Source organism: Lepisosteus platostomus, chromosome 8 (assembly GCF_059453375.1).
Source record: "Lepisosteus platostomus isolate fLepPlt1 chromosome 8, fLepPlt1.hap1, whole genome shotgun sequence".
Taxonomy (NCBI): domain Eukaryota; kingdom Metazoa; phylum Chordata; class Actinopteri; order Semionotiformes; family Lepisosteidae; genus Lepisosteus; species Lepisosteus platostomus.
Genome location: NC_142618.1, coordinates 27,961,741 through 28,250,098, shown reverse-complemented (window position 1 = coordinate 28,250,098; position 288,358 = coordinate 27,961,741). Strand labels below are relative to the sequence as shown.

At 36.3% G+C, this 288,358-nt stretch overlaps 1 protein-coding gene across 2 annotated transcripts; it reads right to left on the bottom strand.

Moving 5' to 3' along the window:
• Positions 1-76,302: 76,302 nt before the first annotated feature.
• pth1r (parathyroid hormone 1 receptor) lies at positions 76,303-230,682 on the bottom strand. 2 transcript variants are annotated; one of them, XM_088643038.1, is made up of 13 exons: positions 229,246-230,682; positions 128,418-128,520; positions 114,240-114,350; positions 113,554-113,678; positions 105,646-105,740; positions 98,018-98,204; positions 97,432-97,585; positions 85,250-85,310; positions 83,966-84,032; positions 82,511-82,605; positions 81,536-81,677; positions 81,381-81,422; positions 76,303-81,149 (listed from the first exon to the last, which is right to left on the bottom strand). In XM_088643038.1, the coding sequence occupies exons 1-13, from the start codon at positions 229,318-229,320 to the stop codon at positions 80,787-80,789; spliced, it is 1,620 nt and encodes a 539-aa protein (XP_088499164.1). In that variant the 5' UTR covers positions 229,321-230,682; the 3' UTR covers positions 76,303-80,786. The 2 variants fall into 2 exon arrangements, with proteins under 2 accessions (XP_088499164.1, XP_088499165.1); XM_088643039.1 differs by lacking the exon at positions 229,246-230,682 and adding an exon at positions 229,126-229,214.
• Positions 230,683-288,358: the final 57,676 nt, after the last annotated feature.

Sequence of the window (288,358 nt, the reverse complement as noted above, 5' to 3'; positions counted from 1 at the left end):
GGACATGCATTGGACATGCAATATCAATCCCTGGGGGATTCCTGAGCACTTGTGTGATTGTGATATTTTCAGTGAGAATTCTATCACTTCTCCTTTGGTGCTAACTCTCCTGTTAAGACCTTGTGGGTCTTACAGTGTGGGAAAGAGTAAGTTCATTCTCAAAGGAGACTTTGCAAAGTCCTTCACTTCTTGGTTCACTACAACTTTAATAGTGTATCACACTTTTAGTATTTATTTTGTGATGTCCCTTTCAGCTTGTCTTTGGTCAGGTCTGTCTCCTAAATAAAAGCAATACAAATCTGCCAACCATAATTAAAATAAATTTGATTAATCATGTTAAAACATTCCACACCCAGAGGACAATAAACTGGGTTTGCTACATTGAAATCAAGTGAATTTACAAATACTTCTAGTTGACCTTTAACGGGATGCATTCTATTATAAATTACAAAAGAATCACAAATTGCATCACCAACATTTGGGCAAAATACATGTCTGATAATGTAGAGATTCATCTAAAAAATGAATAGGATGATCACCAAAAGCAGGGGCACTAAAAGCAAAAGATTGAATCAGATCCTATAGAATACTTTAGGTTCATAATCCAAGGGTCGACAACAAATGTTGACAAGCACAATAAAGCTGAATGCACTTTGTATATAGAGACAAAAGAGTCTTTCAAAAGGGCTTATACCACTGGATAATGTGAAAACTAAAGCAGATCTAATAAACTCATTCAAAAATAAGGAGAGTCTAAACTGTCATAGAATAACATTAAAATTAAGACTGAACTAAAGTTCACTTTAGTGATTTTGGACAAAGCTGTCCTGAAAGATACACTTGCTGACATTCCCAGAATGACTTTGACTTGTCAGCTTTAACCTTTTTCTTAAAGCTCTGGACATACTCTTCAACATTTAGGGTGCTCTTGGCAAATGCACATGACCTTTTTCTTCAACTAGGAGTAAATATTCACACTATATACTGTAACATAATAAAGAATCTGATAAAATAACTTTGTTCACCTTTCACCTAGTTTAGAGTCTTCTTTGCAATTTCCCCAGACACCGTAAAGCAAATATGTTCAGAGAAGTCACTGCTGTGAATAATCCATCTAATCTGGTGCTTATGTTTTACTTTAATCTGTTGCTTGTACAAGAGATACAGTACATAAACAATATTTTATGGTTCTTTTCAATTGAGGATATGCTATGATATTATATGAGTCTTGTGTTTGCAGTCAATCCCAATGGAAAAGTTTGGAGTAAGCCTTACAAGGTTTCACAAAAAAGTCAGATGTGTTTTTTGTGGTTATGGATGCATGCTTTTATGAATATTAAAGGTATTTGAAGCATACAAGAAATCTGAATTTTTCCAATTCTCATCCTAAGAACATAAGAAATCAGCAGGGGACCTAGTTTATGAAGAACCAACAGTAGAAAATAGAGCTATTGGGAACCTCATGGGAAGCTACTACAGAGATCTCAACAGAGGATTGAGGAGTTGCACATACAAGCGAGAATACAATAGCCCAGCATCTGGTTGGCTAACAAAAGAAATAGGAGTAAACCATGGAATTGTTGTTTAAATTCCGATAGTAAACAGCAGCAAGAAAGTTATTGAGTGACAGAGTGCTGGGTAGAGCATTTGAAAACACATTTCAATAATAGAGCAATAGATAAACTGTGAGAGAACTGCTTTAAAATGGAAGTAAAATATATGATATATAAGACATAATAAAATTTTAAATTCAAAACTATTTTCTTATGAGAACTCCGAAGTTCCCTATCAATGCCAGGGTCCTGAAAAACTACAGTGTTACAGAGCACTGTAATTTTACAAATAAAAACAAGTAACCTTTTTGCTTATTTACTGCATTTTGAAATGTTTACCCCAAATAATACATTATTTTTCAGTCTCTTCAAATTTTACATTTAAATGTTTGTTACCAGACACTACAACAAGACACTGTTCAGTAGATTGACAAGCCTTCTTCATGCAACATCCAATTAAAACCTATTATTTTGTTGAATACTGCACATATACAGTACAAATGAATACCAAGCTAATGTCATATCACAATTTGCTAATAGCAATAGAAAATACAATTTCAAACTCGTTTCTAATCAAATTACTTTCCCCATGCTAAATATTAAAATTTACTATATAGTAAAATGTAATGTACTGTCATTTCTGTTTCTCATTCAGTCCTTATAATTTTTCAGAGGAAAGGTATAGTGAATATTGTCTTCTTTTTTCATTTACATTCTCTCATCCTCTATAAACAAAATGTATTCGATTTTGTGTTTAATGCTATAATTTTAAAACATGTTGTTTTCCTCATTTAAATAATTGAATACTTTTAAATGGAAATATGAATATTTTTAGGTTAAATATGCTTGTTTTTAAGGGGGTCAGTACTTTAATTAAAAAACAATTCCTTCCACTAGTTCCCTAGTTGTAGCTGTTGGATATTGCTTTCTAATATAAATATAACATATCTTTATAAATATATCTTCTATGTTTACCTAACTTTCTACACTGGTGAAACTTTCTCTTCTCAAATACTCAAATAATGATTCTGTTATTTTATTAAAAAGTTAATATAGTTTTGCTGGTCTGCAATAGTCTCTTTCATTACTGTTTTGACTATTTTTTATGATTTAGATTTTTTAATGCTCCACATCAGACTAATCTCTCAGGTACGACTCCATAAATTAATTTGATAAGAAAGGAATTCAAATAGTTGTAAACAGTGAACAGTAGTTATAATATGGGTGCCATCTTTGAAGCTAATATCTGGATTATCTTTCAATTTCTATTCCTCTTCTTGCTTTCTTTATAGATCACATATTTTAAAATGGATGTTGATAGTGGTCTTTCCCAGAGGACAGGATCAGCAGATTGTTAAATCTTTGCCAATGTAATTGGCTTATCCTTTTATGTGGTAAGAAAGGCCTCCTACTTTATAAAGCATAAAACTAATAGGAAAATGTCAATGTTGCACTCACCTTTTAAACATTTAAAAATAAGACAACTCTGTGAAAGCTAATGATATGACATGAGATTAAAAGTAATTTAGTTACTTGCATTTCATATAGAACGATTCAATAAATCTATAAATAATAATAATAATAATTGCTTACACTTATATAGCGCTTTTCTGGACACTCCACTCAAAGCGCTTTACAGGTAATGGGGACTCCCCTCCACCACCACCAATGTGCAGCATCCACCTGGATGATGCGACGGCAGCCATAGTGCGCCAGAACGCTCACCACACATTAGCTATCAGTGGGGAGGAGAGCAGAGTAATGTAGCCAATTCATAGAGGGGGATTATTAGGAGGCCATGGTTAGTAAGGGCCAATTGGAAATTTGGCCAGGACACCAAATAAAGCATACTTTAATTAATCATGCATGAGGTACATCTGTATAAAAGTAATCTAATAAAAAAATTACACCTATTTTTTGTGTGTCTTGCCAATGTTTGGTTCACCAAACCAGGTAATGGCATTTGGATGAAATTGCCTGTAGTCAACAACAAAAAAGTTAATTTTCTGAACTGTTTGAAAGTTCTTTTTTGAGATTAATGATGACACAAAATAATATTTTCATATTATAAATGTCCTATATATATTTAATCTTGTTCCATGAAATTCCAGTGGCAATAAATACACTTCTTCATTGACTTTCCTTAATTTAGTCTCAGTTATTTACTTCCAGGGTTTGGTTCAGTGCATCTCAGGAAGAAAATGTGCCATGCTCCTAAATAGAGGTTTACTTGTGAAGACTGCTGAAAAATGAGACACCTGAGGTACTCCTTTGCTAAAAGGAGCTGAAGCAAACAGAAAGAAAAACAAAATATTAGTATTAACTTTTTAGTAGATTTAAAATAAAACACAATTCTAAGTGTTCCATAAAATTTAGATATGCACAAGCAGAGACACAAAACAACACACAGTAGTGTGATTTTGTAAATTATTATTCAAATACAGTAGAATTTGGTGGCAAAATTAATTGGCACAAATGTATTACTTGTTTCTTAATTCCTCAAAGTCAGCGCATACAATTATTTAACTGGTCTGTAATTTTATATTACAAAATAAAAAAACACATTCAGGAACAGTATTTTCTTAAATACAGGGGTACTTATTTCACTTGGCTAGGCCTATCGTTTTTATGAATTTTTGTTCAATTAAAATCTTTAAAAGAAAGAACTGCAAAGAGATCTCTATTTCATTTTAGTTTAAAATTTTGTATAATAATAATAATAATAATAATAATAATAATAATAATAATAATAATAATAATAATAATAATCTTAATTATATAGAGACTCATTTGTTAGGTTTGACCAGTTATGTTTATTTTGTAAATTGACCAAGCCATTTAATTTGTAATTCTATGGTTTAATTGAATAATTGAAAGTATTACAAAAAATATAATTCAGACTAGGTGACACAGAGCTCCACAGAACATACAAGAAATCTGGATTTTGCCAGTTCTCATCCTAAGAACATAAGAAATCAGCAGGGGACCTAGTTTATGAAAAACCAACAGTAGAAAAAAGAGCTATTGAGAACCTCATGGGAACAGAGGATTGAGGAGTTGCACATACAATACAAGTGAGAATACTGTATATACTGTATAGTCAAGTAAACAACTTGAAATAAATATTTTCCAAAATCATATCTCACTGCTGAGAGTAATTATACTTGACAAAATGATTATACGTTGTCAAGGTTAGAAAGATTAAGCTTCAGATAATGTATTGTAATTTATTCATTTGTCAATGCATCTTCACAATTAGTAAATGCAAATGGAATCCTAGTATATTGTACTTACCTGTACTAACAATTTCCAATCCTGCAAGCCTTTTCATTGTATTGCAGAATAACTGATTAAAACACACTTAGTACTACAGTAATGTAGCAGCAAGGCTTATTAAAAATACAGAAATTAAGTTTGCTGCTCCTTGCCAGTCCCTCTCTCCCTCATCTCAGTGTTGCTGGATACAGAGAGGTCCTTCCATTTGGTTCACATTTAAGGTATTCTCCGGCCACCCTAATAAATGGTCATCTCTGGTGCCTTACTGTCTGGGAGATTCCTTGGGAGAGTCGCATCCCAGGTTGTTTACAACCCTAATGTCAGAGAGCATGGTTGCTCATCCTCCACCTCGATCAGCCAATCAGGAACTGGTAGGGCAGGGTAACCCCACGTGGGTCTTGAATGCCCGCGAAACACTCAACCAATGAACGACCATAGTTCCTCCAGATAAAAGGCAGCACAAGGCCCAGAAGGTGCTTCTCCAGGACATTCTCAAACTCATCTCGGACAATCACGTAACAACCAGTGGGTCCAAGTGCCAGGACTTTTTGTTGTTCTAAGAGTCGAGAATGGAGGTCGCCCGCATGTAACTGAAGGATCTGCCCGAAGTTAGCCCAGCAGCAAGCCTCGTGAACCGCCTGTACCCCACCGCGAACACTCGCCTGATCAACGAGTGAACTACGGTCGGAACTGTCGACAGCTGAATATCAGTATTCAGGACTAGTGCTACATTGGGAATGAACCGGTCTTCCTCCCGTCTAAAGAGTGTGACTTGCTTGAACCCGCAGTCACTTTCCTTGTGCACAATCTCTGCTAGTTAAGCCAGGATTGACTAGCTGGTCTTCAGAGAGCAGGAATCTCTCCCTTCTTCTCCCACACCTCACTCCAAACCAGGACTGCCTGGCATGGGCCAGAGGATGCTGATTGGACGCAGCAACAGCCTGTCGCTGTTCTCTTGTGTCCGCGGGAGATCTGAATCCACACAGATTGGATGAGTATTCAACATTCTGCATTGCAGCTCGAGAATTCAATTGTTACCTCAACCTGAGTTGATATCAATTTATTTCCTATGAGTGACGTACTTGCTTGCGAGTATCTAGTGTAGAAGTTGTAATCGAAGCTCATTAAGGAAACGATATATATGAATGGTATACTGAATGTATGTCCCTCTTAGTTTGTAACTCTTCGTGATTGAATGTATACCTTTTGTATTCTGCTAACCTTCACTCTTAAGATCTGTTATGTTTTATAACATTTTATGTATTAATAAATGTACCGTTATGTATTAGTATCCGTGTGTGCGTTGCTGAGTTATCAAGGTCGGTTTTCTAATAGCCATCAAATAATCATTTTGTGACTTACTGCTACAATTAATAATTGTCCCAGTAAATGCACAAAAGCCCTACAGTAATATGTCACAGATGTGATGTGAGGGGAAAGATAAATTTAATATCAAATTCATGCAGAGTGTAAACATCAGTTCATTAGAATGCAGTTTCCTGAAGACAGATTATTTTATTCTTGTTAGGTCTGTGATGTTTTGATGAAGTAATACATATACACTGAAACTGTGACTTGTTCATCTGTCCTTTCTTGGTAAGAAGTGAAATGAAATTTAAATTCACTTGCAGATATCAAAATTGCAGTAACATTATAATGACAAGTATTGATTTTCTTAAAACAAATCTGGTTTCTGATTAAGGAAAAAAATTAACACCACACGAATAATTTACACAATAATTGCTATCCAATAGCTTTCTTCTGGATCAGAAGAAAGGCTACCATCTTAACTGAATTTAAAAATGTTTAGAATGTGGTTATAGTAAATATTTTTTTTGTGGAGGGTCACTTTTTAATGTATAAAAACTAGTAGCCATATTTATTAATATATTGCTTTTATTGTGCTTGGAAAATAACTTAATTTGACATCTGAACCCTAACAAAAGGCCTCAGAGGAAGTAAAATGCAATCTAATTAGGTCTTCTAACACTATTCATATTAGAATTAATAACACTCTCCTGTAGTTAGCTTTAAAAGCTAAGTGTTTTTGAGTCTTGATGATCCATAACCTTAATTTCCTCTGGTACAATTACATTCTATTATCCTAAAGTTCTACCATTGTAAAGTATATTGTATCACTCACAGTAACATAAATTATAGAACAAAAACTAATTAGCACACCATTTTAAGAACTAAATAGTATTTATCATAAGAAATTATGATGATAAATGATAATACATTTCCTTGAATGAAATGTAGCATTTTTAACTTGTAAGCTTTAATATTAAATTAAAGAAAAATACATTGAAATATTAATGAATGACATAGGAATCATTTTTCTCCATATTTATAAGACCTTACCTCACAGAAAGGTACTTGGTTTGTATTGGGTTCAGTTACAGCATGCAAACATTTGTGGTTTTCATTCAAATGCTGGTTTCAGGGTGAATGCCAGAGCTTGTCTTATTCTCTTCAAATGATTCAATAAGATTTAGGAAATTTGCAGCTTTATCTCTTTGGAAATGTGATTGTTGATTTAATTATTTTGAATTATGCCCATGCTGGATTAATCCATTTAAACTCTATTTGTTGCTTTCCTTATGTATCTGGGTTTTCAGACATTCCAGAGTTAGTTCTGAATGGCAATACATTAGAGTAACATGATAAATGGTGTTAATTTTCCACATATTTTCTTTTGCCTACATATGTTTTATCCTGTATAATACTGATTTATCCAATGCCAGCATTCAAATTATTCAGAATGGATTGTCTCAAATCAGATGGACTGTATTTTGCTTCTGTTTTTTTTTTTAATTTGACCATAATCCCCTGAAAGAAATTGAAAACTTGCATTTACTTTTTTAAGTAAGTGAAACTACTTTGGTAGCTTGCTGAACAGCAATACATTTTAGAAATTACTTCTAATGCCTACCCTTTGACAGATCTCCCATTGCAAATGTATTTGATAATTTTACAAAATCTTTCCTCTGCGTTTTATACTATTTTAATATGCTTTATGTTTCATTTTATCATGCTAAACTGAAGTACAGTATGTTAGCATTTGTTTATAAGAGCTGTGTCACACTATCTTAATTATATTCTGTAGCAAATCAAGGTATTATTTTAAAATCAGCCATTTCGTCTCCACAATATGTAAAGCCATATTACTTAACCTAAGCCCCCAAATCATTAAAAGTGGTGCTAATTCAAAACAATAAAGAGAGGGGCTTGTAACCAAATGGTAGCCAAGCTGACACAAACAGTCACATTTTAAAAAACTCAAAACTGATCAAGAATGTGAAGAAAGATGTGAAGACGGGGGTTTGAATTTAATCCTTTCTGTATGGGGTTTAGACTTCTAAGTCACAAGCTGGGGTTTATGGCAGGAAAGGGGGTTAACTGATAAGGATTGCAGATGCAAGCTAGGAACCCCCCTGGGTGTAATCTTAAACTGACCATTTGTCCAGAACATCGTAAACTGGCCAAATACCATGAACCCCCCTCTTTACCATCAGACCGAGTGACGTCAGAAATGGAGAAGAAGACCCTATATAACCCAAAAGTTTGTAACAGTACGGCGAACAATACTTCGGTTTTGTTGTTTCTTGCTGGAAACAAGACTTCGGCTTTATTGTTCGGCAGGAGAGACGGTCAGCGCGCACATAACTAAGAGGTAAGGACTCCTCTTTTATTTAAAAGTCCCGACTCTCTCTGACCGATTGGGAAGTCTCTGCTCCCTGCGAGAATCGCCCGAGATGACGGAGTAAACGTGAGTTTCTGAATTCCTGTGGCCTGGGGAAGACACCAGTGTATGTAATGGGTTGTTTGCTGTAAGCCCAGAATTTGGTCTGGCAGGGGTTCCGCGGTATTGTGTACAGGCGTTCGAAGCTGGTGTATGCCTTAATTGCGCGTGGAGTTCTGAAGGTCAGAACTGGTTTGGGCCTTAATTGCGCCCGGAGTTCTGAAGGTCAGAACTGGTTTGGGCCTTAATTGCGCCCGGAGTTCTGAGGCTCAGGATCGGTGTGGGCCTTAATTGCGCCCGGGGTTCTAGAGCAAGTGGTGCATTAAATGCACGTAGTTCAGGACTGGTGTGGGCCTTAATTGCGCCCGGAGTTCTGAAGGTCAGAACTGGTTTGGGCCTTAATTGCGCCCGGAGTTCTGTGGCTCAGGATCGGTGTGGGCCTTAATTGCGCCCGGGGTTCTGGAGCTGAGTGGTGCATTAAATGCACGTAATTCAGGACTGGTGTGGGCCTTAATTGCGCCCGGGGTCCTGAGATTAGCTACGCCTTGATCGTGCACGGATTGGCGTGGCGTGGTTTTTTGTTTTAAAGGAAACAGGAGTAGAAGAGATAGATATATATGTATGTATGTTTTTGGTGTTTTCCTTGTTTGTGAAATACATATACACACGCACGACACTAACATAAACACACCTCATAATAAAAGAGCAAAGCATTAAGTAGCAGGATTTAAAGGACGTTGAGACCCGAGAATCGCCCTGATTGAGCTCAGTGCGTAAGTCCACCCCGGGGCAAAAGCAGCGATGCTGGCGTTCTGGGGATGGTGAATTACTGATCAAGAAAGGGGGTTTTCGAGGTCTCGTTCCTTACCTGTGAACAGTGTGGTGTAAGTCCTCTAAAGTCTCTGAGAGGCATTTAGATCTGGAGGTAACAGACGCCCTTAGCTGAATGAGTGCAGTAATGCACAGGTTTTTCCAAGTGAAAACATCCCCCTACTGAATGAGCTGTTACCTCACACACGACAAAAGTAAAATCTTAAAAAAAACGAACATGTGTGCTAACTGATGGTTTGAGAAAGTGGTGGAAGGGTCCGTTCATATATCGGAAAAGTGTAAGTTGACGGGAACAAACAAGGGAGAAAAATATGCGAAAAGTTGAGTCTGGGGCGAAGACGCCTGTAAAGAAAGCATATGAGTATTGATTGGCAAAAGCACAAGCATGTAGCTCCCACCCTGGTGCACGGCCGGCACCAGTGGTGGCAGATACATGAGAAAAAAAAAAGAAAGAAATTGGGATGTGACTTAAAAGTGTGTTTACGGGGAAAACAAAAACCCGGAAGAAAAGATACTTTACTCGCTACGAAAGAGTATAGAAAAAAAAGCTAAAAGAGGCAGTACAGGAGAATGAGAAACTAAAGAAGGAATTAACTCCTGGTCACGCTGCACTGGTTTATGTGCTACAGCCGGCGACTAAGTTATATCCTGCTCTCCCACAGGGGAACAAACAGGCAGGAAACGAAAATAATTGGGATCAATTCCCACAGTGGCCATATGGAGAAGGGGGGTATGATTGGGAAAACACTTGGTATGAGTGTGATAAAGACGGATCAGGGTCTCCCCTGTTAGAGGGAGGGCGCCCGCAGATCTGTACTCTCACTCGAAGTGGGAAAGGACTTGATGTAGCAGGGGCTGGCGCCGTTGATGACAGCGCCACTCTAACACTGTCTCGCACCCCGTCGAGGGGGTCTGCACTCGCACCTACCTTCCCTGATTCCCCCATACGATCAAATCCAAAACCGGAAGATATTGACCGGTGGGTTAAAGCACCGCACCCGAAATTAGAAATGCAGCGAACCTGGAGTGCGCTTCAGGAATTAAAAGGATTAATGTAGAAGTAAAACAAGAATACAGCACATTGTAGTACGAAGAGAAAAATATATTCTCGATGTGTATGTGTGTTTTATGAATTTGTGTGCCGGCATGTATGTGTGTAACTGTGAGTTTTGGTATACTAAATGACGGTGTGAGTGTGTTTAGCCAGCGGGACTGGCTAGAGACGTAACTAAAGAGACTTGACGAAAATCAACTTAAGGAGATTGGAAAATATAAGAGCGTCTGAAACGTATAAGTACAGTACAGGTGGACGTAAAAGTAGTTAAACAGTTTTTGTATTTTTATACAATTAGTTGCAATAGTGGAAACAATTTGGTTTTATTCGAATGTCTCGAAACCAGACATGCTGAAACCCTGTAGGTTTAGAATCGAGACTGGGGAGAATAATGTCTTGTGAGAAGATCTGTTTACCTAACGATTAGATCCTGTAAATCCCTTGTTGCCTCCCTAAGTCTGTCCCAGTCCAGTGGTTAAAAATGTACTGTTAATGGAGTCTTGGTTTCTCTGTTAGGGGATACTGGAGCACTACTGTCATGCTTGTTTCACTCCTCTGTTCAACAGTGTGCTATAGATTAATGTATATGGGAAGACGGCAGGAGGCCACAGGAGTATTAGGACAGCAAGTTTTACTTGCCGAGTACCAGATTTTAATGGGTGGTTTTATCCCAGATCTATTGGGTTGGAATATTATGCATTACAAAGAATGACTATCCAGAACAGGGTATCACGTGGCTTCAACTGACTGTGATCACTCAGTATGTTGATGGTATTCTGAGTGCTTCCCCTGACGAGGAAACCCACAAGTCTGAGTTGCTTCAGCTTTAGAGTGTCTAATAGAAGCAGTTATGATAAGGCCCTTTTGTGTCTAGCATTGTGAAATTTTAACAGGGCCTGGGTGCAATGTTTTTACAGGGTGAGCACAACTCTTAACAGATCTGCTTAAGGGGGGAGTGCAGTACAAGGACAAGATTGCCTTGGTTCCCGCAGCAAAAGCCGCCTGTAATAATTTGAAACAAGCTCTCTTACAGGTGCTGAGACTGGGGTTTCCTCAGATGGATCAACTATTCCTTTGTATTATTGCAAGTTGCTGACAGAGGCCACCCAAGGAGCCCGCGAGCAGGTCCTGGAGGCGTGGGGACCACCACCTGAAGGAGGGCACAACCTCATCCCAGGAGAGTGGGTGTGGATCAGGAAATTTCCTTCACAGGTTCTCCAGCCCAGGTGGGACGGACCCTACCAGATCCTGTTGACAACCGAGTCTGCGGTTCGAGTGGAAGGAAAAGATCGCTGGATCCACGCGTCACACTGCCGACGAGCCTCATCCCCAGTTACAGACTCAGAATGAAATCATTTCTGTTAATAACGATAATTGTTGCTGTAGGACTATGTTCCGCAGGGATTAATGATCATCTCTCCCACAAAGGAGAACATGGAATTAATTCCTTTTTAGGCCTCTCCTATCTGACAGCTAAGAAAACCAACCAAAGTGCCTGCTGGGTGTGTGCCGCATTACCCAAATATGTACAGGGAGGACTTCCTATGGGGGCCATTCCTTGGCGTCTCGAGGAAGTCATAGGCATGATCATTTGGAGGGATAATTTAGGAGATTTTAATATGACAAATTATGGGGGTTGCCATAACACGACTTTAACCTGCACAACATTACAATATCTACAGGAGCGAGGCTTAGAGCCCACAAGTTTCACAGGCTCTTATGCTCTTAAATATAACAGAGGCCATACACCACCATACCTGACTCTAAATAAGGTACGTGAGGGAAACATATGTTTTCAGCACACTAATGGTCTGCACTTGGTTGGATGGAGTCGTTGCAACCTTACCATCGCTGCAAATATATCCACCTCTACCTTCCAAATTCCAGGATGGGATCGGCACACCCCACAATTCGGTATAAGCTTCTTATTTTCAGAGGCATGGGGAGCGCCAAACGGAACATACTTCGTTTGTGGAAAACGAGCCTACCCATGGTTGCCAGCCCAGTGGTCTGGCTCATGTTATTTAGGATATGTGGTTCCTCATATCCGTGTTCAAACCCACAGCCCCTTCGAACCTAACCACAGACCACAAAGAAAATTGGCTGATTGGGAATATTATTTAGGTATAATATTTCCACAAGCCGGCATGAACTTTCTGAGTCGAGAGTTAATTCAAATGGCCTCGACTTTAGAAGAATTAGCAAATTCTACCTCCTCTAGTGTGAAGGCTGTTAATGATGAGATGGTAGCCCTCAGAACAGTGGCCATGCAGAACCGACTAGCTTTAGATTATGTACTGGCGGCCCAAGGAGGAATTTGTGCAGTAATTGGCACTGAATGCTGCACATATATTCCTGATAATTCTGAGCACATCTCAGATATGGGCCAACACATTTACAATGAGGGACAGAAATATCAGGACTATTATACTGAAAATTGGGTCTTGGGTAAAGTCTGTGTTTGGGACCTGGGGTGGAACCTTTTTACAGTGTTTATTTGTAGGAATAGTATTGTTTATATGTATAATTGTAATCATCACGTGCACAAAAACATGTATCACATCTTGCTATAACCGTGGAACGATCAATGTCATGGCAATACATACCTGTTCGCCAAGAAAGGAAAGATCTGCCCTGACATTGTATGTATAAAAATAGGCTACACTGACGCAAGCTGGGGTTTATGGCAGGAAAGGGGGTTAACTGATAAGGATTGCAGATGCAAGCTAGGAACCCCCCTGGGTGTAATCTTAAACTGACCATTTGTCCAGAACATCGTAAACTGGCCAAATACCACGAACCCCCCTCTTTACCATCAGACCGAGTGATGTCAGAAACGGAGAAGACCCTATATAACCCAAAAGTTTGTAACAGTACGGCGAACAATACTTCGGTTTTGTTGTTTCTTGCGGGAAACAAGACTTCGGCTTTATTGTTCCTTGCATGCAATAAACTCATCTGTTTTACTTCATCTCGGGATCAAGAACCTTATTTCTTCTGTTACAACAAATGTTAGCCTGCAGTCTGTTAACACCTGCTCATTTTTGCTAGCATAGAGCATTTACATGGAGACTAACGATGAAATAGAGAAACACAGACATGCAGTAGCAATGATGAGAAATTAATCAGACCATGGATCTCTATACCATGCAATACCATGGGCAGTGAACTGGTGTCACATAATGTTTTACTGATCAACAGTGGACAATTTAACAGTCAATTGTATCAAATTATTGTAAAAGACACATAAATAGAGACTCAGAGGCTGAATATTAGTGAGTAAGCTAGTTTTATTTTTTTAATTTCCTGCTAGTATACAGCATTATGTAGAGGACGAGATTCATAATAATACTTTATTTGCACCCAGGACTGTGTCTGCTACAACACTGATATGTTGTGGTAATGCTTTTTTACAAACAGAAAAGATATATAAAAATGTTAAGAGAATAATAGTTGAACTGTATTATGAAAATATTAATATACCATCCTCCAGGAAATGTTTTATCTGTGGTCAGAATGAGACAAACTGTGCTACACCACGTATACAACAACAGCAACAAACAACAAACAATCTTTTCACACACTGAATGAAATTATATTTCTTTCCATTTTATACATTTTCTCTACGTAATGTGTCATGTGTTTATGGTTTATCACAGGCTTTCTTTTATTAATATGATTAATTGTACTATTACATTTCAAGAGTTTTGTTTTCTTGCACATTTTTATGATATACTGTAGCTGCAGAAGTATATTTTTTGTAGAATATGTTGAAAATGGATCAAGTTTATCTAGCAACTGCCACACAATCTCAAATTAAACTCCTCTATCTATGCTTTTACTTTAGTAGCATAACATCTACTCATGCCTATGATTTTATGATCTTTTGTCATTCAGATTGCAAAGTTAGACAATACTTTATTGTGGATTAAAAATAATTATCTGAATGCATCACTGTTCGATGCTAATTTCTTACTACTACATACAGTATATAATTGGGCTACATTGTTTTTTTGGATTAAGCCCTATTAAGGGCACCTGATTTTTCTGGAGGGGGTTGTTGAAACAGCTGTGGATTTCTCAGTTAACACATTTTTAAAATGTTTTCAGTGATATTGTCAGCATCAAACATCTTATATGAAAAATGTTGAGAAAAGGTATGATATTGAGTGTAATGCACTTTACATCAGAAATAACATACATATATGTTTACTCATAAAAATAATGATTATTAACCCACTTTGTTACTCGATTAAGTTAACCATTTGAGTCAGAACTCGAGGCACCTCAGCAAGTTCTGTGTAAGGAAACATAGTCTTCCCCACAACTTGCTTAATCCCCATACTAGATGTTAGGTGACTGGAATAGTCCAAACTACAAGGGTTTCCCTTCCCTTCTGATGAAGACTGCATCTTCCCCTAGGCTGGTCTTCTCCAACCCACCACTTACACATGTGCCAGTGCAAACCCCACCTTATTGGCACTTTTTCTTTTTTATATAATAGTCTATATATAGACAGTAGTATATTTCAAGGTAGTTTATTTTCTGCATTTTAATTGGCACTTGTGTGTGTGTTTAAAGAGTGTAAAAACGTTTATCATGTAACATCGGGCTGACCTGGAGGTGACCCAACATGGCAGTCTCCAGGGTGGACGGCATGGCGGAAGGCTGCTCCCCTGGTTATTCCTTATGATCTAATAAACCCTAAAGTTTTTGCATATGTCCAATCCAGATAAGAGGATGCGGGTTTCAAGCCTGTAGAATGCTCAGTGAAGACCAACCCTGTGCAGCCAGGAAGAGTCATTAGAAATAAGAAAGAGTTGTAGTCTAAAGTGTAGAGCAATTGTATTGTAGAGTGTGTTTGGGGTGTCTGCAGGGGCAGCTGGAGTTCACACATCCACATGTAGGTTTGCTGAAAGAGGAAAGAGAAAAGTCCACCTTTGGAACATCTTTTGAATAGCTTCACCTTGCAACACTCTCAATGTTTTTTTCTGACGACCTCTGGCAACTGTGATCTGAGCTCCCCTTGGCAAACCCCTGGAATGCTTCATCTTGCATGGCTCTCTTTTTTGGACCTAATCGGTACTGTGAGTAAATAAACAATTTTTCTTAGTGACCTCAGTGTCACAACACTTACACAACACACCCTGTGCTGCTTCTTCTTGCACCCCAGTAGCCCTGTTGCTTTAATGGTGAACACAAATAGTCCCACAGCTGTTGATGCTACTCTCACGACCAGCCAGCCTTTGTCCAACTCACCCAAAGCTGCCCGGCCAGCCTGTGTTAAACTCATTTTCCATGGTCGTTCCCTGTCCGATTCTCTAACATACACAAACATACAACATGACGGCAGTTGCTGGCAAGCCTCTCACACCTTGCTGGCCTGTGTCAAACACAATCACCCATCCTCATACACTTCAGAGACTGTCTCTGGTATCAGAGGAGCTTTTCTCCCTTGGATCTTCTCGTTCCAAAGTGAGTTATCCTTGTAGTGGCAATGCTTATTTATGAACAAGAATTAAGTGCTGCTGTGCTTTCCCAGGGGGGTCTCACTCTCTCATCTCTGTGGTGTAGGACTGATGAGGAACAGTTTCCAGGATTGGGAGGCAACCAGGGATAACCCTACCTATCATAATGAATTGGCTACGCCTGGTGCCGGGATGTCTGGGAGACCCACTCGGACCTTACAAATACCTAGTTTATGGTACTAGGGTCAAGAGGTCAATGTTACTCTTTCCTACAGTTAACCAACCAATCAGGAACCTGCAGAGCGTGGTAACCACATGTGGGTCTCAAATGCCCGCCAAACTTTCGACAAATGAACACCCATGGTTGCTCACGTTAAAAGTGGCTGCACAGGCTAAGAACCTCGCTCCTCTCTCGCTCTCTCAGACTTAATCACGTGACTGCCACTGTTGTCTGAGTATGGGACTTGCAAAATTGTTCCAAGCCGAGCAAGGGGGAAGCCCTTGTGTAACAACAGATCTGCCAGAGGTGGAGCCTGCAGCAGAAGACCTCGTGAATTCGCTGGCGCCACCGTGAACACGTATGGTCACCGGAGTGACATATGGTTGGACTCTTTGTCGACAATCTGAATACGTTTTATTCAGCAGTAGTGCTACGCCGGGAATGAACTGGTCTTCTTTCCATATTAGAGTGACTTGCCCTGGACCGAGTCTCTTTTCTGTGCACAGACCTTTTTTTTCCTAGACCAGCCCAGACGCTAGCTAGAGAGAGGTCCTTGGAGAGACACTGCCCAGCACGCAGAGGCAGAAGTCTCTTCCTCCTTCTTCCACAACATGGAGCTGTACCAGGATTGGTTTGGCACTGAGACAGAACCGGGCCCGAGGATGCTGATTGGACGCCGCTGCGACAGAGCCTGCCAGCTGGTCTTTCATGTCTGTTCCCCAGGAAATCCAAATCGATATCTGGATAAGTAACTCAATATTCTACATTGCATCTCGAGATTTTAACTGATATCTCAACACATGTTGATATCAATTTAATTCATAATGTATTTAATTTTGAGTATCCGATTTAGAAGTTGTATTCTAAATACAACTGATTGATTAACAAAACGATATAGCTGAATGGTATACTGAATGCATATTCCTTGTTTTGTATCTACAGAATTTGTAGTTATACTGTATACAGATGCAGCCATTCAAAACCAGTGGGGTATTTCGCGGTATACCGCGGTGGGCATATCGCATGAAAACGCGGTTTCACACTTTTAAATTTAAACTGTGTATTACAGCATGTTAATCATCAGTCATTAAAAAGTTGGTATATTTTATGAAAGCAAGATTGCTCAGTTGGGCAAAAGTACACAACCTACGTTTATCATAAATATTTTAATTATGCAGAAATATTTTATGCATCAAAGCCTTAACCGAAGATATTACTAATAGTATTAATAATTAATGACCTTGGACAAGCTGTAAACTCAAAGTATTACGCTGGTCCACATTATTTGTAACCGTCATTTTAAATGAAAATACTTTATTTTTCATAGACAAAAAGTAACACCACAGCATTTCGTTGATCTAACAAGGACAGGACATTAGCTAGCCAATAGGATAAAGGAATAAATTACTTTTTTTGTTTATTTCTTTAGCACATTTATTTGAACATTTCCATTGATTGTACAAGCACTGAAAAACTGTCCAATCCCTAGTTCGTCGGGCATTTTCTTTTAGTATAACAGACATAAAAACTCCCTTGCTTTTAACAGAGCGTTTCATAATTTCTAACAATGAAAATTATTTAAACTGTGACACTTATCATTCAACCAGAGCTCAAAATATCACAAGGATCCTCAAGAGCACAACAAAGACTATTAAAAGATACTTGTACCCGATACATGAGAATCCAAGCTTTTTTATCAACGCTTTCTTATCTACACTAAGAATTAGTCTTTAACATTTATCACATAGTAAAAAGTCAAATTTCTAGGGCGTCCGTATACCAGAGATTATGGTACCGCTTCAGAAGAGTGTCAGCCAGTCAGATTCCAGGACCGGAATTATCTGTTTTATAATCGAGAATATGTAATCACATATCTAAATAAATTAATAATTATATTAATTTAAGGAGTTAAATATCTAAATCTATGTACCTACAGTATATAGCTGGTAGTATTACTATATTTCACTTTCTTTGTGAACATGTTTTGTTAACACCCGAATTGCAGGTGGATTCTGTTTTTTGGTCTGTTATGGACTGTAACTCAAATCCTGCTTAACTAAAAATTAGACACGAGAAGAGTATTATTGGACAATGTTGTGAGGCTCTGGCGGAATTTCTCTGTAAACTGAAGAGTTATAGAGGAGATAGGTTGTGTATCGCTTCTTTTGACACGTGTAAAAAAAACATTCCAATGTTAATGACACGAAAGATAATGTGGTGTATTGGTCGTTAGTGAAAAGATTTAATCATTTAATCTCTTTACTGTGCACATTTTAATCTGCTTAGTATTGAATATTTATATGGTATTTTACTACTAAAGGGAAATTTTAGTAGCTAAGTATAAAACGCAGAGGAGCATAACGAAGGTCATAAAGGTCATAAACGATATTACATACACACCAATACTCAATTTCTTCTACAGTATAATGACATTTTTTATATTTCAAAATAACACGTTTGTACTGTATGTACAGTACACAGCGGTACCGCAGATTGAACTGTAGGGCACAAATCCATCCGAGGCCAAAAGCCCAACATATTAATGTGCATTTGCCTGGTGCTGCGCGGTTTTCATCACTCTCTGTGGGAGTGCTGGCTGGGACGAATTAAACCGGTTTCACAGGTATTTTCAAAGTAGAAGGCGGCGAGTCTTCCAGCGAAAGACACCCCCCCCCCCCCCCCCCCCCACCTCCAAAACCCTTTTTTTTGCTTACAATAGTAGTACTTAAATACAGTACAGTACTTACTAGCTAGGTGTTAGCATAAACTATTAGTAATCAATAATATTAAATTTAGCACTGTAATAAATTGTGCTAATAATAAATTCTATTCTACTCTGAGAATGTAGGGAGGAGGAAGAATGCCCGTGGTCTTTTCACTGATAAACTTGTGTCAAGCTGTCAACAAAAACCAGCTGTCAAAAAAAAGTTGTTTTTTTAAGTCAATTGTGTGTCCATAATATTGCTATTGTGATATTGCTAATTGCTATTGCTACTGAGTCTCTGTGTCTACAGTACATTGTTTGTGAACCAACCGGTTTCACAGGTATTTTCAACCCCCAGCCACTATTGTTTCATCGGTTGTTAGCCTGTAAAGCGCTTTGAGGAGCCACCTTTAAAGGCGCTATATAAAATAAAGTTTATTATTATTATTATTATTAATATTGATCATATTTTTCCTCCCAGAACTTGTAAATTGTTGTTGTTATTGTTGTTGTTATCCTGTAAAGCGCTTTGAGAAGCATACTGTCCAGCTTGTCAGGTGCATTCTCTTGTAAAATAGTAGAGTAGTAGAGTTTTGGGGTTATTTCTGCTCTTCCTACAGCAACCCAATGTAAATACATTTTGTCTCCAAATCCACCACCACTTGTATGAATCCTAGCCCTGCCAAACGATGCAAATTCCGCTGCAAAGGTTGTGAGCAGGAATTATTCAGTATGGCATCTCCATGTTCAAGTAAACACTGCTCTGTGTGCAAAATGCAAATCCATTTAAAAAAAAGTTTTTTTTAAAAAAGCCACCTTTAAAGGCACTATATAAAATAAAGTTTATTATTATTATTAATATTGATGATATTGTAGCGTTTACAGGTTCTTCTCAGAACATAGGACCAGTGGAGATGCGATTAACAAACCAAGCGATAGCTTTATTCATTAACAACCACAAAACCAAAAACAGGATATACAAGCACATGAGGAGACTGACGGAACACATTACTTAACAACACGCTATATACTTATAAGACTACACAAGGTACTAGAACTACTAGGACATTATTTACACAGGTAGGGTCATCGTGCTGACCCTCAGACTCTCCCCGGCTACAACTCCCAGCATGCCCAGCGGTACTATGAGTGCCTAGGGGCGCTTCCTCCTCACCACCAGGCGAGGGCATTACACTGCCCCACCTGAAGCGTCGGGTGTCTCGCCGACGTCGAACACCCCCCTCAGGGTGTACTCGTACTCAGCTAACGGCTGTGGAACCCAGCGTGAGCAGCCGCTGCACCACAGTGACGGCTGGCGACCCACGGACGCCCCACTATCGGCCGGCTCCGGCCCCGGCTGCTCCTCTGGAGCCTCCCCACACGGCTCCTCCTACCAGGCCTGGTAGGTGGCCAGGCGGTCTCCCCTGTGTTTGCAACCGGATACGGTAGCAGACCTCGCCCACCACCCCGAGTACCTCAGCGGGCCCCTCCCACGACGGCGCCAGCTTAGGGCTGAGGCCTTTGCGGCGGCGCGGGCTGTACACCCAAACTGAGTCCCCGGGCGGGAAGGCAGGCCCCCTGCAGCGCAGGTTGTAGTGCCGCTTCTGCCGGACCCCTGCCTGAGTCAGGTGGGTCCGTGCAAAGCTGTGCACCCGCCGCATCCGCTGCCGCAGGTCCCACTTGCAGTCCACGTCTCTGGGCGGCGGGCCGAAGACCAGGTCCACCGAGTTCACATTTATCGGCCCAGCATGAGCGAGGCCAGGGTGCACCCGGTGGATTCCTGGACCGCGGTCCGATATGCCCAAGGGGGAGATGGCGGTCCCAGTCCCGTTGGTGCCGTGACACCAGGTTAGCCAGCTGGGTGGCGAGCGTCCGATTTAACCGCTCCACCAACCCGTCGCTCTGGGGATGCAGTGGGGTGGTCCGCGTATTAGTGATCCCCAGGCGCTGGCACACTCTGGCGATGACCTGGGACTCGAAGTTACGCCCCTGGTCACTGTGTAACTCCTCCTGCACCCCCAGCCTGGCAAACATCCCCTCCAGTAGTGCATCGGCCACCGTGTGGGCACTCTGGTCCGGGATGGCGTAGGCCTCCAGCCACTTCGTTAAATAGTCCATGGCCACCAAGACATAGCGGTTCACAGCCTCGGTGCGCGGAAACGTGCCCAAAACGTTCACCCCCACCTGCTCCATAGGAGCCCCCACCTGGTGTTGTTGGAGGGGGGCCCGAGAGCTCTCGGGGGGGCCCTTCTGTGCCACACAAACCGCACACATTTGGCAATACCGCTTCACGTCCCAGTGGCAAAGACCCCAATAAAAATGGCCTCAGATCCGCTGCAGGGTTTTTTTACCGTCGAAGTGCCCTGCGCCCGGTTGGCCGTGCACCGCTCGGAGCACAGCCCCGAGGAGCGACTGTAGCACCACCAGCTGCCACCGTACCTCACCACTAAGGGGTTCCCGCCACCCCCGGCGCAGCACCCCGTCCTTTACCTCCAGAGGGCTTTGACGGACTTTGGGTGTGGGGCGAGCTCCTCTCACGTAGGCCGCGCTCCTGCTGCCCTCCAGCAGAGCACCGGCCCCACGTCAGGATCAGCTGCCTGTCTCTGCACCAGGTCTGACAGGCCCACCCCCAGCGGCCCCTCCAGGGCCGTGGCCACAGCGCTCGCCTCCGCCACGGTGCGGACGGCCCCCTCACGATGCTCATGATGGGATTGAGCCTCAGGCCAGCACGGCGGATGCAGGCCAGCACCGCCTGGAGGTTTGTCAAGGCCTGGTCGAAACCCCGGGCATGAACCAGCAGATCGTCCAGATACAGCACACACTGGTTCAGCGGGACCGATGCCAGCACCCTCTCCATCAGCCTCTCGAACGTTGCCGGGGCATTGCACAGGCCAAAAGGCATGACAGTAAACTGCCAGAAGCTCTGGCCGATGGAAAAGGCTGTCTTCGGGCGAGCATCGGGAGTGAGCGGTACCTGCCAGTAGCCACAGCGGAGGTCCAGGGAGCTGAACCAGGTCGACCCGGTGATGTAGTCCAGGGCGTCATCTATCCGCGGCAGGGGGTAGGAATCTTTCCGGGTGACCTCGTTCAACTTGCAGTAGTTGACGCAGAACCTCCACGAGCCATCTTTTTTTTTTACCAGTACAGCTGGCACCGACCACGGGCTCGCGGAGGGCTCAATCACCCCTGGTGCGTCCCAGTGGGACCAGGGCAGTGTGGGTGCAGTCCTCATCTCTCGCCGCAAAGAAGTCCTCGTTCTGGGCGAGTAGCTCTTGGAGCCGCTGCCGCTGGTCCTGATCGAGGCCCTCGCAGCTCCGCTGGTAGAGGTCCTCAATGGCGCGCCTCACTTCCACACAACACTTGGACCCCGCTGACGCAACCTTGTCTTGCCCCCCGGCCGAATTGGGGGCAGGATCTGGCACGCTTGCTCCCCGGCGACACAACAATTTTACAAGTCCTGGGAGGAAGAATATCATCAATATTAATAATAATAATAAACTTTATTTTATGTAGCGCCTTTTTAAATGCGTTTGCATTTGCACACCGAGCAGTGTTTACTTGAACATGGAGATGCCATACTGAATAATTCCTGCACACAACCATTGCAGCGAAATTTGCATCGTTTGGCAGGGCTATGATTCGTACAAGTGGTGGTGGATTTGGAGACAAAATATATTTACACTGGGTTGCTTTAAGTGGAGCAATAATAACCCCAAAGCTCTACTTATTATTTTATAAGAGAATGCACCTGCCAAGCTGTACAGTATGCTTCTCAAAGCGCTTTACAGGATAACAACAACAATTTACAAGTTCTGGGAGGAAACATATGATCAATATTAATAATAATAATAAACTTTATTTTATATAGCGCCTTTAAACTGATGAAACAACAGTGGCTGGGGGTTGAAAATACCTGTGAAACCGGTTTGTTGACAATGTACTGTAGACACAGAGTGTTACACCAATGCATTAGCATGTTAAAGCGATTCCATTGAGGAGCCGGGTGCGATAATTGTTTTGTTCCTTGATTTTCTGATCTGCGATTTAAGTGGAAATGGGGGTGATGGGAACTCTTAATCTAAAAAATAAATAAATAAATAAAACAGGTTTCGATAGTTAATAACCACATTTTAATGCGCGAAACACAGGTGATTTTTCTTCCTCCTGATCAGTTTAGAAATCTGTGTCTGCTGTAAGGTTTTTACTTCCTAATTAAACTTTTAAAATACGGGTTTCAAATAGAAGCAGCATATGTTGTTTTCTTCCTGCTATGTAGAACAGATCAGCAAGTTTTTTTTTTCTCCAATCAGAGGGGTGTCAGATGGTGTCAGCCAATCACCATTCTGAAACCTACCGTAATCTCTGGTATAGGGACACCCCAGAATTCTGTCGCATTTTCATTTTAGGAAATTATCAAATGCTCGGTTAAAAGTAAGGGTGATTGTCCGTTATAGTGGACATAAAAACAAGAGTTTGCTGCGGTGTTATTGGAAACCCAATTTTAACACAAATCGCCGGCATTATATCCTAGAAGACACAGACTGGCGCCAGACTGGGAGAATGCCTGGAGTATAAAAGAAAATGCAGACGAACTAGGGATTGGACACTTTCCAAGTGCTTATACAATCGATGGAAATGTTCAAATAAATGTGCAAAAGAAATTTAAAAAATCATTTATTCCTTTATCATATTGGCTAGCTAATGTCCTCTCTTTGCTAGTTACCTGTGGCTGTGTTTCTGCGTTGCATAGCAATGAGTGACTATATTCTCAGGCGGAGGAACATAAACATCTTAATTTTCGTGTTAAATAATTTTTTTAAATTAAAATTCATTCTATACAGCAATCTCATATTTGGGGATCGTTTCATAAAACCTTGATGCTTAAAATGTTTAGAGAGAAATGGAATACTGGTGTGTATTTTTTCTTTAAACTACCAAGACCAGCCATATACAGTACAGTTTACATAGTTTACATATAGTAATATGTTTATGTTCCTAAATTTATATCGTTTATCAGAAGCGTTATGCTCCTATTCTTTTTATCTTTTCTATCTTTTCTTTTTATCTTTTCACTACCAACCAATGCACCACGAGTGCCCCTATCGGTCATTTTGGCCAGCCAATCACTTACCGCGGTAGACTGCGGTGGCTTGTGGGTAGTTGCGTGCGGTACAGGTTTGTACCATGCATTTTGAATGGCTGCATCTGTACATACAGTATACTGTATCTTTTGTATTATAATAACCCTCACAGTTTGATCTGCCATCCACATCCAGGCAGACTGATAAACAGTACAGTATTTTTTATGTATTAATAAATGTGTTCCATGTATTTTAATCCGTGTGTGTGCGTTGTTGATTGTTCTGACGATTGATCCTCTAATAGCCATAAAAGAATCACCTCATGATCTACTGTTACAATTAATAAATAGTTCCAGTAAATTCACAAAACCCCTACATCCTTTTGTAAGACCAATATAATGCTACGTTTCACCTACTGTTAATTTCACAGAGACAAGACAGGCCATTTAAATGGCAAAGATATCAACTTAATCCAATTAACGTACCTGCAGCTATGCCACCCCCAAACGAGCGCTGGCTAATGGCCTGTAAAGTAAGGCTTTGCCCTTTCTGACTCAGACAAATATTTCTAGACCTCTTTTATAGAAAATCTGACCTCAGCAGGAATTCCCAAGTGCCAGTAAAAAAAAATTAATAATCAAACTAATTTTTTATTCACAGAGTCATTCACATAAATTAATTTACACATAATGAACCAATTAAATTAATCTCACAGATACATTAGTATATTTCATTCCGACTACATTTTTATATTTGATCAAACCAATTTTAAAATCATTAAGGGTAACATAAATGGTAGGAAATAATTTTTAACTCATGCATAATGACAAAGCAATAAATATGTAATTAACATCTCTTTGGTTAAAATAATAAAATGTCCCTTGTGTTTAATATGCTTATTAAGATAAGATGGTTTAAGAAAAAGCTTTGACTCCTTAGAAACTATAAATTCCTAACACTTTAAAAGTCTGTTGGATGCTTCACACAACCAAAGAATCTCTCTTTTCTTGTAAATGGTACCACAGTCGATATCATGATTGTAATGTTGATGAAGTAGACTGATGAATGCTTGTTTCACAGACTGAAATGAATGGGTGTCAAGGGCTGTGTGATGTTAACTTACATTGATGAGCCAGTGTTACCATAGTGTTAATACAGTTTTGTACCTTGTTCTCCGAGTTTCCAACTCTCATCAAAGGACCACAGATAATGCACAATTAACACACTATTCAGAAATGACGTGGGGTTTCAAACAGGTTTGACTGTGCCTTGTTTTAGAGAGGGGTCCGTAAGTACAGGGTGTAATTGAACAATGCATCGTACATCTTGCTATCTTAACAGTATACAGTATACTTCATAATAATCTTGAGCAGTTAGCTCTGCCCAAACCCAAAATATCACAGGACCTCTTCCACCCTTCAGGGAACAAAGTCATGAACCCTTGTTAAGAGGACTCCAAAAACTCCAAGTCTAATCAAATCCCATTCAGCAACTTGGAAACTCTTGATTTTCTGTTCTATTGTAGTACTTCTAACCTACAAAACATTTTTCTGTATTTCCTTAAACAGCAATCAAACACAGTGGTTCCCAGCCTTGGTCCTAAAGGAACAAAGCGTCTGAAGGTACTCTTCCAGCTGCACTCTTAACCTCCAGTGCTATTTATGTCAATCTGCATGCTCCTTTAGATTTTAACTTTTTGTCACTTGAAAATATGGAACCCTACACACACTCCCCACAATTTGTTTGGCATTATTTGTGACTATATAGCTCTTATTAGTTGATTAATGTATAATGAAAGGCATAGGTAGGAATGACACTACAGTATGTAACAAATATACAGTATCACTATGTAACAGTGTATTTTAGACACTGCTGCAATGAGCATTATTTGGATTTGGATACCATTCAGGCAACAAACTTGAATGCAGGCTGTTCAGAAACTGCAGTATTGATACAGATACCAATTACAAATCCCATTTGATCACTGAAAAAAAGCTGAAAGTAAATTTACAGTTATTCCCAACTAGTAAAAATGAAAGGAATTAACCTGTGATTAAGAACATAGCTGTAGCAAAAACCAGAAGAAACAGTGTTCTTTCAGGATGAGGACTGGAAACCACTAAGGACACAAGCCTACTGCTTAAATATGAGAAATATTTCTTGAAATTACAGATTCCATTGTTTTGAGCAGTTTCTCTTGTTTCTGCTTTCCTGAAAAATAAATTAAATTGAAAAAAGGAATAGGAATTAAATTGATATCAACTGTAGTTGAGGTAACAATTTAATTCTCAAGCTACAATGTAGAATGTTTAATACTCATCCAATCTGGGTGGATTCAGCTCTCCTGCGGACACAAGGGAACAGAGGCAGGCTGTTGCTAGTGTTGTTAGTGTCCTCTGGCCCGGTGCCCGGCAGTGCTTGTTCGGCGTGAGGTTGGAGAGAATGAGGCAGAGTTTTCTGCTGCAGCATGCTAGCAGTGGGCTCTCTGAAGACCGACTAGTTAGTGTTGGCTGAACTAGCAGAGATTGTGCACACAGAAAGTGACTGCGGGTCCAAGCAAGTCACACTCTTAAGATGGGTATAAGATCGGTTAATTCCCGATGTAGCGCTAGTCCTGAATACTGATATTCAGCTGTCCACAGTTCCGACTGTAGTTCACTCGTTGATCAGGTGGGCATTCGCGGTGGATTCATGAGGCTTGCTGCTGGGCTAACCTCGGGTGGATCCTTTGGTTACGTGCTGGTGACCTCCGTTCTTGACTTTTAGAACAAAGTAAAGTCCTGGTACTCGGACACACTGTCCATTACGTGATTGTCCGAGATGAGTCTGAGAATATCCTGGAGGAGCCCCCTTCTGGGCGCCGTGCTGCCTGTTTTACCTGGAGGAACTATGGTCGTTCATTGGTTGAATTGGTTCATTGGCAGGCATTCGAGACCCAAGTGGGGTTACCCTGCCTTACCAGTTCCCAATTGGCTGATCGAGGTGGATGATGAGTAACAATGCACTCTGACCTTAGGGTTGTAAACCTTGGGATAAAACTCTCCCAAGGAATTTCCCGGACAGTAAGGTGCCAGAGATGGCCATTTATTAGGGTGGCTGGTGAATCTCAGCTTTGGGAGCTGTTCCTTATCAGGAAACTCTATCAGCTAGAAAAACACCTTAAATGTGAACCAAATGGAATGACCTCTCTGTATCCAGCAACACTGAGATGAGGGAGAGAGGGACTGGCAAGGGAGCAGCAAACTTAATTCCTGTATTTTTAATAAGCCTTGCCGCTACAATAGTTACACTTTTTCAGTAATTGTATTTGCATATAATAATGCTATGGCAGAACCAGTAATTGCACCAAGATGTAAATTTAAGGATAAAACACACTTAATTTAATATATCTGTACTTTGAAGTGTCCAACTTGCTTAACTTTAAAGTAGCCATTTTAAGTTATTTGAGGTACTGTACCATAATCTTTTATGTGGATGTTACCACATTTTCCTAACAAGGATAGTTTCAGTAAGTACTGAAAATAATTATGCTGGCATACAGTACAGTATCTACTAGTTATTTATATTATATGTAAATTTTAGCATGCCACTTCATCTAAAGACTTTGATTATTGTATAAAGGATGTTCTCTTTATCTTATCATGAAACAAACTGTAAGAAATCTTTTCGCTATTTGTAAATGAAAATCAAAAATAAAAATAAATAATAAATGTTAAAATAATTTCATATTAAATAAGCATAGCAAGTCACAACATAACATTTGTGGACACACATTTTCTTTTCTTTTCTGTTTAAAGGAAAAATCACTCCAATGAAATTTGGAAAGTTATCTTATTGCTGTCATAATTCTAATACAATGAAGACTGCATTTGTGGAACAATCTTTCATTTATACAGACACTATACTCTAAAGTTTTGTGGAATATATTACAGTGCTTGCAGATTTACCTAAGTAATAACGTCAAGAGGTTGAATTTGATTACCAAGCAAGATGCACATTTTTCATTACCGTTATTCAAAGAGTGTAAATATTTGTAACTATACTTAAAAATGGATAATGTTTGCATTAATATGAGATGAACAGCACCATAATTGAGAACATGTAGTCATTTTTATTTACAGTCATGCAAAAGAGATTATTTTCTTTATGATTTACAACAAAAAACATTTTACACTGTGCTGCAAAATTGATAATCCTAAAATTATTTGTAATCACTGTTTTGTATACAAACATTTGTTTAGGGGTTGAAGCCTAATCAGAATTAAAAAAAAATACTGTAATATCTCAGTTAAGCCCATGTTATTAATACAAAATTACTCTTGGTAAAAAAATACAAGTTAGCAAGTATTGTAATACTGTAGCCTGAAGGTAGCTATAAATTATGCAGCTTACGTACATCTAAATCACAAAAGAAAAGAAAAAAACTGTAAGGGTATAGAAAGCCTACTAAGCATTAATAGCATCTTTAAAAGGAAAAAAACAAACCTTTAAATAAAAACATACACTAGTAATAAAAAAACAATTCCATTATATATTTTAAGATCCTAAAATTGTATTCAATTGTGTTCAGCATTTAAAATAAATGGTGCTAGATAATGGTTATCCGGTTTAGATGTAATAAGTAAATTCTGCTGTGCCATATAACATCCCAAATCCTAAAATCTATCAATTTACACATAATGCCTAGAGTAAACAACAGGGAAAAAGCAGAGTGAACTACATCTGTGCACAGATAGATATATTTTATTTTTCAGCATTTTTATTGGCTTTCTATTGAAAATGCGAGGAAAGAATCAGCCTTTCTTTTTCTTATAAAGCACTACATAATTTAAATGTCTTAATATACATCAGTTACTTTAAATTAGAGTGTATCATTTGTCTTTTTTAGCTACAGTATTTAGATCATAGTAATTCACTCAAGTATTTTGCAAGAACACTGTATATTGTAAATTATGTTCTCTTGTTTACTTTTGCTTTCTGTGGAAAATACAGTGAACATAATACAATTACTTATAAAATGATTATTTTAGATGTACATACACTGTATAAGTGTAAGTATTAATAGTAATATTAATTAACAATTTAATAATGATAACAGTAGCCAGCATTTATTGAAAACTAAATGCAGAGGGAATTGTACCATCTGGATTAGGTTTTCCTACATCAGTTTGTTAATTTGAGTAAGAGGGAGAGCTGTCAGGCATTGAGGACACTGATATAAGCCAGTCATATTTTTATTGTTATACAAGCTGCTCATGGGAAAGTAACTTAAAGTTAAACATGAAGTTCTTGTTTTCCCCAGACGGATTCATCAGCATGTCACAGCGGATTTGCAACAAATAATAATAAATTTGTATCGCCCTCTACTAATGCGAAAATGAATAAAACATTTCATACAGGAAATACACTGTGACTGTATCTGACTCTTGTTAATGTTCAACCATTAACTCCTAAGTCTACAGAAGACACTTCACATTGAAACACAATTAGTGGAAAAATAACATTTCAAAACAAAAGGAGTGCAGGAGTTGAATGAAGGTACGTGATTAGAGTGAATCATGGAAACAGTACATCAGTTCTTTTTAGGACTTGCAAAAGGAAAAGTGAAAAGGTGCATTCTTTTACATTTACATTGAGAAAAGATATATGGACACCATAAGAACTATTTTGGGTATCAGATGTAACTCAATCAGAAACATTGCACAGCAATAATGAATATATCACTGATGTCAGACGGGCAAGCCGTGGAATGACAAGGAGAGCTGTAAAGACTCTATGCGTAGTCATAAAAGGGGCAACACGTGGGTTAGCTCAGGCTCAGGGGGTCAGACGATGTTGGTATAGAAACCTATGCCCTCAGGCCACGGACCTGGGTGACCTGTAGCTAGGCGGGTCTCACGACATCCGTGCCCTCAATGCTGAGCAAGGAGCAGAGCAGACACAAGAAGGCTACACAACAAGACACAACGGAAAGACATGAATAATCAGAGGGAACTAGGAACAGGACAGAAGTAGAGCGCCCTCTATATTTATATATTGCGTGACAGGATATCAGTGTAGTAATCTTTTTTCCCTGTTTTTAAGTATCCCTTCAAAATAAAATGTTTAAAATTACATAAATTACTTTTTATCCTCTTCTTTTTGTAAAAGCTGGCCTTTATTTTTTCTTAAAGCTGGCTCTTTTTTGCCCCATTAGCATTGATGTGGCATTTTCCACATTTATAGTTTTGTTTCATCTACTGCACCTCAGAGACAGGTGGCAGTCCTGCCATACATACAGAGACATTGTATGTACTCAAACATGAGTGAATGTGGGACTGCCTAGAGTAGCAGCTTCATCCTGTAAATTGACAGATAGATTAACAGTCAAGCATTATGTGCTTTTGCTTTACTAAAATGTAAAGCTCTTCTTTCACTGGATTTAAAACATTTTGCATTCCCTGTCCCATAATTTTAGTTCAGTAGGTAAAGTTTAGAAGAGGCTTAATTTGCACAGTGAGTTGTATTTGAGTAATTCGCCTGGCTGAGGAGAATGACAACACATCTGGATGGAAGAGGCCATTGGAACCACCAAAAGAAACAGACCTCATAATGCTGAATCAGAATTCATAAGTTAGGAAAACAAAAGGTAAATACGAATATGATAGTGATACAGGTGCTGTATGGTTAGTAGATTGAATGCATAAGAGAGGTACGAAGGATTCAGAATCTTTTAATTCATTAGAAGTTTTAATAGCATTTCAAAACCAGAGAGTGCGAAGGTTCTAGACAACCTGCTCCAGAGAATAGTGTTTAAGAAGATGAAGAAGAGGAAAAAATGAGAACCTCCTAACACTAACGAACTGTGGAACATTGCGAGCACACTTAAATGGATAGGGTTTGGATTTAATTTAGAATAATCTCAAACATCAAATCTATAGAACTGTAGGATCAGTGCTCAAGGTAATAAATATGACAATATCTGGATTAGCAGTGAAGAATGGTGCACCAATCCAAGGAACAGCTGCAAAGCTTTTAGTGCTGAAGCAGACATAGTTAACAATTCAAAAGGGGCAGGAACCAGTGTCAGGTTAATTTGCTGATTTGTCAAGGAGTACAGTCTTGGAAGGGACAGCTGTCTGAGTTAAATAGTAATAATAATAAAAATAAAAATAAAAATAAAAATAAAAATAATAATAATAAGTAGTAGTAGAAGTAGTTTGCCATTGTAATACTGAGGTATGCAACACATGAAAAAAATTATAGATTAATAGATTATCACTTGCATTTAATGGAGAATAATTTTATTTTATTTTATTCACACACACAACTCAAATGCTAAACCTCCAAACCTCCCCTTTCTCCTTTCTCAGAAAGACTGAGGAAAGCATGGTTGGTCGCAGCAGAAGTAGGTTGAAGTAGTTCAGGTGGGTAGCTGTGTCAGCGTGTGTAGGTTGCAAAGGAACATGTGATAGGATTATTCCACGCTGAAAAAAGAAGAAAGAAAATACGTTTCGGCTTTGGAGCCTTCTTCGGGTGACCCCGAATAAATCTATCACTTGTTCCTTTGCACCCTTCGCATGCTGACGCAGCTACCCACCTGAACTACTGTATATCCTCAATATGGATACATTAACTATTAACTCCATTCTTGCAGACCACCTTCATGTAGGAGCAATCAAGGTCTGTTCCAGCCTCCATTCTTGGTATGTAATACCCTTTTCAGAAAACAATTTTGTACAGCCACATTACATTTTACACTGCCTTCATCTAGATGCAATTACAGCACTTTTTTGTAGGCGATCATTAAAATTATATTATTTTTTTATATCATGCAGTGTGTAGGTAAGTAGGTAGATAGGACCCTTTTAAGGCCATAAAGGCCCATGGGGAATGGGGTGCAAGGGCCACTATTTTTCTTTGACCATCTGACACTGGAGATGATGTGGTCAGCATCACCCTCTGGCCCGCCTATTACCCCCGGAAGGATTAACCCCCGGTACTGACTTGGAAAGCAGTCTGAGTGGACCTGGGAACCATCTGGAAGCAATTAGAGCAAGCTACATTGCTTGCCCCTACCTGGGATTGAACCCAAGACCTTCTGGTCAGGAGCTGTTGCCCTTGCAATCTCAGCTACCACAGCTCTGCCATGCAGTGTGTACAGTACCTCAGCAATATAACACCAAATTCCAATTCCAGTTGTTTTGAACAGTTTATAGTCACTCCATGAAATTCCTTTTTCCTAGAATTTCCATGAAGCCGGGCACATTAAAAATTTGAGGTCTAATCCAGGCTCCATTCATGGCATTACTGTAAACTCCTTTTCAGAAAGAAAATATACCGTACAGACACATTACATTTTAAAACAGAGATAGGCTATGTACTTTTTTTGTACACATGAAATAGGTTATATTTACAAAGAATATTATTAGATTATGAAAAAATAAATAAATTAAGCTACTGATTCAGTAACATCTAGTGCAACACAAGTATTACCTGCACTAGCTACTCTGGATTACTGCAGACTGCTTCCCACTGATGTGAGTACTGATGCACATTCTAAATGGCTGTATCCATATATGGAGATTTAAAGTGCCCTTGTAATGTATATTACAGATATACAACTGAGTGGATGATTGCATAATTCACAGGTTATATTTCACAAAACACTGCAAAGGAACCTGAGAAGAGTCAGGATGCACTGTGAATTATTTTCTGCTGTAAAGATACCAAGACCTTAAAAAAAATAAACTAAAAAAAAGTTTAACCAGAATACATTTGGGTAGCAGCACCTAGAGGGCCAGTTCTGAAGTTAACAAAAGGTGGAAAGTGCGAAAAGTGGAAAAAAGGAGTGGTTTTGAAAGCACGGATCAGTGGCAGGGTGAGCTCCTCCACAGCAGAAGAGGTGTGAAATTATTCTTGCTGGGCAAAGGCTTGTGCTGAGGTATTGTAGCATCAGCGGTCTACAGAGATAATTGAAAGATATAAGTAGGGGATAGATCGTAATGAACAACAAAGAGATGGCTGAGGCCAAAGTTATAGTGGGATGGACATTTGATGATGAGATGGGTAGAAAAAGAGGAAAGGAGAAAAGAGAGGGCACCATTTACCATGTAGAAAATACTGGAGCACAAGTTTCAAGTGGGGGGGAGGAGAGGGATTCAGAAGCTGCCAGCAGCAAAATCTGGGAAGATAGGGAACAGAGGACCATTGCCACAACCAAAAACATGGGGCTGTGAGGGATGTAAAAGGGAGGCCAAAATCTATTACAGTTTGAACAGCAGCTGTGCCTGTGGATTGAATGAAGAGATGGATAAAGAGTAGAATAATTTTCTTTTTTCTTTTCCTTTCTTTTTAGCTGTTGGAATTATGTAGAGTAGAGTTAACAATTATATTTATGAATCACATTCTAATTTTGAAATAATTCTTAATATAGTTTGTTGATTCCATAGTAGTGTTGTGTAAGACCAGAGTCACTATTCATTATAGGTTTATGCATTCTGATGCTACACTGGGATAGCTTGAAATAAAGCCTGAGTTGACTTTGGTACTGTACAGTATTTCCATGTTGTATCATCAGTGGTTAATTCCAAAATATTAATTCAACAAAAAGTTACTCAATATCACAATCAAAAAGATTTCATCTTAAAATGAGACCTTGCCCTACAGCATTGACAAATTAATTTAAAGTGAGTATGATACAAATAGTACTCTAATGTAAAAAGAAACACAAATATATCCAGCAGCCATATCACTCTGCAACTCACAACTGGCAACCCACTGAAGCTAAGAAGTGTGATCAGTACCAGGATGGGAGACCTCCTGGGAAAAACTAAGGTTGCTGCTGGAAGAGGTGTTAGTGGGGCCAGCAGGAGGCGCTCACCCTATTGTCCATGTGTGTCCTAATACCCCAGTATAGTGACAGGGACACTATACTGTAAACAGGTGCTGTCCTTTCGAATGAGACATAAAACCGAGGTCCAGACTCTCTGTGGTCATCAAAAATCACAGGGCGTTTCTTGAAAAGAGTAGGGGTGTAACCCTGGCATCCTGGCCAATTTTCCCATTGGCCCTTATCGATCTTGGCTTCCTAATAATCCCCGACTCTGAATTGGCTTCATTACTCTGCTCTCCTCCCCACTTATAGCTGATGTGTGGTGAGCGTTCTGGCGCACTATGACTACTGTCGCATCATCCAGGTGGATGCTGCACATTGGTGGTGGTGGAGGGGATCCCCATTACCTGTAAAGCGCTTTGAGTGGAGTGTCCAGAAAAGCGCTATATAAGTGTAAGCAATTATTAGTATAAATACAATAATATCTATTTTGAAAAAAACATTAAAAATTTACAATTATACATAAATCTTTGACTATATCAAGTAAGCACATTGGTGGTGGTGGAGGGTAGCCCCCATTACCTGTAAAGCGCTTTGAGTGGAGTGTCCAGAAAAGCGCTATATAAGTGTAAGCAATTATTATTATTATTATTATTATTATTATTATTATTATTATTATTATTAATTATTTGTATAATCATTTAAGATTTTTCACTAAAGTTAAATGAACCCTGATTTAAGGTTTAAGTACAATTCATTTTGTTAAAAGGATGTTCTGGCCTGTTATTAAGGTTTCTTATACAGTACACATACAGTATATGTAGACATAAGTGAATTTTATTGTTTCAAACATATATCTAGTTGCAGATCATGGATGGATCCAGTTGGATGGATATTGAGTAAAATAAAGTTATAAAATGTTACAATGTTATTTCACATATTTTTGTAGTGTAATAGCTTGTAGTGTTATGTAATCCCAGAAACTGACTAACAGTAGGTGACTACTTTACAGAATACAGTTCATAATCATGCAATATTACAAAATTATATATTTTTTATACAGTATGTAATTAATTTATCGTTTGCTTTGGTATTTGCCCAGGTAGTTAGGGGGCAATGACATTATAAACTGAAGAAATATTTTATAAGCAAATCTGGTTGTAGTAATTTTTAATATTTTTTTATAAAAGACACATATATTACAGTTCTTGATATTTAATCTTTGAGGATCACAATCCAGTATTTACAGGTTTCCTTTAATATGTGATCTACTTTACATGTACAGAGCTGGGCTGTTTGCTTCAAGATAAATATATAATTACTTCAATTATCTGTTGAAAACTTGGGTGAAATGAAAACATTGAGTTTTTCTAGTTCTTTTGGACTGATTTTCCTGAACAAAATCATTGAGGTAATTTCCGCTTAACAGAGTTATTAAAAACCATGAGCACGAGGTGGTTAACCACAGAATCTTGTCCAAACCCTAGTGCAGTTAAATAAAACAGTGCTGATTGAATTCCCTGATTCACCTCTTACTGAAATAAAATGTCTTTGCTTGTTCTCAGATTCAGCAAGAAATGGAAGTTCTGTATAATGAGCTTGCTTAAGATGGTTGTCATTTACCTCCATCAATGTCACCGTGCTCTGTTTGCTAAAATAGTTATATGTATAATGAAGAGCTTTCCTGTTCTTTATTGATGAAAAGCACTATAGAAATATAAATGCCAACTATTTTCTTTGGTAAGACATGTTGTAGCAAAGGAACAAGTAATAGGTTTATTCCATGCTGAAAAAAAGAAGAAAGAGAACACAACGTTTCGGCCGTGGAGCCTTCTTCAGGTGTGAGAGAGACAGGGCAGTAGGCAAAGGTAAAGTAGCGGGAGAACAAAGGTTGAGAGGGAGGAGGAGTGAGAGGCGGGAGCAGGGGACAGAAAGAGAGGCCAATCAAGAGGTGTGAAGTCAGAATGGGTGCAGAGAGGTGTGAAACGAAACTTCCAATGAATGGAGAAAATTTAAAAGAACAGTAATCTGTCGTTAAGGGAAGGGAGAATGTGTGATCCTAGTTGCAGAATAATTTTAGTTTCGGTGGTCTTTCTGATGTATGAGTTCGGAAAACCGTCTTTGAGAACACAGATGGAGAGATTAGAGTGGTCGTGGCCGTCAGAGGTGAAATGAGAAACAATGGGCTTGGAGAGATCTTTAATCTTCACAGCCCTGACGTGTTCTCTGAAGCGGTCTCCGAGTCTCCTTCCTGTTTCCCCAATGTAGATGGCTGGGCATTTACTGCAAGAGATACAGTAAATAAGGTTGCTGGAGGTACAAGATGCTGTCTGGGTGATCCGGAATTGTCCTGAGGGGCCTTGAATGAGTGTGGTGGTGGCTGTGTACTTGCAGGTGATACAGCGAGCTCTTTTGCAAGGGAAAGTGCCTGGTGTGGATGGTTGCTGAGGGCGGTCAAGGGAGCTGTGGACAAGGAGGTTACGCAGATTAGGTGGTCGGCAATATGAGATGATAGGGCGATCAGAAAAGAGGGCCCCAATGGAGGGATCATCCTGTAGGATGGAAAAGTTCTGGTTAATGGTCCTGGGGATAGGAAGTGTGTTAGGGTGGTAAGGAAGCACCAAAGGAATGCGGTTGTTACGGCGGGAGTTCCTGATCGGGTTGATGGTCCGGGGGGTGTTTTTGGCTCGGGCAAGGGCCCTGTCAATCACACTGCTGGGGTATCCTCTGTTGATAAAAAATGAGTACATTTCGAGGGCTTGGTTTTCGAAGTCGATGTCATCGCTGCATAATCGTCGTAACCTAAGGAACTGTGAAAAAGGAAGAGAGTTTTTAGTGTGGTTGGGGTGAAATGAGCTGTACAGGAGGTAGCTGTGTGAATCCGTGGGTTTGTAATAAACTGAAGTGGACAGTCGGGGGTAGTTGATAGACAAGTGGATGTCTAGAAACGGAAGAGTGGTGGAAGAAATGTTAACCGTATATTTGAGGGACGGGTGGAAGTTGGTGAAATGGTGCAGGAAGAATTCAAGCTGATCGTTGGAGCATGTGGCGGCACCGACGCAGTCATCAATATATGGTTTGTAGAGGTCAGGGACATAGCCAGTGTAGGAAGCGAAGAAGCGTTCTTCTACCCAGCCGACAAAAATGTTGGCATAGCTGGGTCCCATTCTGGGTCCCAAATGTTAAAAAATATGTTGTAGCAAATATTTTTTAACATTTTCTGAACTGTCAAATAAACTGTCTCTTGACTGTTTACAACATTAATGGCAAGCTGCTTCTAATCACATGGTGATAATTATTAATTTATTTTTAAATGGTATTAATTTGGATTACCTGCATAACTCCTATGGGCTAATAAAGAAGCTTGTAAGAACAGTTAAGATGTTCAGTCTGTGGGTAGGCTCCAGATAGGAAAATGAGAGAGTGAGAGATCCAGGGAGAGCTCTTATTTGCAATGGACTGGGTTAGCATACTGGCCTGTGGAATTCAGTGTGCTGCTGTAGGGAGGCTTGAGAAAATACATTTTAGAATGTACTGAGGGGTGTCACAGATACTGAATAGATGGGCTGTGTTGTATTAATTAAAAAGACCAATGCACGTCACTTCTGAAAAAAGGGTTGACTTAAAAGATCGGCACTGACTAGCGACATTAGCATCTGAAGTAGTGGGGAATCACCTGGCCAGGTAGCGGCGTGTGTTCTCCCCAAAAGAGAGAAGTCCAGATGGGTTTGCTTAGGATTTGACCTGTTCCAATGTCCCATCATCAGCGGACTAACAGGAAGTCTTGAGAGAGAGAGAGTTTTTGTGTTTTTTTTACTGAATTTAATTATTTTTGTGATGTGAGTATCTTTGTGAGTGATTATTACTGAAGATCATTTGTGAGCCCTGGGTAAAGAGTTGAGGTGAATACTATGAAGACTGAGAATTAATTGACATGTTTAGTTGTGTTGAAGAATCCATTGTCTGCTGATCTTAGGAAGAACACAAATAAAGTTAGTTAGAAAATCTTGAAAATGTGATGAGCATGTGTGAAGGGAGTCAATGGAAAGGCGACTGAATAAAAACGACTTTCCCGGAGGGGTTCTGAAAAAGCAGTAAAGATCACTAAAAATGTGAAAAAAGTTTAGATTGTAATCAACAATAGTTATTTATAACTGGTGAGAATTACAATTTCCTCAGTGACTTTTGGTTTTACAACTGGTGGTTGCTTTCTATAATCAATGGTAATGTCTTTGGTTTTTGACATATTAAGGTGATGGAAGGAGTTGTTACACCATATAACAAAATAATCCACTACACACCCTAGATCAGTGGCCACATCCTAGAAAAAATCAGGAAACCTAATGACGTTTCTGTCCTCAAAAGGGCTTCCACAACTGTCTGAATACAGAATATACTGTACAGTATATGATGGGCATAGCACACAGCCTTGAGGAGATCCAGTGGAAGATCACTCTTGATCTGAATAAAGGCAGCATGCTGGCCATGATGGGATGTTCAAGGAGAGTACGTGTCAGCAATTATCACACAGTAACTGAAATTAAATCACATTGCATATCGAACAGTTACAGTAAATGTACAAGACATATAATGTAATAATTAACTTATTTTCCATTAAACATTTAACAATATATATTTTATATACATTTTCAGGTCACTAAATGAAGTCTATTGAAAATTTGTTAATTTTATTCTGATCTATGTTCCTATACTTTCATTCAGATAGCATTGGGGGAATACAGATGGTAAATCAAAATGCACTAAAAATCATTGATTTCAAAAACTTTAAAACATTTGCACCAATTTAATCCTTCAAGACAAAAAATTATGATTGGGCAGCATTATAGACTAGGATAACAGTAATTTAATCATCAATTCAGAATATCTTCATTCACCACATTATACTACATTATATTATAAAACAAAAAGTAAACATACTGAAAGTTTCTTTTGAAATCATAGCTACCAAACTGGTTGCTTTAATTTCTTTGCATTTATTGAGTTTTAATACCTGAAAATACTGAAAACACAAAGCACTCTTAAATAAGATTTATACTAAAAAATACATTTTGTTTTCAACATAGAGTGCTTTGGAAAAATATTCAAACTCTTTCTGCAGTGTCCCATTTTGTGAAATTATAAAGATTGATGCATAAATGTTGTTCCTCACCTGAATGCTCAAATTGATTGCATATGTTTGAAGAACCATGAGCTCAGTATTTGGTGGAAACACCTTTGGCAACAACTAAAGCTGCAAGCCAGTTTTGGCAAATCTCTACCAGTTTTGAACAACCGCTCTGTGCTCATTCCTTTTTGGGAAGATTTGCTCAAGTTCTCTAAAATTGCTTGGGGATCACTTATATACTGCAGTTTTCACGTTTCCCAAGATTCTCAATGGGATTCAAGTCAGAACTTTGACTTAGTCACTCAAAAACACTTTCTTATTAAGCTACTGTAGGAAAGTTTACTGTAAGAACTGACAGTGCTGTGGTCCATCTACAGTATATTCCTATTTGTTTTGTAAAGCATGCCAGTCCCTGCTGGTGAGCAGTAGAACTATAATTCTACTTTATATTCTATAAATCTACCATGCTTAACAGTAGGGATGGTGTTGACTGAGGGATGCACTGTGTTAGGTTTGCATCAGAAGCAATACTTTGCATTTAGACCAAAATGTTCCTGTTATGACTTGACTGACCACAAAACATTTTGCCTCATATTTGCAGTACAACTTGCAAACCCCATGTTGGATTTCTGATGCTTTTCTTTCAAGTCCATACAAGCCCCCTTTGTGAAGTGACTGGAATATTGTTGACCCATGGGCATTTTCTCCCATCTCAGCCACTGAACTCTTGGCTTCACAGTGGCTTCCCCAAGCTGTTTCCTCCTTGCTAGCTGCTCAGTTAGGGGAGACAGCCTGACCTAGGCAGTGTCTGGGTGACCTAATGATTGATATCACCATCCAAAGATGTTTTAACATTTTCTTTGTATTGTTTTTAAACTCTTCTCATGTATGCCTTTATACAGCTTTATCCCTGAATTGTTTTGAAAGTTCCTTGGTCTTTATGTTTGTACAGTAGTTGTTTTTATTCTGAAGTCAAATGCACTATTATTATCACTCGTAGAGAGACCCATCATCAGTTTTGTGACTTGTCAGATTACTTTTCTTCAGTTTCATGTTATCTATTTAAATTTTTATTTTGTGGTCATTGTGTGGGTAAGGTCATATAAGAATTGATGCTTCATTCTGATGCTGTATCAGGACTGCAATCTTTAAAGCAACAAAATGTGAAAATTGTTTTCACTGTAACAACATCAATTATTTAAGTGTCTGAATATGTTTGCAAGGCAGTGTGCAGCAACGTACACACATACTGATTGGATGTACTGCAGCCTTACGACTTACCTCATGACTCTTAGTAGTCACAACTTCCTCACAGCTTTTAGTAGTGTAAAGAAACGTAGGTGTATGTTTATTTCTATGAAAATAGTAACCTTGTTATGTATTAATATGTACCTGGATTTGCAATAATTCAGCATAGCCAATGTTGTGCTTTATTGTTTACATGTTATTGGTACAAAAGGTAGTAAAACACAATTGGTACACCATAGTTTTTAAATGCAATACTTAATTGAAAAGTATAGTAAGAAAAAGTAGTTATAATACATTATTCCAACTAATTGCATGAGATGACTCCACAGTTTGGCTTAATGCTACTACTTGATGCTACAAGAGCTTTGACTCTTTTTGATTTTTTTTGTTTTAGTAAAGTGTTTTAATATAATTTTAATACCCACATATACAGTAACTGTCTATTTTACAAAACTGATGGGACATCACAAAGTGTAGTTATTGTTCTCCTATTGTTCATTACAGCAGTATTTGGAAACTTGATATTTATTATGTGATGCCTGATTTATATTTTTTATGGGCCCAAGGAATTTGTTTTGTTCTTGTATTTAATCCATATACACTATAGTTGTTATAGGGTGTTATATAGCTGTCCTTATCCAACTAAATAGTACTACAATTCTGGTGGATGTGAGCATCAGTTGTGAAATCTAGTTCAGATGTCAGAAATGGTAATGAAACAGCTTTAGAAAATCTGACATATATTACTGGAATAACAGTTAGTACCTAAAAAATGTACAGATGTTTTTTGACATTTTCTTGCCAGAGTAAAAATTTCCTGACCTACTCTGTAACTATCAATACAATCTTTTAGTTTGACAAGTTGTGTCTGATGGTCACCAAACACCCATTCAGTATTTCAGGAGCACTGTAATTGGTATGCTTCTTGTTGGAAGGGCAGTTGAATAAAACAGTAACGACTGATGTAAAGCTAAAGCTAAAGCTCTTCCCCAGCTGTCGACCAATAAATAATATCTAGGTTTATTGCTTAAGGGGTAAATATATATATCCCAACTAAAATATTATAAGCAGGATATTTTTACCCTTCAGTTTGGAATTTAAAATACTTTTAATAGATGTTTTGCAAAGATACTGTATACTGTACACATCGATACCTTCTGAACACAGTTAAAGTAGCAACATACAATTTAAGTGCATATTGTGCTGATTGTCTAGTTGTGAAATCAAGAGAATTCTTTACTCCATTACATCTTCTTATATATAAAGATGTGGAGTAGGGTTCAGTTTGTTCCTGTCCATTGTTAAACCATTTTCAACCTCCACAGAATCCTAGTTTAATTTTTCTGGAAGTATCTGGAAGTTAATTCACCATAGGATGGTGTAATTCAAATTACCATAAGCTGACGGCAATAAAGAAGTTAATTAATTGCCTCATAAATCATGTTTACATCCAACACCATATGGAATACATACAATTACTTATGTAAGTATACATATGGATTTATAATTATATAAATTAATTTTCAGTACAGATGCCTGTTTTTGATGGGAACACCTGCTTAGGTTCCATATCCAATGGGGAGTTCACTTCTATTTTTTTCAAAGATTTTATAAAATCCTTGATACAGGATACAGGATATGTTTGGAGAGGATGCCGTTAATGTCGTCTAAAACACCTGACTCATCACTTGTGTAAAGCTGCACCAACATTGATTGCTGAGAAAATTAACTGTTTTTTTTTCCAAGATTTCTAGAAATATAGCATCAACATCACCAAATTGTGTGAAAACCAATGAACTAGAGAAGGGCAGCTCAGGGAAAAGGGAGGTTGCTATACTCTCTTGTGGAAGGTAAAACACAAGGAACAATGTCAAATTCTTGGCATTGGTTTTGCCACCATAAAAAAAGATAAAATTACTTCATCAGTTTTTTGATGGAATAAGTTAATGCCTCATGACTCCTCATCTTTAGTTTAGCAGGGAACTATTTTTTTTTTACATATAGTACAGTATAAGCTCACATATGACCTACATTTAAAATCAGACAACAAAACCATGACAAATTTTGATGCTAAGTTCAGCCAAATTCTTTGTGGAATTCTAAAATAGAGCAAATTCATCCATGACACACACAGATACTGTACCTTCTGTTTGTGTCAAGAAGATCAATTAACATTATCAGAGAAGGAGCTCATGACTGCTGGACCAAACATAGTCCATCCATCCATTTTCTAACTGCTCTGATTCAGGGCTGTGGGGAAACTAGAGCCTATCCAGACAAGCAACAAGTGCAATGCAAGATACACCCTTGACAGCATGGTAGTCCATTGTAGAACAAATACACACCAACGCAGACACACTCACACCACTGCCAATTTCCCAGAAGACAAGTAACCTTTCAGTATATTTTTGGACTCAACAAAAGCCCATGCAAACTTGGGGAGAAAACAAATTCCACACCGAGGTCCCCAGCACTATAAGGCAGAAATGCTTAACACTGTGCCACCCAAACACAGTCTTATCAATATAATTATTTTATTTATTATATCAGACAGGCTTTTAAATATCACCTGCAACAATGTGAACACAAAGCAATGTGCACAGAAAGTCAGTGTTGGAAAACTAAAGAAACCAAACACAAGAGAAGATTTTCGAGAGTGAACGTGGAAAGAAATTCACTTTTTAACAAATGAGCTTATAGGCCACAAGATGTTCTGTGACAGAACAACTCAAACTCCAAGCAGGGGAAGCTGTCTTGATAACAAAAGTAAAGGTGGAAGTCAAAGAAGAAATCTTAACATGAACAACAGGTGTGCAGGCAAGTCAAATTTGGTTTCTTCACTGACAAAAGAATTGCTTATGGTCTGTTTACCCAAGAACCAGTGCTTTGAGACTTAATGAAGGGGAAGGCATGATCAAAGAGAAGCAGTCAACCCCCATTGAAATGACAATTTGAAGACCTATTCAATCAAAACTCCAGGCAGTAGGCAATACCTTACACAGTACCCTATTATAAATGAGCTTGGAATTCTGCCAGTACTTAATGAGGTATAGAATGCTTTCATATAATCATGCAAGTGAGGAATAACAAAGGATCAAGAAGTGATGGATTGTCCAGTTAAATTCTCTCTTCTTTTCAGGAAACAAATGTTGTGAGCAACACCAACCTTTGTTGAAAATGTATAAAACCTGAAATGAAGGCAGAATAAAGGTGAACTAAGTTAGAACGCAAGAATAAATAAAGAACCAATTAAAAAAGACTCTTCAAAAGATATCTGATAAATATAACCATAATATTGTGATGAAGGCAGATTTTTCCAAAATGCTAAAGTATCCATTTATAGGTGAGGTTAATTTATGTATTTCCTGTTTAAACCATATAAACATGGTTTACTGTTGGATCACTGTATTTTGTAGAGACCATAAAGTAAACTAAGTAATCTAAAGACAAAACAAAGCTGCAAACAGACTTTTTTTCCCAAAGAAGTCTCCAGATTCTGTAATGAAAGTCTAAGTGATGACAAGTGTTTGGTTACTCTGAGATATTATTAGATACTAACTGTTGGTTCTGATTGCATATAAAAAAGTAGGAAATATGACACTGGTTTTCCCAGAATGTGATGTGGACTGCAATATATATTGAATCAGTGTTCCCTTTAAAGAAATCATGGTTGACCCTGATTTTTATTAGATTAAGGAAATACAGAGGATTTAATTAAAAATGTTGCACTGCATTGGTAGGGAGTGTAATAGCAAAAAGTAAGTGAAATCAGAAGGTGAATTTCTTTCCATCTCTTACATTTTGAATGCCAATCGTGTCATCGATGTGGACACTACAGGATGTTGACTTTCATTGGTAAAGAGCTTATTAACATTTCATAAAATGTCAGATCCATATGCTTGAGTATTCTATTCACATTTTGAATCTTACTTTATTTGCTTGGCATTCTGTTCAATACATGATTAACAATGGATACATACAGTAACAATGCATAACTATAGCTGTGTTCTATTTTAAGAAGTAAGGACAGGAAATGTTGGATTTTTTTAGCATGAAGGTCTTCTGGCTTGCCTTCTCAATACAACTTGTGCGGTTTTCATTTTTCTGTTCCAAAAAATAATGCAGAAGTTCTCAATAATGATTTTTTTTGTTTGTTTTAGAAAACTGGGGGTTAGATAATTAGTTAATATAGATCTGAAAAATAACTATAAAGTTTATTGAATGGTTTCATTGGCTTACTATAAAACATAACCCTGGAATACTTTAAAGACACTTCAATAACTGCATTCTTTTCTTGTGTAAATTTCCTTAACTTCAACTTTAAGTTATGTATACTGTAAATTCAGTTTTAAATGCTTTTAAAAACGTTATCTTTATAAGCAACTTTGTTCTTATGTTTTGACTTCACAGCTTTTCAGAAATACTTGGGTTTTAGCATAGTTCATAGAGAGTTACAGTTTGTAATAACTGTGGTAAAATGTACAGTACTTGAAAATGTACATAAATTAAACCCTGTGTTTATGCCTTGGTTTGAGTCACCACTAAATTCAGGAATTACTTTTGCTTTGTTATGAGTATGCCATCTAGCAATTATAAAATATGCTAGGATTTTTCCCTTACCACAAACAAGTCAGTTAGTAAAGCTAAAGTGTCCTTTTTATTTTCTAGCAATTGCAACACTCTGTCTACTCAAAATCCAGAGCCCACAACACAAAACTCTCTCCAAGGTGCAGACATTCCAGACCAGTACAGGTACTCCATGGACCTCAGTTACCAGAACAAATGTCCCAAATTAATGCAGTCCAGCAGTTCTGTCTTCCGTGTAGCTTCTTTGGTGGTTCTTAGGAATCTTGTTTAGTCCCATGCATCCTGAATATGGTGTCCTTGGTCTTCCCCCTTCTTTCTATGTTTGTCATCAAGTAAAGTTATGGGCAGGGAGATGTGAAAGATCATGACTTTGCTTTTTGCTCCCCGGTATCTGAGTTGAGTCCTCTGCTGGTCTGTTGTAATCTCTCTTGCATTCCTTTCTTCTCCAAAGTCCTAAATTCTCTGACACGAGAAGGCCCTTTAACCATGTCCTTTTCGGGCCGTCCTTCTCAATAGGAGTTCAGGATTGTCTCGGTTGGGAGCAGGTGTGTAAAGTTCATTACAGGAGGAAGCTTGGCAAAACAATTTGGATTGTTTGAGAAGTGTCAGTATGCAGATTTTCAGGAATAGTTGTGCCTTATCATTCTTTTTTTCCTTTCCTGTCCCCTCTGCCCAAGATCTGGTCCAAACTGGTTCAAAAGCACCAGACTCGTCCATATTATGTTGTGGAAATTGAGCGAATTGTGTTTCTTCATCCTTCTTAATTGCCTCCAGACCCTGTCTCTGACTTTGATCATAGGGAGGAGACAAACAAACACACAGGAAAAGGACAACCACACTGATACTGACACAATCACTAGCCACTACATGCAGACTCAATTAATCACAGCCCATAAGCCTTCCCCTATTGGGATTCTGTGACATTTATTTACAAAGTGACAATAAACTGCTTTCAAATATTTCATGTTCCCAAAAGTGTAACAAAAGATAACAATAGGATGTAATTTCTTGATTTCCCATTTACTCACAAGGGCTGTCTATTCTTATTTCATGGCAAAAGGCTTTGACCTCAAAATATTAATTTCTGTGGCTTCATTGTAATTAATATGGTTTATAACAATGGTCTGTCACCCAAGTTACTTACAGTTTTTTTAACACGTTTCTAAATAATTTTTAAACACAATTAAAGTTATCTTTCCTCATTCCACAAAGACCCTGCTCACCCACTCCCATCAATGGCACTTCCTTCCAAGTGTCTACCTAAGGACCCCTGTAATATGGTAATGGAGCTACAGTGGAACCTCCATGCAATAAGGCTTTAACTACTTCAGCAGTATTCCAAGCCTCCACCATTCCCCCACTGGACAGAATTGTATGCTTTCCACTTCATTAGGGCAGGAATTGCTTAAAGGGCAGCAATTTCAATTTTAAATTAAGTGTGTTTTGGGAAAATAAACACCAAAAAATTGTATAGTGTTAGTGACTAATTTCACAATTCTCTTAATTTCTAGAGGTACTTTTTGAAATCAGCACTGAAATGGTGCTGATTAGTTGAATTGTTTAGATTCAATCAGAAGAATTATGTAAGTGACAAAAAAAATCAATATATATAGAGCAAATAGTTTTAGATGGTATATGTTGTTCATATGATGACAATACAGAATCAGGCAACATGTTACAAAAATAAAGGAGTCATTTTATGTATTATTCCTAAAGGTGGATCTTAAAAATAAAAATTCTGAATGTTTCACAATCTCAGAGGACTGCAAATGCAAACAGAACATCCAGAGTTAAAATGTCACTGTAACTTATATAGTTAACATTTTGTAAGGTAAGAATAAATCAGATCTACAGAAATATGGTTGTTTTGCATTTGTATCTGTATGTATAGAAAGATGGAGCAGTTTGTTCAACAGTACAGTACTGAAGTGGCAGGTACAGTCCTACTGTATCGTTAGCATGTGTTCAGCATATTTGTGGTTACTTTTTAATTTATCTCAAATTGCACTGTTTTTATTTCTCATAATGTGTGAAGATGTATTTATTATGATAACAGGCCTTTCATCCTATCAGTGCTTGCCATTCCCCTGTTGACTAAGAAAACAAATTAAAGCACCACACAATTTTGTCAACACATTTTTCTGTCCACAATATGACTTATCAATGTATTTTCTGCTTTGAATATTTCTTTTCATGTTGAATATTTTAATCTTTTTTATCATTTGCATTTTCATCACTGATAAATAACATATACTGTACCATGATAAAAAGTTTAATGTGACAATGTGTTTATGTAATCTATTGACTAAATTCTCACAAATTGTTTAAAAGGACTATACCCTCCCATATCTTCTAAAAATCCATACGTTGAAGCTCTGGCAAGAGTGGCATTCACTCTTTCGTCTTTCACCTAATTATCCTTTTCATATCTTATAGAGTTCAGACCCTAGAGTGCTTGTACACTCTACAATTTTGTTTTGCTTGCAAAGCTTGCTGAATCTTTTTTCCACTGCAAATGTTCTAATTTTATGCTGCCTATATTACATTTCAAGTAAATTACAGGCTACAGAAGGCCACTCTGGGTTCCAATCCTACAGTCCACTACTTGCTGCAGCAGGAATGTTCTGTGTTTATTACAGCTTCAGTTCTATTAGAAACGCTTATTCTTAGTCCTAATATATGTATAGTATATTAGATTAGTTATCCCCTTAAATTGAAACCAGGATGTGGAATTTCATGTCTTAGAAATGTTCATTTTTATTTATTTAAAAATATTTTAGTCATTCTTTACTAGACTCTTACTTATTTCTTCTGTCACGGTTGTTTTCTAATGATGACAAGAAATATAATCTTTGCAATATATTTAATGTGATTATCTGTGTTGAACTAAATTTTCCTAACAAATAAAGTTTTACTAAGCCATGGATACTTATGTTTAAGTATTTTTACACCTGCGTTAACAATCCTGATTGTCACTGATTCTCCATGATATGTCTGAATAAGATTATGAATTTTGTTAACACTATTTCAGTAGTTCGGTTAGATCAAAATAAATGTCAGGGAGAGACAACGTATGTAGTATATATTTGGCGTAGCTAGCCTGGCTGAGGGAATTGGCAGCTTCACCAGATGGGGGCACCTCAGACCCTCCAAAAGAATCCCCAAAATCACAAACGTAGAGTTTAAATCGCTGTGCTAAAAGCACAGTCAGTTTGGCTGTGGTTTCCCTGTAGCAGAATTTTTAATTTTGGCTATTTTCAACCAAAAACATGTGTGTGTAACAATGAAATAATATGTACTGTATGTGGCAGACTTGCACTTGCACTTGTATGAGCTAGTGGGTTCAGATGTGGTGTCTGAGAAGCACGTATGCTGCAGGTACCTGAACCAGAGTCTGTGAACTGGTGGCAGCATTATACTGTAGGTTAGCAACAGTAGCAGGACCAGATAGCTTGATAAGTGTTGAGAACCAATTGCTTGGAGACACAGTCTCCTGAAAACTCTGAATTGCAAAGGAACGCATTGTGGATGTACCATATAGAGAGGTACACAATGGAAAACCAAGACTTCCAGTGGGACAAGCTAAACCTCTGGGGGTCTTTGCCCAATGGTTGCCTGCCCTCTAACCCCTACTGTAGGTTTGTTAGGTGTATGGAAGCCACATTTTGACTTTGGTTGGAATGCTGTAATAGGGAAGATGACCCAGAAGGAGCAGCTTGGAGCTACTTGTGTGGAAGACGTGAAATGGGAACCCCTTCTTGATGCATGCAGGTGAGCAGGATGTTAAGTGTTCTTCTAATTTCAAGGTATTTACATATGAGCGAGTTACGATGATGTCATCATTGTGTTTGTGACTGTTGCAATGGTGACTTGCCAAACTTGAAGGGAAACCAGAAGAGATCGACTGGTTGGCAGGTAGCAGTACTAGCTAGTTTAAAATTGGAACTCTGTGGTAGCAGTGTAAAGCTCTGGTGACCAGAATAGCTGTTAGCCTCTAAGAATAGCCTGATGAAGAATGTGAAAGAGAGCTGCCACTTGCTTCGGTTAGCTAGATAGGAATGGATTTCAAGCTGAGTCGCTGGAAAAGGAGGAATATACTACAGTATGTATGCAACTAGAAACATCAGAATGGGAAGAGTTGAAGGCTGGTACCACCCACTTGGACAATAACCACAAAAGTGTTTGATGGGGTGGAAGTGGTGGAATCCATCACTGTAGCTACCTGTAATGAAGCGTTCTTAAGGACCCTGTGCAGGCAACACAATCCAGAATAAGTGGGGAAAACACAAGGAAAAAGCATGCAGGATACGGGGATGAAAACAGGGGGCATGTCCTTGGTGCACTGGTATTCAGGGGAGGTGTGGCTGAGGCAAACAATCCAGAAAGAAGTCCAAGGGAGAATCCAAAAGGAGGCAAAAGTCCAAAGCCGGGCGGTCCATCCTAGACAGACGACTAAAAACGGGAACCAGGTCGGAACCGGCACAGGAATGGGAACGGGAACTAAAACCTTAACGGGACCAGGCGCTTCCAGGTCCCGGACTCGCCTGGTACAGAAACCAGAGCAGAGCCCGGAATAGAGTGAGCGCCTGGCTTTTAAGGAGAACTGAAAAGAATGGTTGGAACAGGGAGCAGGTGCGGGTTGAGTAGAAAACAAGGAAGGGCTGGAGTGTCCTTACACTACTAGTGGACACTACCTAGGCTTGTGCACTAGCAACACTTCAGAGGTGAATGAGGAAGCTTTGGTCCAGTGCAGCCGCCTCTGTGCATACAGATGCAGCCATTCAAAGTGCGCGGTACAGACACCGCAGTACAGATACCGCAGGTATGATGACACGCGATACCGCGGTGCGTGATTGGTTGACCGACAGGGGCACTCGTGGTCCGTTGGTCTGTCGTAGAAAGACTTACTGTAAACGTCTTTACTGTGCCCGTTGTAGATATTGAATTTTACCACTGAAGGGAAATCTTAGTAGCTGAGCATTAAAAGAATAGGAGCATACTGTAACGCGTGTGAAGGCCATAAACGATATTAATTTTGGAACGTAAACATACAGTATATAGCTGGTCTTGGTACTTTAAAGAAAAAAATACACACCAGTATTCCATTTCTCCCTAAACATTGTAAGCTTCGAAGTCTTTAACTAACGTGATACCGGAGTCAACAAGCATACTTTTAGAATTTGATTAAAAGGGAATATAATATGGAATCGCGTATCTCAAGAAATTAATAACGGTATGATTATATCCGTGTACTGCGGCAGGGCTGTGTAGGGCTGTATATAATATGGAATCGCGTATCTAAAGAATTTAATAACGGTATGATTATATCCGTGTACTGCGGCAGGGCTGTGTAGGGCTGTTTCGCCTACCTGATCATGCGAGCTGTCTTGTAGCCTACTGGTCTAGGTGCGTGACTACCAACTGGCAGGTTGTGTGTTCGAATCCAGCTGCTGCTGGACTTTTCATTTTTATTTATTTATTTTTTAATCGCGTAACATAAACATATTACCGTATGCAAACTGTACTGTATACAGTATGTATATGTATATTTAATGTCTTAACTGTGCCCGTTTAATTGAATTAAAAAAAATATTTAACACGAACATTAAGCTGTTTACATCTTCCGCCTGAGAACAGTCACCCGTTGCTACCCAACGCAGAATGGTGATTGGCTGACACTATCTGACACCCCTCTGATTGGAGAAAAAAGACGTGCTGGTGTGCTATACACACTACCAGGAAGAGGATTTCTTTCTATTCAAAACGTGTATTTTAAAAGTTTAAGAAGTTAAAACCTTACAGCGTACACAGATTTCTAAACTGATCAGGATCGTTATCTTTGTCTTATGCATAATAATGTTCACCGCTCTGTCCAGCAAATTAATAATAAACTTTATTTTATATAGCGTTTTAAACGAATAAGTAATTAGATTGCTCATAAACCTAATCACTTGCTTTTTCTTTTTATTTAGGCTTAGATTTTAACTATAGATCGTATTATTAATAACCATAATAACAACCAACCAACAAAAACAACCATATAAACATAATGGTGGTGCTGGACCTTCCAGTTTTATTTATTTATTTTTTAATCGCGTAACATAAACATATTACCGTATGCAAACTGTACTGTATACAATATGTATATGTATATTTAATATCTTAACTGTGCCCGTTTAAGTATTGAATATTCATATCTAATTTTACCACTGAAGGGAAATCTTAACATAAACATACAGTATATGTCTGGTCTCGGTACTTTAAAGAAAAAAATACACACCGGTATTCCATTTCTCCCTAAACATTGTAAGCTTCGAAGTCTTTAACTAACGTGATACCGGAGTCAACAAGCATACTTTTAGAATTTGATTAAAAGGGAATATAATATGGAATCGCGTATCTCAAGAAATTAATAACGATATAATTATATTCATGTTGCAAAAGAACTGCAACGGACATAAAAACTCCCTTGCATGGTTTCATTACGACCAGAATCGGTCTTGAGATATTTTTAACTTGATTTACAGTATTTGAGAGGTATGTCTTAACACCGATACTACAGTGCTTAAGTACTGCTCACGTATATGTTTCTAGGTTTATATTATGCATTTCATACTGTCAAATTACTTTTGAGCAACTAATAAGAAGCGCGAAACGGTATGCGTTTTACTTTCGTTTTGTGCTGGGACCCGTGGATTGATTAGAGATATCAAGTACATACAAGTCATTTTTTAAATGTTGTAGTTCGTCTTGAAAAAATGTTACGAGTACATCATCTATCAACAATTACACAGGTTCTGTTTCCATATTGCGGATTTTGGTTACGTAATATTATTTTCTAGATTTCACGTTGTGAATATGATGGGATGTCTGATGGGATGGTTCTAAAAATCCATCCTCTGTAAAACGTCTTCTCTAGTTGTCCTGCATATGTATTCGCTAATGAAGCTGTGTGTTCTGAGCCTAGATCTCTACATTTCTGTATGAACCAGCTTAGAGGGCTAAAGACAGCTTGTGTTTAAATTGAGTGTAAGGCAATTTATGCTTCTAAAGTCATGGTCAGCATTTATCTTTGTACTGTGCTGTAAACTTGTTCTGTGCCAGGTCACATTATTTTATAGCGTTTTTAAAGCGTTATCAAATACGGTGTTACTGTAGTTTACTGAGTCCCATGTCACATGGTCTGTGATTGAAACCTGTAAAACCGGTTTAATTCGTCACAGCCAGCACTCTTCAGGTGTGAGGGTCTTCTGCTCAGAATGAAACGCTAAAATGTTTGTGTATATTCTAATGGTAGTGGGGGCGGGGTGTGTGGGAACAGGTTTGGTTGAAACATTTTCTCTGAAAGCATTTTCTTCGCAGTTTAACCGATCTTGTTACAGCATGTTACAGTTTACTATTATTAACCATATTAATTTTAAGTGCTTAATGTAAAATCTTGTAAAAATTTATTTTCATTGTTCAAATATACATTAAGTCTGACTATCATATAATAAGTTAAATACAAAACTAAAGAAAAAATAGGGTTAAATATAATTCAAAATATTTTGCTAACAATGTTAACTGTTTATGAATAATAAAATGTATTAACTAAGGAGTAGGATGGCACAGTTGTTAGTATGTTTTTTGTTTTGTTTCTTTTTCATAAATACAACAGTAGTACCTGATGTCTCAGTGGCTTTCAAAATTAAATTAAAAATGCATGCAAACCTGTGAACTAGAAAGATAACTAAGATATCCATCCATTATATTCCATAATATCCATGAAATATATGGCGCTGAAATACAGTATGTGTGGCGCATAAAAGACACCAAGGGATTGGGTGAGCTCCCATCACAAAAAAAAAAACTGCGAACCTGCACTACAGCGATCATAGTACAGTATGGAGACCAAGGCGTTTTACGGGAAGAGACGGGGTGCTTCTGCCGCCCCAGCTTCCAAAGAGCGAAGGGTAAGCAAATACAGCAGACTTCATCTGAAATACGCGATTACAGCGCATATTACAAGGTATTATTGCTGTTTTGAATTTTAAATTCAATTATAATTTTTTCTTCGTAGCCTGTTCTTCAAGAAAACACCGCACGGGCGAAACGATCTACCACCAGGACAGTAAAAAAGAAAAGTTTATTTTGACTTCTGTTCCGCGACTGATGAATACTACTGTGTGACTTTATTTCTTACATGAATTATGTTATTTTGCCACAGGCCGTGGGTCTCTGCTCTCGGCCACTGGCCAGGGTGCCAACCTGTAGAAGCAGCACCTGTATGGAGACATTTCGGCAGCAGCGGGAGCATTACGATGCATTACTGGGGAGGATTGGGAGGCTAGAGTTCCAGCAGTCAAACAGTTGAGCAGCTGTCTCCCGAAAAGTGCCTCTCCCCACCGCGCAGGCTGCAATGCCTGGCGGAAGCTCTGCCCCCCGCAGAGCACACACCGCCTCAGGACACTCCATCCCGGCCTCTCAGTTCACCACCGCGCAGGAATCTGTTGATGCTGTCCCCGCCGGCTATCTCCCCCCAGGAAGCACAGCGGAATTCACAGATGCCAGTGGGACGAATAATTCTCCCAGATGTCCAACTGCTACCCATCACCCAGGAGATGGAGGGGGGGTTGTACTTGCAGTGCATCGGCATAGACGGGAAAGCAAGAGCCGACCGCTACGCCGCCCTCGTGTTTCGAAATCTTGTGACTTTTGAAATTTACTGGGGGTGGACCACGTCTGTAAATTTCGATGGGTCCAGAGGCAAAAGTGCCTTGCCTTGCAATCTCCGGGAAACCATTATTACGATGGTGAATCGGAGATTCTCAACCCTTGCTGCGTACGACTGGAAAAGAATTCGTGATCGGATCAACGAAATGCTTCGTAGGAGGAGGCGGTCTTTTCCTCTTGTCTAACAGTCTGTCCACAAACAAAACATTCCTGTTAGACAAGAGGAATTGAAAAAAAAACAATGTTGTCAATGAAAACCGGTGTGTGTGTCTCTCCCTGCTGGATGTCCCTCTCACAAACTGCTGAATGAATAAAATAATTTTATTGAAAACGAGTTTGCGATTGTCTGGTCTTTAAATTCTGGAGATACGCGATTCCATATTATATTCCCTTTTAATCAAATTCTAAAAGTATGCTTGTTGACTCCGGTATCGCGTTAGTTAAAGACTTCGATGTTTTAAATGTTTAGGGAGAAATGGAATACTGGTGTGTATGTTTTCTTTAAAGTACCGAGACCAGCCATATACTGTATGTTTAAGTTCCAAAATTAATATCGTTTATGGGCTTCACACGCGTTGCAGTATGCTCAGGCACTAAGTAAAAGGAGATGCTTTGTATTGCTTGACTAATTTTAAAAACTAAGTTATAAATATAAAAATTGCAGGCGCTGCTCTGGTGCGTCGGCTCCTACACAGTGCCTGTCTGCCGTAAGCGTTACAATATACATACAGTACCCAACACTGCTTGTACCCATCTGTCATGCAAATAAAACACCTTGAATTGAATTGAATTGAGGGGAGAAGGGGGGGATACTAAAGCCAATACTGGCTCAATGGGCTTTGACGTGCTAATGCGTTGGTTTAACGGTCCGGGTGTGGCAGGCTTCCAATGTCAACTCGACTCGATTAGAAGACAATGAACGTATTTTAGCCATAAATGAATTAATAGCAAACATGGTTTACATAAAATACATTTTTCCAAGAAAGTTTATAATAATACGATCTATAGTTGAAATCTGAGCCTACTTTACAAATAAAGGAAAAGCATTTTCAGAGAGCAATCACGCTGTGTTTATGTAGAAAAAGTGATTAGGTTTATGAGCAATCTAATTACCTATTCGCTTAAAACGCTATATAAAATAAAGTTTATTTAGAGATGAATGATCAGTGTCGCAGTTTAAATAATGTGAGTCAGGAAACTAACACAGCGCCACCGGATTTAATAACGCAATAAAAACGCTATAAAATAATGTGACACAGTACAGCACAGTACAACAATACTGACCATGACTTTAGAAGCATAAATTACCTTACACTCAATTTAAACACAAGCTGTCTTTCTGTATGAACCTCTAAGCTGGTTCATACAGAAAATGTAGAAATGCATTAGCCTGATCATGATTAAAAAACACATAATTAAACACGCGTTTGCGATTTAAATCAGAACACGATTTAAATCAATATAAATGTTTATATTGTAACGCATACTGTCCAGCCTCCATTTCTCTATTAAAATTTACTGTTGCACACACACACACAATAGAAGCAGGAACCGCTGTCAGAAGGGAAGATATGTTCAAAATATCGCAAATATCGATCATGTTGCGATATTTTGAAATATAAAAGTCAATTGATTGTCCATAATATCGCTTACCTAATTTTTGGAAGAAATGTTTGTTAAAATAAAAGTCCAGCACCAGCTGGATTCGAACACACAACCTGCCAGTTGGTAGTCACGCACCTAGACCAGTAGGCTACAAGAGAGCTCGCATGATCAGGCAGGCGAAACAGCCCTACACAGCCCTGCCGCAGTACACGGATATAATCATATCGTTATTAAATTCTTTAGATACGCGATTCCATATTATATTCCCTTTTAATCAAATTCTAAAAGTATGCTTGTTGACTCCGGTATCACGTTAGTTAAAGACTTCGAAGCTTACAATGTTTAGGGAGAAATGGAATACCGGTGTGTATTTTTCCTTGTGATATTTTAAGCTCTAGTTGAATGATAGGTGTCGCATTTTAAATCATTTTCGTAGCTAGAAATTATGAAACGCCCTGTTAAAAGCAAGGAAGTTTTTATGCCCCTTTGAAGTAAAACAAAATGCCTGACAAAGTATGGCTTGGACAGATACAGCTTGTCCAAAGTAATCCATTATTAATACTATTAGTAATATCTTCAGTAAAGGCTTTGATGCATAAATATTTCTGATAAAGGTAGGTTGTGTACTTTTGTCCAACTGAGCAATCTTGCTTTCATAAAATATACCAACATTTTAAAGACTGATGATTAACATGCTGTAATACACAGTTCAAAATTAAAGGCTCAAATGCTGTACATGAGAGGTTAAGCTCCCCCTGGCGGTTTTACAAGGCGACGCCGGATAGTTAGTCACGTGACACACGTGAAATGTGTGATACCGCGTGATACTGTGACACGCCCACCGGGGTATGCCGCGAAATACCTCACCCATTTTGAATGGCTGCATCTGTATGCGCCTGCATTGTGGACTAGTAGTCAGCAACTGGGGGCTTCTGTGGCAGACAGCAAAAAGAAGAATTGGGTAGAAGGCAAGTGCATTGAGGCTAAAAATGCAAGAGTGACTCTGATCCTTAACGACTGTGATAAGGAAATGAATGAATGAAACGAATGTGAGGAATAACTGCTCAAATTATTAAGCTTGTCTGAAAATGAGTTTTATTACCAATCTGATAAAGATTTAACAGTTACATTTACTCTGCTACATTATATTTTACAGTATAAGAAATACAAGGCAACGTTTTCACCATTTCCAAATAAAGTAATAAGTTATAAACTAATCAGTTAGCAATTACTAATGCATGGATCATTTGCTTCTACCAATGTCTCAACTTCTACTAAGACTGAATGGACCACATCTATATTCAGGTGTATTTCAAGTTACTGCAGTTATTTATATCATCCTTTGTCTAGTCGAGAACAGCCTATCTGTTTAATCTACAGTTTGTGCAGATCTTGATTACATCTGGCATGTTTTATGCAGATTTGATTTAGTGAACAAAATAGTTTCCCTGGGAGTTGAACCAGGTGGTTTAACTTCAGGACCCGCATAGATCTACTCATCGAATTCTTCATTATTTTCCCAAATTTGTTGCCAAGCCATTCATTTTCAGTGTTAAACTTTAATGTAATAAAATCCCAAATTCAAAACAATATTTTTTTCAAAACAAATTCAAACAGTATTATTATATACCACTCTTTGTGCATAGGCATCCCAGAGCAGGTTTATGGAAATAAAAACAAGGTATATGCAAAATCTATCTTATACTTAATTGCAACATAAATAACTTTAAGCTATTTGCTTTTAAAACATTCCAATGTCCTATAATTTCTGGTGTAAACTTTAAATGAAGTCTGGTTGCTATCTGTAGTACTGGATTCTCAGATTGAACAAATGATTTGTATATATGTAGTAAGTACTGTAGCTCTTGAGAAGGTAGACATGTCTTGAAAGACCAGGAAAGAACTAAGCACTAGGGTGATGTAATCAGAGAGATGGGTGCCAGTCAACACTGGGAAGCAGCATTCTGAACAAGCTGGAGCCTGTTTGTGGTCTGGCACACTAGAAAATAAGGAATTCAAATATTAAAGATGGGAATACATAAAAGCCTGAACTAGTACCCAGTCAACAGTAGTTTGCCAAAACAGCCTGTGGAAGCTAAGCTTTACTTTGGCTTGACCTTGAAGATCATCATGCAGAAGCAGTGCTGGAACAGGCATCAATTGGGCTTAAAATGAGGAATACATTTGAAAGCATTTTTATCTACATTACTGGTGGTGATTTCATAATACCAGGATATCGTTTATACCATTTTTAAGAGGATATAGTGGGCATGGGAGGAGGTTGTCCTGAAGTAGAATACACCTGAGACAGAAAAGCAGTTCTACTGTAAATGTCCTCATAAATACTTCCCAAGCAGTACATGTGAGCTTCTGGATTATATTGAACTACATAGTATGCGTCTTTGTCTTCCCACATGTCTTTTCTAAGTGTTTTAGCAGTACGGTACATTAGGCTACAATCAAATGTCAGACCAAGATACTTTGTGCGTATTCTGTACTTTCTAGCCTTAGAAAAATACATCAAGCTTAGCCTTGGCTAGTTATTTAAAATGAAAAAAAAAATAGTTTCTACAGTTGTTTTTCACCTTAAGTAGTCTTTCTTTACTTTACTTTTCTTTAAGTAATCATTTCTTTCATTTGGACATCAGTCATAGGCAAAATTCTGAGATTTTGTTTGTGCCTTTTTTAGCTTATGTTTTTGTTGAAGGACCAAGAGTTGCAGCAGAGCATCATTAAGTCTCTTTGGGGAGCTGCCCTGATTTCTGAGTGTAACATAACATTCTTGTTAGAAAATGCTGAGGTCAAGATTGTACTGCAGTACTGGAATAACTAGGTGCTTATCATGAATAGTTCATATCTTCCATTAATATCATTATCTAATGTTTAGTGCATTTCATTATGTAGGCATAGGTCAAGAAGTATTCTCCAGGATAGTGTTTCCACATGTGGGTTCAAGAGTATCTCTGTGACTTTTCCATTGCAACCAAGAAATTAATAGTGATTATTGAAACACTATTTCGACTGTTTGCCTTTTTTAAATCACTTTCAGCTCCCCAAAGAGACTTAATGATGCTTCAGCTCCCCAGAGAGACTTAATGATGCTCTGCCATGAGGCTTGGTCCTTCAACACAAACATAAGCTAACATGCCAGAAACAAAATCTTATAATTTTGTCTCCGGTTCAGTAAAAAGATAAAAACTAGTTTTAACTTTGTGCTTGAATCTGTATTTTAGAATTAATCTTATTTAGGTTTATTGGTTCAAGACGGAACAATGGCCCTGCACATCACTATCAATGCTTATAATCGAATTGTTTGACACAGATGCATAAACACCTGTGCATATTATATTTTAATAACTAGTTATTTAAAAGGTTATGGTTCAGGAGTCACAGGAGTAGCCTGCTATTGTATAAGAAGCACTTGCTGCTCTCGTAATATCTAATACATTCAACTAACCAACTGATTTAATATCTCTTTTAAATTAGCTAAAATCCCAGTAGACGTATAGATTGCACTTGTTCTGCCTCTTTTCAAAGAGGGTGATAAGTCAAACTCTAACGACTATTGACCTACAGTATATCCATTTCTTACTTTTCTAAGGTCTTGTATTATGTGAAAAACTAACAAGCAGTTAAGCTTTTGAGTATGTATTGTGTTATAATGAACTTTTAATTTTAATGATATTTTACTGTAGCTTTTGACAAAAATCTCACTTCTGCAGCTATCATAGATTTAGCTATGCCTTTTGAGACATTGGATCTTTCAATACCTCTAAACAGGTTGTGTGATATTAATCGTGATATGAACTCCCTCACATGCTTTCAAAATTATTTACAAAATCCTACACATTATATAAAATATGGTTAATACAGATGATAATGTTTCACAAGATTTACCCATTTTTAAGATATTCCCACCATTTGTATTACAGACTCTACTCTTTTCCTTTTTAAATATTAACAATATTGCTTGGGCAACAGGCAACTTTTATATTAATGTCTACAATGTTTACTTTATCATTAGTAATGTCTGTATTGCATCAAGTAATACCCAGCAGCAGAAAACATACTGTAAATATTAACTCTTTTCCAGTGTACTATATACTGAGAAGGCATACAGTAGAGTTTACAATTCACCAAAGTTGCAACACCCCCAGCACAGAGCAGAACCAAATGTACTGTATAAGTGAATCAGTCAAATGTGCACAATGCTCCTTTCTTATTTTTTTAACATTTATATGCTCTTATGTTCTCAAAAAGAATATATTTTGGAAATGTGACAGAATGTGGATCAATTAATTTTAAAAATAAGATAATCATTTCTACCACAAATTACCGACCCAGACAAAAGAATCTTCTTTCACACAAAAGGCCACATCATGTAATTTGGACCTCACAAAATTCTCATAAAAAATAATTCTCATCAGTTGTGTGTTCCCAGGTTATCATTGTGATACTGAATCTGAAAACAATATGACAAAAATAACTGTGACATAGAAAAAGTAAATACATAAAATTTATCAAATATCCATGCAGCTCTAGTTGTGTCTATATTTTTATATTTGTTTTGAATTTGTTTTGATTTAGATAGATAGATAAGACTTTATTAATCCCGTAGGGAAATTGATGTGTTACAGCAGTCCAGCCCAAGACAAGCAAAAACAGACATCAGAATAGTTATAAGAACAAAAGACAACAAAATAAATATAAAATACCTACATAATAAATACATAGGTGTGTGCAAAACGTGATGACCATAGTCACTGTAGGATGTGAGAAAAGAAAGCTTATAGCTTACGGGAAAATTACTCACACATGGGAACACATTCAGAAGCTTTATTTTGTATAAGTTTTACTTGTGAAATAACCTTTGGTTCATTTAAACAGCAAACAAGTGTAAACACACACATCATTTACACAGAGAATGCCTGTTAAGGTGAAACAGCAGCAACACTGAGATGAAGTTAACCTTTCACAAATCACATGGAATTAGGTTGATCAGTGAGATGTTACAATTTCTGTGAAATTAAAGGTTTTCAAGATCCACTTAAAGAAAAACTATTAAATTAATACACACTGCATCACATAATTTACCTAACATTGTTCAGTAGTTTGGTTAGATCCTAATGAATGGGACAGGGGAGGTGAATGTATTAAAACTTATTAGTGTAAGTTGCCTAACTGAGAGAACAGCAGTCTGACTGTAAGATTGTGGATGACCAAACTTATGTTATTTATTATAATGTTGGTTATACATAAATTATATTTATTAAAATTATCAGTTTTGGACAGAAGTCAGATAACTACTGTATTTTAAATTTGGCTCACAATAATAAATGTGCTCATGGTGTCTGCCTTGACATTCCCTGTTGTTAGCAGCTATTGAACTTGTGGACTGTTAGTATTAAATGCTGCTGTCTTCAGGAAACATAAACAAAAAGGTAAGCTGTTTTTTTTAGTTTTATGGATAATGAACAAATAACATTGTTCACTTTCATTCAATTTGAAAACTTTCATTTAGTTCATCCATCAAAATGAACGTGAGAAATGAAAGAAAAAATGTACGAGACATACATTATGTTGTCAACAATTCTAGCTAGTCTTTTAATAGTTGACATCTACTATATACTGCATTTCAAATAAATCTTTACTTTTAATTACACAGAATTAACATAAGCCTATACGTTTTGAGTGTAGAACTGTATACTAGTAAATTATATACAGTATTAGTTTTGATTTCAGGATTGATATTTAACACATTCAAATAATCTTCTTATTAGCTGGATATGTTTTGTAAGTTAAAAAAACTTATGTGCTCATGCTAAAATATTAGATAAACGTTTTCCCTCAACAGTTACCACAAATGTTTTTTGTCCTTTCATGAAGTACCATATGTCCATTCCAGTATACTCCGGCAATTATCACAAGTGTTGACCTTGCCACTTAAAACATATTAATTTAGGTTTTGATACCTAGCTAATTACTAATTACATCTTAGCTAATTACATCTTAATTTGTGTTGGCAGAGCTACAGTCAAAAATAATCAGTTAATTTCAGTTATGATCTCAGAAATCAATTTGAAGTGCCAAAGCACTATGAGTTTAAGTAGTGAGTTAAAGAAAGCTATTAGTGAAATATAAAGTCTTAGCTGAATGTTCTATTCTGAGAACAAAACAAAATAAAAATATACGTATAAAGTCTACACTGAAATGTAATATTAACCTGCTTTATAAGGAATCCAGAATGTTAATTTAAAAAAAGTTTGCTTTCTACTAAACCTAATATGTCTTGTCCAACAGAGCATATAGAAAGTAAGAATTAAATAAATGAGGTTATCATAGGGTCTCCTGAATGACTATGCCGTTGAAGTTGTCTATTATGAGTGCAGGTAAGAGTGTCATGATTGGTTTTTCAAACTATTGAGAACAATTAATCTAGAGTAAACAGGTTTGTGTTTGAGTATGAGAGATCTTTCTCATCCTACCACACAACAGTGACCTTGGAGCTTGCAGTGTGCTTGAAGCAAAACCCACTTTCGTTCCCACTGATGTCCTGGCTCTACTGTTAGTGTGTTGTGTTAAATATAAGCTGATTTGTAGATTTTTTCTGAGATTGCTTTATCTCACCTGTGCTAACAGAACTGTTGTAGCAGTAGGCCAGTTCCAAATTAGGGGGCATGGAAAGAAGTTGAAAATAAGTGATTCTACTTTTGGGAAAGCCATCCACGAACCACGAGCCATCCAAGTACAGAAATACTGGATTTTCCCAATACAATAGTTATGACTTGGTGATTGCCTCATCCCAGATCTGAGCTGAAAGTGAAATGCTCCCTGTTCTTTTCCTACTTTAAATAAAATGCTCAAAATAATGTTTAATGGAAAATACTTTACCCTCCTCTGTACTCCATGTTGGTTTTGCATATGGAGCTGTGCTTTAAAAAGATTGTAAGGAATGGACGTTTATTATAGTCCTCCTTATATACAGTACAATAGTTGCTTTGGCTTGTGCACCCTGTAATACAGTAACTGACTGTGTTACAGGAATTGTATATCTGACAAGCTCACCAAGCCTTGGTAGCAAAATCTGTTGTGCTCACTCCTATGGCAACTAATGAAAATCAACACTTACAGTAGTATAAGATGAACATGTAGTCTCGCAACCACATGTTTTAGAAATTATGATGAAAAAATGTTCTTAAAATAGCTGTTTAACATCTTTTTAATAACTAAAGGACTTTTGACTGACCTCACCAATAATATGCAATTAGATAAGAATGATAACACATCTTATCAGTATCACCAGTCTGTGGAGAATCAATATTTTCCTGGGTATTTCGATGGATCTGCATGTTAATGCTCTCACTGATAATGACTTAGACATGGTCTCAGATAATTCAGCCCCTTCCTTCACCTGTCTAATGTGAATCTGACAGGAATCTGCTCAGTGAAATAGAAAAGGCAGATTGTAGATTCCTAATTTTCAACTACATTTAGGAAAAAACTTTCTATTTTAATACCATTTAAAATTCCAACAAATTGCACTTCTTACTGATAGATTGGAATACTAAATATTGTACATAACTCTGTATGCTACCTATGAGGTTTTTAATTGCAGTGTTTCTCCAACAGAATACTGTATTAGGCATTCTGACTATGATTCTTTGGATAAGTCTTTGATATTGTAAAATTAAAATTGTGGATGCATTTAAAAGATATGACAGCTGTGTTGAATTTATCTATTGAGCTTTTTACTCAAAAGTAATACATTACTGTACATTACATAATGATGAAAATATTTCTAATTTAAAAAGTGATTTGGGATTTTTTTTCAATAATAACCCTCTTATGAACAGTTTAATCCTAGAAACATTTCAACATTTGTGAACAAAATAATCCCAGTACATGGAATAGTTTACATACAATTCATCTACTAAATGTTCTGTTTATTTTTCACTGTTATTTCAATTTGCTTAAAACCTTTTACATTTTATTATTACAATTTATGTGGGTTGTTGCATATATTTTATTTCAGCCTGGATTTATCTATTTAAATAAGATTTTGGTGAAATGTTGTAGTCTTGTTATGCTGCAACATTCATACATTATAACCTAGGTACAATACAGGAACTGTGAGCAGTCTGAAAAAAATAAAATTAATGCATTTAGAAAATTTGAATGACTTTAAAGGCTTTTGACATGACACATTAGGGACTAAATGAAACTAAACAGAAACATAGAACCACCTTAATTGGCTGACATACATAACATTCCATAGGGAAGCTGCAGGGGCACAAGATCTGACCAAAAGACAGCTGTTAGTCAACAATATTAAAGCACGTTATACTGTAGCTGGCCTGCACTGTATATTCATTTATTTGAAAAGAACAAGAAGTGGAACAATTTGGAATTTAGACTACAGATTGTATTAGTGGGTCAGTAACAGATTAGCCACGTAATGTATTCATCTCCTTGATGAACTTTAATGATATGTCATCTTAGCAAAGAAATGCAGGAGTACATCCAACATTGAATATTTATGAATCAAAATCCATTAAAATGTCTGAAAAAGAGTAGAGGATATTTGCAACAGCATAAATACATAATCATTTGTATTGGCGTGTAACATTCTGAGGACTTTTATCAAAACCTTCTGAAAAAGTATTCTGACCGTATCATATAATCTTGATCTATTACTGCTGTTGCATGTTAATGGAACTCTAGCAGGTTAGTGAAACCAGACCTACCTTTTCTGGATCTGTGCTATGTCCTAGAATCATATTTCTATATACTGTTGATGATTGTTTCTATAACCATACATTTAACAGTAGTAGGATGTATGGGTCTATAATTATGTGGTTTAGTTAAGTCACCCTTTATATGAATAGACACTAAATTAGCTAATTTCCAGTTAATTGCTCTTACCATTGCCTTGAGTGTTGGAAGTGTTTTGTTAATAGCCTATAAATAACATATGAATGCAAGGGATTTACTGTAATACCATGAACCCCTCAAGATTTTTTTGTCTTCAGTGCTTCTAGTACTTTACCTGTAACACCTATACCACTTTTGGGTTAAAACTGTGTAAAATAGAACTTTGCATTTCCTGAAGCATATTGTAGTTTTTTGTAAACACTTAAAAGAAGTGTTCATCTGATAAATCAATCATTTTGCTATCATTGTCTTACAGTTTCCCATTTTATCACTGAAACATTTTATGTCACCCTTTACTTTTTATTTGCTGCTTGTTATAATACTGACAAAACAAATAAATAATATACTGTAAGTGATAAATTACAAAACAATAAAATGCCTCCATTGCAATGTGATTTTATAAGTCTTCATATTTGTCCTTCTCATACCCATATTAATTTGTGATTGCTCTTCATGATTGTTTTCTTTAACTGGATCATCTAATTAGCTCTGAGTTCTCATGATATTTTAACAAGAAGTTGCAGGCTTTATCTCCATCATTATTTTTTTCTGCAGATTGAGTAAAACCCATAGCATTTTTAAATAAGTAGTTGGAGGTACTCATGATCTACAGTTACACATTATTTCTTATTTATGACAGCTTTCTGTGGTGAAAAACCATCACAAAAATGTCCTTGTTAGATACAGTAGTAAACAAAACGTATTGAGAGACGTTATTTACAGTATACGAATAGAAAAAAATACTCTTCCACCCTGCTCTAGGTTAAATGGGTACAGTGAATCAAGATAATAACTAGCAGTTTTCAATATCTGGAAAACAAGTAGCAGTCTAGTATGTGTTTTTACTTAATATTTGATTTTACCATACAATTTTGTTGATACTGTTGAAGTAAGATGTGAAGACGGGGTTAATTTTAAGTCCTTTCTGCATGAAGATTAGACTTCTAAGGCTGGAGTTTATGGGAGGAAGGGGGTTAACTGATAAGGATTCCAGATGCGAGCAAGGAGAGCTAGGGAACCCCTGGAGACTAATCCCTGACCATTTGGCCAAAAAGCTGTAAACTGGCCAAACACATGACCTCCCCCCTTTACCATAATAATGAATGATGAGTCAGAACAGCAAGGAAAGACTATATAAGCCTAAAGTTTGTACTGGCACTTTGAACAATACTTCGGTTTTGTTCTTCCGGGAAACAAGACTTTGGCTTTATTGTTCCTTGCATGCAATAAACTCATCTGTTTAACTTCATCTCGGGATCCAGAACCTTATTCTTTCTGTTACAACAATTTTGGCGTAGTCGGTAGGATGCTCCAGAAGGCGCAGAACTTCCCATCGTCAGGAGAGATGGTCAGGGCTCACATTACTAAGAGGTAAGGACTCCTCTTTTATTTAAAAGTCCCGACTCTCTCTGACCGATTCGGAAATCTCTGCTCCTTGCGAGAATCGCCCGAGATGACACAGTAAACGTGAGTTCCTAGATACCTCTGGCCTGGGGAAACACCGGTGTATGTAATGGGTGGTTTGCTGTAAGCCCAGAAGTTGGTCTGGCAGGCGGTGATTCGCAGTATTGTGTACAGGCGTTCGAAACTGATGTCGGGTGTATGCCTTAATTGCACGTACAGTATGAAACTGCGTGTTGGGTGTATGTCTTAATTGCACGTATGAAACTGGTGTCGGGTGTATGCCTTAATTGCACGGGGTTTTTGAACGGGTTTGGACCTTTACCATGAGGCTCAGGATCGGTGTGGGCCTTAATTGTGCCCGGGGTTCTGAAGCTGAGTGGTGCCTTAAGGTAGGCACGTAATCAGGACTGGTTTGGGTCTTAAAAGCGCCCAGAGTTCTGAGGCTTGAGTGGTGCTTTGAATGCACATATAATTCAGGATTGGGTCCTGAGAGTAGCTACGTATTGATCTTGCACAGATAGGCGTGGCGTGGTTTTGTTTTATTTTGTTTTAAAGGGAACAGGAAAGACGTAGATGATACATGTATGTTTTTCATGTTTTTCTCCATTTAAAATGAGCAGCAGAGACGTAGATATAGATGTATGTTTCTGGTGTATTTCTTGTTTGTGAACATATACACACACACGATACATAAACCATAAACACACCTCATAATAAAAGAGCAAAGCACTAAGTAGCAGGATATAAAGGAACCTGAGATCCGAGAATAGCTCTGATTGAGCTTAGTGTGTAAGTCCACCCCGGGGCAAAAGCAGCGATGCTGGCGTTCTGGGGATGGTGAATTACTGATCAAGGAAGGGGGTTTTCGAGGTCTCATTCCTTGCCTGTGAACAGTGTGGTGTAAGTCCTCTCTAAAGGCTCTGAGAGGCATTTAGATCTGGAGGTAACAGACGCCTTAGCTGAATGAGTGCAGGAATGCACAGGATTTCCAAAGTGAAAGCATCCCCCTACTGTATGAGCTGTTACCTCACACATGACAAAGTAACTCTTAAAGAGACTGAACATGTGTGCTAACTGATGGTCTGAGAAAGTAGTGTAAGGGTCCGTTTATATATTGGAAAAGTGTAAGTTGAAAGAAAAGTAGGAGAAAAATATGGGAAAAGCTGAGTTTGTCAAAGGGAGTTTGGGGCGAAGACGCCTGTAAAGAAAGCATATGAGTATTGATTGGCAAAAGCACAAGCATGTAGCTGCCACCCTGGTGCACGGCCGGCACCAGTGGTGGCAGATACATGAGAGAAAAAAAGAAAGAAATTGGAATGTGATTACTTAAAAGTGTGTTTATGGGAGAAGAAAACCCGAAAGAAAAGATACTTTACTCGTTACAAAGAGTATGAACAAAAGTAAAAAGAGGCTGTGCAGGAGGATCGAAAGGTGAAAAAAGGGTACAGACTGTCAGACGGGTGTTTGGTCTGAGCAGGACTGTCGGAAAGTGTCTGAGCAGTGGTGAAAAAATAAACAGACGGATAATAAGCGATGTTGAGTTTTATGAGAAGTTACGCTGTTAAAAGTAAAAAGGATTCATGTAGAATTTGTGAATTTGTGTGCCGGCATGTATGTGTGTAACTGTGAGTTTTGGTATACTAAATGACAGTGCGAGTGTGTTTTGCCAGCGGGACTGGCTAGAGACGTAATTTAAAAGACTTGACGAAAATCAACTTAAGGAGATTGGAAAATATAAGAGTGTCTGAAACATATAAGTAGAGTACAGGTGGATGTAAAAGGAGTTAGAAAAACAGTTTTTGTATGTATATACAATTAGTTGTAATAGTGGAAACAAGTTGGATTTATTCAAATGTCTCGAAACCAGACATGCTGAAACGCTGTAGGTTCAGAATCGAGACTGGGGAGAATAAACAGTCTTGTGAAGATTTGTTTATCTAATGATTAGATCCTGTTACTGTATATGTATATAATGTATGTATCTGTTGCATGTAGGCCACAATTCTGGATGGCTATGGAGAAATAGGATTCTCTCACAACGGCAGGGACTCCAGTCAAGAATACTGGATTTGTCTCTGAACTGATTTGTAGTTTTACAGCTGCCGACGGAAGCAGGTGGAGTAAGGTGTAAATAACACAATAAATAAAGAATTCCAGTAACTCAAGGTAACATCCGTGCAGATGCAGATGCCAGGCATGCGGCACTGAGAGAGCAGGAGTCTGAGACTGAGAAAAGGGAGAATTCAGGTTAACGCCTTTAATAGATGTTTAATAGTGGTTAGAAAATGTGTAAAGAATGTGGGGCCGTCAGTACACCAGATGCCCTGCATGCTCTCACAGCCCAATGCCATTTTGTAGCCAGAAATTCATGGCGGTGAATACCCAGGTGTATGACAAAGATGATCCAGTGGTGCGGACTGCCCTGCCCCTTGGATACTGATCTAGGGGCATACTACACTGGGAAGGTGTGCCAGGTTGTAATCGCCTCATTGGGGTGAGGTGGAAGTTACATTATCCCCATCACCCACAGTTTAAAAGACCAACAAAGGAAATATCAACCGAAGGAACACCGTGGGTAGATGCTCTACCTGCGGTCCTGTGCAGTTTGCGGGCTGGAGCAAACGGAACTGTGAGACTGAGCCCATTTGAGATCATCATGGGCAGCCAAAGAAACTCCCTGGAAGCCAAGTTTGGCTAACGGACTGTTGAATTTACTAACTCTCTATTACAGTACTGTAGGTTTGTTAACTGAAGTGGTGCACAGGGCTCGTGAACAGGTGCTGGACACTTGGGGACCTCCTTTAGAGGGCAGACACGACCGGATACCTGGCGAGTGGGTGTAGGTGAAGAAGAGATGCCCTGCCAGACGTTGCAATCCTGCTGGGAGGGAATATCAAGTGCCACTAACTACTGACTGTGCCATCTGAGTGACAGGATGAGATTGCTGGACCCACGCATCGCACTTTCACCGAGCTACTGCACCAGAGACTGAGTGAACAGAAAGAAGGATGTTGTTACCGTTTCTGTGTCTGATGCTTCCTAAGGTGGACCAAGGCCTTGTTAGGCCTGAGGAGCATTACTGGGGATATGGTTTCAATACATTCTGGGTGTTGGCATATCTATCAGCCAAAAAATGATAATCCGAGTTGGGTCAATATTGCTATTCCAAGATCCTGACGATAGATCTCCACATGGCTGAGGTCTGCGTTTGGGTCCTGGGGTAGGACTTAAATGTAACTATCACTTGTACGACCTCCCCCCTTTACCATAATAACGCATGACGAATCAGAACAGCAAGGAAGGACTATATAAGCCTAAAGTTTGTACCGGCACTTTGAACAATACTTCGGTTTTGTTGTTTCTTGCGGGAAACAAGACTTTGGCTTTATTGTTCCTTGCATGCAATAAACTCATCTGTTTAACTTCATCTTGGGATCCAGAACCTTATTCTTTCTGTTACAACACTGTATAACCACACTCCTGCATCTAGAAGAGGAAAGTACACAGATTTAACTATGAGAAAAGAAAGTGGAAACAGCCCTTAGCATACAGGGCACTTAATTGGCACTGACAGGGTAGAAGGAAGGAAAGAATACTAATGGAGTTTATAACATAAATAAACTTTTTGAAAGGCTTTGATTGAGCTTTGCAGAATTATATTTGAAATTACAATTTGTGTGGATTTGGAAACACATATGTGACCTGTGTCCTTGGAGCATACAGATGCAGCCATTCAAAGTGAGCGGTAAAAACCCGCGGTACAGTAACCTACCCGCAGGGCACCGGAGGGAACCGCGGTAAGTGATTGGCTGGCCAAAATGACCGACAGGGGCACTCGTGATGCATTGGTTGGTAGTGAAAAGATTTAATCATTTAATGTCTTTACTGTGCACATTTTAATCCGCTTAGTTTTGAATATTTATATGGAATTTTACCACTAAAGGGAAATTTTAGTAGCTGAGCATAAAAAGAAGAGGAGCATAACGCATCTGAAGGTCATAAACGATATTAATTTAGGAACATAAACATTACTGTATGTACATAAACTGTACTGTGTATGGCTGGTCTTGATAGTTTAAAGAAACATTTTTTGGCGCGCCTTCTCTTTAAAGCCCTGGCCAAATATGAAGACAGTACGTACAGTTATAATTCAAACGGAATTAAAAACTACACATCCCAGTTACCATGGTGGTGCTTGTGATCATTGCGTTTAACCAACGAAACAGGGCGAAAAATCAGTCACATGACTTTGGGGCAGAGTTTCGAAAGCTTAACCTATCAGCAACAAAGCGAAATTTACACGATAGGCTACCTCGAACTGTCAGTTACACGACTGTGTATGTCGCTTAAGCCACTCCTATTTGGCATTTTAGTTATGGAGGCGAGAAGATGCCCCCCCCCCCCTCTGGGTGTCTGATTTGCTGCCATCTTTAACTGTTCGGTGTCCGAATCGGAGTAGCTACGCGTACGAAATAAAGTTAATCCCAACTACAAAACATATATTTCAGTATTTACTGCTATTAATTACTGTACGATTTATAGTTGAAATCTGAGCCTAGATATAAAGTTAGATATAAAGTTAAAATCTCGACAAAGCAATGTAGGAAATACAGAGAAAATAAATCCTTTCTGACATCTAAAATCAGTTTCAATCAAGGTCTCTAAAACGAACAAGAAAAAGAGGATTTTCGGAGGGCAATTACGCTGTGTTTATATAGAATAACTGATTTATGAGCAATCTAATTTCTTGTTCGTTTAAAACAGTGAAATGTCAGCTGCAAAAGATCGCACCAGAAACAGCACTCTCTCTGCCTGTCATAGACGTTCAGGAAAGGCTGAATGAAGTCATGTCAAGTACAATAATTCGGTGATCAATAATAACAGTTGTAGGACAGTATATAAGGAGGATAAGGATTTTGAAGTTGACTCGAAATCTGATAGGTAACCAGTGCAAGGACTTGAAAACAGGTGTAATGCATCCCTGATAGGATTCTTGCTGTCATATTCTGAACATATTGAAGATTGCTCAGTGTGGATTTAATTTCCCCAGGGAACAGGAAGTGCATTTATTAATTCTAGAAAAAAAAGCCTTTCTTGATTTCTCTAGTTCTTAGTTTCTCTAGTTCCCTTTAAAATAAACTATTATTCCACAATGCAGAGTATTACATGGCCAGTATTTACATGATATTTGTGATTTAAATAAATTAACACAAGCAGCTTTTGGAGATTTAAGTGTTGGCTGAGTTATTGCAGGATAAAAGACTAGAGATGTTGGTAAGAAGAAGATAATTTGGGGAAAGCTGAGGAATACACTTATAACAAGAACACTTCCTAATGGGGTTAGGCATACGTTTGATGAAGATGATGAAGTTAACAGACTATATGTTTACATAGATACTGAAATAAGGATTGTATTTTAGATTATGTGTAGTTGCTGGCATTGAACTGTGTGTTGGATGCACATGAATTGAAGGAATGGGCAAACATAGCTGATGCGGATCCACAGAGCCAGCATATTAAGATGTTTATAATTAGAGGCAATTTGTTTAAATAACTAGGTATGGATACTGATGTGCAAGAGAGGTGGAAAGGCTATTTCCTTAAGCCAGCACTTAGTGAGATGCTACCATTTCATAGTAGGTTTCTAACACTGTGTATAGTTCCATCCACACAGTGCCTTTACTTCCATCCATTTCTAATCTCTTTATCCAGTACAGAGGATTTGGAGCCTATCCCAGTAAGCAACGGACACAAGGCAGAATACACCCTGGACATAGCGCCAGTCCATCACAGAACAGACAGACACAAACACACACACCAGGGCCAGTTTTCCCATAAACCAATTAACTTACCAGTATGTTTTGGTGTTTTGGAGTACGAGAGGGAGTCATATCACACATATGGAGAAAAACCATGTAACCCAGAGAGAACATGTAAACCCCACACACACAGGATGGCAGGAATTGAACCTAGGACCCCAGTACTGCAAGATAGCAATGCTTACCACTTCGCCACCATTATAAATGGATGGATATCTTAGTTATCTTTCTAGTTCACAGGTTTGCATGCATAATTTAATTTTGAAAGCCACTGAGACATCAGGTACTACTGTTGTATTTATGAAAAAGAAACAAAACAAAAAACATACTAACAACCGTGCCATCCTACTCCTTAGTTAATACATTTTATTATTCATAAACAGTTAACATTGTTAGCAAAATATTTTGAATTATATTTAACCCTATTTTTTCTTTAGTTTTGTATTTAACTTATTATATGATAGACTTAATGTATATTTGAACAATGAAAATATATTTTTACAAGATGCGGGGGAAAGTGCAACAACTTATTACAGTGCTTAATTTAATATTATTGATTGCTAATAGTTTATGCTAACACCTAACTTTCTTAATTAGATGTATTTAAAACAGTGAACTAAGTGTAACATACTATTCAGAAATACAATCGAAAATAGTTTTGTGGTGTTTGTATGGATGAAACGTTTCTAAAATGTATAACGTAACAAAATTAAAGACGATTAAAATCTGTAATCTTTCCGCTTGTAATGTCATTAGACAGAACAACACGTTTCTGGTTTGACTAAGGAAGGTATCAAAAAGTAGTCTAAGTGGTGAGAAAGCTGTGCTTAATGATAATTAAGGGACTTAAAAGTAAAAAGAGATGCTTCATATTGCTGATTAATTTTAAAAACTAAGTTATAAATGCAGACGCGATTGCTGCCATAAGCGCTCCAGGCAGCAGAATGTTCATTCTGTACTGCTGAGCTCCGCGCCTCCTCCCTCTCTGTAAAATCCTGGGTTTGGTAAAATGTTTCAGGCATTGATGTGAAGGACAACAGAGCTTTCACTGGCCGATTATCATTATTATCATTATAATCATTATTATTAATAATGATATTAATTTAAGGGTCTAAATATCTAAACATATGTATCTGTATAGCAGGTAGTATCACTGTATTCCACTTTCTTTGTAAAAACAGATTCACAACGCAAAGCTGTATCGCTGTGTAAAAAAACCCGGTTTGTAATGAGCTCCTGAGCTAAGAATAGGAATGTTCCTGCTGGCAGAGGGGGTGGAAAGTGCCTGCGGTCATTTAATTAGTATTGCAATTCGCACTGATTCCCTTGCGAAGATATGGACTTAAGAATATTCGTGCCTGGTCAAAAAATGGCATTAAGTACTTAAAATTAATATGGTTAATAATAGTAAACTGTAACATGCTGTAACAAGATCGTAGCAGAAGAACATAGATCTCCAATGCAATTTCAACCAAACCTGTTCCCACACACCCTGCCCCCACTATCATTAGAATATACACAAAGCACTGAAATCTTTCGAGCTAATGATCAGGTGACCCGAGAGAGAGCGAGAGAAACACCAAGGGGTGCGGAACCAGGGAACTATTTACATGGAAAACGGGCGATCTCCCCAGACTGTCCGCCCGTTTCACTGTTACCTGGATACCTCTTTATTTAGAACTGACTAACACTGATTTTTAGTTTAGAAGGATTCAAGTAGGGTTTTAGATGAAAGGCAGCGACCTTAATCAAGCCCAAATCATAATTGAACCCATTCAGAGCCTACATTACATTTTAGCGTTTCATTCTGAGCAGAAGACCCTCACACTCGAAGAAGGCTTGCGTTTTCTCTCTTCTCTTTTAAGCATGTGTACAATGTGTAATACAATTACAATGTGTAATTACAATGCTGTAATACAATTTGAATAGTATGGGGGGGGGGAGGTGTCTTTCGCTGGAAATCTCGCCTGCTTCTACTTTACGAGTACAACCCCCTCTCTGCCGGAGTGCTGGCTGTGACGAATTAAACCGGTTTCACAGGTATTTTCAGAGTAGGAAGTACAGTGTTAACTGGTAGCTGGTTCAAAACGCGATTCAAATCAATATAAATGTTTATTTTGTAACGCATAGGTGACTATTCATTTTTATTAAAAAGACTTAAATTCGATCATGTTGTGATATTTAGAAATATAAATTTGTTTGGTGCGAGTGAGGTTTTATTTAATCTCTGACCAAGGGAAACGTTTCATTTTTTCAAAGAAATGTTTGTTAAAAAATAAAGTCATAGTTCCATGGGATTCAATCACAGACCATGTGACATGGGAGTCAGGAAACTAACACACAGCGCCACCGTATTTGATAACGCTATAAAAATGCTATAAAATAATGTGACTAGGCACAGAACAAGTTTACAGCACAGTACAATAATAAATGCTGACCATGACTTTAGAAGCATAAATTGCCTTACACTCAATTTAAACACAAGCTGTCTTTAGCCCTCTAAGCTGGTTCATACAGAAATGTAGAGATCCAGGCTCAGAACACACAGCTTCATTAGCGAATACATATGCAGGACAACTAGAGAAGACGTTTTACAGAGGATGGATTTTTAGAAACATCCCATCAGTGACATCACTGAAGTCAACTCCTAGGTACTGTAACTGTCGTGTGGATAGTTTCACAAGAATCAGAAAAAGATTTAAGCATCGCTTGTTCTAGATAAAACTGCAAAAAAAAAAACAACAACCCATAATGTATTTCTTTGCGGCTCTGTTTGCCCAAATCAGATATTCACAACGTGAAATCTAGAAAATAATATTACGTAACCAAAATCCGCAATATGGAAACAGAACCTGTGTAATTGTTGATAGATGATGTACTTGTAACATTTTTACAAGACGAACTACAACATTTAAAAAATGACTTGTATGTTCTTGATATCTCTAATCAATCCACGGCGACATTGTTAAAAGCAGAGTCCCAGCACAAAACGAAACTAAAACGCATACCGTTTCGCGCTTCTTATTAGTTGCTCAAAAGTAATTTGACCATATGAAATGCATAATATAAACCTAGAAACATATAAGTGAGCAGTATTTACGCACTGTAGTATCAGTGTTAAGACATACCTCTCAAATACTGTAAATCAAGTTAAAAATATCTCAAGACCGATTCTGGTCATAATGAAACCATGTTTCGTGTATGTTTTCTTTAAAGTACCGAGACCAGCCATATACTGTATGTTTATGTTCCAAAATTAATATTGTTTATGGCCTTCACACGCGTTGCAGTATGCTCCTATTCTTTTTATGCTCAGCTACTAAGATTTCCCTTCAGTGGTTAAATTAGATATGAATATTCAATACTTAAACGGGCACAGTTAAGACATTAAATATACATATACATACTGTATACAGTACAGTTTTCATACGGTAATATGTTTATGTTCCTAAATCAATCTCTTTTATGAGCATGTGAAAGGCATGGTGAATCGATTCTCAAAAATTACTGTACTTTGCATGATCGGAAACAAATGCGTGATTGCGAAATGCTGTGGTGTTACTTTTACAAAGACGGTCAATGAAAAAAAGAATGTTGACCAGGGCAATACTTTGAGTTTACACTTACAGCTTGTCCAAGGTCATTCATTATTAATACTATTATTAATATCTTCGTTAAAGACTTTGATGGCCACAGCTCAAACATGAGAGGTTGAGCTTTATTAGCTCCACCTTGCGGAAATTCCGGATACTATTATTTTGCTTGTCGTATTATAGGAGAATTTACGGTAACTCGCGGTATTTACCGGTAGCTTGCGGTAGACTGCATACAGCGTACTGGAAAATAATGCGGTATCGCCCGCGCATTTTGAATGGCTGCATCTGTAACTTACAGTATTCATTCTCACAGTTCCTGTTAATAGATTAAATGTGGCCTATGTGAGAGGAAGGGCCAGCAGTATATAATAACTAAGACCATGTATGTTCATCATTAGAAATTACTTTTTTATGGTTACCATTATTTCTTGAGAGCTGACACTAAGCTTAGTAAAGGAGCTGAAACATATTTAGCCTTTCAAACTGAGTTAAACCAGACAAAGGAAAAGAAAAACAAAACTTACTAATGATGTTAGAATATGAATGTTGTCTGTGTACCAAAATATGTTCATGGCATAGGCCTATGGAGTAGTGGTTGCATTTCTGTCACTCTTCATTAACTATTTAGAAATTATACTTTGTATAAATTATAATTAAAGTAAACATAAGGGTTGTATTTCACACAGGGCTGATGATCTTCATATGAAAATCTAGTATCAGAAATCTGCAAGTGCAGCTTTCAGACTATCAAGGAATTGGATGTTTAAGGTTTGCAACATTAAAACTGAAACCACACTTTTGGTATACTGTGAAGTAATGATTCCTACCGTACTGTAATGCGGTTCAAACATGGACATTTAATGGGACTAGAGCTGTATCACTAGTGCTGTTTGCATAAGATTTATACATCAGGTGGAAGGACAGACATCTGAACATAAGAGTTCTCTCCCTGGCAGGTACCACAAAACCCTATGATCTACAGTACATGCAATGAACATTTACTGTCTGTTCCTTTGGCTTGGTCATGCTGTCCAGACGTAAGACTCCAGGCTCCCAAAGGAGGTCCTCTTCTCATTGTGGAGGCATTTGCACCAGAGGACACAGAAGAAAAAATAAAAGCGAACTTGAAGAATTAATATCAAATCCTGAGAGATTATGACCATTGAATGAATCAGCCAGAGTAAGAATATCTAGATGGGTGTTCAGTACCCACTAAAGGTATCAGTAGAGACAGCAAACTGAGAGCATTGAGAGGTCACCATGACAAAATCAAATAGTACAAAAACAGATATCTTACACAACAACACCTGCTCAACCTACACAAGTGTGTACAGATCCCATTAGTCTAATCTGTCACCTTTGGGTTCATGAAAACAATCATCTTCAAATGTAGGGTATAGCTAGTGAATCCTTCTCTATTTAATAATACAGATAAGTCCAATGTGCATGAAAGTAAATATATAAACAGATTTTTGTGGAGAATTTTCAAAAGATCTACTGTATACACAATTGAAAAGCACCTATATGAGAGAGATACAATAACATAAATCTACAAGGCCACAGCACATTGTATATACTGAAAAGGAATTACATGCAAAGCCATGGAAAAAATGAATATTACAAATATTTACATAGTTTCTTTTTTCCTGATTCCTCCAGATCACCAAACTGCATAAATTGAAACAATCACTGCTGGGATTACCCTGTGACAGACTATTCTCCAACCCAAATGGAGAGCATTGTCCTTCCAGTCTGCTTAACATCTCACAAACCAAGATAAACTCTGGCCTAATGAGGGACTATGCCTAAGTACAGACTTTTTATACAGTAAGTGTACTCAAAACCTAACATTAAATGCTTGGTGTTTATTCACAAGTTACAAAAAGACAGAGTAACAGTGAAGAGTCTAAATGAGAGGTTTTAAAATATTATTCAGAACTTCACCCTTTTGGCTGAGAAAATGATTACATGAAAGAGGTACTGTGCAGGGCTAAAATGCATATTTATAAATCTGACAACAAAACAGGCTTAAGACACTGAAGTTGCTGTGCTCACGAAGTATATGGCAGACTCTGACAGTACCCAGCAATGAGAAGACATGGCCTGTTCTTAAAAAATATAATATACAGTACTCAATATATCATTGAGTATATGTCATAATGAAAGAGATAATCATATAAAGGTACCTAACTAATTATTTTTTAATTGAAATGTTCATGAGACAACTACTGCAACTTGTTCTAAATTCTCAGTCGAAATCATTACAGAAAGTTTACAATTATAAGTCTACTTATAAATTTACACATTGATTTGGTGGGTAGAAATACTAACTCTCTGTTGAATATCAGATATCTTTAAAATCATTTTTTGGAGAATGTATTTGCATCCTGTTCATCAGTTTATTGCATTTTCTTAGATATATCTATTTTATGTATTGAGTGCTGGTCATTTCTCTTCACACAATATTCCCTCTTAGTCAGTGATTTATACTGTATACCTTTAATGCACAGTTACAGTTCCATTTAAAATCTGTGCTTAATGCTTGAAATATAGTGATGTCGACTCTTGGAATGTGATTACATAAAACATCACAGCCCACAGCATAATTAGATAGATGGATTTGCTGCTTTTAATAGGAGATTATTTAATTTGACAGTTCCACTTAATAACTGTGCAATTGGAAGAGGTCCCACAATCTTGTCCTTACGGTTTAACAGTTCAAATATGTGATATTTTTTAGGTCAATTCCTTTCTGTTTTGAGACAACCAAAATGCAGTGTTCCTTTCATAAACATTCTCATCAAAACCTCATTAATCACCCAGATACAATTTAATATAGTATGCATTTTAACTTGCATTCATTTTACTTTTGATTTGATTTTAAATATATGATGTGATATTTGTGATAATTGTTCAGTTTGTAATGGTGCAAAATACACATTTCTATTGCCTTATTATTTCCTTGAGAATCAGTATAAAATAAATAAATAAATTTCACAACACCAAAATGTATAACCTTCAAAACAACTGAATGTCTGCATGAGATGATTATTTATGTGCTATATAAAAAGGTACAAACAAGATGATGTTCTGTTTTTTCTCATGTAAAAAAAAAACAATGAATGAACAAATGAAAGATAGAGATATTTACATTTCTAAATCATTGGAAAAATCCAAAGAAGTGAACTATTAAGCATTATTAAAAAACTATTTATAGATTTGTACAGGATGCCCCAATGTAAGAGAACTGAAATAACGTGTTTCATTAGAAAAGGTGAAGGGTTAAAATAGTTACAATAGAGATGTTCCAGAATGCCTTGTTTTCACTTGCTGGGAAAATAAGTTGAAAACTTTCCCTTCCGGAAATGGGCCATAGTCTTGCTGATCTCTACCCTAAGGCTGCTACCACAACCCATGGCTGTTTCACATACATACAGTACAGTATGTCAAAATATTTCTTATAGAGTAATATGCCGTTGAACAAAACAGACATAATTTGTTTTCTGCAAAACAAAACGGAAGGAAAAAACATTTTTTTTAAATAATTTAATGTTTAGATGAACCATTTTTTATGTCGCTTTCAGAATACTCCTCCCTGAAGAGCAGAAAATAGTTCTCTCTTAGTACGCATTCTACTCATAATGCACTTCAAACTTGGGGATCGTGGAAATGACATGGTTCAAGGCTCAATAATTAAAGGATGCGAAAACAAGGCAAAGTACTCCCAGTCACATTTTGTCTTATCAAATAAAGTGTATCCAGGGATTTGTTTCTTATGTAATTTTTTGTGCTTTAATTAAAATGCATTTTTTACTTTATGTAGAATCTTCACAAAGACCTGATGGCATAGACTTACAGGAAGTGGTACTGTACTTAGTATTTACTTTAAGTAAAAAGAACAGTCTAAACAGTCCTATTGTTGTTTCAGAATTCTTTAATGGGACATACTTTGAAAATAGGCCCATAAAACATTTGATCATCTCTTTGCTTAAAATTTGGATGGAGTTCATGTAAACATTGTGACTTCCATTCAATAGCAAATGATTGAACATATATACAAGAAAAGCAGCATAAAAGCTTTGTGGCTTTCCCCATTTTCACAGATTATTTTGGTTCTATTGCCACAACAAATCATGGGATGTTTTTAAAATATAATTGTGTCAATTGTTGTATTCATTAATTTAGTTTAAATTTTATTTTAAATTTTCTCTAGAAGCAAGAGCAAAAGCTCCAGTTTTTTTATAAACCTGAGTTTTATGGGATACTTGACTGGCTTACAGCTATGCAACATACAGTATGAAACAATTGTAATGGCAAAATTTTATTACAAATAACTACAGCATATTATTAGTTTCACTGTCCTTGATAATGCTTTCTATGGGCCTCCCTATCCTCGCTAGTGTAAATCCAGCATTACAGCAAATTAAAATTCTTGAAATCAATTAAGAGTAACAGTAAACCTGCTAATATGAGATTTTACCAATACTCTCATTATCACATACTGTAAACCACTAGGAAAATATTGTGTCAACATGAATTTTTAGTTCACATTTTAATTGCCATTGTAGGAACAGAGAGATTATGTGATGCAAAGGTTTAATACTGAGAAATGTCCTACTTTTTTCCTACAGTTTAAACTGAAAAAAGTTGCAATTGATTTCCTTTGGGTTGTGATGCTCATTTAATGTTGCCGTTAAGCATTACCTGCTATCCAGCCACAAGCAATATATCAGCAGCCAGCTTCATGTGAATGTGTTTCAAATACAGAACAATTCAATTGCATGCTGTTGGAGGCTACAGAAATCAGTTCTCTCTGGAATTTATGAACCATGGAATACAGATTTAAGACAATCTTCTTGTAATGGATACTTACAAAGAGGATTAGATACGCCTTCAGTCACACATCTTTGTGAGAGATCACATGAAATGTGGATGTATAAGCACAACTAGATATTTCATTCATTGAGATCTGAGACCTGAGGAACCTTCTGGCTGGATTCAAGGTGAACAAATGAATCATATTTGAGAATACTTAAAGCACAAATCATAAACAATGACTGAACCCATTAGGCTATAAATACAGTATAAGCAAGTTTCAGAATAGACATTGAAATAAACGTATATTTACAAAATTAAAGTCTCATGAACATTTTATATTTATATTGTATTGGGCCATAATGGTCGTTTAATTTTCTTCTTGTTAATCATGACTTATCATTGAGATATTGCACTAGTGTCACAGTTCAACCCAATGCAGATCCAATAAGTCTAACCTTTCAGTTTTCCAAAGATCTGATTAGAAGTTATCTTATTCTTTCAATACCCTCTGCAAAACAGAATCCATTCACAGTTTATCCAACCCAGCTCAACAAGAGAGCAACAATAATTGCAGCTTGAAGTATCTGTATAACGTCAATTCAGCACAGAACCACTTTGGTGTCATTATAGATTTTAAGTTCAAAGACACATCAACAATTAAAAGTAATCCACAAATGCATGATAATAGAATAAAAGAAAATTCCTTTATCTACTCTCAGCCACTCCTGGTTGTTCCACAATATGTAATTACTAAATATACATCTGCTGAATGCTATGCGTTGCAAAAACACTGCAAAAGAGCCACTATCACAAAATAAGGCTTTTCAATCTAACAAAGCAAATGATAAAGATAAGTGGCTATGTGATACTGGCTGCTATACAGCCACATTCACTGAAATTTCGCTGAAATTATCTGGCTCAAAATCTTTGTTATACTGTACATTTACAGGCTCTTTTTCACTGATTGAAGCAGCCCTGGAGACGAAAGTTCCACAGCAGAATGAAAAACTTCTGAAGCTTCACTGAAGATGCCTGAAGATTTTTAAAAGGAGACTGAAGTAGGAATTTAGCTGCAAACTCATTAACTCTGAATGCCAAGTCTATCACACAGGCAGACAACTCCAGACAGGATTCTAAACAATCCAGTTCTTTCTCCTGGTGGAAAAACCAGCACTAAGTTTTGAAGTAATGCTGAGTGTCACATCACTGTTTCTCTTTCCTCCTCCACAACTATTGTGGGCTTTTCTCCTTCATCGAGTCCGGACCCATTTGCCTGCTCCTCTTCTTTGATGGGCACTTCCTGTCCTGAGGATGGAATTGAGTTTTCTGAAACAGAGCCATTTTTTACATAACCTGGCAGGTTGCGATGCCCATTGATTGAAGCAGGTCCCAAACGGGTAGTGAGGTGTAGTGCCAAAGAGCCTCTTGCTGTCACATTTGTGATACTGGTGTGTGAAACCATGGGCCCATAGCTGTATGTGTTACTACCACTCCGAGCTTTTCTTTTAAAATCAAGGGCAAGTGTCCTTCTGCTCCAAGCCTTTTTTATCTCAGCCTGAACCTAATAAGAAACATCACAGGAAAACATTTTGAATAAGAATACAGAAAATACTTTCTACAGAAATAAATAAAACAATATCAATGAAACATCATATTTGTAAGAAAGCAGATGTGTTATATATTTTTAATATATGATATGTTTAAAAATCTACTGTTTATAATAACATTTTAGAACAATATTATACTAGTACTACTATATTTACTAGCAGCAAACAACAAAATAAATACTCACTTCACCATTGCAGAAGCAATAGATAATTGCCACAAAGAACCCCTAGAAAAGAATTACTCAAAATTAGATCAAATAACACCTTCGAAGAGTTCATTGGCTTACTTAACAGAATATTTGTTTTCCAAAGTATGAGTCTCTAACATTATTTACTATACCTGGAATGAATTAAAAAGCATTTCATAGTGCATCTGTATCTGCCATGGAATTCCTGAAACTTCAGTATATGGCATGGCCATGAAGACAATGTAATGAACACCAAACAGAGGCATGAGGACCAGAGTAGACTTCAGCAGCTTTCTGTCAAAGGAAAAGGAAATTTCTGTCATTTCTGTTAGGTTGTTGGATAAAATTCATTGATGAATTTAAAATCTATATTTATAAAGCTTAGTATTTGGCAGATGAAGAAAATCCCATGGTGGATGGTTCTGCAACCCAACTGAACATAACAGGGGTACAGTACTTTGCATTCCAACAACATCTTCCTGAGACCACACCCAAAATGGACAGCACCCCAAGAGAGCAGAGAAGATTCATGTGCTGCAGACATCTCTTTGACTAAAATCACCTCTTGAGATTTTGTTGTAGCTCCTCCTTTTGGCTGGGAAGAAAGTAGAGCTCTTTCTTTCTCCCCAAAGGGACATTTAATTGTAATTACAGCTTTGCTGATTTGCTTCATATCCATAATTTTGAAATGTAATGATTAAAGCTAAGATATTTTATTATTCTATGCTGAGGTAGTCAAAAAGTCAATGAATTGAATATTACTTTTGTACATGTATTTATAACATTTGTTATAACTGAACATTAACTTTATTTGTAATGGCAATCTACTCATACTTAATTAATAACTCACAGAAATTGTTTTTGTAACATCTTACATGGGTAACATTTTTTTAAAAGCTTCTGATCTTCCAACGAGAAATGTCTCACCATGAAATTTGAAAGTATTTACATAACATAATACATTGATATAATAAAACTGTCCTATTAACTAGTGTAATACAATAACATCCATGTAAATATTGCCATTTCATAAGTTTACATGTATATCAACCATGGAACTATACATAAGTCTGTATTACAACTAGGTTAATAAAAACAGCTCCTAATGTATATTAGGTATTTCTTACCTGTATTGTTGTCTAGTATCACATCTTCCAGCATTTGTTTCTCTTAATTTTGTTGCTAAAACTCTGATTATATTTAAAAACAACAAAAAATTTACCTGTAAATAAGAACAAAATAATATTACTGAACCTTTGTGATATCTTAATAAAAACTAAGACCTTGTAGAAATTCATGTTCAAAGTTTCTAAGATAAACATAGCGAAATGTTTAGAAATCCACTCAGTCATTTTTTTCTCGCACTACTATTGTTTCTGTCATTCAAATTTCAGTTGTAGAAGCACATCTTGGTTTGTTTTGGGCAAAATTTAGTCTATCAACATGTGTTTGTCGCTTAGAGCAGAGACCAAAATGAATGGGCACAAGGTGGAATTCTCCCCATCATAGCGCACATACTGTACAAACACAAACATGGACAAGATCACACTCACACCAGGGCCAGTTTCCCCAGAAGCCAATTACCCTACCAGTATATCACTGGATTGTGGAGAGAAACCGGAGCAGCTGGGGGAAAACCCATTCAAACACAGGGAGAAAATAAATACTCCATGTAGATAGCACCTCGGAATTGAACACAAGGCTCCAGCCCTGCGAGGCAGAAATGGTAGCCACTTTGCCACTGTGCCACCACTGCTCTTTTTTTTTGTATGAATATTCAGGTGGTACTCATAAGCAAACATCAAACATCAATTAAGGCATGCAATTTATGCTTCTTTACAATATCTGTTCATTTCTAGAATGGCCCTGTCTTCAGGCTGCTGGCGGAAAATTAGCAATGTAAACAAGCTTGAGCTGAAGCAATAACCCAGGGATTTTTTTTTCTTATTCAAACATTTTGCCACCTTTCCTGCCAAGTTTGTTAATTCAATATTTACTTTGCCACAAAGGTCTGTACAATTTCTCATGTATGCTGCTGTTGAACATTTTATGCATAAGGTCCATCCATCCTTCCTTTACCAGAATGCTGCTTATCCGTGTGAGACTCAAGGCAATCTGGAGCCTATCCCGGAAGCATATGTCAAAAGGCAGGTCTGAAAGAAAATGACCATCTCTACCTGGATAGGACGCCAATCCATTGCAAGACCAGAAAAAAAGGGACAATTTATAAAGGCCAATAGAACTTAGCCAGAATGTCTTCCAAGGCGGGAGTAAACAGGAACACTGAGAGAAAACCCATCTGAACACAGACTACATGCAAATTCCACAGTAGGAGCCAGAGAGCAGAAACAAACCCTGGGCCTGACAGCTCTAAGGCAGCAGCACTAACTGCTATACAGAACCAACGCGCTGCTCTGCATGAAAACCAAAAAAGTAAATGGATAGCCTGCTGTCATACAATCATAAAAATCACCTGACAGATTATTTGACATTGTAGTAATTTGTGTTCATAATAAATAGCTCACATGTACAGTGTGCCTTTTATAAAACAGTTGATTTAAATAAAATCAGTTTTTACTTACCACTATTGCTGCCAATATTGGCACTTGTGCTATCCATTTAAGGTTGCCAGCACTAAGATCCCAGCACCTACAGGAAGATGTATAAATTATCATCTGAACAACACTGTGTTTTCATTCATGCTTTCAGATAAAATAATGAGAAACGACATGTAATTTGGAATTAAAATTTCCATTTTAAGTTCAATTTTGGATTGAAAGGTCGAGTAAATGTGTATAAAACCTTGCAACAATTTGATATACAGTACAGTATGTCTTTGTATTACTTTGATATCCTATACTGTATGTACTGTATCATCAATGTACAGTAATAGACTTTTATTTGTCTCACATCAAAAATGGAGAAATTTTATTTTAATTTAAATTTAAAATACAACTGAAGATATATACAGTATAAGGATCATTTGTATTCTCTGCTAATTACATACTGTATGTTCTGTTGATATAGATGTCCGTTTACTAATCACTGAGAGATCCAAATTCAGCCTATCAGGATGTTTGTCACTCAGAGCAGAGACCAAAAATAAAAATAATACTACAGAGCTGTGGAAATCTTTGTACAAATGCCATAATGCTTACTTATTTATGTGATAGCACAGTACATTTAGCCTCACCATTACAGATATACTTGAAAAGATCTTTGACAATCTCCAGTGTATTGCAGAAAATCATTAATCAACATATAAGACAACCAAGTCAATAAACATGTGATTAAGAAATGAAAGGCAACCATTCAGCTAATAGTGATGGTAACATTTCCTGCATAGTGGAGTGACATAGGTAACATGCTTATGGAATGTTCTTTATCCTAATTAAGTTTCTCTGGAAACAGACATTTTAAAATCAGGTACAGTAGGTAACCCATGAAGACCACAATGACTGGAGTCTCGGAAAGAATTACAGAGAGACTTAGAAAAGGCCATCTTCGGTTTAAATTGATTATTTCTTGTACACGTCAATCAGAAGAAAGAAGAAAGAACTAAAACACTAATCTTTCTAATTACCTAATTATCAAGCTACCTAATTAACTATATTGAATAGAAAGAGAAATACATGTCTTGCATGCAAAACCTGAAACATGAAAGCTTTTCACACATATTTCTTCATTTCAGAGAAAACACCTTGTGATAGTTATGACCCAACTGGAATATTAATGATAACAATATTATTAACACTTAACTCTGATATAATGCATCTGACAACATTTCGTATTTCCTGCAAATTAACACTATAGGCTATACTTTGATTAATCTATCAGGTTGTATTTCATATAGTTACAATACTTACTCTGTGTCTGCTAGAGTAGCTCTTCCACTAGCCCACACAGTAACAAACACAGCTGGGACCCCTATAACACAAAACATAACAATCAATTTTAAGAAACCATTCAATTTCATCCATCCTTAGCATAATCATTATCCGTATTTAACCACATAAGTCAGAAATTTGATACTGTGATAAGTCTCAGTAATTTGAGAGCAAATTGTAATAATTATTTACAATACATGATTGACAGTATAAATTATACATACTGATGAAAACAAATAGCATTAAAACACAGAAACAGTAAAAAGCAAACAAAATAAACATTATAAAGTTCATGAACAGCAAACTAATAGTAATAAGAAATCCTTCTAATGTTCTCCTTTCTGTTTGGTGTTTTTAGTGAAAACCTATTGTTCTCATTATTTTTCTACTGTATATACAGTATATTAATGATAACAATTTGTGTTTAATGTATTTTAATAGAAGTGTTCTCCAGTTTAAAAATGTATTTTTATATATTAAAGGTAACTATTTTAAATATCAAAGGTAAATAACTTGTGAAATAAACTAAAAAATGAAAACTATTGTAACAATTATTTAACAGTAGACTAGCTTTTAAACTCATGTTAATTAATAGGTCTTTAATGAATATTCCACATCTTCTTAAATCCTATACATTGGCTTCCTTTAAGAATAAAAAAAACAACAAAACATCCTTGGATCAATTAGCTACCAAACAGCTAACAGGCTAGATAGGCTGAATAGTCTCTCATTTTTAAACATTTTTACATAATTTGAATTTCAGATTATTTTTTGCAAGACAATACAACAAAGTAAATATATAATTATATTGTTATTAAATTCTTTAGATACACGATTCCATATACTGTATATTCCGTATTAATCAAATTCTAAAAAGTATCTGTTTTTTTATTGAGATAACAAGTGGAAGTATTTGCAGAAATGGTTAAACATTAGAACTTTTTACAAAGTATACAGTATAAACTTAATATAGTCAGAAGAAGCACGTAAAAACTTTTCCAAAATAACCACAGTATGTAGCTGATTGAAAGACTTTGATGCTTAAAATGTTTAGGAAGAATGTGGAATGCCGGTGTGTATTTTTTTATTTAAACTATCAATACCAGCCATATACAGTTTACATTATATGCTTATGTTCCTAAATTAATATTGTTTATGACCTTCAGCGCGATTTTGCTCCTCTTCTTTTTATGCTCAACTACTAAAATTTCCCTTTAGTTGTAAAATTCCACATAAATATTCAATTCTAAGAAGATTAAAACATGCACAGTGAAGAGATTAAATGATTAAATCATTTCAACAAATGCACAATGAGTGCCCCTGTCATTTTAGCCAGCCAAATCACATACTGCGGTACAACGCAGTGAACTATGGATAATTTTGCACGGTACAGGGTTGTATCGTGCATTTTGAATGGCTGCATCTGAATGCCACATACGGTACACTTTAAAACTACAGTATGTGTACTTACTGCATATACTGTACTGTACCTCTCCAAATAATGAATTGTAAAACACAGATACACAGATACAAAAACAGCGATAATACTATTTTTGAGGTAAAATATTGAGGGTAAGCTGGTTGTTTTACAAAATCAAACCTTGAGACAAAGAAAACTGAAATTTATCGTCTGGCCTACATCCATTAATTCTAGTTTCCATTGCTTTTGAGCCCCTACAGTACAGTATATTCCTTTTAAAAACTCATGGAGGGCATAAAGAAAAATAATGAAATAGTTCAAAAGAAGCAATCTTATGGAGTTTTTAAAATGTATTTTAAAAATGTAAAACATGAATTGACTATATGACATAATGCTTTTTGAATTTAACACATTTAAAATAATTTAGTGTACATGTAGAGTACAGTGACAAAAAAAATGTCAATGACAAGTTATCTTGTGAAAATGGTAAGAGAAACCTGGTTTAAAAAAACAAATACTCTTAATTTTATCATCAAACATCATTGTATAAATAGCAGACAACACATGCTGTCATAGATCAAATAGATTCAATAATTGCCCCTGGTTTCACTTCAACAATAAGATTCCAGTTCTTTCTCAGTAGGAAGCAACATGAGAAATGACTAATGTTTCTACATCTCACGCTTCTCTGACCTCATTGTAATGTCCTCTATTATAACTTTTAGTTCCATAGACAGTATTGAATGAAATAATGATGCCATGCATTATTCACTAAACCTAGTCTTCATGACTGAAAGAACTCAAAATGATTTTTTCACGCATTGTTCCCATCATGGAACATCACACACTTGTCTTTTGTACTCAGCATGTTTTCTCTGTGATACAGGCAGATGAACACTCATGCCAGAAACACTCTTGTTTATTTTGTTTTGGTGCCAAATATGTAATCAAGGGAATGAATTATATCATGCTCATTGTCCCCACTCTTTCATTCACTGGATAGATGTTAATTTTATTATGCAGCTGCTTTTTATTATAATCAATGGGAAGGAGAGCCTCTTCTTTTTCATAATAATACATTTTGAGCCTGATATTATAACCATTAAGTTGTTTTATATTTAAAATGTTTATTTGTTAACATTACATTGATGAACAATGACACATATCACCAGTTTCTCTCATATTGCATTAAAAAATTAAAATGTTCCTTAACTCAACCCATGACACAAGGCTAACACAGAAGGAAACCATACAGTATTTTGAAGTTAGAAGAGGAGAAACCCTGGATAAAACACCTCCAGAATTTGAAATAGACATAAAAATTCAGTTCGAATTGTTTAATTAAATACCATCTTTGCTTAAAAGCAAATAATCACTCTTTTTGTGTTCTTGTGGATCAACACTGATTTCCTTAGCAAGGCATTGTATTTCTTTGTGCTGCTAGTACTGTATCTTGTTTAGAGACTTTTTAGCTTGTTAAAATAAGGTATGGTGCAATAGGTTTCATGTAACTTTCTGATTTTCAAAATACCTTGAGGCAATTATCTTAGATTCATGTATAGTATTATGTACTAAATATGTGAATTTGTACGCATATCTTTATCTTGTAACACTAGGCTCTTTGAAACAAAGAAACAATGGTGATCACTTAAACCCATTCCTTATGGTTTCAAGCAACTAAATTGTAAATTATTGTTATTATTAATGCTAATATTTTACAAAAAGTGTCCTTCTTTTTCTAGTTTGTTGTCTCAGTCTCTATAAGTCAGAATGAAAATAAGAATCATTCAAATCAAAAAGCTGCATGCAACTGAGATAATACTCTGTGCAACACACAAGCTAACATTGCATTTTTTATTTATTTCGGGTTTTCAAGTTCTCTGCTCTTAGCAGCTTCTTTTTCTGTAGAATGACAGAGATAATAACACAGTTTGGCACTTTACTTCAAAGTATTTTCAATCATGTTGGGCAAATGTACTGTAATTACACCTTAGTCAAGTGTTTCCAGAGGGGGAAAAAATGCTATGACTAAATCTGCACAGGATGCTCCTTTGGAAAACAATGAACCTTCACTAAGATTCAGATAGAAAACTGCTTTCAATTACATTTGTAGTGGAAATATTAGTATTTTTGGGCAGACCGTAAAGTGCTAAGATTTTAAGATGCTACCACCTACAGTGTAGATTACACAGAAAATGTGTGACCTGAAAAGACAGTGCAACAATTTGAACTTTCAACAAGAAGGTTGATTTTCTTTTCTTTTCTCTTATCTGTTTTGTGTTAATGTGTTAACATTTAATTGTTGTGCCTCGTTGTTTTATAATTTAATTTAGTTGTTTAAATTATAGTAAAAGCTTTCCCTCTTGTTTAATCAGAAAAATCCATAACATTGAAATTCTTATCAGTTCTAAATAACAAGTGTATTTATAATAAAAAAATGTTTCCAGATAAAAATAATTCCTTTATAATCCTCTCTAAAATGGAACATCAGCTGTATTTAATACCCACTCCATTGAAATGTTAATGGTGTAGGCATTTTTATCCATTGGCTCAAACAGATTAAATAAAATAAAACTATAGTACTTGTTGCTTCAGTAGCATGTTTTAAATATGGGCTTCTTCCAGATATTAAACCAGAGATTACATATTAGAACATATTATTTATACTGTATACATAGTGTGGTTATATTTGAGAATTTCTTAAATAATTATTTTATTGCATTCCAATCATTATATAGAGTTAATAAATTGGTTTGCTTGAAAAACACATTTAAAAAAGTAAAAAGTAACTGAATGGGTTTTAAAGATATAAATGATTTTCATTCTGCACGAAATATACTGTACTGTATATAGTAATTATTCTGTCAAGGATACTCATTGATTTTTTGCAATGAATGGCACTTTTAGTGAGAACAGTTTTTGTTCATTTTTAATCATCAAACATATTTGAAAAATTACAGCCTCGATGAATACCAACAAAAGGATCCTCTATAAAAAAAGATATAGGATATTAAGACAGATCAGGTTGCAATAGTGCTATAGAAGTGAATGTGGAGAGTACTGAAACAATACCAGCATTTTTATTTCGCTGAAGACAGACCAACATACCAGATCTTTTAAGCTACCCTGAGAGACCCATATTGCAGCCATCATGTACTGTAGGTAAAGTACCAGGAAAAATATCCCTTTTTAGATTGCTGAACACAGAGACACCTATTTTCACAATTTAAGTCTGGCAAGCAGTGCATCCACAGCAAAACCCATTTTTATTACACATTATTGCAGCATGAGGATCTGCATTGTCATACTAAAATGTTCTCACAGAAGAATGAGTCCACATAAAGAGCAACAAGTGAGGTCCCAGGACTTGATTGATATAGGGCTTTGAAGCCAAGCTGCAGTCAATCGCTAAAAGTGAAATTCTGTAGCAACTAGACACCCCTTACCCAGTCTAGAGTTATTTTAAGATAATAATATACACTATATTCTTCTAAGAACACATACTGTAAGAATAAACACAGTCATAAGCTTCCTTTGAAACTACCTGGGACCCCAGATACTGTCCCAGGATATAGTTTATATAGGATAAAGTGCAACATTAAAAGTGCGTTTTCCAGATAGTAACTGCTGCTAAGTTTTTAAATCTTTAAGTAAAAAAAAAATCAAAAGAGAAAGCGAAATGTCCTTTGTTTTGCACCCTAGATCAAACACACTGGGTGCATAGACAGTCTTGTCACCCAAAGGATATCATAGATATGCATTGCAGAGCTAATATAGAACTATTGATATTGTAAGTCATGAAACAATCAAAGGCCGTCCTCATTAAAATTTCACCTGACTGGAAATGTGAACCCCTTTGTTACTCTGATGTAAGCAAGAGACAGCAGAATTATTATTCGTGTATTTATGATTAGAGAAAATATAAATACTGTAAATTCTGTGATTTAGTGAGTTGTTCTGGTTAACATCACTTCTTAATTGCATAATTATGAAGCCTAAACAGACACTACACTATTTAAGAGATCCCAGTGTAAATTAAATCCTGAAGTCTGTGGAGAAACCAGACTTAATTCATGTGGGCGCCAAGATAAAGGAGTGTCAGGGCAAAACCAAACATCCAAAGAATGTGAAACTAAAATTCATCTTGTTCTTTTCTTGCTATTCTTATTCTTCTTTTACATAATTTCTTATCTTCGTATTTACTGCCTTTTGTTACATACTATCACCTGATAAGCTTTCATATTTCAACCGAATAATGTTTTGATTTAGAATCCACAGACCTGTTTTTTAGTCCTACATTGTCTTGTGGTTTTCATTTTATTTCAAGTCTGAGCCACAGAATAGGAAAAGTATTTCCTTAAGTCTAGCTACAGTAACTAAGGCTAAATACAGCAGCACATATGGTAAGCCAGTCCCTGTTGCCTTCCAGGTACAGCTTTGTTTTAGAATTATCTACCAAATTTTTATCATGATTCCTTCAACCTTTATGACTTGTAATAAGGATAGGTCCAATATCAGATCATTTCAATTTATCTTTGTTAACTTGTACAAGCACGATTGCCAAAGCTCCAATTGCCATCTGCGTGTTATAGTGAACATGCTATAGTAGTTGAAAAAGAAAGAAAATATAGAAATTATTACTCATTACCATAAAACAGTTTTACTCATAATCCTCTCACTCTTTGAAAAAGGTGATGCAGTTAGTGGGCAATACAACATCCACATTGTATGCGCTGTGCATATAGAAATGATACACACAGTGTGTACAATGCAGGAGCTGTAAAGCCTAACTTTAAAGGAGATTTCAGTTTATTCATACCACTATTTTTCAGATCAACTCAGAAGTGATTTATTTATTACTTACTCAGCATTCAGCTACATCAGGACCATAAAATATTTTTTGAAGAGAAAATAAATAGAATTAGTCTAATTCATGATACAAAATAGAAGTTACTATATAATAAATAAAACCAGTGACCAATGCAGTATTCACATTTATAGCAAAAACACAGAATGTACTGTATACAAATAAATACTTTCAAATAGTAAAAGTAATAATAGAAAACAATCCATAATAAACAATAAGATTATATAACTGATAATTTTAACACAGAAGTTCTTAATAATTACTTAATAAGAACACATGTAAAAAATGCATGGCATGGTGGCACAGTGGTTAGCAATGTGACCTTGCTATGCTGGGGCCCTAAATTCAATTCCTGGGTTTCTATCTAAGTGGAGTTTGTATGTTCTTCCCATGCTTGAGTGGATTTCTTCTGAGTGCTCTGGTTTCTCCCCATAATTCAAAAACACATTTTTTAGGATAATTGGTCCGGCTGTCTGTGCATTGATGTCTGTGTGCCCTGTGATGGACTGGTGTCCTGTCCAGGGAGTATCCTATCTTGTATCAGTTGCTTGCCAGGATAGGCTCCAGCTCCACTGTGATCCTGTTTTGTATACAATGGCTAGAAAATGGATGGATGGATAAGAAAGGCTATAAATGAGAGGAGGCTATTTAGCCATCTAACTCAGTTACTTTGAGTAAAGACATGCCTCCTGCTCTGAGTTTTAAATCTCTACTTTTGTCCTCTGGTTCTCATTTCACTGTTCATTCTGAAGGAATCCTCTAATTTGACTTTATCAGTGCTTTTGAGGATTCTAAATACTTGTTTTGGATTCCGCTTATAACCTTCACAATTCAAAACAAACAAAATATTTTCATAAAATTAACTAAAATTATTATGTTTATTATTTTCTTTTAAAATCCGTAGTTGAGAGTCAAAAGGTAAATAGTTAAAGACTGAGTAGTCCTGGAGGACCTCATGCTGAATGAAGATGCTCAAAAAGGAAACAAATATCTCAGTTCATAGGGCTGCCTAAAAAAAACCATAAGTATAGGGGATAAACTATACCATGGGACATGTAAGATCATATATTGGTTGGTAAAGGAAAATTCACAAAGCTCATTATTAGTGATACAGTTAAATAGCAGTTTTTGTTTACTGTTTGCCTCTATTCAGCAAAATAATCAAAGCAAAAACTCACAAAATGTAATTTAGCCTCTATTTATACAGTTTGTAGTGATAGACTAGTAGATTACGACCCCTCTGATATCATTGTAGAAAAACAAAACTATTTAATGAAACTGAAGGGTATGAAACTTAATGCTAATTTACACATATTCAAAACAAATTTATATATATATACATTTCAATCCTAGTAGTTTCTCAACATTCCTGCATGGGTATTATTTCTTGTTTTCCTAGAATGGTACATTTTAACTGATTATATTGTGCATTTGCATTATGATTTGCTGTCAAAACTTGTGTTTAAAATAAATTGATTTAGTTTGGCCAAGAATTTCAGGATTCAAAAGCATCTCTGACATTTCTTTTGTATGAACTAGAGAGCCCAGAGGTCAAGTCATTGCAAGACACATACTGTAGCAGTAAAAATTATCAAGTGGGTAGCCTGGACTGCCAGTAAGCAAAACGAAACCTACAGTATCTGTTCCGCACTTAATACAAGCTGAAAAGCAAAGTAATAACAATAACACGTAAATGTAATTATATAAATGCCTGAGCAAATGTATAGTGCCCTTATACAGTATATATCTGGGAACGGATGTAAAGTCATTTTGAAATTACTTCCTCCTGATATTTTACAGTGTCATTGTTTCAACTGCTTGATTATAGAAATACTAAGTATTTTCATATTTCAGAATGTCATGTATCCCTGACAAATTGAACTTTTTTTAAGCAGATAATGTCAAATTGTACCCGAAAAGAAAAAGGCATTTGAAAAAAAAACATGAACTTTTGCTACCTAGGTAATGAAGACCTTCATCTCAGGCTTAACTGAACAAGAATTGGAAAGATCACAATGTTGCATTTGACCTCTTTAACTTCAACAGACGTTTCACCTTCTTGGCCTTTTCTTGATTGTTACCATTATAGTGGTAAAAAAGAGGAAAAACATTAAGATTGTAGGCAATTATGTAATTAAATCTGAAAGTACTCCTGAGAGTTCCAAAAAATAGTTGCATACAATTACTGCAGATCAGTAATCACAGAGAAAGCTTATGTTTAATTTGGAGTATTTACTGTATGTCCAGTATAGTATTTATTGTTTTTAGTCTACCTCAGTGATTCACAACAATTATTTTTTACATCACATTATACATGAAAATGTGATGTATTAAAATACATTGCAATAACAAAGAAATAATATGCACCCTGTCAACATTTGTAATGCACAAACTTAAATTATCTGAAATTTGTATTCATTACCTAAAGAAATGTATCTGTTAAGCATAGCAGTGCATGTGCAAGAATGTATGTACTGTATAATGAGTAGGATACACGTGTTGTTCCACTGTACAAAAAAGTATATGAAAGCTAAATAATGATTCCCTTGCTGCATTCCATCAGTACAGTTTGTGAATAAATGCATCTCTTGCATTGTTTTTTTAGTAGTATCCTCAGGAGAGATCACTAACGCCTCCTGTCACAAAAACTGCAGCCCACAGAAAAGAACCAATAGTGCCTTTCCAAACAAAACTGAAATGTGAGGCACATTAGAAAAAATACTTATCTATGGAACTTCATTTTCAACCATGAAAATATGTTTCTAAGTGGTTACATTACCCCTATATACTGTAAATAGCTACAGTGCACCCTATTGTGTAAAAAAGGTATGTTACCATGTTGTTTTAAAACTACTTTCCAAAAATAGTTTAGGCCTAGTTGTCTCAGAGCATGCATTTAAATTCCCCTATATACAGTTCAGAAATTTGTATATGACAATAATAACCCTATAACAGTTCAAATTAACTTGCCATTTTTGTTTATTACAAATGCTGTAAAAAGAAGATCTTAGAGGTCAACATAGAGAGTACACCATTTGCTATTACTCATAAATGGACTCAGAATATGGACTTCACTGAATTAGGAAGAAAAATTCTAAATTCCATCATCAAATAAATTAACAGGAAAAACTACTATATGATATACTTAACATATTTTTTAAGTCTGTGACATTAGATGAATTAGTAAATACCATTTTAAGTCAAATCACTGTCATTATTTTCCTAGGAACAACAACTGGAAAATACATTTTCACACCTACATTAAAGCAACCTATTTACATAATTTACTTTGTGTATTCCATGTAAAGTATCTCTTCATATGATTTCATTAGATAAACAAAAATTATCTTAACCACTTACAGTACCTTTCCAACTTTAGTTTATTAGTTACAAAAAAGAGAAAATGTTTTTTTTTTAGATTTCTAAATGTTTCTCCTTTTTGTTGTGCTGTATAGCTAGAAGATTTTGTTCTGACTGCCAATTGTTAATAACCTTGATTGTAACAACAGTTATAACAGGAGAGGAGTGATAAGAACTACATATACGTCTATGAAATATACATGATTAGACCATCAGCCTTCTTTTATACAACAAATTCAAAAAAAAATATAACAAGATCTTCTGCACCAACTGGAAAGGTAAGATGTTGGACACAGGCCTTCGACCATGATCACTGTTAAGGCTGAAAAACACATGCATATGCTTTGCTTTTCAACAAAAGTTGAACTACAGTATGACCATAATTGCCCTTTATTAATGGGGTATTTTATAATTAGTCAGCAACTGTTGTAGGTTACCTCTGTCTCATTGGTTTGGCTTGATACCTGTAGATAGTATAAGGTTTCACACTAAAATTCAGGCAATGTTATTCTAATTCACCTATTAATTCTGAAACATGAAACACTATAAGAAATTGGTCTATTGTGCTTAGAATTTCCAACTTGGAGACATTTTAAGTAATAGTTTGGATTTCTTTTTTTACTCCAGTCACCTGATATTAAGATAAAACAACCTTTCCTCACAATCTTTATTGTAATTAGGGTATCTGTTTTCACATCTTAATCTGCCTTAATAATAAGTCTATATGAGGGGTTAAACATTTTGTTTTTATTTGCCCAAAGACTCCATACATATGAGAAATAATCTAGTCCTGGAGTGTCTGTTTTTAAACACTGACTAAACATCATTTTTGCTTAATTCATTATTACTGATCATTTTCTATAATTCATAATGTCTGTGAACCTTGAAAACTTTAAAACTAAAAAAACTATTATCTGAAGAAAATGCATTACAAATGTCTATATCTATATCAAAACCTAAGCAATATTAAGTGTTTTCAATATACTTAAATAGACTGCAGATTTAAGAAAAAATCTAATTGTATTTAATGAAAACCACACAAGGAAATACAGTATAAACGTGTGCACCAATGGGAAATATTTTGGCAGGTATAGCCATGGTTCCAGCACTATACTAACTGGTGGTTAAACTAAACACTTGGTTTTGTTAATACAGCTTTTACATATCTGTATAACTGTGTTACAGAAATTAAATATACTGTATTAAATACTTCATCTGATCTGTGAATGACATCTGTTAATTTGATAGCTTGGGAGCTTTAACACTGGCTCTTTTATTACTGGTGACTCACATTTATACTGTTACTAACTTACATTATTTCTACTGAAAATAATGCAACTAATTACATTTATTGCAATAATGTACATTACTTAGCCGTTCTGATGATAAAATGGGGCATGACAATGGATGGCTAAATGAATGGAAGGATAATTTGCATTTTGAGAAAACCTACAGTACGTATAAACTATAAAGTTCTAATATGAGTTACAAGCTTCTCAAAAACAGTAAGATTTATTTATATTTTGGATACACATCCAGTAATTATTGCTACACCATCTGTTTAACATAGTTGTACTTCAGTGAATTGAAACCTCAACTGTTTTTATTTGCTTTTTTCTGTGTATTAGTTCAGTGGAAGCCCATTGTTTTTGCTGTGTAAAAAGACACTTTGGTACCACATTGCAATTGTATGAAGAAAACACATTGCAAAACCCTATTTAAATAGCTTCAAAGAAACGGAGCAGAATTAGTATCATTTGTTAAAGCGGAATTTGTCAAGAGTTCACCAATAATCTTGCAATTTTCTACTTCCTGTTTAGTAGTTACTGTTAAATATCCATATTGTATTAGAAAAAGTGAATTCATGTGTCCTTCCTGTAACACTGAGTTAGAAGCTATGTGTAGTAGTAGCCAGGACACTGGAGGTGTAACTGAAAATTTGCAGGCTCAGATACTTAACAGTGCACTTCTCTTTTACCTTCAGGATACCACAAGATTCGTCTCTCAGCTTCCTCCAATAAAGTGCCGTATTGTTTAAATGGATATTTACTGGGTAATTTTCTTGTTAGATTAATTCAAAACAGAGTTCAGATTAATCTTCAACTTTATGAAAGTGGTTCTCATTTAAAACTTTGTTCAACAAACTGTTTTTTACAGAAATTAAGAACGCACAATTTACAGTACCAGGACTAGTTAGCCTGAGGTTTGTAACAACAACTCATAATTACAATCCTCTTTTTTTAAAGAAAAATTCTGATTGAATAGGCGCAAAATATTTTAACAATGTTTCAACATAGAGTAAAACATCACTTTTTTAAGTTTGGAGACTTAATATTTATATATATATACTGTACATTTAATATTATGAAAGTGAACTGTCTCCTGAATTGATATTACTGTAGGTGTGGTACAGTTCATCAACAGGAAATAATTCAGTTTGCTTGACTATAAAAATATAAATCATGGAAATTCCTGGAACTCATAAAACTAAGTGCAGGATTCTGTTTAACTTACCCCAGCCAATGAGAGTAAATCCCCAAAGATACTTTCTGTCAGAGAAGAAGGTCATAAAGATGAGGCTATGAAGATAAAGTCCTTCCACAAGAATCCAATAATAATTGGTGGCCAAAAAGTACAGAAAGAGTGTTACAACCACCTTACAGCCAATCTAAAAGAGAAAACAACATAATATTTTATCTTGTTTTCATCAATACGCATAACGATAGAGCAGCAGTTTAAATCCATTCACTTAATTAAAATAATAGCTTTCTAAAGATGATATGGAAACACCCATTACAAAGATAAAGATTCTTTCCTGGGTTTCTTTCACATCTCAGAAAGAGATGCTTGCCTTCTGTGCCTAGTTTGCCAAATTTATAATGTTCGCTTGCAAATTCTTCTAAAGAATGTCGCCTTTGAGTTGTGTAAGATTTGTTTGAGCAGGACATAATAACATATTCCTAAATACTTATAACAGGTTTTTCAAACTGATATCTTTTCTGTTATGTTTCCTATAGCAGTTTATGGCCCAAAACTTTCATTAACCAGACAAATTGAGGTGCTTAAAATAGCACAGAAGGGAGCTTTATGTGATACTTACAAACTGAGTCTTGTCTGCCAGGGGGGCTTCAGTGATAGATTTTAGGTCCTCTACACTAATTCGCTCCATTTCTTCTAGTGCAGACCCTGAATAGAGCACATCATCCTTCACGAAAATGCTGATGGCCCTCAGCATGAAGGAAACAAACAGGTGCATGTGGATGTAGTTCCTGGTGCAATGCAGGCGTCTGTTTATGGGGAAAAGAAGTGTTTTGCTTAAATTTGCAAGGGCAAGTATCAATGATAATATTTCAAAATGATCAAATGTTAAATGAAAAACAAGAAAACAGATAATTTAGAATTTAATAGAATATTGTCTGAATAAACATCCAATAACATATCTTAGGAACATTTGTTTAGAAATACTGAAGATAAATTGCAATATAGTAATTTCCAATAATTCAGGAATATTTCTTTACACCGATGAAAGTTTCCAAGAGTTATTTACAGTAAATACTGATTACAATGAAGAATTCAGTTAGACATTGATCCTTTATGTTAAAGCAGGATATGAGAGCCTGTTACAGAAGATGACACCTAGATGGAAGTCTGCAGCAGGAGACAATCTTTTGATATACTGTACAGTAGCAGAGTTCATTGCTATCTATGGAGTGTAAGTATGTACAGTATGCTCTGGAGCCACCAGTGATTGTGATTGAATCCAGGCAAGAGAGTTTTACAGAAGATAAAATCATTGCCTTGAAACCTTGTCTGTGGCCGAAATTTTCTGGGGAAGTAGAGTTTTCCACTGACTAGGGAATAATACTATGTACTGTATGCTCTGAGCTCGGAGATAGAACCAAGGCAGGAGCAAAGTTGCACCGTTCCAACTATCCAGCCAAATTAATTGCTAATAATAGCTGCCAGTGCAGCTTATGGTATAGTACATCATTCGCTGGGGTGGTTGACTGCTGAGCAAATTTTGGTACAGAAGTGATTTGATAGATGTTAGGCAGAAGCCACAAGATGTGTGGGCACCCTGTTGGATATTGGGGGGCACCATACGAGAGAATGTCCCTACTAGCTTTCAGAGTATGTACACCCAAGGAGGTTTTCTTTCTCTGCATCTTTCTAGCAGATTTCCAAAGGTGAGATTTCATTTAAAAGTGACACCAAGATTTCTACATTCTGACAGCAAGAAATGCAGCTGCTATCCTACTGTCAAGATGATAAGCAGTGATTAGATGGCAGATCCACCAATGCTGTAACTGAACAATGTGGAAGGCAGCTTTGATGGTGTCTGTCAAGGCCATCACCTAGTCACCTGTATTTCAGCCTCATCTGAATTCGCTTTCTTGTTAAGACTGAATTGTTTCAACAGTGTATAAGTGGTAGACAGCAAAGCCATTTCCATAAATTTTGCGGTTACAGCAAGGAAAAGAGCAGGTAGCTAGACGGTCCACCCAGCTGTTATCCTTGTTTGGGTAGGATGATAACATTGCCCTGTTTCATGCTTTGGGGATTTTTGCTGTCTTACAGTAAATGTGAATAGATGTCATGAGAAAATTGAAATTACATTAGCCACTGTGCCTTTATGGCTCATTGCTGCTGCCAATAGGTGCACAGATACTGGAGCTGTGTAGTCCACAGAAAATGGTGATAGCAATGGATATAGTGACTATGCTGCGGTTTTACAATATTGACCTTCCTTTGAGATAGGCTGAAAGCACACCACAACCATTCATGCATGGATCAGGAAATAAAAAATATCAGTCCCTAGGATTATTGAGATCAGTATGGTGCCCATTAGCAATTGAAGAATTATATACATTAGATAGGATTGCACAGCACAAGCTGTTATACCACATTTGTAAAAGATGCTATTTGAAATTAAACCTGTCAGCATGGCTATTTGCATCATGACTGAGTAATAGCATTTGTGTATGTACTGTAGTACTCTATCATAAAATTTGGAAGTGTCATTTAACAATAACACTTCCAGAATTTGGACTTCCATTGAGAACCTCCTATAATGCCGTGGTCTTACAATATTGACCTTCTTTTGAGCTGGAACCACAACCATTCGTGCATGGATTAGGAAATAAAGAATTATCACTCCATAGGATTATTGAGATCAGTATATGGTACCATTAGCTATGGAAAAAATATATACATTAAGTGGGACTGTGAAGAATTAAAAGAGGACAATAACACTTCCAGAATTTGGACTTCCATTGAAAACCTTCTATAATATAATTTGGGCTATTAAGACACACAGCTCCAGGCTAATTTATTGGCAGCACCTCTGCAAACATCAGTAACAATTTGTACTATAAACGAGTGGTCCAACACAAACAGATGACAGAGAAAATAAATAAATTTGATACTCCATTTCCATTGCTATCCAGTATACCCTAAATTTACTGCCATGCTCTTTCCAATGCTGATTGAATTACAAAAGATTGTGCACTGGTAACTTAATTTGTAAGCTCTCCTCACACTGCCAAGAAATTAATCTGTTCCTGACCCTTCTACTGTCAAGACAAGATCAGAGAACAATTGTTTTGCACTTTATTCTTATTCTTGACCCAACAAAAATGGATCTTTCAGATGGGCTATTACAACACTATCTTCTCTTTAGCTGGTGATTTTCAGAGTTCATTAACTCTACATGTACTGCATTGTATGTCTTTGTGCAATTGTAGATTGTGAAATTTAAAATACTAAATCTTACTCTCACCTTTCAAAGTCCTGTAGCTGTGACCTCATTCTATATACAGTAAATCCATCACAAGGTAAGGGGTAAAAAGAAAAACTCCTTGTGAACCACTGAAACATTTGTGTCATTTGGAGTTTTACACATAAATATTTAACTGCTTTCTGATATCCATAGAGCCAGATCATCCTAAGGTAAGGTGTGCCTCAAGATAAAACGTTTACAAAAAATTCTAATGTATGTACACATTTTATTTGAGAAGAAAATAATAACAGGATAAAATTCCAATGCATCTTTAATGAGATACTTCAATATCTGGACCAAATAATACTAAAAATCCACACTCATTGGATTTTATCCTTAATGTGCACTGAGAGTACCAACAGATTTAACTACATTTAATTTTTAATTGCATCATGATGTTTACCACATACCATGTAACATCAGATCACAAAACTAAGTATACATGAATTATACCGAAATCCCAAAATAGATTTAAAAAATGAACCTACTGTAACTTTTTAACAAAACAATGTATACCATGATTCCCACATGGAAAGAATTTGCTGCAAGGAATAATTTAAACATGCTCAATGTAATAACTTAGACTGTGGTTGAAACCCACTGGATACAATTTTAAAGATGTGGCATGATGAAATGGAGGGTCTTTAACTCAAGAATGAATGGGTTAGTTACAGAAATTTAGTTCAAATAATATTTTTGGAAACGATTGCCACATGTGGGAGAAAAAACAGATCTGGGTTTTAATTTTGGGTGTGGTTATTATATATGGATTATTAAATTTACTTAAATACATTTAGCAGATGCTTTGGACTGTTCAAAGAAATCCATTTCCTAAAATAAATATACCCACAAAGCAAACCTAATAATTGAAGGCTGTTAAGATGTGTTCTGCAAGAAAAGTCTTACTGAAAGGAAAATACAATTTATTGTTAAATTTAATCTAACTTAATTATATATCTTTTTTTGTACTCTCATTGACCCTTATCGATAGTATATAATGCAAATGACCAATATTTAGACAGGCATAAAATAGGATGTACTGTATAACAAGTGTTATAGATAATGTTTAAAAAAATAAAAAATCATTAGCATTCAGTAGCATTGAGAGTCCATGGTAAAAGTTTTAGTATGCAAATTGGATCAGGTGAATATATACACTGTATATGATATGGCTGTGAAGTAGCATAATTTCACCCACAATAGATTTCATATGACATAAATTCCTATTATCATAAAAGATATTCTCAATGTTAAATTATGTCTATGTATACTTGTTGTGGAATACAATGTCCCTCTGATGTGCCTTTTAGTACTGTATATACTCAATACAGACAAAGAGAAAAATAAAAATGGAGATCCTGAACAAGTAGATTTTGGTAATGAGAATATTAAGCCTTTTATTGGATGCTGCATACAGTATCTATAATTTTTAAAAAGCTAACTTAAAGACTTTCTTTTATTAATGCATTTCTAAACGTTCAGTGAACAAGATGGCAGATTGTTTTTATCAGTGACTCTTAATCTTTAGATCTAATTGTGGTGCAAGGGAGGTGGAGTAGCTGTTGTGTGGCAAAGAAGAACCTTTATACAGCAATAAGACAACTCGCTCACACTTCTGCAAACTGTCCTATTTCACAGGATCCATCCAATGACAACCAATAGAGGGATGTATTACATCCAATCACTTCCTAACTGCTTTACTCAATACAGAGTCAAGGGGGAGCTGTAGACTATCCCAGCAAGTGATGGGCGCATGGCAGGGTACACCCTGGACATCATGCCAATCCATTGCAGGGCACACACAGGCACCTTTTGGCACCATACTTAATACCACATAATAGTATCTATAGTTAGGTCAATAGTACTGTATGTATTGAGGTCTGATGATTGAGTTTCAATATTCCTTGGGAAGTCATGTGAATTAAATAAATGGCATTTAATGTTTTAGTTATTTGAGCTCAAACTGTAAAAATGTCTTAAAATGTGCATAAACAGCAATTTAGATTTCAAAATTGTAGTTAATGCAAGAATAGTGAAAGGACAGCACAGTGGCATAGTGTTATCATTGCTGCTTAGGGCCCTGGATTCAATTCCTGGGATGCTATGTGCTTATCTGCTTGGAGTTTAAACATTCTCCCTGTCTGTACATGGGTTTCCTCTTAATGTCCAAAAACATATTAGGTTAATTAGGCTTCTGGCAGATCTAGCCCAAGGTGTGAGTGTGTGCATGTCTGTGTCTGTGTGTTTCCTGTGATGGACTGGCATCCCATCTAGGGTGTATCCCGGCTTGTGCCTGTTGCTTGGCAGCTCCCCCGTGACCCTGTATTGGATTAAACATTTAGGAAATGGATGAATGGATGGAAAACGTGATTAAGCCCTGCTTGAGTAATGAAGATTGCCTGGTTAGTATTTGCATGAATGATGGATGTCTGTCTGTGAAAGAAAAATTAGAAGTTCTTCCTCAGAAACAAAAGACTGGTCCAGAGAAACAGACAAACTGGCTTTGGGAGGGTCAGACCACATCCTGGAAGGCAGAGGGATGCCAGACAAGCCCCCAAATTATTAGACCTATCCAATTCATTCACATAACTGTTCTCTGCCTGCCGCTGCAGGTGACTACCAGTGGTTATTGCATTAGAAATTCAATAAAGAAGAGATTACAAGTTAAAAATAGCAATACAGACCCTGCCCATTAGCAGAATTAATGCATGTCCAGAGGACATTCAGTCAATAGCTAGGTGGTGAAATACTGTAGCTATTTTCTTTAGGTTTAGGTTTCTTTATATTTAGGTCAGAATATATTCTGTGTGTGGAGACGTTGTGATGAGCATCATGTACCAACCATGGGGGTGGTGGACATGTGATGTGGGGAGGAATCTCTCCTTTTTAAAAAAGCCATGACTGAGGTCAAATTTAAAGCCCTGCCATACATTGACAAGTTCTTGAGCCAACATTTTAGTACTTCTCCTTTTTTATTTATTTGGCTGACACTTTCAAACAAAGTGACTTAATTTGCACTGACTTATACAGCTGGGTAATTTACTGGAAACATTTAGCTGAATTACCATACTTAGTGGAATAAAATCAGAGTCTCACATAAGATATGAGCACACAAACTTCCAGTTACAACTCCGGAACCACACTGCCAAACACTGCTGTCCTTATTAACAAGTGTAACAACACTTTTTTGAAAACTGGACAATGTAGAAGTCTCCAACAGCAAAAGACCTGTCTTGTGTTGTAGTGGGGTTTGCAGCTTTTTACTGAGTCCTGCTACTGTATCTGTGCTCTGAGCCTGCAAATGGCTGTGACTGAATCCCAGCTGGGTTCAGTGTAGAGCTGTACCTGTCACACAAGCAAATCTGTACAGTAAGTATTGACTTTACAGCAGGACAATGCAAGACCACACAGAGCTAGGATTATAATGGCACAACTTCAAGAAAACAGTTATGATATTTTGCAATGGCTAGCATTTTCGCAGACCTTCATACAAAAGTACATCTGTTGGACCACTTCTTGAATGCTGTCAAAATAAGACAACCACAAAAAAATAAACTTAACCAGCTGGCTGGAGCTACACAGGATGAATAAAAGAATATCTTACAGTAGACTCAAGAAGATCATATTCAAAACTATTTGTAATAATTCCATCAGACTGTGTTATATTTTATACTGAAAACATTTTAATATTCTTTGATCAGTGTTTTGTGTTCGTTATCTTTGCATAAAATATTTAATTATTGAAATTATGAATGTGGTGCTTCGTTTGTACATCTGTGTGTGCACTCTAACATCTACAGTATAACTTTTCCTATTGAGGTATTTTTGTTTTATTAAGATCAGGTCAATAAAATAATTATATTTTAGCAATTCCTTTATATGTTTGGAATAATTAATAACAGTGTTGTCTTTTTTTTAATCTGATGCTTATAGAGCCTTAGTAAGGAACAGGACCCAAATATATATTCTGAAATAAGAATTATGCTGTTTTAGTATTTTTCAAACTAAAGGCTGTTTAAACTAAACTAAAGGTACAACATATGCTGTAGGAGGCCCATATCCTCCCCAGTTCTGCAGGCACAATGTCTTTTATCATGTGGAACTTAGAAGCCATTCTTCTTATGTGATTTTCTTTGCATAATAGTGTGTACAGGTTGTGTATAGTCTTTTTACAGTTTGTGCATATAGTGTCCTGCATATAGTCTGTGTGTTTACCCTTTGGTTTTTATGTTTTCTGACTGAGAGAAACAGTGTAAGATTTCCAGTGCACTGTTCGTCCAATTGGCAATAAAGGTACTTGAAGATGAAATTGTTTACGCTAATTATAAGTTAGGAGTATCCCATTCTTCCTCAAGTCATCATGCAATTTACATCATAAGATGTGTCTGTGTGTTACAAGGAATTACTAGATATTTACAGGTCAGTTTGTCACATCAATCACTATTATTCCACCACATTAAACATTAAAATGTATTTAACAGGTTAAATTTGGTACTATTATATTATTTGGTTACATTATGTTATTTTAAAGCTTTTCAAATATTTATAAAAGCTTAATAATCACATAATTCTGGTCCCCCTAGACATCTCCATCTGGGATAACTTTTTTCACTATTTTAAACAGTTAACCCACCTGAGAAGTTGTGGGACAGGTTGGGTATACACATATATCACACATATGGAAAACTTACAGCACACATGCCATTTAAACATTTTACTCATAAAATAATGGACATTTTATTGAAATCCCATAGTTAAATTTTACAGAAAAAGCACAAATTCGATTTGTCCAATATTTACTTACTCTAAAGTGTTTAGTACAAATAGAAATTGGGATTTGATGTACTTTCAAAAACACAGATGTGAAAAAGTACATTTAATTTTTGAAGGATAATGCCCTAGTATAACTGAGCATCAAAATAAAAGCATTTGAGAAAACAGTTACTCACCGGAAATATCCCAAAATAACAACAGCAACCATTAATGATCCCAAAGAAACAGAGTAACCCACGGTGTAAATCAATTTGAGGCGATCGAAGACTTCCTATGAGAGAAGAGAACAGTAATAAAAAACAATAATAATAGAAAGAAATCACAACCCTGTCAAATTAAAGTGACCACTTCCAAGAAATATCTGGATTTCAATGCATGTACCCACATTCTCCTTGTGTAATACAGGGGTTGTAGTAGACAACCCAACAACTGGTGAATTTAAATTCTAAAGTTGAAAAAAAAATGAGAAAATTGTGTTCCTTACTGATTTTGTAAATAAATGCCACACTCACTGCCCACAAATCTCCTTTAATATTTGTATTAACATATACTGTAACAGTGCAAAGGCATTTAATGCAGTCCACTGGATTTCAGCAAGAAATTTCTAAGCTGAGTGGTCCATTATAATGACTAATACTGCTATAGCTGTTTCATGTTCCAAATCATCTGAATTTGCTAAAATTTCATTTCCATTATTATTTGTGTTGTAAATTTGTACTTCCCTCTAGTTTGAAAAACACAAGTGAAGAACAGAGGACAGCTGCCAACAAAGTACAGGTTGAAAGATGTAATTCAAAACCATACTGCTACAATATCTTATATCTACAGAAAATAACAAATAACTTGATCATTTTTAGTAGATGGTTGTCACGCATTTATGATTTCCCATAGAATCACACATGCAACTTGATCTTTGTTTTTTTCCAGTACATCAATTTTGTGAATGTCTGGAGTGGTTTAAGGTTCCTAGCAAAACATTTGGCTGAAGTCTTAAAGCAGACATGAATAGGGTGGAGAAACCATGGGCTTCCAGTTAAGATTGCTTAGACTAATAGCAACCCACAGGAGTTATGTGAGCCATGTTAACCAAGATACTGTAGCTGGACCAACAAAGATTACTGGAGGGTTATGTTGTGCTGATGTAACCAAAAATGTACTGCTGTTATCATTTAGTGTGCAGGCTATGGGCAAACACGCAGGTCTAAACTGTGGTATAATTGCACAGTACAGGATTTTAATTTGAGATACTGTATGCCTTTATTTTAGTACTGAGTTCCAGTCTATACTGTAAAAAGTAAAAATAGGCATAAAGTAGTACTAATGTAGAAAACCTGTATAAATCCCCTTATACTACATGTCACAATATTTATATATTTTTGAATCTGATGAGAGGTTAGCATGGTGGCGCAGTGGTTAGCATTGCTGCCTTACAGTGGTGGGGCCCAGGGTTCAGATCTGGACCTGGGGTGCTATCAGTGTGGAGTTTGTACTGTACAGTATGTTCTCTTCATGTTTGTGTGGATTTGCTACAAGTGCTTCAGTTTCCTCCCACAATCCCAAGACACACAGGTACTGTAGGTTAATTGGCTTCTGGGATCAATTGGCCCTGGTGTGAGCGTGTGTACAGTATGTTTGTCTCCTGGTGTGCCCTGCAATTGACTGGCATCCTGAGTGTGCCTTGTGACTGTTGCTTGCAGGGAAATGCTCTGGCTTCCCCACGACCCTGAACTGGATGAAGTGGTTAAAAAATGGATGGATGAACCTGATAGTAAGATATATAGAGGGGTTTGTTTATTAAAAAAAAATATTGTCTTGCACAAAATGACAATCTACAGATAATGAAAGCTACAGATGCAGCCATTCAAAGTGCGCGGTACAGACACCGCAGTACAGATACCGCAGGTAAGATGACACGCGATACCGCGGTGCGTGATTGGTTGACCGACAGGGGCACTCGTGGTCCGTTGGTCTGTCGTAGAAAGACTTACTGTAAACGCCTTTACTGTGCCCGTTGTAGATATTGAATTTTACCACTGAAGGGAAATCTTAGTAGCTGAGCATAAAAAGAATAGGAGCATACTGTAACGCGTGTGAAGGCCATAAACGATATTAATTTTGGAACGTAAACATACAGTATATGGCTGGTCTTGGTACTTTAAAGAAAAAAATACACACCAGTATTCCATTTCTCCCTAAACATTGTAAGCTTCGAAGTCTTTAACTAACGTGATACCGGAGTCAACAAGTATACTTTTAGAATTTGATTAAAAGGGAATATAATATGGAATCGCGTATCTAAAGAATTTAATAACGGTATGATTATATCCGTGTACTGCGGCAGGACTGTGTAAGGCTGTTTCGCCTACCTGATCATGCGAGCTGTCTTGTAGCCTACTGGTCTAGGTGAGTGACTACCAGCTGGCAGGTTGTGTGTTCGAATCCAGCTGGTGTTGGACTTTTCATTTTTATTTATTTATTTTTTAATCGCGTAACATAAACATATTAGCGTATGCAAACTGTACTGTATACAGTATGTATATGTTTATTTAATGTCTTAACTGTGCCCGTTTAAGTATTGAATATTCATATCTAATTTTACCACTGAAGGGAAATCTTAACATAAACATACAGTATATGGCTGGTCTCGGTACTTTAAAGAAAAAAATACACACCGGTATTCCATTTCTCCCTAAACATTGTAAGCTTCAAAGTCTTTAACTAACGTGATACCGGAGTCAACAAGCATACTTTTAGAATTTGATTAAAAGGGAATATAATATGGAATCGCGTATCTCAAGAAATTAATAACGATATAATTATATTCATGTTGCAAAAGAACTGCAACGGACATAAAAACTCCCTTGCATGGTTTCATTACGACCAGAATCGGTCTTGAGATATTTTTAACTTGATTTACAGTATTTGAGAGGTATGTCTTAACACCGACACTACAGTGCTTAAGTACTGCTCACGTATATGTTTCTAGGTTTATATTATGCATTTCATACGGTCAAATTACTTTTGAGCAATAAGAAGCGAGAAACGGTATGCGTTTTACTTTCGTTTTGTGCTGGGACCCGTGGATTGATTAGAGATATCAAGTACATACAAGTCATTTTTTAAATGTTGTAGTTCGTCTTGAAAAAATGTTACGAGTACATCATCTATCAACAATTACACAGGTTCTGTTTCCATATTGCGGATTTTGGTTACGTAATATTATTTTCTAGATTTCACGTTGTGAATATGATGGGATGTCTGATGGGATGTTCCTAAAAATCCATCCTCTGTAAAACGTCTTCTCTAGTTGTCCTGCATATGTATTTGCTAATGAAGCTGTGTGTTCTGAGCCTAGCCAGCTTAGAGGGCTAAAGACAGCTTGTGTTTAAATTGAGTGTAAGGCAATTTATGCTTCTAAAGTCATGGTCAGCATTTATCTTTGTACTGTGTTGTAAACTTGTTCTGTGCCAAGTCACATTATTTTATAGCGTTTTTAAAGCGTTATCAAATACGGTGTTACTGTAGTTTACTGAGTCCCATGTCACATGGTCTGTGATTGAAACCTGTAAAACCGGTTTAATTCGTCACAGCCAGCACTCTTCAGGTGTGAGGGTCTTCTGCTCAGAATGAAACGCTAAAATGTTTGTGTATATTCTAATGGTAGTGGGGGCGGGGTGTGTGGGAACAGGTTTGGTTGAAACATTTTCTCTGAAAGCATTTTCTTCTTGTAACCGATCTTGTTACAGCATGTTACAGTTTACTATTATTAACCATATTAATTTTAAGTGCTTAATGTAAAATCTTGTAAAAATATATTTTCATTGTTCAAATATACATTAAGTCTGACTATCATATAATAAGTTAAATACAAAACTAAAGATAATTCAAAATATTTTGCTAACAATGTTAACTGTTCATGAATAATAAAATGTATTAACTAAGGAGTAGGATGGCACAGTTGTTAGTATGTTTTTTGTTTTTTTTTTAACCCAATCTCCGGGAAACCATTAGTACGATGGTGAATCGGAGATTCTCAACCCTTGCTGCGTACGACTGGAAAAGAATTCGTGATCGGATCAACGAAATGCTTCGTAGGAGGAGGCGGTCTTTTCCTCTTGTCTAACAGTCTGTCCACAAACAAAACATTCCTGTTAGACAAGAGGAATTGAAAAAAAAACAATGTTGTCAATGAAAATCGGTGTGTGTGTCTCTCCCTGCTGGATGTCCCTCTCACAAACTGCTGAATTAATAAAATAATTTTATTGAAAACGAGTTTGCGATTGTCTGGTCTTTAAATTCTGGAGATACGCGATTCCATATTATATTCCCTTTTAATCAAATTCTTAAAGTATGCTTGTTGACTCCGGTATCGCGTTAGTTAAAGACTTCGATGCTTAAAATGTTTAGGGAGAAATGGAATACTGGTGTGTATGTTTTCTTTAAAGTACCGAGACCAGCCATATACTGTATGTTTAAGTTCCAAAATTAATATCGTTTATGGGCTTCACACGCGTTGCAGTATGCTCAGGCACTAAGTAAAAGGAGATGCTTCGTATTGCTTGACTAATTTTAAAAACTAAGTTATAAATATAAAAATTGCAGGCGCTGCTCTGGTGCGTCGGCTCCTACACAGTGCCTGTCTGCCGTAAGCGTTACAATATACATATAGTACCCAACACTGCTTGTACCCATCTGTCATGCAAATAAAACACCTTGAACTGAATTGAATTGAGGGGAGAAGGGGGGGATACTAAAGCCAATACTGGCTCAATGGGCTTTGACGTGCTAATGCGTTGGTTTAACGGTCCGGGTGTGGCAGGCTTCCAATGTCAACTCGACTCGATTAGAAGACAATGAACGTATTTTAGCCCTAAATGAATTAATAGCAAACATGGTTTACATAAAATACATTTTTCCAAGAAAGTTTATAATAATACGATCTATAGTTGAAATCTGAGCCTACTTTACAAATAAAGGAAAAGCATTTTCAGAGAGCAATCACGCTGTGTTTATGTAGAAAAAGTGATTAGGTTTATGAGCAATCTAATTACCTATTTGCTTAAAACGCTATATAAAACAAAGTTTATTTAGAGATGAATGATCAGTGTCGCAGTTTAAATAATGTGAGTCAGGAAACTAACACAGCGCCACCGGATTTAATAACGCAATAAAAACGCTATAAAATAATGTGACACAGTACAGCACAGTACAACAATACTGACCATGACTTTAGAAGCATAAATTACCTTACACTCAATGTAATCACAAGCTGTCTTTCTGTATGAACCTCTAAGCTGGTTCATACAGAAAATGTAGAAATGCATTAGCCTGATCATGATTAAAAAACACATAATTAAACACGCGTTTGCGATTTAAATCAGAACACGATTTAAATCAATATAAATGTTTATATTGTAACGCATACTGTCCAGCCTCCATTTCTCTATAAAAAATTACTGTTGCACACACACACACAACAGAAGCAGGAACTGCTGTCAGAAGGGAAGATATATTCAAAATATCGCAAATATCTATCATGTTGCGATATTTTGAAATATAAAAGTCAATTGATTGTCCATAATATCGCTTACCTATTTTTTCGAAGAAATGTTTGTTAAAATAAAAGTCCAGCACCAGCTGGATTCGAACACACAACCTGCCAGCTGGTAGTCATGCACCTAGACCAGTAGGCTACAAGACAGCTCACATGATCAGGTAGGCGAAACAGCCTTACACAGTCCTGCCGCAGTACACGGATATAATCATACCGTTATTAAATTCTTTAGATACGCGATTCCATATTATATTCCCTTTTAATCAAATTCTAAAAGTATGCTTGTTGACTCCGGTATCACGTTAGTTAAAGACTTCGAAGCTTACAATGTTTAGGGAGAAATGGAATACCGGTGTGTATTTTTCCTTGTGATATTTTAAGCTCTAGTTGAATGATAGGTGTCGCATTTTAAATCATTTTCGTAGCTAGAAATTATGAAACGCCCTGTTAAAAGCAAGGAAGTTTTTATGCCCCGTTGAAGTAAAACAAAATGCCTGACAAAGTATGGCTTGGACAGATTCCAAGTGCTTGTACAAATGTGCTAAAGAAATTATACTTTGAGTATACAGCTTGTCCAAAGTCATCCATTATCAATACTATTAGTAATATCTTCAGTAAAGGCTTTGATGCATAAATATTTCTGATGAAGGTAGGTTGTGTACTTCTGTCCAACTGAGCAATCTTGCTTTCATAATATATACCAACATTTTAATGACTGATGATTAACATGCTGTAATACACAGTTCAAAATTAAAGGCTCAAATGCTGTACATGAGAGGTTAAGCTCCCCCTGGCGGTTTTACAAGGCGACGCCGGATAGTTAGTCACGTGACACACTTGATACCGCGTGATACTGCGTGATACTGTGACACGCCCACCGCAGTATGCCGCGAAATACCTCACCCATTTTGAATGGCTGCATCTGTACATTTAAACATTGTTGAAACATTTAAAGTTTTAATGTTTTATAAATAATCCGATTAATTGTTATTTCAGAGCCAGTATCTCAGGAGATTATGTTACCTGATATATTTTGATATATTTGTTTTTGTATAATTGCTTTATAATTTATGTACAGTATTATAAACTAACTTATTCTGTCTCCATTTGCACTTAGTGATGTTTTTAAATATACCGCTATTTCAAACACCATTTTATTGAAGAGATGTACATCCTGGGTTATTAGTTTGTCTTAAATTGAACCTGAACCGTCTTAAAAGGACAGAGTGGAAAAATATAATGGAAAACTCAATATGTGATTCATCTGAAAAAAATGCTAATGTCTTTGAAGTTACACTTAGAAAATAGAAGCCCGTCATATAATGTTAAATCCTAAAAATTACATATTTTACCTACTTTATTATGAACTGATAAGGATATTGAAGAAACAAAAAAATGCTTATTATGTTTTGTTAAAGGAAATAATTTATTCTACAGTATTTAATAAGCATCCAGTATGTACAATATACTGTAATTGCAATAAATGTTCAGAAACAAACAGCTATTGAGACAATGTTTGAAATCTGCTTGTAATTAACAAATTCGCCTCACAGTTTCTCACTGTATCTGGCCCAGATAAAAAAAAATCTGAATGAAGTAATCTGGAGCTGGAGTCTTTATAATTTCAGGTTGAAATGTTTTAAAAGAAGTAATGTTTTGTTCCATCTGGCCACTGTCCCATCTTTTGGACTTAAACTAAGAAAGTCCTGGAAACTAGCTAGTAAAACATAGAATCATTGTTTTGTTAGCCAATACAATAAACATTCAGACACAATGCAACAGAAAAAAAAACAGAAATTGTAAATCAAATGTATAGGTTTGTCAAGTTTTAAATGCAATAATATTTTTCATTTTTGTTGAAATAACATACTTTCAGCTTACAAAGCTTACAATAATGAGCATTAGAGGTTAAATTTGTAACTACTCATTTGTACAAGTTTAAAAACATAATGGACAGTTGAAAAGGTAATAAAAATAACTATATCCATCCATTTTCATTTACCCCTTTATCCTTAGAGAATTACAGTGATCTAGAACCTAACACAGGTCACAAGACGGGACTACATCCTAGAGGAGGCACTCGTCAATCATGAGGCATACAGTACATGTGCATTACCTCATACACACTTATGGTAGGAATTTAAAGATGACAATAAACCTGTCATCATCTTTAGACTGTTGGCAGAACTAAAAAAGTCCTAAGAAACCTACAATACATGGACAGGGAGAAAAAAGTTAAAATTCCACACAGAATGAATGCTAGTCCAGAACTAATCACAGGGCACAAGGCTGACTCTATACCATATACACTGTGCAAAAGAAATCATGTACAGTATATATACAGTAGCACACAAAAATGCTGTAGGTATCGTGAACAGAACAGGAGGAAACAATAACTTAGAATAAGTCACTTAAAAAAGCTCTCATAACTAAAATATTTTTGTGTTTATATTGAAAATTAAATAAAGCACTGTGTACAGTATTCTGCCAAATACTTCTTCATTCAAAAGTATACCATCCAGAAATTTACCTTCTCATGGTTCTGGTTGTAGTGTGTAAGGAATTTGGCACATTCACTGTAATTCGCCCAGGTTTTGTTGTTGGTCTGGGCAAGCTCCCAACTACCATTCAAGTCACAGCGTCGATAAGCATGACCTGACAAAGAAAATGTTTTGAAAGGGCTTAAATGATCCCAAACAAATCAGAAATACAACAGCGCTTCTGGTATCCACTAGATTTACGCTTCACACTAGAATCATTGTTATTTATCATGTCTCTCACTAGCTCAACATGTGGACTTAAAATAGTTGAATGCATTATTATTATTAAATAAAGCACAGAACAGATGTTCTGCATATCACAAATGCGAGACTAATTATTAAGCAGTGTTGACAGTAGCCACGAAACAGGGTAATACTTTGTCTGCTTATTCAGAAAGAACATGAGTAAGATAGGACACAACATAAATATAAGAAGTGTGGCATCAGGTTCAACATCTTGGTTGTGTAACACGTTCTATATTCACGTGGCACTTTATGACATATAGTACTGTTCTTTGTTTAAAAACCACAGGATTGAATATCTAAACATGAACCCTGATTCATATATGTACTTGTAATTGTTGCCAAATCCATAAGTATGTGATAGTTAATAGCATGGTTTTAAAGTTTTGACATATTTGTCTATCCATGTGATTAACAATTCAGAAAGCCTTACCATTATGGTTGAAGTCAAAAATATAATCTGGGCAAGCTGCAGACACCACCTTTCCTGGGAGTCCCTCAGGCCAACAAACAATGCCATCCCACTCAGGTAGACAGAAGCCGTCTAAATGCAAAAGAGAAACAAATAATGTACTGTTGGTGTAAGGACACTGAATGTGTACATTAATATGTATGCAGAACTTGTTTTATCCATCTTTCACTTAGAGCTGGCTGGTGTGGTGTATTCTGGGTGTGCATGAGGAGTGTGAGATGGAGGTGGATTATGTATATGAGTGATCTCATTGGACCGTTTTCTTTTTTATTGATTGTTCAGTCTTTGGTCAGTTAAAAAAGGTATCCAAAAGGTCTTTTGTTCTTGAGTTGACTTTAAGTTAAAAAAAAACAATGAGGCAATGAGGAAAACTAGTTCTTCAGCACAAATACTATACTTAACCTCTCAGTACTGTATTTACAGTGTTCTCTGATGAAATTATTTGCGTTTGGTGAATGTGTACTGAATATCCCAACTGTTGTGGATATTGACTTGTTAGGTGATTTGTCAGGTGAAATGCTTTATTTCATTAGCTTTTTCCTAGTGAGACTAGACCAAATGCAGTAGACATTAACATTTGCATTAACATTAATAATGCTATTCTACTACTAACAGTCCTTGTAACTCCTGCTTGGCAAATTATATAACCTACTGTATGTACCTCCCTGTCCATTAAACATTTGCTAAAGAAGGTGCTTGCAAGCAATGGTATTAGGCTGTAAATCCGACCTTGTGAAGCAGACATGCTGTAGAACAGTGAAACCAGTCCTTACATTAACCGAGAAAAAGGGGAGCACTTGTAAAGATACTGTAGTATGAAAGTTGGAATAAAGCAAGAAGTGGGAACTTGTGTTGACAACGTTACAGAGAGTAAGAAGTAAATTTGGCAGACAGAGGAGGTAGATAGCATTATAGCATGATAGCAGTCCAGGAAGCAGCATGTAGTTGAGGAGGAGACTGTGGACTGTGTTTCTCTTTTGCATTTAGATTAAATTAGACAGTGACACTATTGAAGCACACTTATAAGTCTGCAGAGGGTGAAACTGTACAGAAACTTCAAATAGTCATTCATCAGGAGAGAGCAGTAGCATTCTGGCTGAAGTCCTGTTATGCCTGTTACATGGCAGCTACTGTACTATACCACTCCAAATGCTGAAAGCTCAGGTTATGACAGTGAGGGTGAGGGCATTCTTACTGATTCCTCCATTGCCTCAGAGATCAGATCCACAAATGTGGTGAGTTAGAGTCTACGAATTATAGACAAATCAACTTAGGTTATCAATACCTGAGATTGTTTCTCTAATGTTATGTCATAGCTTCCCACGATCACTGTATTGTTTAGATACATAAAAACTATTTTCATTTAATTGTTTCTGTCTTTCTATCTTGTTTGTATTTGTGTTTTTCTTTAGCCCCACAACAAATTCCTTTTTGGGACAAACATACTGTACAGTATAGTAAATACAAAAGTACAAAAAGGGAAGGATATACACTGTATTTTTGGAAATGGGACTAGTCAGTGACCAATGCAAGTGTAGCTGCATAATTTTAATATTGTTTACCTAGTCCCGTTCATGTCATTGAGGTATTTAAAATGTGCTTACTTTTAAGTTAGTGTTTGAAAATGCAGCATATTAATTTGTTTCCAAAATATTTCATTTTTGCAGACTTTAGAACATGTTTCAATTGAGTGAAAACCTGAGTAAATTTGATTTTTGGTGCAGATTTCAGTTGAACAGTTGGCCACAATGCAGGAAGTACAGAATGTCCCTTAGAAAGCTTTTAAGAATTCTAAAAAAAAATCCTGGATTGGATTGTTTCTATATATTTAAACATAATTTGAACTTTTTAAAACAACTGGTAACACTTTATATGTTTTTTTTTCTGATCATGATTAGGTCTCCTCCATCGTACTACTTCCATCAGTAAAGATACAAAATACATTGGCCACTGGCGTTTTAACTCATTTTCTTTTGTTTTCCAAAGGAATTTACATTTTTGGGAAAGACAGAGGGCAAATACAGTACACACCTAATGCAGTTTGCAGCACAAATATTTTTTCTTCATAACAGCAACAACAGGATGTAGGAAAATGCAGATTTTAAAGTTTTTGTCAACTATATGTAAAAAATATCACAAAGCCACATAAATTAATCCATACGATTATCAGAGGCAAAGAAGTACAGCACCAGCAATCTCCAGACTCCTGTTCTAGTTGGGCTCAAATGTGCAGGTGGCACAAGTGAGGCTAAACGTCCAGAGTTGTTACACAACTGCAAATTTTGTCTTTGTTTTTGAGTAATAGAAGACATGGAGTAAAGAAATAATGGGTAAAGGAACTGTAGAAATCTGCAGGTTGGCTATGAGAGTTGTTGAAGTAGCAAGTATCCAGTGGTACTTTATGGGTTTCTTGATCATCTGCTATAAAATCTTGGCAGAACAGCCAAATCAACCTGGAGAGACCCGAGTATGAAAGAACTTTTAATGTCCTTCAGGGGCTGAACAATGGCAAAACTCCTGGGATCAGTGAGTTGTTTGTGGAATTTTAGACGACATGTAGGCTTCAGGGTGCCACAAGATGAAGTACAGTAGCTCGAGTAGGTAGCTGTGTTAGCATGCGTAGGCTGCAAAGGATCCTTTGCAGAAACTCCATTCTCTAACCACACCAATACTGGACATACAGTACTGTACTGTAACATGACCAGAAATATAATTTGAAATTTGGGAAGGATAATCTCCACTTAATCAAAGACTTAATATCTCTTCTTCCACTCAAACATAGTGCCCAGTGGATCTAATTTAATTATTTTTTTCACAAGACAACACACAATTTGTAGTTTTTACTAAAGAAAATCTTAAACCAATTTGCAAGATGAAAAAAAAAATAGCAATAACTATGTGAAAAAATGTGTACATTTCTAAAACTAAAATTCATTTTAGCATGAAATTGAGTTTTCCAGTCATTTGATTAAAGCTTTTCTCTCCTACTCTATATAAGATTCTAAAAAGTGCCTTCCAATGGACCCCAAGAGCTTGAAATATGCAACCATTGTACACTTTCAACAGATATACAAACTGCATAGATAAAAAATAGTTAAGCACTTCAGCACAGCATTTCAGAGTGAAAAAGACAAAATCAAAAAGCCGTTGCTCAATTCAGAAGTCACAAGAGAAAAAAAGTCCTACTGAAAGTATACTGGTGTTGGTGGAAAACATGAACTTTACAACATCACTTGACAACTGCATTTAGTCTATGATCCTGCAAATGCCACTAATTTTATTTATTTTTTATCAGCGTTGTTTGTCTCCATATTTAATTTAGAAAATTAAAAAAAATATATAATGATATTCTTAGGTTATATATTATTCTCTGAAAAGAAAGAACGCATTTTGTGTTTTTTTCAGTACTATGGCAGTCAGTGTCACAGTTTGACTCTACATGTCTGTATTTCAAGACCAGCTAGTTGGTCTTTCTAATTTTATACCACACAAACATAATTGCACAAAATGAATGGAGCTGTTTTTGAATGATACTATCAGTGTTTTATCTGTGTTTCTGTTTTCATTTTCCAATGTTGCACTATTACAGTGTTCTTGATTAATGCAAGCTTCTAAAATGGTTGCTAATGTTTGTGTAATTTTACAGTCAACCACAGTTTTAAATGCTTAGTTATTTTCACTTAACTTTGCATCCTTCTACTATACTACCAATGCTGACCTCACCAAGTCTAATCACTTTATCAAAGGGTCCATTGAAGCTACTGTTTGCACAGCACACAAAACTAAAAACAATAACAAACAAGTAGCCTTCCCTATAAACAATGAAAACAAGTAAGAGTTTCGCATTAAGTGAAAAGGTTATTTCCAAAATAATCCCAGCCTTATAAAATATTTGTTCTATTGATACCACATAGTGTGTACAATGTTAGTTTTCAGCATCATTCATCTAATAATAACTTGGTTAACCACAGAAACAAAGTTACACCTTAAGGTTTCGAGTGGCCCCACCAATAACTGGCAAATGATTTTATTGACAAACCAAATTCATTTCAAATCTGCATTTGTTTAAAGATTTTTTGGGCATTTTTTGGTAACAAGAGTAAAGTTTCCCTTCAAGGAACTAATCTTTTAAATTGTACAGAAGCTGACATTGGTCATGTGATGTTCTTAACCTTTCCAAAATAAGCCTGGAGTTCATCTTCTACTATTTCAGATTTTATTTTATTAAAATCTTACTAAGAAAAGAACACCAAAGTCTCATTGTGCTAAAAAATCTTTTGAGCCCCAAAACAAAATGGCTTTTCCTTGACAAACGATCAGCTGTGGTTTCTTATGAATGGGAATGCTCTGAACTCCGCAGAGACACACATAAAAGAAAGTGAGAGTAAGATTAGCATTATGGAGAGCTGCTTGAGCCTTTTTAATTATTAGCAGATGTGAATTTCCTATTAACCTTGACTGTTGCTTAAAAGGTCTGCAAAATATCTTGGAAACCACAGGAAATCAGATTTTGTTTAACAGTTTTTTTCCAGACCACAGAAATTTCTTGTTGTAAAAGGTCATAATGTTTTTCACTCAGAATATGAAATACTTAGACTTTACATGCTAATAAAATTCTATTTTTTAACAAATCATACATAAAATGACAATGACTGAAATAAGCAATGAGCCAAACAAACAAATTAATTATTTCAGAGTAATCAATTCTATAATATTGCTGGGTATTTTAATTAATAATGTAAAATCAATATATATTTTAATATGGACATGCCAGTTATTGTTCAACATCAATGAGTGTAACAACACTGTTAAAAAACTTAGAAAAACTTGGAGTGTAGACAAACATTCTCCTTAAAGAGTATTTTTTCATAATTTAAAATGAATAATGTATTTAGCCTCTGATGCGTTTTGATCATACAATGTACTGTATACCATAACAAGAAGAAGATTAACTACCTATATAATTATGTGAACCCCCAATATAATTATGGGAATTGCAATTTCATACCATAATTCTCTCATTTAATTGAAACCAGTTTTTTTTTCAAGAACTTAAAGGGTTTATATTTATCAGTTCAATGTTGTTTCAGATGTATTGGGATATGAAGTAGAAAAAATAATAATTAATAATTGGCACAGAGGTTAGCACTGCTGCCTCTCAGTGCTGAGGCCTTGGGTTCAATTCTGGATCTGGGATGTTATCTGCATGCAGTTTGTACATTCTCCCTGCATTTGTACGGCTTTCTCCGGGTGCTCCAATTTCCTCCCATAGTCTAAAAACATACTGGTATGTTAAATTGCTTCTGGAAAAAATTGGCCCTGGTGTCTGTGTGTGTGCCCTGTGATGGACTGTTGTCCTGTCCAGGGTATATCCTGCCTTGAGCCATTACTTGTCATTATAGGCTCCAGCTACCCCAAAGCAGTTAGCAAATAGATGTTGGATCAAAATGAGATGTTTAAGCAATTTATTAACAGCCTTTGTCAGCCTTTGCCAGCCTTGTCCTATATAATAGTCAGAATTCATTGTACAACTACTGTTTTCTGTGCTCAGTATACAGGTTAGTGGCACCACAACATGCCACAATCAAAAGAGATTTCAGATGCGAGTAGTTGATGTTCATCAGTAGATACAGAGTTAAAAGCCATTTCTAAACATATGGAGCTCCACTCATCCATAGTCAGACAGTCTACAAATTGAAAATATTCAAGACCATGGTAATTTTACCCAGAACCAATCATTCTGCCAAGATCTACCCAAGAGTAACCCTCATGGTCATCCAGGAAGTCACAAACAAACCTAAATTAACAAAATGGCCTCTCCTGCTGTGTTCATGCCTCAACCATCAGTAAAAACTAAGTATGAATTATTTTTAGGGGAGGACAGCCAGGAATAAGCCATTGCACTCTAAAAGGAGCATTGCTGCTTGTCTCATGTTCTGCAAAGATGACCTGGACAAACCACAAGACTACTGGAAGTACAGTATGTTCCCTGGACTGACAACTCAAAAGATGAAGTTCTGGGTTTCAATCAGAAACGCTTTGTGTGACAAAAAACAAACACTGCCTTCCACCAGAACAACCTCATTATGACCATAAAACATGATAGCAGGAATGTAATGGGGCTACTTTGCTGCTTCAGGACCCCCATGGCTCACCATCCTTGAAAAGAACCATACATTTGGACTTAAGTAACAAAAAAATAAAAAACAGCTGAGAATAATAAAACTGGAAACAATACGAAAAGTTAGGAGTGCCCTCTAGATGAGGGATGACGACTGTGACAGAAGGATTATTAGAAAGGTGGCAGGGAGCAGGAGGGAAGATATCGACATGCAGAGAATACTGGAAGAGAGGTATGAAGTCTAAACCTGTAAATGAGAGAATTAGAAGCAAATTAATCTGTTGTTATGATAAAGGAAGAAGGTGTGATCCTAGTTTCAGGATAATTTTGGTTTCAGATATCTTTCTGCAATAGGAGTACCGAAATCCCTCTGTGAGGATGCAGACAGAGATTTTAGTATAATCATGGCCATTAGAGATGAAATGGGAAACCATGGGTTTTTAGAGATCTTTGATCCTAACAGCCCTGATACCTGTATGTTCCCTGAAATGATCTCCCAGTCTCCTTCCTGTCTCATCAAAGTAAATAGCTAGACATTTTCTGCAAGAGATGCAGTAAATAAGGTTGCTGGAAACATACAGTATGATGTAATCTGGGTGATCCGAAATTTTCCAGAGAGGCCTTGAACGTGCGTGGTATTGGATATACTGTATACAGTATTTTCAGGTGATACAGCAGGTTCTGTGGCAGGGAAAGTGCATGGCGTGGATGATTCCTGTGGGTGGTCAAGGGAGTTGTGAACCATACATTTGGTAATACATATTATTACAAAATGATGATTTTTCACCAAAATCACGATACTTGTAGAACTGACCAGGTTACACAGATGGAGCCAATAGGTGGAGGCAGTAAGCATTTATTTTCCATGCTACAACTTTAAATCAGTTTAATATATTATTGAATATTGTACTGTATTAAAAAAGCCATATTAAATCATTATACTTACAATGGGCTCATAGTGTAAACCTCCCCCATTTTTTATAAGAGAACACATTCACATCTCACTGTGACCAGCAGTAAATCTTGCTGTGTGACTTTTAACAGAGTGAAAATGAAAACCGTCAATAAGAGCATTTCCCTTTGGTGATGAAATCTTTTCAGCTCAATTGTTCAAGAAAAATGCCTGGGAGGGCAATAAAAAAGCAGTTTTAAAAGTCCCTTCTTACTCTACAAAACATATGGAAACTATTCAAAGAAAACTTAAATTCGTAACTAACAACGTTAAACTATTGCACATTTGAAAAAAAACTACTGTAAAAGCAAATAAATAGAAAGCTCTCATTTCATATTCAGACTTCATTTAAAAAACTGAGAAAAAATAATGCTTAATTTCACTTTGGTTATAAAACATACATAATAATATAAATAAATATCTGTTTAATGCACTTTTCATGAACAATTATTTGAGATGCGAGCAGTTGTTCTTTCATCATTTGTCAGTTTTTTATTCTGAAAAAGTACTCCCAATATGAATTCACAAATTGGATTATTAAAGCATTAATGAAATGTAAATGCATTTAAACAGTTCTTGACACAATGAATGTTTTTCTCACACTTTAGGTTAGGGTTTACATATTATACTTTACAAGTGGATAAAAACTATTTCTATGTTTACAAATAATTATAGGTGGAACAACCTTCTGCAAATAACCATAAGCTTATTGCTAGGTGTATGGCTCATTAGATGGGTCTATTTAATAAAGCTAACAAAATGCAAAAGGTAAATCAACAGTCTCAAGGTTTAATGGGCACAATCACTCTTCTGGAGGTATCCCAGCAGTGTAAGAAGGTGCACTCCTGTTATCTGTAAAGAACCTTTGACCTTCTGAATTTAAAGCACTTATGCTTTTTCGTTATTGTTTTTCTTGTGTTGATACAAGTGTGCTAGCAGATTATAATAAATTACATTCCATAGTAGTGTCCAAATGAAAAATGTTACTTCAAGGGTATACATAATAGGGTATTATGGCCTTTCTATAAAAACGTACAGCCTACATATTTTAAAGTTGTCAACTAATGCCAGTAGTAATGGCTAGATCAGCCATACTACTGTAGTAATCATAAGCATAGTTATTACTGTATGTGTGATAAATCATCATTTGATACAGGTTTGTATAACTATAATTATTTCAAATAAATAAATGAATGACTTTTAAACCACTGTGTCAAATGATCATTTCTAAATAAATGTTTTTGATGTGCCATTTAACCCAAGTGGAAAATTTGTTTTCATACCAATAGTATCAATTTGACAAGCAAATCAAAGCTGCAAGTTGAGGCTTGGGAAAAATTAGAAGTCTATTGCATAATTATGGTGATCAGGTGAAAATTACAGTTGAGAGAACTACACAAAACTTTTGTAGTCGCTGAGAAAGTTTGTGACACAATTCTGTTTTACATGTGGTTTCTCTAAGCTGGACAGTTTCTGTGAGCTAAGTTCTTTTGCTTTAATGGATCAGAAAGGAAAGCAGTTCTTGTATTCATCCTTGTAACAAGGACAGGGATTGGTCATAACATTGTCAGGTGTACAGGCCAGGTGCATTCTTCTCAGTCAGGGGAATTTTGATAGGTAATGTCATCATGGTGCTGGTCTGCAGAACTGAGAAGTGTCTAGTTTTGCATTATATAACTGATGGTGTCAGGCTTGGCCCAATTATCTGTGCCCTAGTTTGTGTGTTGAAATGCTGGGGCATGTGTTTATCAGAGCTTTATCACAGAAACAGAAGTTGACCTAAAAGAGTTAAACTGCTCAAGGAAAGAGAAAAAATATATTGAACACTTAATTTCAGAGCTATATCTAGATCTAGACCTAGATTGCCATCTAAAGAGTGAAGTATACGTGAGTTTATGAATTACACACTGCCATCTTGTAATGTTAGTGCATCCTCTTACTTTTATGCAAATATATCTAAATAATCTGAAATGATCCAAACAAAAAAAAACAAAAAAGTTATTTTTTATAACTACAAAACCCCAATAAATTGGTTGAAGGAAGCATGAAGATTGAAATGCCACTTAATATTATAACAGGTGGAAACCAAACAGACGTATGCTACTGCTCGTGACATACAGTACATTGGATGAAAAAATTTAAAAAAAAAATAAAAGCAATAAATAAGTTCACAACATTTTCTTAATTTCAGATCACTTAGCTGGGACATTTTTTAGAAATACCATATATAAAAAGATGTACTCTCACAGCAGATACAGTACATGTTCACTCATAATAATCTTCAGTGTAAGATTTTAATACTAATATGAACATTTCAATATTTCAGTTTTAGCTCTATAAATGGCAAGATATATGACTATTTACATATACTGTAAGATCTTTTTGTTTCTGTTCTCTTTTTCACATTCTGGTTTCAAACTGATATTTATCAATCTGTAAATATGAACATAACTCAGTCTGCAGTAGATATTGCAGTCATGATATTGGTAATCAGATATTGGGCACAAGTATTATTGTTATTGATATTCGGTGCAGTAGTCACTTGTTATTTACTACAAGCTTGAAAATTGAATTATATACAGTATATACTGTATGAGGTTTATGCATACTATATGCTTGCATACCTTAAATAATTTGCAAAAAGCGTAAATGTACAGTATATACAAGATAACATAATGAAGAAAAAATGTGTGCTTACTATACAATATCAATATCAATACAATATAAATATCAGAATGATTGTAAAAGACCTGAAAATAACTGAAACATTCCTTGAAAGATGATGCTAGACATACAAAATGAAACAAAAAAATACATAATGTAGTATATTTGAATTACAAATGTAGCAAGAATCATGATCTATTTAAGTCAGGCTTAGTGTTTGGTTGTATACAGTATACTGTATATTTCAGTTTGTTTTTATTTAATACAACCATGTTTAAAGCTACGACTTTAAAGGCACCATATTATATTTCTTTTTGTAATAGAATAATGTGCAATGCTTTTCTTTTCTTCTCCTTTTTTTGTTTGCATTCTATTTAAATGTACAGGAGTGCTGGGTGACCATAATAAATTTCCTTCAGGAAACAATAAAATCTTATCTTACAGTATATACTGTAATGCCCTGAGGCACCCATGGATGAAGATTAATTATTTTCTGCTGCTTTGAGCAGCTGTTGTTTTTGATACACTTACAGTACATGATTAACTAAATCTATGTAATGATAGCAGTCTTAAGTATACAAAGGTTTATTTTTGTCCTCACGAGGAAACACTTCCTTTTGTTCTGTAATAATGATGTGCCATTCAGAACATGAATGTTGATATCACCAACTACAGTATACTGTATTTCTACTGTGGCAACATTCATATCCTTCTAAGGTAGTGAAAAGTGTATTTATCTGGGCAGTGAAGTTAAATTTGTCATTTTTGCTGTGTACTAATGAAATGTGTATTTCAGATCAAAAGATGAATAAGCGGCAAATGTATTGAATTTTATCTTTTGTTTCTGAGGAGTATTGTGTGCATGTTTATCCGTGTTAGAACATTATCATTTGTTTGTTAAATATTTCAAACAGGTTATGTGTTCACTATGCATGAGCATTTTGAACTGCACTACTCTAAGGAGACTGTTGACAAGGATTGAAAGGAATCCTCCATCCTTTTTGGGCAGAAGTAAATCCTGTATTTGGGATACAAGCCTTCTTGCAGCTGTAGCAACTGAAACTCTTGGACAGTATGCTTGGCAAGAAGTGCTACTATCACAGGAGTGCAAACTATCAACACTAGAACTCCTGTAAAGAGAGGTGATTCAGACAAAATTGCAGTGTATACCAGCCAATGGATGATGTTGATCACTCAGGTATAGTTTGGCATGATCAGCTGGCAAGGAAGCAAGTGGATAGCCTGGTACACTTAGAAAAGTCTTCCAAATTTCAAGCTTCAGCACACTCAGCTCCAGCAACACAGATTTAAGATGAACTCCATTATGTGGCACTGTTTGTTGGGACATGTAGCATCTTAAGGGAGGCAAGGCTGCAAATGCTGGGTTTATAGGTAGAAAACTATACATTCTGCCACCTACTACATGGACATACTGTAACAGTGCTGTAACTTTTAACAGGGACAACAGTAAGACTGTGCTCAAGATGGATGGAGCTCCTTTAAGAACACAGGGAATTTGGCATTTCTGTTGCCCTGAACAACAGGGGAAGCATCTTTAAGCAAGGAGCTCTAGGGTTCTAGGAATAACAGCCATTCCATCCTAGCTTCACCATAACTTGGCCAATGAAAGTCCAGATGCCCTAGAATATAGAGATTCATTTGTAGTAGAAAGTTCAAAACCCATAACATCCTCTGTTGGGCATTCATATCTCTCAGGTCTGCTCAAGAGATCACTGAAATGTCAATCAGTTCAGCATAGTTAACAACTGCAGTTAACTGCCTACCTAGGGAATAAAATACTCCCATGAAGTCTCAAAACACAGTGGCTTTGAGTCAAAGTCTTCCTCTGTTATTAAGGGAACAAGAGGGGAATGCCTCAGGATGCTGCTTGATCTGTTGCTGTAACAAAGGAAGAAGAGCCTCCAGTTAGCCTTCAAGCAGCTGGGCAAGCTTGAAAGCTTGGATATCTGAAAATTCATAGCATAAGTTACATCTGGGACATATTCCCAATGCAAGTGCCTCCACAGACTGGGACAATATAAATATTCCCAAGTGAAGGTGTGAAGATGTGGAGAGAACCTGTAGCTGTATGTAAATTGAGCAGATTAAAAATGAAGGAGACTTGGCACCCACATCATATGAAATTCCATTAAACATAGATGAAATGCTAAAATGTAACTCACGAGGATATAAAAAAGCGTAGTCCTCTATCACCTTAACAGCAGGGTTTAATACAAGGTTTATGATGTGGGATGCAGCTGATGCTATCCATCAGGGAAAACTTCACACAGTTATAACTGTAAAAAAACTGTGTATGGTTTCAGGGAGATCAGCAGCAGAAGCTCTTAGAATTATAACTATTTCTATTTTTTTTAATTAACTCACAATAATAAAAAATAAGTAGTGAGGGAGCTGACAGCAGTATAAAAAAAGACTTTAAAACTAAAACACTTTTTCTTTGACAAAAAGCACCTCAGAAAATAAAAAAAAACCTAAAGCACTTCAGTACTTCAGAGATCATTTGGCAGGATGCTGTAAGTGAGACAGCAGCTAGGAAGCTATTCCATTTTTTTGATTTGGCAGTTTTCTGGGTAATAAGCAACTTGGAGTATGTCAGATAGCAGCTAACAGACTGCGCTTTAAGTGGCAGTATTCCAGGTAATAGAGTAACCCAAAGTACACCAGAAAGGAGTCAACATGTTGTCAGAAAAATTGTACAAATACAACCTAGTCCTTTTTATTGTTATCTAGCTTTTTTAAATTCTCCAGGCATAACAATTCTCCAGGCAATAAAAAGGCAGTCTGGGGTAAGTTCGACAGCAGCCAGAGGATTGTAAATAAAGAGCACAGAGAGCTTAGTGGTACCTGGAAGCACACAATGTGAAGAAGAGTGCAAGATGACAGATAACATATTGCGGGATGCATAAAGGCCCTCAGTACAGGGGTGCATGGAGGCACAGAGTAGTACAAAGTGGAGCTGACATAAGGCAGTGGGGAGTTGGGAGGACATGGAGACACTAGGCTGCACAGGGCACATAGGGGGAGCAAAGGCAGGTAATAAAGAAATGGAAGGTCTGTGGCAGGAACTCAACACACAGAAGCCTGCTGCTCTGTCTCCACTTAACCTATAAGTAAAAAAAAGTTAGGAATGAAGACAAGGATGGGGCGTAAATGACAGTACTGGTAATATCAACAGATGAACAGAAATAATCTCCTAGAATAGGAAAAAATAATGTAAAGGTTTCTGTCCTTTATATGTTTTGGAAGAGGGGATGTAGAAGCAGCCACACCTGTAAATAAGCAAAGAAAGCAATCTTGTATTAGGGAAATGTGGGGTTGGGACACAAACCAACCAACACTAAAACCAAAGGGTATAATAAAACTACAGTACAGAAGTAGGGAAGATGGATGTGACCAGAGTCTAAACAGGTTAGCTGTACAACGGGCCCTTTTTTTTTGTTTTTATTTTTTGCTAAAGAATGTAGGTGAATCCAGGGAAGAAGCAAGAGCAAGCTTCCAATATGATAATATTATAGGGATAATAAGGATAACAGAGATTAAATAGGCTCAAAGACAATTACCTGCTGTGAGTTAAAAAATAGGGAAGAGAAGGAATCTATTATACAGTATATCCCCTAAAGGGGGCAGATGCAGGACATTTTAATCCCACCCTCATGACAGGCTTATCAGTGTCATCAGTATTAAAAAGGTCAGACATCCCATACACTTTTCATCTCAATGGATGTCAAAGGACTTCACATTAACAGGGCATGTGCTTCATCTACCACTGAGGTGCAGGACCTATATTGGAACTATATTGCTGAGTTTTGGCAATTCTGGTTGAGATTCGGAGTATAACGTACTGATGTAGCAACTTTATGTACAGTATACCAACAACCTGGTTTGCCATCTCAGTACTGACCAGGCCTTGCTTAGCTACCGATATCTGACAAGATCAGGTGCAAATATAGCAAATACAGCAGTGAAGAAATTCTTCTGTATATAAGCAAAATTTCCTTTCTGTATATAAGCAAAAACATGAAAAGTGTAATTACATTGTATGTGTTACAAATTCAATCAAACTACACCATTGAACTAGTGACTCAGGCATACAGTAAAAACTCACTATGCCAAGAGGCAGGCCTGTATGTATGGAGATTTGTAAGATCTTGAGAATATAAGGGACAATTCTCACTGCGGTCTCAAAGAGTCTATATGTACTATAATAAATAATTTTAAATAAGTTTTTATTTATAATCAAATAGTAAAGCATAGTGTTACAAATAGTAATTGAATGCTATTTGGCATAGAAATGGAAGAAAATCGCAGACATTTTTGAATTTATTTTAATTTATCCCCCCAAAAATTCTACATTTAGAACAGCATTTGAAGGAATACTCACCAGGGACCTTATGCTTAGATTTTATGGTTCTTTCACATTTCCGTTTGGCATTGAACAAAAGGTATATCTGTTCTTCCGTAGTAAGGACATCATCAGCATCTACCTATAAAACAAATATGCATCTCAAATGTTACTGCCTCTTCAAAACTGCAACACTGATTTTGTTAAATCTAGGATTGTGGTTATATAATAAGACTTGTAACTCTAACTGTTCCACATTTCCATGGTTTAATTCTTTAAATTATTCATAATGTGTACTCATATTGTCTGACTGCCTGATAATGGTCTTCTTGATGAAATTAGTGACAATTTAATTGTACTAATAAAGCTTACATTATGCCTAGAAGAACTTAGGAAAATGTACTCACTGTGAATGGGCTTTCCTTGTTAACGTTAACTTTTTTTGCTACAAAAGGTCAATCTACAGTACCTCAAAATGATACCACATGTTACTGCGGTCTGTGTTCTACTCATGGCAAAATGTGAAAGGAATTTGACTTCCCTGCTTAAGAACATATAAAATAATAAAAAAATATATGCAGTAAAATGATTAAAATCTATTATTTTTTTCTAGTTCAAAAGGTATCTCAATTTTATCCATGCCTCATTTTGTATTCCTACCAGTTAATGAGTCTCATTCCATTTCACCAAAATGTATTATATAAACTATCATCTTTAAATTCTATACCATTGAAGACATCTATAAACTTAATATTTTATACATATAACCAAGGCTTGAACATCAAAACAGTTAGGATTTTGATAAGATGGTGAAATTAAAGGGGCACTGCAATGATATTTTTTTATTTTGGGTTAGAAAGAATCAGCATTCATGAGTGAATTTCAAACCACAATAAGAGTAAAATGTACACAGTAGTTAGTAAACCCAACAGTTTACAGTACATCACAAATTAGACAACATTTCCAGGTATGCACCATATTGCCAGAATGAGGTAACAAAACATCTGGTGAGGTGAAGCGGCCCTATTACATTGTAGACAAGCAGGCATTTGATTGCTCTCGACTTCGAGATGGTTTTGCCTACAAATACTACTTACTTGTTTACTTTGCACGCAGATCACATTGGAACATTTCTGTAGTGAGATGTCTGCTGCCCAACCTGTACTTATTTGCTCTCATATCACAATACATTAATCACTATAGTGACATGGGAGAAGGAAGAGCTACTTTGTGCAATTTGGGCAAACTCTCGCTCTCGCCCATTTAGAGAACAGAGGTTTGTGACAGCAATGGTGGCTATATAGTACTTTCACAAAGTTCATGATGCTTTGTAATTTTTTTCAATAGTCAATGAATTTATTTTGCTACCGAGGTATAAAAACCATTCTGAGAACTTTGGACTGGAATTCCCCCTTAAATGAACAGCTTCCTCAGTCACATCCTCTCCCAACCACACCTATTACCACTTATATTAAAACGGTTATCATTCAAACCGTTTCCAGTGATTCTGAAGAACTTAAGAAAGACATGTAAATCTCAACTTCATGTGGTTGTACTAGCATGAGTGACGTCCAAAATTATGAGATTGACATACATTTTGAAATGGCTTAGTATCTGATATTTAAATTTTCCAGCTACAAATGAACCATTTTATTGTTTTTTAAACTTGTAATTTTCTGCACAGTCAGCAGTATTCACCATTTTACAATAAAATCTCACTTCTATTAGTTCTATTCTATTTGATTTCCCTTGGTAAAAAACATTAGCACTTAGATTACTTGTGTAATAGCACAAGTCTCAACAAAATAAACATGCACAAAAATAGTTGAGTACCCGCAGTCCAAATAATAATGTCCTGTCTATTAGTTGAAGAATGTCTCATCTAACCTTTCACATTAATTTGACTAAGGAGATAATGTAACTCTTTGGTGTGAGAGTGAGTTGTAAGTAGTTGGGTTAGCGAGAATATCTATTACATGGAAAAACCTGCATATAATTGTTTTACATGTACAAAAAAATCCAGATACATTTGATAATAATGTTATAATTTAAAAAGGCAGAAAAGTAAAAAATAAGGGGTAGAAACTAAGCTGTTTACATTGCTGGAGAGTTGTGAGAGACAAGATGAAAAAGTTAATGAATAAATAACACACTGAAAGAAAGTATAGAAAGACACGAGAGAGACAAGAATCAGAAAAAGGAGATGAGAGAAACAAGAAATGAATGGAAGGAAGAAAAAGCAGCAAGAGAATGGACCTCTGTTCTGGCTAAGCATTTTGATCCTTGCTATAGAAAGCTTGCAGTCCAGTTATTTTATTATAGAATCCTCTGGCTAAAAACGTTCTCTCCTAATTTGGTGATGCATTTTTTAGAACAGGGAGATATATTTCCATTCATTTTTTAACAGGCTGGATTAAAAGAATGGAGACTTAGAACTGGGTCATATTTGGTTAATTTGGGATGCAGCAAATTTCTCTTTTTGTCCTGTTTATGCATCATATCAGATTTCAGGTTCCAAGTTTGGCATTCTGGGTTTCTGACATAGACATCTGAGATGCTTTGTTTCGTACAAAATGTAATGTAAATGTTTATGTTGTGTAATGTGTTGTGTCATTTCGAATCTTGTTATAGCTCTACACATTCTTTTAACTTTGCCTCTGTCTGTGGCTACTGGGGAGCATAGCTTCTAAAAGCTCACATTGATAAAAACATAGAGGGACTTGATGGACTTACTACAATATCAATGGAACATGAAAACTGGATCTAAAAGTACTAGAGACTGCAAATCTTAAGCAAGAAAAGTAATGTTTTAAGAGTATCTTCATCATATTGTATTTTGTAATTACCTGTTAAAGTTCATTGAAAAGTTTTCATATCCTGTTTTATTTTGGATGTGGTAATAATGTGCTAATAACCGCACTAAAAGCAAGATAATGTAGAGAATTGGACATAGGCAAAAAATATAGAATGAAAAGGGTAAAATGTTTTACCAACCAGTTTACTACAGGGGAAGTAAGGGTGACCTGTTCCACAGCACCACCCAGAAGAAATCACCACTGATGTGTCTGAGCATCCTTCAGAGCCAGCATAACTGCTTCTGTTTATAACTTCAGTGGAAGTTTACCCATTGATGCATGCCACCTCAATCTTTTTTGTACAAGGTTACTCTGTGGGCAGTGACAGGGGTTTTTAAAGTGTCACCCCCCCACCCCATATTTAGAACTAAGCTTCTTACTTTAAGCTTCTTACCAAGTAAAACTATTGCCAAGTGTCTATTTCATAGATCATCAGTCCCATTTACTCAGGCAACAATCTCAAATGTTTGTCTTTGAAGCCCCAAGTGAGGTACTGAGAGTTTGCACTAAAGTGAAATTCCATGTTAAGAAACAGAGCTGTTGGGATAGGCTCTGTGTGGTATTAGTCACTTTTTTGGGTTAATTAAGAAGCTTATAAGACTGAGGGCTCAGACTGCATTTAGGCTCCAGCCTGGAAGTTCCAGTGGGGAACTCATTACATATTGGGCTGACTTACAGGCCTGTGGGACAAGCAAGTTAAGAATGCTTGGGAAAATACAGCTTAGTCAATACTGAGCAACATCACAAAGGCTGGGCAGACAGGCTGCAAGGTAGTTTTTCTGGGCGTAAGGGGGCTGAGTGCCAAGGATCAGGAATGGCCAGCTGAACCTGGGTTGACTGGAGGCATAAGCACCTGGAGGAGTGGGGCATCGATTGGCAAGGTAGCAGGGATAATACCCTTTTCTCCCCACAGCTCAGAGTGAGGAGTCTAGATGGTAGACTCCTCAGCAGACAAACAGGCTTTGAGTGTGAGAAGTAAGAGAAAACAACAAACTGGCCACTACAGATGCAGCCATTCAAAATGGGTGGGGTATTTCGCGGCATACACCCGTGGGCGTGTCGCGGTATCACGCAGTATCTCGCAGTATCACGCGGTTAATCGTGTCATTTGACGTCATGCCGGAAACTATCCGGCGTCACCTTGTAAAACCGCCAGCGGGAGCTTAACCTCTCATGTACAGCATTTGAGCTTTTAATTTTGAACTGTGTATTACAGCATGTTAATCATCAGTCATTAAAATGTTGGTATATTTTATGAAAGCAAGATTGCTCAGTTGGACAAAAGTACACAACCTACCTTTATCAGAAATATTTATGCATCAAAGCCTTTACCGAAGATATTACTAATAGTATTAATAATGAATGACTTTGGACAAGCTGTATACTCAAAGTATAATTTCCTTAGCACATTTGTACAAGCACTTGGAATCTGTCCAAGCCATACTTTGTCAGGCATTTTGTTTTACTTCAACTGGCATAAAAACTCCCTTGCTTTTAACAGGGCGTTTCATAATTTCTCACTACGAAAATGATTTAAAATGCGACACTTATCATTCAACTAGAGCTCAAAATATCACAAGGATCCTCAAGAGCACAGCAAAGACTGTATTAAAAGATACTTGTATGAGATACATGAGAATCCAGGCTTTTTTATCAACGCTTTCTTTTCCGTATACCAGATTTTATGGAACCACTTCAGAAGGGTGTCAGCCAGTCAGATTCCAGGAATCGGTACTTTAAAGGAAAAATACACACCGGTATTCCATTTCTCCCTAACGATTTTAAGCATCGAAGTATTTAACTAGCATGTGAAATAGCGTGTGAAAAAGTGGTAGTTTTAAGCTTTTCTGCTAATATAATATGGAATCGCGTATCTAAAGAATTTAAGAACGATATGATTATATTCGTGTACTGCGACAGGGCTGTGTAGGGCTGTTTCGCCTCTCTCTTCATGCGACTTCCTTTGTAGCCTACCGGTCTACGTGCCCGATTACCAACTCACGGGTTGTGTGTTCAAATCCAGCTGGTGCTGGACTTTTCTTTTAACAAACATTTCTTCGAAAAAATAGAATAGCGATATTATGGACAATCAATTGACTTTTATATTTCAAAATATCACAACATGATCGATTCTAAGTCATTTTTGATAACAATGAATAGTCACCTTCTTCCCTTCTGACAACGGTCCCTGCTTCTGCTTCCTGCTTCTATTGTGTGTGTGTGTGTAATAGAGTAAATTTTTATAGAGAAATGGAGGCTGGACAGTATGCGTTACAATATAAACATTTATATTGATTTAAATCGTGTTTTGATTTAAATCGCAAACGCGTGTTTAATTATATGTGTTTTTTTTATCATAATCAGGCTAATGCAACATAAATTGATACAGTATCTTTGTCTTCTAAGTATCTTAATAAACTTTCAGCATAGCTTTCTACCTGTTTAGATTTATATTTCTTGGGATTTTGGGATCAAACGTGGAAGGATTAGATTGTAATCGTTTTTATTTTTCAAATACGTTTTAGAAAAGTGTAATCTATACCTGCCCAGACTGTACGCCTTCCTAAACCCCGCCTTTCACTAGTGTCCTGCTCTTCCCCGCGCACCCCACCCGGGCGCTCTTCGGCCTCTGCCCGGGACGAATGTATATTTTGATATTTACACCCGGCGCGGCACCGAGGGAGCTTCTGCATTTATAACTTAGTTTTTAAAATTAGTCAAGCAATATGAAGCATCTCCTTTTACTTTTAAGTCCCTTAAATACATTGAGCACAGCTTTCTCACCACTTAAGATTACTTTTTGATACCATCCTTACACAAAGCAGAAACTTTCCGATGACATACAGTACAAGTGGAAAGATTACAGATTTTAATCGTCTTTAATTTTGTTACGTTATACGTTTTAGGAACGTTTCATCTAAACAAACACCACAAAACTATTCTCGATTGTATTTCTGAATGTTATGTTACACCTACAGTAGTTCACTGCTTTAAATACATCGAATTAAGAAAGTTAGGTGTAGCACTTTAGATCTTTTTTTCTGAACCAGGGAAAATCTGATCATGTTTCTCTATAACAATAATAAAAAACTTTATTTTACATATCACCTTTAAAAGTGGCATCTCAAAGCAATACAGTAGATCGAAAAACAGTTAAAAGGGACCAAAGTAAATACCAGACAAACGCAAATGCGTTTTTAATAAAATGCTTTTATTCATTCAGCAGAGAGTGAGAGGGACATCCAGCAGAGAGAGACACACACACCGGTTTTCATTGACATCGCCAGCTAATGTGACAAAAAGTAATTGTTTTTTTTTACATGCAGTTCATTGTGCAATTAACCCTTGTATGTGCTGTCCGCACTCAAAATGCAATTTAAAAAAAGTCAAAAACCGCACTCAAAATGCAATTTAGAGCTTTCTGGCAAGAGGAGACACCCAAATCAATGTAACATGCCACAGTTTGTGCATGAACAGGGTTATACTGCCTATTCCCTTTGATACCCGATTAAAAAAAAAAAAAATGTTGTGAATCCCCGGCGGAACCGGGCATCCATATGAATCAAGTAACAGGTTTATTCCATGCTGAAAAAAGAAGAAAGAAAACACATTCCAAGAATTGACTGAGCTCCGCTCTGTACCACGCAATGATCCCCCCGGAGTCTCTGCCCCGGGTAATTTGGGTTTTTAGACAGAGGGTAAAAAACTCTCTCTCTGGCTTGACCTCCCCCTCCCTGGGTATTGTCTGTTTTTTTGTTAACAAGGCTCGCCAGCTAATGTGAATCGAAACCTGTCTTTCTAGCTTTTAAAGTCGTGCGATGTGTAAGCCACAATTCAAATAGAGAAAAAAGAGCTGACTGACAAGATTTAAGATGTGGCTGTCAATGTTGGATTAAAAAAAACACATTGCCCGACGTTTGTTGCATTGCTTGAAAAATAACTTTATTTTGAGAGACTGGATAAGTAATTCAAGTGTTTTTTTTAACTTCCTGAAAAACAACTAATAATTTATCTATATGTGCAAACGTTTTATGATATGTCGCTGTTGTGAATGTCTGTGGACATGTGCTGGCTGGACAGGAGGCTCTACTGTACACAGAGAGGGGTGGGAGGAGGGGACAAGCCGATACATACTCTTAGAGTTTGATTAATAGGGAATATAATGCAAAAATATAGTACTAAAAATAAGATACACTCTACAGACATTTACAACGGCGACTGTCAGAAGATAGGACACAGGGGCTCAGGCACCCGCTCAATGGAAAAGGGGCACTTTAATGTTCTGTATGGCTAATACTAAAGCCAATACTTCAATACTTTAATATTCTTTTCTGTATGTTTAACAATAGTGGGTACTGACCTAATTCGTCCCTGCTCCCGTTGTTAGGTGTTAATGTGTTGTTAAGTGTGAATTTGTACCTGTTTCCCTGAGGTCTGGGTTTTTTTCTGGAAAACCATAACTCTGGTCTTGTCCAGATTGACTGTCGGCGCCCAGGTCTGACAGTGCTGCTCCAGCAGTGCCAGGTTCTGGCGCACCCTCTGTTCTGTGGGCGACAGCGGGACCAGGTCATCTGCAAAGAGCAGGAACTCGATTTCCATAATTAATGCAGATCAGTAAATCAAGGGACAAAACAACTATTGCGCCCGGGTCCTCAATGGGCTTTGACGTGCTAATGCGTTGGTTTAACAGTCCGGGTGTGGCAAGACTCTAATGTTTAACCTTTAACTGTTTTTCGATCTACTGTATTGCTTTGAGATGCCACTTTTAAAGGTGATATGTAAAATAAAGTTTTTTATTATTGTTATAGAGAAACATGATCAGATTTTCCCTGGTTCAGAAAAAAAGATCTAAAGTGCTACACCTAACTTTCTTAATTCGATGTATTTAAAGCAGTGAACTACTGTAGGCGTAACATAACATTCAGAAATACCATCGAGAATAGTTTTGTGGTGTTTGTTTAGATGAAACGTTCCTAAAACGTATAACGTAACAAAATTAAAGACGATTAAAATCTGTAATCTTTCCACTTGTACTGTATGTCATCAGAAAGTTTCTGCTTTGTGTAAGGATGGTATCAAAAAGTAATCTTAAGTGGTGAGAAAACTGTGCTCAATGTATTTAAGGGACTTAAAAGTAAAAGGAGATGCTTCATATTGCTTGACTAATTTTAAAAACTAAGTTATAAATGCAGATGCTCCCTCGGTGCCGCGCCAGGTGTAAATATCAAAATATACATTCGTCCCGGGCAGTGGCCGAAGAGCGCCTGGCTGGGGTGCGCGGGGAAGAGCAGGACACTAGTGAAAGGCGGGGTTTAGGAAGGCGTACAGTCTGGGCAGGTATAGATTACACTTTTCTAAAACGTATTTGAAAAATAAAAACGATTACAATCTAATCCTTCCACGTTTGATCCCAAAATCCCAAGAAATATAAATCTAAACGGGTAGAAAGCTATGCTGAAAGTTTATTAAGATACTTAGAAGACAAAGATATCAATTTATTTTAGTCAAAAATGTATATATCACCTTTAAAAGTGGAATCTCAAAGCAAAGTAAATACCCAACACTGATTGTACCCATCTGTCATGCTAATAAAACACCTTGAATTGAATTGAATTGAGGGAGAGAGGGGGGGAGGGAGAGCGAGATAACCAGGACGCAAGGCAAATAAGATACACTCCACAGGCATTCACAACAGCAGCATAAGAAACGTTTGCACATATAGTTAAGTTATTACTTGGTTTTCAAAGTGCAATGAAATACAATATTGTTGTTGTTGCTGTTCTTGTTGTTTTTATCCTGTAAAGCGTTTTGAGAAGCCACCTTTAAAGGCGATATATACTGTAAAAGCGCTGATTCTTATGGAATGTGTTCCGCCGGGGATTCAATTTTTTTTTTTAATCGCATATCTAAGGAAATCTCAGTATAACTATGTTCATGAACAAACAGTGGCATGTTACATTATTATTAGTTTTTTTGTTAACAAGGCTCGCCAGCTAATGTGAATCGAAACCTGTCTTTCTAGCTTTTAAAGTCGTGCGATGTGTAAGCCACAATTCAAATAGAGAAAAAAGAGCTGACTGACAAGATTTAAGATGTGGCTGTCAATGTTGGATTAAAAAAAACACATTGCCCGACGTTTGTTGCATTGCTTGAAAAATAACTTTATTTCAAGAGACTGGATAAGTAATTCAAGTGTTTTTTTTAACTTCCTGAAAAACAACTAATAATTTAACTATATGTGCAAACGTTTTATGATATGTCGCTGTTGTGAATGTCTGTGGAGTGTATGTCATTTGCCTGTCTGTCCTGGCTGTGCTCTCTCTCTCTCAATTCAATTCAATTCAAGGTGCTTTAACTTTAACTTGCTCTGCAAGTCTGAGTTCTGAGTTCTGAAGTCTGAGTTCTTGTGTCCGTCCTGTCCGCACCCGAAAGTATTACAATATGTATCTTTATAGCAGGTGGTGTACAGTTTTTTAGCATAGATTACACTTTTCTAAAATGTATTTAAAAAATAAAAACGATTACAATCTAATCTTTCCACGGGCTTCTAAATCGAATCTTTCCAGAGCAGCTTCTAAACTGTGAAAACATGTCTGTCTTTCCGTAGGGGGAAGGGAATCTGATCTGCAAGGCCCTTTGGCTACAAAAGTAAAAAGAAGGCGCTCTCTCTCTCTCTTTTGATTATTACATCCAATAGTCAAAAATGACACAATAAACATAATAACCATAATAACGACCAACCAACAAAAACAACCATACAAACATAATACCAACCAAAAACATAGATAACAACCACAATACAAAATCAAATATATCAAACCATTAAACTCTCTCAAATTCATGCAATTATCATAATCCCGCCCCTTATGCAAAACCAAACCCTCCTCCCATCCCAGTTTATCCTCTTTATCATAAACAAAATCCACCTCAATTTTCAACATAAAGCATTACACAAAATCAATACCTCAACACTCCATACAATGTGTTTTTTTTAATCCAACATTGACAGCCACATCTTAAATCTTGTCAGTCAGCTCTTTTTTCTCTATTTGAATTGTGGCTTACACATCGCACGACTTTAAAAGCTAGAAAGACAGGTTTCGATTCACATTAGCTGGCGAGCCTAGTTAACAAAAAAACAGACAATACCCAGGGAGGGGGAGGTCAAGCCAGAGAGAGAGTTTTTTACCCTCTGTCTAAAAACCCAAATAACCTGGGGCAGAGACTCCGGGGGGATCATTGCGTGGTACAGAGCGGAGCTCAGTCAATTCTTGGAATGTGTTTTCTTTCTTCTTTTTTTCAGCATGGAATAAACCTGTTACTTGATTCATATGGATGCCCGGTTCCGCCGGGGATTCAAAACATTTTTTTTTTTTTAATCAGGTATCAAAGGGAATAGGCAGTATAACCCTGTTCATGCACAAACTGTGGCATGTTACATTGATTTGGGTGTCTCCTCTTGCCAGAAAGCTCTAAATTGCATTTTGAATGCGGTTTTTGACTTTTTTTAAATTGCATATTGAGTGCGGACAGCACATACAAGGGTTAATTGCACAATGAACTGCATGTAAAAAAAAACAATTACTTTTTGTCAATGAAAACCGGAGTGTGTGTCTCTCTCTGCTGGATGTCCCTCTCACTCTCTGCTGAATGAATAAAAGCATTTTATTAAAAACGCGTTTGCGTTTGTCTGGTATTTAATTTGGTCCCTTTTAACTGTTTTTCGATCTACTGTATTGCTTTGAGATGCCACTTTTCAAGGTGATATGTAAAATAAAGTTTTTTTATTATTGTTATAGAGAAACATGATCAGATTATCCCTGGTTCAGAAAAAAAGATCTAAAGTGCTACACCTAACTTTCTTAATTCGATGTATTTAAAGCAGTGAACTACTGTAGGCGTAACATAACATTCAGAAATACAATCGAGAATAGTTTTGTGGTGTTTGTTTAGATGAAACGTTCCTAAAACGTATAACGTAATAAAATTAAAGACGATTAAAATCTGTAATCTTTCCACTTGTACTGTATGTCATCGGAAAGTTTCTGCTTTGTGTAAGGATGGTATCAAAAAGTAATCTTAAGTGGTGAGAAAGCTGTGCTCAATGTATTTAAGGGACTTAAAAGTAAAAGGAGATGCTTCATATTGCTTGACTAATTTTAAAAACTAAGTTATAAATGCAGACGCTCCCTCGGTGCCGCGCGGGGTGTAAATATCAAAATATACATTCGTCCGGGGCAGAGGCCGAAGAGCTCCCGGCTGGGGTGCGCGGGGAAGAGCAGGACACTAGTGAAAGGCGGGGTTTAGGAAGGCGTACAGTCTGGGCAGGTATAGATTACACTTTTCTAAAACGTATTTGAAAAATAAAAACGATTACAATCTAATCCTTCCACGTTTGATCCCAAAATCCCAAGAAATATAAATCTAAACGGGTAGAAAGCTATGCTGAAAGTTTATTAAGATACTTAGAAGACAAAGATACTGTATCAATTTATGTTGCATTAGCCTGATTATGATTAAAAAAACACATATAATTAAACACGCGTTTGCGATTTAAATCAAAACACGATTTAAATCAATATAAATGTTTATATTGTATCGCATACTGTCCAGCCTCCATTTCTCTATAAAAATTTACTCTATTACACAAACACACAATAGAAGCAGGAAGCAGAAGCAGGGACCGTTGTCAGAACGGAAGAAGGTGACTATTCATTGTTATCAAAAATGACTTAGAATCGATCATGTTGTGATATTTTGAAATATAAAAGTCAATTGATTGTCCATAATATCGCTATTCTATTTTTTCGAAGAAATGTTTGTTAAAAGAAAAGTCCAGCACCAGCTGGATTTGAACACACAACCCGTGAGTTGGTAATCGGGCACGTAGACCAGTAGGCTACAAGGGAAGTTGCATGAAGAGTGAGGCGAAACAGCCCTACACAGCCCTGTCGCAGTACACTAATATAATCATATCGCTATTAAATTCTTTAGATACACGATTCCATATTATATTCCCTTTTGATCAAATTCTAAAAGTATGCTTGTTGACCCCGGTATCTCTTTAGTTAAAGACTTCGATGCTTAAAATGTTTAGGGAGAAATGGAATACTGGTGTGTATTTTTTCTTTAAAGTACCAAGACCAGCTATATGCTGTATGTTTATGTTCCAAAATTAATATCGTTTATGGCCTTCACACGCGTAACAGTATGCTCCTATTCTTTTTATGCTCAGCTACTACGATTTCCCTTCAGTGGTAAAATTCAATATCTACAACGGGCACAGTAAAGATGTTTACTGTAAGTCTTTCTACGACAGACCAACGGACCACGAGTGCCCCTGTCGGTCAACCAATCACGTACCGTGGTACCCCGCGTCATCTTGCGTCACGATGCGCGACGCCGTAACCAATTACCTCCGGTACGTGTCTGTACCGCGCACTTTGAATGGCTGCATCTGTATGTCAACGATAAAGATGTTGGTTACAAAGCAGCATCCTTGGCCAAAGGGGATCACCTGTATAAGTGATGAGAAGATTATGATATTAGTCAAGATCCGGCACTTATATGAAGTGTGTGAAGACTTGAGTTGAATTTATTTGAACACTGCAATTGGGCAGTGTGGAGTGAGTCTAACTGAATGCTCTAGTGCCTAGTTATTTTAAAAATTAATAGTGAGTAGTGCAGATTAAGGATTTGTCAATTTAATTTGGTTAAATACTCTAATATCTGGTGATTAGTGAAGTACATCTGGTGAGTACAATAAAGTGAAAGAATAACCTAGGAGGAGAGGATTGTACTGTCTTCCCTGAAAGAGAAATGCCACGGAGGAACACGAAAGACAATGATGTAACACTGCTAGTGTTTTAGATTTTTTTTTGCAGTTTGAGAGTCTATGAATGTGGTATTGGTTGTCACAGTCCTCTGTAATGATATTTTACTGTACTGAGCACAGCACAAAACAGTACACAGAATGGTGTTCATTAAATGTTTTGTTATCCTTTTTAATTCATCCATAATAAATTCTTCAGTTTATTAAGCAATGTCTACTTTTGTGGCTGATATTAATATTTAATCATAATAATTGCTTACACTTATATAGTGCTTTTCTGAACACACCACTCAAAGCGCTTTACAGGTAAAGATGACTCCCTTCCACCACCAATGTGCAGCACCCAGCTGTTTGATGTGATGGCAGCCATACTGCGCCAGTACGCTCACCACACATCAGCTATAAGTGGGGAGGAGAATAGAGTGATGAAGCCAATTTATAGACAGGGATTACTAGGAGACTATGATTGGTAATGGTCAAGGGGGAAATTTGGCCAGGACACTGGGGTAACACTCTACACCTTTCGAGAAAAGCCCTGGGATTGTTAATGACCACAAAGATTCAGGACCTCGGTTTTACGTCGAATCCAAAGGACAGCACCTTTGTTTTTACAGTATAGTGTCCCTGTCACTATACTGTCCCTGTGTCCCTGTCACTATACTGGGCATTAGCAGCTGCACAGAGTGCAGGGAGAGCGCCCCCTACTGGCCCCACTAACACCTCTTCCAGCACCTTTTGCAGGAGGTCTCCCATCCAGGTACTGGCCAGACTCACATCTGCTTAGATTCAGTGGGTTGCTAGATGTGAGGTGCAGAGTATAGCTGAGGTGCATATAGCTGCCGGCAAAAACTGTTACTTAGTTTTGAAATTATTTTCTTCTTTAAAATAATATATATTCTTAGAACAGTACTTTCAATTGCTCTATAAACTATAATATAAGTGTGCTGTTTTAGGTATTTTTCCATTGTATATCAATATTTTAGCATTAATAGCTCACAATATTATGTAGCATGTACAGTATAAATCATCTTATTGCCGAGCACTATTTCTGCCAGGGCTAAAAGATCTTAAAGAGCATGGAGCTGATTCATTGATAATTTTAAGTAAGCTTGTTAACTATTGATTTCATAAAGTGGATGTAGTGGTGTGAAATACTGAATAGAATACAGTATGTACTCTCCAATTATATTTAGTTTATATTTAGTTTATTATTCTTACCAGTCCACAAAAATTTAGATTATATTTGCTCAAACAACCTTGCCAGCAAATTGTACAAAGAAAGATCGCATATCATATAACGACCGATCTCATTTTATATGTCTTTGTCAGAGATAACACTTGAGTTTTTGTATGATTATACATTCAATATTTTAAAAATGGAATATTGAAATATTTGAAAGACCTGATGACAGATGTTTAACTTCCATCCCTCTATATTGTCTTTAGAAATTTTAAGGGTTTGTGAAGGATATTACCCTACTAGTGCACTTATTTTGGCAATCCATTTTATTCATGGTCTCAGAAATGTCTTTGAGAAAAATGAGCAATGTCTTAATTTAACCATTTACTGACAACAGTCATAGTGACATTTTCGGAAACCTCCAAAAGTATGTTTGACCTCATAACATTTAAAGACAGTTTCACAGAGTGGAGGTATCCACAGCAGTTTTAAAGGTTTTAATTCTCAGTGTGTTGTATTGTACACTCACAGAGTAGAATTTTAGTTTTTTAGTCTAAAGGACTCTTGACCTCTCTATTTGCAGGGTTATTATTCATTTTAGTTTGAGGCTGCACAAACCTGGCACTCAAGCTGAAAAGTCTGGTGGGAAGAGCATTTACAAATAAAGAATCCAGAAATATATTTAGTCTTTTATATTTAGTCTTTCGCCTGTTGCTTACTGAAGCTCTGGTTCTACTTATCCTTTAACTCTGTACTGGATGAAACAGTTAGGAAAATGGATGGATGGATAGTAGTCCTTGTATCCAGGTATTATGTGGTGTTCCTCAATAATAACACAAATATCTTTCTGTATTTCTTTAGGGAAGGATGAACTGATGTATCACTTATTGGTCTTTATTATTATTAATATAAAATAATTATATAACAATAATAATAATAATGTTTTTGTCTCAGAATAATTATTTTCAAAATAGCAGCTCTCTAAATGGCTGTTTTGAAGTTTGTCTATTATGTACTGTATTTTGACAAACTTAAAGCTTGATAACTACTTAATTAAGGCTTATTAAGGATAATTACTTAATTAGACTTGACCATACATTAACACAAATTGAATTTCTCTACACTGAAATTACAATGTTTGGCACAAGAAGAGCATATATATTGTAAAGTTAATTATCGGACATAATAATGTATGTTTTAAGATTTATACGCTTTTTATTTTCATTTAAAATCTAAAACTCAGTGAAAAAAAGTCTACAAAATGTCTAAAATATATATATATACAGAAACATGTAAACAGCATTTTGCCGAATGGCTGTTTTGAAATCCATGTCTTTTGAATTTTGACAGAGAAACCTTGCTTTTAATTAAGGTTACATAAACAAAGACAATGGATGAATGGAAGAAATAAAAATAAATTAAAATAGTTCTGAATAGAGTGTTAAAAGTTCGTTTCAACAGCTTAGGTCCAATCTATAGCCAGAATATAAACACTAGACAATTAATGATGGATTCGCTACAGTGTACAGTATCTTAATTTCCTGCACCCTTATGCATTGTAGGCTGTGACACGCTGTGGTTTACAAAAGTATTCACCTATAAAAAAAAGCATTGAGTCCTTTAATTTTTAATGGCATTTTTAAAGTTCAGGAAATAACACAAACACATGATATTACCTGACGTACATATAAATGTAGACATTGCAGTATTCACACATCCTTATTTTTCCTATAATGGATGGGTGGGGACAGGATTTGTCTCATTTCCCATGGAAGTCAGTTCCAGAAACATAAAAAAACATCAAATTAAGTCCAACATTGTAGGGCTTTTGCAAATTGAGTGTATGGGTCTGTGTTTACTGTATACACATTAGTTGCTTTCTGTTATCCTCGGTAAATAAAAGCCCTACAGAACTGTCATTTAGGAATTATAGTTGCAATCTGAGAAACCTATCTGTACACATAAACTGATAAAGTAAACACATAAAGATAAAATGGTGCAAATTGTGGTCTACTGCATATCGAATATGTGCAAACAATTATGTTTCTGTTTGTCAGGAAATTATTTTTCTCAACTGCTTTGTAGTGATATGCATACTTTCAGAATATTGTTATATTTCATACCAGACATACATTGCTGTCATCTACAAATTTTATCAAGTAACACAGAATGCAGCAGTGTTATTAAATATCTGGTGTAACACCCAAGAATAAAAATGTAAGCTGAAATAAGACCTGCTTTATTAGATACATGAAGACAATTAATACCTAACCTATTAAATCAGATCACTTTAAATTATCCACCTTCTCCCTTCCCCACAAAATATATGACACTATTATATTTTTTTAGTATTTTTTCATAAATGTATTGGTGCTTAATGCAAATAGTTCATAAATCCATCACAGTCATATTTAACTTGATGTTAGAAAAATTCAATATAAAGCATGATTAATATTACAATGCAGCTTAGAATCTATATGTATTATTTTTAGGAAAATAAATTAATCCTTATGCATCCTTGCAAAGCAGAAATATTTAAACAATGTAGTCAAATATGATATATCAGTAAGAAAAGTTTAATTTACACAATCCAAAAATGTGTATGTTTCTGCCATATATCCCAGTTCAGTAGATACATCGTTTTTCTATATACTGTATTTTTATTTCACACACAACTAGCAGCTTGCTTTCAGAAAAAGAAATAATACAGCTTTTTATGTCTAGGCACAAACTTCTCCATGTTTGAACAAATAGGAATGTTTGATCATTCATCTGTTAACTTGCTAAATCATAGCCTAGGGCCTGAAAATCAGTAAAAAAGTGTTATTCAGAATAGTTCAAGGGCAATCATAAGACAGTAAAGTATCCTTAGTAAACATCAACCGATGTTTGATGATGGCTAACGACTGTATTTTTTTATATTTTAAGATGGGGGGGGCTCCTCCAATAACAGACATAATAAGATTGGAACAAATTCTGGCTAAAAGACACCGGCAAAGAAGTCCCGTAAAACCAAACATCTTTTCCATGGTGTATTTATTTCAATCTTAGCAGCTTTCTTCAATGTATAATTTTCATTTGGGAATACTAGGTGTATCAGTTACTGTGTAGTTATTAACTACCATTGGTTGACACTTTTACAAAGTGTTATAAAGGAATTCAGCTCTGAGCCAAGGCTAACTTGTTGTGCCAAGGGACTCTTAATATACATCAGCCTACATCCTAATCAGACCGCAACCTGCTAGTGTGGGTGTACACCTGCAGAACTTCTACACAGCGCAGCGAGAAGGCCCATCAGTCCTGGTGTCTAGAATTTCAGGATATAAATACACCTGAGTGTTTTTATCAGCTGTAAGAGAGAGGTTTGGTGAGGACCATTGTTGAAACAGGCAAAGTGCCATAATTTGGGTAATAACATAAATTAGGTATTCCAAATTTGACTATTTTTTAAGAATAATAACAAAGTTAAATATCTGTGCAAAAGCATTCAGCTAATTGAGGCTTATCTTGTTCTCATACAAAGCAACAGGCTTTAATTTACATAGTGCTTTTTGGGAAGCATGTCAAAGCACTGTGCAAAATAAATCGCATAAAACGATTTGTAGTCTTAGTCGTATCATAGTCTGGTTTTAATGTTTCATTATCTTTAATAAGGTACAAGTTACCTTGTTTACTTTTTCACAGTCTGAAACTGGGTTTTTACACATACATACGTACAGTATGAGAAAATGACTCTCAGGTGTGCCGCAGAATGGCTTTGAGCATTGAGCCAAATTATGTCACTGACTCCACTGATGAAATCTGGGTAAAGTAGCCAATGTTTTTTCTGAAGCTCACAAAAGACACATGTTCAGATTTGCAATTCAGAACCTAAAGATACAGTAGGTACTATACAAGAACATAGAGTAACACATCTACTGAAGAGGTGTTTTTAATAACTATAATTTCCTGAAAAAACTATCCATGATAAATTTAAATAATAGCTGAAACCTCTACTGATTTAAAGTTCAGGAGAAAAAAAAATGTTTCCATCACTCAGTGGCCTAGAATCATGAATACAAAGACACTTTAATTCTCAAAAAGTTCAATGTTTCTGTTTACATGCTTACACTTGGAACAAACTTGAAATCTCTGAGGATGACCTTATTCACATCCTTTAACCTTTAAAAATTGTTAAATATTCCATCCTTTTGGCCATCTTACTGAAACATTATACTCCTGTCAAATTATATACCTGAGACCTGGAATGAATGTTATGGTACATTTCTGGAATTTTTAAGACTTTTATATGCTTTTTACAATCTAGAAACTAGCATTGCTTGTCATATTGCAGATACCATACACTGATCAGAGCTGGGCATTGCACCATTAAACCCTCTTGATCTCTGCCCCATGCTACTTGCCAAACATACTTTCTTCTTATACGCCTTTTTTGTTGAGCGCTGCCTGGACACAGTCAGAAATTAATATCACTCTCATATTTTCCCATTGTTTGCAATTGTCAGCAATTGCATTTATGTCATTTACATTTTAGCCAAAAGCAAATATATATAGTGTATAATATTACATTTGAAATAAATATTTAACCAATTAATCAAATTTCAAAGAAGTTTAACAATTGAAAATGTTTTTTTTCTTGGTATATTACGACAGGTATACCATGAGAAAAAAAAGGAAAGAAAAATGCATATTTTAAACAGCTGAAAAGGAACCCCTCTCTGCTAACTATGATCATGTGTTATGATTGAACATTGAAGGGCATGGGTGAACAGTACACTGCCACGTGATTTTTGCAATGTATTCATGCTTACTATTACTGAGACACAGCTTGACAAGAGGGTACAGGTCAAAGGTCATTAATGGGTTTTTGTTACACCAATGATATAGAGATAAAGAAGTCGCAGGAAAACACTGGAAAAGTGGTCTGTCCATTTTTAAACCATCATTGATGACAAAGTTAGAATGTTTGTATGCGTGACATTGACCTATAGAACACAGTTTTTCTCTGCATCTCACCAATCTCCCTCGAGAGTTTCCCTAGCTTTTTATATTGATCATCTACATTCACCCTAAAGCTAATTTTGAAAAGCCATCTGAAATAATGTTTGATATTACTGAGAATCCGGACACTACATCCCCAGATAACTTTAATTCATTTAGGGAGATTTTAGCAGAATTATCAATTCATGCAACTGGAAAATTCCAAATGCCTACTCATCCCTTGCATTCCTTGTTCTTATCACAATACAGTGCTTCCCAGGCCAATTCATCAGCAACAAGACAAATAAACAGTGAAGCAAAAAAATGAGTGAAGCAACACATTACAAAGGGACAATAGGACCACATTTATCTTCTGCAATCTGTATACAGGAAGGAGGGGAGTAGACAATGTAATAATCACCTTGTTAAACATAGTTTATCAATATCTGGAACGAGCAAAGTTATACAGTATGTTAGAATTTTATTTTTTTAATTTTCCTCTGACTGAATAATTCAACCAAATAAACTGGTGAATAAACTCTCAAATTTATAGTTATGAATTTTGTAAAAACTACTCATTTGATTAGATGGGTTTAAGATTTTGTTAACAAACAGATTTCTTCTTCTATTGGATTATCACAGTATGGTATCTTGTCCCCTTAACTGAATAATAATGATTGTATGATCGAACACAGAGATAGACATCTTATTTCATTTGCAAATGACACATCCCTGGTTAGCTTATTGAAGAATCTGGAATATCATCATGAGCACATTCTAAATGATTTTACGGAATAGTGTGGAGTTCTCTTTAAACTTGAATGTTTTGAAAAGAAAAAATAAACTCCTCAATGAGTTAACATTAAAGATAAAGTCCCCTTTATCCCACTGTAATAAATGTTCAGACAGCAGAGGTTGTCAGTGATTATTAATATATGGGACTTGCCACAGATACAAATATAAAATAGTACAAATGTAATTTATAATAAAAGCCAATAGAGAATGTTTTCTAAGGATGCTCGGCTCCTTTAAGGTGGACAGATTATTTTAGTATTTTTGTAGAAGTTATATTGAAAAGATCGTAATCTACTGTCTTATATCTTGGTTTGGAAACCAAATTTGGAGCAGCAGAATCATTGGGTTAAATCAAATCTATCTTAATGTTCTTTCTTTACATGGGATTTGAAAGAATGGCAATATGAAGTGTATGGCAAATCCCCTCCACTGTGAATCTGCACTTTGCCAAACTGGGAAATGCTTCTGTGTCCTGAGGTATAACAGAAATAAACTTCAATTTCACTCTTGAATAATGTAAAATAATTCATTTATTTCCTGAAATGTTGTTTGTCCTGAACCCTTTGTTGGTGATGGTTGCCTTTGATGTATTATTGTACTGGACGCAAAACAAATTTCCCCTAGGGGATAATAAAGCTTGAATTGAACTGAATCCACAATATGCATCTTACATTTTTATTTGGTCTCTTTATTTGATTTGTATTTTGCTTGTTTTAGATACAAATATTTGAAAAAAATATTTTTTTAGGATAGAAAACATTATTGTTTTTTCTGGAGATTGACACATTGTACAAGATCATGAACTGTATGTTAATTGAATTCTATCTGTCCAATCTGATACTTGTCAAGATTACTTTGTATTTTCCTAGTTTTAACCAGGGTGTGGGCTATGTTAGAAACTTTTTAATTATACAGTTATTGGTGTATACTGTTGTAGTGTGCTCTCACGAGGCATCAGTTCTGCAGGGGTTTGGACATTTACTGGGACAATTATTAATTGTAGCAATAAGTCTCAAAATGATTCTTTTAATGGCCTTAGAATCCAACCATGCGGTATAACTCAAACAACGCACACACACAGGTACTAATACACAAGGATACATTTATTAATACATAAAATATGCATATAAACCTAATAGATATTATCGTGAGGGTTAGCAGAATACAAAAGGTATATATTCATTCAGTTACGAAGGGTTACACATATCAAGAGGACATACGTTCAGTATATCATTCATTTAGACCGTTTCGTAAATTAACTTGGTTATAACTTCTACATTAGATACTCAAAACAAGTACATAACTCTTAGGAATTAAATTGATATCAACTGGTTGGGATAACAATTGAATTCTCGAGCAGTAATGCAGTGAAGTTGAATACTCATCCAATCTCTGGGGATTCAGATCTCCTGCAGGTACAAAGAAGCAGTTGCAGGCTTGTTGCTGTCCAATCCGCGCTCCCTGGCTCCGTGCCAGGGTGTGCTGTGCAGCTTGCTATGGTGCGCTGCTCTCTGAAGACTCACTAGTGTTGGCTTTAACTAGCAAAGTTTGTGCACAGGAGAAAAGATGACTGTGGGTCCCAGCAGGTCAGGAAGAAAATCGGTTCGTTCCTGATGATGCACTAGTTCTGAATACTGATTCAGCTATCCACAGTTCCGACCTGTTCACGAGGCTTGCTGCTGATGCTAACCTCGGGTGGATCCTTTGGTTACTTGTGGCAACCTCTGCTCTCGACTCTTAGAATATGGTCAGGAGGCGCGCTGCGAGAATGTCCTGCCCTTGGGAGCCTTTCTGCTCCTGGGCTGTCCTGCCCTGGAATTCTTTGGAATATTCTCGCACCCCTGGAATTCTCCTTGGAATAGTCTCGCAGCCCTGGAATTCTCCTTAGAATAGTTCTGTGTTGCCTGTTTTTACCTGGAGGAACTTCAGCTCGTTCATTGGCTGAAACTTTCATGGGCATCAGAAACCCATGTGGGTTACTCGGCCCTACCAGTCCCTGATTGGTTGATCAAGGTGAGATATGAGTCACTTACTCCTGACACTTAGGAATGCAGTCCAGATGTCCATCTGGCACTCCCTAGACAGATAGGCGCCAATGGATGACCATTGATCATGATAGCCAGGCTTAGCTAAGTGCATCCCCATTTGGGAGCTGTCCCTTATCAAAAGAAAACATCTTTACATCAGCCTGCATGAATAGCTTCTCTATGGCTGCACCACAGAGATGAAGAGAGGGATGGGGCCTCATTTGGGAAAGCACAGCAACACTTAATTCTATATTTTAATAAGCCTTGCCGCTACACTGTGTATAGAGTGACTAAAGGACCTTTTCACGTTGTATAGTGTTACAATATAATATATCTAACATAATTAATTTAAGAGGATCTGTAGAATTGTGTTTATAGGGTGTTTTGTATGGCAAGACCAAGGGGCATGAATACTTTTGATAGCCCTTACACTGTTTTCCCATTTTGTCAATTTAAAGTTTGCTATCATGACACTGTGAAGTAATAAATAATTTATTTAAAACAAAAGAAGAAAAACAAAAAAATCTGTTTGCATAGGTATTCAAACCTTTTGCCATTGTAAACATAAATTTAGGACACAAAAATATCCAAAAATTCCACACAATAAGTTGGGTGGCATCTGAGTGTATGCAATAATGGTTTATATGGTCTTAATATGGTCCTTCAGTTAGGTCATGAATTTCAAGTTAGTATTCAACCATGAAGACCAAGGAGATTGTAAAACAACTTAAAGATAAAATTTAATAATTTTACGAAATCACAAATCAGGAGAAAGCTATAAAATAATTAAAAAACCTTAATACCTCTTTGAACATAGTTAAGTTGATCATTAAGTATTGGGTGTCACCCAGACACTGCCTGAGTGGCCCTCCAAAGTGTACATGTGTCAACAATTTCACTTCACAAGGGGGGCTTATATGGAACTAAAAAAAAAACATCTCAAATCTTGTCTTACAAAGGTCTAGCAAAACACCTACAGATGCAGCCATTCAAAATGTGTGGCAAAACCCCGTACTGCGCGAAATTATCTGCAGAACAGCGCGGAATACCGCAGTACGTGATTGGCTGGCCAAAATGACCGGCAGATGGCATTGGTTGTTAGTGAAACGAGTGCTTCATTTAATCTCATTACTGTGCATGTTTAAATTTGTTTATTGAAAAGTAATATTGAATTTTACAACTAAAGGGAAATTTGGTAACTGAGCATAAAAATAAAAGGAGCATAACGTCTCTGAATATTATAAACGATATTAATTTCATATATGTAAATATATTATACAAACGATTGCTAGTAGTGGTCATTTAAATAAAAAATACACAATAGTATTCCACTTTCTTCATTAACATTTTATGCATCAATGTCTTTCACTCGGTCACTTAATGTGGTTAATTTTAACCTTTTCCATAAATATTTGTGTTCGTTATCGCAGTAAAAAACCTCATATTTTTTAGAATCCGCTAAATAGGGACTATAATATGGAATATCTTATCTAAAGAAATTAATAACGATATTAATTTAAGGATCTAAATATATGTATATATGTAGCTGGTAGTACTACTGTAATCCACTTTCTTTGTAAACATGTTTTATTTTTTATTTGACTCATTCACGCATTCTAAACATTTTTAAGCTGTCTGTCTCAGCTGTGTTTCTGAGCAGCCTGTTGGTACAGCGGGTTTGTCAATAGGGCTTCTGTCTATGCGACCTGAGTACAATACCTTCTTAGGGCCAAAGTTTTTCTTCTAACAAAGCCTTTAAAAAATAAAATAGTAAATATTATGTTCACTGTATTCATTTTTTGCTTTTAATATATATTATAACATATTAAATGGTAAGTGATATTAATAATAAAATAAAGACATGAATTCGCAAATGTGAATATTGTCAACAGTTGGAGTAAAAACCAATTCAACCAGTTTAATCCAATTCAATTCAAAACACTTTATTCAGTGTGGCAATTTAACAGACACCTTTACAACAAGCTTTAAAATGAAATTGTATATATTGTATTTAAAATTAATAATAAGAAAGCGGTATTAAAAGTACCACTGAAACTATAATAATGTGTCCAGTCATTATTAACAGTATTAATAATTTCAAGCTTCTTGTTTCTTTTTCAGAGTCATTTTTTTTCTTCGGTGTTCATAACCTTCGCCTATTAAAACACCTATTTATGAGACACGATGTTTCAGATATCAATATTTCAGTGTTAAAGATCACAATTTGTCTTTTTATTAAAAGAATATCTAGTACCTGGTTGTATTTTTAGAATAAAGGGGATCCCAGGTGCAAGCGACTTCATTACACGAGAAGGAATTATGTTATATTTTTTTATGCATCAGTCAAAGCCTTCTGAAGTCTCCCAAAAACATAAAAATGTAACATAATATTGTGTGCCATGATGGGCAACTGATTCTTTTAATTTTAAAGAAAAACAAAAATAAGAAACAATAACGTGTCTGCCTAAAACAGACATTGCATGATTTTAAAACGCATAAAAATGGCTTTAGTTAAAAACATGAAATTCATGAAAATGGTGGGCTTTCTTTCTTGTGATCATCTTAGAATCTTTGTGTAAGTTGTAAATTTTTAAAAACTTTTTAATTAAACATTTTAAACACTTTAATTTTAGAAACTCAACACGCATTTCATTCAGACACATTCTTCTGTCTTCCTGTGGTGTGAAGTACAGTAAATCAGCAGGTGGTTGAGAAAATAGTGTACCGCCCACTGAGCTCAGTCAGAGAAGAGGCGGCGCCGTAAGGAGACCATTCTGCAGTTTGCAGTGTTTATGGCACTGTATGAGTGTGTCTGTCTTTAAAACGTATTAATTGAATGTAATGCATTTCTTTTAACTTGAAATCTTTTAATTATCATTAAACATAGCTTTCTCATCAGTTAGTTTTATATTTGAAACCATCGTTAAACAAAGCAGGTGCTTATTGTACTTTCTAATGACATTACACATGGAAAGATTATATATTTTAATTGTTTTTAATTTTTTTTTATAAATTTGAGAAAAGTTTCATCTACACAAATATCACAGACTATTTTCTAACTCTTCATTTTACTTCTTCTCCTTGGTCATCCATTATTAAAATTGTAACGAACAGCCAGCATACAGATGGTATAAGCACGGTGACAGTACAGCCCTTTACTCCCCCACGCATAACAGGGATGTTGGCCACCTGGTCTGGAGAACATCTTTTGTAGCTCAGTCGGCGAAGCCTATTGCATTTAAATTGGAATATTTTTACAATTATAAGAAGAGGCGATACACAATGTGTGAAAATAACCCTTTTCCCTCCTTTAATTTAAAGAATTCCATTAAGAAATCCTAAATCACAAAACCATCACTAATAATAATTCATCCAGATACACACACTCACGACATGGCCAACAACAAGCTATGATAGTGGACTATTTTTTTTATATATTTGGCTATGTAAGAAGAAAAGCAATTCTCTGGCCGGGCTTTGAACTGCCTGGGTGCAGCGCACTACATGGCACCACTTTAAGGACAATAATCTTAAAAAAAACTTGTAATATTTTAGCTGCTTAGTTACACGACTGTATATTAATATTACTATCAAGAGGTATTTAATCTTAAAAAAATAAAAACTTTTATTTCTTTTACAATAACATTAAGTGGTGTTCTAACCACATAGTCTTAGAAAAGGATAAAACATTATAACTTTTTATGAAGTACAGTATAAGCTTTATAATATTTATGCATAATTAAAATATTTACAGTATGAAGAAGGTGGAAGGGTGTGTACTTTTGTCCTATCAAGCAATCTCTCAAAATATACCTACTTTTTAATCAATTTAATGTTTAAGATGCTGTAATACACAGTTTAAAATTGTTAAAAGTCTCAAGTATACAATTTAAATTCTGTAATTGGCAAAAGATTGTCCCTCAGCAGACTGAGGGATTCAAAACCGGGTGTTTTCTGCCAACAACCCAAATGCTGCACATGAACACTGCTGCACACATTAAGCTCATTTCAGCCTAACCCAGCTCCACCTGGTGGTATTACAAGGTATTTTACCCTAATTAAAAAAATAACATGCTTTGCAGCTTGTTGCGGAATGTCCACCGCATTTTAGCGCAGCATACCTCTCGCATTTTGAATGGCTGGAACCGTAAGTGATACTGCAAATGTGGCAAAGGGATTTGTGGTCTGACAAAATCGAAAGATTTTGATCTAGATGCATAACATTATATCTGATGCAAACACAACCTACAGTACTGCATCACTTACCATTAACCATTAACTTAGATAAGTTCAAATAATGATTATTTTCATAAAGACCGTTACATTTCTGCCTTGATTCACATTCACATTCAAATTTACATAATCATAGGCAATGCAGTTGACATATATTCATTGTTTAGTTATATTCACTTATTGAGAACATACTGTATCTTATATAAACAAAGAATTATTTACTTCAGAGTATTCACATGTAATACCATTATTTCTGCGGATACTGCACACTTTAAGTAACTTTAAAATGTAATGTCAGAAAGCTGAAATATGTGTGGTGACAATGAGAAAATCTATTAGTTAAAGCAACCTTATTTTATTTATTGTTATAAATGCAAATACAATTAACCCTTTGATGGAACATAAATTATGATGTCTGATATTATTAAAAAAACATGTTTCTGGGTGTGATCTCACAGTACGTTTGACCTTATGTCAAACATAAGTTGAATTTGAACAAAAGTGATGTGTAGAATATGTCCACAAATTATGTGATAGGACTCTGCACTGCACTCTCAAAGACCTCTTGTCAGTAAGTTTAGAAAATTAAGACCAAATCTGAGTGATAAAATCCTGGTTTTCTGATTTCCATTTCTAAGAAGTTTGAATTATAAAATGAAGTGCAAACTTTTACATCCTCTATATGGAGTAAATAGAACAGGGGAGAAGCATCTTGGTCACTCATATTTTCTTTTATTAGGCAGGCTTGTAAGGTCTGATGGCTTTATGTTTTTGAAGATGGGAGGAAAAAAGTATTCTTGTTTGCACCATTTATAAATAATTGGTCGGAAAATCTCTTACTTTGCAAATTCAAGCATATAACTGTGAGGAACTGTTATCGGAGAGGGAAAAAGTCAATTTCTTGAAGCAAAACCAACAGTGCACAGAGGAGAACTGTAGCAGTAGGCACATTGATTTGAAGCTTCTGGTGGTTAGCATTGGTTTTCCTTTTTTGTTTTTGTCATGTGAAATCTCTGGGTTTGCTTGAAGTCTTCCTTGAGGAAAATCACATATTTGAGTTCCATTAAATTTCATATTATATTTATGTGACTTCATCTGTCATGTCTAATCTCATACTTGTCAGGCAAAGGTCGTAAACACACTGTATATATTTTATTTTTAATGGTTGAACTCTTATATACTGCTAAAGGCATTATTATTTGTGAAAGCAAAATCTTGCATGCATATGGAAAAAATAATATTATTTATATTGACAAAATAATAATATTATTATTGACAAAAACAATAAAGGTAGATATATTTAGTAGTTAATCCCATAAATAGCATAGTGACATATTTGTTCAACTAACATAGGGTCAGAGGTCACATTTTATACATAAGATATAAGATATAGATATTGTATAAAAAACTTTGTATTCAACATACTGTATATATATAATGCTGTGCAAATAGATATATTTGACACAAACAGGAAATATAATATGAGAATAAAAAATGTATTAAAAGCCTCTCACACTGGTGTTTATTCTATAATAATACTAAGTGTTGTAATAGTTAAAGTGTATTCATTTACCAGTCAAATATACTGTAATTTATAGAAATTGCAATTCAGCCAGGTGTTCCAAGTCCTTAACATCATTTTCTGCTCTTTCCATATTCGAAGAGCTAAAAGCATAATTTCTGTACTACAAGATAAACATCCATCAGGCAAAATTAACTGTTATCTTAAAACAATCTAATTTTCTAGTGGATTGCCTCTGCGTTTTGAGAGCACTGTGCATATATACAAACATTCAATTCTGTATTATCAAGGTCAGCATTGCAAGTGTTTACATCCAGTCCTGGTGTTTGATGGTTTATTACAAATATGTAAGATCTCTGTCAAGAGTATTTATTCACTTTTCATTCTCTCATTTAAAATAAAATGATAGTACACAGTATGCATCAATATACTTAGAACTAGGTAAACATATTATTCATAAGGCAAATTAAAATGACACAATTCATAAGGCAAATTAAAATGACACAACTATACTGTACATAATTAATACAAAATTTTATTTTAGTTTATATATTGTTATGATTATTGGAAGCGGCTATTGAGTTGTCTTAAGAATCTAGATACAACACCTGGCTATTGTCAACATTTGAAATTTTCAGGAGATTCAAAGCAAGAAAAGAACTAAGGTGCTGGGTGTGAGACACATTGATCAAAGGAATTGTCTGGTTTACCTTGGTTAATTAAGTTTTGGATAAATGATTAAGGGTCATCAACAGTCAAGAAGAAGATGCCAAAACAGGGATGGAAGGAGAGAGAAAACACAGTTAAAGAAGAAGGACATGAGAGGACAGACATGAAATCACAAGAGAAAAGGTAGAGTGACAACTAGGGGAGGGGCCTGCTCCAATCAGCCTTTAACACCAGATTCAAGGTATTTGAACCTTGTTAAGAGAGCTCACTATTCTGTTGTTTTAAGGAAACTCTGATTTCCTGTATAGAGAATCCCTAGGTTAAAATGATCTCTCCTGGATAGTGGATACATTTTTAGAATAGGGAGATAGGTCCCCATTCATTTTGTAGAATCCTGGTTTATAAAGAGAGATTTAACTAAAGGTTGCATTCTGTTTGGTGCTGAAGACAGGTTTATCTCTATTTGTGGGCCTGATAGGCATTATATAAGATTAAAATATTTGTTAGAATTCTGTGGTCTTTCTGGTTGGTCAGGTTGTAGGCCTTTGAGATGTCTTGTTTCTAAAAAGTATAGGTGTATGTTGTATGTTTATGTTGTTTATTTTGTGTCGTAACAATATCAATCAATTGTTTTACTCAGTGTGCCTAATTTATTATTCTTTTCACCAAAGCTGTGCTGGAGACCAAAGAACTCAGGTACCTGTAATTGTTCCAACCTCTCGGGTATATTCTAGGCAAAAGCTTTGCATTTTGGAGGTTATAATTATTTAATTTATGTATTGATTAGTCCATTCAGCCGTTTCTTGTATTTTCTATTTTTGTAAGTAAACCCTTATTTGTATCAATATATTAAATATTCATGTGAATTTCATTGAGTATTGTTTTTCCATTATATACTGTAGAAGATATTTTAACCTTGCTAGAACTAAAGTTCTTTATGAAGGATTCACCTTGTACTAGACTGAACTATTATGAATACTCTTTGGTGCCACTGTGTCAGTACAATTTTTATGTTTCACAAAATGTTAAAAAATAACCTGCTTTAAATATGCTCACTAAAATGCATGTTTTCAATAGTCCCATTTTTATTGCAGTGCTGAAAGGTTGAGTACTTTTTTGCTGGAGCATGGACTTCTTGAATGTTTAAATATGTTAATGAGAAACAACCTTAAACTGTATAAGGTCTCTATAATCTGTTATTACCAACATTTCCAAAACAAAGAACTATCCTGATGAATCCTTGTTACACAGCTCAGTATTAGTATTAACAAATGCTAAAAATGTAATCATGGAAGAATTAAATTTTGATAATTGTGCAAGTGCAAGACTGGATTTCTCTTAGAAGACTGCAGAACAATAATCTATTTTTTAGATTCAAATCCTGCAGCCGGCAGAGGAATCCTACTCTGTTGGGCTCCCGAGCAAGGCCCTTAACCCCAACTGCTCCAGGGGCGCTGTACAATGGCTGACCCTGTGCTCTGACCCCAGGCTCTCTCCCTAGCTGTGTGTCTGTGTGTCTCATGGAGAGCAAGCTGGGGTATGCGAAAAGATCATTCCTAATGCATTAATTAATTCCTAATTAAAGGGTTAATAAAGTAATGTTAAATTATGTCTATTGTTTCAAGAATCATATAGTTTTAATAAAGAAACACATTTTGTTTAATTTAAATCAAATACTTATGCTACAATACATACTGTATCAGTACAGTACAAGGAAATGTATTCAGGAACCACTTAGTTTGAAATAAATTAATAAAACCAAAATATGTGGATAAGCATACATTTAGATACACATGACATTTTTTGTCTGAAACATAGCTAGCCTTATGTCTTTGAACAGATTTTTCTTCCTTTGTAAAAACAAAGGCTTGTTGATTTGCATTTAGATGTAGATAGATAATACTTTATTAATCCCGTAGGGAAATTGATGATGTATCTTGCCTAGCTTCTTAAACTTGATACATAAATGCTTTAGCACATTGTTTTGTTTTTTTTAAACTAATTAAATTGATTCCTAATTCATTATCATCATTTTTTTAATGTGGAGGTTTGTGAATTAGTCCTTGAACATTAAAGGTGTCTGGATCTAGAGCTAGATTTGAACTTGAGATCTTCTCTTTTTAAAAAGCAAAATACAGTACCCTGCATGGAAAATGGTCCGTAAGACTCGAGGTGTTTGAAACCATATGGTTTTATTCACCAGTATTTTTCTTACTTCAAGCTTAAAATAAGGAAGTCAATTCTGAGCTCTGAATGGAGTTACAGAAGGAAGACATTTATGGTTCTGTACAGTAAACAACCACAGATGGAAAAGAATTCCCACAAGTGAACCAGGATAGATATAACCTGTTTACTATACTGGTTGTGCCAATGTAGAATATTCCACAGTCTATTCCAAAAGGGGATGGATAAATAACAACAACAACAACATCTTTGACAAATGCAACTTTATCCAAATGAAAACAATGTAACTCCAGTGACTAGTACTTGTGGCTATGTTTAAGTTACTGTATTTGAATTTGGGAACACTTCCAGATTTAATGTATATTTTGGTTCTCATCTACAATTTGTGCTGGAATAAAAACTTTCAGGAAAAAATGGGTTGGAATTTGCATATTTGAATTGAGGGTACTGTATGTTTTGGTTCATATCCAAACAGTCTGTATCGACAATATTATGAATTTCAGTACATACAGTACAAGACAAAGGAGTTCACTCCAATTGTTTGATAGATGCAATATCATTAATATCAAGTCCTTTTTCCCTTACAATTTAAAGAAACAAGTTTTATTTTTTGCAAAGTAAACTATTCCCCCCATTATGTTATAATTCTTTATCAATGTCTTCAAGAACAGGACAGCTGAAGGACTGGGCATGAGCTACAGTATGGTCTAGTAAAAGGAAAGCAAAGGTTTTGCTCTTAGACACCAAGCAGACCAATGGAAGAATAAAAATGACAGATTTTTCCAAACTGTGAGAAAAGATGGACAGTAACCATCAGCAGGAAAAAAGCAGTCTTTCAAACTGATGGATACTGAGTATATTATTGATTAAAAAAATAATACAGTAGGTTTGCTTGTTTTATTATCATATTAAACTGTAATCCTGTCTTCAATAAACCAAACTTTAGTTCTAGAATTGGATTTTTGTGAATTTTTACCTTGATCTTGTTAAATCTTAGATAAGTACTATTTCAGTACTCTTGAACTGAGAAAGATAATCGTTTTCTCTATTCTGAAGCTTTTGCCATCTCTAGACTCAGAGATTGGAACTGATGAGGCCCTGTATTTTCCACTTTCATTCTGTATTTATTTGGTTTAAAAGGTAAAATCAAGACAACAGAAGATAATCACCTAATTATACTCTGTTGTTTGTTAGCACAAAATCCAATCACTTCATTGAAATTTTAAGTTTATTAAAACATGCTAGGAGATGGAAACTTACAATCAATCCCATTCCAGGTACTGTAACTATATTTCACAACGAATTATATAAAAGGAAACCTTAGGAAAATAAGCAACCTTTTGCAAAATGATTGAAAGGGAGAAAGTATATTGAAAACAATAAATAAAATGAATTCTTCACTAAAAATGTCACTTGGATATTAATTATGAAACAAATTATCCATTCCAGTGAAAACAAATAACTAAGAAAATGGTTACCTATCAGTTATTTAAACTACTCATCTGCTGTTTTTTTGTGTGCTGTATCTGCTAATGATAACATTTATTTAGGTAAAGTAAATGAATGAAGCCTTTGATGGATGAACAGCAATAATGGAGATTGGATAATTCTATCCACCAAAGCTATTTGCAGTCTTCAGAACATTAGGCCAACATTTACCACAAGGTAGTTCATTTATGGATCTTTGGCTTTTACCTGTAATTTTGAGGGTAGAAGAAGTGATTGATGGAGAAGATATGTACAGTTAAAAGTTGTACTGTAGGAGTATGGGAGAAGTTACTTAGCCATATTGTTGAAGCAGACACTGTACCATGTCTTCTTTTAATAACCAGATGAAATACTCTGATAAAGTAATTACTTTATCGGCAAACATGCCGATTGTTAGGAACCTGTTCTTATTTTCTTCCATTTGAACAGCACAAGCTCAATTAGTTCACTGTACTCTTCAAGCTCAAGATATACAGTAAGTAGCAAAGCAAAATATGTAAGAAACGGTCATGCTATGGACATACAATCCTGTTTTTGATACCTTTAGCTTGAAATGTAAATATTGCCATGCCTCATGAACATTCGCAAGCCAAAATCTTAAGTTGGAGGAAAAAGTGTAATATCTCATAACAGCACACATAAAGGAGTCCAGCATTGTGAATACACAAATCTGTTTATTAATTCTAAAGAGGTATGTCTTAAGTCAATATCTATGGAATAAAAATCTCTCCATAAATAGTTATTGGAATAAAAAATAACATAACATCTCTTGGTTTAAATTCTATGCTTTTAAACATATATCCTAGCATTTACTTGCCTTTTTGGTTATTCACATTGTCTTGAAGATGTGTCAACATAAACACCTTAGTATTTTCCATAAGGAGCTTTTGCTCAGCATTTCCCATTTTGGATGAATACTTTGTTCTTCCCACCTGCATTCAAAACCCTGCACTTGTCTACTGCCAGATGCTTGCCTATTGAATTATATATTAATCTTATTGGATTGGGCATTGATATAAATTATGAAGAGCAGTGGTGGTAGTGCAAATCCCTAGCCTATGGTACTTCACTAATTACTGTACATCAATCCAGTTTGAATTCTCACCCCTTTTTCTATTTAACAACCAATGCACAGTCAAAACGTTCATGTTTCCTAAATCACCTGCAAACAGAAAATTAATCATTTTTGAAGAACTTTATCAAAAGCCATCTGAAAGTCTGAATAATTTAAATATACCCTATCTGTGTCACTTACAGCTGATACTTGTTCAAAGAAACATATGTTGACATAAATACATGTTGAATATTTACTAGTATGTTTTTTGTATATACAGTAGCTGAACCCTTAGTATAGTTTTTATAATCATGTCTACAACCTTACATGTAATAGAAGTCCAACATATGGGTTTATAATTACTGTACTTGATTCAGTCTTCACACCCTTCCTATATATCTGTACTACATTAATAATTCTCTCTTGGTACTACCCCTGTTTCATCACCCAAGTGCCTAAGTGATACTGTAAACCTGGGGCAATATGTATTGTGGTCAGACAAGACAAAACTGGAACTTTTTGGTGTAATGCAAAGTGTTACACCTCATGCAAATTATCATTGTGCAGACTACAAAGCTGGTCAAGACCAATGGTAACACAGATGCAAACTTTCAGAAACTACAGAGAATAAATTCACCTTTAAGCGGGAGAAGGATCCAAAACACAAGGCCAAAGCTACACTGGAGTAGCTTAAAAATAAGAAAATGAATTTCCTTGAACACCCCTGATATAAATACTATTGAAGAACTGTGGAAAAACTTAAAAACTGCTGTCCATAAATGATCCCCCAACAAGTTGACAGAGCATACACAAGTTAGCAAGAATGGGATCAAACTGTGCCAAGCCAGAGTACAAAGTTAGAGGAGCCCTCTTTAAATATTTATGGCTGTAATTGCTGCTAAAGGTGCTTATACAAAATATAGTATTCAGTAATCATCAAATTTCATTTGCTGACATTTCGACATTTACTTTAATTTATCTTACTCTTAGAAGTCTTCAGTGCTGTATAAGCATTCAAGTATATAATAAAATATTAAGTTTATAAGAGTGTGTATTTACAATTCAGTAATTTCACAAAATGGGACACCATAGGAAGGATCTGAGTACTTTTGAAAGGGACTATATGCTACATATACACTGCATTAAATATTGTGCATTTGATAAAGACAAAAGTAGAAATAATAATTTAATTGGCTTAATCTGTATTTTGAATACAGGAGAAATATCCTGTCCAATTTTAGGTGAAATCAGAGCTTATTATAAAGAACTTCTAGGCAGCATTTCTTGCATACACACAATTTTCATGGAGAATTCAAAAGCTTAATTCCTGGAACATTCCTCCCTGAAAGGAATGTGTGAAGGTTACAAAACCAAACATTAATATGATTTTAAATCCTTTCTGCTTAATTGCCAGAGAACATTATGATACTGGCAATAAGACACTGGTATAAGGATTGTTTATTGTTCTAGATCTGGAATATGACTCACAAAAATGATAGTGACTCTTTTCATCTGAACTTGAGGTAAAATTTTGGATTACGCTTTCCCCAGAGTAGAATCATGCCTAATTAGCTGGTGCCTCACGATTATTTTTGAAAACTATTCCTCCATTGGCTGAACTCCCAGCCACCAGAGTAAACACAAATTTCACTAGGTGAAGCGTGTATATTCTTATTTACAGCATTTCATTCAAAGTACAGTATTCTTTTTGTAAAAGGTCCTTGGATGTGTTCCAAAACAGAAATTAAAAATATATCTACTATGTAAATGTTGCAGCCTTTAATTCTTCGCATTTTTTTCCAAAAACAATTTTCATTAAGTTAGCATTAATTTAAATCCTGTTTGCTTTGAGAAACATTAACTTACAGATTGAAACATAATCCTTCTTCTCAAGGAAGTCATTTTATTAATGTTGAATGACGTGTCTCTAGGTCTAGGTCACAGACAGAACAGTGCCCATAGGCCAAACTGAACCTACAGTATATGGGTATGGTTGTATATCCACAGTACACAGTCAAAATAGTTTTTCTACCTAAGCCAAACAAACCTGCTTCATACTAGACATTCCTGAAGTGTAATAGTTCATATTAATGTTTATTACGACTACAACAGTAATCTACAGTATCTGTACACTATCTGCCTAAATGTGGATTGATGGAAGCCTAAGTCTTTAGAAATGCTCAGGGCACAGATCCTACTGTAAGTAGTAAGTAGTAAGTAAGTGATGTGTTATAATATAAATGTGTCCATTGTAAATAATTTCTTAAGTTTATCGCAGTCATTAATTTTTATTATTGGTTATCATTAGCTTTAATGTGAAAAAATGAAATTGACTATTTTAAGCTACAGTATACCATGGTTTCACTGAGATTCCAAATAATTTTAAAGAAGATTTTGAGTCAGTCATTTTTGCAATATTAGTTGGTCTATACAAACAGCTATATTCAATAAAGGCATCATTGAACAATGAAATATGATGCACATTGACAGAGGACATCAAACCTGTAAGAAAGTAGAAATAATGAATGAATTCAAATAGAAAATAATGTAAACCTTGACATTATATAAGAGATGAATGACATTACTGTATGCAGCTCGATGTAAAAAAGTGCTGTTTTGCATAATTTCTGATTGCATTCACAGTGCTTTAAATGAAAACCATAAAAAACGTATTTACAGGACTAGCATAATGTTTTACTATTTTAGCAGAGAACTCACATTGTGCTTTAGCCTTGAGGAGAGCCTGAATGACATGCTAATGAGTATTAAAAGAAAACATTCTCTTCAAAGAGTAAAGCAAATTATGTGGGGAAATTTGTTCTCAAATTATAGTGACTATGTCTCAAGCAAATCCAACTACAAAGCATGACAGAAGACTAATGGCCTGCTTTTAATAGAAAGGTCATGATTAAATCACCAATTCACTTGCACAGCTGATTTTCAGCTGTTTGCCTGAAATTGAGAAATGGACATATCTGCCTCTCAATACAAACTTAAATGTACTTGATGAGTAAAATGCTTTTAAAATTAATCTTGATGAAAGGTTTTGATACTTTTACATAGTAACATTTTAATTAATTGGTGGATAAGAAAATAGAGATACTTATAGTGTCATCCCTTTTACAATTAAAAGCTCTTCAACCTAAAATAATAATTTAAATAAATGAATGTCTTAGTTGAAATACTGGACATGCACAAAATTATATTTAATATGAACAGAGATCCTATTTTCAAAAATAATATTGATATTGGCTCAGTCAAAAATATCAAAATAAAGTAGAAGACACTAATTTCAGGATAAAAGTAAGCCAAAGCATTTACCTTAATTACTTCTAGAAATCCATCAACCTGTATACTACCATGGAAAATGATTTATGAGCACTAGAAAGAATAAACAATAATGTGAAACTTAAAGTGTAGACTATCAATCATAGAAAAAATACTTTGAAATTACAATATAGTTGCGGGATTCACAGTTCTACTGTATGATCTGCAGTACTGCTTTTCTTGGCATTAAAATACATTATATTAAACATCAGAAAAAGTTTTGAATTCACATTATGCTATTCATTATGTTGTTTTTTTTGTCTTGTACTAGTCTACAAAATTCAAAAGAAGTCACTTTCTTCACTCTGTATGTCTTATTTTACCATTAGAAATTGTACATCACTTCTTCATAGCATTTCTGCCATACTGTAACCATCATATGAAGGTATCTTATACATTAGTTAAAGCTAAATAAAACTTTTCAATCTAAGAAGATAACTGCATCCATTTCTATTAGCAATCACTTGATACTAAATTTGACATACTGAAGATTACTAGCTTGATATTTTTTCCTCTCCCACTTTCCAAGCAATGTGCTTTTGACAGGAAACACTGTATTACAATTTCAATCAACTGAAGTGATTGTAAAAAATGATAGGGAATGCATGGATGGTTTGATTAGTATTATTCTTTATTATGCACAGATATAATCCAACTGAAACAACTAGATAAACTAATAAGATGATAATAACTCAATTTCTAGACATAATTTGACAGACCAAAAGGAACTTAAACTACTGTAGAAACTACTGAATACATATTTCTACAGTACATCTGAAATATGCATGGTTTCTCAATAGAAATTCTAAATGAAGCAAGCTATTGTAATATGTAGATTACAGAAGTTTAGTCATTTTTCTAAAATTATTGATCAATTTTGAAGACCAGAGAAGTCACAATTGTTGTGTTAAGGTTTTATGTCAATTTGTTCATGTCGAACATTGCTGTAATGTATATTTCCCATTATAATAAGCCATTATTATACAGAAACAATAATAATAGCAGAAAGAGGACATGCATTGTCCTGCTATAATTTTGTCACCTTACGATGAGCCTACAGGAAACACAGCAAATAAAGTCCCAGGGATTGATCAGTGTAGCACTTGATTACTAGCAACCTGACTGTACAGGTCTGCACCAACTGGACTTTCTTACACAGACAATCACACTTGGACCTTTCCATTGTTAGGCCACTTGTACATCGTAACTGTACCTAATAGTTCTACAATTCTGACATTCAGTGTCATCTACTGGGGTGATCTACTCAAAAACCTTGACTCATTGCTAGGGCAGACTTGATTCCAGTGCTGGTGAGTCTATTATACTGTATCATGCCACCCTCTCCCAGTACATCACTGCTAACCTTTTCCATCTCCAGTAGCAGTAATTAGATGGGTGCCAGTATTTGGGGGCAGGTTTAACAAGGCTTTGATGACATCTAATCCCACAGCAGCTCAGCCTTAAATAGTTCCCTCTCCAATTGTTCCCTATAGAACAATGTAATGGAAATGAATGGCTTCAAGAAAAGAAATGAAATGCAGAAACTGCAAGCACTATGCAACCATCCTCTTGACATAAATAATGTCATCCAACCAAAGCCACCTTTGCTGCACAGAGAAACAATGGAGAATAAATACTATTTTCCCCACAAACAGAGGGAAAAAAAGACCTTCTCCCAAAATACAAATTTCAAATTACTACAAACAGTAAATATCTTAATTAACCAGAGGTCTGTCCTTATGTAAATCCATGAATTGCCAGTGGTTTATATGGTTATTTCGATAGGTGGGTATCTAGCCATCTAGCCCCAGTTAGTTAGTAGTTAATTAATAAAAGGATGTCATCAAGCCGTTTCTTGAGAGAAGCCAAGGTATCAGCTTCAAAAACATATTTGGGTTTCTTGTTCCATATTTCCAAACAATTTGTGTAAAGAAGTGCCTCTTGTCTTTTTAAAAGCACTTTCACGTACAGTGGTAAGAAACGTTTTGTGAACCCTTTGGAGCTATCTGGATTTGTGCAGTAAAATGTGATCTCTGTCAAAATAATGGATAAATGTAACCCGATTAAGCAAATAATACTTCAACAATTGCACTTTTTCATGTCTACATTGAACACATTGTTTAAAAATTCACTGTCTATGCTGAATAAAGTATGTGAACCTTTAGATTTAGCAACTGGTGGAACCTCTTCTAGCAGCAATGACCTCAACCAAATGTTTCCAGTAGCTGCTGATCAATTCTGCAAATCAGAATTATGACCCATTCCTCTTTACAGAACTGTATTAAATGTATTGATATTTTTTAAATCTATTGCAAGCATTCAATTATAGATTTACTCCTGTGTTTAGAATCATTATCATGCTGCGTGCCCCAACTTCTATTAAGCTTCAGTTCATGGACAGATACCCTGACATTACCTTGTAGAATTTGCTGATACAATGGATACATTGTTCCCAGATTGCAAGCCATCCAGGTCCTGAGGCAGCAAAGCAGTCCCAAACAACTATGTTCTGTTCACCATGCTTTGTGGTTGTGATAACATCCTAATAGTGTGTTTAACCAAAGAAGGCTCCACAGCCGAAATGTGTTATTTTTCTTTTCTTTCAGCACGGAATAAAATCAAAGAAATAGAAGCCACTCTAATGCAACTGGAATCACAGCTAGTGATAAATATTGCATTGATCAATATAAAACTATTCAATATTTTTTGAGACAAGAGAGGTGGAAAAGGTGGATTATGTGTACTATACAATAAAAAGAGCACAGAAACATAACCTAAATAGGAACCCATATGAATAAAAAATGATAAAATAATGTTAATAATAAATGTTGTTTTTTTAAAATTGTATACAAAACATTCAACTGCCATAGCTCAAAGACTCTGCAGGTCATAAAAATGATAAATAAACCCCAAAGCAGTCTTACTGTACATTATGAAATTGGTAAGAATTCTGCAAATACAGAGGCTGATGTTTGATAATTAAAATAAATAATTATGACTCCCAAACTGTAAAGATGTGCCAAGAATATACTCTGGTATAAGTAGAGTCTTTAACACAGTATTGTTTTCATTCTCTGGCAAGGCTCTGGCGAAAGAAATCAGGCAAATTGGGATGAACAAATATTTATTAAGACTAGCACACATTTATTTATTATATTATTAAATTATTATTAGCACACATTTATTTATTAAACACACAACAAAACATACAATATACACATTATCCTATTTACAAATAAGATGTCTTTGAGACCTATGTCCTGACCAGCCAGAGAAAAGCAAAACTGGTACTCAGTATTCAAAAGTCCTACAGGCCAACAAGAGAGATATGCCTGCTTCCTAAATAAAACAACATACTGTACAATCCAGAGCTAAACCTCTCTTCCAAAATATGGATGATCAAAAGTAAATGGGACCCTATCTCCCTATTCTATACCAATTATCCACTAACGAGGAGATAATATTTTTAATCTGGAGATTCTTTATAAAGGAAATCAAAAAAGGAAATTTTAGTTTCCTAAAATGAGAAACAGCAAGCTGTCTTAAACAAGTTTCAAATACTAAGATACAATCTGGTTTTGAGCAAGGTCCTCTCTCCTGGCACACTTTCTTTCTCTCTCTGTCTCGCTACTTTGTGTTTTCCTCTGTCTCTCTCTCCTGTTTCTTCCTACCTTTCTTTAATCCTTTTGTAACTGTGCAAAAATGAATATTGTACATTTTATAACAGTAATTTATAATCTGCATTAGATTAGTAGTCTTCTGTTGAAGATCAGGTGTTAGACTATTAGTACAGGTTTGTATTAAATTTATTTATCACTGAATATCTTAACACCATAAGAGGAAGTACCATTTTCTGTATGTTTTCAAATCAGAAGTTTATCAGAAAATGTAACCAAAAACAATAATTTCTTTGCCTAATCTATTTATAAAACATGAGCGGCTTCAGAACATCTAATTTCCTTCAGCACAATTGGGATTTAATATTTCTAGTACCTGTAACACATTGCATCTTCTACACTCATATTATTTAATATAGAATTTTGTCAGCCTGAAGAATGATGTTAATTTCCCTTTTTATAAACATCTGACTGATACATTAATTTAATACATCAGCCATTTCTCTTCATTTTACTTCATCCTTTACCTTTTTTTTGCTTTTGTTATAGAACTGAAAAAAATAGTTTTAGCCTCATTTGTGTTTGCTATTCATTATACTTAATATTCATCTTAATATGAATTAATATTGAGAAAACAACCATTAACCATGTGTACCACGTGCATTTCTGCTGCTTATCTATTTAAGGTATGTGAAGTCTCCCATGAAAACCATTTCTTCCCTTACACATACAGTGCATTACTGATTTCATTATACCTTGCTGAATCATATCTCACTGTTTTGATTTGTTAAGAATTTGGGTATCAGAATGCCAAAAGGAAAAAGTCGAAAGGATTATGGGCTGAGATTAATTGATTTTGCTTGTAATGGCCAGTGATCTGTATGATGGTTTCCTACTCCCTAATCATAAGTCTTAAAATGTAGACAGAGGGGCAGGAGATAACTAGAAAGGACCAAAGAACTGGTTACTCAGACTTAACACATTTACTGCACCTTAGGTTTTGGTATGTGGAGGTGTGTGGGGTTGCTGAGCTAGTTTTTGCCAGACCTTGGGAAGAAGTCAGGAATGGAAAGAAAGAAGTGATAGGGACCCATGACACTTGGAAATCTGCATGCTGACAGTTGTCAAACAACCCATATTGTGTACACCAATCAACTGGACAGACCTGCCCCCGACTGAGACAATACCAGGGACCAGGGACTGGAGAGCAGAGGAAGAAAGAACCATTTCTACCCCATCGTATTTCTACCACCTCTCCCCAAATGTGGACTTGGAGACAAACAGGGTAGAGGAGGGAACACCAGGGACACATTGTTCTGGATGCCCAGGACTGGGTAGGATGGCTAGTATTTCACTGTTTCTTCCTAGGATACCGCTTGTGGTATTGAGGCAGTATCAAACCAGTATCGAGGTAACGAGGCATGCTAAGATACTGAACAGAGGTTGTTCTGAAGAATAATGCTGCCTAATGTTTCCTCTGTGATGTTGGTTTCTAGTAACTGGGGTCCTTGGACTACTCTATGAGTAAGTCCTTTCATGTGTTCACTGCATTATGTGGGCAGTCAGAGAACCTGCTGTGTTACAGGGGTCCTTAAAAATGTCTTACATTTTGTATAGCGCTTTTCTGTACACTTCACTATGCTTTACAGATAATGGATCTCCCTTCCACCACCACCAATGTACCGTACCCTCCTGGATAATGCAACAGCAGCCAGAATGTGCACAATACACTCACCACACATTAGCTGTCAGTGGACAGGAGAACAGGGTGATGAAGCCAGTTCATAGATGGGGATTATTAGGAGGCCGTGATTGGTAAAGGCCAATGGGAAATTTGGCCAGGATGCTAGGGTGAACCCCTACTCTTTTCAATAAACATCTTGGGTTGTTTAATGACCACAGAGATCTCCAGTCCTCAGTTTTACATCTCATCCTAGGACAGAGCCTTTTTACTACTACAGAGTATACTGTAGTATCCCCGTCACTATTAGGCATGAGGATCCACACAGACCGCAGGGGGAGTGCCCAATACTGGCCCCACTAACACCACTTCCAACTGCAACCTTAGCTTTCCAGGTACTGGCCAGGCTCACATCTGCTTAGCTCCAGTTGTTTGTAAATTGTGAGTTGCAGGGTGATATGGCTGCTTGCCATTTTATGTGAATGGAAGACCAGTTACTGTAAATTAATAGGATATGACAGTGGTTCTCAAACTGTGGTATGTATAGGTGGCACACCAGATGACCCTGGAAATCTGTTGTTTGCACAGAAAAACTGGGAATTAAAAATTGAATAAAAATTATGTACAGTTTTTATCTGTAATTTACTTAATAGGTTTCAGAAAGCTTGAGACGGGTTTTCATATTTTCTATTTTAATAAAATTAGTTTGTGTCACGAATACGCAGACTACATACTTAGCTATGTCGCTAATACTTGAGTGTTCATTCTCCTCTTGAGCTTTCAGATACACAGCTTAGCGCCATATTCACCAACAGAACAACTGATCGAAAATGAATACCTCACAAAAATCAAGTATTATGTTATGGCTGAAAGGAATAGATGCCAAGAGTACTGATGCCAGCTCCAATAGATTACGCATACCCATTGAGAACGAGGAGGCTCATACATCGGCCACTAGGGTTACCATATTTGAACAAACTTTCCTATTGTCTTGTCTGGGAAGGGGGTCGGGATGGAGAGGTTTTTCTAAATATTCATTCATTCAATGTTCATTGGTAAAGTAACTGTGATGTTTAACTGTGTGAAATGCATAAGTCCCCTCTGCTGCAATAACAGTATGCTCTGTTATGCTGCAAGATTTTACAAAAGAATTTGATAATTTGGTTAACATACTCTCTCCTTGAATTGCCTTTCTGTGTTTGTCTGAGTCAACATGAACTTGCAAGTCAAGTACACCTTTATTTGCCATGGAGACAAAAGTACCAGGCTTATACACCAAACATTCAGCTTCCAAGTCTTCTCTGCCATTTCGAAAACCCGGAAATTAATTTTTTAGTTCTGCTGTGAATTTACACTTTCACTTTTGCATTGTGCTTGAGGGTAGGAAAACGAGAAACAAAATAGGGAGCCTTTCGAGGGAATGCATCTTCACTGCACAGACTGAGCAAAGACACTGATATTGACGCCTGATTTATCTCTCTCATGACATAATCATACACATACAGTACAGGATGAAAACTGAACAACGACGTAGGTCGTGAAGCGAACTAGAGAAGTTAAGAAATTCTCTCTTTCTATCTTTATAACTTTTGTTAATTATTTTTCCATGGTGAAAATAATGGGGTCGAAATCCCGGACATTTCTGGATATTTGGAAATTTCCCCCCGACAGAGAAATAAGGATAAAAAAAAGAGGGAAAATCCGGAATTATGCGTAACCCTATTAGCCACTGACACTAGCTCCTTTGCTGAACCTGACACAGACAGCCCTGCTAGTGTTAGCAAGCGTCGGAAAACAGCTACAAGGCAATACAATCCAAATTAACTAAGTGCTATTTTTATTATATGTGTGTGTGCCTGCGTGCGTGTGTGTGTGTGCTCATGTTGGTCATTGAGATTTTCTGTGGTTTCTATGAGAAGATGACTAGTAGGTGGTACTTGGATGCTTTGGTTTGATCAAGGGTGGTACTTGGTCCAAAAGGTTTGAGAACCACTGGAATATGATATATAATCACTGTCTTGTCTGGTCTGTGGATGCTCTGGTGATTCCTGTGGTAGTAGAAAAAGGACTCTAGCACCCTTTATAATTGCTAGGTGGTATACTGGTGCACAAAGTAGTTCCTATATTTTCAGGTCACCCCATTCCGTGAGTCTGACTTTTTTGTCATTTTTCTGATAGTGATAAATTGCCTTATTATTGACTAATTTCAATAAAGAAGGATGTAAAGTGGTGCAGGGAAGAATAGTGCTTGTGTATACCAACCTTAGGCTGATTAGTATTTTATAGTTTTTTGTACAGTAAAAATAAATGGGAGAGGATATTCATAGGCTAGTTAAAGATAATCTTTCAACATACACTAAAAGCATGTTTTTTTTTTATTTTAATGACTAGAACACTGCAAATCAAATACTGTAAACATTCCCAAATTGTGGAGACAAAACCTACATGGGTAATAAAGACAAAGAAGCAGAATTGCTTTATTATACAGTATATGGATATATGGAAATACTAACAGTGATTAAAGTACAGCAAGAACCTGAGGTCACAAGTGGAAGTTAGGAAAGCATGTATAATAATTGAAAATAGAAGGCACTTGAGCTGTGGATATCTGAAATAAACTACACAGCCAGTTCATTAGAATTAGTTCTGTAGGCTCTTGGAATTGTCGGAACACAGATGGGTGCAATTCTGTGATCACTGTACTACGAGCAGCCAAAATAAGGCAGATGGGCCAAATGCCTCTTTTGGTTTGTAATTATTCTTATCTTTGTAGATATATGCAAACATATGTAAAATATAAAAAAATATGTATAAAATGTTATGGTATTCAGGAGAACAGTCAGCATTAATTTTAAAAATTCATCCATCAATCCATTAACAGAACGCCACTTATTCCTTGGTTGTGGTACAGGGCTCAAGGAGGGTTTATGAAGACATATGTCATTGAATTAACTTCAGGTTTTTTTAAAGACACCACAGCAATGGGTACCATTAGAGAATATGTTCTGATATATTTCCAGTTCCAGATGAAAAAGTTCCACATCAAAGATTAATTCTCAAATTGAAAGTGGTAGGAATTGGGGCTTATACTGTATATGCACATGGACTGGGGATTAATTATTGTGCAGAAAATAGCAAGTGATAAAGAAACAAACTTCAATGCTGCAGGAAAATTATGGAAATTAGTCAAAACTAATCTTTAGTAGGCCTAGTGCTCTTTATAATTTATATCAGCAATTGTGATATGTTGAGTTATCAGTCTTGCTGATGATAAAAAGTGTTTTGCCAACACTGTAGGAACGCAAAAGACATGATTAAAGTCTGGAATAGACTTTAATTTAATACACAGGTACAGTATGCTCATAACAGGATTGTGCATTAAGCCAATTCTGCATTAAAATACTAAATGGGTGACTGTAAAAGTTCAAAGGAACCATATCAGCTGGTTTTCTTATTTCAACTGGGCCCTTAATCACACGTGCTAATTGGTGTAATTGGCAACTTTAACAGATCTGCTAAATTTATTCAGTTTTGGTTCTCGTTGCAAAAAATATAGTTGCATTAGAAAGAGTTCAATAAAAAGTTTTAATTTGTGATCTCAGAGGAATAGAATAGACATGAGCTTAACCTTCTTAGTTCTGAAAAGAGGTAATTGTAAAGGGTGTTGACTGAAATACTGAAAATTCTAAAATGAATGAAAAATGAATTGAAAAAGGTCCATCATCTAGTTTAGGCTCAGGAATAACACAAGGATCTGATTATCACAAGAGGTGCATTTAGGACTTTGGTGACACTTCTCATTACGCAAAGCATTTTTTGCCCATTGTATCCTTAGCCATATTATTGTTGAAGCTCTTTCTTTAGGACTGTTCAAGAAAGGGCTGGATGTGAATCTGGAATCAATCAAATCGTGGTAACCAAATGAGCAAAGTGACATACACTCCACTATGAACATACCAGTAAGACTTAAATACCATTTACTCAGTAAAGTATTTAAAGTATTTATTCTAGTACTTTTTATATACTGTAATTTCAAACTATTAGATCATCATTGTCTTGACTGGAAAAGCTTATGTGTAAATGTCTCTATAGCGTTTGGCTCTCTCTCACAAGTGCTGTTAAACTTCACAAATCAAAAGCATTTTAAAGATAATGCTAAAGGGATATTAACATAATATTTGGATTATTTAAATACTAATTAAATACTAACTTTATTTACCACATACTGTATAAATATTGCATTATATTTATTTATCTGTATAAAGGGCTAATAGAATTCAGAAACAAATATTAAAGATACTATGTAAAGACTGCCCTGTATACTGTATGTGTGAGTGTATTGTATACAGTGAAACATCACAATACATATATACAGTACATACAGTAATTATTAATCAGATTGTAGATGTCTAAATATACAGTAATTATATTTTGCAAAAACACATTTCTTTACTCGTGATTATTTGACTTTCTCAACACTGTTAGAAGATTTCCTTCCTCATTACTGGCTTATTTCCAGTGCATGATCCCATGGGTCTTAAAAAGAGGGGATCTGGTAAATTACAACTCTACAGAGTCCTGTTTTTAATGGCTAATCCACAATGTGGAAAAAAACAGAAATCTGTTACTTTTGACATATTGCACCATATAAATGCTTTTTAACGGATGGAGTTCCTGGATATTATAAACTATATGACTCAGTGCCACTCGTCTTCAACTGTGCAATTTGCATTTGATGACAAAAACCACAAACCACAAGAGTAGTTGTCCTTTGGAAATGCCTGAAAACCACATTTTGAGTAAAGTCAGCGTTCAGTCCCTAATTATACCTTCTCTAAGCCAAATATGTCTGAGGAACAGCACTTTGTTTTGGATGGAAATTATGTGCATCTGTATGCATGTAGAAAATGAAGGGGGTAGGAGTGGGCACTATGTGGGGAGTTGTATTCCAGAAGTGCACTGCTCTTTCACACTGCACATATGGTATCTACTTACACGTATTTTCAAAAACTTAAAAATATCAGTTTTTATTTTTTATAACACAACTTGTATTTGCTGATATTAGCTCTAACATGCATAGATTTTTCAGTAAAGCAATTCTCCAAAATGCATGTTTTTAATTTTCATCAAAGGCTTAAAAAAGATTGCGATTATATAACATCTGACAAGATGATCAGATTAAGATGGTGGCTCCAAACATGTCAATAAATCCTAGAATAAAAAAAGCATGCAGTATCTGACAGTTTTCCTATCTTTCTATCTTATACAGAGATAATCGGGGATTACAGGCATTTTGAAAAAGCATTGCTAAATTATGCATTTTTTTGCTTTCCATTCTCAACTGCAGTGCTCCCTGTAGTGATAAGCTGGGGAAAATCGGTAGAATTATCGTATGATAGTATCTATGAAAGAGTAAAATGTGTTTTGGCTACTGTAAATGTACCTGCATAAGATTCAACAGCCAGCAGCTCTTCTTAGTTCTTATAAGGGAAACTGCTCAGAAAATCAGCTTTAGCTTGGAGCGTCTACTCCAAAGAAACTAAGTAATCAGCTGTGCGAGGGACAGACCATACTTGGTAAAGGTTCACACTAGCCCAACATTGTCACATACATCAGACATCCATCATCTCCATCTGCATAATTAATTTCAAATTTGTGACTATAGCACAAGAACTTCCAGAACATAATAACCTGCACATCAGCAAAATGACTGTAAAGCAACATAAGCATGAAAGTGTGGACTTTCAAGTGTGACTTGTTAAGTGCTGGGAGAAAAACAAGCATTTTCTATGGGCCAGTGAACATCTTATATCTGACATTTTAATTTTTGACAGACCTGAAGACAATGTGTGTGGAAACGCTATGGTGAGTGTTATAATGTATTGCTATCCAGAACAGCCAGTGGGGTGGTAGTATGATTATATGGAGAAGAATCTCCCCTTACACAAAAGCACCTTTGACATGAATTAAAATAAAATTACCAATTAGAAATACACTGAATAAGTACATGAGCCATACATTTTCTACTGCTGTGTGCTAATCTGAAAGTGTTTTTCTTCTAGCAAGACAAGGCCTGACCAAATAGTAGTTCAGGTGGGTAGCTGCATCAGCATGCGTAGGCTGCAAAAGAACAAGTAATAGGTTTATTCCATGCTGAAAAAAGGAAGAAAGAAGGTCACACCTCTCTGCATCCATTCTGACTTCACACCTCTTGATTGGCCTCTCTTTCTGTCCCCTGATCCCGCCTCTCACTCCTCCTCCCTCCCAACCTTTGTTCTCCCGCTACTTTACCTTTGCCTACTGCCCTGTCTCTCTCATACCTGAAGAAGACTCCACGGCTGAAACGTTGTGTTCTCTTTCTTCTTTTTTTCCAGCATGGAATAAACCTATTACTTGTTCCTTTTCTGACCAAATAGTGACAGGCTTACAGAGATGTGATTTAATTTAAAAAATACCAAGGTGTTGCTATACCAATCTTTTTCTCCTGACCCATCTCAAAAAAACAATTTGTTACCTAACTTGCCAAGACCATCAGCAAGAGACTATTACTGTCTGACCTTCACCAGTTAGCTGCAGATACACAGGAAGGAAAGATTGAGAAAAATCCCACAGCAGTATCTCCAGTCATCTGTTTGATAAGGACTGTATTAGATCTTAAAATGCGGATACTTATTTTGTAAAGAAAAGAATGGAATAATGCACTGAATAAACAGCATACTTTACTTATTCCTTTGCAGCCTACACATGCTGATGCAGGTACTTACTTGAACTCATTTTGTAATGTTTTTATTTTGACATTTTTCATACTGAATTATTATTTTTTATTCATAATTTTGGTTAGATTTTCACTGGCTTTTACAATTAAATTTATAGTGTTTGATTAAATTACACACATTATACAGTTAGTGATAGACACTTGTACTCATTTGTACAGCAGCAAATTTTACTGAAGCAATCTTAGTGAAGTACTTTGCTCAAGGGTACAATAGCTGTGCCCTCCCAGGGATTTAATCCTACAATCTTCCCATTATGGGTCCACTACTCAAACCACTACTTCACACTAATGCCTATGATGCAAAGTATAATTTTAATGCATCTATTTAATTTAATGTACAACTGAAATGGAAACTTCCTCTTACAAGAAGGGTTTGCTTTGGTATTTTTTAACTCATTTTATAAATCTTTCTGAAAGAGAAAAAAATATTTCTATTCCTGTTAGATCCTAAGAGGATGGGTATTTATAGGCTTATCAGTTCATGCATAAAACACACAGTCCATTAACCTTTATCTGGAGCTTTTTTTAACCTGATAAGATTAATTTATATCATTCTAATGATCAAATATTAAACAAGCAGGGCATTTCAGTTCACTTCAACCACTGCTAATGTACTGAAGATAGTATCACAGAAAACTCCTGGAAAACATATCACAGAGTGATATGGTTTTACAAATTCGGTCAGACAGTCAAATTACTTTTTTCCCTAAATATTCTTAAATATACCACACAAAAAGTAAAAACAGAAGCAAAAGAAACAGAAGACTCTTTATTCAAGAATCTAGCACACAGTTTAGATTAGCATTATTTTTCTGAGGGATAGCTCAGATTTAGCTTTCCTGAATGTAACTATTTTTCTTTCTCTCATCTATGTGTGATGTATTTGTCTGCGGTTAAGGACAAGACTTTTCACTTAAGACTTTCTGGTGAGAGTTAATAAAAACAGTTATTTCATTCACTATTAAATCCAGCTCTAATGTCTTGCCTTTTCCTTTCTGCCATTAAAATACCCATAGCAGGTACCTTGGTACACACTTGTGAGCCTGCAGTCTTCTTAGTAATTTCAGGGGCTTGTGGCTGGCAGGAGGAAGTACAGAAATACATAACTTAACTCCCTCAATTGATAAACCAGTAATAAACCAGCTTCACCCACTATCAATTTTGAGACATTTAACAAAACTACAGTAGGTGTTCCATGCTGAAGTCCTGAAATTCTGTGAAAACGTCAGATAAAATGTGTTTTGTCCATTCATCTTCTTTGTGTTTTGGATACCTTTAGATTCATCCAATTGAACAGTTTGCCAGCTGTTAATAAAGGTTTAACTGAGTTCCACCTAGAAGGTCCTGGTGAGGTTGGACTGGCCTGAGGAAAAACACATTTGCCAGAACATCATATTAACCATAACATATACAGTATGCTCTTAACAAACACCTTTTTAATGTTTTGAAGATTCAAAGTAAAATCATAAATATTATAATAGTATCATAATAGTATTTAACCAATACAATGTATTTCTTTTAGTAGGATGTTCATTAGAAATTAATCCAATGCAATACATACAGTATAAATACCATTTTATTTGTGAATCATAATAAAATGAGCTACTAGTTCTATGAAAATGCCTCTCAGAAAATTGCACTGTGAACTAGATGATTGATTGTTGTGAAGTACAGAATTGCTTTTCTGATATAATATAAACACAAAAATTGAATTAATGTAATTAAAGAGCTACTAAATAAGTCAGCATGAGCCGGCACCTTCAACTTACAATTTCAAACATTATATTTGATCTTGCAGTCATTTTATTCCAGAACAAATACTTCAGATGTAAAGCCTTTTGGAGTTATTTCTTGGTAGACCTAATAGTTTAAAGCACAGCCAAAAATATCTGTAAACCAGCCTTCAAATTGTAGCAATACATCTGGGACCATTTGGAGAAGTGGATGAACTAGATTTGAAATTTAAAAACCAGCGCTCATCTTAAAAATTTTCAAAATTTAATAAGTTGATATTTATGTTGTTTGAACCTAAATGTGTAATTATGTGGCAGTTTGCTATTTTGCCACATGCCACATGAGTTTGGAGTCACTAGTGGGAATGCTGTTTTTTTCTTTAAACCACCAATTAATGGAAAGTTTAGTTTAAAAAACATCAAAGGAATGGTTGCAAATACTTGGAGGGCATAATGCCTATCTAAATTGTTTTAATGATAGCAACAATTAGATCTAAAAATCTCATCCAGCTGTGTGTTTTATTTTGAACAATTCCATTGGATTTTTATTTAGTCTTCTCCATTCAAGACTGAAGAAAATCCTTAAACTTATATAGTGATTTTCTGGACACTCCATTCAAAGTGCTTTACAAGTAATGGGGACCCCCCTCCAAAACAACAAATGTGTAGTACCACCTGGATGATGTGATGGCAGCCAAAGTGCACCAGCATTCTCACTACACATCAGCTATCAGTGTGCAGGAGAACAGAGTAATGAAGCCAGTTCATAACGTACTAAGCCGTGATTGGTAATGGCCAGGAGGAGATGTAGTCAGGACACTACGTCTTTTCAAAAAAAAATATTTTAACTACATATCCTAAAAATGTTTACCTTTCTTATTCCATTTCCATATTCTCTACAGGAGAACATAGTGTCCACATCAATGCCAAAGTGTTTGATTGCATCTGATTTGCTAAATTAAAAAAAAACATTCCATACTTGTCATTGTTGAATGTTATCTGCCTGGTATTTGGCCAGTCCTGAATTTTCTCTTGCTGCTTCTCAAGTTCAACTTTACTAACCTTACCAAAATCTACAGTAGATTATTTCTATAAATTGGAATTGCTAACAGAAATCCCCATGAAACTCCACTACTTTCATTTCCTTATTTGAGCATTCATCCCTTTCTGCACTCTTTTCCACCCATTAACCAACTCTGAATCTGAATATATGCAACAACTTGAATGCCTACCACCTTAAAATTAAGAATTAATATTTTATGTAGTAAGACATTTGAAATCTAAATATATAATATAATATATGTTGTTTTTATCAATTACTGCTGTTGCCTGTTCAAAGATGACTAAAACTTTAGAACCTAGACCTGGCTATGAATAAATGCTGAGTATCCACTACAATAATTTTACCATATAATTAATCGTCTGATTTAATTAAAATATCACCTTCATATCCTTACATCCAGCAGATGGATGCTTTATCGGCCCATAGTAATGTGGCTGGGATTTATCTCTCTGCTGCTTGGTGGTGCTACTCCTGCAATCTTTCATTGCAACTTTTAATGGATGTTAATCTCGTCTTGAATGACTGTTCAATGAGTTCTATCAGCAGCCAATAAATCACATTCCTAATTTTAACTTTTTTTAGTACAATTGGCAGAATACCATTACTGAAAAATGTGCTAAATATCTTTTAAAGCACCGTGGAGTATGTGTTGTTTTAAATGTGCACAGGTCTTCACTCTCCCATGAGTTAAGCACTTCTTTAGAGATTAACTGGTAGAGCACAAGTGTATAACAATCAATAACACACATCTTAAAAATGCCTTTCAACAATTCCAGCGCTAGACACATTAATATGTTAGCATATGTGCAAACAGGCAAATCCATTTGCAAATGGATGATTTAGTTAGCATCTTATGTTGAGCTATTGCATCTAAGTGCAAGAACATATGATGCACTTGAACAATGCAGAAAGCAAAATCTTAATATCCCAACAGTATTATGGTTAAAATAAATTAATGCTATAGGCTTTGTATGCAAATAATTTACAATGCAATCACAAAAATACTTTTAAAAAAGCCTATTTATAGCTACTTTATGTAGTCAAGTACTGTATATCTTTACTGAAATTCTTAGTTTAAAACAAATTTAGCATCCTTAAACTGATTTATGTAGGATAATGTTATAAAATGCAAAACAAACTCTTGGAAAATATCATAACCCCAACACTTCCACAGAGAATTCAGCAATTTATAATATATGATAATACAGCTAAGCCTGATTAAGTATGTAAATTTATAAGAAAATTATCCTGACCTACTAAAAAACTACAGTAATTCTGTACCACAATAGAGAGGAAATGTCAGAAACTGAGGAGGAAAATATATTTTCTGCTTCAAGCACAATTCAAGTGGGATATTAAGCTGCAGTATATAGCTTAATACATTTCAAGTAATTTGTAATTAGTGTTTCTAATTTGGAAATATGTATTTATACAATAAGGGTAAATGTATGAAACACAGTAGTTGAGTGCATGCAACGTATTTTAAAGCACAGTGTCTTACAGTACATGTGTAATAAAGAATCAGGAGCCTATTTCCCAGTGTGTGTTTTCAGAAATTATTTCACAATTGCTTCCCATTTTTGAGAGTGTCATAAACTATGGTAGTTTTTTGTAGAAATTACAAAACTGTAAGTGAAATCATAATTAAAAAAAAACCTTTTCTAATTAAGCACTCTTCTCATACACAATAAAGTATTCAACGGCAGTCACTACAAGTACTTTTACTTTAGAATTGCAAATAGAAATACTGTAGAATACAATTAAAACACATACTGTTAAATTTAAGTAAAATAGATGAAGTTATAGGTTCGTGAAAATGAAGTTGAAGAATAGGTTTGTGAAACTAAAAACGATACAGTAAAAGGAAATAAAGAGAAAAGGCATACACATTGTGGAATAGACTAAATGTGTAAAACATTTACCATCACATTTACTGTAGTACTTACAGTATGATGCCATTATATGATAAAGAAAACAAACCTCCTATATACTGTAAACTGATATGAGAGAACAGTTATATCATTTTTACAACAAATATTCCAAATCATACATCAGAAGCTGTTTTTGTAGAACAAGTAAAAATAAATAATAATAAAAAAAAGTAAAAAATGATGCCCTCAAGTCAAGTCGGTAGTGAAGCATGATGCAAATACAGTAATTCTATGCAGTAGCAATTTACTTTCCCATAGGCTACTGCTTAGAGTGATTTATAAAACATGTTATGTAATAGAAAAGCTATTTTATAAAGTCATGTTTATGAGCACCTGCAACTTAAATGTTTTATATCTCTTCAAATCAATAAATTCTGCTCTTAGACTGCTGAAACACAAGCATGTTTTGATTATTTTTTAGTGATACCCACCCAATTGATTCTTTCCAGCTCACAGCACTGATTCATCTATTGTACGAAGCGAATTAGGATAGACACCAAAAATGTCTAACTTAGGTGCCAATTAAACCACACTTATTTTGGAAAATCTTTATAGTGACATCACCTTTATCTTTGACATCACCATAAGCCTGCAGGTGCCTAGAGAGTAACATAAGTTGATGTTCTAGCTGTTTCTGTTCCACAGATGGTTCAAGAAATTCCTATAGCTAGATATTGTACCATATTACAATATTATATTTAGCCTAATATGAAAAAGATTGCTGTTGTTACTGTATATGTGGCACTGACGTTAACAGTTTTGAAGTTCTTATTGTCTCCATTGAATTCCAAAACCATAACCAATGGTTAGCATATTATATTTGTTTTCATTGAAGAACCTGAATGTTCTTGAAATGGTACAAGTAATAGGTTTATTCCATGCTGAAAAGATAAGAAAACACAACATTTCAGCCATGTTCCTTTGCAGCTTACGCGTGCTGACGCAGCTACCCACCTGAACATGTTCTTGAAATGTTTCAATTACTAAATGTTATCGTTTGGTAGCTCATAGCTTCTCTAAGGCTTTTGTTCTGTCATTTCTTTTTTTGTTAATTTTGAATTAAAAATTCTGTAAAGTGTTTTCACACATTCAGTGAAATAAAAGTGCAGAATTAACGGGTAAACATATAGATGCCTCTGTAATAGGTCAGGTAATTAAGAGAGTGTTCATTTAACTGATGTTTTCATCCAAAACAACATATAATTTTACAATTTTTACTGTGGGGTATTTTATTGAAGCAATAAAAGTGAAAAATGCAGCTCAAGGGTAAAAGTGGTATGCCACCTGTCATTTGAACCCACAACCTTCCAGTTCAATGTCTGAAGCCCTCCCACAGTGCTGAGCATTACACTGTGGTCCACATGGTGTTTAGAAATCAAATTCTTTGATGAATGATTAAACATTTATTGGAGATCAAATAAAAGGATAATGAGTTTTTAATATCAGAAAAAAATAACAGCATGCAATCTCCTTTCCTTTAAAAAACTTAAAAAAAAAATAATGAGGAGAATCTCACAAGAAACTAGAGCATTACACCTTGAAGAAATCCTTGAATAAATGTTTGACTCATTGCCACAATATACAAATAAATATGGTTAGCTTTATTTCTTTCACCAAAGAAATAAAGTTAACCATGAATAAGAGGGAGTTAACCCTGGCCCTGTCAGTTATTACGTGAAAGCCATTTGATGCCTGGGGATATACAGTACTGACGTTTTAGCCTTGTCAGTGTTTTTTAACTGAAGCCAGCATGAAGAATTTTGCTTTTGTATATCCCTAAATGACAGGTATTTCTGTATTTGCATCCACTTATTTTATAGAACTAAAATGCTTCTGTTTATTTATATTATGTTTTTATTTTCAAATCCAGGCCAGTTCTGTATGACGTTAGCGTGTTTTCCCCATGTTAGTGTGTGTTTTCTCAAAGGCTTCCAGCCTCCTCCCACATTCCAAAGATACACTGACTGGGTTATTTGGGGTCTATAAATGGGTGTTGTGTGCTTATAAATGCACCCTAAAATAGATTGTTGTTCTATCCAGTGTGTACTTCTGCCTTGCACTCTATCATACAGTAGGCTGTCATGACCCTTACCAGCTATAAGAAGATTTCAGATAATAAATGGAGGGATATTTATTAATCCCTCTTAATGCCTTGGCTTGAGAAGGGGATGCAGTTACATCCAACCTGCCACTAGAGTCAAATATACAGTACAGCCTCTAATTAGTTGTAAATAGGTACACTAAGGGTGATTTATGACAACTGCTAAATGTTTTGCAATTTCGCAATCTCACATGGGTTTAATAAAGCCTTCTTTAATATATAAAGGGTATGCAGATGGATAATGGGGTTTGGAATTTTTTTGGAGTATTTTCTTATGTTTGCTTTGTCTGAAAAGGCTAACAATAAAGCCTCCTGGACTTAATTTCTCTTAACCACTTTATGTTTTTGGAAGTGCAGACCCTTGGGACTGCCCTGCTTGAAGGGAGGGTCTGTCACAGTACCACTGCATGGTTCAGGGCATTTCACTTGACATTGCATAGCATGATTCCAAGATGTGAAAGAATACCTCCTTATACCTGCAATTACATCAGTCTATGCATATTAGGTACTGTATGCTCACAACAGCAGTTTCACACGTTTTACAGAGTAGTGTTTTTCATGTTCTTCAAGTTATTTTTATAATACAGTATATTGTATGCATTGTGTTGTACAGTAGGCCCACTTCCTCTTCAGTCACTTCTGCTTACCTACATGTGGTCCAGAAGAAGTCAACTATACCGTACATGGAAAGACATATCACTGCTAACAATCTTGGCAGACCCTAATAAATCACATTAGAAAAAGTGTATTTATTGAAAACATGAGGTACTGTAGCATACAGTACTTATTTTCCAGCCATTTTTGTTTCTTATATTTAGAATGTATTGGTAGAAACTTACATTTTAAAACGTTTAATTGCCGAATTCTATAAAAAAGTTGAGGACTTGAAATTACAATGTGCCTTTAAGCAAACTTTGTTGAATAAATGTAAATGAATGAAGGGTGGGATGAAGCTTGTCTCATTAAATGGATTTAGTAAATTAAGTCCTTTCATCTTTATGAAAACTTTACTAGGAAACTTATTAACATGTCCTTGAAAATCAAATGTAATACAGTATATATACCATAGAATCTCCAAAAGATGGGCACTGAACACCATGGGACTGTTCAGAGAAAAAAAAAATCCTTTCTTAAAAACATCCTTTCCATTTTGATCAGCCAAGCTTATTTTTAGAACATCACTTTCAAAAAAACAAAAGCTGGATTACAATTATTTAAAAAAAGAAATTCAAAATGATAATTTCCAATTCAAACAGTTTGCATTCACATGGCAGCTTGAACATTTCATATTGCATCTTGGCTCCATCTTTCCTAGAGAGACTTGCTTCTCTTTTCTGGTTTTGCTGCATAGCAGTTTTTTATAACATGTCCTCAGTATGAAGAGATTATACATTAAAACCAAAGTCCATTTAAAGTAAGAGTCAATCTATTCAGATGAATATTTATACTGAGATTCCCATTTATCAGAGACTGTTATCCATACCCTAGCTGCAGCAATGGAAAAAAACATCATGATCCATCTTCATGGCTATTTTCATAGTGCCAGTTCCACTGTATCCAAAATACCAGCTCTCAACAATTTATTGATGGCAACCTGATTCTACGGGGCTACATTGATCAAGTCTTCAACCTCATTTACTGCTCTTGAGGCAGGCTCATCCTGATGTTGCAACACTCGTCCTCATGTTATTCAAGTAACAACAGCTTTCTAGCAGTAGAGAATGTGTTATGTGTTATGCATTATGTGTTATGGATGCCTTCCTGAACATACCTGACAGCAGTTAACAGGCATGTGCTTGTCCAGGTTCTAAACAAAGGCGACAGAATCTCATGTGACACCGGTAACCTGGCACTAAGATATGTCACAGATGTACAACTTGTATTTCTTCAGTAGTCAGTCATGCTAATAGCCTTCAACATTCACAGCAGACCCCCTATGACCTTTGTTAATGACAAAATATTATTAAACATGATGAAGTTACCTACTGTAAACTATTCAGAAGTCACAAGATTACCATCAGGAAAATTAATTATTGTAACTTAACATTTAATGCTTACTACCGGTTGTATATTTTCTTGTAATGTTTAGTTTCTGGACTAAAAAATATTTTTTCAATATATTATCTGGAGAATGGATATTATTCCACTTTTCACTTCGACACCCTGAGTTTAAAATGCTCTAGAAACATATCACATGATTCTAAAAGTAGCAAATTTTATAAAAATGGCAAACACCCAAAATCAATTCCCAGGTTATATTACCCCAAGACTGGATCTAATATAAATTGGATTTCATAGCCGTCTTGCTCCAGTTGCTATTATAAACCAATCTTGTTGCTAAATAATATCAATTAGCACTCCTATTGGACTGAAAGCTACATTATAAATAGGGAAATTTCAAGGTATACAGTATATACTAATAATCTGTTAATTAAACAAATCAACATGTAGCACCTGTGTAAACCACATATCTCATCACAAAATATGAGAAAGCAAATCTCACCACACAATGCGAAGACAAATATATAAAATCAAGGGTAAAAATCTAATTACCTACAGAAGGATTATGAAGTGTGATATGGGTAAATATGGGTAAGCCGTGATGCTAATGACAGTCCCAAATCTGATTTGAAATCAAATAGCTGTTTGAAGTTACTATTTCTCATGAACGCAAGAATTTAAAAACTCAATGATTAATAAAGAGCACCAAATTCAAAATGCTAATTAACACTTTTTAACATTTTAACTTTTTTAACATAGACCTATGTCAAGATAATAGGAAATTGAATTACATTTTGACATGCTGTCTACCAGAGATTACAACAAATAGGCAATCGCATTCATGTTTTAAAGTTATCTGTTATATATGATGCTTGAAAGAACCAAAATAAAACATAGAGCCTCTGTGTGTGTTTCTCTTCTAGCAATGACAACCATTGAAGTAATCACACTGTTTATGTTAAAGGAAATATGAGAATCCTATGTTCGTATCACAAGAAAAATCAAATATAAATGTCGAAGAATTTTAACCACTGTTCAGCCCTGAGATTTTTTTAGATAGTAAAAAAAAACATTAACTTAATTATTTCAATAGTTTTAGACCGTATAGCAAAGCAGAACATCAACAAGTTAAAAAGTTTAGCTTTTATCATACAATTTGTCCAGCCTTGTTGTTCTTGTGAAATGTCAGAATGACCATCTGACCTAGTTCTCAGTTGAAACACATCTAGACATTAATCAAGACACTCTAGTAAAACTGATGGAGGAACACTTGAGCAATCAGAACATAATTTGCAGAGCAATTACAAAATGCCCCCTACTAATAAGAAAATTAAAAAAAAAATGATAACAATAATAACATTTATACAATAAGGTCAGTGTTATGTTGTCTCATAAAAATAAATAAAGAAATGCAAGCTAATCTGAACTAAAGGCCATTCCTGAATACTTAGCACTACAAATATATGCTGCAATCATATACAGTACTGTATACAGTATATATTTAATCATGAAAGGTGTGCCTTCTAAAATGTACTGCTATGATACATAAATAAAGCTATATATATTTAGAAAAGAAGTATGGTAATAGGAATTTTATTTAGCATTGGTCAATCTGAGTAATCTAAACAGACAGCTTGTAAAAAGAACAATAATAAATAATTCCAGAATATAAGACTTAACATAAACTATATACAAGGAATCTGAATTTGATTGCTCCAAATACTGTTACACAAATACTGTCTTACTTGAAAATCCCACATTCATCACCTTGATAGTAGGAAGTCTTTTGTTTATTTTATATTTCCTTTCCTTATTCCAAAACTTTGTAATAATAAAATTGAATTCAAAGTGTCAAAAATGTGTGCCCATTATTTTAGAAGATAAAACTCTATGTATTTTCCAATCATTCTTGTTTAATTTATGCTCTGTCACAATACCTGATTTTAACACAATAATGATCTAATAAAAATCTGATTTTTAACATAAAAAACATAATTAAAACATTTTTTTTAACAAATGTACTGGATGGATGAAAAGATAGATGTCACTACATGTTTAAAACAAAAATATAAGTGTTAATTTTTGATTGTTTTAAGAAACATCCTCAATTAAGATTATCAACAGAGGAAAGATTCAGTGAATTGTGCTGAACATTTCCAATGTTCTTCATTCAAGATTGCTGATTTGATCTGCATTAGCAGAAAAGCTTGATCTGTACAGAACATAATCAGAAGGTAGTTAATTGTAAAGGAAGTGGGGGCTCTCTTTAATCAAAAGGCCCATCAATTTGATTAGATTGTTAAAAGGTAATTTGTAGGGGAGCCTTGATGTGAAGGTCACATTCATTTGTAAATTAGAATGTTCTGAGAGACTATTTCTCTCAGATTAATTTTGTTAAATCAATAATGGATTGTTAAAACAAGCTTTTAAATAGTCTCCCTCCATCTCAATGTAGAATAGTGTACAGAATTAGACTAGTTAATACAGGGAACAATTAAGTAAGACTGAGAAGAAAAGACTGTTTTGACTTTGAATTATGCTGAAGATAGACACTTGAACACATTTATCAACACTGAATCATGCTGAAGAGAAACATTTAAAACATTTATTTAACAGGCCTGTATGCAATCTTTGTTAGCTTCCTTTCAGAAGTGTGTTATTCAAACATACAGAGATCTTATGTACCAGATAAACATGAAAAAATATGACCCAATATACTTACAGATATTTAAATTGACAAAGATATTTAGATATTTCGCTTAAAAATGTAGTATAATGTGCAGCATGGTAGTGCAGTGGTTAGCATTGCTGCCTTGCAATGCTCAGGTCTTGGGTTTAATCCCAGACCTGGGGTGCTATCTGTGTGGAGTTTGTATTCTCTCCCTGTGTTTGTATGGGTTTCAACCTTGTGCTCCAGTTTCTACAGAAAACACATACTGGTAAGTTAATTGACTTCTGGAAAAATTGCCCGTGATGCGAAGTGTTTCTGAGTGAGTGCATATGCTCTGCACTAGACTAGCATCTTGCCCATGGTGGAACTTGACTTGTACCCTTTCTTGCTAAGACGGGCTTTGGAGATGGATGGATGTAATAGGGCATAGTTTCCTGTGTAAAATTACATCTATCATGTAGTGAAGTACAACATACTGTACACATCTTTGTAGTAAAGGTATGGTGCTTATATGAACATTTAACTTATTAAAGGTCAAATGGGTAACCCAATGGAAAAAGTTAAATATGAATATTTTTAATGTTAGTTTTGTGTTTTATGATTTGTCTTGCCTATGCAGAATAGAGTGTTCCAGGTATATGATTCGTGAATTAACACATTTCTAAAAGTCTTAACAACTTACTTCTGCAAAATTTCAACTTATGAAAAATACCATCAAACCTCATTGTTTTTTTTTCAGCAACTGAGTTTAAGATATTTAATAAGAAAGCATCATAATTGTTTGGAGACAACATAAGGCACACTGCACTATATGCAAAACCTCATTATGAAGAGGAAACGTACTACTACATTTCCTCTTTCTTAAAATCCCATTCCCTTCCTACACAATCTGCATTTCTGCTCTTCTATCAACCTTGACAAGTGAAATGACTTAATATCCTACCTCTAACAACAGGACTATTTCTGTATTCCACTGATTTTTTTTTCTGGCCTGATAGAAATACACTTTTTCTTCTATACTAAACCTTTGCTTTATAGTTCTACATTGGAATCCTCAGTGTAAAAAGACTATATGTTTTAAATCTGAGGTTATCAGGCCAGTTGAATATTATATGAATATATTATTGTTATATATAGTAATATGAAAGCAACGTTAAAAAAAAAAACATTCACAGACTATTAAGCGAACACAAGGAGGAGCCACAGTTTCAAAACCAGAATCAAGCTAATGTTTCAAAAAAGTGAAAAAACCAGGGACAGTCACAGAAACGAATTAAATGCCAACATTTTGATAGGTTACAGAAGTACGTCATAACAGTCAAATCTTTATACTGTTGCTGTTGAAGCACGTACAGTTTGAATGCCTTGTTATGGGTTTCTAGTCCTACCTGTTTTGAATTTTTTTACTTCTGTGAGAGTAGGTAGCATTGTATAAACAATTCCTTCCTGCTTGGTAAATATTTACAGTCCTATCTACAGTTTAGACTAGGCAGACTGGAGCCCTCTGGAAACCTTCAAGTTTTGGTATCTTGATAAAACATACTAAGTGAAAGTGCAAAAACTGTGATATAACATCATCCAAACAGATATTCTTTTGATTCAGCATGATCTGTCCTCAGTTAGTGACAGCTAAAGTCAATAATGTCAGATACATGAAAACTCCAGGCAAAGAAGATATTAACTTCTGGTACAAACAAGTGTGTTTCTAAAGCAAACAAAATATACCATTCATACAAGCTGAAAAAACAAAAACATCAATAAATGCCAGGAATTAATTCTCAAATTGGATGCCTGTTCTGGGAGTAGTAGATGCACAGTGTTATTCAAAAGCATTGGAACAGTGATTTCTAAACTGGAATTTCTTACTAAGCTCAACTCCTAAGTGTTTCCTTTAAAAAGATGTCAATTCAGACCTATCCTGAGCTTAGGAACATTTGGCTGACGAGCGTCTCTTGTTGGACAGTGTTTGTTGTTGGTAATTGGGCACCCATAAAAACTGTGAAAATCATATCAATCTGTCTCGCTTTGACAGTGTTTTGAGTCAAAGGTGAAAATCAAAAACAGAGGACTTTTTTGTTAACGAAAAGCAGACAATTATAAAGCTGAAAGAAAAGAAAACCTCCATCAGACCCACAGTAAAGAGATTTGTCATACCAAAATCAACAACTTGTAATATATAAAAGAAACCATAAGTATAATTACCAATCAACTTAGAGTGAGTCAGCAAAGAAAATCAACAGCATTTGATGACAGACTCATTAACAGAACTGTCAATGACAACTGTAAACAACTGTCAGTGAAAATGTCAGCACCCTCCAGAGTTCAGGGGTGAAAGTATCAAAATCCACAGTTTGTAGAATACTGAAACTTTTTAATTTTAAAGGCTACACCACAAAATGTAAACCTGTCATCAGCACTTAAAACAGAACGGTCAGATCAGAATTTTCTGAGATGAGCCTGAATAGTTTTGAAACAAAAGTGTGGATAAAGAGTGTTGAAAGAAAGGAATTGCAGATATTCTAAACAACACCGTCTTATCCGTGAAACATGCCAGAGGTAAATGTTATGCATGGTATCCTCTGGAACCTGACACACTTGTCATTATTGATGGTCTAATTAATGATGCCAGTAGCATAATTATTTTTTGTTGTCTTGTAAAAATAGTAAGGGATGTATTTATGTTCTCAGCAAAACAATTCATTTTCAGTTCAAAATAAATCATACATACTGTACATTGACTGTATTTCTGCCTACCGAGCTCTTTTTTCTTTTATACTGTATATAATGCAGCAACATTAACCACTGGGCTTCCCTATTCTCTTTTTTATTGCTAATTCTTGCTTATACTTAGTCTTACTGCTGCAGAGTCAGCAGTAGGTGACTGAATGAAAGTGCACTGAAAAAGATGCTTCAGGACATGACAGCGTAAATTACCTGGCATTGATAGCAACCCTCCTAAATTTAATGTGGATATTTGGCGGTAGTTAAATCCTCTTTTGTTTATAATATAAATGACTTTTTCATAGAGATGTTAATATTACTGTTGTATCCCTATTATTGAAAAAAGACAAGGATCCCATACCAGAAGAGAACTAGTGTCCTGTCTCACGGTTTAAATCTGACGCCAAAATCTATAGCAAAGTATTTTCACACCAGCTAGAAGTTTAGAAGACCAAATTAGTTCAACATGACTAAATAGGTTTTATTAAATGGTATCGGGATCTAATAAAATTTATCATTTTCTCCATATATATATGGGGTGTGTGACTACAGTCATTGTCTGCCCCCATGCGATTCTGTAACTAGATGACGTTTCGGAATTGGATTATGTATGGTTCACCCTGGATTATATGGTCTTGGGATCAGGTTTCATTACTTTATCTGTTTATTTACTGATGATTAAATTAATCATTATGCATCTTAAATGTTCTGTCCAGAGAGCTACATTTGTTGGAATTTTGGTTTTACACTGTTCTTTCCCATTCATTGTAAACTTTCACACTCCTGGATATTGATGGACACTTCAAGAAAGTCTAGTCTGACCATACAGTTTTCAAGATTTGCATTGTACTAAGGGTACATCATAGACATTGTAGATTACATTTCTGCCCCATAAATATGCAATATAGCTAAGCATTTAGTAGAACAATATGGCATACTCAGTTCTCGTTTCTACTTTGAAGTGAAGACTGGATTCACATTATAGCAAATATTATTTTTAATGGGGATTGTCTTGGCTCATTCCAGAACGTACAGACACGATACAAGCTTTTAGGTTTCTCTTCCTTTTTGTACTTATGTCTCAATTCTGTAACACATGTCTATGTCATCCTCTTGGCAGTGGGAATGATATGTTTGCATACTATGTTTGATCTCAGTAGCAAAACAAAGGAATTGGTTTCCTCTATTTATATATTTTGCTCCAGCCTTCATATAAACTCATAGGAATGGTTGCTATCTGGAAGAGGATTTTCAATGTTGCAGATGAAGCTTCGTTGGACACTATTTGGCATAGTACCAATTGAGTATTTGTTGTGTTTTTCTAATAAGTATTAGAAACACAATAAGTGAGATACAAGCTACCACATTAGCAAGCTATTAAGATGTAATTAGAAACGCAGAAACACGGCTTAGTGAAAACAATGAAGATACATGTAATTTTAATGGGTCCACATTGTTTAGAAGAGATAGGAAAGAAAGTGTAGCAGTACAGATGCAGCCATTCAAAATGGGTGAGGTATTTCGCGGCATACTGCGACACGCCCACCGGGGTATCACGCGGTTCACGTGTGTCACGTGACTAACTATCCGGCGTCACCTTGTAAAACCGCCAGGGGGAGCTTAACCTCTCATGTACAGCATTTGAGCCTTTAATTTTGAACTGTGTATTACAGCATGTTAATCATCAGTCATTAAAATGTTGGTATATTTTATGAAAGCAAGATTGCTCAGTTGGACAAAAGTACACAACCTACCTTTATCAGAAATATTTATGCATCAAAGCCTTTACTGAAGATATTACTAATAGTATTAATAATGGATGACTTTGGACAAGCTGTATACTCAAAGTATAATTTCTTTAGCACATTTGTACAAGCACTTGGAATCTGTCCAAGCCATACTTTGTCAGGCATTTTGTTTTACTTCAACGGGCATAAAAACTTCATTGCTTTTAACAGGGCGTTTCATAATTTCTAACTTCGAAAATGATTTTAAAATGCGACACCTATCATGAAAAGAAAAAAATACACACCAGTATTCCATTTCTCCCTAAACATTGTAAGCTTCGAAGTCTTTAACTAACGTGATACCGGAGTCAACAAGCATACTTTTAGAATTTGATTAAAAGGGAATATAATATGGAATCGCGTATCTCAAGAATTTAATAACGGTATGATTATATCCGTGTACTGCGGCAGGGCTGTGTAGGGCTGTTTCGCCTGCCTGTTTATGCGAGCTGTCTTGTAGCCTACTGGTCTAGGTGCGTGACTACCAACTGGCAGGTTGTGTGTTCGAATCCAGCTGGTGCTGGACCTTCCAGTTTTATTTATTTATTTTTTAATCGCGTAACATAAACATATTACCGTATGCAAACTGTACTGTATACAATATGTATATGTATATTTAATGTCTTAACTGTGCCCGTTTAAGTATTGAATATTCATATCTAATTTTACCACTGAAGGGAAATCTTAACATAAACATACAGTATATGGCTGGTCTCGGTACTTTAAAGAAAAAAATACACACCAGTATTCCATTTCTCCCTAAACATTGTAAGCTTCGAATGAAACCACTAAATAAAGACATAAATATAGAAATCTTAAGATTTGTTTTATTTAATGTTGGTAGCAGGATGAACTGTCAGAGTGTATATTTTGTCGCAAAGTTGCTACAAGATGTTAACAGTGAAAAAGGTATTTAGAAATGAGTTATTTCAAGATGAAAAAGAAAACATACACGAAACATGGTTTCATTACGACCAGAATCGGTCTTGAGATATTTTTAACTTGATTTACAGTATTTGAGAGGTATGTCTTAACACCGATACTACAGTGCTTAAGTACTGCTCACGTATATGTTTCTAGGTTTATATTATGCATTTCATACGGTCAAATTACTTTTGAGCAACTAATAAGAAGCGCGAAACGGTATGCGTTTTAGTTTCGTTTTGTGCTGGAACCCGTGGATTGATTAGAGATATCAAGTACATACAAGTCATTTTTTAAATGTTGTAGTTTGTCTTGAAAAAATGTTACGAGTACATCATCTATCAACAATAACACAGGTTCTGTTTCCATATTGCGGATCAAATCCAGTGGCGCTGTGTGTTACTTTACTGAGTCCCATGTCACATGGTCTGTGATTGAAACCTGTAAAACCGGTTTAATTCGTCACAGCCAGCACTCTTCAGGTGTGAGGGTCTTCTGCTCAGAATGAAACGCTAAAATGTTTGTGTATATTCTAATGGTAGTGGGGGCAGGGTGTGTGGGAACAGGTTTGGTTGAAATTGCATTGGAGATCTATGTTCTTCACACCTGAAACATTTTCTCTGAAAGGATTTTCTTCGCAGTTTAACCGATCTTGTTACAGCATGTTACAGTTTACTATTATTAACCATATTAATTTTAAGTGCTTAATGTAAAATCTTGTAAAAATATATTTTCATTGTTCAAATATACATTAATATACATTAAGTCTGACTATCATATAATAAGTTAAATACAAAACTAAAGAAAAAATAGGGTTAAATATAATTCAAAATATTTTGCTAACAATGTTAACTGTTTATGAATAATAAAATGTATTAACTAAGGAGTAGGATGGCACAGTTGTTAGTATGTTTTTTGTTTTGTTTCTTTTTCATAAATACAACAGTAGTACCTGATGTCTCAGTGGCTTTCAAAATTAAATTATGCATGCAAACCTGTGAACTAGAAAGATAACTAAGACTTTAATACTAATTAAATGACCGTGGGCACTTTCCACCCCCTCTACATTCTCAGAGTAGAACAGACTAACCTTCTAATGAAAGACGGTCCACCCCCCACGGACAGGAAAAGTGCCCACAGGCACTTAAACTTAATATGGTCAGTAACGGTAAACAGTAACATGGTAAGAAGGAGCACGTACAAACGTTTTCGAAATAACCACATGTAAGACTCTGATGCTTAAAATGTTTAGGGAGAAAGTGGAATACTGGTGTGTATTTTTTCTTTAAACTACCAATACCAGCCATATACAGTCTGTAACGTAGGGATTTCTATATGTCTTTATTTAGTGGTTACATTAGTGACAAAGGCTAAACTTTTAGCTTCAGTAACGTGTACATATCTCCCCTTTTTATAAAACGACTTGGTTGAAAACTGTTCCAGAGCCACTGTTGTTTCATCAGTGAAAAGTACATCATGAAATGCCTCTCCCTGTTCAATCCACTGGAAAAAAGAAAAGGAGCATAAAGCTTCTGATGGTCATAAACGATATTCATTTAGGAGCAGCATCAGAGGTATGTTTTTAACTGCACTGCATTGGAGAGAATACCATAGTGTGTTTTTTTTTTTTACTCCCTGGCGGAAACTGGCTTCCAGAAGAATCAGTATGGCTCAGAGATTAAATAAAACTTCACAGACATTAACGAAGAGCATAACGCGTGTACTGTATACACTGCAAGTACAACCCCCCTCTCTGCAGGAGTGCTGGCTGTGACGAATTGAACCGGTTTCACAGGTATTTTCAAAGTAGGAGGTGAGATTTCCAGCGAAAGACACCCCTCCCCCCCTCAAAAACCCAGTAAATACAGTACTTACTAGTTAAAGGCTAGGCTCCCGACTACGGCGAAAGGAACCCTTCTTTCATTAGAAGACAATGAACATATTTTAGCCCTGAATGAATTAATAGCAAACATGGTTTACATAAAATACATTTTTCCAAGAAAGTTTAGCCTTTGTCACTAATGAAACCACTTAATAAAGACATAAATATAAAAATCTTAAGATTTTTAAAATACATGACTTTGCTAAAATTTATTTGAAAATAAAAACAATTACAACCGCCAGGGGAGAGAGAGAACAGGGGAGGGATGTTGGTTTTGCATAAGGGGCGGGGCTATGGAAATTAGGTCTGTTTGGGAATGTGTAGTTACATGTTCTGGCTGTTTGTGAATTATCGTTGTTGAGTATGGAGTGTTGAGGTATTGATTTTGTGTAATGCTTTATGTTGAAAATTGAGGTGGATTATGATAAACAGGATAAACTGGGATGGGAGGAAGGTTAGGTTTTGCATAAGGGGCGGGATTATGATAATTGGAGGACTTTGCGAGAGTAAAATGGTTTGATTATTTGATTTTGTATTGTGGTTGTTATCTATGTTTTTGGTTGGTATTATGTTTATATGGTTGTTTTTGTTGGTTGGTTGTTATTATGATTATTAATAATACGATCTATAGTTGAAATCTGAGCCTAAATAAAAAGAAAAAGCAAGTGATTAGGTTTATGAGCAATCTAATTACTTATTCGTTTACAAAGCTATATAAAATAAAGTTTATTATTAATTTGATGGACAGAGCGGTGAACATTATTATGCATAAGACAAAGATAACGATCCTGATCAGTTTAGAAATCTGTGTACGCTGTAAGGTTTTTACTTCTTAAACTTTTAAAATACACGTTTTGAATAGAAAGAAATCCTCTTCCTGGTACAGTATGTATAGCAAACCAGCACGTCTTTTTTCTCCAATCAGAGGGGTGTCAGATGGTGTCAGCCAATTACCATTCTGCGTTGGGTAGCAACGGGTGACTGTTCTCAGGCGGAAGATGTAAACAGCTTAATGTTCGTGTTAAATAATTTTTTTAAATTAAAATTCATTCTATACAGCAATCGCATATTTGGGTACCGTTTCATAAAACTTTCATGCTTAAAATGTTTAGGGAGAAATGGAAGACTGGTGTGTATTTTTTCTTTAAACTACCAAGACCAGCCATACACAGTACAGTTTACATACATACAGTAATGTTTATGTTCCTAAATTAATATCGTTTATGACCTTCAGATGCGTTATGCTCCTCTTCTTTTTATGCTCAGCTACTAAAATTTCCCTTTAGTGGTAAAATCCATATAAATATTCAAAACTAAGCGGATTAAAATGTGCACAGTAAAGACATTAAATGATTAAATCTTTGCACTACCAACCAATGCACCACGAGGGCCCCTGTCGGTCATTTTGGCCAGCCAATCACTTGCCCTGCGGTACCCTCCGGTGCCCCGTGGTGGCTTGTGGGTAGGTTACTGTACCGCGGGTTTTTACCGCGCAGTTTGAATGGCTGCATCTGTATATATCACATAAGTATTCAGGCTCAGGAGTTAATAGAAGAATTAAATGGCTCAGACCATTCAAAAACATCCTTAAAGCATAGTGCTAGGAGTATGATATGGATCACTATATGAAGAAATGTATTTTAATTCATGTATTTTAATTCAAAACCACATAACAGTGAAAGAACCGTAAATGATAAAGTAAAATGTATCTGGATAATAATATGGAAGCTTCTAGATAATGAAAGGAAGTGGCTGATGTAATAAATGAGTATTTAAACAGCTGTTCACCAAGTCAACAAAGGCATTGACAAAGTCACCCCAGTGGACTTAATATGAATTAAAGGTAAAACACAACACAACTGGATAAGATGATTGGATCAATTGGATTTCTATCAAATGTGCTAGATGGGCTGAAAGACCTCTCACTTGTAACCCTCTTATGTTCTTAAATCCATCCTCCACAAAATTCTCATCATTGAATGATATGACCACATGACCATATGAGGTTACTTCCTAATCCCTTCTTCATTATTCAGTCCAGGGGTAACTGTGCACAATTTTTATATGTTTTGGGAGTGGTCATTTCTGGAAATAGCCGCCTTCTTTGTCTATTATTCTATATAGTGATATTCCTTGTACTCCACTGGTACTTGATATTTGATGATGACTTTAATTTAGATGGTTTTGTCAGTGTCAGAAACAGATGTGATTGGCTGATCTGATTGCAGCTAAAAAGATGCTGGTGCCACATTTGAAGCCTTTGTATTACCTCCCCTAGAGTCATAATCTAGCATTCTGCTATAGAATGCCAGAACACTCTTAAACAAAGTTCATTGGAATATAGATATTATCGAGGGAGTGTGGGCCAAATCAATTGAGTAGGCATATACAGTATCTTACTTCATTGTTAGGTTTATGTTAGTGCTGCAATTGTTTACTACAATGTTCTTTGTGCCTGATTTATTAGTGGTTACAATATAGTGCTAAATGGACAGATTCCAGAAAGATAATAGAAGAATATGATGTGTATTTGTCCATTTTTGTTTCATCTCTGTATTATTTTTCTTATTGATGACTTATTTCAATATTTAGTGTAATAAATATAATAAATAGTACATACAGCATTAATGTAATAACTTCAACATAATACATTGTAAGAATTGCTCTAAGACTGCATTTCATATATATATAGATATATATATATTTCTGAAGCAGAGCATCTTTAATGTTAGTTGTTAGTTTGAAAAGAAAATCCAGACTCCTTAGCTAAGATTTACATAATTTACAATAAACGCACAAATGTGACTGGAAGTTTTACATTTCCAGTGTAACATTTCCAGAAAAAAGCCAATGATGTCACTGAATCAGTACATAACTGTATTAGTCCAATCACAGTCTAGATAGACTGAAATTGTGAATGGTGAATTGTGAATGGGATTTACAGATTGAAAGCAATATGCATAAAATAAATAATGAAAGTGCTAAACAAAATAAATATTAAGACGTGGTAAGATTTTATAAGCCATACTGTGCCAAAAAAAGCAACAGAACATGATGATGCTATGGACTTGTGATTGTGTCACTTTTAGCATTTCTTATTTCCTTATTATTCTTATCTGGTTTAAAAACACAAACCCATGTAGACACCTGAACTATGAACTGATCTGTTGCCAGCCTTATTTCTTGTTTAAACTGTGTAGTTCAGTCTCTCAGAGTTGTGTGTGTTATTGGTGTCTGAATTTGAGGTCAAAATGCATAGGCTACAATTATGCCATAACAGCACACTGTCAACTGTCAACACACTGTCAGTATATCATTCTCAAGAGCATTTAAATCCCTTCCAAAATGAGATAAGCAATTTCCAGTATTCATATGGGCTGTGCAGTTTGTGCTCCTTAAATATATGCCTGTAATGGAGTTTTAAAGTTGTGACCTACAGGATAATATCCAGTAATTTTTCCTATAAACTCTGGTGGAATATATTAACTATTATAAGTTACCTTTATGGGGGTATCGGGTTGAAAAACTCGATGAAACACTTCTTTTGTACCCATAAGAAAGGTACATCACTTTCATCACTTTAATGAATGACCAGATGTATAACTGGGTACACCAGGTTGTCATTGTAGACCATAATGTGTTCTAAAATGATTGATCAGATTATTTACAGGATTATATTTTTAAAAGATGTAGATTCATTTCAATTGTGAAAGTGACAAGCAATCAGTGTTTAGTACACTGACAGTGTCAGCACTGTCCCTAGAAGTTACTCCATGAATACCTAATATATTCTCCAATGTCTGAAAATACCGTACTGTACAGTGTAATATATTTTGCTACTTTAGTTGATGGCACTGTATTTCTTGATTTATCTATACTACACAGGAGTTTTTATGTAATGAACAATTTAAAATACAGCATTTTAACATGTTCACGCATTTCTGCGGATAAAAGGGAAGTTAATTATTAGAAAGGAACTTCGATATCATTCATTATTAGAAAGCCTCTTATTTTTGCTAAATGTTACAGTAACCTGGAACCTATCCTGGAACTCATTCCAGAGACCAATTAAACTAAGCAGCATGCTTTTGGAATGTGAGAGGAAAGTACAGCACCTGGCAAAAATCCACATGAACACAAAAAAGGACATGTAAACTCCTCAAAGGGCATGAATTTAATCTAGGACTCAGGAATAATAAATTGGTGTTGCAGACCTCATATTAGTTTTATTAAATTCACTAATTTGCTTACAGTTCAGCCTTAACATTATAAATGCACTTTAAAAATATTTTGAAAGTTTAATAAAAAAATAAAAAAATCTTTTTAATACCTATACCTTTCTATATTGGTGTTCAATAATGATTATTGTGCTGGAGGAGAGGTATTTAAATCTTTAAGGTTTGTAATAATACATACTGAACAGTATAGTACATGCCATTTCAATGTTTGTTCCGAACATACCTACTGTATGCAGGTACAGTATGTATTTGAAACAAACACAAATACATACAGTATTTACAAAGTACATGCACATTAATGTGTAGAAAGAGTGAAAAGTAGCACTAACTACTGTACCTACAGTATACTTGTAAAACTGAAATGCAAAAAGCATTAGAATTTGGTGAAACACGTAATTAAAAAAATAACTGTGGTAGAAAAATCAATCTTATGTGCAAACCAAATCCTGCATTATACACACGAGCCCCTGTTCTGCACGGGTTCACAGTCAGCAACTGATCAATGCCTGTGAAGCGCCCCTATCTATTACATGACTTTATTTTGCCTGAAGTTGATTTAAAACCTTTCAGAACAGGTTCTCTAGAAACTTTTTATGGCAAGTCCCCATACTACAAGACATTTTAACTAGGATAAAATAAGGATTTTACAAGAGAAAAGCCCTCAGGAGATGAAGATTTGACTAAAAAATAAAACTAAGTCCTAAGAATGTAAACAAGTGCTATATATAGTGCTTATATATATATAAAAGCATGTTTTCTGGCAAATGAAGCCTAAAATTTATATATAATAACAAATGATTATTCTAATTACAGTAACTATTTCATTCTTAAAATATGTTTTGATTATAAACATTAAAACATTTTGGCTTGTTGTAATTCTGTTTTCAACTATCTTCTTCCAGCCTGATTTTACAAATGAATTCATCCATCTTGTCATTACAGGACATAATATTCTTGATTGTTTTTTTGTCTCTTGGGATCAAGTTAAAATAAAGTCTACCCCTTCTAAGCATATATATAATTTAAAGGTGCAGTGAGTATTTTATGTTTCTTACTTAACCAAATATTGCTGCTCTAAAATCTGTCCAGAGAAGAGTGAAATTCCCAGGTTGAAAGGAATTTCCTATGGTAACAGATTGAAAGAACTCAACCTTTTTAGTCTTGAACTGAGAAGACTATGAGTGAACCTTATTCAAGTATTTAAAATCTTCAAAGGCATTGACAAAGTCAACCCAGCATTTTTTCAGTGAAAAAAAAATTCCTCACCCCACAAACCCATTTTTCCCCATTCCCATCCTTCTAAGAAAATCACTACCTAAGGATCAATAAAATACAGTCAAACAAATACAAAACTGCATGGAATAAAGATTTACTACTCTAGCAGAAGGGATCTACTAGTCTGCACTGTCCCCACCACTGGCACCAGGGGATCTAGCAGGCAAAATTTGTATAAATGATTTCAAGATAAATCAGACTGATTTTCCCAATCTTTTTACCAAGACACCATAACAAAAACGTACATGTCTTCAGCTAATTGACAAAACAGGGATAAGAAGCAACCTGTCAAAAGTTTAACTCAAACACCCAACATGGCCTGCCATTATGTACCGTCTTCATTCATTACGAGAAAAAAAATCTGACACTGTATAATGTTTGTTTTAGAAGCTTTGAGGATTGAGAACGTCCTTCACTGACATGATCAAGTACGTTAATAACTTTGTACTGGCCATGAGTCAGCCCAAGAACAATGAGGAAAAAGAAGGAAGAACTGAACTGTCAATTTGGAGAAGGTTTTAAAGCACTCATTTTAGGAGAGAAGGACCTCAACTAATGGATACTACTAATATCATCAATAAAATTATAACAGTTTCAGTATCATTTTAAAGAGCCCGAAGAATTACAGTTTCATGTTCAAGAACCACACAAAATTAGTATCAAAGGGAGTCTGAAACTACAAAAAACTGTCTGTCCTTAGATAATAAAGTGTCTTTCCCTATGTTGATTGACAAAAATTGCATGTAACTAATTTAGGTCACCAATTAAGAATATAATGATTAGATGATATTACAAGTGAAAATCAGCTGCCTGATATAAAGAAAAGGTAATGACTTGAAATGCTTTGAGGATATTTCATTGATGTGGTCTTTGTGTCAAAACAAGTCTATTGTTTATACTGTACAGTATGTACAGTACTACCTGTACAAATATATGGGCATAAAACATCACATCTGAATGGTCCTTAATTAATCTTGTCACATAAAAACATATTTGTAATCTAAGCTTTGTAGCTGTGGTCAGTATTAATAAATTGTAATACTACTGGACTAGGATTTCTTCTCACATTTCAGACAGCAGAGTATTGCACAAGATGCAGAGTATTTTGTGGACTAAGAAGGTGTTCTGTGCTCATTTTACAACATGTAAATTACATATCTTATACTCATAGTGAGTAATATTTTGATGTATGAAATGATAATGCTTTTAAAGTATAAATACAAAATAAATGTGTTGTGCTTTACTTAAGGAAGCATAGAGATTTTTTTGTTGTTTTTGACAACAAAACACCCGTCACTTCTCATTTACGAAGAAAAGTAAAATCCATCAATTTTGCACTTAATATTACGAAACTGATTTACAAACCTGCCTTAAGCTTCACTGCTATTGGAGTCAAATGTGATTACACTCTGAAAAACACACTGGCCTGGATATTCTGTCGCTGCTGGAAAATCTGGAGTTGTGAACTGCATACTTACAAACCAGAAAGCCCTAGAGGGTTCCAATGAAACTAATAAAGCTTCTTTTAAGAAATTCTGTCCTGTGTACATTTTGTTTATTTATAAGTTTTACTCCACCATATTCAAAACTATAGCTAAGATCATGTCACAAGTTCAAAGATATAATTTAAAATAATTTAAAGATTGTGCCAATTGAGACACACACAGATAATGTTACAAACTGGTCTTTTATTGTTGCCTTAAAATGCATTAAACTGTGTTTACTGCCTCCACAACGGCCCAGCTGCTGTAACACATCTCAGTTACAGAAGGGGCCTGTTTTCATCAATGGTTATTTCTGGGTGAGAGAAAGGGAAAGATTTAACAAGCTCCATGTCTTGCTGAAAAGTAGTGACTTGCTTGATTAATTGAGTCTAATGAAATTATATTTATTTGCGAAGAAGGAAATTCCTTGACATTCCCATCTTATGTAAAAGTGAATCGCATGGTTCGTCGATTAGCATATGACAATATACTTAGAAGAATTGTTTTACTTTTTAGATTCTTGCACTTTATGTACACTGCAACCTGAATATAAAACAGCTGTAGCTTCCTACAGTTACAAACATTTGTTTTTGCCATTTATGTCTTAACAGTCTACCAGCCTTTAAAGTTTAAATCAGCCATTATTAACTATTTATATTCCCTAGGTAATGGTTTATTAGGAACAACAGAAATATATTTTGCATCATGACTTACATGATCTGCTTTGATTTAGATTTTGTCTTGTTAGAGATGTAAAATCTGCTTTAGATTAAACAAAGTAATGAATGGCTTTGTTTAAAACATACCTAATTACTATATTATAGTAACTTTCTAATACAATTTATTTTTATAAAATGATTACTAAGAACATTTCCTTCTACAACTAACAGGTTTCTTTAAAAAACACATTGGAAGAATATATGTGAAAATGCAGGTTTGTAAAACAGTGATCTCTGAAATACAGTGTCCAACCTGCTCTCTGAATGTGGGTTACACATGTGCTTTTCACTGCTTAGCTCCCCAGGACTCTTATAATAGACTAACAAACAAAACTGTTCATAAATTAAACTACCTGCTATTAATCACTAAATGTATAAAATAACATTAATAAATAACAATAAAAATATTTTGATCTCTCTGATATGTTCTAATATGTCCATTATTTTTTTTAAATAATTTGGTTCTATTCAAGCTTTATTATACCCCAGGAGATATTTGTTTGACCCCAGATTCCAATACAACAATGCAAAATAAGCAAGGATTACTGACTTAATTCAGAACAACATTTTATCAGAAGATTAATGTTGATTAATGTTGTATTATTTAATGAGATTTCCTAAATTTATTTGTGTTAGACTTTGAGCATAGAGATGTCTCCTAGATGGGAGTAGTATACATTATCAGAGAAGGGGCTGAGCCAAGAATTCTATAATGCTGTCAGCCTTCTGTAGGTCATTATGTTTGTAGCGTATGTTTAGGTTGATCTGATTAATTCCAATGATTCTGTTGCAATTTTACAACTAGTGGATGATAAATGCACAATAATGGCCACCAATATTAATCTAATGAGGTATTTCACTCTCATGTAGAGAAAAACATAATGTCACCAATGGAATCAAATGAAGTCCACGTTCCTCTGAAACCACATCACCACATCACAGAGAAAGAAGAATCCGGCTGATCCAAGCTTCAGTCAATCTTGGAAAGTACTTGGTTATAATGATCCCAAGACAGTAAGCAGGCAATGGAATATAAGGACCACAGTCCAGTTGTATTGCTGAAGGGCAGGAAAAAAAAAGTTTGTTCTTGCATCCTTGTGAAGAAGAATGTAAACAGAGAGCAAAAAGAAAAGATCATGATTACCTTACCTAGGCATAGAAGTTAACATCAGAAGAGGGTGTATGTTTTGAACTTTGAAAGAAGTGAAATGTGGTTGTGAGGGTCAATAATCAAATAGGCCTGATGTCATTCTGGATCAAACTGAAGGAGTTAGGAGTTAGGAGTTTTTTGGAACCAAGATCACTGGATGGCTAGTTTTGAAAATGAACTCTTATTGGCAAACCCAGTATAAAAAACTTAAATAGGGATGTGCCTAAAGTGACAGCGTCTGATCTTCTTAAATCAAGTCCACAGACATGGTCTACCCCAGATGACATTACAGACACATTAGCAGCACTATGGCACCATGTCACAAAGCTGACCAAGAATTATGATGGTCTTGCCAGGACCCCAGTGCAGGGATTAATTTAGAATGGGTCCATAAAACCTCTCAGTCTGGAGGCTATTAAGTAATCAAGTTAAGTGATACTGAAGAGAGATGTTGTACGTTGAAAATTAATAACTAATGTTAGTAGACAAAGTTGCTTTAAGATGAAAAGATGCATGGCATTTTTAGGTTACTTGTGAATTTAAACCATAGAAGGGTTTACCAAGAGCTGTTGTTGCAAAAATTAATATTTTGCATTAATCCTGCATCTTCACGTAAGGAAGGAAATGCGACACACTGTATAATGTTCAGTTGTAAATATTCTGTATTTAGTGATCCAAGGAGGGTCCAGAGCAAACTTGAATTCCTGGTGAATCCACAGAAAATGGTACATGAAGTGCTACATGGACTGAGGGTCCCAAACAAAGCATAATTCCATACTCCTTGCTGAGAAGCCTCCAAATCCAATCAACGGTCTTCCTAGCTACCAACTAGAAGTCAAGAAGTAGACAAAGACCAGGTGGGGATTACTATTATACACGAGCAAATGAGTTTGCTGAGGACATGAATACATCCTGCAACTCTGTGATATGGCAGAGAAGTTCCAGGAAAAAAAAACAGGTGACAGCCGACCGAGATAGAACTCAAACCCAGTAATTATATTACATTGAAAAGTTTCCATAGTTGAAAAGTTGAAAAGTAAAGAGTAAAAAAAGCAACAGGATACCAACACTCCATGGGGAAAACCTGTGTCACAATTATACACCACTTTATTCTTTTTAGTCATACGTTTCTTGCCACTGGCTGTGACTGCCACTGACCATCCAATGTCAGCAGAAATTCTTTTTGCATTTTCCTAAGTTCTGTTGGTTTAATACGAGACATGCAGCACAGTTAATTGCAGTGCTTTGCAAAAGCATTCAGACCCGTCCTACATTTGTCCCATTTGTGGAAATCACAAAATGACGCATGCACATAAACAACATTTTTTTTCAAAACCTGAATTCTCAAACAGAAGAATTCTAAGAGTAAGATACAATACAGTAAATATTGGCAAATACAAAAAAGAAAAACTTGATATATGTGGATTCCATAAGTATTCAGACCCATGAGCTCAATATTTGTTGGAAGCAACTTGGGCAACAACTACAGATGCTGGTCATTTTAGTCTGTTCTAGCTTTGCACAGTAGCATGACACAACTTTGCCCATTCTCCTTGGCAGGATCTACTTAAGCTCTCTCAACTTGCTTTGGAATCACTTATGGAGAGCCTTCAAGTCTTTCCATTGATTCTACAAAGGGTGTAATTCAGGACTTTGGCTGGGTGACTCAAGGACCACTCAAGAATATTCACTTTCTTATTCTTAAATAACTTCAGTATATCTTTGGCTTTGTGCTGTGGATAGCTTTGAACTACAGAATGGTAACAATCTGTCTACATAGCCAGCTTTGCATATAACCAAGTCCACCATTAAACTGATGAATAATGTACTACAGTATATAGTATGTACTGTATTGTTAAAATATGTAAGTAACTCCCTTATATGATAATTAAAAGTACTAATACATTGTACTTTTAGTTAAATAATATGACACTTATCAACTAAAACAAACACAAGTAATTACAAACGTATACTAATTAGCTAGAATAAACAACATGAATCACTCCTCTGCCTCCAGCGGATGTCTGCACTTTCTCTCTCAGCCTCCATGATTAGCACGCCCCAGTATAATGAAAAAGACAATATAACTGCCAGTGAGCCTGTAAAATCTTCTCCAGCCTGTCATTCCCCTCACTTCCAACACAACTAGGAATGGCTGTTACAAAAATAAGACAACAAGACCAAGTTAAGATGCAGATGCTAGGCTATGGGATTGTGGGCTAGGGTCAGGGAGAGGGCTCATTTACCATCTAGATTCATCTTGTGATTCTAGTCTGTTGCACAGCTAATTTGAAAGGTGCACTTAACAACCTTCAGCTCGGTTTCATTCCGCTTTGCTCTTCTTCCATGCAAAACCATGTTGGGCAGACCTAATAGTGAATAAGTGAATTTGTGAATGTTATATTAGCAGATGTTGAGACCTTAATGTATTTACTTTTTTGTTTTTGTTTGTATTGCCTTGAATATACAGTATAGAGAAGATTGTACTGAATATCACACATTTTAATACAATGTCATTTCACAGTGTCATGACATCAAGCTTAAAAGCAAAAACAAAAATGTGCAAACTATGCAAGGGTCTGAATAATATTGCAAGGCACTATATTACCACACAAACATGTTTTAACCTGACTTCTGAATTTTTCTCATGTGATTTTAAATGTCTTTTACTATATATAGCAGAGAGCTCTTCTGGTTATTCATGAATGCATTAACAGATGTGGAGCATTAACATATAAACAAAAAAAAAACACATCACACTTCTATACTGAACATCCTATTTACTTATGACTACCAAATAATCAATCCATCCACAAGAAGGAAGCATGGGTAATGGCAGGGAAGACTACATCCTGCCTTAGAACTATTCATCTCTTAAATTAAATTTGTTTGCAAGATATTTACTTCAGTTTTCCTTTATTTCTAAAAACAAATTTTACTTGCATTTGCTGAATTGAAATTAATTACGAACATAATATTGAATTATGTTGAGAACTTCCACATTTCCCTTACCAGTTCAGCTACAATAATAGGCCTATTACCACTGAGAACCTTTAAAAAAAAAAAAAAGAATCAAAGCTTAGTAAATCTGACCTCTAATCACTGGTTCGTATTACTGAAAGAAAATGAAGACATGTCTGTTTTATACCACAACAACATTTATACTGAACACATTAACTTTTTTTTTCCCTGTAGAGCTGTTTACCAACCTATATCTTTGAATACATAATATTGGGAACATTCTGAACCATTCCAATACTTAGTTGTTCTAGAAGGACTTAGAACCTGAGCTATTTCAATGAAAAGACCCATTTAATCTGCATGGTTTCACAATTTCACTGATGGAGATTTTTAGTAAAGAGACTCAATATAATTCTACAGGTCACAAAAAAATCTAATTTAAAGATATACATAATTTAGATCTTTCCCCTCATAACACAAGTACATTGGATAATAATAAAGTAACAAACAGTTTGTTATTCTTTGAATCAACTATACCATTTGCCTTTTTATAACATACACATCATGAAGACGTCTAGCTGAAACAATTCAGTTCACTTAAGTTAGTTAAGACATAAACTTGCAAATGATACAGGCTAGAGTGTGCAAAACTAGCATCTTTTTGTCTAAACTTAAATCATGATCTACATGAGAGTTATACATATATTCCACAAATACATTTAAACAATTCCTTTGTTCAGTTATGCTTTAGAGTAAAAGACTAATGTAAACGATTTTTATTGCTACAACAAGATAAATGTGAAAATAAATCTCCAGAAAATAAATACCTTTCTAAACACCCACTTTAGGAACTGATGTATGCTCTAATAACAATTACTGATAACTAGAGGGTGTGTTTAATTGTGCAGAGTCTATTCTGCAGTAATGAGCTCAATGTGGAGGTCTGTGATAATTGTTATGAATTGTTATTTTATATTTTGCAGATGTTAACTTTTGCTTTCAAACTTTATTTGTTGCAGCTGTGAAGAATTTCATTCTTGTTGAAAGCAGCATTTTTCCCCCTTAAAGCTGGTTTGTTAAGATACAGTGCTAATCTGGAGGTAAAACAAAATAACAGCCTTGCCAATCACTTGATTAAAACCAGCACTTTGCCTGTGTTTCTGGCTTTTCAACTTTACTCTCACAAGGGCTAAAGAAGTTTCACTTCTCTTGAAAAATATTGTTAATTTTAATCCAACTTTGTTTTGTTTTTTTCTCCCTGAAGACCATGGTGCAATACATGAATTAGATAGCCTTCTGATCCTCAGGTAAATGGATTAAAAGAAAGATAAGATAAGATTATTGTCCTATACAACCAAACACACAATGTATTGTGTAAACAATGTATTGTTTTGCAGTTTTCAGTTTGAGACCCTTGTTAACGTTTTTTATCAATATTTCTTCAGACATTTACAATCAACATAAAAGTGAAGGAGGTTGGCTATATAGTATTCTCCAAACTCAGAGCTTAGACAGGCATGCGTTTCTTCCAGTGGACCTACAATGAACATTCTGTTGAGCCATTTAGTACTGAGCTGAACGAAAGTACAGTAGCTGTTGCCACACCTCGCCAGGCACACTCGAGAGTTTGTTGCAGTAAAATCCTAGCTGATTCTTCCTCTATATGACCTAATTAGGGAATTCAATCAATCTTTCATTGATAGCAACCTGATTTCTGCTTTCTTTGATAGCAACATAGCCATTTACTATTGTTTCATTACAAAAAACATTTACACTGTATGGAATTAATTAAAAAACATTACAAAGTAAAATAAGATGAAAATACGTAATTGACTAAAACAATTACCCTATGGAACATGATAATTAAATGCAAATTACCATATTTTAATGATAATGAAACATTAATGTATGGTAGCATGCACAGTTCCACAAAAACAAATAAACCCCTTTCTGTTTTCATTCAAATAAATGTATGTATATTAAAGTTGATTCTAAAGTTATTAGAAATGGAAGGACATAGAAAAAAAGAACAAATGTAAATGATTGCCATTTTGCCTAAACAATTCAAGTGTTCTCAAATATGCTTTTTGTTTGTTTTAAATTTATTTTAAATTCACTTTTAACAACTGATCTTTTTTTCTAATTATATTGGGATGATTGGGAATATCATTTAGATGATGAAATGTCAGTAATGCTTTACCAAAATAAAATCAAGAGTTCTCACTAGTATCTCCAGTGTGACCTGCGTTCATTGTGTCAGAACTCTTTACTTACAGACACCCACACACTAGAGAAACAGAAGTGTCTAAATCCATAAGCTATCTTAAAAGTGAAATTAATAATGCCTTGATGGATTGCTTAGGAAAGAAATGGAAATAAGTTTTCTAAAAGTACTGTAATTAAGTAGTTCAGGTGGGTAGCTGCGTCAGCATGCGTAGGCTGCAAAGGAACAAGTAATAGGTTTATTCCATGCTGAAAAAAAGAAGAAAGAGAACACAACGTTTCGGCCGTGGAGCCTTCTTCAGTTGACACCTGAAGAAGGCTCCACGGCCGAAACGTTGTGTTCTTTTTTTCAGCATGGAATAAACCTATTACTTGTTCCTGTAATTAAGTAGCAGAAAATGTAATTAAGTGAACTCTTAGCGCTTAAGTGGCTATAATGAAGCTTGAAAACTGCACTAGACTTTCAAGGTGTGACTGTCATTTTCCCCATTTTATGCTTAATTCATATGTGGACAGTACAGTGGCATTGAGCTTACTGCTGCTAGCTCACAACGCTTGAATCTTGAGTTGAGTGTCAAGTTGGACATCCTTCTGTGTTGACTACGTTTGCTCTCACAGTCTTCACACGGGTTTTTTGTTGGTGCTCTTATTTCTTCCCACCTCACAGAATCATGCTGGCTAGGTTAATTGGTGTCTCTTAATTGTCTTTGTTTATTTGAAAAGGGATGGAATAATTCATCATCCAGGGTGTGAACAACATATCCCAGTGAACAACACATTCTCCTAGGGTAGGCTTTACAGGAGGGATAAGAATGCTTCTAGATGATGGATCGATCATGCAAATATATTACATTTTAGGTGTCCAAATCTTATAAGATCTAATAAGATAAAGTAATGTAATGTAAAAAATATGTTTTTTTTTTTAACTGGAGCAATGGATGGGGCTGGAGATTGTAAATTAATTATTATAGGATAAGTATTTTCAGTGTGTGAAACATACCACAGTCTATTAAGTATAAAAGTATAAAAAGATCTCTTATCACAATAATAATTGTGTTCTGTGATAATTTACTTCAGTTGAAGTAAATTTAAGGTTCCAATGAAGGGATTCTTGTGAGAAAACATTACCATAGTCTCAGATATTAAGATTTTCAGCCACTAATTTATTCATGTCATTATCAGTACTGCAGAATAACCCCATTTAAAAGTTTAAACTGCAAACATCCTCCACATCTAATAGCACTGCTTAGAATTTCAGTCCCTTAAAAATATTCTCAATGTATTGGTCTTTATTTTGACCTTTTGGCAATTTACAAATGCCATATTGTGTGTATGTAAAAACCCATGAGTAAAGTTACATTTCAAGAAGAAGGACACATATCAAACTATTGTTTCCTTTCTTCTCGGATACATGCACTGCTTTCTATGTTTATACAGTAGATGACAGTGTCAAAAGTCGGAATCTTCAAAATAAGATCTACAAAAGTTTGGAATCATCATTTAAATCTCATTTTAATTATGTTTAGGATTGAACACAAGAATCTATGCTGTATTTAGCATTATTTTAATGTCATTTTGCCCCTTCCAACTCGGTATTTAAGTATTTTTACTAGCTTCAATTTAAGACATGAACCAGGTCTCTGCTGTGTTCTGCTGCAGAGATATAACAAAAAGTTGAAGGGGAGAAAATTCCAGACGGAAATGGACTCTGGGGCCAATATCACCAAAGGGTTAGGTTTTTACTGTCAAATACAGATTTTGTTTCACTCCTCTCCTTTCTTGATTCTCCTTATTATGTTAAGAGGAGGCAAAATCTTTCACTTGTCCTCATTAGGATGAGCAGCATGTAACGTGATTCACAAAGTTTTTCATACATTTAATTCACTTTACTAAAAATAAATATAAAAAAATCATATATATAGTCATTGTATTTCAAAATCCATGCAACTCTTTAATAGTCAAATATGGTGCAAAAATGTTTGCATAAATCGTTGGTGTCTGCATTCAACCATTCAAAAGAGCGAAATAAGTTATTTTGAAGTAGTTTCTACCAAGTTGTTTAATTAGCTAAAACTACTTTACGGAAACAAAAAGTACCATCTCTTCCATAACCTATGGAGGAAACTGGCTTCCAAAACATACAGTAGCTATCCAGGTAGTGGACAGAGAGAACAAAATGGAGAGCTAACCATGCATCTCCCCTCATGTCTAATTACAGAGCAACTACATCTGTAACCCACCTAACTTCTACTAATATACCTGATTTACCAGTCTTAACCAAGAGCCTGCTCCTGTCATGATCTCCAAAATATTCTGGTAACCTAGGATAACCTATTTAAGGAGTAACGTGTAACCTATTTGAAGAGACCTAACCAGACCTAATCAAAACACTCTGTTGCAATCATTTGTAAAAACCTGCACTCACCATGCAAATGTCTGCACTAATTTCTCTTCCATGGCCTATGGACCTCCAGTTATAGAATGAACTTGACAGAAAAGTAAAACAAGAAAATAACTTGTGCAAGATGATTCTGAAAGAATAGGTAAAATCATACATTGTTAAACTGATGAAGCTGTGTGACAGAATAATTAGAGTATTTGTTGCAAAGAATATTAAAGAAAATCAACATACTTGTAGTTTATGAGAGTGTTCTTTGAGATAAGAAGACCACAAATTACAGCACGTGTTACATTTGTTTTATTTTTGGAAGGTCAATCTCATTTAAAACAACAATATACACTGTATATTACTGAAAAAAACTGTCATGGTAATTCAATAACGTAATGTTGACTGTCAGTATGTGTTTACTTTTTTGTGATACTCATGAATCAGTAGTTTCTTATACCAAATATATACTGTAATAATTTGAATATTAGATGTTTTATTAATATTATTCATACATTGTACTAGTTCATTGTGTAATACTGTGATACTATAAGTATTTAGAGTATAGACATCAGGTACACTTGCTTAGTTTTTGAAGCACAAAGTTTCAAAAGGCTTTGATAGTAATACGTACCCTGGACTTTTTTAGTTGACCTAGTATTTTTGTTGCTCTTGCCCAAATACTGTAGCTTTAAGCAGCACTGTTCATTCCAGGTGGCAGGATTTCACTTACTCTACTCATTCATTAGAATTTTTTTTTCAGAAACACATGCATTAATTCTAAAGAATAAGAGACTATACTTTTAACACCACACATTCCCTTAAAACTGTTCTAGAAATTTACAGATAATTAAGACTGCAACAGATTTTAATATTTCCAATACCACTTAAGTATTGGACACAAATATCAGAGATACTCTACTTTTTTTATGAAAATAAACTAATTTTTCAATATATAGTAAAATATACTGTATGCTGTACAATATATATTTACTTCAATTTTTAGTTCATTTTTTAACTATTACTTTTAAACCTACAATTTGATCAAAGGAATACAGAAATAAAATAGGACAAATGTATAATCATATGGTTTACAATGCAGTGATTTGTGTTATAACTACAAACACATGAAACACATTTTTCTCAGGTTTCTATGCTCACTATACTTGAACCTGAGCCAACATAAACTTGAAGTGCCTGCAGATTTTAAGCCAGCTTCCCCCAAATTAGCTTGGTTTGGACCCAATCTGTTTTTAAAACCACTGCTAAGTTTAGAATGAAACACTAAGGATGGGCTTTGGGATAGACTACAGGGTTTTATATGAACATTTTTTTGCACAGCAATGCTAAATGTCACAGGTTCTTTTCACTATGTGATCTCAAAGACATCAGAAGGAGCAGAGGAAAATGTAAACACTACTTGTCTTGTTCTAAAGGAAGAAAACATGTTTCTCTAGAAAATGTCATCAGTAAAATATCTCAGTATTGACATTGCCTCCATCCTTTCACCTTTAAAGTCTGAAACAAGCCTGAACAGCTACACAGCAAGAAATCATTTTGTCAAAAAGGTGTAATTTTGAATACGCAGTATCTCTTACATATACTGCAATAAGGAAGTGAACACATTGCTGGAATATACTCTCTTTAGTGGAAAAAAAACATAAAAACACAGAATGCACAAAAGCTTCATAATTACTTCAATCAAAAACATTCAACAGTGAATGTAATGTCACATACAATATAAATGTTCAGAAATAAAATACAATAAAATACAAATATTTGTTGAAAGCTTCTTATTTTTCGCATGCACTAGTTTTTTTTTAAAGTGTGTTGGCACTCAATAGAAACATTCTTGTAAAAAATGGTGTGTAATCCTTAGTTGTAATGAATACCTTTACATACATATCGACTTGATTCTATACCGAATATTTATAATGGTTATTGTGAATTGACTTCATTTTTCCGATGGTGTCAAACAAAACCTGAAGCTTTTAATACAATACTTGTTTAAATTATTGTTCCCTTATTTTTTATCATGTGACTGCCAAAGTCCATTTTATTCTATACTTAGCATTATACAGTATATGGTTTAAAATGGCCAAAGGGAACACCTTAAAAATAGAACAAAAGAATTTACAAATGAAGATTATTTCATCCGCCTTGTTGTTAGCTATTGTTCAGTTGCTATATGACAAGACATACTGTATATCAAGATTGGAGAATCCCATATTGTTGTAGACTGTCAAGTAAAAAAATGGGATGGGGGAATTCCTTTCAGCTATGAGAAAATATAAATCAAGTCTGTTCTTTAATAAAACAATTTTATCTCCAGCACTAATTTTGATTGTTAACAAAGTTATTAACTTAAGCAGTACATGTTTGGAAATTCAATTCTGTTTATGTAATGTAATGCTAAAAATCAATACGTGTTTGAAAGAACCAGAATACTCATTGAGGTATTAAAAATATCCATCCCCATAGAACAGTTATGGAATACTGCCAACTACTAAGAAACTGAAAAGCTAGGAACCCATTCATAGACAGACAGCAAAAATATTTATCATCAGTCTGGCTGTGTTAATACTGTTACCAATTTACCTCAGTGTAAAAGAAGTATTAAATTTCTTCTGCTACCACATACTTGCATGGCAAAAAATGAAAAACAGAAAAGGTCAAGAAAAGTCAAGAAAACATTTTAGTTGAATACAGACATGGTAAAACCTTAGAATGAAACTAAAGACTACACTATTGACATACAGTGTAAGTCATAAGACTTCAAGTTGTGAACTTTCTCAAAAGCCCACTATGAGTCAGCAGTCTTAAAATAAATACATCTTTAATAGTCTTGAAAGAATTTCTGACTGTAGCTCACAGAAATTATGATAGGTTGTGGAGAGTCTAAAAGTTTCACAACAGTATTTTTAAATATCAGTCGTAAATGTGTGTACAACTTTGCTAAGAAGTAAAAATCTTTGTTTGTTGCAATTATTTAGTCTTATCATAGCTAGTGCTAAATAAACAGTAGTCAATTTAGGACCTAACTGGTACATTACAGGAAAAACAACATACTGTACACGTATTGGACAAGTACTGCAGACTATCTTAAATTCTTAAAAAAGCTAAATACTATAAAATATGTTTAACTCCTTAGCACTACAGTATTGCCCCAGTTAACAGGGGAAATGAGGCCTTCATCTTCTCTGTTTGTTCAGTAACCTTCTCAGGGTTGACCTGTTCAGATGCATGAGCCACTGCTGTTCTCGGCAGCTCTCAAACGTCTGCAGCAATGTTTAAATGTTGTAAATATAATATAGTGGAGCCCTTTATAAAATATCATACCTTACTCCCTGCTTCTTGGATTTATACATTTAATCACAGCTACAGTAGTAGAAATCATGACATTAAAGGTATTAAATTGCAAAGGTAGGATACAGTATATACAGTATTTAACACCAAATCCAAACCACATGTCCATAGTTCATGTTCCCTGTAATATTTTACTTTCTAGTTCATTATATCTATAATAATAACAACATAATATTATCACACTGGGGCCCAGATTAAATCAAAACTTTGTCCAATCTGGCAACTGCAAATTCCAAAACCAGTCATGAATGGCAGGATTCCATTGAGTATAAGCAAAAAGCTTCTGGCAAACAAAAACCAGCAATAATTGCAAATTTTGTAATTTGCAATTAGCAGGTACAGTAGGTGTAAGTATAGATTTAATGCGAATCAAGATCTGCTATTCTGAATGCAATGTATCTGGAACATGTTTAGCATTCATACAGTATGTAATGAAGATATAATTTTCATATTTAACATGTGGAATTCATACAATCTGTTAGAATAAAAAGTCTCTCTATGTAACATTAAAATGTTTTAATCTAAATTAGTGCTAAAGAACTTAAACTTTAGCTTTTTTCCTGTTGAAAGTCAGTAGCTATAATAAGGTGATGAATTCATACCCATTCTAACAAAAAAAATAGGAAAGCCTAAATATATCATCCTAAGTAGTATCCTTGCTCTATTTTTTAATGCAAACAAGATCTACACTGTTTTATTTTCTTTCAGGAAAATCAGAGACATATGTGGCCAAAGCCTTTCCCAGCTTCTCTAAAATTCTGCCAAACATCATTACTTTAGAGGGAGTCTATATTTTAGGGACTTATGTCATTGTCTTGTTATTGGGTCATTAAATTGCTCTAGACTGTTTTTTCTTTCTGGATGCTGGAAAATAACATGAATATAAGCTTTTGATAAGCATTTGGAATTGTCCATTTTATGTCTGCATGATATTACTGTATATATATTTAAATAATTTATATATTTAAAGCAGTTTATAAAGTAAACAGTTAAAAATTATTTTGCCATTTTTATTTCACCAGCTCAACTCACACATTTATCCTCCAGGTTTATTATATTGTGAACATATTTGATTACAAAGGAAAGTCAGTCTTCTTGCTTGGTGACAAATATTTTTAGCCTTCTGTCAAAACCTAAATAAAAGACTAAGAATATCAAGAGACACTGATAGCAGTAAGCTAAAAATAATACCAGATAGTATATAAGAAATATTATGAGTAGAAACAATAATATTGTAATGAATATTAAAATTAATACAAAACATATTTTTATCTTATTCTAAAACATAAAGGGAAGTTAAAGGTTAAAGTTAAGAATAAAAGATTATGGAGAACATGCACCGAATTATAAAAATGTTTCAAAACCAAACATTAAACACACACACACACATTCAGTAACTAAGAAAGGAAAGGCTTAATTCCGATAAAACACATTCTTAGTCAGAAATAATCTGTCAGGACTAAGTAGGCATAAAACAAAACAAATCCACTTGTAGTTAAAACAATAAAGGACGTTACAAAAAGAACAAGGCAGTATTTCTAATATGAGAAATAAACGCTTCAGATATGTGTTAGGTACTTAAGCACATCTTAGTCTAGTGTAATTTAAAAGTATTATTATTATTATTATTATTATTATTATTATTATTAGACTGGAGACAGTGATCATGAAGAAAATTGATAATTTATGGTAGACGTACAGTAATACCTTAGGGCCTCAACATTAGTGAGGCTTCAGTGCAGAGAACTGCTGCAAAAAGCCAAATTCACATACTGTATAACCAAGTGCACCTCTATACTGTCTCATAATTTCCTATAATATGTACAGTAGCATCTATAGTTAAAAGACTTAAGTAACCTTTTCTTATAAAATGGTAAAATAATAATGCATTGGATTTAAGTTAAATAAACTATCATTAATCAAAAAACATCCCTCCTCTACATCTAGTGGATACCTTTCTCTTTCTGGCGCTATGATTAGCGCACCCCATTATAGTGAAAAAAGCAATAAAACTGTCAGTCAGCCTCTAATGTCGTCTCCAACCTCAAATTCCCCATGCTGCCGACCCAGACCTGGGAGCATCTGTTACAATACAAAGATAAGACCACATTCAAATGCTTGGAGGTGGGTTCAGACATGCTGGTACATAGGTAGGTGTAGGTGTACTTGCACCCTTCTATAAAAAGGGTGCAAGTGTGTACATGTTTCTGTCTGTGTGCTTCTTGTGACAGACTGGCTTCCCATCTGGGGTGTATCTTGCCTTGTGTCCGTTGCTTGCTGGGTTAGGCTCCGGCTACCTCCTGCAATCCTGTACTGGATGAGTAGATTAGAAAATGAACAAATAGACGGGTAGCTGGAATACTATATAGAATTCACATCACTGTCTTGACAAAAAAAAAAAAAGCTATTCTGCCCTATAAGAATTTCAAAAAAGAAGAATAAAGGAACCTGCTGTCCAGTTTTGAACAAGAGAACCTATCTAAAGAGACCTAAAAGAAGTAATAAATATTCTAATGACAACCCAAAGTCAACCCAAATTATTAATTTAGGTTAATGTATTAAGAACTGCAAGAATAAGCAGAAAGTAACAGGAATAGCATTTAGTTCTCGAATCAGCCACTTTGTTGAAGCACACTACCTGGGATGTTTCCATAAATTCCTGGATTAGATTCTTGGATTGATAATATATTAAAAGCAAATGACCAAAATGGGCCATACAGCTGCTTTGCATTTACTGTATAACCTTTGTTAATTTAATACAGTACTTGGCAACCCATAACCTTGCATACTGACATATAACATACTCTTCTTTAAGGTTTTTTTGTGATTAGTAGTTTTTTAGTGATCAAATGGGAACGTCTTTCCCACATTGTTTTATTGTATTTTACTTTGCATTTTATTTGGGTGAAGAGTTTTTTTTTAAATGACTTTTGTCAACTTACTATGGAAGGCAAGGGCCTCCAAACCTGTCTTGAAGGCTTGGCGTGTCTGCAGATTGTCTAGGTCTTTTCTAGCACTAGGACAATAAGAACTGAGAAAGGTGTTAAATTGCTTAGAGTAAAACAAAGACAATCATAGTTAGATCATTAAGAGATTAATTGAAATAAAAGCCTTAAGACACATCAGTTCTCCAAGAGCAGGAGCAAAGCAGACTTGTGATCAAAGGTATGTTTGCATGCTGCTGACATACAGCAAGGGATTTCATGACAGGTTACAAAGAAAGAGATAAATATTGTCACTAATTTTTAAGAAGTCTTTGTATTTCTTAATGTAAATTTAAAAATAACGTTATCTTTTTATGTATATTTTTGTGTATAATCTGGTTAAATATACATGTTTTCAGATCAAGGCGTTGGTCCCACAGGTACAGTGCATACTGTATAATTGTTCAGTTTAAAACGTTTCATGAATCTACCTCCAAGATATACAGTATATGGTGGTCAGTCAGTCATGGTGTGGGCTGTAATTTGGATCACTTAACTAACACAAGTAATGCTCTAAGAATGAACTGCAACTTCTGTGTTACTGTATATACAATATCAGAATTCTCAAAGGACGTCCTGCAGCTTCTCATTTCAGTTGTTTACTGCAATTTTGTATTGAGACCGGGGCACCTTCTAAAGTGACCTGTGCAACACAAACATGGGAAAAGATTCATGGTACTACCTTTGCCAAATTAAAATAAAATCATTGTCAACCAGCTCCAGTGAGGTTGTATAAGATCCCCAACCAATCCCAGCAAATCCATTCCAGTATATGGCCAACACTAATACTGCATTCCCTTGCACATTTCACCAGAAAAAAAACATTCTCTTTCTTATCTACAAAATGTGTAAGTTTGTCCTACCTGGGGTACGACAAAGAATGACAACAAAAGTATTAAATCAATTCAAAACATTCTGTCAATGCATAATAAAACAGCACACAGACTTAAACTCTGTTGTCTATTCACTCATCATTTACATTCCCAGTAAGAAGTTGCCTAGCCTATAACAACATTTATATAGTTTTTCAGTCATTATGTCACAAATTACAGCTTTTGTATGCATTGTTTTTAATTTTCTTAATGTAAATTTCACCACACTGCTGCTTTTTATGAATGATGATGTAATATTCCAGTTAAATACCTTTAAAAATAGTTAAATTTGGAAAGGGAGGTTGGTGTGATATAAATTAGAGTCATAATTACTTGATTTTTCATGGTTTCTTCTGCAGTACTGGCAACTTATCAGTGTGAAATCATCTGGCACATTTCAATAGAAAACCATGAGATAGTCAATAGTAGTATGTCCAGGGTATACCTGTATGTACGATACTGCTAGGTTAGTGTGTTTCTAAATTAATGCATCAGGGTGACATAAGAGCTCCCCTCACTAGACAGCATATCTTGAAATTCAGCATGCTGAATGACACTGGCACCAACTCTGTCAAAGCAATGTGTCCTGAAGCTGAAACAGTGGAGAAAAGAAGAGTTTACACAGTCCCAAGAATGTATGTCATTTCAGACATTGTGATTAGTTCAAATTAGTCTAAAATGAGTCTAAAACCTGACACTGGCTGCACACATAGCAGATTATTGACCACGTTCAAAAGTATTGTGCCCTTTGTAAATCTTTATTGATTTCCGAGATTCTTCACTGAGTGTATGAGGAGCTAAATGTCAAAGGCAAGGAAGTTCCTGGAGTTTAAAAAATACCACAAACCTCTTGCAGCTTTCCTATAATAAGAACAGCAATAGCTAAGCAGAAATAATACCCATACAGTAACTCCCTAAAATGGGAAGAGATGGTACATTAAGTAAATTTCAAAACTCCTATATAAAAACACTCTACCAAATCAATAACTTTATTTAAACAAATACCTAACCCTAAATAGATTGATTGCTCTGTATTTTGTATTGGGTCTTATAAATAAGCAACAGATAAACATTGTCTGACTAGATTTTCTTGGAAGGAAAAAACAAACACCACAAAGGCCCATACAGTATGTCAAAAAAAGTCTTATGATAATGAAAAGGTGATGCTATTCCTTCATATAAATCAGTACTGATAACATGCTAAAAAAGATTGTTTTATGTGTCCATCATATTTTATAAGGTGTTTTATTTCCAAAGTTTTATTTGAAATATTTCTTCTCAGTTGCTCTAATTTCAGTGTGAAACTAAACGTTATAATGAATATAAAAACAGCACCATGTTCTATTATAATCTATTTATAATCTATAATATATTTCATTCTGCATAATCTAAAACATTAGTGCTTTAAATCAGTTTTACTTCCTTCATATATTTCATAAGCAATATATTATCAATAAAGGTTTTATGTTTATTTTTGTGTGTAAACATAATGCATCTTTAAATGAGTACACACAATTTTTACTGTAAGTAATTTATCCATTTATACAGCAATCTAGTAAAACTCCATTAATTCTTCCATTTTCTAAATGCTCTAGCCAATTCAGGGTTATGAGAGAGACAGAGTCTGTCCCATCAAGCAATGGGTGCAAGGTGAAATACAACCTGGATGGATACAACCTCCACCATCGCAGGATACACACAGACACACACACACACTGACACTAAGCACAATTTTCCCAGAAGCCAATTAACATACCAGTATGTCTTTGGACTTTGGGAGGAAACCAGAGCACCCAGCAAACACAGGCGGAATATACTGTACAAACTCTACGCAGATGGCACCTGAAATCCAGAATTGAAGACGGTGATCCAGTGCTGAAGACAGCAATGCTAATCAGCCAAGTGAGTTAACACCAAAGATTGAAGTATTACATACACTATCCTTTTATATTTGACGCCTTATGTCATTGTACTGTAATTAGAATTGGACCAAACTATCGAAAAAGGTGTTAGATACTAGTTGCATAGTACAACGATGCAGTATGATGTTAAAGATTAGGATATTTGCACATTTCTAAAATATTTTTAGATGTTCAAAGTAATTTTAATTAATATCCTGACAAATGCCTTTCTCTCGTTAGAATTAGAATGCACCTGGAAGTATAACCTACAGTATACAGTATGAATACATTTGTGATTTACATCAAACTATTTTACAGCTGGAGGAATCCAGGGCCTAGCTTTATACATTTAAATATAAAACAGACCCACATGAGATGGAGTTGTGATAGGGAGGAGCATTACTCTGCTTAAAACATAAATCAGACTGCTTTGAAGTATATAACAAAAGTCTATTTTATAAATAACTCTATTACAAATGTTGCTTAAAGACATTAGATTTTCCAATGATACAAGACAAGCAGAAAAGATTAACATTCTTGACTATGCAGGCAATAAATACTCATCTCTCCGCATGTGCATCATAATGAATAAATTATGCAAAGTAGTCCAGCAAACCATGACAACTTTGACTTGACAAGCAAACAAGCACAAAATGAGAAAATACCATATGTTACTTACAGTAAACAGATGCAGGACAAGCTGCAAATTAAATTTCTGTCACTCCTATCATACAATGGGAATTCCCTTGCTATGCTTTCTTTAAATACTTGTAAGAATGACACAGAGGTGAAAATAAACTACTTTTTGAGATGACTTACTTTTACAAAGAGCATTGCAAACTAAAATGTGTCTTGGTGAAGACAAAAGAGAAATGCAAGTGGTAAATATAATCACCAGGCTCTATGTTCTCCACTTACTTTCCAATATGCATCCACTGGAAGATACATTGAAAACAAGAGCTTTACAAATTTGAGGGTAATTTTACATAGATTAAAATAACATTATCTATACTTGTCCTGAAATTTTTACCCATTTGTTCTGAAATCCAACAAAATTAATTTCTCTTATAGTCAGATCACTCTTTTTTGGGAGACCAGAACCAAGTTCATATATTCTAAATGTACAGTAATTGTTCAACTTCTAGTGAACTGCAGAACAATACAATTATAATTATAATGCTGAAAGCTGTACCATTGTAATTACTATAACTGATTACAGATCCAGTAATAAACAGCCCTATTTATTTTTTACATAATTTCATAACTAAACAAGATATGTTGCTAAACAAGAAAAACAACTACCTGCTTGCAAAAGTACACTACCGATATGCTGCATAAATATAGCCATAGTTCTAAGTGAACCTCCAGGGATATTGGTAAAGCCTCAGTCATGTCTGACTATAGAAAATGTATAAAGAACTGTTCTTCATTCCACTCATTATTCAGAACCAATCAATTCACATCACCTCTGCACTAGCTCCTTAGTACAATTTGCTTAGTGAGGGAACAGCCTCATCATTATAGCCAGGCTGGTCATTACCTCAGTCAAGCAGGTTAATGTCAAATCACATTGATTACTCACACACTACACCACTCTATACTAGAGATATACTGTAAATTACTAGACAAAGTTAATTATATGTTTTTTTTAGAAATTACTACAATTCCAAAAGATAATAAAAAATAATCCAAACTTACAAAATAGATGGTGATAATGATCGGTTAATTTCTAGAATATAGTAGCGTGCATCTGAACACAAGGAGAAAAGATCATTCTGGTTTTATTAAAAGGAAAACTAAATTCACAGTAATACTACAATGGATGAGCCAGCAACCTTTACCGTGGCCTCCAAATTGTCCCCATGTATGATTGGCTTGCACTTGCCCTGTGATGGAATGATGCCCTATCCAGGGTGTACCCTGCATTGTACTTGTTGCTTTCTGGGTAGGCTATGGCTTCCCGTGACACCATATGTTATAAAGCGGTTTGGCAAAAGAAATGACATGATATGACTACAATGGACATTTGCTGGAAATAAAATGAAATATAATTGTAGACCATAGCAAAACATGAAGGGTGTTTAACCAATCTGACCCATTCTGTAAGATTACTGACACCTTCATGAAATATTTTTAAACATTGCATACTAAAGGGCAATAGCAAAGTGATTAGGAATTAGACCACAAAAAATCTACTTAAATGGAACAATGGAATTCATTAGAAAGTAATACAGTAAACTGAAATAAAATCCAAAAACAGAAGATTTAAACTAACGATTTAACTAATTACCCTAAAATTATATCTAACAATTTAGTCAGCAAATTCTTTTTACCTTAGAACTCAACTGTAAAATATACAGTAAATTTGTCTAAAGCTGATGCCTCATGTTCAAGAGAACAGACTATGGGGTTTAATCAGCACATACTAATTCATGAATGTGGTTCTTCATATACTCATATTTTTATGTAACTGAAAAAGCTGTTTTTTTCGAAAAAAACATGTCTTGTGTGAAAGAAGAAATATTGTTAATAAAAGCTGGAATGAAAATGACACTAAAATAAAAATGTACTGAGAAACCAATAACATTGTATAAAAAGAGCCATTTTTTTAAATAAATAAATAAATTCATTAAACAATGACTACATCAAGCCCCAATGATAAGATGTGACTTAGTGTAAATCACAAAAACTGATGGAATTCGAAAATGCAAGATAGGACAGAAGAAATTATCCTGTCATACAGTATGTTAGAACACAGGATATACATTCTCATGTATTATTTTTTAATATTAACGCACAATACTTTAATTTTTCTACACTTTCAGGATGCATAAGAAATTTTATGTATTTCTATTTAAAATTAAATTGCTGTATGAGCACTTCATGTCTAAATGAGTACTGCACTGAAGGGGCATTGATCTAATCAGAGTTCAAATCTAACCTTAGGGAATGGCTTTCTATGCTCTGATAAACTCCTATTCAAGCTGTGCCAGGGTTTAGGTTTAGCTTTGAAGAGCACCAAACTGGAGATCAATGATGTTCCAGAAATCTTGATGAGATTTAGATACTGATTCCTTAGAGAAAAGTGTATTAGACCATTGAACACAATCCCAAAGGTTTTGTTGTTAAGTCTATTAAAGTCCCTCTTCAATACCTCTGGGCATAACAAACATGGATCCCTCTTTTATATAGATACCTTCTGTATTATTGCTGTTGTTATTTACATGTCCTTATGAAAATAAAAAGGATTATATGCTGAGTACTTGGAAAACAGTATGCAAATGTGTAATTATAATGGAACAGTCTTGGGAAGATGTCTTAACATTTGGTTATCCACTATTTTTAGTGATGCATGGTACAAGTATCTACCTGAGAACATAAACAGATGCTTTTGTGTCTTCCAGTATCTGAAATTGAGCAGTTAGCCTATATACAGTATGTCATCAAATGTTCTGACAATTGTGGTATAGAAACATAAAATTATGGATATGGATATTGGATATTCTGGGGAGGCCACAAGCAGTATTACATGATAGAATGGCAGGTTATAGATTCATCTCATTTTGATTTTTGGTATTTGTGAAGATGAAGTCACAACCTACTGTACAATTCAAATTAATAGCAAAAATATTTAATCAGTGACAAATAACTATCACCCCAATAAAAACCCTAAAACATACATCTGTCTTTCAGATTCAAACTCATTCCTTCTCTTTTAAATGGTTATGCAAAGTAAATCTACAAAGGAGTCTTTTCTCTGAAATTATGCAATAAATGTGAAGCTGTTGATCTAAGTACTTTGAAAAAATGTCCCAGTCCAATCCCAGTCTTTGGGATTCTTATGCAGATCCAACATGGTTTGGCCAAGTGAGTGAGTTGTCAACTTTAATGATATGCAGTGCCTTGCAAAAGTATTCAGACCCTTTAAGTTTTCAAATGTTTTTGGATTACAATTTTTAAAGACAAAATGACTTATTTGTGAGTAGATATCTTAAAGAAAGTATCCTTATATATATCCTTATATTCAGTAACTGCTGGCAATTCCATGAGAAGCAATGACTTCAACTAGACTTAGAATAGCTGCTTTCATGATTTTTACACCCATTCTTCCTTGAATGACTGCTTCCTGTCAGTGGCAATTGAGGGTTTCCTTGCATGTCTTGCTCACTTCAGGTCTTGCCATAATATTTTAATGGGGTTAAGGGCCAGACTTTGACTTAGCCAATCCATAATGTAAATCTCCTTCTTCAATTCTTCAGTTCCTGTTGTACTGCAGATATGTTTGTACAGTACAGTATGTTTAGGATCATTTTGGAACTCATCTACATTTGATGTGTGGATGATTTCTTCCAGAGTTTGCTTCAAGACCAAATTCATGTTCTTGTGAATGATGCAAGCTGGGCCCTGAGACAGGATGAGGTTCTTCTGTTGGAAGGCAGTGTTTGAGGTAACAAACTTCTATTTTTGACTTGGCTGTCCAAAGATCATTCTGGAAGATAATTCTAAGGAATCTTCTGGATTGCCCAATTGTTCATTGGCAAACTTGACACTGGTGGTGATTTCATTCAAGCAAAACTGACATGTAAACCTTCCCTTTCAGTCTTTTCCCAGTGGCTGAAGCATGAACGCTGATATATTCTACCACAAGAGAGTCCTAAAGATTCTTAAACAATACTTTTTGTTTCTGTGTAACCTCCTGGTTTATGCTCTGGACTGCTTTTAGCAAGATGACCAGTCCTCGACAGAGTCAATGCGGTCTTGGAAATGTTCAATTTTTATACTGTCTGGCAGTGGAAGGATAGAGCTCCAAATGTTTAGAAATGTTTTTGTCCCACCAACTATTCAAAAAACAAAAAATCATATTTGGATCATGGCTTAATGTTCTCCAGTAACATGTACTGTATACTGAAAACCAAACTCACAATGTTACTGAACTTTATGTACAACAGGGTTACCCAAACACCTTGGTAACTGTTTGTCCAATTATTTCAAATCCTGATTACTCTCTTAAATATGCTTAGTAATGGCTCACATAAACTGAATCTTAATTAATCTTCTTTTTTTTCTACTTCATACACCACTGCATCTCATAAAACATTGATTGAGGTTAAATATCAACCCTTTAGGTTATTTAAGAAAAGATTGTGTTTGATTCAACAATGGTAGGAAATTATGACTCTCATTATTTTTGGGATTCTTAAACCTTTTTCTGGTTCTGTAAATCTTACAGTAGCATGGACACCTTCTCAAAATTAAGAAAGGTTAAATGAAGAAGAGATATTTTAACCCATCTCTTGAGTAATAAAAGATGCTATTGTGAATTAAACATGTTTTTGTTCCAAGGAATTTATTTTTTTCATAGATCACTGAGCAACTGTGTTAGCATGAAATAGGAATTGAATCATCTTATTTGCACACTTTGCACTAACTAGCTTAAAGGATTAAACACATAAGGTCTGAGTTTCAACATAGCAAAACAACACCTCTGTCTGAATATAAAGCGTTGTACCACAAAATATTTGGAGCTCTATCCCATTCATGAATAGAGTAAACAATTATTAGGGGAAGCAGAAAAATACTTTTATACAAGCTTCTCTAAATAATTGTTAGAGTGAAATATCATCCTATGAGCTGAACAGAGAAGACTATTAGAGGACCTGACACAAGTATTCAAAATTCTTAAAGACACTGACAAAGACAGCTCACGTTAGAAATAACAGTGAAACACGGGGGTGCAAGTGGAAAATGTGGCAGTGCATTTAAAACCAAGAACAAGTTGCAATCCTTTACCCGAAGGGCTGTGAGAGTATGGAACAAGCTACCCAGCCATGTTGTTGAAGATAACCTGGCTTCTTTCAACATTTTCAGTATACTGTACATTTAATCATCTACTTACAGTATATGCTTACTACTAAATGGTCACCTTTTGTTTGTAACCTTCCATATTTTTACAAACATATTCAAATGTGTTTCTTCTCCCTTTCTTCCCTATGATACAAATGTCTTCTTCTGCATAATTTTAATTGACAAATACAGTATATGTGCTTACACAAAATTGAATTACATAGACACACCTGAAGATGGACAGACATTATCTTAGTGCATCGCTGAAAACTGACAAGTACCATAAAACCAAAATTTGACTTTTTTTAAAGAAAACCTCACTTGAGTCATGCATTTCATTTTTCCTCAGATACACCTTAAAAACAACAAATCCGTTTTAAAGTTGAAAAAAAAAACATATAATTTTCTAAAACAAATGAAATAGCTTCCAACATTCTCTGTGGCTTCTCTTGACATACATTCTGAAAATATATTCTTTTGTTTTGCTTCAGTTATTTCTTTTCTTATGTATAGAGTGACTGATTGACTGATGTACAGTATTTATTTGTTAATTTTTATTATTGAAATTTAGTTCTGCCTGGTCCCATTATTAACTGCTACAAGTTCATGAAAGAAACTGTCTAGTACTGTACTAAAGTATGAATAATTAACAATGTATTGCCAAATATATAATTTCTGGTGTTTGTTGTACACAGAAAATGTTCAGAGCAAAGTCGCTACAACACAAATACATTAATTTATAAAATGGCCTGTAAGATAGAAACTTAGTAAATTTAAAAATTTGGCAATGCACTATTAAGTTTTAATACATGAAAAACACAAGAAATGTGTAAAAAACATCTAGAACATGCGTCTTTACTGACATACCTGTACACGTGAATTTGTAATAATGAAAGTGAAGGAAATACTCAGGACAAAAATTACATGCAATATCATCTACAGTATGCTTATGTTTGCTTTACATAGACTGATTAACAATCACATACACATTATTTAATCATATTTCATCAGTTGGAGGCTAACATTTGTAAGTTGTATGGAAGGATTTTGAACAATATAATAAAAAGTGCTGACATTCTTGTACTACTTTATTTAGTATTATATTAGTTTTCTACAAAAAGCAGAAATGAGTAATTCACTTAAACCCATTACATCTTTATATATTATAATACTTAGATACATACTTAGTGTACTGACCTTAGTAAGAAGTTACGACACTTAAGAGCATCATTTCTAAGACAAATCAGTAAATTAATGCATTCGAATATGCCAAAGACCTGCCTTTCTTGATATTAATCTCTTGATCATTTACTATATAAGTAGCCATAAAACAGGCTCAGATGTTTTCAACCAGTGGTCCAGGGACCCCTTGAGGTCCCCAGAAACTTAGTAAAACTATTTTAGTGATGTGTAAAATTAACAGACTCAGGATTTTTTTCAACATTTATGGTTGTTATACTCATCTACATTTTCATTTTTAATATTAACAATAGCTAAGCTTATAACAAGAAAAGATTGCAAAGTGATTTCTTAAGACACTGTCCTTATTGAGGGGACATTATTGGAAATGGGTCCCCATGCACAAAAGCACCAAGTTAAACGCTTCCTTTCAATCCACGTTCTAATTAACAGTGGTCGGCACACCAGCTGGTCCCATTACCAACTTAAAAGCATTAGAGAGAAATAAGTTGTCATTCTTATAATAAATCATTCCAAGTAAATAAGCTTTGTCTATTCACTACCATTAATATACACTTTTATCTAAATAATCAATCAGAATTTCACCAACATACCACTATTGCTGTTGGTACTGCGTCTGTAAGTGTCCTACTGTTGATTCATTCCATTAAGAGATGAATAATATTAATTTTCAAACACGAAAACAAACTATCAGTTTAAAAAAGGTATACTTTTCATAGAAGTTCACAATAGTTAAATACAATGCACATAGCTTAGACCATTACCCACGCAGTATTATTCACATCTCCAATTTAAATGGAAAACTAAAATCACTTCCACAAATACAGTACCTTTCCTATACCATTTTCCGGTGACATGTTTTTTCTTTCTGGACTCTGCATTGCTCTAGAATTAACCTTAAAAAAAATATGGCTTAAAACCACTTTCATCAAAATTGCCAGGCATATAGTGTCACAGCAAGGCGAGCTATCTGTGGTACACTGTGCATATCAATACGACTGTACTACTGTATATCGTTAAATATATTTTCATAGAAAACAATATTAGTGCTAACAGGCTTTAAAAACATAATGACTTTTTATGACTAAATTTCACTCTTTGGAAACCTCACCATGGAGTGCAGCAACGGTCTGAAGCAGATTCCGAGCAGGCAGGTAAATAACTACACACCCCTTCACCCTTGTAGAGATGCATGCCACATGCCAGAATGGGTATTGCAGAAAGAACTTACCAGACCATAGGCGCAGCTCAGGGCTGAACAGCACAGAATAATGCTCAAACTGTGTAGCAGTAGAGTAGATCCCATAACTAAACCAACTAATCGAACCTCCAACAACCGCTGGAATAAAGTAACTTCATATGGTTTGATAGCCACTTAAAAATGTTTTCACTGACGTTTTCATCCACTTAAATCGGAGCCAGAGAACCGGTCATCTTTTTACATCCATTCTGTTTCCCCATAACGTAGACGATCGTGGCTTGTACAATTATTAAAATAATCTCTAGGCTGCTTTTTTTTCCAAATCTGCAACACATTTAGTCTGCGCTGAGACTCTTTATTTCTCTGCATCTGTCTGTTTTGCAAAAATCACATCCATATGTCAAAACTGTTATTTATTTCCTTCTCGTTCTGCGGTGGGAAGTTCAAATGATTCTTTGTGGAGAAGAAACCAGTACTTTATTTTTAGATCTTTTAATTTTCCTTCTGCCGTACTTTCATTTCAAAGAATGTTACTTTTAAACTTGTTTTCTCTTAAAACAAGAGAGATCAAAATGCGGATCTGCTATTTAGTAAATTGAATACACGTTACAAAAATTATAGGGTTGAAAACTGCACGCTAATTACATGCTGTAGGGATCAGCGTCAAATTTGAAGAAAAAGAAATAAGACCATTTTTGCACATACAAGGTCAATATAAAAACAAAATACATATTACAGCTGGCATCTGTAAAACATTTTAGATCTCGAAAAAAGATTGCTTTGCATTCTGATCAGCTGTTGAACGAATCACGTTAGCTCATAATCAAAACAGTCAATAATTAGTGTCCACTTGAAGATCCGGAACATAGTTCATGTATTCTTTGTACGATAAAAAGACTTTCTTCATATATTCTGACAGAAAGTCTTCATAACACAAGTTAAAGGTTCTTCACATTAGCCACACTACTTCAAGAAACATAAACCTCTTTCATTCACAGTAAATATTAGGTTCGGGGGCTCTCCAGTTGCAGATGATTTAAAAACAGGAAAAAAATCTTTCGCAGCAGTATTACATATCCTCAAAAAAAGTAGAAACTGACAAAGATGAAGTTTGCCACTTTCAAACCGAAGTTTAAAACTTAAATCCTTAACCATCAGTAGGAGGCGCTTCCATTTACTGAAGGTACGTGTGCAGTTTTTTTTTTCGGTTTAAACCGTTTTGCAGAGCAGGCAAGGGGATATGCAGCTACATCTTGTTTACTAGTGTGCATGTGTTGTATTCGTGAGGAAACTCGTTTATCATAATTATCTGCTTGTACTGCAATTAGTTTAACATGTTTTCATTACTCTATGAAAAAAAAGACAAAGCCCTTTTCCAAAGGAAACACGAAAGTTAAATTTCCACAGCTTTAAGTCAGAATCCTGCTGCAAATGGTTATAACCACCACCACCCCCAGCTCCGTTTGGTTCTCTGTGCCTTTCTCGAGTAGTAGGGACAGAAAGAGGCAGATATTAAAGGGAAGCAAGACAGGACCCGATTGGTTCATAGTGTCTTCCATGTGATTAAGCACTGACTTCAAATGACATCTTTTCCCACCCCTTTGCCACTGACACATTCATACATTGTGTTACAGAGTTCTGAAAATCTTCATAAAGGCTGGTTTTATCGGCTTTTTGCAGATTTTAAGGTTCGAAGGACACATTATTTCAGTGTTACAAAGTGAAAAAATATGCAGAGACCATTTTTCTGTGTTCAACCGAGCGAACGGGTTTATTTTTTTAGGTTGGGTTCGTGAAAGAGAAATTATACTTTGGCCATTCAAGGCTACAATGAAATATAAGGAAATATTAAAATAATGATAATTTAATAATCATATAATAAAATAATACGCATATTTGCTACACAATTAAGTGTATTTAATGTCAGATATTCTCAGTCATTTATCATTTTAAGCCTGTATTTTTTTTCCCCAGGAGGATAATATACTGTAGTGACCCTTAAAAATAACCTTTTTTTTCATGGAAAAATCTCTAGGTCATCTGTAGGTTATTTTATAAGGGAAATAAACTGTTGGACCACCAATGATACTGATACTGCTTGAATAAGTATTCATATATAAACACAGGCACATATTCAGTGTCTTGCATGTAGACCCTTGCAGAGTTTTCACATTTTGATGCTTTAAAGTTTGCAATCATGTCTGTTTGAAGGAGCAATTCATATTTATTACAGTAAACTGTATACACAAACTCTCCCACACATTCAAAGCAAAAAAGAAAGAAGCAAATAGATCATTTATTTATATTGATAATGAAAACAACATGATTACACAAATCAAAGTAGTTTGCACTTTCAAACCTCAATTAATGAAGCTGAACCTCAGTTAATTAAGGTGCAAAGAATTGCTTTAATGAGTGGCAAAATTAGTTAAGTGGCCTTTGTATGCAACAAAAGCTGTTCACATGATTCCAGAATAATTAAACCTATCTATGTAAGGTCCCTCCAACAGGTAGTGAATCTGAATATTATAATGCAAACATTGAACTATGGAGACCAGGGATCTTTCAAAACAACTCAGAGAAAAAATGGTATATGAAGATACTGATTAAGAGAAGGGTAGAAAAAAGATTAAAAGACCTCAGCAGCCAAGGTGGAGTTGTTAGCCTTTGTGAGGAATCTAAAATCCTGCTTGGCATTTACAATAAAGTACCTAAGTAAAGGATACCGCTAACATGATGCAAAACATTTGTGGTCAAACAGGACAAAAGGGAACCTTTTTATCTAAATGCATTGTGTTACATTTGATACAAACCCAACATAGAACACCAGTCAGTCAACACCATCCCTACTATTAAGTATGGTGGTGGCATGTTTGTGTTAAAGTTCTGCTTCTCATCAGCAGGGACTGGGAACATATATGGAGAAAAATCTTGCAAATCTTAGAGGAAAACCTGGTCCAGACCTAAGAGTGGGGCATAAAAAAATTGTGTTTCAGTAAAACAATGATCCAAAGCAGAGGGCTAAAACTACTGTACACTGGAATGGATTAAAAATAGTGAATGTTCTTAAGTAGCCCAAAAGTCCTGACTTGAATCATGTCCTGAATATGGAATGACTTGAAAACTGCTGTCCATAAGAGATTCCCAAGCAACTTGAGAGACCTTGAGAAAATCTGCTAAAGTAACATTGAAAACCCACCGCGAAAACTCAACTGATCAACAAGTGAACTACGGGCAGAACTGTGGACAGCTGAATCTAAGTATTCAGAACTAGCGCTACATCAGGAACGAACTGGTCTTGTGCAGAAACTCTGCTAGTAAGCCAAAACTAACTAGCCAGTCTTCAGAGAGCCCACTGTTAGAGCATCGCAGCAGGAATCTCTCCCACTTCTCTCCAGCCGCAACACCACAGCTCGGCAGCAAGCCATAGAGCGCCGACTAGACACAGCAACAAGCCTGCCGCTATTTCTTTGTCTGCAGGAGATCTGAATCCACACAGATTGGATGAGTATTCAACATTCTGCATTACAGTTTGAGAATTCAATTGTTACCTCAATCAAAGTTGATATCAATTTAATTCCTATGAGTGATGTACAGTACTTGCTTTTGAGTATCTAGTGTAGAAGTTGTAATCCAAGTTCATTTAGGAAATGGTCTAAATCAATTATATACTGAATGTACGTCCCTCTTGGTATTTGTAACTCTTCGTGATTGAATATATACCTTTTGTATTCTGCTAACGCCCACTATAAGATCTGTTATGTTTATATGCACATTTTATGCATTAATAAATGTATTCTTGTGTATTAGTATCCGTGTGTGTGCATTGTTTGAGTTATCCCGCAAGGCTGATTCTAATAGCCATCAAAGAATCATTTTGTGACTTACTGCTACAATTAATAATTGTCCCAGTAAAAGCACAAAACCCCTACATTTACTGGTGCCTTGTGAGAGGATGCCTACAGCTGAATAAAGTTGCTTCCAAAAAATCATGATTCTTATCAAATCAACACATTTATTTTTTTCTCTTTAATTTTTGTTAAACAGTTTTTAGATTTTTACTGTAAATTATATTACACTTAGAAATCTTCAATGATACATGTAGGTTTTGAACTCAATATTATATTTAGAAAATGTGAATCTACTATTTTGTAATTTCACAAAATTAGATATAGGAAGAGTCTGAAATCTTTCACAAGGCACTGTATTGATATACTGTAGGTATTTAAATCTTAAAAGAAAACTCTTACATACTGTACAAAACTCTTTGTACAGAAGTGATACAAAATAAAGTTCCTGTTTCAGTACTTGAACACTGCAGGCCATCATACTCTAAAATGATATACCTGTACATGCATACATTCTCTATTTTGTTTGTATTTATACATACGGGTGAAAGGGTCTTAATTATCAACCACCTTTAGTGATTATAAGGTATACAAAACCTTAACAGCCAAGAACTGTTACCACTCTTCTCAATACATTTAAATGCAAAATAGGTAATGATATCAGAAAGCACAGACACACATTTGTGCTAAAACAAGCACTTTCACTGAAGTGTTTGCTTTACTTTGAATGGGATTGGGGGATTACTGGAATGGACAGACGTCCCATCCAGGGTGTATCCCACCTTGCGCCAGTTGCTTGCTGGGATAGAAAATAAATGGATGGAATGTTGATAATGTTTCTTAGCTGTTTTGAGTTTGGGAGTGATGCTGGAGAATGGAGTAAGGATCGTCTTGACCTGCAGGGTTCATGCTGAAGGCTCGGTATTCTGTGAGAAACTATGTAATCTACGAACCCTGTGCGGGTTTCCAGGCAAGGTCCAGTAGCTGAAGTATCCAAGGCAGGCGACAAGGTAGCGTGGTTGGTTATTCCAGGCAGGGTCAAGTCCAGGTAGTACACAAAAAGAGAGACAAACAAATCCGATAAGGGTGAGGCAAGAGCAAGATATCCAAAAACCAAAACCAAAAAGTCGATGTTCAGGGATTCCAGACGAGGAAGAACAGGTACTAAGGAGGAAAGGGCGAGGTGAGCTCAGGAGGCGGAAAAGATACTGTACCAGTACCGAGCAATGTTACCGGGAGAACTGAGGGTTTAAATAGTGAAGGAAGGGGTGTGTAAGGGAAATTGGATAATGAGGGGTTAATTAAGACCAACTGCAGCCGTAACATTGGCATTAAAGAGTAAAATTAAAAATCGTTTTGAACAAATATCTTATGACATAAATAATTTATTTGGACCTACAGCATTTCTTTGAGGTGAAAATAATAAAGATAACTCAAAGAATTGTATGATTCCAGAATTTTTATTCATTCATAAGTGAACTGATTTTTTAAAGATTTGGATAATAATCATCCAGAACATTTGTAATATTACACATTTTTAATGTTATTGGGAATTTCTTATACAATTCCAGACTGATTGTCAATTTTTCTTTGTGGTATGTCTATATAACATTTTTAACAATGTTTTGCCCAATACTGTATATACTGTACACAGAAGACAAAATACTGAAAACAAGGTTGAGGGGTACAATGTAGGACACAATTGTGCTCACACTACTTGTTTACTTCATATTGATAGTTTTTGGAAAGATCCCGTATGTTGTAAGAAGTACATGTGAAGGCACTGCAGTCATTTATGCAACAAAATTGCATCTGTGAGCGTTTTAGGACATCAGCCAGTTTCTTTTAGAAACGCATACTGTATATTATCCTTAACTTTATGCTTTTATTGTCCAGTTAAAAAATGTCCTGCAAAAAGAAAAGCAAGGAAACTGTTGCAAGTTCTATTCTTAAATGAAACTGTCTTTTAAAGAAGCAAATCACCAGGGGTATTGTTTACTGTCACTGATTCAAATCGCACATTTAATTATCAAACATTTGAAGGTAACAGTCTCTGAAAGTGATTATCTCCTGTATAGTGTATCTGTTATTGGTTTTGTTTATAGATCTAATCCCTTTTGTAGACATCAAATAGAAATGCTGTACACATTTCAGTTGTTTGAGAGGGAGCTTGATAAAAGAAGTCAGGGTTATATGAAGATTGCATCTGACAGTCAAGGTTTGATTTCCCCTCACTACTTTAAATTCAAAGTTAACAATGCAGATGCAAATTTCTACTCATAAAAGTTAGAATAGGTTCTAGTACAGATGAAGAACAGGAAGCTACAATGATGATATCTACATACAGTATGTGTTTCTCTGTCTCATGTCCAGGATGTGTATTACAAAGCAAGATTACAGAAGCCCTAACTGAAATGAAGCCAGAAGAATACACAACTAGCCCCTATTCTTTTAGTAATAAAGTGTTTTCACCTGAAATGGTGAAGCACAGAAGGAGAGCCATAATCCTGATGGGATCTAAATGTGTTAAGTAGAAAATAATACAGTACCATTATGAAATAAAAATATTTTCAAGATTTCTTTTTTGTATCCTAATTAGTTGACCAATCAATAATAAAGAACCCTCAAAACCAGCAGCCATATCACCCTGCAACTCTCAACTGGCAACCCACTGAAGTTAAGCAGGTTTGAACCTGGTCAGTACCTGGATGGGAGACCTCCTGGGAAAAACTAAGGTTGCTGCTGGAAGAGGTGTTCGTGGGGCCAGCAGGGGGCGCTCACCCTGTGGTCCATGTGGGTCCTAATGCCCCAGTATAGTGAGGGGGACACTATACTGTAAACAGGCGCCGTCCTTCGGATGAGACGTAAAACCGAGGTCCTGACTCTCAGTGGTCATTAAAAAATCCCAGGGCGTTTCTCGAAAAGAGTAGGGGTGTAACCCCGGTGTCCTGGCCACATTTCCCATTGGCCCTTACCAATCATGGCCTCCTAATAATCCCCAACTAAGAATTTGCTTCATTACTCTGCTCTCCTGCCCACTGATAGCTGATGTGTGGTGAGCGTTCTGGAGCACTATGGCTGCCGTCGCATCATCCAGGTGGATGCTGCACATTGGTGGTGGTGGAGGGGAGTCCCCATTACCTGTAAAGCGCTTTGAGTGGAGTGTCCAGAAAAGCGCTATATAAGTGTAAGCAATTATTATTATTATTATTATAATAATTAAAAGGATCACTAACCAAAACCCTCAATGTTTTGTGCTCTATTCGCACATGGACAATTAAAGTATTTAATCTTTCTTCAAGTACTGTAGGTCACAAAATCAATACAGGCACAGTGAAATTACATATGTATTCTCTTAGGTCAAAGGTTAATTAAGTCTAAATGTGTATCTGCTTAATTAAAAAAACTATAAAGTATCCAAAATTTGCAGAATGTTACTATATTTTGTGATGATGTGGCAGTGTGTTAGTAAATTACTTAATACCTCCAATGTATAATAGTTAGATTTGACGATGAATACTGTGGATGAATACTTAAAATATGCCTAAACATATTTTTTTACTTGCATAAACATAATTATAAATAGAGAACATTGGTAGTTATTTCTAGATAACTATCAATGGAGGCTTTGGGGAAAGCAGATGGGGGATTTGCCAGGTGTTGACACACACATTAACCTGACACCAGTGTATCATGTTAGTTTTTCACGTTTTAAAAGGTCTGTCTTTGTTTTTCTGAAAACTTCATGTAATCTTTCTCGTTGTTCCCATCTGGTAGAAGACTGCATGGTCTTCTCCCTTATCCTAGTTTTCTCGATCTCTGTTACTCTAAACTCATGGCTCATTACACTCATTTGATCTTCTCACTAACTTTTCATTCTCCACTTTCTTTGATCACCAGGCATTATAGCATTTGTTATGCACTCTGTGCCACCCAGCTTCACATTGTAGTGTGCTTTCACGAGGCACCAGTTCTGTAGGGGTTTGGGCATTTACTGGGACAATTATTAATTGTAGCAGTAAATCACAAAATTGATTCTTTTAATGGTCTTAGAATCCAACCATGTGGTATAACTCAAACAACGCACCCACACAGGTACTAATACACTAAAATACATTTATTAATACATAGAATGTGCATGTAAACATAACAGATCTTATAGTGAGGGTTATCAGAATACAAAAGATATATATTCATTCAGTTACAAAGGTTTACACATATAAAGAGGACATACGTTCAGTATATCATTCATTTAGACCGTTTCGTAATTGAACTTGGTTACAACTTCTACATTAGATACTCAAAACAAATACATTACTCTTAGGAATTAAATTGATATCAACTGGTTGGGATAACAATTGAATTCTCGAGCTGTAATGCAGTGAAGTTGAATACTCATCCAATCTCTGGGGATTCAGATCTCCTGCGGGCACAAAGAAGCAGTTGCAGGCTTGTTGCTGTCCAATCCGCGCTGTCTGGCTCCGTGCCAGGCTGTGCTGTGCAGCTTGCGACAGTGCGCTGCTGATGCTCTCTGAAGACCGGCTAGTTAGTTTTGGCTGAAACTAGCAAGAGTTTGTGCACAGGAGAAAAGATGACAGTGGGTCCCAGCATGTCAGGAAGAGGGCAGGTTCGTTCCTGATGAAGCGCTAGTTCTGAATAGTGATTCAGCTGTCCACAGTTCCGACCTGTTCACAAGGCTTGCTGCTGATGCTAACCTCGGGTGGATCCTCTGGTTACTCTCTGGCAACCTCCGCTCTAGACTCTTAGAACAGAGGAAAGTTCTGGCACTCGGACACACTGGCTGTTCCGTGGTTGTCCGGGCTGAGTCTCAGGATGGTCAGGACGCGCGCTGCGAGAATGTCCTGCCCTTGGGAGCCTTTCTGCTCCTGGGCCGTCCTGCCCTGGAATTGTCTCGCACCCCTGGAATGGAATTCTACTTAGAGATTCTCCTACTCCAGGCTCTCTGTGTTGCCTGTTTTTACCTGGAAGAACTTCAGCTCGTTCATTGGCTGAAAGTTTCGTGGGCATCAGAGACTCACGTGGGTTACTCGGCCCTACCAGGCCCTGATTGGTTGATCAAGGTGAGATATGAGTCACTTACTCCTGACACTTAGGAATGCAGTCCAGATGTCCACCTGGCACTCCCTAGACAGAGAGGCGCCAATGGATGACCATTGATCATGATAGCCAGGCTTAGCTAAGTGCATCCCCATTTGGGAGCTCTCCCTTATCAAAAGAAACCTGAAATCAGGCTGCACCACAGAGAAGAAGAGAGAGATGGGGCCTCATTTGGGAAAGCACAGCAACACTTAATTCTGTTTTATTAACAAGCATTGCCGCTACAACATACTCTTCCACTTCTATCTTCGTTTTGTTCGTTGTTTTTCTCACTCATTTCACACACTCTGTATATCTTCAAATGGTAAAGGCACAGGGGTAGTCAGAACTAAAACCTGTGCTATATAGCCTCCTCTTACCCTCAGCAGTCGGGAAAAGGTTACACTGTTACCTTGTCAAGTGATTCCCCATTCCTCCAGGTGCTGATGTCTCCTGTCAGGCCTTGTTCAAGAAGTCAATGCTGATCCTCAACAGCACACTTCATCCCCATTAAGCATGGCAAACAAACTACCATACAACCCACTTGCTCAGCACCTTTGATACTTCCCAATATGGCCTAAGCTGCATTTTTATTAAGCATGCCTAGCTCACTGAGTCCCACAGGCCTATTAGACAGCGCAATATGTTACTTATGAGAAATCCATACTGGAACTTTCCATTCTTCCATGCTGGAGCCTAGATGTAGTCTGAAACCCTTTTCCTCCTAGCTGTTCTTATACAGTCTGCCTTTTAATTAGCCCAGAGAAGTAACGAATACCACTTTGAGCCAATCCCAACACCTCATTTCCTTTATGTGGAATTCTACTCCTTTTGAGTGCCAACTCTCACTACTGCACAGGAAGACTTAAATCAATCAATTTTTATTATTGTATAGCACTTTTCAATCCAGAGCATTGTTGATGTACTTCACATACTGTACGTTATACATCAAAAAATATAGAGTAAACAGGAAACAAATGAGAACAATAATAAAAAAATACAATGCATCTATCAGAAATTAAAAGAAGGAAATAGGTTTGAATTTAAGGGAATAAAAAAGGAGTTCTGATGTTTTAAATCATCAATAGAAGTGACATTTTTAATATGGCCAGGAAGAGAATTCCAAAGCTCAGTGACTATCGCTTGAGACTGTGGCCAGAGTTAATGGGACTGAAGAGATCTGAACTGTAAACTTGTCAAAAGTTACACTTGGTAAGAAGTTCTTTTTTTGACAATTTAAAAGCTTGAGTGTTGTGGAAATGTTATCTGTGGAGGTGTGACAAATTTGTAATGTAGAATATGCTTAATAAGGCAGGGGCTGTCCAGAGACCTTGTAACCCCCTGTCACTGCCCATAGAGTAACCTTTGAAGAGTATGAACAAGACTGAGGTGGGAGGAAGGCATCAATGAGGAAACTTCCACTGAGACTATGAAACAGAAACAGTTGGCTCTAGAGCATGTTCAGATACTTTAGTGTTGATTTCTTCTGGGTGACACTGTGGAACAGGTCCAAAATGGTCCAAGGTCCAAAAATTGACTTGTGTTATGTTAGTCTAATAAGACCTTTCACACTTAACAGTAAAAAACTGAGACAGAGCTGTGTCAAACATCCTTTTGCAACTATAAATGTTGTCAAAGAACTATCTTTTATAACAAATGAACCCTGGGAATTATGATACTAAAACATTGCAGTTTGTACCCTGGCTGCTCTCTCATTGCCCAGCAGAATGACAATACTCTATAATGTGTATGTGCATGTTTGTGGACAGAGCACAGGTGTAGATAATGGTATTGGATTTTTGTACCAAAACCTGTCTCTGGCAGCACATTATTGACTTCAGGAACAGCTGCTTTCCTGTGAATTTATGGGAGATTAAAAGTTAAAAGTAGAACTAGTAGAACTGCCTGACCATATCTGTTGTTCATGTGACCAAAAAAAGGCAGTTCTATAAGGACTGTTAGAATCATAAAAGCTCTTAGAGCCTCTCCTAAATTAACAAATTAGTATCTGACTCCAACTGGTGCAGCTATTTAGACCACTATGACTGCTATTTGCAAGTAAAACTAACATTTGAAGACCAAAATGTCTTTTTCACATGATTGTGGTACTTCAAAGTTTACTTCTTAAGGCTGCACTTCACTTGAAAGGCACTTCAGACTGGACTGTGTAGAACCCCAGTGCTCCTTGTGGGGAAAAAAATAAAAGCCTTCAGTGAAATTCTCTCTCAGAAGCTTATTGTTTACCCTTAATGAGTTGCTTTTAACACACCCACCTTTTGACAAAGTGCTCTGTAGGCTGTGCCTGGTGTAGCTGTATTTATTTGCAGAATGAGTTCCATTTCTATCCTAAAACATCGAAACTGTTCCAATAAGCATTATACCTGATGCCTCTACTACAGTAAGTAACTACAGCTAAGAAATATTTTTATTGTTCCTAGTCTAAATTGCATATTCAAGACAGTGCATTCAGAAATGTGCTTTATTTCCAATCTAGTCTAAATATGACCCTTTCATATTTTTTTGCTTTAAAGCCTAGTCATAGATACTTTGAATTAGCAATTAATATGTTATACTGTATACAGAACTGCTTCACACTATATCCATCCATTTTCTAACCGCAAGCAACTCGGCGCACATCACAGAGCGTACTCAAATACAAACACACAAACTCCCCAGGACCAATTTTCCTAGAAACCAATTAGCCTACCAGTATATCTTTGGACTGTGGGAGGAAACCAGAGCACTGAGAGGAAACACACACAAGCCTTAAGCTTGGGAATTCAACTCAGGGTCCCAGCTCTGTGAGACAGCAATGCTAACTGCTGTGCTGTCCTTAGCCCCCTGGCTGCGTTTTATATATCAACGTCCTGGTCAGAGCTGCAGGATTGAATTGAGTGGCTGGAGTGTTCAATTCAACTTTATTGTCATTAAACTTACACAGGTGCATAGTATAATGAAAAGTGTTTCTCATTAGTCACTCAGGTGCATTATATAAATAGGACAGAAGATAAGACAATAGACAGTAACTCAATAGCAATAACAGTAACATGTAATAACATAAATAACATGTAATCAAGTAATCAAAACTGTGCAAAATTCCACAAACATACGAACATAGACAATATAACAGGACAAAAACAGTGCAAGGTAATTCTTGGAACAGTGCAAAAATAGTATGGTAAAAAATAGTATGATTAATTAATAAATATTAAATATTATTACGACTGGTACAGTTTTACTGGGCTATCGAGGGGACAGTACAATTTCAGCTTACATGTGTGTGTAGTGTTGTAGGAGTACAGTCATTGTGGGTACAGGAAGATGTTAGGAGAGATCATTATATGGTGGGAGGGGTAGGGGGCGTCACCAACTTGACAACTCTGGGGAAGAAGCTATTTTGGAGTCTAGTTGTGTGCGACTGGAGTGACTGGAACCTTCTGCCAGATGGTAGGGGAACAAACAAGTTATGACTGGGGTGAGTGGGGTCAGACATCATTTTGGTGGCTTTTTTCAGACTCCTGGTGTTGTATATTTCCTGGATTGATGGTAAGGCACTGCCGATGATGTGTTGGGCAGTTTTGACCACCAGCTGTAGTGCCTTACGGTCAGATGCGGTGCAGTTGCTGTACCAGACTGTGATGCAGCTGGTCAGTATGCTCTCCACCGTACATCTGTAGAAGTTGGTGAGGATCTGTGGATGTAGGTGTATTTTCTTCAGCCTTCTCAGGAAGTACAGCCTTTGTTGTGCCTTCTTGATGAGACTGAAGGTGTTCAGTGTCCATGTAAGGTCCTTAGAGATGTGAACACCTAGGAATTTGACGTTATTCACCATCTCCACCACAGACCCTTCTATGTAGATGGGGAGTGAACTTTTCCTTGTCTTCTGAAGTCAACAATCAGCTCTTTGGTTTTGCTGATGTTGAGACATAGGTTGTTGGTTTGGCACCAGTCTGCAAGTTATTTTATCTCCTCCCTGTAGGCAGTCTCATCATTGTCAGTGATCAGGCCCACGACTGTGGTATCGTCAGCATACTTGATGATGGTGTTTATGCTGAACTTGGCAGTACAGTTGTGGGTGAACAGGGAGTAGAGCAGTGGGCTGAGCACACAGCCTTGAGGGGCACCGGTGTTAAGGGTGAGTGTGTTGGAGGTGAGGTTGCCAATCCTGACAGTCTGGGGTCTGCTGGTGAGGAAGTCTAGGTTCCAGCTGCAGAGGGTTGTATCTAAACCTAGAGCCCTGAGTTTGGTAGAAAGTTTTATTGGTATTATGGTGTTAAATGCTGAGCTAAAGTCAATGAACAGCATTCTTGTATAGGTGTTCCTTTTATCCAGGTGGGTTAGTTTGGTGTGTAAAGCTATAGAGATTTCATCCTCTGTGGAGTGGTTTGTGCGATAGGCAAACTGGAGAGGATCCAGTGTTTTTGGAATGCTGGCTTTAATGTGTGGAATAAGTAGTTTTTCAAAGCACTTCATTATGATGGGGGTAAGTGCAATAGGGCGGTAGTTGTTCAGGCATGTGGGGGCTGATTTGTTCGGTACTGGCACGATGGTGGTCATCTTGAAGCAGCTAGGTACAGTGGCCTGGGCCAAAGACAGGTTGAAGATGTCGGTACAGACATCAGCTATCTGCCAGGCACATGTTCTAAGTACCAGGCCAGGGATACCATCAGGTCCAGCAGCTTTATGTGTGTTCACTCTACTTAGTGATTTCCACACATCTAGCTTGGATAGTGTGGGGGGTGGGGTGGCAGGGGAGTCCAGGTGGTTGGATAGGGTTTTGAGCTTTGAAGCATGCGTAGAAGGTGTTAAGCTTGTTTGGAAGAGAGGGGTCAGTAGCACTTACAGGGCTTGTTTTGCTCTTGTAGCTTGAGATTGTATTTATGTCTTGCCACATGTGTCGTGGGTTAGCGTTGGTGTTGTAGTGGTGTTCTATCTGGGATTTGTACTGTTTCTTGGCAGATTTTATGCCAGCTCTTCATTTTTTCCTAGCCCCTCTCAGTTCTTCCTCATTACCAGATTTGAAGGCTGCATCACGGGCTTTGAGCAGGGAGCGGATCTCAGTGTTCATCCAAGGTTTTGGATTCGGGAGTTTGCGTATCTTTTTAACACTCACCACATCATCAGCACATTTGCTGATGTAGCTAGGGACTGCTGATGCATACATGTCGATATTAGTGTGGGATCCATGGGAGGCTGCATCTTTGAACACACTCCAGTCTGTGCACTCAAAACAGTCCTGAAGCATTGATTCTGCCTCTTTGGTCCATATTTTTACAGTTATAACTGGAGCCTTAGTGTGTTTGAGAAGTCGTCTGTAGGCTGGGAGTAGGAACAGGGAGATGTGGTCAGATTGTCCAAGAGGGGGGTGAGGTACTGCTTTGTAAGCACCGGGTACATTAGTATAAACAAGGTCAGGTGTGTTGTTTCCCCTGCTGGGGCAGTCAACGTGTTGGTTGTAGCTAGGCAGAACTGATTTCAGATTTCCCTGATTAAAATCGCCTGCAATAATAAAAACACCATCAGGGTGTGCTGATTCTTGTTTACTAATAGCTTTAGATAGCGTTTTGACTGCTTTCTTAGCATTACCGTTAGGAGGTATGTATACATCGGTAATAATGACAGACGTGAATTCCCTAGGTAGATAGAAGGGTCGGCATTTTACCATTAAATATTCTAAGTCGGCTGAGCAGTGGATCGTGATTTCTGTAGTATCTCTGCACCATGCTTGGTTGACATAAATACACAGACCTCCTCCTTTATTTTTACCAGAGGCCACTGTTCTGTCCGATCGGAGAGTTAAAAAATCATCCAGCTGAATGGCAGAGTCCGGTATGTTGTTGTGAAGCCACATTTCCGTAAACACAAGAGTGCAGCAGTCTTTTATTTCCTGGCAAGTAGTGAGCCTGAGTTTTATTTCGTCCAGTTTGTTGTCTAGGGACCGTACGTTAGCGAGGAACAAGCTGGGTATAGGTGGTCTGTTCCGCTGTTCTTTTAGTCTTATTTGCAGCCCGGCTCTCTTACCGCGTTTCTGTTTGCGCTCGCACCGCTTGCGCCGTCTCCTCTCCCGGCGGTCTGCTGTGTAGGGGATGGACGAGCTGATGTAATCCAGGTCGAGCGAACTAAAGGAGAAATCCCTGCAGTTGTTTCTGATGTCCAGTAATGTTTTCCGGTCGTAGGAGAAGTAAGCTTCAGTGTTATAACGTAAAAGTAAATAACGTGACAAAAAACATAAGAATAACGAACAAATAGCACCATTGTTTGAGAGCTAATGAAGCCGCTGCGTCCATGCGCGCCGCCATCTTGTGTTTGTAGATGTTGTGATCAAGGGTAGGTGGGGAAGGGAGGCAGACCCAACAAATGGGGGCTAATAAATGAGCTGATTGTATGCAGTTGACTAGGTATAATGCTGCATTGTCCCTTGTCTTCCTTCTATTTCCTCTTTGTCCCCCTGGTCCAGCCTGTTCCACAACCCCCAGCATTGACTATGGGGCAATAAACAGGCATCAAAGTGCCATTCAATCTTCGCTGACTGGCAAATCAAGGCTTAGAGACTTTGATTAAAAGGGGAACACAAATGGAAGAAAAGGATCACCTCAGACACAAAAAAAACTTTGGCTGTTATATGCATATTAAAAGTCAATATATCCTCAACGTCGATGCCCTATACCCACCTTTGTCACTCATTGACACTTATTTAAGCGATTTCAGAATAAATACACCTCCCTCTGTAAGATCCCTCTGGAAGCTACAGAATTTCAAGCAAAAATGGAACCATTAATGCCAAGGAGCTTTCAAAACCACACAACATTTTTGAAAGCACTGAATATGGTCAAGTTTGTCATTTGGAAGTAGAAGATGTACTGTACCACCCAGATACTGCTTACAGTACAGATACTGCTTAGAGCAGGCTTCCATTCCAACTGAGCAGCCAGGCATAAGAGTAAACTGGCAGGGGTGCTAGCATGAGGCAAACTGCAACTTCAGAACTAGAGATCAGTAGCTGAGATGTCCATGAGTCAGAAATATCCTAGTCACTCCTTAGAGATGGCCTGTATAAAACATTGGCAAATCCATCACAAGTCCCTTATATAGTTGTTACAAAGCCTTTAGGTGATACTGCAAGCATATAGTTAAAAGGTGTTGTGGTCAGATTTTTTTTGTCTAAATACAAAACATTACAACTGTTGCAAACTCAATACAACACACTGAGTCAGCACAATCTGTATTGTCAAGCATGGCAATGACTGCATTATTTTATGGGGATGCTTCTCACCAGGGGCTGGAGAACCTGTCAATATTGAGAAGAACATACAGTATTTGGAAGAATGTACAGTGAAACTTTAGAAGAAAACAGGCATGAAAGTTTCAGCTGAATAATGACCCAAAGCACAATGCTAAGGTTATATTGGAGAAGGTTAAGAAGTTGAATGTCTTTGAGTTTCCTCAAAGAGAAAACCTGTTTCAGCATTTAACCAATCAACATGCCAGAGCTTGAGTAAGTTTACCAAGAAGAACATCCCAATGTGCAAAATTGGTAGCCAAAAAGACTCCCAGCTCTAATTGCTGCCAAATGTGCTTCCACCAAGAACTGACTCAGAGGGGTAAATAGTTGTACAATCAATAGATTTTAGTTTTTGATTTTTATTTGCAGTTTTAGCTGATCTTTAACTTATTCCACTCATAATGAAACACCTATGTTCAGTTCAAGCATTCATGAGTAAAAAGAAATGAGTTTCAGTTGGTTCGAATATGAATTCATCATTTGTAATATAACAAAATAGGACATTGTTGGAAGATGTTACTACTTACGTAAGATACAGTATGTCCACAGCAAAATTAATCAGAATACACATGCATTTCATGCATTATTCATGTTTCTAAGGTAAACATTTACCTGCAAATAAAAAACCCTAAAATATCCTGGTTTTCAAACCTATAACTTACAGACTGAAGGAATGCCAGCTTTGCCTGGAGTACAACAAGGCCTTATTGAACCAGGAATGGATTCAGGCCTAGTCACCACTATAGCCACGATGAGCTTTGCTGTGCTTTAGGAAGCTCAGCCTGCCTGGATTCTTGTGGATGAGGGAATGGTAGCTCCAAGTGAACCACTGCAGCTCACCATCATTCTTCATATGCATGTGTCACCATCCTCATCCTAAATAGTTCCATCTCTTCTCATCTCCCCACCTCATTAGGCTATGCATTTTACTGCTGTTGTCATTCTCCAGTATCTAAAAATGCTCGACCGTTCTCCCTGATCTGGTGTCTTCCTAGGAACAATCTCTGAAAGTGGCACCTAGACAGAGTTTCCCACTGATCACTATTGTCTCATGTCTTTTTTGTAATTTTGGTATTCACATCCACAATGTTTTGTTCTATGTATACTGTATAATCTACAGTATAAATGATTAAATGACAAGTAATAAAGATGAATTTGATTGCCTTGAGCTATCTGGCCTTCTTAAACTATTTTCCTATGTCAGAGAATTTAGAACTAATGATTAATTGAGACATTTATCAGGGAAAACAAACATCCACACACAGCAATAGTCTTAATCAGAGCCAAAGGAAGCATCATCATGACAACTGAGGGATGTATTACATGGTGCTAATCTGCTTTAAGTTGATTTTGTGGCATGGGTTAAATGGTATGTACTGTAATATAACATAATTCAAATTATAAATGTCCTCAGGAGCACAGCAGATTAATTTAATCAATGTTCAGACATTTTACTTCTGGAGGCTTAAAAAAAAGCTCAATAAAAAGAGCTTAGGTAACAATTAAACAAGGATGTTTTGTTCTTCTGGTTTAGGTTGTCTAAACCCAACTGTAAGAGGGCACTTCACTGAAACATCATGTTACTTAAATAATAACCTGTAATAAACTACACAAATAATTCTTAGAATATAATCTTGAGGACAAAGTCATAAACAATCAGAATTTTAGAGTCATTCCCATTAGGTAATGTGCCTTCAGAGCAAGAAAAGAGGTACACTGACATAGTGTATAGAGCAAATCTCATTACAAATGTAAAAATTCAGAACTTTTTACCATTGCTTTCTGCTAAATAATATACAATAGAATTCAATATTCATCATCATGTATTGTACAGTATGTTTATCAGCTCATTCTGATGCTAATATTTATCATATAGAGATGAAATACATACTACATTTACTGTATGTACCTGTTGAACTTGCAGATGGTACCTTAATCATACAAAAATACATGGCTTTGAACAAAAAAAATAGTTATTACTTATTTTTAGAAGTAGTAGTAGAATAATAAGAAGTATTATACAATTCATAACATTGCCGTTGTAATCAAAATGAGGTTTCCATACAAACTCTAAAACAAAAATTACTCTACCATTCTGAAGAAAATATTTTCTATTTGTTTTCACTACAAATCAAGAATTTTTATTAAACCTTTATTTAAATCAATTTTTGATACAAATCAACAAGACTACTGTATAAGGTTAAGTGTAGTGTTGCATTTTGGAAAAAAATGGCTATTACTTATTTTGGAAAAAAAAACAACTAAAGAAGATCTAAGGATTTTTAAAACCATGAAAGGAATTTAAACATCAAATACTACCTATTGTACTATTCAGCACAAGAAAAAGGTCTAGACACCACAACTCAGTAATGAGGAGAACTGGACAAAGGTCACTGGACATTTATTTCATATTAAGTTCAAATTAAGAAATCTCTAATCCCTTTGTAACAAACCAGCTTGCAAGCCAGCAAGATTTGTCATGTAGTGAAAAAAGATCTTATCTTCTTATCTTTAAGAAATTGTCTTTTTTATGTAGACAGAATTTACAGTGCAAGTGATTCTGTTCTTGTAAGACATGTTTTATAAAAAATCACTCTTTAAAATCTTAGTCTTTTGTTGTTTATTCTTTTATCTTGTTCCTTTTGCTTTAATTTTATATCCATCTCCCTGAAATTATTTATACTTTTATTTTGACTTAAACTTATTTGGAAATTGTCACCTTTTAATTGTGTATTTATTTTTAATGTTTTCATTTTTTTGCATCAGAAGTGGAATTGCCAAGCTAGAGATCAACTTCTTCCTCCCTTTATATTCTTCTACTGTTCCGCACAACTCAGATTCAGAAAACTATTGCAGCTGCTTGTTAATTTTCACAAGGCAAATTTAAATCTTCAGCTTTATTTTCTTGTTCAAATCTAGTGTCTCTATGGTTTTCTAAAACATGAACAGAGCTACTAAAATTTTCTATTTCAGACATCGATAGCATTTCCACGTTGAAGTCTGATATTGTCAGATGTTAGGAGCTACGCAAAGCTTGGAAAGAGACCTCTAAAGAAAATCCAGTCATTTTACTGATACATGTTGTCTTTCTGGCACACATCCATCCAGAATCCCTAACCCAGTGCCCTAGAATTGTAGGCAGAGACATTGTTCCATAGGAGGTGCTATCCTCCAGATGAGCTGTCAGATTGAGAGGATCTTCTCTACATGGTCATTAAAAGTCCCTTGGTTCATTCCTTAAGTGTAAGTGTGTTAACTCCAATGCCCCAACTAAATTCAATACCGAGCTTCCTTTTAGTCTTCTAAGATTCTTACTTAAATCAATTGGTGAAGACATTTTTCATTTCTCCACCTGATCTGTTGTGTCATGGGACAGTGGCTGCTAAATACTAAATCCCTGTACTTCACTGTATTTTTCTATTTGGATCTTCATTATTTTATAGGATTATAAGAAGTAGGCCATATGAATTCAGATTATTGGAACTATTTACTGTAAGACAGAAATTATTTAGAAATGTGCTGTACCTTTTCTACAAACTGTTATGAGCAAAGCGTTATATATATATTTTTATTTGCTTGCTTTACTTTTTAGTTGATAATGACATCTGGTGAACACCTACAGTGTAATCATTGCTAACCCAAACTGGATCTGAGGCAAGGACTGTGTCATAAGAATAGGAGTGTTAATCCCATTCTAATGGCCCCAGCAACATATAACATTTCCACTGGTGAAGTCATTTTTTCAGATCTTATGCATTGTGGGACTGCTGGTGTGGAATGGTGGATACTCACCACCTGGGTGTCAGTGCTGGTTGAGGTGCATCCATTCCTATACATAAAACACATTAGGATTCTTTGGGATGAAAAGGAACACATGAACATGAAAATGGTTATAAACTATAGGAGGCCATTTGGTCCATCTAGCTTGATGGATACTGAAGCTAACAGCTATATGATCCAAGGATCACATCCAGCTTTTCTTTGAAAGACACCACGGTATCAGCTTCAAAACCATGGCTACGTAGCTTGTTCCATACTCCTCATTGGGCAAACAAGTACTTCCTGTTCTCAATTTGAAATACACTACATAATTTCCACTTGTGTCCTATGGATACTAAATAAACTATATATTAATTTAATTAATAATGATATTTTAATATTATTTGGGGTATATTTTCATTAATCAAAAATCAACCATAGCTTTATAATGCTGAAAACATGTAAAAACGTTAATGTAAAACTAAAAATAGTTTAAATGTATTTCATAGTTTGACATTTCAGTATCTTGCAAATTCACAATTTAGTACTTTTTTGAGTACTAGTCTTGCCTTAGATTTGATGATGGCTGAGAGCACTATCCCTGGGTCAGAACTGTTGTGAGAACAAAATTAGGATTTCATCATCCCTTGATTTAATCAAATATGAATTTGTCACATTTTGCCTATAGGGGGCACCAAATGTGTTCTAATTTTGATTTCTGTACAGTATGTAACAGTTTATTAATACATTATGTTATAGCATTAGATAATAGAAAGTAAAGAAAAGGTGACATAGATTAACTCAGGTACAGTAGAACATATTAGGCAGTATTGAGTTTTTATTGTTAACTTAAAAGGCATGCTTATGTGTAAACAAAATTGTTTGTTTCCCTTTGATTGATCCAATATGTTAGGTCAAAAGGTAATAAAGAGACTGGTTTTAACACTAAGATGCATCTGTCCAGTAATTTAAGTACCAGTCTTCAGAGGCTATAACATCTGACTATTACCTTTGGGAACATTCTTAGTTTCCTCAAAATACTTCTCCCTTTGAAGTGTACCTCATATGACATACTGTATAAACTGTTCAGAAGCGTTTTATTTCCATCTGACCTCTTTAAGAAAGTGCAGTAAGCATGAATCAAAATAATTGTGAACTCAGAACACTCACATGCAAGTGCTAAAGCAATGTCCATACTATCTTCACCCTTTCAACAGCTGGTATTGGCAATCACCTCATATTTACAGACAGGCTGGAAATTAGTATTAGAAATGGAGAAAAAATAATCAACATACTGTAGTTGGTGCATTTGTTCCGGATTGTTCCGGATGAAACACCAAACTGGCCACTGATGTTCATCAGTGGCAAAGCTTTCAATAATGCCTGGGATTGTTAAATGTCCATTTTACTGTAAATGCAGGTTTAGAGCACTGGAAATGATTATTAGAATTTATTTATAATGTGATATGATGAAATATAATGAAAATACATAGTAAAATGAGATTACATAAGTTTCAATTGTTTCTTTTATTGGGTACAATTATCTCTATTTTTTAAACCTAACTGTTCTCCCTTGTTTATTTAATATTTTATGTCTCTGCCATGTAAAGCTGCAGTACTTTAGGGGTGATTTTTATTAAATGCCACAATGTTCATCCTGTCCTTTACAGTACACATCAATCAATACTCAGATGAAAGCAAAACAAAAAAAGTGAAACCTTATTTTTTTGCTTTCAGGGTTTTAATTTTTTTTCAAAGCATGAAAAAAAAAACATCAGAACCTCCAACAAAGCCCATCGTCAAAACACAAATAATTGGTATTTATTGAATTTTGATAGCTAGCCAAATTCTCATCTTAAAAAGAGGAAATAATTATTATTTCAAATTAACCACAATACTGTATATATACAGTTTATATTTTAAAACGTACTTACATTGTGAGTCAAACAGAATGCAGAGTGGTAAAAAAATAATTGTATAATGGGATAATGCTTGTATACATACAGTTTATAGATACTGTACTGTATTTCAGGCTATATAAATTACATCTGAAGTAAAAAGGCCATTATGATACAGTATATAAAATACTAGATGAAAACAATTCTCCATTTGGGATTATGTGTGTGACTCAATATGACAAGTTTTATGGATAGTACAGTATTTTAAATGGCATTGCAAAATCATTTTTACAAAGTAAAGTAAAATCTGAAAAAAAGTTTAAAGTTATTACGTTACCTTGAATAATTCAAGTGAATGTATATGATGTTAACATACACAACCTGAGAATAATTTAGTAATTTAGAAAAGATTAAAACTGAACTGCAACTTCACTTAAGACCATCAAACATCATAAGGTCATTATTTTTTCATTGTGATGAATGCTCAGGACCTTTGTAAACACTTTCACCTCAGTCATGTTGTTTGACTTGTACTTTATCTGATAGGACTCATAACCTCAACAAAATGTGCTCTTTAAATCTTTCAGTTTCATTTAAAATACTTTATATGGTAAAATACTTTTTATGGTATTATGCAAACAGAAAAACTATGACTGATTCTTAACCTGCTCAAAGACTAGGGCACTTATGACATCTGTTATCTGGACAGTATAAAGTGCTCGTTTAAAGCAGCATTTTTTTTCCCATCCTTTGACCTTTTACTCAGCATCTTTTTCACTGTGAAACTATAGCCAAAATAATAGAAATGGTTTCCAGTGAGCACATTCAAAACATGAAATTACCTATTTTTTATATAATATACTGTAGCTTTCCTTTGCACTGCCATTTTCTCTTTAGTTTGGTTTGTGCTTCCTAAACACAATAAACTGGACAATTATAGTAAATGTATTTTTGATCTCTCCTTGTATATTAATTTACTGTACATTGAACTACTGAAACTTTTACATTTATTATTTTGTAAATTGACATTAAGATGATATTTTTGTTTACAACAAGGAATTATTTGCTAAAAAATGAAACAGATCACCTTTAATTTATCTCTTTGAAAATTGGGAAACGTTATCCAATGGATTATAAAATGTTTTTGGATACATGTTAATGCTGATGCTTTAAAGAAGAATCTGCAATGCATCATGTTGCTTATAATATTACCTGTAATTTAACCCATGTCACAATCTATGAATGTGGGTAAGGGCATTAGGTTAACACCCTAGTCACCATGTGCATGATTAAGACAGTATGAACTCTATAATGAACTGCTGAGATAGGATGTCTGAGAATGAAATGACTCACTGTATCATTCTGAAAATATTAAAACTCTTAGAATGGTACTGTATAAACTATATGATTTCAAGTAAAAACAGCTGCAAGGAACTGGTGTGTGTTGTGTTCATCATGTCAAAACAGGTATTTATCTCACTTCAATTCACCTATCCAGATCCTGTGCCTAGCAAACAACAGGCACAAGGTGGGATATAACCTGAATGGGATACTAATCCATCACAGGGCAGACACAGACACAAACACACACAAACTCATAGAACGACCAATTTTTCTTAAAGACAATTTACATAGTAGTATCTGTATGGATGGTGGGAGGAACATCAGGAACCTGGAGGAAACGGAGGACGTGAACATGGAAAGAACTTATGAACTCCATGCAGATAGCACCTCAGTTTAGAAATTGAATCTAGGGCCCCAGCACAACAAGGCAGCAATACTAACCACTGTGCCACCCTATTTATTACCTTTGTTAAAGGCAAAAAGGCTAAGTATTCTAAATTCATCACCAGACTTTGTCAGTGTATTTGTTTCTTTATATGTATAATTATTAGTATTATTATCTCTTGTTATAGAAGGTTCTAGGGAACACTGAGACCAATGTTTATACAGTATATTTTGATATTGCTTGAAAAATCATTTGATTCTGGTGTTCTTTTGTATTATTTACTACACATTTTGCCTTGCTATATAAGATTCAAATAATAGCAGCACTGATTTCTCATATATTTATTCTCCAACCAAACTCAACTTTTTAACTGGTTCCAAGGGTCATGTATCAGCTGGAGGCTTCACTCTGTATTGTACTGATCCCTAGGCTTATTGCATTCAATATACACTGTATGCATTTCTTTCTTTCTTCCTACACTCTTTTGTTCTGTTACTCTCATTAGGCCTATATACCCAAAGTCAACATTTCTTTGTTTCAACATGATAGGAGGCTGATTGCAAATCACAGTGGACCTTTCACATCCTGGTAGATTCAATCACACTGTGAAAACAGGAGTGTTAACATGGCTAGGTTAGCTAGGTTAACATGGAATGGGAAACACAACACTCTGTTTAGCAAATGGTGAATCACAGCCAAACCAATCAAATGTGCCACTGCAAAAAAAAAAAAAATCCACATTCCCTTGAGTCTTAATTTCACTAGAAAGACAGTAGACTAAGATGTATGAGGCAGACAGTATTGAAATACTCAAATAAACCCAGTATACATACTGTATATATAAGGATTAATAATCCTTGGCAAATGCAACAGTAGTACCTTGTCTAGTGAAAATACAATAATATAAGAGCAAGTAAAATAGGATAAAATAGATTAAATAGGATAATGTGAGTCTAAATGAATAAAGGACCAAAAGAAAATAGGGTATCTCTTATATTACTTAAGAAAGAAGAAGAAGCAGGCTGTGCTGGATTCACTTTTTGGTGCTAAGCGAGCTCAGCCATGAGTACAAGCTTTAAATTATTCAATTAAATTCTCAAAGAACAAGCTCCCCCTGATGAAGATATAAAAGAAGTCAGTTAGCGAATGTTTGTTAGAAAAGAAAGAGAAGAAAATTTAATTAAATTGCAGGAAATAAAATTACTATTACAATGAATGCCCTTTTCCAGACAAAACCAACAAGACAAACAAATCCCAACTGTGGAATTTAAGAAATCAACTGCTCACAAACAAAAAACACACTTCACAGAGCGCATATACAGTACACAGAGCATACAACCTGTTGTTTTTAGATTTTCAAAAGTTTTTCAATGATACCCCTCATAAAAGATTCATTTTCAAATACTGTAGGCATTCAGGCAATTGGATTGAGAATTGGAAAAAGAAAACACAGAGTACAGATAAGCAGTGAACGTACAAATTGAGTTGATGCAATTAGTTGAGTACTATAGTACATTTCAATAGCCCCGCCTCTATGCAAAACCAACACACCTCCCCTGTTCTCTCTCTCCGCTGGCGTTTGTAATCGTTTTTATTTTTAAATAAATTTTAGCAAAGTCATGTATTTTAAAAATCTTAAGATTTCTATATTTATGTCTTTATTTAGTGGTTTAATTAGTGACAAAGGCTAAACTTTCTTGGAAAAATGTCTTTTATGTAAACCATGTTTGCTATTAATTCATTTAGGGCTAGAATATGTTCATTGTCTTCCAATGAAAGAAGGGTTCCTTTCGCCGTAGTCGGGTTGACATTAGAAGCTTGCCACACCCGGACTGTTACACCAACGCATTAGCATGTTAAAGCGATTTCATTGAGGAGCCTAGCTTTCTTAACTAGTACAGATGCAGCCATTCAAAATGCGCGGGCGATACCGCATTATTTTGCGGTACGCTGTACGCAGTCTACCGCGAGTTACCGGTAAATACCGCGAGTTTCCGTAAATTCTCCTATAATACAGCAAGCAAAATAATAGTATCCAGAATTTCCGCAAGGTGGAGCTAATAAAGCTCAACCTCTCATGTTTTGAGCTGTCGCCATCAAAGTCTTTAACGAAGATATTACTAATAGCATTAATAATGAATGACCTTGGACAAGCTGTAAGTGTAAACTCAAAGTATTGCCCTGGTCAACATTCTTTTTTTCATTGACCGTCTTTGTAAAAGTAACACCACAGCATTTCGCAATCACGCATTTGTTTCCAATCATGCAAAGTACAGTGATTCACCATGCCTTTCATATGCTCATAAAAGAGATTGATTTAGGAACATAAACATATTACCGTATGCAAACTGTACTGTATACAGTATGTATATGTATATTTAATGTCTTAACTGTGCCCGTTTAAGTATTGAATATTCATATCTAATTTTACCACTGAAGGGAAATCTTAGTAGCTGAGCATAAAAAGAATAGGCGCATACTGGAACGCGTGTGAAGGCCATAAACGATATTAATTTTGGAACATAAACATACAGTATATGGCTGGTCTCGGTACTTTAAAGAAAACATACACGAAACATGGTTTCATTATGACCAGAATCGGTCTTGAGATATTTTTAACTTGATTTACAGTATTTGAGAGGTATGTCTTAACACCGATACTACAGTGCTTAAGTACTGCTCACGTATATGTTTCTAGGTTTATATTATGCATTTCATACGGTCAAATTACTTTTGAGCAACTAATAAGAAGCGCGAAACGGTATGCGTTTTAGTTTCGTTTTGTGCTGGGACCCGTGGATTGATTAGAGATATCAAGTACATACAAGTCATTTTTTAAATGTTGTAGTTCGTCTTGAAAAAATGTTACGAGTACATCATCTATCAACAATTACACAGGTTCTGTTTCCATATTGCGGATTTTGGTTACGTAATATTATTTTCTAGATTTCACGTTGTGAATATATGATTTGGGCAAACAGAGCCGCAAAGAAGTACATTATAGGTTGTTGTTTTTTTTTTTGCAGTTTTATCTAGAACAAGCGATGCTTAAACCTTTGTCTGATTCTTGTGAAACTATCCACACGACAGTTACAGTACCTAGGAGTTGACTTCAGTGATGTCACTGATGGGATGTTTCTAAAAATCCATCCTCTGTAAAACGTCTTCTCTAGTTGTCCTGCATATGTATTCGCTAATGAAGCTGTGTGTTCTGAGCCTGGATCTCTACATTTCTGTATGAACCAGCTTAGAGGGCTAAAGACAGCTTGTGTTTAAATTGAGTGTAAGGCAATTTATGCTTCTAAAGTCATGGTCAGCATTTATTATTGTACTGTGCTGTAAACTTGTTCTGTGCCAAGTCACATTATTTTATAGCATTTTTATAGCGTTATCGAATCCGGTGGCGCTGTGTGTTAGTTTCCTGACTCCCATGTCACATGATCTGTGATTGAAACCTGTAAAACCAGTTTAATTCGTCACAGCCAGCACTCCGGTTGTAAAGTAGAAGCAGGCGATATTTCCAGCGAAAAACACCCCCCCCTTCTTCAGGTGTGAGGGTCTTCTGCTCAGAATGAAATGCTAAAATGTAATGTAGGCTCTGAATGGGTTCAATTATGATTTGGGATTGATTAAGGTCGCTGCCTTTCATCTAAAACCCTACTTGAATCCTTCTAAACTAAAAATCAGTGTTAGTGAGTTCTAAATAAAGAGGTATCCAGGTAACAGTGAAACGGGCGGACAGTCTGGGGAGATCGCCCGTTTTCCATGTAAATAGTTACGCACCCCTTGGTGTTTCTCTCGCTCTCTCTCGGGTCACCTGATCATTAGCTCGAAAGATTTGAGTGCTTTGTGTATATTCTAATGGTAGTGGGGGCAGGGTGTGTGGGAACAGGTTTTGTTGAAATTGCATTGGAGATCTATGTTCTTCACACCTGAAACATTTTCTCTGAAAGCATTTTCTTCGCAGTTTAACCGATCTTGTTACAGCATGTTACAGTTTACTATTATTAACCATATTAATTTTGAGTGCTTAATGTAAAATCTTGTAAAAATATATTTTCATTGTTCAAATATACATTAAGTCTGACTATCATATAATAAGTTAAATACAAAACTAAAGAAAAAATAGGGTTAAATATAATTCAAAATATTTTGCTAACAATGTTAACTGTTTATGAATAATAAAATGTATTAACTAAGGAGTAGGATGGCACAGTTGTTAGTATGTTTTTTGTTTTGTTTCTTTTTCATAAATACAACAGTAGTACCTGATGTCTCAGTGGCTTTCAAACTTAAATTATGCATGCAAACCTGTGAACTAGAAAGATAACTAAGATATCCATCCATTTATAATGGTGGCAAAGTGGTTAGCATTGCTATCTTGCAGCACTGGGGTCCTAGGTTCAATTCCTGCCATCCTGTGTGTGTGGGGTTTACATGTTCTCTCTGTGTTACATGGTTTTTCTCCATATGTGTGATATGACTCCCTCTCGCACTCCAAAACATACTGGTAAGTTAATTGGTTTATGGGAAAATTGGCCCTGGTGTGTGTGTGTTTGTGTCTGTCTGTCCTGTGATGGACTGGCGCTATGTCCAGGGTGTATTCTGCCTTGTGTCCGTTGCTTACTGGGATAGGCTCCAAATCCTCTGTACTGGATAAAGAGATTAGAAATGGAAGTAAAGGCACTGTGTGGATGGAACTATACACAGTGTTAGAAACCCACTATGAAATGGCAGCATCTCACTGAGAATAAAATATTTTATAGTGCTGGCTTAAGGAAACATCCTTTCCACCTCTCTTGCACATCAGTATCCATACCTAGTTATTTAAACAAATTGCCTCTAAGTATAAACATCTTAATATGCTGGCTCTGTGGATCCGCATCAGCTATGTTTGCCCATTCCTTCAATTCATGTGCATCCAACACACAGTTCAATGCCAGCAACTACACATAATCTAAAATACAATCCTTATTTCAGTATCTATGTAAACATATAGTCTGTTAACTTCATCATCTTCATCAAAAGTATGCCTAACCCCATTAGGAAGTGTTCTTGTTATAAGTGTATTCCTCAGCTTTCCGCAAATTATCTTCTTCTTGCCAACATCTCTAGTCTTTTATCCTGCAATAACTCAGCCAACACTTAAATCTCCAAAAGCTGCTTGTGTTAATTTCTTTAAATCACAAATATCATGTGTAAATACTGGCCATGTAATACTCTGCATTGTGGAATAATAGTTTATTTTAAAGGGAACTAGAGAAACTAAGAACTAGAGAAATCAAGAAAGGCTTTTTTTCTAGAATTAATAAATGCACATCCTGTTCACTGGGGAAATTAAATCCACACTGAGCAATCTTCAATATGTTCAGAATATGACAGCAAGAATCCTATCAGGGATGCATTACACCTGTTTTCAAGTCCTTGCACTGGTTACCTATCAGATTTCGAGTCAACTTCAAAATCCTTATCCTCCTTATATACTGTCCTACAACTGTTATTATTGATCACCGAATTATTGTACTTGACATGACTTCATTCAGCCTTTCCTGAACGTCTATGACAGGCAGAGAGAGTGCTGTTTCTGGTGCGATCTTTTGCAGCTGACATTTCACTGTTTTAAACGAACAAGAAATTAGATTGCTCATAAATCACTTATTCTATATAAACACAGCGTAATTGCCCTCCGAAAATCCTCTTTTTCTTGTTCGTTTTAGAGACCTTGATCGAAACTGATTTTAGATGTCAGAAAGGATTTATTTTCTCTGTATTTCCTACATTGCTTTGTCGAGATTTTAACTTTATATCTAACTTTATATCTAGGCTCAGATTTCAACTATAAATTGTACAGTAATTAATAGCAGTAAATACTGATGTTTATACATAAAAAAGTCATGCCTTGGAGTATAGACCCCCAAAGGAATGCCATAGACTCAAACTGCAAAATAAACACATACAGAAAGAAAGTATTTGTATTGTAATTGCAAATCCTGGTACTGTATGAGTGATTGGTATGACTTTCCTCATTACAAATCTCTTATTAGAATTTAAATTTCTCTGTAACTCCAGGTCAGAACAGAAAAAATGTAACTGCCTTAAGATGTTTACGATTATGAAAAATAGAAGGATAAGCATGATACGTATGTCTTCTGTCATTTTCTAAGTCATGTTACTGAGCACCAAATCTTATTGAGAATATGAATCCATTTAAGGTTTATACCATTAAAGTAACGGTTTATTCCATGCTGAAAATGTTTGTAGCAGACTTTTTTGAGGACTGTTTAATTGTGTCTGAAGTCTGATGTTGTAAATTTTATTGTTAAAAAGATCCATGAAAATGTCACTACTAAAGTTAGCTGGTACTGTTGGTATTGTAAGTGGCAAGTAAAGCTCATATTTTAGATTTTGTGTAGTTGCTAGCGTTGAACTGTGTGTTGGATGCACATGAATTGAAGGAATGGGCAAACATAGCTGATGCGGATCCACAGAGCCAGCATATTAAGATGTTTATAATTAGAGGCAATTTGTTTAAATAACTAGGTATGGATACTGATGTGCAAGAGAGGTGGAAAGGCTGTTTCCTTAAGCCAGCACTATAAAATGTTTTATTCTCAGTGAGATGCTGCCATTTCATAGTGGGTTTCTAACACTGTGTATAGTTCCATCCACACAGTGCCTTTACTTCCATCCATTTCTAATCTCTTTATCCAGTACAGAGGATTTGGAGCCTATCCCAGTAAGCGACGGACACAAGGCAGAATACACCCTGGACATAGCGCCAGTCCATCACAGGACAGACAGACACAAACACACACACACCAGGGCCAGTTTAAATCTAACCTCAGAACCTTTCTTTTCAGAAGACTTAGTGTCTGTATCTGCTTCATTTTCTAATTTTGGTAGCACCTCTAACTGCTTGTCTTTCTTATATGCATTTACTTTGTAATCTGTGGTCCTTTTATCTGTTTTTACATCTACTGTATTGCTTTGAGATGCCACCTTTAATGGTGATATATCAAATAAAGTTTTTTATTATTGTTATAGGGAAACATGATCAGATTTTCCCTGGTTCAGAAAAAAAGATCTAAAGTATACTAGTTTGTCACTCTTCTCATTCCCTTTGCTAAATGACTTTTCATACTAATCTGATCAATCTAACTGCCAGTTTTCTGTGCTTTCTCTATCCTGCTAGATTTGCAATTTTTCTGAAAATTTTCATCTTGAAATAACTCATTTCTAAATACCCTTTTCACTGTTAACATCTTGCAGCAACTCTGCAACAAAATATACACTCTGACAGTTCATCCTGCTACCAACATTAAATAAAACAAATCTTAAGATTTCTATATTTATGTCTTTATTTAGTGGTTTCATTAGTGACAAAGGCTAAACTTTCTTGGACAAATGTCTTTTATGTGTTGCGGAAAAAACTGACTTGCTTTAACAAAATATGTTTACAAATCCTTTCACCTGGCATTTTCGTAGTTAGAAATTATGGAACGCTCTGTTAAAAGCAAGGGAGTTTTTATGTCCGTTGCAGTTCTTTTGCAACATGAATATAATTATATCGTTATTAATTTCTTGAGATACGCGATTCCATATTATATTCCCTTTTAATCAAATTCTAAAAGTATGCTTGTTGACTCCGGTATCACGTTAGTTAAAGACTTCGATGCTTAAAATGTTTAGGGAGAAATGGAATACTGGTGTGTATGTTTTCTTTAAAGTACCGAGACCAGCCATATACTGTATGTTTATGTTCCAAAATTAATATCGTTTATGGCCTTCACACGCGTTACAGTATGCTCCTATTCTTTTTATGCTCAGCTATTAAGATTTCCCTTCAGTGGTAAAGTTCCATATAAATATTAAATACTTAAACGGGCACAGTAAAGACATTAAATATACATATACATACTGTGTACAGTACAGTTTGCATACAGTAATATGTTTATGTTCCTAATTCAATCTCTTTTATGAGCATGTGAAAGGCATGGTGAATCGGAGATTCTCAAAAATTACTGTACTTTGCATGATTGGAAACAAATGCGTGATTGCGAAATGCTGTGGTGTTACTTTTACAAAGACGGTCAATGAAAAAAAGAATGTGGACCAGGGCAATACTTTGAGTTTACAGCTTGTCCAAGGTCATTCATTATTAATACTATTAGTAATATCTTCGTTAAAGACTTTGATGGCGACAGCTCAAACATGAGAGGTTGAGCTTTATTAGCTCCACCTTGCGGAAATTCCAGATACTATTATTTTACTTGTGGTACTATAGGAGAATTTACGGTAACTTGCGGTAGACTGCGTAAAGCGCACCGCAAAATAATGCGGTATCGCCCGCTTGTTTTGAATGGCTGCATCTGTACTGTACAGTACTAAGACCACAGACTTTCCTAATTTATATCCTTGATCTATATATTGGTATAGTTAGTAAACTAGTCATGTTTGCAATGACACCAAAATAGGGAAATTAGCAAACACTGTAGAAGTAGCAATTGAAATTCAATAATATTTCAATGAAATTCAAGACTGGATAAAAACATGAAGGATGATGTTTGATGTAGTCAAGTGTAGGGTTTACAAGCAGGTAATATATATTTAGTTATAAATGCAAAATATTGTAACGCCCTCGCCTGGTGGTGAGGAGGAAGCGCCCCTAGGCGCTCGTAGTACCACTGGGCATGCTGGGAGTGGTAGCCGGGAAGAGTCTGAGGGTCAGCACGATGACCAGCGGCTGACCCTACCTGTGTAAATAATGTCCTAGTAATTCTAGTGCCCTGTGTAGTCCTGTAAAAGTATAGTGTGTTGTTAGGTAATTACCACCCTAAATATGTGTACGTGTTCCGTCAGTCTCCTCGTGTGAGTAGATCCTGTGTTTGGTTTTGGTGTGGTTGTTAAATAAAGTCAGTGCTTGGTTAATCGCGTCTCCACTGTTCTTTAGTTCTGAAAAAGAACCTGCAAACGCTACATTGGTGTCAGAAGCGGGCAGAATGAACAACTCGTGGCAGACACTACCCGATTCCGTAAAGCGCCGGCTGACGCTGAAAGACGGAGAACCCATCGCCGGCGCACATAGGGAGCCTGAGCAACTCCTGGGTGCGACAGGTGGCCACAGCCCTTACCAGGGCTACCCATTAGTGGTCCCGCCAGTAGAATTGGGGCGGCTGCCCCGGAGAGAGGATGCCTTCCCTGCCGGAGCCGATCAGCGATTCCCACACCCATCGGCGCGGGTGCAACCAGGTCGCTACGATGGTGAAGCGCCTTGGGAGACCTATGAGGCACAGTTCCAGCTCGCGGCCCAGACGAATGGCTGGAGCCGGGCGGAGATGGCCGGCCACCTGGCGGCGGCGCTGGAAGGAGCGGCCTGCCAGGTGCTCCTGGACGTCCCGGAGGAGGACAGAGGCGACTACACGGCGCTGGCAGCAGCCCTCCAGCTGCGCTTCGGTGTAGAGGAGGCGCCGGACTTGATGCGGGAGAGGCTGGCCCTGCGGCGGCGCCGACCGGGAGAGCGACTGGGCCCGGTCGCCGCGGATGTCATGTTCCTCGCCCGCCGAGGATACCCAACTTTCCCCCGGGAGGCGCAGCGGGAGATGGCTCTCCAGGCCTTTCTCAAGGCCCTCTCACCCGAGGAGCTGCGGCGCCACGTGCAACTGGCCGCGCGAACATCGCTGGAGCAGGCCTTGGCCCTTGCTACACGGGCTGAGGCAGTGTTCGGGGTGACTGGAAGCGCCAGCAGCGGTTCATCGGTAACCCTACTCCGGCCGGGCGTCCTCCCCGACACCGAGGGCACCAACCCCCCAGGATGGGAGGCCTCCAGCCTGCGGCTGAGGACCGTGACGGGACAGCTCGCTGCAGTCCGGGGGAAACGGGTGCTTGCCTTCCGTCTGGGTGCAGCGACGGTGCGCCACCCCTGCTACCTTGCACCCATCCAGGAGGACTGCATTCTGGGGCTGGACCTACTGCAGCGAGTGGGGGCCAGTTTGGACTTGGACCGGCAGGAGTTGGTGTGGCAGGGGGAGCGACTGCACCTGGTGGAGGGCAGGTCCGGCGAAGGCCGAGGGATGCGGGCTTGCCGGAGCCGGGGGAACAAGAGGCAGCGACGGCGGCGGCGGCGTCAGTCTCCGGGGCAGACCAGGCCTGCAAGCCGGGGAGCGAGCGTGCCGGATCCTGCCCCTGAGTCGGCCGGGGGGCCAGACAAGGCGGCAGCGGGGGCCGAGCGTTGCGTGGAAGCGAGGCGTGCCGTTGAGGACCTCTTCCAGCGGAGCTGCGAGGGCCTCGATCAGGACCAGCGGCAGCGGCTCCAGGAGCTACTCGCCCAGAACGAAGACCTCTTTGCGGCGAGAGATGAGGACTGCACCCGCACTGCCCTGGTCCAACACGAGATCAACACCGGCGACGCTCGGCCCATCCGCATCCCACCGGGACGCATGGTTCACGCCAAGCGGACCGCCGCCGAGGAAAAGATCCGGGAGATGGCCGCAGCGGGGGTGATTGAGCCCTCCGCGAGCCCGTGGTCGGCGCCAGCCGTACTGGTAAAAAAAAAAGACGGCTCGTGGAGGTTCTGCGTCAACTACCGCAAGCTGAACGAGGTCACCCGGAAAGATTCCTACCCCCTGCCGAGGATAGATGACGCCCTGGACTACATCACCGGGTCGACCTGGTTCAGCTCCCTGGACCTCCGCTGCGGCTACTGGCAGGTACCGCTTGCTCCCGATGCTCGCCCGAAGACGGCCTTTTCCATCGGCCAGGGCCTCTGGCAGTTTACTGTCATGCCTTTTGGCCTGTGCAATGCCCCGGCGACGTTCGAGAGGCTGATGGAGAGGGTGCTGGCATCGGTCCCGCGGAACCAGTGTGTGTTGTATCTGGACGATCTGCTGGTTCATGCACGGAGTTTCAACCAGGCCTTGACGAACCTCCAGGCGGTGCTGGCCTGCATCCGCCGTGCTGGCCTGAGGCTCAACCCCCGCAAGTGCGAGCTCCTGCGGCGGGAGGTGACCTTCCTGGGACATGTTGTTGGACCGCGAGGGATGGCTACGGACCCAGGTAAGGTCGCCGCAGTGAGGGGCTGGCCGACTCCACGCACCGTCGCGGAGCTCCGCAGCTTTCTGGGGTTGGCCTCGTACTATCGGAGGTTCGTCCGGGACTTTGCCAGCATCGCTGCCCCGCTGCACCGCCTCACCGACAAGGGCCGCCGTTTTGACTGGGACTCGGGCTGTGAGACTGCCTTCGGCCGGTTGCGTAAAGCTCTGGTGGGGGCCCCCGTACTGGCCTACCCCGACCCGCGGTTGCCGTATGTTCTCGACACCGACGCGAGTGACTCGGGGGTGGGTGCGGTGTTGGCGCAGGAGGGGCCGGATGGGGAGCGCGTAGTGGCCTACTATAGTCGGGCTTTGACTAGGCCTGAGCGGAACTACTGCGTGACCCGTCGCGAGCTGCTGGCGGTGATGGCGGCGGTCCACCACTTCAGGCCGTACCTGTTCGGGACCCGGTTCCGGTTGAGGACCGACCATGCGTCCCTCACCTGGCTGCTCCACTTTAAGGAGCCAGAGGGGCAGATGGCGCGATGGATAGAGATCCTGCAGGAGTACGACTTCACTGTCGTGCACCGTGCGGGGTCTTGCCATCTCAATGCCGACGCTCTCTCGCGGCGCCCCTGCGAGGCCGCGGACTGCCATCACTGCGCCCGGCGGGAGCAGCGTGAGGAGGCTGTCCACACCGTGGCGGGGGTGAGCACCGCGGCCACGGCCCGGGAGGGGCCGCTGGGGGTGGGCCTGCCAGACCTGGCGCAGCGTCAGGCAGCTGATCCTGATGTGGGGCCAGTGCTCCGCTGGAGGGCAGCAGGAGTGCGGCTTACGCTCGCCCCGCACCCGAAGTCCGTCAAGGCCCTCTGCGCCCTGTGGGAGGCCTTGGAGGTAAAGGACGGGGTGCTGCACCGGGGGTGGCGGGTACCCTCCAGTGGCGAGGTACGATGGCAGCTGGTGGTGCCTCGGTTGCTCCGCGGGGCGGTGCTCCGAGCGGTGCACGGCCAGCCGGGTGTGGGGCACTTCGGCGGTAAAAAAACCCTGCAGGCCATTTTTATTGGGGTCTTTGCCACCGGGACGTGGAGCGGTACTGCCGAACGTGTGTGGTGTGCGTGGCGCAGAAGGGTCCCCCCGAGCGCTCTCGGGCCCCCCTCTAACAACACCAGGTGGGGGCTCCTATGGAGCGGGTGGGAGTGGACGTTTTGGGCCTGTTTCCGCGCACCGAGGCCGGGAACCGCTACGTCTTGGTGGCCATGGATTACTTTACGAAGTGGCTGGAGGCCTACGCCCTCCCGGACCAGAGTGCCCCCACGGTGGCCGATGCACTGCTGGAGGGGATGTTTGCCAGGCTGGGGGTGCCGGAGGAGTTACACAGTGACCAGGGACGTAACTTCGAGTCCCAGGTCTTCGCCAGAGTGTGCCAGCGCCTGGGGATTACTAAGACGCGGACCACACCGCTGCATCCCCAGAGCGACGGGTTGGTAGAGCGGTTTAATCGGACGCTCGCCACCCAGCTGGCCACCCTGGTGTCCCGGCACCAACGGGACTGAGACCGCCACCTCCCCCTTGCGCTCTGGGCGTACAGGACCGCGGTCCAGGAATCCACCGGGTGCACCCCGGCCTCGCTCATGCTGGGCCGGGAAATGCGAACACCGGTGGACCTGGTCTTCGGCCCGCCGCCCGGAGACGGGTCGGCACCACCGGCTGGACCGGACTACGAGTGGGACCTGCGGCAGCGGATGCAGCGGGTGCACAGCTTTGCACGGACCCACCTGACACAGGCGGGGGTCCGGCAGAAGCGGTACTACGACCTGCGCTGCAGGGGGCCTGCCTTCCAGCCCGGGGACTCGGTTTGGGTGTACAACCCGCGCCGCCGCAAAGGCCTCAGCCCTAAGCTGGCGCCGTCGTGGGAGGGGGCCGCTGAGGTACTCGGGGTGGTGGGCGAGGTCTGCTACCGTGTCCGGTTGCGAACACGGGGGAGAGTGGTGGTCCTGCACCGAGACCGCCTGGCCCCCTACCGGGCCCGGGAGGAGGAGCCGTGTGGGGAGGCTCTAGAGGAGCAGCCGGGGCCGGAGCCGGCCGATAGTGGGGCGTCCGTGGATCGCCAGCCGTCACCACGGCGCAGCGCCCGCTCACGCAGGGTTCCGCAGCAGTTGGCCGAATACGAGTACAGCCTGAGGGGGGTGTTCGACGTCGGCGAGACGCCAGACGCTTCAGGTGGGGGCAGTGTAACGCCCTCGCCTGGTGGTGAGGAGGAAGCGCCCCTAGGCGCTCGTAGTACCGCTGGGCATGCTGGGAGTGGTAGCCGGGAAGAGTCTGAGGGTCAGCACAATGACCAGCGGCTGACCCTACCTGTGTAAATAATGTCCTAGTAATTCTAGTGCCCTGTGTAGTCCTGTAAAAGTATAGTGTGTTGTTAGGTAATTACCACCCTAAATATGTGTACGTGTTCCGTCAGTCTCCTCATGTGTGTGTAGATCCTGTGTTTGGTTTTGGTGTGGTTGTTAAATAAAGTCAGTGCTTGGTTAATCGCGTCTCCACTGTTCTTTAGTTCTGAAAAAGAACCTGCAAACGCTACAATATAAAACTCTTATCTAGGAGAGTATATAAAGGCACTGATAAATTCAATGCAGTGGACTTGAGACTTAAAAAGTGGGGTACAAATCACAGGAAAAAAAGTTGAAATTAATTGTAAGGAGGCATTTCTTAACACAAAGGCTGTGGAAATTTGGAATCAACTACCCAGCTACAATGTTGAAGACAATGCACGGGGTTCCTATGTTCTTAAAGTACATGATTCAGAATACTTCAGTAACCAACATTTCCAACACAGCTCATGACTACAGCTTTGTCCCATCCAAAGATGCATTTCAATACAGTAATTGAAGAAATGCATATAACAGGTACATCTTTAGTGTATTAGATCATTTTTAAGAAGAAAATAAATTTTAAGCAACTGTTCTAATTGAGCAATGAAAACAGGTTCTATGGTTTTTCTCTTTGAAAGTTAAACTTTTAATAAACTTTTAACTTTTTATTTCATGCGTAAAATGTGAGTTATATTTGTCTCACACACATACAGAGCCAGGGGCACGAACTTGAGTCTTTTCAACTATTTCCAGCCCACTGCACATTACCTTGAACACCAAAGGCATTTCAGAGCAGAAGTAGAAGTATGAATATCTTTTTTTTCTGTTGGTGGTGGAACTCAAGTGAAAGGAAAAGTGTTACTTTATTTTTAGTATTTATAAATACTAACAACTTACTTGTTTTAACTGTTTTAGGATTTCCTGGGATCAAAAGTGTTGCAAATATAAGATGTCGTTAGTTTTTATTAAACCCTAAATGAGCCAGTGGGTGATTTACACACACCCAAAGAAGGCTCCACAGCTGAAATGTTGAGTTTCTTTTCTTCTCTTTCCAGGATGGAATAAAGCTTTACTTGTTCCTTTGCAGCATACACATGCTGATGCAGCTACCTGCTTGAACTGATTTAGGGCTCTACTGAGAAGTTTAAGTGTCAGAAAGAAAAAGTTTAGAGCTGGTTCATTTGTCCACAGTGAAGGGGGCTGCAAAGATAGAACCATCATGGATCATCATCACCTAAGATGACACCATAGCAAACATTGAAAACATTGAAAAGGACAGTGAGTTAGACATTCACCTTTTCTAGTGGGTCCCACTAGTTGTATTTGCTTGCAGTGTCTCAGAAGGTTGTTATTTGAATGTTGATAGCGACAGCACTTAATACAAATTATGCTATGTTTGTTCAACTTACTGGTATTGGTATTTTCTTTCTCTCTGCATATTAAAGTGCAGTATTTGTGTACTGTGTGTTCTTTACAACTTTGTCTAGATTTAACCACATTTCATGTTACTGTATGTTGTTGTTATGTTAATAACACTGCTTTTAAATTGGCTCCATGTACTGTAATTACTGTTAACACATGCTATAACATTTTGAATCCTCTTATTATTACAAATGACATGTTTTATCACAGTGAGATGAATGATGTTCTGTTTTCAACAAATATAAATATTGGCAACTATCAACAGTCAACAAGATATTCATTATACATAGTCAACTTATTGATGTAACTGTAAGTACCATTATTTGCTATTGCTGACCATGCAGATGTGTTATTGATCATTGATGAGATGCATATGGAGATATCTTCTGTTTTAGAGAGAGGTTCAGAGAAAACAATTTTAATACACATACAGGTATTGTATGCATACGGGACTCTGAAACATGCAGACAATAATTAACAGTCATATAATGAACGGAGGGCCAGAGAAAGCAATAGACCTGAGCAAATGATTGCACTTTCAAGTGCCAAGAGCAGTAGCTTCAAGTATATCAAAGTAATGTATCAATTGATTAGATTGATTTCATTTCACATTATGCTTCAATAAAATCAATAGATTTTGGTACTTAAATTTACAGAAAAAAACATGCAGACCAGATACTATAGAGCCTTCAGCATTTTGAATGTTTTTCCTCTGTCCTCAGTATGCACCAATTAACAAAGTCTAGTAGACTAAACCAGCTACAGTATCTTATCTTTGCCTACCTACTATCTCAAAACAGGATCTGTTTGAGATCAAACTCATGCAGAAACAAAATCAAGATATCAAAGAAAGGTAAAATGTGAAGAAAAAAAAACAAATATGAAAATGTTCAAGGCAATAAATAAAAGGAATTATTCAAAATAATCAAACATCATTAAACAATTTATTTCATTTTGTACATGATGCCCACACCACTACCTCCCTCATTACCACTTGAGAATTAAAATTCTTAGCACGACACTTCCAATTACAAAACAGGCATACAGTTAGACCATACCCTTTGGCCTAGAGTAAAATATATACTGTAGTATTTCAATTCTAAAGGAATGTAATTTCATTAAATATATTCAAGGAAATAAATGAGTCAGACAAAATCCAACTCAATTACACATTTGTTTTAGATGTTGACCCTGTATCCCATTCAGGACCTCTCCAGCTTGTCTTCTTTTTATATTAAATAAAAGTTATTTTATGGGGGCTGTCTGTAGATAAGAGAAGAAAATCAGAGATACAATACAGAAATCCAAATTGTTTTACTAAGTGTATTAATTGGTCATCAATTTAGTTATTATGATAACATCAAATTCAGCCTTATAAACCCTTACAAACCATACAAAATGTGTATTAATAATTGTTATGGGTATACTACTACCACAATATGTGGAGTGATTGGGTTACTACTGACTCATTGACAAGTTGCTATTGGCCTCACAACAGTATCGCTAACCAATTTCCTCCTTACCCAACACCTTAGTTCAGAGGCACAGCCTGATCTAAGTACTGTCTGGATAGTACAAAACACATTTGACTATGTAATGATCAACTTTATCATGCTTAAAGTAATGTTCTTTGTTTTTCATGTTAATACCCTTCTTCTGATATGTGCCTTTCTCCAAATCTAACCCTGGGTTGTTAGGAAAGCTCCTTGATTTTTGTGGTTGAATCTCTGGTTGAAATATTCTACCTCACTAAGAGACCTTACAGGGAAATGTGTACTTATTCTGAAATCATGTGAACCACTATACCTGCACATGGCTAGAGGCTACTAATTAGGTGATTTTTCAAATTACCTACTGTATGTGCACCTAAACTAATTTAGCCATAGCAAAGCCATAGCAAACAAATTTAGCCATAGCAAAGGGAGTTTAGGTTTTGATTGTCTTAATTTTTTACACTATTTCACCCATAAAAAATTTACATTGTACAATGAACAATGACATTTTGATTTATAAATTGTGTATACACCATTTACTGTAAAATACAACAAAATGGAACACCACTGGAAGGGGGTAAATACTTCTGTAAGGAATATACTGTATATTGAACAGCTGCCTTTAAGTGTTCAAAGTTATTGAAATACTAAAGTCTCAGCCTGCTCAAGATCTGAGGCATTTTCACTACTTAGGAATTCTTTGACATCAGGCAAGTTTTTACACCATTAAAAAATATTATACAGAAGTTTTTGGATGCTTAATCAACGTGCTCTGAGTTCAAGTGTATTATTCATTTGATTGCTTTAATAGAAGTTACTCGTTTATTTAGTATGAGTGACTATAAACTACTAAAATGATTACCTGTAGCAATGCTACCCTGTCTTGCAAAATAGGAATTATTCCCCAGGATTGGTGTGATTGGTATGATTAAATGTACTCATTAAAGTGGCTAGATTTGCCTTTTTTTACAGGAAGTTATTTTTTGTTCCATTTTAATCTGTATAATCATTGGAATTATCAAAAAAATAATCTCTGTGCATTTTTGTTTAGAATTAAATGCAGCACAACAGTCCCTATTCATTTATTAATGGCATCCCATATGTTCTTGTTCTTTAATGTTCTGTCAAGGGGCATAATCTCCCAGAAGCTGATATCAGTGTTTCTTATTCTTTGTTTTTACCATGTCTTTGAAACACTTCTTTTGTTATTCTCTGGTGCAATTGACTTGGCTAAGATAAGAGATGAAGACCTTCTTTGAGATCCTGAATTCTTACATTCAGACAGTATAATCAAACCAAGGTTAGCTGATGGTTGCAAAGATGCACAGTAGACCAGTTTGATTGTATTTTTAATGTTATGTAATGACAGGTTTTAAAAATCATATTGGTTGTGACTCTTTAAGGTCTGAACCCACACAAGGATTATGGGAAGTGCTTTTTAGTAAGAAGAATGAGATGGTTCAGGACAATTCTTCAAATTATTTCACTCACAATAGACAGCACAAAACTGTAAAAACCTGTAATTTTCCACATTTGGAATGCTTTATTAATCACAGAATGCTTGAAATAATTCTTTGTGGAGGTCTAATGTTAAAAACCGTCTACCATTGTTTAAAAATTCAGAATCGAGTTACAAGCTGTAGTGGAAATGAATATACTGTTACTGTCTGTGCATTTGTGTTTTAGGAGATCTGTCATTGACAGCTTCCTTTCCCTTCTTCATGTTTACTCCTTCTTTAAGTCTCATAGGGTCAATTGCAATGAATGAAAAATAGCATATTAACTGGGATGGTCCTGTGGGAATGTTAGTAAGCAGCTCCAAAGTTCTGAGATATGTACTGTATTCTCTCGAGGGAAGTGAACTAGGCATATCTTTAAGTAAACTTTAAGTAAATCTTTAAGTGATTCAATAAGTGTGTTCAGTAACATCTTGATGTCACTTTAGTATTTGTTCTGCTTTTTATTGTGAGGAGTGCGGAGACTTCACCCTGGTAGTTCTGAGAGGGCAGAGGGGATATTGAACAACAAAGATGCAGTGTGTTATTTTATGCAGTTCATTGTAAGGGTATACTGTATAAAAGAAAGATTCATTGAATCACAGTTGAGGCTCCAGTAGCTTAATCTTTGGAAAATCAGGGTTATTATTAACATTGTAGAGAACTAGCTGCTCTGAAGATTCACAGACATACATTTAAAAACCTGATGAAGTACAACAAATGTTACATACTGTGAAATCTTTATAGTATTTAGTACACATATTGTATATGTTGCCTAAGCCTATCATACAAAACAAATTACCGATGTGTTCTTTTTAGTGTCTAAAGTATCTCAGTATTTCTCTCTCATTTGCCGATAAAACTTAAAGCCATTATGATTAGCCTCACAATTAAATTCAACCCCAACAGAAGCTGTATTTGTCAGAAACCAGTAGGGCTGATTTGGACCCTGTGCAGAACTGGAGAGAAAGGTAGAGAGAGAGTGCGAGTTCTGTTACCGAAGTCCAAATTGTAAGGCAATACCATGGTCAAGAAGGAGGGCAGAGATCTGTAATCCAGAGAGCAGAGTCCAAAAACCAAATCCAATCCGGAGGCACACGAAGGCTGGTGTGTAGTTGATGGGGAGGTTAAATCAGTAAACCAAGAGTCGGGAGAGATTTCCAAATTCAAATCGTGAAGCAGGTCCGAGGTCGTTAGTAAGGCAAAATCCATAAACCGAAAAGTTGCTTGACAAACACGCGAAAGGAGTAGCTCTGGTGAGTGAAACTCAATAGTGAGCATGGAAGGGTGGAGCAGAAAGGTTTTAGTAGGGAGAAAGGGTAAAAAGAGGTTGGATAATTGATTAATCGCGGTGAACAGTGTATGTTGGAATGCGGCAGCGAGTACGTGGATGTGTGGTGACTCTTACAGTATTTGTCTCCTGGAACATTCAAATTGATAGAATTCTCATTATAACTGAGATAATAGCACAGGTAGATACCTGTCCTTATCTGGAGTATACTAAATAGCTAAACCTTGTTGCAGCTGACCCATAAGGACTTAGAAAAATTTGGAAAACCAAGATTTTACTGTATCTTCCTGAGAAGTTGATTAATTTGTTGCAGTTATAACCAATACATTTTCCATGCTCATCATAAATCATAAAATAGTCAGGAACAAATAAAATAGAAAGGAGATTTCAAAAAGTATACAAAATCCTAAGGAATATTGACAGGGTCAACTCAGAGGATTACCTTAGATTCAGTAGTAGACTTAAGACATTGTTATGACAGAAAACTGAAAAGCAAACACATATGACACAGATGAGTAAGCTTCTTTACACAAAGGTATGGGTTTTTAGAGTTGATTTTCCAGCCAGATGATTAAGGCCCAAACTCAAGACTCTTTAAAGAAGCATCTACTGTACTGTAGGTTAAATTTTAGTTTCTTTTATTTACTAGAAGAAACTAGTAAATAACTAGATTCCTCTTACTTGAAACCCTTCTTTTAAAATTATATTATACAAACAGCTTGCCCTTTTAGTGATTTGACCAATGTATTTATATTAAGGAGATATTAATTGCCAGTATTATATCACCAAAAAATCTAATCTAAGTTAATCAAATCTTAGTTATGAAATAAAGACATCCTTTGAGGGGCTTATTAAATTAAGCATAATTTAAATCTCAGTCTCCATTATTATAAGCATTTAGCCTGACCTATTTAATCATGTAACACAAACAGCAATTAGACTGCTTAACATGCACAGAAAAGTTCCATATTACATATTTCTAGAAATAGATTTGCTGGTCTTAATAAGTGGCAGCGAGATAATTGAAAATAAAGGAATTACGTGCTCAGCTCATCTTAGTTTCCTTTTTGTTATGCATTTTGAAAAGCTGTTTTCTGATTGAGAGAAAAATTGGAAAACTCTGTGGAATAATCATTAACCTCTCAGAACACTACTGGTTTGTATTGGGTAGTAATGAGTGAGATAAATAGTGTAATCTGATTCAATTTTGTTAATTGGGAGCTGCATTTATTAGTGAAATGTGGTGTTCTGATTTCAATCATGATAAAATAAGTTTTATTTTAAAAGAAGAGCCAGATAATGCATGAAGTTTGAATCAAAATATATCTTTAGCAAATAGTATGTAGTTCTGGGTAAAGATCAGCAGGCATATGTGAGAACACATCCAGGTGTAAAAGTGTCTTTCCACACATAAACTATAGTTTTCAAGTAATGGTATAACAACAGTAAATACTGTTAACAAGCAATGTACAGTATATTAACATAGGTCAAAAGAAGATTTGCAGTCAAAACATACTTTCATATACCACACTGCATTTTAAAAAGTCAATTAGCTAGCCCCATCATATACCTTGACGAACATAAAAAATGTTTATATTTCTTCTTTATCCTTTACCAAGGCCTTCAGTGTTTTTCTTAAGTGTATTTATTTTTTTCTTTCCCATCAACTTTCTTCTTTCCGTTTCCTGCATTACGATACTGTACAACAAACCCCACTCCCAACAGAGAATATAAGGCTTAGTTTGGCATGCTCCATTTACAAGCACGGGAACTCATAATTACTCATAGGTGTGCCTTGTTAAGCTTACAGTATGTATAGAATCAATTGGCCATCTTCTAGCCATCCGCAGCTAGCTAGGTAATGTAGTTCAGATTTCTCTTCTGAATGGAAAGGACTACATTTCAATTCAGAATACTAGATGCAGACATCTTACAATTCTTGGATCAAAATACTGTATACCCTATCTAGAATCTGTCTCCATATTTTGTCATATTAACAATGATTCCTTTTCACTTATATTGTGGTTTTCTGGACACTCCATTCAAAGCGCTTTACAGGTAATGGGAACTCCCATCCACCACCACCACCAATGTGCAGAACCCAGCTGGATGATATGACATCAACCATACTGCATCAGTACACTCACCACACAGCTATCACTCGGTAGGAGAACAGAGTGATGAAGCCAATTCATAGATGGGGATTATTAGGAGGCCATAATTGGTAAAGACCAATGGTAAATTTGGCCAGAATACTGGGTGAACACCCCTACATGTTAAAATGTGTTTACACATAATAACACATACAGTACTGTACATTCAGTACATCAAATTTAAATCTATTTTAACTTATTACTCTAATATTTATCTTTTACTCTAATAATTATATTTGTTGAAGGGGCTAATGCGACCAACAGAGCTAGTGCTCCTATAAGAGACTCCCTTAATGAACATGTATGAAGCACATTTTGTGCAAGGCAAGGTGAAAGACTACCCACCAAAGACTATATCAGTATTTTTGAATCTTTAATCAATTGTACTTCCAAACATGTTTCTTTGAAATGCCTTGTGGGATGTTCTACAGGAAACTTAGGTGCCAGTGCCGCTACTACACTCTATAAAGTTTGTTTGTGTCTTGGACTACGTCCATATTCTTGGCATTAAAATAAATATATCCATACAGACACAGGATTCTGCCAAGGACGCTTGTCTCTAATCTACATTTGTGAGTTTCAAGGACTGGGTTTCAATTATCAGCAAAGGTACAGGGATTATCTGTTTCATGATTTGGAGGTTGCATATCTTCTATAGTGCCTTGCCTAAGTATTCATACCCGTAGAAAATTTCCCATTTTTGAAACAAATGATGAAGACAAATTCTAAATGAATATTTTTCATTAAAACCTGAATGTTCAAACTCATCATTTTATGGTGAGCTTGAATGCCAGTTTTAGCTTAAATGTAAAAAAGAACTCCAAAGAAATGTAAAATTTTAATATTTGATGTTTTATGCAAAAATATTCGCCCAAATTGACTGGAATGAGAATGAAATGCCCTTTCCAGCTGATAGGTTAAGGCAGCTTCCCTTAGTGGTGGAGTTTGTGTACCTTGAATTATGGAAAGTGGGAGCAAAGCTCCAGTCCATCGTAAATATCAAGGATTTAAGTTTGTGAATGAAACACTTGTTCAATCTATATCCTTATCCTAACAAATGGCCATTAACTTTGTTTAATGACTAAAGAGACAAGATTGTGGGTACAATTTTGGAAATTAGGATTCCTCATTGGATTGCTGGGCTTACTCTCCATGACATGGTGAGGAGCTCAGCTTTCCTGGAGAAATTTACTCCCCTGGATTAGCAAAGCTTTCTCACTGGGAGGTTTCTATAGTTACACTAGCAGACATCCAACAGGGAGGAAACTGTGAGGATGTACTGTACAGACTATAGCTCTAAGGTGACTGAGGAAAGCTTGAGAGTCTATCCCACAGATTGACTCTCAACTAATCTAAAATAATCATAAAAAGCTTAAAACTGGTATTATATTTGGTGCTCCATATTCAACATGCTGCAGCCATGACCCTCGGGAATAAGGAGATTGAAAATAATTGGATCTAATAGCACTGCTTGGCTACTTGTAAAAACACCTTCAGTAACATATGAAGCTATTAAATTTCTGCTGCTTGTTAAATAAACTTCTCTTTAGCTTCTTTAGATCTCTGAAGACATAAAAAACTCAATTGAACCCAGGGCCACAGAGTTTGCAAGCCAGCAATGCTAAATAATGAGCCACCATGCTGCTCTCTATATAAAAATCATTATACATATACAGTATCACCTTATTATTTTGTAAATGTATGCATTTGAGATTTTATGTAATTTTTTCATCTTTTCTATTCCAACTTCACGTCTTCTAAACAAAGAAGTTTAGACTATGTTACTATGTAAGTTAAAATATAAGTAATTTAATTTATACGGTATTACATGTTCCTATCATGTTAATCATGTTACATTGAATGATGTACATTTACAATGTATTATACTGTACATAAAAGTTCATTTTAACTGCATTTTGCTCTGTTGCTTTTACCTTTGCATACAGTATACTTTACAGCATCTCACACCTTCTACTGCTTTGCCTCTCAGTGTTATGTATGGTTGTTCACGCACACACAAAATATCTCTCTCACACATAAGCTCTCTCTCATTCATTGTTAATTTTTAAATTACAAGTGTTTCTAATAAGATTTTTAAGTTTTGAATAAGATTAAATTACATTTAAGTGCTCAGCTTAACAGGTAATTACCATAATTATTGTGTTTAAACACAATTGAATGAAACAGAATGAAAGTTCTGTTTATAAGCAGAAAACATGAATGTACAGTACTGTAGACAACATTTCTGCTGTGGAACCTTCTTCAGGTTCCTTTGTTCCTTTGCAGCCTATGTATGCTGACACAGCTACCTAGTTGAATTTCTTCAGTACTGTAGACGTACACTGTCATGTTCCTATAATTGTTGAAATATACTGATGGAAAAAAGAATAGCAACACCTCCTCCTCCACACTCTGGCCCTCCTGTTTGCGTGGAACAGGCTGAAGAGTGACTCATCTGTGAAGAGGATCTGATGCCACTGCTGACGAGTCCATCACAGCCTCCTTCTGGCCCAAGCCAGTCAGGTGTGATGTCTAGGAGGTGTGAGCAGAGGGCCCCTGACAGGTCACCTTGCTCTAAGGCCAACAGCATGGAGCCTTATTGTCCTGTCACTGATGCCGGCAGTTTTAGCAGCAGTACTGGTGGCAGATCTGAAACGATGTCTCAGATAGACAAGTCTGATGTGTCGGTCCTACTCTGGTGTTGTCACTTGAGAGCGACTGGGTCTTGGATGGTTATCTGTTCTGATGGTCTGCTGAAACCTTGTCTGCAGTAGGAACACAGTAGAGCGGCTTACTCCATAGTGTCTGGCAACACTGGCACATGAAATGCCTACCTGGAGCATGCCAATGGCCCTCTCCCTTGCATCTGATGACATTCAAGGCATTATGGAATGCACAGAAAACTGACTAAGTATGGCCTTTTCCTTGCAGTGATCTAAGCTTTGAATTAAGACCTTTTTAAAGGTGAACTGATCAGGCACTGTTCCACCTGGTCCTCGTTGAGTAAAAGTCCACCTAACGAGCTTTCGTGTGATTGGCCAGTTGCAATGCCTCACTACACAACCTGTATTGCTGGTCAGAGGGCTTAAAACAAATTGATAACTTTTTGTGAAAGTACATAAGCTATAACCTAGTATTCCTATTCCAGAAAATGTTGCATTTCTTTTTTCCATCAGCATACATTGATTTTTATTGTAAAATATGTTGCACTTAATAAACTCTGTGTTAGTAATCATTATGCTTAAAAATAAAGACCCTCTGCAGGGCTCAAGTTGGTGATTTCTCCGCGCTGTTGCAGGAAGTCCTTATAAAAAGTGTTACAATGTTACAGAATCGCAAGTCCTAATAATCAAAAACCAATGGGCAGGCGAAAGTAAAAACTGGGCTGGGACAGTTCAATCGAGACAACAAATCCAAATCACAAAGGCAGAAACTAGGTCAGAAACAAGCAAAAGTCCAGGAACCAATGAAGAGATCAAACTGAAAGAAAAAGGGAACACACACTAGGGAGCTTCAAAGAGAATCCGAATTAGTGAGCAACTGTAAGGAAAAAGAGGAGGGTTAAAGTAGTGACGAGAATGAAAGGAAGAGTAGTTGGGGCATGAGCATCTGTTTAAGTGGGTGTGCATGGGAATGTGAAGGTTCTGGTCTAGAAAGCGAGGATCTGTGGTAAGTTCCAAAGGGAAACAGGCCATTAGCTTCTGGGTGATATCCAGAGGTAAGTGAGGAAGATGCCCCTAAGACCTTGCGGAACGCCTTCCAGAATCTGGAAATAAATTGAGTTCCCCTGTCAGAGACGTCGTCCTTCGGAATGCAATGCAAATGGAACATGTGAAGAACAAACAGGTCAGCCATCTCCCGGGAAGATGGAAGAGAACGAAAAGAGGTAAAATGCACAGCCTTTGAAAATCGGTCAATTACTACAGATGCAGCCATTCAAAGTGCGCGGTACAGACACCGCAGTACAGATACCGCAGGTAAGATGACACGCGATACCGCGGTGCGTGATTGGTTGACCGACAGGGGCACTCGTGGTCCGTTGGTCTGTCGTAGAAAGACTTACTGTAAACGTCTTTACTGTGCCCGTTGTAGATATTGAATTTTACCACTGAAGGGAAATCTTAGTAGCTGAGCATAAAAAGAATAGGAGCATACTGTAACGCGTGTGAAGGGCATAAACGATATTAATTTTGGAACGTAAACATACAGTATATGGCTGGTCTCGGTACTTTAAAGAAAACATACACACCAGTATTCCATTTCTCCCTAAACATTGTAAGCTTCGAAGTCTTTAACTAACGTGATACCGGAGTCAACAAGCATACTTTTAGAATTTGATTAAAAGGGAATATAATATGGAATCGCGTATCTAAAGAATTTAATAACGGTATGATTTTATCCGTGTACTGCGGCAGGACTGTGTAAGGCTGTTTCGCCTACCTGATCATGCGAGCTGTCTTGTAGCCTACTGGTCTAGGTGCGTGACTACTAACTGGCTGGTTGTGTGTTCGAATCCAGCTGGTGTTGGACTTTTCATTTTTATTTATTTATTTATTTTTTAATCGCGTAACATAAACATATTACCGTATGCAAACTGTACTGTATACAGTATGTATATGTATATTTGATGTCTTAACTGTGCCCGTTTAATTGAATTAAAAAAAAAATATTTAACACGAACATTAAGCTGTTTACATCTTCCGCCTGAGAACAGTCACCCGTTGCTACCCAACGCAGAATGGTGATTGGCTGACACTATCTGACACCCGTCTGATTGGAGAAAAAAGACGTGCTGGCGTGCCATACACACTACCAGGAAGAGGATTTCTTTCTATTCAAAACGTGTATTTTAAAAGTTTAAGAAGTAAAAACCTTACAGCGTACACAGATTTCTAAACTGATCAGGATCGTTATCTTTGTCTTATGCATAATAATGTTCACCGCTCTGTCCAGCAAATTAATAATAAACTTTATTTTATATAGCGTTTTAAACGAATAAGTAATTAGATTGCTCATAAACCTAATCACTTGCTTTTTCTTTTTATTTATGCTCAGATTTCAACTATAGATCGTATTATTAATAACCATAATAACAACCAACCAACAAAAACAACCATATAAACATAATGGTGGTGCTGGACCTTCCAGTTTTATTTATTTATTTTTTAATCGCGTAACATAAACATATTACCGTATGCAAACTGTACTGTATACAATATGTATATGTATATTTAATGTCTTAACTGTGCCCGTTTAAGTATTGAATATTCATATCTAATTTTACCACTGAAGGGAAATCTTAACATAAACATACAGTATATGGCTGGTCTCGGTACTTTAAAGAAAAAAATACACACCGGTATTCCATTTCTCCCTAAACATTGTAAGCTTCGAAGTCTTTAACTAACGTGATACCGGAGTCAACAAGCATACTTTTAGAATTTGATTAAAAGGGAATATAATATGGAATCGCGTATCTCAAGAAATTAATAACGATATAATTATATTCATGTTGCAAAAGAACTGCAACGGACATAAAAACTCCCTTGCATGGTTTCATTATGACCAGAATCGGTCTTGAGATATTTTTAACTTGATTTACAGTATTTGAGAGGTATGTCTTAACACCGATACTACAGTGCTTAAGTACTGCTCACGTATATGTTTCTAGGTTTATATTATGCATTTCATACGGTCAAATTACTTTTGAGCAATAAGAAGCGAGAAACGGTATGCGTTTTACTTTCGTTTTGTGCTGGGACCCGTGGATTGATTAGAGATATCAAGTACATACAAGTCATTTTTTAAATGTTGTAGTTCGTCTTGAAAAAATGTTACGAGTACATCATCTATCAACAATTACACAGGTTCTGTTTCCATATTGCGGATTTTGGTTACGTAATATTATTTTCTAGATTTCACGTTGTGAATATGATGGGATGTCTGATGGGATGTTTCTAAAAATCCATCCTCTGTAAAACGTCTTCTCTAGTTGTCCTGCATATGTATTCGTTAATGAAGCTGTGTGTTCTGAGCCTAGATCTCTACATTTCTGTATGAACCAGCTTAGAGGGCTAAAGACAGCTTGTGTTTAAATTGAGTGTAAGGCAATTTATGCTTCTAAAGTCATGGTCAGCATTTATCTTTGTACTGTGCTGTAAACTTGTTCTGTGCCAAGTCACATTATTTTATAGCGTTTTTAAAGCGTTATCAAATACGGTGTTACTGTAGTTTACTGAGTCCCATGTCACATGGTCTGTGATTGAAACCTGTAAAACCGGTTTAATTCGTCACAGCCAGCACTCTTCAGGTGTGAGGGTCTTCTGCTCAGAATAAAATGCTAAAATGTTTGTGTATATTCTAATGGTAGTGGGGGCGGGGTGTGTGGGAACAGGTTTGGTTGAAACATTTTCTCTGAAAGCATTTTCTTCTTGTAACCGATCTTGTTACAGCATGTTACAGTTTACTATTATTAACCATATTAATTTTAAGTGCTTAATGTAAAATCTTGTAAAAATATATTTTCATTGTTCAAATATACATTAAGTCTGACTATCATATAATAAGTTAAATACAAAACTAAAGAAAAAATAGGGTTAAATATAATTCAAAATATTTTGCTAACAATGTTAACTGTTTATGAATAATAAAATGTATTAACTAAGGAGTAGGATGGCACAGTTGTTAGTATGTTTTTTGTTTTTTTTTAACCCAATCTCCGGGAAACCATTAGTACGATGGTGAATCGGAGATTCTCAACCCTTGCTGCGTACGACTGGAAAAGAATTCGTGATCGGATCAACGAAATGCTTCGTAGGAGGAGGCGGTCTTTTCCTCTTGTCTAACAGTCTGTCCACAAACCAAACATTCCTGTTAGACAAGAGGAATTGAAAAAAAAACAATGTTGTCAATGAAAACCGGTGTGTGTGTCTCTCCCTGCTGGATGTCCCTCTCACAAACTGCTGAATGAATAAAATAATTTTATTGAAAACAAGTTTGCGATTGTCTGGTCTTTAAATTCTGGAGATACGCGATTCCATATTATATTCCCTTTTAATCAAATTCTAAAAGTATGCTTGTTGACTCCGGTATCGCGTTAGTTAAAGACTTCGATGCTTAAAATGTTTAGGGAGAAATGGAATACTGGTGTGTATGTTTTCTTTAAAGTACCGAGACCAGCCATATACTGTATGTTTAAGTTCCAAAATTAATATCGTTTATGGGCTTCACACGCGTTGCAGTATGCTCAGGCACTAAGTAAAAGGAGATGCTTCGTATTGCTTGACTAATTTTAAAAACTAAGTTATAAATATAAAAATTGCAGGCGCTGCTCTGGTGCGTCGGCTCCTACACAGTGCCTGTCTGCCGTAAGCGTTACAATATACATACAGTACCCAACACTGCTTGTACCCATCTGTCATGCAAATAAAACACCTTGAATTGAATTGAATTGAAGGGAGAAGGGGGGGATACTAAAGCCAATACTGGCTCAATGGGCTTTGACGTGCTAATGCGTTGGTTTAAACGGTCCGGGTGTGGCAGGCTTCCAATGTCAAATCGACTCGATTAGAAGACAATGAACGTATTTTAGCCCTAAATGAATTAATAGCAAACATGGTTTACATAAAATACATTTTTCCAAGAAAGTTTATAATAATACGATCTATAGTTGAAATCTGAGCCTACTTTAAAAATAAAGGAAAAGCATTTTCAGAGAGCAATCACGCTGTGTTTATGTAGAAAAAGTGATTAGGTTTATGAGCAATCTAATTACCTATTCGCTTAAAACGCTATATAAAATAAAGTTTATTTAGAGATGAATGATCAGTGTCGCAGTTTAAATAATGTGAGTCAGGAAACTAACACAGCGCCACCGGATTTAATAACGCAATAAAAACGCTATAAAATAATGTGACACAGTACAGCACAGTACAACAATACTGACCATGACTTTAGAAGCATAAATTACCTTACACTCAATTTAAACACAAGCTGTCTTTCTGTATGAACCTCTAAGCTGGTTCATACAGAAAATGTAGAAATGCATTAGCCTGATCATGATTAAAAAACACATAATTAAACACGCGTTTGCGATTTAAATCAGAACACGATTTAAATCAATATAAATGTTTATATTGTAACGCATACTGTCCAGCCTCCATTTCTCTATAAAAATTTACTGTTGCACACACACACACAATAGAAGCAGGAACCGCTGTCAGAAGGGAAGATATATTCAAAATATCGCAAATATCGATCATGTTCCGATATTTTGAAATATAAAAGTCAATTGATTGTCCATAATATCGCTTACCTATTTTTTCGAAGAAATGTTTGTTAAAATAAAAGTCCAGCACCAGCTGGATTCGAACACACAACCTGCCAGTTGGTAGTCACGCACCTAGACCAGTAGGCTACAAGACAGCTCGCATGATCAGGTAGGCGAAACAGCCTTACACAGTCCTGCCGCAGTACACGGATATAATCATACCGTTATTAAATTCTTTAGATACGCGATTCCATATTATATTCCCTTTTAATCAAATTCTAAAAGTATGCTTGTTGACTCCGGTATCACGTTAGTTAAAGACTTCGAAGCTTACAATGTTTAGGGAGAAATGGAATACCGGTGTGTATTTTTCCTTGTGATATTTTAAGCTCTAGTTGAATGATAGGTGTCGCATTTTAAATCATTTTCGTAGCTAGAAATTATGAAACGCCCTGTTAAAAGCAAGGAAGTTTTTATGCCCGTTGAAGTAAAACAAAATGCCTGACAAAGTATGGCTTGGACAGATTCCAAGTGCTTCTACAAATGTGCTAAAGAAATTATACTTTGAGTATACAGCTTGTCCAAAGTCATCCATTATTAATACTATTAGTAATATCTTCAGTAAAGGCTTTGATGCATAAATATTTCTGATAAAGGTAGGTTGTGTACTTCTGTCCAACTGAGCAATCTTGCTTTCATAATATATACCAACATTTTAATGACTGATGATTAACATGCTGTAATACACAGTTCAAAATTAAAGGCTCAAATGCTGTACATGAGAGGTTAAGCTCCCCCTGGCGGTTTTACAAGGCGACGCCGGATAGTTAGTCACGTGACACACGTGACACGCGTGATACTGCGTGATACTGTGACACGCCCACCGGGGTATGCCGCGAAATACCTCACCCATTTTGAATGGCTGCATCTGTACCATGATAGTAGTCTTATCCTCACTCTTAGGGAGATCCGTATGAAAGTCGACTGAAAGATGGGACCAAAGATGTGTGGGAACTGGAAGGGGCTATAAAAGATCCAGTTTCTTCTGCCGGGAGGTTTTGACTCTGGAGCAAGTGGTGCAGGCCCGGACATATTCTGTCATATCGGTCCTCAGGGAAGTCCACCAGAAAATGCTGGAGATTAGGTCAATGGACTGTTTAGTGCCCGGATGACCCACGAATTGAGAATCATGGCCCAATTGAAGAAGCACAGACCAGAGGGAGTTGGGAATGAACAATCTGTCCTGGGGGCATTGGGGGGGTACCGTGTGATCTCGAAGAGCACGTCTCACCTGGTCCTCGATGTCCCAACGTACAGCTGTGAGAGTCTTGGTAGGTGGAATGATAGGTTCAGGGGAAATGTCAGCGTTGGGAGGATCATGTAGGCAGGAAAGGGCATCAGCCTTGATGTTCTTGGGACCTGGGGTGTAAGTGATGAAAAAATTGAATCTGGAGAAGAATATGGAGAAGAGTTGAATCTTGCCTGGCGAGAGTTGAGGGGTTTGGCTGATTGCAGATAGGCCAAGTTCTTATGGTCCGTGAGTATGGTGAATGGATGAACTCTATAACTGAATGGAAGGGCCATTGTAACAGGATTATAAATACCCTTGCGCTTGTATTGATTGTAAATTAACTTGGACCACCAATACAGAAGCAAAGTATTTAAAGGTACAACAAAGGTTGTATTTCATAAGAACATTGAGGAGTTTTAATGTAGAAAGCACAATGCTGACACTTTTTGAGTGTCATTTTTGAGAGCATCAAACCTTTCGTATTCAGAGCTGTGGACTTGCTTTGTCCTTGCACAACAAAAACAAGTTGAACAAGGTGATCAGGATTGGTGGCAAGATTAGTGGTGCATCCTTGTACTCAATAACTATGTCTAAAGAAGCGGCATATTATTAACCTTACCTGTAAAATCTTAGATGACCCCTCTCATCCAGTCTTTTAAAAAAATACAGAACTCTCTTACCCCCTGGAAGGAGGTACCAGATCCCCTGTATAAAAACTAAGAGACTATTTACTTCATTTATACCTAAAAGCATTCAATTGTTGAAAGATGAAGATTGTTTTCCAATAGGATCCTTATTATTGTTGTTTTAAACACTTTACCAGCTAATTGTCTGTTTTCCATGTTATGATACTGGATTGAGACCTGACTAGCAATGTAATTAAATGTTGTTTTGTATCATGGTATATGTTAGGAAGCGTCTTTCAGGCCCCTCTGCAGACAGCACAATCAGGGAGTGAACAAACACGGGGAGGAGACGAGGAACTGGGCTGGCAGATGAACAAGGGGGTGTGACAAAGGTGCTCGGGGTGGCACGGTCCAGGCAAACAGTCCAAAGGGAGTCCTAAGGAAAATCCAGTACAGGCAGAAATCCAGAGCTGGGTGATCTAATCCGAGACAAACAAGACAAAGTTAAAAGCCAGAACGGGATCCGGCAAAGGGTCAGGGAGAAAAAGGTGAACAGGACCAGGAGCTCCAAGTCCCGGACTCGGCTGGTTCGGGGCGCCGATAGAAGGCCAATGCCCTCGAGCTGCAGACGTAGGGCAACTTGGTGGTAGGTGGGCCTCTGGGCATTCATGTTCCAACACAGAGCCCGGAACAGAGTGAGCGTCTGGCTTTTTTAGGGAAGCTGGAACAGGGAACAGGTGCACAAAATCAACTAGAATGTGAACGAGCCGGAGCGCCCTTAGGGGGAGGGATTACAATCGTGACAGTATTGTACTGTTGCTGTACTGTATTCCTGTCTTATTGTATTACTGTTGAAGAAAGATGTGAAGACGGGGGTTTGAATTTAATCCTTTCTGTAGGGGGTTTAGACTTCTAAGTCACAAGCTGGGGTTTATGGCAGGAAAGGGGGTTAACTGATAAGGATTGCAGATGCAAGCTAGGAACCTCCCTGGGTGTAATCTTAAACTGACCATTTGTCCAGAACATCGTAAACTGGCCAAATACCATGAACCCCCCTCTTTACCATCAGACCGAGTGACGTCAGAAACGGAGAAGAAGACACTATATAACCCAAAAGTTTGTACCAGTACGGTGAACAATACTTCGGTTTTGTTGTTTCTTGCGGGAAACAAGACTTCGGCTTTATTGTTCCTTGCATGCAATAAACTCATCTGTTTTACTTCATCTCGGGATCAAGAACCTTATTTCTTCTGTTACAACACTGTTATATGTAGTATCTTATATGAGCTTGTGATGTGCAAGACAAATTCCCTTAGAGGCAATAAAGGTTAATTCAATTCTATTTCTAAACATTACTACAACTACATCATGTCAAAATGTTTTTGGAAACACTGGACTAGAAAGGCCAAACAAACCCATGTAACCATTTTTATGTTTCTTAAAATCCTCAAAACAAATACTTGTTTGTTGCCAATTGTGTATGTTATTCCTGTGGAACATCTATCTTGCCTTTAGACATGAAGCTGTCTTTACATTGTAGTGATGAGGGTTTGAATTCTTGATGACTGTTAGAAATTAGTCAATCACAATACAGGAAATTTGCAGTCTTACACAAGAATTCTTAATACACAATATACAATTAATTGATGCAACACCAAGACATGCATAGCAAACCAACAAATATATTATATTACTCTTGTGAATCAAACTGATTTGATAAGAATAGTTGATTGTTCACTCAGGTATTACAGTACAATGATAACATCAGAGTTAAAATACAGTATATCAACTATCACATTTTTTATTGTCTAACTTGTAGGCCTCAATCTCATATACCTAATCACATTAATTGTCTCAAAGACTTATTATCATGAATTAAACTAAACTAAACTTCTGAAGATTTATAATGTAAATATAGACATTTTATATTCAAAGATCTGTTGGTCAAACATTTCTTTTTGGACTTCCCGTTGAAGATGTAGCTTGGCTGTATTGTCTCCTAAGTCCATTTCATCAGCTGCTGCCTTGTTCTGGAAGTATCTAGTGCAGAGAGAGAGAGAGCTTTGCTTAGCTGCTGCTGATGACGCCTCAGCAAGGAAGTTAGCATTTTGCTGCTGTTTAAAAACAGGCTTTGCACAGCTGTCTGGTTGAGCACAGCCATGAGTTGGGTGGGATAAACTCAGCTCAAACAGGCTATAGCTTTTTATTGAATGTGCTTGAATATTCAGAATGTTTTCAAAGAGTTTCCAACTGTCTAAATTTTATTGATCAGGCACAAATAGCAATTGGTTTGTGACACAAAAGATTCATCTGGTTGCAGAAAGAATATATTAGGTGCAATTATTTTCTTTATTGACTTGACTCTCTCTGCCTGGCGAGAAAGTTCTTATTTAGACTGCTTGCAGTAACATGGTTTTTAAAGTCAGATTGCCAGGTTAGATGGAGAGAGAAAAGATGAGTGATCCAGTGGGCAAGAAAGCAAAGAAATGAATTTTTCACTATTAATTAAAGCAGGAAATGGCAGCTGCTGATTGGTTATGATGTCATCTTGATCTTTATATCCATCCTCTAGATTCATTGGTTTGTTACCCATTTGGGTAATGGACGGTGATTTCTGACCCATTGTCATGGGTACAAGACCAAGAAGAGGCGTGCTGCATGATATACTGTACTGTATCATTAGGGAGTTTCAAAATCAATAGCCTTACAATATCCTTGTCTGTGTCACCACAGACCCAGGGTATGATGCTGATCAGATAGGACCTTTTAGCTGTTTTCCTAGTATTGTCTACAGAGGCCCAAGCTTCATAGGCAAGGCAATAGAAAAAATATTTGAAATCTTTAAAGCACTTAATTCTTAGTGTAATAATATGCCTGTTATAATTTTACTATTGCAAGTAATTTTGTTTGATGTGTATTGTTTTTTATATGAAACTAAAGTAAAGCTACAGATGTTATTGTATAAAACGTATTGTAGTTTGTTTTAACATTTTCATAGTTTAATTTATATAAAGCATATTTTAGCCATCACAGACTGCTGAAATATACTTAATGAGTTTTATTGAGTGCTGCAATTGAGCTTTTTTGGAATTTATTTTCCTTGTGTGCATTTCTTAAAAGGAAAATGTTTTTTTACATGGTTATTTAAAACATTTTGACTAAAATATATCATAAAGTTGAAAAACTATTTCTTTATTACCTTCTACACTTTTTTCATAATAACATAATGGAGTCTAGGTAATGATTTTCTTGATCCATATACTGTATGAAGAACAGCCAAGTCACATCACCCTGGCATGAGCCTCTAGCTGGACTAAGACCAGTCACATGGAAAGTTCAGTGTGGTTTGACTCTTATTAAACTAATACTCACATGGGTTCACACCTGCAATTTGGAGCCACACCACAGAGTTTTGGAAATGCACTGTGAGTTGAGGTGTATATTTATAAACAAATATATTTCCAACACACATAAAAATACAGCTTATATAGACAACATATACAGATGCAGCCATTCAAAATGGGTGAGGTATTTCACGGCATACCGCGACACGCCCACCGGGGTATCACGCGGTATCACGTGTGTCACGTGACTAGCTATCCGGCGTCGCCTTGTAAAACCGCCAGGGGGAGCTTAACCTCTCATGTACAGCATTCGAGCCTTTAATTTTGAACTGTGTATTACAGCATGTTAATCATCAGTCATTCAAATGCTGGTATATTTTATGAAAGCAAGATTGCTCAGTTGGACAAAAGTACACAACTTACCTTTATCAGAAATATTTATGCATCAAAGCCTTTACTGAAGATATTACTAATAGTATTAATAATGGATGACTTTGGACAAGCTGTATACTCAAAGTATAATTTCTTTAGCACATTTGTACAAGCACTTGGAAGCTGTCCAAGCCATACTTTGTCAGGCATTTTGTTTTACTTCAACGGGCATAAAAACTTCCTTGCTTTTAACAGGGCGTTTCATAATTTCTAACTACGATTTAAAATGCGACACCTATCATGAAAAGAAAAAAATACACACCAGTATTCCATTTCTCCCTAAACATTGTAAGCTTCGAAGTCTTTAACTAACG

Excerpts from the sequence above, each read along its gene's own strand:
- pth1r (XM_088643038.1), bottom strand. The coding sequence starts at position 229,320 with ATGGGATCTACTCTACTGCTACACAGTTTGAGCATTATTCTGTGCTGT. Across the intron at positions 114,351-128,417 it reads ATCTAAGCATAAGGTCCCTG|ACGGCTTCTGTCTACCTGAG; the intron begins GTGAGTATTCCT and ends TTTTGCATTTAG. Across the intron at positions 98,205-105,645 it reads GTTATTTTGGGATATTTCCG|ACGCCTGCATTGCACCAGGA; the intron begins GTGAGTAACTGT and ends CCCCATAAACAG.